This window comes from Anguilla rostrata, chromosome 1, assembly GCF_018555375.3.
Source record: "Anguilla rostrata isolate EN2019 chromosome 1, ASM1855537v3, whole genome shotgun sequence".
In the NCBI taxonomy this organism is placed as follows: Eukaryota; Metazoa; Chordata; class Actinopteri; order Anguilliformes; family Anguillidae; genus Anguilla; species Anguilla rostrata.
Genome location: NC_057933.1, coordinates 32886030 through 33167991, shown reverse-complemented (window position 1 = coordinate 33167991; position 281962 = coordinate 32886030). Strand labels below are relative to the sequence as shown.

General features: G+C 39.7%; 4 protein-coding genes, 1 long non-coding RNA gene and 2 pseudogenes across 15 annotated transcripts; 6 read left to right on the top strand and 1 right to left on the bottom strand.

Annotated features, from left to right (window-relative positions):
• The first annotated feature begins 6404 nt into the window (after positions 1–6404).
• On the top strand, positions 6405–9558 carry LOC135239611 (uncharacterized; annotated as a pseudogene).
• A 5258-nt stretch (positions 9559–14816) lies between these two features.
• Positions 14817–17531, top strand: LOC135233071 (uncharacterized; annotated as a pseudogene).
• A 56455-nt stretch (positions 17532–73986) lies between these two features.
• LOC135254919 (uncharacterized) lies at positions 73987–76302 on the top strand. Its single transcript, XM_064335526.1, has 5 exons — positions 73987–74186; positions 74367–74592; positions 74768–75041; positions 75259–75513; positions 75910–76302. The coding sequence occupies exons 3-5, from the start codon at positions 74826–74828 to the stop codon at positions 76138–76140; spliced, it is 702 nt and encodes a 233-aa protein (XP_064191596.1). The 5' UTR covers positions 73987–74186; positions 74367–74592; positions 74768–74825; the 3' UTR covers positions 76141–76302.
• Positions 76303–76561: 259 nt separating this feature from the next.
• Positions 76562–80249, top strand: LOC135254927 (uncharacterized). The gene is made up of 3 exons (XR_010329993.1): positions 76562–76822; positions 78325–78473; positions 78636–80249. It is a non-coding gene; the product is annotated as an uncharacterized LOC135254927 (long non-coding RNA).
• Positions 80250–100633: 20384 nt separating this feature from the next.
• On the top strand, positions 100634–106241 carry LOC135254910 (CCN family member 2-like). Its single transcript, XM_064335513.1, has 5 exons — positions 100634–100874; positions 101276–101492; positions 102270–102524; positions 103391–103602; positions 103899–106241. The coding sequence occupies exons 1-5, from the start codon at positions 100818–100820 to the stop codon at positions 104190–104192; spliced, it is 1035 nt and encodes a 344-aa protein (XP_064191583.1). The 5' UTR covers positions 100634–100817; the 3' UTR covers positions 104193–106241.
• A 15997-nt stretch (positions 106242–122238) lies between these two features.
• LOC135254801 (TGF-beta-activated kinase 1 and MAP3K7-binding protein 2-like) lies at positions 122239–158051 on the bottom strand. Of its 5 annotated transcripts, XR_010329968.1 has the most exons (8): positions 157370–158050; positions 143655–143839; positions 137881–139525; positions 135897–136057; positions 134366–134459; positions 129857–129918; positions 127524–127571; positions 126691–126771 (listed from the first exon to the last, which is right to left on the bottom strand). XR_010329968.1 is itself a non-coding variant. In XM_064335319.1 (7 exons), the coding sequence occupies exons 2-7, from the start codon at positions 143751–143753 to the stop codon at positions 126632–126634; spliced, it is 2187 nt and encodes a 728-aa protein (XP_064191389.1). In that variant the 5' UTR covers positions 143754–143839; positions 157370–158051; the 3' UTR covers positions 122239–126631. The 5 variants fall into 5 exon arrangements, 4 of the variants coding, with proteins under 4 accessions (XP_064191389.1, XP_064191396.1, XP_064191405.1 ...); XM_064335319.1 differs by lacking the exon at positions 129857–129918 and having other exon boundaries at positions 122239–126771; positions 157370–158051; XM_064335326.1 differs by lacking the exons at positions 129857–129918; positions 157370–158050 and adding an exon at positions 142895–142994 and having other exon boundaries at positions 122239–126771; positions 143655–143825.
• Positions 158052–163619: 5568 nt separating this feature from the next.
• LOC135254837 (syntaxin-binding protein 5-like) lies at positions 163620–281169 on the top strand. Of its 7 annotated transcripts, none has more exons than XM_064335432.1 (30): positions 164012–164143; positions 171702–171801; positions 174132–174201; positions 175363–175460; positions 187200–187281; positions 191767–191867; positions 200837–200971; positions 207919–207982; positions 218840–218923; positions 222635–222758; positions 228059–228137; positions 230038–230192; positions 250702–250774; positions 251367–251514; positions 251867–251934; positions 252325–252365; positions 252695–252915; positions 254776–254960; positions 255408–255533; positions 255851–256002; positions 256748–256834; positions 258934–258996; positions 259975–260022; positions 266857–266907; positions 268942–269157; positions 273925–274297; positions 274976–275141; positions 275451–275562; positions 275934–276154; positions 277376–281169. In XM_064335432.1, the coding sequence occupies exons 3-30, from the start codon at positions 174193–174195 to the stop codon at positions 277415–277417; spliced, it is 3324 nt and encodes a 1107-aa protein (XP_064191502.1). In that variant the 5' UTR covers positions 164012–164143; positions 171702–171801; positions 174132–174192; the 3' UTR covers positions 277418–281169. The 7 variants fall into 7 exon arrangements, with proteins under 7 accessions (XP_064191461.1, XP_064191452.1, XP_064191469.1 ...); XM_064335424.1 differs by having other exon boundaries at positions 164022–164143; positions 171699–171801; XM_064335391.1 differs by lacking the exons at positions 171702–171801; positions 174132–174201 and having other exon boundaries at positions 163620–164143; positions 277376–277453; positions 277731–281169.
• Positions 281170–281962: the final 793 nt, after the last annotated feature.

Sequence of the window (281962 nt, the reverse complement as noted above, 5' to 3'; positions counted from 1 at the left end):
CAAAAAAAAATCATGTTGCTTTGCCACTCAGATACTTCCGCTGTTTGGTTTGCGGAGGGGTTTCTTACAGTTGGTGACCTCGATGTGATAAGTTTTGGTTTCTTCCTGTTGGTGACCTCAACGCACCGTTTAATGTATCTGAGGGGTTTCTTACAAATTGTCCTCCTGCAACCTAGATACAAATGTGCTTTTCAACAAAATTTTGACAAAATTCCTACATTCTGTAACTACTGAAGTATTACACATTTATATTTATGAAGACATCAAGAAATATTTAAAAATAAAACACAGAGATTTAAAATAATAACAAAGCAATTCAAAAGTAAAATCGAATATATAGGTAACATAATAGTTTTATAATAGATAATAGTATTGTCTTATGTTTTTTATTCCTCTTAATAATAATAATAATAATAATAATAATAATAATAATAATAATAATAATAATAATAATAAATGTATTTTATATAGTGCTTTTCATTATCTCAAAGACGCTTTACAATGCATGATACATACATACAGTGGGCTCCAGAATTATTGGCACCCTTGATAAATATGCACAAAAAATCTTTAAAAAAAAATGGCTAAACTAAAAAATAATAGTTATTGAAATAAGCTTTATTTTCCAACATCTGTAAGCTAGTGTGCTTGATTAATGATTCATTGGAATCAACCAAAATTCTTAAATTTTTTAATTAAAAAAAAAAAATTTCCCCAAAAGACAGGTTCCACAATTATTGGCACCCCTGGTTTAATGCTTTGTGAAAACACCCCTGGCAAAGATGACAGCCATGAGTCTTTTCCTATAATTTGTGTTAAGTTTAGAGATTTTTGACCATTGCTCCATGTAGAACTTTTCAGAATTATTGATATGTTTGGGTTTGCGCTTATGGACACCCCCTCTTCAGTTCAGACCACAGGATTTTGATGGAATTTAAGTCTGGAGACTGAGATAGCTATTGGAAAACATTGATGTTGATTTCACTTAAGCATTTCTGTTTAGATTTTGATGTATGCTTGGAGTCATTGTCCTGCTGGACAATCTACCTATGACCAAGTCCTAGCTTCTTAGCAGAGACAGCCACATTTTCTGCCAGAATTTCCTGGTACTTTGTTGAATTAATTGTGCCATTGATCTAAAATAGTGCCCCGGGACCACTGCCAGCAAAACATCTCCAAAATATCAATGACCCACCTCCATATTTGACAGTAGGTATGAGGTGCTTTTGCCGCCAAACATGTCGATGGTGTGTATGGCCAAAACGTTCAATTTTTGGTCTCATCTGACAATAGCACTCTCTTCCAGTCATAATTCCAATGAGGTTTGGCAAGCTCCAGATTCTTGGTTTTGTTTATTGTGCTCAGTAAGGGTTGTCTTTGTCCTGCCCTTCCAAAGAGTTAGTTGGTATGGAGGTGCCATTTTATGTTTTTCTTAGACTTGTTGACCGCAAGAAACAAACCAATCTCTGCAATACTTAAACAGTGATCCTTGGGTTATAAATGGACCCCCTCACCATCTTCCTCACTGTCCGTGGGGACACCATGCACTTGCTTCCTCTTCCTGGCAAATTTGCAACCATTCCACATGTTTTACACCTTTTTATTATTGACTTACAGTGCTAAGTGGTATGTTTAACCGTGTATGTCTTTTTTTGTACCCATTAACAGACTTGTGACGGTAAATTACCATTGGTCTCTTCTGAATTGACAGTTATTTGACTTTTCCCATGCTGATGGATGACAAAGGGATTTTGTATGCTTGTTACCTCATTTTTATTCTCTAGTGATACGGGAAGTGATGGAATGACACAATATAGTGTCATGGTTCTGTGTTTTCCTGTCTGTGTTTCCTTGTTGGGCCGCCAGATGGCGGCACTTCTGTTTTGTGTCCTGTTTAATTGTATTATTGTTTTCAATTATCCCATTATTGTTTGCTGGGTGTCTCGTTTTCCCTTCCCTCTCTGTGGCCTGATTGTTCATTGTGCCCTCCTGTGTCTCGTCTGTGTCTGCCTATTTAAGTTTCCCGTCTCCTGAACTCAGTGCTGGATCCTTGCTCGTTGTTAGTTAGTTTGTTCGGTTGTGTTTCTGATCCTGTTCCTGCCCTGTGTGTTCCTGCCCTGTTCTGTTTCCACGTGCTTTACGGACTTTTGGTTTTCCTATGTTCTCTGTGGTTCTGAAGTTTCCTTATTTTGAAGAGTTGCCCTGCGAGGCCTTTTGTTCCCTTTGTTCCCCTTTTGTTTAGTAAAGTCTTTTGTTCTTACCTTTTTTTGGAGTTTGAGTTTTTCCCCCTCCGCATTTGGATCCTAACCCTCCACCTCACCGTGACATATAGTTCCTTTAGACTGAGATGAACTAAATTAAGTAAAATTGTATTGCCAATTTCATTTTGTTTGATTTTACTTACAGTAATTGTTAGGGGTGCCAATAATTATGGCACCTATAGTTTTCAGAAAAAATATATTACTTAATAAAAAAACATTGAAGCATGAGGGTAAATGTATTGAAATAAAAGTATATAGTTTTCCCATATGTTTGAACATAACATATGGATTATTATCTGTGGCATTTATTATATGCAGCCTGTTTTCTTCATTTTTATTAAGGGTGCCAATAATTCTGGAGCCCACTGTACATACATACATACAATGAGTCATACAATTCAGAGAAAAAAATAAATAAATAAATAAAAATCTATAGGGGAAGCATATAGATGATGAAGAGAAGGGGACCAAGAACAGAACCTTGTGGGACACCCTGTGTGACAGTGACAAGATCTGAGGTGTGACCATGGATAGATATGAATTCTGACCTATTTGTGAGGTATGAGTGAAACCAGTTGAGAGATGGGCCAGGGATGCCTAGGTGAGGCAGACGGGTGAGGAGGATGTTGTGGTTTAGTGTGTCAAAAGCAGCAGAGAGGTCCAGGAGGATGAGTATGCTATATGCACCAGAGTCAGAATATAAGAGGAGGTCATTTACCACTTCGGTGAGGGCTGTTTCTGTGCTGTGATGAGGTTGGAAGCCAGACTGAAGAGGTTCAAAGAGGTTATTGTCAGACATGTATGAACGGAGTTGGGAAACAATAACTTTTTCCAGGAGTTTGGACATGAATGGGAGGTTGGAGATGGGGCGGTAGTTGGAGAGGGTGTTTGGGTCCAGGCCAGGTTTTTTAAGGATTGGAGTGACGGCAGCAGTTTTGAAGATGGAGGGGACAGCACAGTGGGTCAGGGACAGGTTAATGAGCTTGGTGCAGTAAGGGCAGAGAGTAGGGAGGCAGGCTTTAATCAGGGCAGTGGGAGCGGGATCTAATGAGCAGGTGTCGGATCTGGCAGAGAAAATGAGTTTGGTGAGCGAAGCACTGTCAATCTGGGTGAAGGTAAAACCGGGAGGGGAGAAGCTGCGGTGGCAGCAGTAGTGGGGAGTGGTTCATCTAAAGGGGGTGTGGATGAGGTGAGAGTTTGGTGTATGTTGGTGATTTTGGTGTGGAAGAACTCTAGGAAGGAGTTGCAGAGCGATGGGGAGCCAGATGTAGTGTTATTTTCAGGGGGGTTGAGAAGTTTTTTAACAGCGGAGAAGAGGGTGCGGGGGTTTCCGTTGGAGTATTGGATTATGTTGGAATAGTGAGAGGATCGGGCAGCAAGATCCACGTATAGTTAAAACCAAATTTTAAATTCTACATTACATTATAGGCATTTAGCAGACGCTCTTATCCAGAGCGACTTACACAACTTTTTACATAGCATTTTTTACATTGTATCCATTTATACAGCTGGATATATACTGAAGCAATTTCGGTTAAGTACCTTGCTCAAGGGTACAACGGCAGTGTCCTACCCGGGAATCGAACCTGCAACCTTTCGGTTACAAGCCCAGTTCCTTACCCACTGTGCCACACTCCGAAATTCTAATTTCATTTGGAGTCAGATTATTACGAGAGTAAAACCTAGTAACTGTTATGCTTACTTGCTGTAGTCAGGGATATATTTACAGATCAGATATATCTCTGATGGCAGCATAGCCCCGTTTGCGAACGGAGAGTAACAAGAATGTTACTGGTCCGTTTCAGGCCCAGCTTACCCGTGGCGACGGAACCAGTGCATTCTTAAGTATAATTGTGCCCTGTTCTTACGAACAGAGGAAAAATAACTAACATCTCCGGTTTTGAATCACACCAGCCAAGGGAAAACACGCGGTGCCTTCCCCTCCAGCTACAAACCCTCATTGGTCTAGCTGTGAGGTGTTTACACCAGCAAAAATGTATTACATCTCTATTTCACTTTATTTGAAAAACCTTTATTTGGTTGAGTGCAGGATTATTTCTTTTCCCATATGTAGCTTGGTGTCTTGCCTGTACCTCCCTCACTAGGCTATTGTATCCTACTTTGGGAAGCTCTCGTGGCGAACACAGTTGAACATACTTTCCTGCACCATTCCCCTTATTCACCTCACGCCCATGTTGAAAATCAAAACGAAGCTAGAGTCTACGATCCTAAACGAGTTCCCCAACAGTGACAGAGCGGGCGGAACAGGCATCAGTCATCATGGCAGTGCCCATGTGGACAACAAACCTTTCATCTCTTCTGGCATTAACAGTGGAAGCAGTTGAAAAATGGGCAAATAATGAGTGCAAGATTCCCCGGGCTGTTTTGCTGAAAGGCTACAGCAACTGGATCGAGGGATATGTGCACAACGTGGAAGGTAATGCACGGTGACCGCCTTTGTTTGCTGGATTCAAAATTTGCTAGTTAGCTTGTTGGCTAGCTAATATAGCGTAACTGGACGCTACAACGTTACGAGCTGATGCTAGGCAATTTTAGTATATCTAACCACACCTGTTTCTGTTGAGTGCTAACATTAGCTTCTTTTAGTGACAGTCAAGAGGAGCGAGGCACTCATTAGTGTGAGAGCTAGGTCTTTTCGCTCAATGCGAAAAAACGAGGCGCCTTACAACATTCAGGTATCATAATTGTGGATAAACTGCTCAGTTTGCAGAGTGGTGCCACTGCCAGACCATATCCGCTTGCTAAACGTTCAAACGTTCATTTTGATCGTTCATATCAACAGTTCACCTTTCCCTGCTTGACTAAAAATAACACGTTATCTGCAGTTAATGTGATGTCTAGCTGAAAGTGTATTGGAACCATCAATCAAAATAGCTTGTTTACAATGTGTCACTACAAAGCAAGACAGGGCTGGGTGCTACTGTTGGTTCTCTTTCATAATCTTGTTTCGAGATTGACCTATGGGAAATGACATCCGGTCATGACTCCTCAGAAGCATCCAATTGCACCAAGTCTGGCTCTGATAGACAGTAGCGCGTCCAATGCTACAGGAGGCACCGCCCTCCTGTAATAGCATATAGGACACTGCAGCGCTACTACTCATCAGTTGACATTCGCTTCTCGCAATCATCCGAACTGAGCTCACAGCCTCGACCTTGTATCTCACAAACACCCTTTGACTTAACTGTCCGCAGGAGGACATATCCTCGGATCGGCCTTCGCTGAATGTGAAAGGTTTCAGAGTTCAGTCAGTGCTATAAAGTTTACTAGCTTGCTGCCCTCACTCGCTAGCTCCCTTCTGTATCGGGCAGCCCACGCCTTAGATACACCTCCTTTCTTGCGCTAACCCCGAACAGGACTCCTAGCCAACCACGCTAGCCTGTTAGTGCTTAAAGCCAGCTGCCCACGCTGCCTTTATTCGCTTAGTCAGCCTGCTAGCTCCCCGCTACATGGCTCTTTCTAAGCCTGTCTCTCTCGAATTCTCCGAAGAGCTACGCTCGCAAGCCTGCCTGGCCGCTTGCGGTGCTCTCATCGCCGCCAAAGATACCCATCCTCTCTGTGTCATGTGCTTGGGTTTTCAACATGCCCAGGAGGCCCTTGACACTCCGGAGAGGTGCAGCCACTGCCTGGCTTTGCCCAGGAGGCTGCGGCGGCGGAGACTGAGAGTCGCTGCTACCCACGGCAACAACCTCGGTCAGGAGGACTCTGATAAAGAGGACGATAGCACTACGGCCCCTCGGCCCACGCAAGGCCTTCCGACCCTGAGCTGGGCTGACCAGTCTGACCCAGACATGTTGGGCCTTCCCCTCTCCCTCTCCGGTACCCCTGTACTGGAGGAAGACGCGCAGCACAACAACACGCCAGTTGCGTGTAGTGACTCAGGCGAGGAGGACGCCATTCCTTCCGCCCAGTTAGCATCAGCTGTGGGGACGGCTAACGCCCAACCCCACACTGTGCTTCTGGAGGTGTGCGAGCGGGCCGTCGTCCACCCGCACATCGAATGGCCAGCTCTCCAGAACCCCGCCGACGAGGAGTGGGATGTTTATGACAGGAAAATTCCTAGGCCCTCCCCCGAGCCCTCGGAAACAGCTTTTCCCAGTCCTTCCTGCCTGTGCTAAACACATGAGGCACCACTGGAAGGACCCCCTTGACTTCAAGCACGGCTTTTCCGGCCTAGAAGTCAAAGAAATGAATGCCCACGCCATGGGGGAACCCCCGGTTGTCGAACCCTCCATAACTCTACACCTGAACCCCACGCAGGGAGGTCTTTTGGCGCCACCAAAGCCCACCCTACCAAATAAGATGGACCGTTTCACAGCCTCCATTCACCAGGCTTCCTACAGGTCCTCAGCCCTCGCTATTCGAGCTCTCAATGTCTCCTCCCGGCCAAATTTCCCTGCGGTCCTCACCAGCAGGGGCACTCACGAGCCACATCGTAGCTTGGCAGGCTGCGTCAGCCCCAGAATGGGTCCTGAGCACAATAGCCAAAGGCTACAGACTCCAGTTCAGAGTGAAACCACCACGTTTCAACGGAGTCATTTACTCTCGAACCAAAGAGAGTACAGCTCATGTTTCAGAGGAGGAAATCTCTTCTCTCTTACAGAAATCTGTGTGGTTCTGCGAGATCAAGCCCAACACGGCTTTTATTCTCGCTACTTCCTGGTTCCAAAGAAGGATGGCTCCCTATGTCCGATCTTGGATCTCAGGGTGCCAAACAAACATTTGAGGCAATACAACTTCAAAATGTTAACGTACAGCACTCTTCTATGCTCAAGATGTCAGAACGATTAGTTCACATCAATCGATCTGAAAGATGCCTTTTTCCACGTAGGCATCTATCCTCCTCACACAAAATTTCTCCGCTTTGCCCACCGCGGTGTTTGCTACGAATCACAGTTCTACCCTTCGGCCTCTCCCTAAGCCCACGGGTGTTCTGTCTTTGTGTAGAGGCGGGTCTGGCTCCGTTGAGATAAACAGGAGTCAGAATTCTGACTTATATTGACGATTAGCTCATCATCGCCAATTCGAAAGTCAGAGTTGTGCAGGACACACAGCTAGTCCTGACACATCTGTCGTCTCTTGGTTCCAGAGTGAACCTCCCCAAGAGCAATTTCTCTCCATCCCAGAATGTAACGTTCTTTGGATTGGACCTAAATTCTGTGACAATGCGAACTTGGCTATCAGCAGACCGCATTTTATCACTCAGAATCTGTCTCTCTCAGTTCAAACCGGGCTTGAGAGTACAGTATCGCACATGCCTCGGGCTGCAAGGGCTGATGGCTTCAGCCTCTCAGGTCCTCCCGATAGGGCTATTAAGAATGAGGGGCTTTATGAAGTGGATTTCATCCCTCCACCTTAGCCCCGTGGGCGATCTCCATCGCCGCCTCTCGGTGACACGCGAGTGCTACCAAACTCTGCATCACTGGGAAAACACAGATTATTACACTCAGGGAACCCCTCTCGGGATCGTTCTCATGAGGAAAGTCGTGACAACAGACGCGTCCCTCTCTGGGTGGGGTGCCACTCATGAGGGACGTATTGTGAATGGGACATAGCCAATCCAGCTACGCTCAGCTCACATCAATTATCTGGAGCTACTAAGCATTTGGATAGCTCTCAGATATTTTCTCTCCCATCTAAGGGGATATCATGTGCTAATCTGCTGCGACAACCCGACTGCGGTTGCATATGTAAATCGGCAAGGTGGCACGCACTCCCTCCAGCTCCACTGTCTAGCCCACAGACTGCTGGTCTGGAGCAGCCGTCACTTTCTGTCGATACGTGCAACCCATGTTCCAGGCATTCTGAACACGTTGTCAAGGGGAAACCCACTTTATGGGGAATAGTGGCTGCATCCCCAGATTGTGGAAATGCTGTGGCAGAGATTCGCCCGTGCGGCTGTAGATCTCTTTGCCTTGCACGAAAACACCCACTGTCTTATGTATCTCTCGCTACGGGAATAGAACACGCCTCTCGGCGTGGATGCACTGGCCCATCCGTGGCCCGATGTGCTCCTTTATGCGTTTCCTCCCCTCGCTCTCATCTCTCCCACTCTAGCCAGAGTGAGAGAACAGCGCTTGACATTGATCCTGATAACACCCAGGTGGCCGAAATCACCGTGGCTGGCAGAGATTATCCCTCTCCTTTATGCACAGCCATGCGCACTCCCATTACACATGGACCTACTGTCTCAGGCGAACGGTGAAATACACCACCCCCGCCCGGAGCGAATAGCTCTTTGGGCTTGGCCCATGAGAGGTATAACCTTATTGTGTTAGGGGTCCCCTCTCGAGTTGCTGCTACCATTCAAGGTGCGAGAGCGCCCTCTACCAGGACACTTTATGAAAATAAATGGCAGGTATTTGAGGGATGGTGTGCCTCTCGTCAGTCAGTGCCTTACTAGTGCTCTGTTACTGACATGCTGTGATTTTTACAGGACCTTATGGATAAAGAGAAATCCTTTTCAACCATTAAGGTCTACCTGGCAGCTATTACTGCTTGTCATGTTGGTTTCAAAGACTATGCAGTGGGGCAACACCCCCTCATTTGCAAGTTTATGAAGGGGGCCCGCCGTTCTCTGCCTGTTGCTAAAAAGCACATCCCTTCTTGGGACTTATCACTGGTGCAGGAAGCTCTGTCTCTACGGCCATTCGAGCCTATAAATGAGATAGAGTTAAAATTGCTGTCTCTCAAGACAGCATTGCTGCTCTCTCTAGCTTCGGCTAAGCGAGTCAGTGACCTCCATACGCTCTCACTGCATCCCTCGTGCGCAATGTTCTCTCCTAATATGGATAGGGTTTCTCTTAAGCCCAATCCAGCCTTCATGCCTAAAAGCTTCCCAGCTTTCACGTGTGTGGTGTTGGAGCTTGCTGCTTTCTAACCACCGCCTTACCCCTCTCAAGAGGATCAAAGGCTGCATATGCTATGTCCTGTGCGTGCTCTCCACACATATATGACAAGGACCAAGGCTTTCAGAAAGAGCGACCAGCTCTTTGTCGCCTGGGGCCCGCCCTGCAAAGGAAAAGCCATTTCTAAGCAGCGGCTGTCTCATTGGCTTGTGGAAGCTATTGTTATGGCATATGACTCAAAGGAGATTGCACCCTCCTCGGGCCTGAGGGCTCATTCTACGAGGGGCATGGCTGCATCCTGGGCCCTATTCCATGGGGTCTACTTGCAGGAGATTTGTTCAGCTGCAGGCTGGGCTTCTCCACATACCTTTGCTAGGACGTCACCTGGTAGCCCACCCCACGCAGTTCTGGTGGTGAGCTCTGTGTGAAGCTCACGCATCTGCCCTCACCTGCTTTGTGTTTAGTACTTCCTTACATGGGATGTGCCAGACACGCCCTCCCCTCAAGGGGAGAGGCTGCCCTTGCTGACCTGACAATTTCTCAGCTGTAAGCATAGGGCAATCTGGGAGTTGTCCATATCTCCCCATAGGTGGATCTCGAAACGAGATGATGAAAGAGAACTTTAGGTTACAAACGTAACCCTGGTTCTCTGAAACATCGAGTGGAGAGATCCACCAAGACTGCCCTGCTTGCCGCGCATGAGAAGCGAATATGTTCGCTGATGAGTAGTAGCGCTGTAGTGTCCTATATGCTCTTACAGGAGGACGGTGCCTCCTGTAGCATTGGACGCGCTACTGTCTGTCAGAGCCAGACTTGGTGCAATTGGATGCTTCTGAGGAGTCATGACTTGATGTCATTCCCCATAGGTGGATCTCTCCACTCGATGTTTCAGAGAACCGGGGTTACGTTAGTAACCTAAAGTTTAGATACAAGGAATTCACATACACCAAGTGCAAATATAGGGAAAAAACATTTTAAAAACATAAAAAGTACATAAGACAGGGAATAATGATCTGATTGTCCTAATTTATCACTAAAGGCACGTACATTCGGCCTCTTTTAGTATCATATCCATCACTAGTTTCTTGAAGGACTTGATCGAGATAAGGCAATATAGCTTTAGTGTATCCTGACATTTATTCCACATATAAGGCGCAAATGCGCTAAAAGTGGTATTACCCAGATTTGTTCTAGTTCTGGGTGCCTCTAACGTAATCCAATCTTGAGATCTGGTACGATGCGATTTTGATGGACAGAAGCCTGGTCAGGTAGAGAGGAAGTTTGCCTAGCAAGGCTTTATAAATAAATAAAATGCTAAGTTGCTTCCTTCTATAATGAAGAGAATACCACCCTACTGAACTATATAAAGCACAATGATGTGTTCGGAAATGATGAAGCGTAATGAAGTGAAGCGTAATGTGGTATGATAAATTGCATCCAAGGGTCTTAAAGTACTGTTAGAGGCATGCCTGTACAGGACATCCCCATAATCAAATATGGGTAAGATTGTCGCCTGCACAATCCTCTTCTTGTTTTCCAATGAAAAACAGGATCTATTTCTGTAATGAAACCCGATTTTAGTTTTAATTTTTTTGGACAAGTTGGCCACATGAGTTTTAAAAGAGAAATCATGATCCAGCCAGATACCTAAATATTTGTAGTATTGAACTTGCTCAATTTGAGCACCAGTCAATGAAGATATGGAAGCATTTGGCATAGTTGTATTCCGTGTAGAAAAGATCATGTACTTAGTTTTTTCAGTATTCAAAATGAGTTTAAGACCAGAGCTTGCTGTATAACATTAAAAGCAGATTGTCAGTATGTAAGAGCCTGGGTGCCCGTTGGTGCTGAGGAGTAAAGCACTGAGTCATCTGCATAAAAATGAGCCTTACAATTTGCTATATTACTAGCAATATAATTTATATAGACAGTAAATAAAATTGGTACAAGTATGGATCCTTGGAGTACTCCTTTCTTCTAAAAATTGAGACTTCACATCCCCAACCATAATAGCTTGAGTTCTATTAGAAAGGTAATCCTGGAACCACGAACAGGCTAATGGAGTCCAATGTCCAATGAAGGACAACTTTTTTATTAAGATTGTATGGTCTACCGTATCAAAAGCTTCTGCTAGATCGATAAATAGGGCTGCACATTTTTGTTTATTATCCAATGCTGTTACTATATCATTTATAATCAATGAAGTTGCTGTAATGGTGCTATGACTAGGCCTGAAGCCAGATTGCTGTGAATTTAAAATATTGTTGAAAGTTAAAAAGCTGCATAGTTCTTGCTTAACAAGTGATTCTAAAATCTTAGCCAGGCAAGACAATTTTGAGATGGGCCGATAGCTGTTTACTGAACTGGCATCACCACCCTTGAATAATGGAAGAACATGAGCAGCTTTCCGTACACTGGGAATAGACCCAGTCGATAATGACAAATTAAAAATATTAGTTACCGAATGTGCAGTCACTGGGGCTGCGAGACGCAAAAGATTTGGCTCTAAGTGATACTCTCCAGTGGATTTATTCACATCTATGCGTTTCAATTCTGATAGGTCCTCTTTCACTGTAAATTCCCTAAATGTAAACAATGCTCTGGGTTTTGGAGAATTTGTGAATGACCTAGAGCTGAGGTCAGACATGTCTCCTGTAGAAGAAAAAAATCCAAAGGAAAGACACCACTTAGAGCGTACTTGTGTGGTCTATTTGTTAACATTAAATCAATCAAAGTCGATCGAGTTAAATCTTTAAAATTTGGTCGCGTAGGCTCTGATATAAGTTGCATCAAAATCAGGCCGTCGCAGACCTCCTTAAAATTGCTTGAGGACGGTGATAGCCAATCTGTGTTGAAATTATGGTACCAGACGGGTACAAGCGATTTTCCTGATTGGGTGTGCAGTTGCACCACAAAAAGTTGCACTATTACTAACCCTGACAAGGATGTTGAAAATGTCATTAGATGGTCCGAGTCCAATAGAAAATGTAACAGTGAACGAGGTGGAACCATTGTGATAGGGACTAAGACCAGGGGTACACCAATCCCTGACAGACCGGTCAACACGACTGGACTGAGGGATGGGCACACTGTGATGACGTGATGGGCATGTGGACATGAGAGCATGAGAATGGTAGATACTGTATACCAGGTTAGCAGAGAGGGCCAAAAAATAAATAAATAAATAAAGCGTGCCAGCTTTATTTAAATGGAGACCATCTCCCCCGAAAAGATGATCACGTTGCCAGAAAAGATTAAAATTGTCAATAAATTGCACACTGTGGGTGTCGTATGCAGACAAGAGCTAGGTGTTGAGGCTGAGCAGTCGACTGAAGCATCCCATTCTGCAACCGAGAGTGGGGGTTGGGCCAGAGATGTAAACAATGCCATGGGACTGTTTTAGGACATTAAAATGATGGACAAAGTCACGTTTTAACAGTTCAGGCTGCTGTTTTGGAGTGTCATTTGAACCAATGTGCAATATGATCCTATCAACCTCAGGGTAGGATTTTATAATATCTGGGACTTTTTCAGCGATGTCCTGCACAATAGCACCTGGGAAAAAGAGAGTATGGCTGCGTCCAAGTAGTCTTTTTTGCTTATGAAGGTTCCTAACTGAGTGAAATGACCTGGAAGTATCTAAGTGGCAGCCATGATAAGAGCCAGTCGAATTCTCTAAATGTAAGGAAAGGTGCTTCAATGCTTCCTTTCTTAACTCCTTTAGCATAGGGCACACTGGATTGTCCTTTCCGAAAGGAAAGGAGATAATGCCGTCCCACATTTCCTTGCGGCAGCAACATTTAAAGCGATGCACCATTCGGCCGTTCATGAAAACAAACAATCAGCATGGCTGAGTTGTGTGGTGGTTCTTAAGCTATTATATGCATAGGCTTATAATCAGATCATAATCAGCATATTAACCATAACACAGAAGTCTGTCTTTCAAGAAAAAGGGATATGAGACGTTTTCAGCCAGATGATGTTTTTAATTCAACATGTTTGAAACTTAAGAATGTTGACTCCATTTCACCAATCAAACGTAGCCAGTCACAGCACACAGAAGGATGATTGGGCGACAACAATGGCTGAAACAACGGCGGGTGATTCGTAGGAGGGAGAACACCCCTGGCCTCACGTTCAAACTGTTATACCACACGCCTTGTTTACGGCGTTGTCGCCCTTTTTAGTACAGTCTGGCTTGATTGACAATTCATTTATTCAGTAGGTGAGAGTATAAGCTTTCTAACGATGTATAACATGTCTAATTTTGCTTTTGGAATAGCGTTTTTTAGGTCAGCGTAACCGAAATTTTTCTTATCATCGCACTTATGCATTCACTCACGAAACGTGGTCAACTATTATTCGTAATTTCTTGGGAAATACTATTATTATTGAGGACTTCTGGGCATAGCTAAGCCGCATGTTTGCTGATAGACCTAGCTAACATCGTTTTCTGGAGCAAAACAGAAGCGGATTGAACTGTATTGTTGATTTACTGTCTCTGTCTCCATCTACTGAACACAGATAAGATTTCATCATTGCTATGTAAGTAGGCTATTATTGTTCAAAATACTTCGGTTATATACGTTATTTTTGAAATTGAGTGTGTTTAAATAGGTTACTGGTATGAATGTGGATATTTCACACTAATGTAAGCGTTAGTTAGTAGTGTAATAGTTTTTGTGAAGCATGCAACAGTCATGACGTGAGCGCTGGAACATTGCATAGCATACATAAAGTTTGTTTACGCTAAACCGGAAGTTCTGCACATATCCCGTGCAAGGCATCATGGGACTTTGGAATATTGTGGATAAGTGCATCATAAGGTACAATAATGGTGCGACAAAGCATTATGTTTTCCACATATAAAGTTTCTGTTTGAATTTGAGCAGGTTCCTCTTTGTTGTGATGATGAGTCTATTTTAATGGATAAATCCCCTGTAGCCTCATTGATATTTTTTGTCAACAAAGGGTTTACCCCAACAAACTGATGAGGTATACAGACTTAATAGAGTACAACAGAAAGCGAAAATCCTCCTCTTCTGACAAACCTCCTGTGTATTGTTTTATTTAAAGGGATATGATTTAGGCCATATTTGAATTTGCACATGGCTATTTTATATTTTGTTTATTTATATTGGACAAGCATTTACAATTTTATATTTTGGACATTTGGATTTTTACGTTCATCTTGCTCTGCTTATTTCAACATTAAATCAGATTATATGAAGTAACTCAGTACTTGAGTAGTCTTTTCACAAGATACTTTCTTACTCTTACTCAAGTAATTATTTGGATGACTACTTTTACTTCTACTTGAGTCATTATTATTTTAAAGTAACAATACTTTTACTTGAGTACAGTTTTTGGCTAATCTACCCACCTCTGGTAGTTTCACCACGTCAATAACATCCGCCGTCACATAATTACGTAGTCTAGCGTAAGTGCAGTCGGATTCTCTTAGCACAGCGTTGTCTTTTCCTAACTCCTTATGAATTCTCCTTCACATCTTTTCTTGACCTCATGACGTTTTCCATCGAGGTCAAGGAAAAGTGGTTAGGAAAAGATATAGGGCATAATTTTTTAGACTATTCGGAGGCAGCCCAAGAGCTCCATTGACTCTCACATTTCTGACTATCAAGTCACCAATAATGAGTATCGAAGGAGGAGGGGTCGGCTCCGGCTGATGGAGGCGGCGGGAGAGGACAGTAGCTCCACGGGCCACTGGCGGCCTAGTAGGGTGGCGTTGGGATGGAGCCTGACGCTGAGTCTCCCGTCTCTGGACATCAGCCGCTCCTGGAATGGTGGATAAGTGAGAGGGACCAGGCTGCAGATCTTGGTGAAAAGGGGAGGAAGGTTTAACCAATCCAGGGGTTTGGAGCACAGGGTGTTGAGCAGGCGATGGATTTGGGTTTAGCTCTCATCCTCGGCCAGGGATCCTCCACCGGGGTTGATAGGATGTTGTTGGCGTTAGCGCCGGACCACAGGATGGTGGTGTTTTCAGCTACCCGGGACGCCGCAACCAGCAGGAGGGAATCAAAGTGTTCCTCGCCTTTTTTTATTTGATGGAGCGTTGATATCCTTCCTTCAACCTTCAAGTTCAGCGATCTTTTGGCAGAGGCTGGCAACAGCCGAAACAGTCAGGAGGGGAGGTGAGTGGAGCTATGATGTTGTCGGTGGCAAGGTTGAACTGAGATCAGGGACCTGATCAGCTGTAACCAGGAAAGGGGAGGAGGGGAGGCAAATCCCATAAAGAGCAAAGACGGACACTTACAGGCCCGGGCTTGGAAAGAGCCCGCTGAGATTTAGTAGCAGCGGTCTTTTAGCCCCAGCAACCATGGAAGACAAGCAGGTCATGGGACAGCACTTCCCGACGCGGGGGGCTGGTTAGCCTGGCTCTCAGCTAGCTGGCAGCTAGCAGTAGCTGGGTGTTGTCTTTAGCCCAGTTAGACGGTTTCAATTGCCTAATAGCAATGATATCAGAACTTCAGCAAATCGATCCACTTCTAGCTGACAGTGTGATAATGAGGTTTCAATAATAATTGCCTGTTGTATGCTCTGGCCCGCTTCCAGTTCGTAGGCGCGACGAGGTCTACAATAGACTATCGTCGCTAAATCACTGGCTGTCGGAGTGGTGCTCATCTAGTGACATAGGGTTTATTAATAATTGGCCTAATGTCTGGGGAAGGCCTGGCCTACTGAAGAGAGACGGACTCCACCAGAGCTGGAGAGGTTCTCATGTCCTATCAAATAATATAGCTGCTAGCCTTAGTAAGGCCAGATCCTGACACTCCATCAGGGCGCCAGCCAGGCTGCAGGCATCTAACCCTAGGTGTTTGCCTGCTCGTTTCTCTATACCTGTGTCCCAGACATATGGCCCTACGCCTTTGTCTACAAGGTGTGTTTCAGAGCTAGCCAACAGAAATATTATTTATCCAAAAGCCTTGAACTAGAAACTAGTATCTGCGATATTGAGACTGTGTCTGCTCCACGCATCTATGCCAAACGAAAAGCTAACTGTGGTATTGATGTGGACAACATCAATGTCATAAAAACACGTCACGTTGCTACTAACTATTGTGAATCATTCTTAAAAATTGGACTATTAAATGTTAGATCACTCGCTCCAAAAGCAGATCTTGTAACCTAATTGATAACAGACCATAAGTACTCAGGTGTCACGTCCATCAGGCAGAGGGGGAGGTGTTGCAGCTATTTATCAGTCCATATTGAGTTTAGCGCCTAAGCGTGGATATACATTCTCCTCTTTTGAAGTCCTTATTATGAACTGTGTACAGCCTGATCTAGCTAAAATAAGTGATAGCAGCCAGTCCTTTTTTCTTGTGTCTGTTTACAGGCCACCTGGGCCTTATTCTGATTTTTTGTCACACCTTGCAATTTCGGCAGATATGGTCATAATCGTTGGTGATTTCAACATAAATGTGGATAAAAAAGTTTACCCCCTAGGAACAGTTTTTGCCCCTATTATTGACTCTGTTGATTTTGTACAGAATATTTGCGAGCCTACGTACCATGGCCATTCCTTAGATTTAATTCTGTCCCATGGTATTAGTGTGGTAAATCTTACCGTCGCACCTCATAACTCTATACTATCCGATCATTTCCTCATTACATTTAATATTAAGGCATCGGTCCACCTGTATTAGAACCTAGACATTACTACAGCCGATCAGTAAACCCTGAGGTCATTCCAAAGTTTATAAATATGCTTCCGGAGTTATTCCTCTCCAGTGAAGAAAAGGCTGACGAAAAGGCTGATGAAGCTGCACTGGACCAACCAGTTAACCCTTACTCTCAGAAACACTCTTGGTGTTGGTGCCCCTCTTAAAAGAAGAAACCTTAGTTGGAAAAACCACACTCTATGGTACAACGACACCACCCGGGCCCTGAAGCAGTCTACTAGAAAATTGGAGCGAAAATGGCAGTCAACAAAGCTAGAAGTATTTCATCTTGCATGGAAAAACAGCCTTCTTCAGTATAAGCAAGTTCTTGCTTCTGCAAGATCTGCCTTTTTTTCAAAACTAATTTAACAAAACAGACATAACCCAAAATTTCTATTTAGTACTGTGGAAAAATTAACTAAAAAACAATCATCAGAGTTTTCAACTTATCCTTCCAATCTTAGCAGCAATGACTTTATGAACTTTTTCAATCAGAAAATTGAGGCTATTAGAGACCAGGGGCCGTATGTATCAAACATCTTAATAATTACACTTAAGAATCTCATAAGAGCTTACTTTGGAGTGAAATCATTCTTTGCTTAAAGTGGTCGGTAAAACATAGTTATCAAGCAGCTTACACTTGTCCATATGTCCATGGAGACATTCTCAAGAGTAACGCTTAAGTGTGTTTTTGCGACAATCACAGGTGCTGCAAATAAAAGGATTAAGATGATGTCATCAATTGCCGAAATTGCTAAGAGAGAAGAACCAATCAGCTTTTGGGAAATGTGTTCAACAGAAGTTTTCAATAAAGTTAAACACACCCTCATTATGAAAGCTCCCTTGTTGTCTAATGTTAGTCAAATGGATGTGAAAAGAAAGCCGAATTGGACTGTGGAAGAAACGGTGATGTTGGTAGAGGAGGTGGAGGCAAAGAAGGAAATAATTAAGGGAAAATTTAGCCCCACACTTACAAGTCAGTTATCTGAGCTAGTTATCTAAAACAGTTATCTGAGCTAGTTATGTCCTCAAAACCGACTACCTGTCTGCTCGATCCCATGCCTTCAAATTGGGTTAAAGAACTCTTTCCTGTAGTACGCCAGCACATACTAAAAATAATTAACACATCCCTAGCAACAGGATATGTACTTGAGTCACTAAAAGTGGCAGTTATTAAGCCATTATTGAAGAAACCAAACCTCAAACCTGATAAAATTGAAAATTAGACCTATTTCAAACATTCAATTTTTATCAAAATTATTTGAGAAAACTGTTGCTAAGCAACTTAGCGCATACCTTAGCTCAAACGGTGTCCTTGAAATATTCCAATCCAGGTTTAGACCCCACCACAGCACAGAAACCGCACTTATCAAGGTTACTAATGATCTCGACCTGAGTGCAGCTTTTGACACAATTGATCATGGAATTCTATTGGACAGACTACAGGCCTGTGTTGGACTTCATGGACAGGCATGCGCATGGTTTGGATCGTACCTATGTGACAGGAAACTGTTTGTTATATTAAAAGAAGAAGAGTTCAGCTTCTCAAAACTGAAATACAATATTCCAGAAGGATCCGTAATAGGACCAGTACGTTTCTCACTATTTATGCTACCACTTGGAAATATTATATGGCCACATGGCATAGAGTTCCACTGTTATGTGGGCGATACACAGATTTATATTTCAATGAAACCTGGCGAAGCACTGCCGTTTTCATGGTAAGAGGTCTGTATTGTAGATATCAAGGTTTGGATGCTTTCTAATTTTCTGCTCCTGAATTCGGATGAGACCTAAATGTTGGTTTTAGGTCTCAAAATATTAAGGGAGAAAATGTCTACTCTCACCTTAAATTGTGATGTTGTTTGGCTGAACCTAATATGGTTGTTAAAGACCATGGTGTCACCACTGATCCTGATCTATGCTTGACACGCATATAAAAAACATATCCAGAATTGCCTTCTTTCAGTTAGGCAACATCGCTAAAATCAGGCATTTCCTATCAGTTGGGGACACAGAAAAATTGATCCATGCTTTTGTTACATCTAGGCTAAATTACTGTAATGCCCTGCTATCTGGCTGACCTAATAACTTGTTAAAGAGTCTCCAGCTTGTGCAGAAAGCAGCTGCTGGTATCTTGACCAGAACTAAGAAGTGTGAGCACATTACTCCAGCGCTAGCATCGCTTCACTGGCTACATTACATTACATTACAGGCATTTGGCAGACGCTCTTATCCAGAGCGACGTAGAAAAAAGTGTATAACCATAACCAGGAACAAGTGTGTCAAAAACCCTAGAGAGAAGTACCATTCCAAGTGCAGGGAACAACCGCATAGTTCAACTTGGACCCTGTAGGTTAAACTGATTAACACTAACACAAACAAGAACAGCAACAACGCAGTCTATACAAAAATGCAAGAAGTAGTTAAGATGAGTGCATTAACTAAGTCACCTACAAAACAGCTACCTAGTTACAACCTTAAGCTTACAGTCAATTTAGAGATTACAGGGAGGTAGGGAGGGATGGGGAGAGGTGCAGCCTGAAGAGGTGAGTCTTCAGTTGTCGCTTGAAGTGGGTCAGGGTCTCAGCTGTTCTGACCTCCACGGGGAGGTCATTCCACCATTGTGGGGCCAGAACAGACAGGAGACGTGATCGGGAAGCGCAGGTGTGAAGAGGGGGAGGTGCTAGGCGTCCTGAGGTAGCAGAACGGAGGGGTTTGGCTGGCATGTAGGATTTGAAGATCTTGTGGAGGTATGCTGGGGAGGTTGAAGACCAGACGAGCTGCAGCATTCTGAATGAGTTGCAGGGGTCTGATGGCAGATGCCGGTAGTCCACCCAGAAGAGAGTTTCAGTAGTCCAGACGGGATAGTACCATTGCTTGGACCAGGAGCTGGGTTGAGTGGGTGGTGAGAAACGGGCGGATTCTCCGGATGTTATACAGGAAAAATCTGCACACCCGGCTTACCACTGCGATGTTCTTGGAGAAGGACAACCTGTTGCCCATCACCACGCCGAGATTCTTGGCACAGGGTGATGATGTCACTAAGGTGTCCCCTAGGGAAATGGAAAAATCAAGGAGGGGAGAGGTTAGAGCAGGAATAAAGATTAGCTCCGTCTTTCCCGGGTTGAGCTTCAGGTGGTGATTGTCCATCCAGCTCTGGATGTCCCTCAGGCAAGCGGAGATGCGGGCTACCCATTAAGTATAGGATAGATTTCAAGGTTTTGCTCCTGACTTTTAAAGCTCTGCATGGGCGTGCACCAGTGTACATAACCAACCTACTCCTACTTTATAAGCCCACAAGGTCGCTCCGTTCTCAAGACGCAGGATACTTGGTAATCCCGAGAATTTCCAAAAACCTAAAAGGTGGTAGAACTTTCTCCTACAGAGCCCCACTACTGTGGAACCAGCTTCCAAAATTTATAAAGTTCCCTTAACGATGCCTTTAACTCTTTGCGCTGGTGGATTGAGCCCTACTACCTCCATCATCAGTGTTTAATCTTAATCATGTACAAACAACATTTGAACCTGACTGTCAGAGTTCTGTAGGAAAAAGTATGGTCTTGTCTCTGACTGGGATGATTATTAATACACCGTCTGTCTGTTATGGCTCCAGGATCAGTCCTGGTCATTCCATTTCTTTATGAATCTGTGCCACCCAACAACCTGGGATACACCAGGGCACATCAATGCCAAACTGGTCTGTGGCATTGTCATACAGAGTCTCTGGGGCTGCGTAAGCATTTTCAGACTGGTCCATGATTTCTGTCTGCCTATCTGTGTGATCTGCTGTTGCTGAAAGCGTCTTCCTTTGTAAAACTGTTATGAAGGTAGGGTGTCTGGATGTGTGTGTGTGTGTGTGTGTGTGTGGAGGGGGGGGGGGGGGGGGATGATGTGGCCTGTTCTATTCTGTCTTGTGGAATTTTGTCAACAGGACCAGATCCGTATTTTCATTAAGAAAGGTTGACAGTTCAGGTTCAGGTTTTTCAATGTCAGCCTTGTGTCTGCACCATAAAACAACCTATCTATCTGCTTAAAAGCAAGTTCCAGCTTAGCCCGGTCTTTCCAAAGAAAAAATCAACTGTTGCTTGTTTCTTTGTCACCTATTTTCCCTGATTCAATTCAAGGACCACAAAATACTCCGCCACATGTTTCCAAGTAGACTGGTGCATTTTTAAAATGATGTGTTGTTCCCTACCCGTAGCATCAAGCATTGCGCAATACTCCCAGTTTTTTCATGTAGATTCCACCAAATCACAGAAAATCCACTGAGGGGTCAGTCTTCTGCATCGCTGGAGATGTTTTTGTGAAGTTGTGCACAAACGTTGTCTCTGAATTTCATCCATATTGGGTATATCGTACCCCCAGTGAATAAAGAGTTTCGCCCTTGAGGGTTTTGAACAATTTCACCAAACAGGTTACTGGGTCAAAATTGTATTTGCCCCACCAACAGTCTGAAAGTTTCCATTGTTCTTCCAGTGTTTCGACAGGCACATTTAGAATTATTTATTGAAACTGTATCAGCTTTTTTGGAGCAGGCAGGCAATGATAATGGGACGCCATTTGTGAGTATAGTCACAAACTTGAGTCCAAGCAGCAAAAACCACCATCCAAATGTATAAGAAGGAAAATGATAGGCATCCAGGGGATTTTCTCCCTTTTATTTATTTATTAGTATGCAACTTCTTGGTTTTCTGGACCTAGTTAAAGAAAGCTGGGATGAATGTCCAAACAACAGAACAAAGTGGTCCAGTATGTCCTCAGCTTGCAGGGAAAACTCTTCACATTGTGGAAGTTATGGGAGAATCTGCTAGAGGCGCAGGAACAGCAACAGCGCATGTACAATAGGGACTGAACTGAGGCAATTCGCATTTTGAGATACTCATATTACTTGCTTCTTCCAGGTCAAAATTGCTGGCCAAGTGGTGAGGGCTCTTTGTGGTTACATGGCAGGCTGTTCACCATGTAGTCATGTGACCTGACAGGGGCAGCACAAAGCAGATATACCACCTCAACCTCCTAAAAGCATGAAAAGAGGTGGTCCCCATCTCACTGATTATCCCGGTGATCAAGAGAGATGATTTAGTCCTTTGGTCCTTTGTGATGACAATCTCTTGCCAGGCCAGAGAGCAGATGTTGCCCAGTTGCAAAAGCACTTTACAAATGTGTTCTTCCCCTGCCGGGGCAGACAAATCTTGTTCACCACCGTAATGGAATCGGGAGTCTCCAAGAGTGCCACTGTATTATCGGCCCTATTGATTGCCAGGGTACAGTGTAGGTTGAATTACATGCTGTGTTGGAGATGAGAGTAATAGAAGAATCTAACGTGCACGGAGAAGCCCCATTGTGCTGGTGTGTAAGAAGGATGGGTCTGGACACTTCTGTGTTGATTATTGCAAGGTGAGTGATGTCTCATGATTTCACACTTATCCTATGCCTCGGGTCGACAACCTCCTTTTTTCACAACACTGGATTTGACCAAAGGCTACTGGCAGTATGTACGGTTTCCACATTTCGGGTTGTTTGGAGCCCCCACTAAGTTTCTGTGGCTCATGGACAGGATGCATATTTGAATGAAGTCGTCACTCATAGTGAAACCTGGGACCAGCATGTGGAGCAGGTAGGGACCGTACTCGAGTCCCTGAGATGTGTGGGGCTCACAGCCAACCCAAAGAAGTTCACAGTTGGTCCGAGGGAGGTTTGGTATCTGGGGTACCACTTGGGTGGTGGGCAGGTGCGTCCACAGTTGGATAATATGGCAGCAATTGCGGCCTGCCCACGGCCCAAGACAAAAAAAGAGGTGAGACAGTTATTGGACTGTCACCTTTAATTTGTTCTGTCATAAGAACTGTCAGTTCTTATATCCATATTGGACAGTTGGCTGCTCAGTTGTTTCTGGGCTGGCCGTATGTCTTTTGCATCATTAGTTCATGCACAAGAAAGATATCAAAAGTCCTACAGTTCATTCTAGAAGTGGAATTTTCATTTGGAGTCTGGAGCTGCAGTCTCTTAACATGAAGACCAATTTAGTTTCACTGCCATTAAAGCAGGTCACCATGAGACCAAAAAATCTTAATCAGCTCAGAGACATAGCCAAAACACTGGGTGCTTCAAAATCAACAAAATACATTAGTAGGAAGCATGAACAGACTGGAAACAGCAAACAACCAGGTAGACCACAAAAGACCACTGTAGTGGATGACAGAAGAATGCTTTCAGTTGTGAAGAAAAACCCATTTTCAACTGTTGAACAGATCAAGAACACTCTCCAGAATGTAGACATAGATGTGTCAAAGACTACCATAACGAGACAACTACACCAGCATAGCCTCTGTGGGTTCACCACTGGTGCAAACCACTGGTAAGCCACAAGAACAGAACAGCCATGTTAGAGTTTGCTAAAAAGTACATTGAAAAACTATAAAGTTTAGGAACAAAATCTTGTGGACAGATGAGATAAGTATTGACCTGTATCAAAGTGATGGAAAGAGATGTAGAGAAATAAATTACCTGCTCATGATGCAAAGCATACCATCTCATCTGTGAAACATGGTGGAGGTAGTGTTATGACCTGGGCGTGTAAGACTGCCACTGGAACTGGCAGCCTGCCACTGGAACTCACTTGTCTTTATTAATGATGTGACTGTTATAGCAGCAGTGGAGTGAATTCTGAAGTGTACAGAAACATTTGCAATGTTTCAATGAAATGCCTCAAACCACATTGGATGGTGCTTCAGTGGAATGTTCTTGTCTGGCCAAGTCAATCACCTAATATGAATCCAACAAAATATGTATAACTCACTGAAGACAAGACTGAAGGCAAAACACCCAAAATAAACAGGAACTGAAAATTGCTGCAGTCCAGGCCATCACCAGATACCCAGCTCCTGGTGATGTCTATGGATCACAGATTTCAGGAAGCTATCGAATTTACAGGATTTGCAACCAATTACTAAAGGACAATTTTATTTCAGATTATGTTAATCTGTCCCATTACTTTAGCTCCCCTAAAATGGGGGGACTATGAGGGCCGTAATGACTATTATTCCAACACAGATTACCTAATATTCATGTGAATACCCTGAAGCCGATGGTCTGTACTTTAACCTCATATTCATTATTTCATGTCAAGTCCAATGGGCTGGAGTACAGAGCCAAAACAACAAAAACTGTGTCATTGTCCAAATACATACGGACTGCACTATATATCCCTGCTTAAAAAACATTTAGTTTTTGTAAGAGGATTTATCATTGGTATATAAGATCATGTTTCCAACACTAACCCAAACACCGAGAATGTTTCTTACTTTGAGCTAAACTGACTTCCAGCAGATGAAATCTTCAATACATTATTTTTCTTTTAGGTGTACTTTGTCATTCCACCACTAGGTGGTAGTGTTTTCAAAGCAAAGCTGGAAAACAATGACAAAACACTGAGAGTAAATTTATGCTCAAAAATTCAACAATACTTACATACTGGTGTCTAAGCATGTAATGTATCATTAGTTGTTTAATTGTTATTTGATGCTGTTTGATATATTAGTATATGGCAGGCAAATATTTTTTTAATAGTCTTTCATTAATTTGCATGTATGAGGGGTCCCATAACAAATCTTTATCATTAAAATGGTACAGTGCTATTGTCATTACAGTGCTTTTCAACACACACTACTTTTCTTAATGGTACTGTACATTGATTTATTTCATACACATACATCAAAGCAGGCCAGAATTACTACTACATGCTACTACAAATAATAGACCTTTTAAAGGGAGGGCTAAGCAGCTAAATCACATTAATTTATTTCTCAGTGAAACATGCATAACATCAGCCCAAAAATGAAGTTATACCATCATCAAACAACATAGCTCTATTACACTGCAGTGACAATTAAATATGAACAAGAATTTAAGGAATTAAGGCTTTGTAATCTTGAAAGAAAAGGCGCTATCCATGCAGTGAAATGCATCATAAAATCATTATGTCAAGTTGTTACCTCCTTTTTAAAAACATACAATTCAAATTAGATGTGCTGGAATTTGAATTTCTCAGATTTTTCAGCACTGTCAGATTTTACTGTCAATTAAAACATAGTTTTATAATATGTATATGTATAATATATATTATAATATAATTAGGGTGAGTTGCCCATTCAGCCCATTTCCATGTTTGTACTTGACTAACAGACAAATACCTCTTAATTTCACTAAAAAATCAGCTCTCACAAAGGTAAATATTGGACTGCGATCTTCTAAAGGTACCCTCCACAACAAGGTTTTCGCACAACTTTTAAAATGCTCACAGTGAGATCTTGAAAATGAAGATCTTTACAGCAGCTGGTTCTGTAAAATGGTAAATTACCAAAAAGCTTATTGTGTGTATTTTTGTCTCATATTCATCTTTTGATCTCAAAATAAATAACACATTTCACTCTACTAGTGCAGTGGGTAGCACTGTTGCCTCACAGCAAGAAGGTCGTGGGTTCAAATCTCAGCGTGGGGCCTTTCTGTGTGGAGTTTGCATGTTCTCCCCGTGTCCGTGTGGGTTTCCTCCTGGTACTCCGGTTTCCTCTCACAATCCAAAGACATGCAGGTAAGGCTAATTGGACACTCAAAATTGCCCATAGGTATGAGTGTCTGAATGAATGGTGTGTGTGCCCTGTGATAGATTGGCATGAATGTAGAAACGTGGCGTTTGCTGATAAGAAGGTTTTGTACGGTAGCCAAGTGAAGAAATATAGTTAGTAGAAATGCACAGTGGTGAACAGGTGTAACTTTTTAATAAAAGGAATACATTTGCCGTCATGAAATGCATATGGGTGGCCGTGAGTGAGTTTTGGTAAAGCAAATATAAGCGCAAGAAAACGTTAGTGTAAAAGAGGAAATTATCTGCCTGAGGGCGAGGCAGGATTCAATTCTTCAACCGGAGGTTTACCAGTCTGTGACTTTGTTAGTGCAGCACCATGACATAGCTATGCAATGCGTGAAATATCATTAGCAAACCTGTCCGTGGTTTTAAAGAAGAATACAGGCCAGTAAGCACAGAAGAGCTCACGTTGAATCCATATGGCTTTGCAATATTGTAGCCAGTTAATAACTGAACGTGCAGACGGTACGTCATAATGCAGTGTATACGTTCGGTGAACGGTGGGTAGATATGGTGCAAAAGCAATAATTGAGAAGTAATAGACAATTATTAGTGAGGGTAAAAGCAGGTTAACGAAACGTGTTCCTAGCTGGGCTTGAACCTAGAACCCCATGTTCCCAAGACTGTAACCTTGCCCACTAGGCCACAGGCAGACTAACTGTTTAAACTGGAAATGTTTCAGATTAAAAAGGTATGGGTATTTTGTGTGTGAATGCGAGTTTTTCATTGGGTCGTGTAGGTGAAGATTTAGCTGGTGTCGGTAAAATGTCCAATGGGGAGACATGTTGTTAGTGGGATAGGTGGCAGATAGAATGAGAAGAAGAAGAAGAAGAAGAAGGAGAAAAAGCAAAATCCCCTTAGTTTGGGGCTTTATTGTGTGGACATGTGAAGTTGTTTATGAAATCTGTCTGTTGAAATAGGGTCAGAATGTACAGAATTTAATGTTTTTAAGGGCTGAGTGTCTGTGGCTGTTGTGGTTATTTCTGTGGGGAACCCTGAAAAGTGCCAAACTCTCTGTGCTGTATAGGTATGGGGCATGCCCCCGCCAAGGCGTAACTTGGCGGGATGGCATACCTGCCATCCCAATAAAGAAGCATCAGTATGTTATAGATGGAAGAGATTGTTCATTTTAATAGATAAATGTGTATTATAGCGAGGTTGCATCCTACTAGTTGTTGGAGGGGTGGTGAAGGAGTGCATTATGGGTGAAGGACTGGGGAGGGTGGTAAGGAATGTTTAGGAAATGGGCCACAATGGTTGAGATCCACAAATGCCAGGGACTGGCAGGGAAGGACTCCAAATGATACGGCATCAGCCCACACTCATCCAAACTCACACATCATGTCCCCGGTTGTGCTGGAGATTTTTTTTCCCCCTGCCTCTTTTTTTCTTCCCTTTACTGGGGGTGGGGGCCAGCATCTCTGCCTGCTCACAGTGCCTTGGGATGGGTCTTAGGTTGTCCCCAGGTGGGATCTTACCCGTCTCGGGCTAAAGAGCCTTCCATAATCACCCCCTTTTTAAATGTCATTTTATTTTTTTGAAGCATTATTAATGACTTTTCCACTACTATATGCGGGGAGTGATTTAAAACCCACAACCCATGAGCACCTATCCTCCTACACATACACACGTACTTGCAGGCGGAAACATATGCGCAGCACACATATACACATACAGATGCATGCACACACAGTTCTGCCTCTGAAGAGTCCTCACAGCCAAGACCGACCCGAATAAATAAATGAAAGGGTTCAATGGACATCATGCTTTTTTAATGTAAAAGGCAGGAGTAGAAGCAGTTAGGAGAAAAAGAGTTTTTGCATACTTCCGTGTATATTTGTTTGTGTTAGTGTTTGGTTTGATGAGATGACAGAGGATTCGGTTTTTGGAGGGTAGGGAATTAATAAATGGATTCAATGTTTCCTCAAAATGGTGTAATCGATTGTAGATAGAGGCAGTCATTTGTTCCATTCATATACTGTATGTTCTAGGGGAGGAGGTTGGTCCATTATGTAGTGTTTAGTTTTTTCTTCTTTTCCAGTTGAGGAGGATGTTTTTTTTTCGGAGATAGTCATGACGATGTGTGTGAAGTAGCTGGGAATTGTAGTGGTAATCCTTCAATGTTCTGATCTTGGTAAACAGCAGTTGTGTAACATGGGTTACCTTGGCTACCCCTGTGCAACATTGTTGGGTGCCACTGTAGCAGGGGGTAAACCAACAACAATCTCAGAATTAGAAAGAAATGGAGGCGCTCAGAGGCTACTGGGTAGCTCACTTTGTAAAAGCACTGCTGAGTGAGCACCACAGTTCTAGATTTTAGATCAAATCTGACCTGTACTAGTGCCAATTTTGGCCAGTTTGGATTCATTGAATAATCTGAATAATTGCATAAATAGCTTTATGTCACCAAGTGATATGGGAGCATTGGTAGGGATAGCATTGTTCATTGCCAAAGTGACTCCTCCCAGTGGCTTGCTGTCCGCACACACGTATGAATGAGTCTCCTCTGACTCTGTTTTACACATGTTTATGAAAGCCAATGGTGCCAAAATATCTTGTTTTCTAATCTTTAAAAAATGCAATTCATCATGGTTATTTTTGATCTGCATTAAAAATTTGAAATGTTGAAGCGTTCATTTAGATGTGTTAAAATTTGACAGGTTGAAATGACTGTGTCCGTGTTGGAACACAACGATAGCTTACGTTAAGGGGCGCGTCACAATCTCACGAATATAAAAGAATGCATCAACACACTCAGGAAATGTTGTAATGGTGACACATGCCTTGATTCAATATGCTAATCCACACACAATTCCAGCATTGCTAATGGTTGAGGTTCTTTTAAGCATGTTGAGGCATGTACTTTTTGCTTTTTCAACAAGGCGAAGTGTATAAGATGTTTTGGCACCGATGGCTTTCCATACTGTACGTGCGCACCTTGTAAATGCGGTGTGAAAAGAAGCAACTGGCTGGCAGGCAGTCTTTCAGAGTAGAAATGCAGGTTGTTTTCACTCTCCCAAGCTGACAGCAAGTAGTGCGCATGAGCATGCTGGTACATAGTTAGTGAATTAGACATTCCAAATTTGGGTGGGGTTGGAGATGCCAAACTTTTTTTAAAGAATTGGAAAGGAAAATGTCTGGTTCAATCAAGAACATAGCTACTAGGGGCATGCACAGACAATCTATATTGGAAGCTGTAGCATGCCATCATTAATCATGAAGTATACTAACACAGATCATTGAAACAGAATTCACAAACAACTTCACACGTCTACATAATGTAAGGTCTTGGGGACTGTGTTCTGGTTTTGTATTTTGTATCTCCCTAGTTTTGACAGTTTTTTGCCAGTAGGTGTCCTCATTTGTGACAGGAACCAGAAAACCAGGTTTAAGTGCAGGAAAGTTGATTTTGAGTTTTTTATAGCATATGCAAGCTGAGAAACAGAGCTTCAAATAAATGAATACATGGAGATTGGACAATTACTGAGGGAGTTGTGCTGTTTTGAAGTTAGACATTTATGCTGAATTGGCTGCCAGAAAACCAGAGATTTTCACTGCCAAAGATTCCCACACTTTTGTGACATATTTCCTTAGCAACCATGTGTTTAAATAGATACCAGTTACACCAAATTACACATAATGCATTGTGGTGGTATATTCTACCTATTTGATGTTAAATGCATGGAATACAAATGTTTAAACTGCTTAGAAATCAACTTTAATGTAAGTTGAAAGCAGAAGTTGGGATCCTCACTGCCTCTTGTTCACACCCACTCAGACTTTGAATTAATTTATGCAGCTTTAGTCACACCCCTGCCTTGAATAACAATGATGCCTTTGACAAGCTGTCAATAGCTGCTGTCCTACTACTCACCAGTGAAAAGAATAGTACTTCACATCATTCTGAAAGTAATTAAGCTACCACAAACTACTGGGAAATGTAGCTACTAGAGCTTAAATAGATACCAAATTACACATAATGCATTGTGGTAGTATATCCTACCTATTTGATGTTGAATGCATGGAATACGTAAGGAATAAACCACAACTTTTATTGTCGAAATGGTCTCACGGTATGCTTTTTATCCCGGTTAGCTAGCTAACTAACCACTGAATTATATTAAAAACAGCGGTTACTATAAACGCAGTCGTTAACAAAGATACAGAAGAAAGTGTGTCCCATAGCCATGAGTTAAATACGTTGTCTCACATGATAGAATCTCTCGCGACACTCATAATCACTTGTAAAAAAGTAGACTAGATTGTAAACAACACAAGGTATTTCCTAACTACTTATGCAGAAATGTCATGCGGAATGGTCATTAATATGGATGTCCCGCCCATTGTCCTGCCCAAACACCAACAGGAGAGTGACAGGTTTGACCCGCCTAGAATTTAGCCGGGCAGTGCTTCAGCGAGCCATGGGCTTCGTGCCTGGCGACCTGAACTGCCTGGTGAAGGTTCCTGGAAATGAAGACATTTTTGAGATTAGTTTCAGAAGTGCAAACATCCTGGAGAGGTTCTGGAACCTCTATAGAGAGGGGAAGGGTAAGGCTCCCCTCAGTAATTTCGACGTAGAGCCCCTGTCCGACACGGAAAACAAGGTGGTCACTGTACAGTTTTATAATGAAGCTGTACAGGACCACGACGTGAGTATGTGGTTGGGCAGGTATTGACTTGTTAGATCTGAAGCCCGGAGAGTCCTTGATGAGGACGGAGTCTGGACTGGAGCCAGGAAACGGCTGGTCCAGCTAAAACCCGACCCCTCTGCACCTGGGGGGGTATGCCACATCCCCAGCTCTATCACGCTGGGGAGACACAGGGGGGTGGTGTTCTATTACGGCATGCCCAAGCTGTGCAGGAACTGTGGCGAGTTAGACCACTTAGCCGCAGCTAACCAGGGCGTGCCGTGATCCAAAGCCCTGTAACCTTTGCGGAGCGAGGGGGCATCTCTTTAGAGATTTCCCCCTCTCGTACGCGAACAGGGCTAGGAGCATCGCCCCTCCTCCACCATCTGCTGCCCCCCCTTCGGCTCCACCGCCTCCCCCGCCTACCTCCATGCCACGCACCAGACCACCCACTCCCACGTCTTCCCAGCCTGGAAGACCACCCCCACAAGCACAGACCATAGCACAAGACCCTACCCTCTGTATCACCACCCCTGGAACCCCCAACCCCACAGCGCCCCCTGTTGAATCAGGACCCACCAACCCCGTCACTGTTAAAGAGGAGCCTGACTCCAACACCCCTATTGTGGTGTTGGAGTCAGACTCCTCAACAACTGAATCGGATTCAAATTAAATTACACCCTGGCAAAAAATTTTAAAAAGGAAGGGCAAACGCATCAGATCCCCAACCGCAATACTTCAAGAACCCCCTAGTCAACCTCCCAACCCAGCAATAGTCCGCCAAAAATTGCAATCTACAAAACAACTAACACAGCTACCTTCAAAACCGGAACACAGTACACAACCTACAGCCAGGCCTGAGCCCCCTCGCCGCCGTACGAAACCATCTTCACCACCACCCACGCATCATAAGGAAACACTTCAGAACGCCATCACTGTTCACCCCAGAGTCACTAGGGACCAGCCAGCCCCCGGTCCAGACTCTGTTAAAGGGTCTGTAACATCAACCTCCTCTCAGGGCCCTCCAGGGACTGGTGGGAAGCCTGGGGCAAGAACACCTGCCCGCACCTCTCCAGGATGGAACCTCCCAGGCAGTCAGGAGGGGAGGCCTGTGAGCGCACATGGTCCGGGGGTGAGTAGGCGCCTCAATAACCAGGACATAGTAAATCAAAAACTCAACAAAATCTGTAAAGACATAGCAAAGAGCAACATTGGTTCATAAATCATACATAAACATAAAACTCATCATGACATATTCACTCAACACAAGCAGCATCAAAGACCCAGCCAAAAGACATACAGTTTTCTCCATTCTGTCTCAGGTCCCCTCAGACGTCATCCTGCTCCAGGAATGTGGCATTCCTTTCCACAAGTTAGATGGCGTTCTGGGGGGAGAATGGAGAATGGGAGACTCTCTCTGGTCTGGCTCCAACATCACCAGAGCTGATGGGGTCGGCACGTTGGTGAAAAACCCCTTTGTGCGTTTAACAACAAGCAACATTGTAGAGAGTGGGCGAATCCTCATCACCGATTTCGAGGTCAGGGGTTCCCCACTCAGGGTCATCAATGTGTACGGCCCCACCAGCGTGGCCGAGAGGTTCTCCCTCTTCACAAAACTCCCACCACTACTACATTGCTCAATGCCGGTCGTCGTGGGGGGGGATTTCAACTGTGCCTTAACAGATGAGGACCGCAGCAGACCCAGACGGGATCGTTCCAGCGACCTGCTGCGGTTCCTCATAGAGGATTTCTCCCTCCGCGACGCCGGGGGCGCCTCTCCCCGCCAACACACGTGGGTGAGTTCCTCTGGTAGCTCCTCTTCCAGAATTGATTTGTTTCTGCTCTCCCCAGGCCTGGGGGTGCCCGCTTATTCCATCCAGGTGGTGCACTTCTCAGACCACCACATGGTGACCGTGTCCCTGGGCTGGAAGAAACCCATAACCGTGGGTAAGGGGCTCTGGCGAATGAACATCAGCCATCTCCGAGACCCCCAGGTGCGACTCTCCTTCTCGAGACGTTACCTGGAGTGGACTCTTTGACTCCCCGGTGGAGTGGTGGGAGATGGTGAAGGAGCGAGTGCGAGGCTACTTCCGGGCAGTCGGGCGGAGGAAGGCGAAGGAAAGGAGGGCAGTTTTGTACATCACAATGCTGCCCTCCAGAGACTGAGCCGCCTCCAGTCGCGAGGCCTGGATGTTAGCAGTGAAATCGCACAGACTCTGCAGAGCCTCACCACCCTCTACCGGGAAGAGCGGGAAAAATTCACTTTCCGCTCCAAGCTCCAGGACCTTGAGGAGGATGAGAAGTGCACAGGGTTTTTCTTCCGCAGGGAGCGGTCTAAGACTAATAACATCTTGTCTCACTATAACAACAGAGGTGTGGTGGTGTCTGAAAAGGCAGAGGTCCGGGAGGTGACCAGGGAGTTCTACGGGGGCCTTTATAGTGAGAGGCCCTCTGACGGGGCTCTCATGGACACTTTCCTGGGCCGCCTTGACAGATGTCTGGGTGATGAGCAGATGGAGTCGGAGTTGAGCACTGAGGAGCTCACCCGGGCCGTGCTCTCCCTCAATCAGCACAAAGCTCCGGGTCCTGACGGAATCCCAGCCGAGTTCTACCAAACTTGCTGGGATCTCCTGAAGGAGGACGTGGCGGAAGTCTTTAGAGCGGCGTACAGGGAGGGGCGGTTGGGGGTCTCACTGAGACAGAGCTCAGTAGCTCTTGTCCCAAAGAAGGGGGACCTGAAGGACCTCCGTAACTGGCAGCCGATCAACCTCCTCTCAGTCGACTATAAGATCGTGGCGAAGGCACTGATGAGGAGGTTCCAAGGCCTGATAACATCGGTGTTCGGAACGGACCAGACCTGCAGCGTGCAGGGGAGGTCCATTAATGACAACCTGCTCCTCGTGAGGGATTTAATCATCCACTCCGGGGAGCGGTGGTCCCCCTTGTGCCTTCTCAGTCTCGACCAGGAGAAGGCATTTGACCGGGTGAGTCATGTGTGCTTGGAGAGTGTTGGAGAGAATGAACATTCCTGGCCCCCTCCGGCGCTGGACGAAGATCTGCCTGACTGACATAACAGGCAGAGTGGTTGTCAACCGGCAGCCCTCTGACCCGTTTGCCATCAGGTCTGGCGTCAGGCAGGGGTGCCCTCTAGCATCTCTCCTGTACGTCATCTACCTGGAACCGTTTCTCCAGGCCATCAGGGCCTGCCCCGGAGTGGCGGGTTACCCGCTGCGGGGGGCTAGGGGAGAGTGGCTAAAGGTGATGGCGTACATGGACGATATTACCATCGTCGCCACAGATAGTCGCTCCATCGCTTGTGTCACCAAGGTGTTGGACGACTTCTGTGCGGCCACTGGCGCCCTGGTCAACAGGGACAAGAGTGAACTGTTTCTGTCTCCTTATTATAGTGAGCCGCTAACCGTTTCCTTCCCTGTGCGCAGAGATAACATCAAGCTCTTGGGGGTGACCTTCCAGGCTGACGGAGGAGGGCGAACGAGCTGGGAGGGAGCCGTACGCCACCTCAAAAACAAAACCCGGAGCTGGAGTGCGCAGCCCCTGACCATGGCGGGTAAGATCCTCGTCCTGAAGGCAATTGTCCTGCCCATTCTTCTCTATGTGGGGAGGGTGTTTCCCCCAGACAAGGCCACTAGCAAGCAAATGGCTAGGTTGGCCTTTCACTTTGTCTGGGGGAGCAATATGGAAAAACTGAGCAGAGCTACCCTTCTCAAAGAGGAGAGGAATAGGGGGGCGGGGGGTCCCGGACATCGTTAAAATTATTATGGTGCAAGGTCTGGCCGCCCTGGTCCAGAACGCTAGGAAGGAGGGAAAGGCCTCTGGTGCCTTTGCCAGGTACTATGCCACCCCCTTCCTAAGGGCAATGGGCCTGGGTGTGCTGGACCTTACCGTTACAGCTGGGACCCCCCCTATGTCTATCAGGCCCTGAAGGACTTTGCTTTCTGGGCGGGATTGCCCAGGGCTGGCTTGACCTCGTGGAGCTATAAAATCATCATGGCTTATTTAAGATCAAACGAAAAAGCCACGGTCCCGAGGTCAGGGCCGGCCCGGGACCCGCAAGTCATCTGGGCAAATGTGACACACAAGTGTCTTACAAATAAACAAAAAGACATTGCCTGGATGACAGCTCACAGGTGTCTCCCCACAAGAACATTCATGTACCGCAGGCACTTAGCCCTGACTGAACGCTGCCCCCACGGTTGCACTGACTCAGAACACATTCACCATCTGTTCTGGGAGTGCACCATGGCCAGGTGGGTCTGGGGCCTTGTTGTTTCTTCTGTCTCCCAAAACAGGTTGCTGCCAATGTCCTCTCTGACAGCTGAGAGAGTCCTCTACGGTCCCCGAGAGGGGCTTAAGACCAAGGAGCTCCAGCGTCAGTGGGGGATCATCAATATCATCAAGCAGGCCCTGTGGGAGATGAGGAACATCAAGGTCTACCAGAAAACAACTGCGGACCTGGTCACTCTCCGGAGGAGAATTCAAAACCTCCTCCAGGACGGCGTTTTGGTGGACTTTCCTAAGAACAAGGACCTGGCGAGAGAGAAATGGGGGGTGGAGCACTGGAAAGAACTCATCATATAGCCCTAGGAGGGGCACCCGCTCTTCACCCCATGCCCGAGCACACGTATTTTTGTTTTTTATCTTTAAAATGTAAATTTCATGTAAGAAATGTCTTAAAACAATTATTGTCTTGGTGAGTGTTATTATGGATATATATATTATTGATTTGTAAATTATGTTTTCCTTTTGAGTGTTTTCTTGTTTTGTAATTTTTGTAAATGTCTGTTTAAATGTGCTTTTGTTGCTGTTTGATTTTTAAAAGGAATACGTTTTAAAAGTGTAAAATGTTTAAAATCAACCATTAAAGATACATTGTCCTGCCCCCTCGCAACAAGCAGACAGAGAGAGATAGAGAGAAAGAGAGTTTAATTATTTAACTTTTTCTCATGTTTACTGATCAAATACGAGTTTGATATTAAGGTATTAGAAATTATACATGTTTAAGAAGTCATTTCTGCAAAAAACAGAATTTTGGTGAAAAAATGTTTTCAATTAAAACGCGATTTTCTGGAGAATCACCTCATGCGACTTAAGCCTGGGTTCAGTGGCTCCTGTCACATTTGTACCCTTCTTGCGTTTTGTATTTTGTCTCTCCCTGGTTTTGACAGTTTTTGGCCACTAGGTGTCCTTGTCATGATGCGTGAGACACTTATTAATGTTAATAGTGTTTATTAACACAATCAAACATACAAATGAACTTCAGTCCCGGAGCTACCTACTGCTGCTGTACTCTATACATTAGCATAACGACATGTGCAATTCTCTTTGGCAAGCCCATCCTGATGAAATTAATGACCATTTGGAGAGCTGCGTCATCACCTGCAGCCTCTCTGATGTCATCCAGTCTGTGTGCTGACATAGGTCTGCTTGTCAACACAGCCTCCAAATATGCCTTAACATCCTCCTCTGTGTCAGACATTATCTCTTCTCTCACTGGGTTTCTAATGAGTGTGTCGGCCACTATCAGTTGCCTACATGGCACATGCACGGCCTTCACATTGAAGCGCATGAGGTGCATCAGCAAACGCTGACACCGGAGTGGTGCTTTGTCCAGGTCATACGTGTTGATTAATGGAACCAACGGTTTATGATCTGTTTGTAAACAGAAACTCTCCATGCCTTGCAAGCAGCTATGATCGGGTGCAGCGTGGTTGACAGGCCAGGCAAAAATTTGCCCAGGTAGTTAACGAGTCCAAGCACTTGTCGTAGATCGTTGATGTTTGCAGGACTTGGCATCTCGGGGATGGCTTTCACTTTGCTGGTGTCGGGCTTTATCCCGTCCTGACCGATGATGTGTCCAAAGTACTGTATCTCTGATTTTCCAAAGTGACACTTGTCCTTGTTCAGCTTTAAGCCTGAGTCTTTGATAGTCGTAGCACTGCACTCAGACGGCGGTTGTGTTCCTCCTCATTTTGGCCATAGACTAGCACATCGTCCATCACAGCAACTGTGCCCTCGTGGTTCTTCAGGAGTGTGCTCATCTCCCGCTGGAAGATCTCAGGAGCTGACGTAATCCCAAACGGGAGATAGTGGAAACAGTACCTTCCCACTGGTGTGATGAATGTGGTCAGCTTCCTACAGCTCGCTTCCAGTGGAATTTGCCAGAATTCTCGCCCCAGCCAGCTTGGGGGCTATGTCCTCCAAGGTCGGCAAGATAAACCTCTCCCGCTTCACTGCCTCATTGAGTCTCTTTAAGTCCACGCATATTCTCACTTTACCTGTCTTTTTAATCACAGGCACCATAGGTGCACACCAGTCAGTGGGCTCTGTGATCTCTTCAATGATCCCCAGTGACTGCATGCGTTTCAGCTCCTCCACCACTTTTGGTAGGATGGGAAAGGGCAATCTGCGTGGAGTGGCTAAGCTGTAGGGTTTTGCATCCAACTTCAGCTCTATTTTAACAGGTTCACAGTTCAGTAGCCCCATGCCACCAAACACGTCTATGTCAATCTCGTCGACTCTCAGGACTAAACCCATCTTGCATGCTATAGTTCCGTGAGGTTGTTTACATAAGGTCCTTCAATCATGAAGATCCAGAATGTGTACTGTTGTCCCTTGCACTCACTTCTGGCTAGAAATTTTCCCATGCAATCAATTCTGCCACCTGGACTACTAACAACAGTTCCTGTAGTCACCAGCTGGGGCGCTGTGGCAAGCTCTGGTAAGTATTCTGAGACATCACCGTAATATCTGCACCAGTGTCAATTTTAAACTTTATATTACGGCCATTCACTGGGAGCTCAACATGCCACATGTCATCTGAGTCTTGACTGTTCAGTTACTGACCCCAGAAAAAATGCTCCTTGATTTTCCATTTACATGTTAGGCTCTGTTGTAACTTCTTTCACCATCGTTGTTTTGCACACAACGCCGGTCTCCTTATCTAGTTTCGACGCTACTCGAAAACGGGAGAAATCGAACAGCTCAGGTGGGTTGAATTTCTGTACTCTGTGGCTGTACTCTATACATTAGCATAACAACAAACTCCTTGAGTGAGTGACGTCACATGTATGGATGCTGTGCAAGACCAATCCATCCCAGGACAATACTAGACATCACTACAGTCCTCATTTGTACCCTTCTTGTGTTTTATCTCTCCCTGCTGTTGATTGTTTTCATCTGTGTCCTGTATTTGAGTGTTTTTACCTGTCCTTCATTTGTTCTTTGGAGGTATTTATAGAGGTTCTTTTCTTTGTCTCATTGCGTTTGTTTTTGTGAAAGCTAGTTTTGCTCATAATTCTCAAGTTCTTTGTTTTGGTGTATTTTGACCTGTTGCCTGTACCTCAACCTCATATTGAAGAACGCTGATTTTTTGGATTTGTTTGCCTGAATTTTGTCATAGTAAAGTCTACTGATAAGTCTCTGAGTCCTCTGCATTTGGGTCCTACAACACCACTAGAGGGTGGTTCAGTGGTTAAGTTTCCAGTCTCCCACTCCAGAAACCCGGGTTCAATCCCCATAGTAGGCCTAACCCGTGACAGAAGAACTCAGCCCAGCAGACAGAAATGCAACAGAAATGGACAGGCACAGGGTGATGCTGAGGGAAAATCGCCAGACCCTCCAGACCATAACCTCACCTTAGCAACCTGACTCTGGTGCTTTGTCCTCTAGCCCAGCTGTCCTTTCACCTTCCAGTCCTTCCCCAGACTCCAGCCGTGAGCCACGTCTACCTGCCCAGAGGTATATATCCAGGAGAGTGCCATGGTTTCCTGACGCAATGCCGATTGACCTTTGATATGCAGCCTGCCACCTTCTCCACTGATCAGTCTCGAGTGGCCTATGTCATCGCCCTGCTGACTGGCAGAGGTTGTACGCAAGCCAGAACCTTGTCTGCCACTCCTTCAGGTCTTTCTCAAAGAAGATGATGAGAGTCTTCACTCCAACAGCCACTGGCCGTTTGACAGCCAACCAATTGTTCCATCTTCGCCAGGGCAACCAGAGAGCAGCAGACTATGCCACCCAGTTCCGAACCCTCGTAGCAGAGAGTGATTGGGGAGAGGAGGTACTCTTAGCTACCTTCTACCATGGATTGGCAGATCCTATTAAGGATGAGCTGGCCTTGTGGGAGGAGGTTGATGACTTGGAGGTACTGATTTCACGTCATTTGACTGGAAAACCGTCTCCAGGAGTGGACTTGCGCCCCAAGAAGACCTTTCCTCTCCGAAACCCCAGCCAGCACCAGCCGAGTTACCCAGATCTCTGAGGGAGGTCCTGAGCCTATGCAACTTGGAGGAACACAGCTATCTCAGGCAGAGCGTAACCGGAGGATGAGGGATCACTGCTGCCTTTACTGTGGGAAGCCTGGTCACTTCCAGAACACCTGCCCAGAGCTAATGGGAAAAGCCAAGCCCCGTCCAGCGGCAGGAGAGCTGTGACAGGGGTGACTTTGTCTCCTGAGTTGCCAACCACCGGATTCTTCCTCCCCATTACCATCTCCTGAGGCGAGCAGGAACACACCCTTCAGGCTTTTGTAGACTTCGGGGTGGCAGGTAGCTTCATGGACCTTTCCTTGGCGCAGCGTCTCGCTATTCCCACTACTCCGCTTAATCCTCCCCTGACAGTGACTGCCTTGGATGGGTGACCTTTGGGCACTGGTCTAGTTCACCAGATGACGGCTGCAGTGAGAGTGCAAATAAACAACTATAAGGAGGATCTAGCATTCCAACGTATCCAGTCACCAGAGTTTGCTGTGGTTCTATGGTTCCCATAGTTGATCCGTCACAACCACCATCTCGACTCGGCCACTCACACTATTCTCGTGTGGGGTACTACATGCGACCTGCCTCTTCTCAAGTCCACTTCTTCAGTCTTTCGAGTTCTCCAAACTTCCCGAGTTGTCCCGAGTTCCTCTCGAGTACCTGGACTTGAAAGAAGTTTTCAGCAAGAAGAGAGCCACAGCCCTTCCACCCCACAGACCGTACGATTGTGCCATCGACCTGCTACCAGGGGCTAGTCCTCCTGGGGGTTGCATTTTTTCCCTGTCTGCCCCTGAACATGAGGCCATGGACTAATACATCAAAGAGGCCCTGGCTTCTGGCTTCATTCGACCCTCCTGTTCCCTGGCTGGAGCTAGCTTCTTCTATGTTGGGACAAAGGATGGAGGACTTCGGCCGTGCATTGACTATCATGATCTCAACAAAGTTATAGTCAGAAACCGTTATCCACTGCCCCTCATGGCTTCAGCCTTCAAGCTGCTTCAGGGTGCCACAATCTTTACTAAGTTGGACCTCCGTAATGCTTACCACCTGGTCCGAATTCGATTGGATGATGAGTGGAAGACGGCTTTCAATACCCCCACAGGACATTATGAGTACCACGTCATGCCCTTTGGCCTCACTAACGCCCCTGCTGTGTTCCAGGCTTTGATCAATGACGTTCTCTGGGACATGTTAAACAAGTTCGTCTTTGTCTATCTCAACGACATTCTGATTTTTTCTCAAAGTCTCCAGGGACATGTCCAAGAAGTTTGTCTGGTCCTCGGTCGCCCCCCTTAAGAACCACCTTTTTGTGAAGCCCGAGAAGTGTGAGTTTCATGTCCGAGAGATGTCCTTCCTTGGCTTTATCATTTCAGAGGCCAAGATTCAGATGGATCCAAAGAAGGTGCACGCTGTCCGTGACTGGCTGTCCCACAGGTCCATCAAAGAGATACAAAGATTCTTAGGGTTTGCCCATCTCTACCGCAGATTCATCCGAAACTTCTACTCCATCGCCGCACCCATTTCTGCATTAACTCGGGAGAGCAATGTCCTTTTTTTTTACAGTTTTTTTTTACAATTGCTAACAATCGTTTACCTATAATTAAGATACTTTTTCTAAAAAATGTGACCACAGATTGGACAAAAGGATGTTAGCGATTGTAAAAACTGTAATGTGACGAGAAGCGTTTTGTCGTTTGAATGCATAACACGCAATTCCTTGTGCCCACTCCCACCAGCATCTTTTTTTTGCCTCATAAGATTTGATATCAAACATTTTTTTAAAAAAACCTCATCAGTTGTCGCCCTCTCGGGATACAGCTCACTGACAGTAATAGCTCCCATGCATCTTGTGTATTTATACCACTACTGCTCTAAATATGACAGATCGTTGTGTTCACTTCTGAGCAGTACTCCACTGAACCTAATTTTCTTCGTTTGAGTCGGTGCTCCACCGTCTTTAGATTTTCATTCGGACATTCTCTCAACTTTTCTTTTCAATTCTGTGTGTGATTTCTGTGTGTACACACGGCCCTGCAGTCTCATGCCCTTTTATGGGGATTGGCTGGGCGTTTACCTATGCTAATTAGGAACAACTGGCACGCGCTTTCCATTTACGAGGACAATGGGATTCATCGTTATAAGAACACGGTTGCGAACAATTCTGCGGTTTAAGAACACGTCATGAATTTGATGTAGACTTTTCTTAGGACCTTTCTCAAGAACAAATTTAAGAAAAAACTTAGGAAGGTATTGGTGAATGAGGCCCATTTTCTTCAAATAGATCCATGCCAAAGAAAAGTAATCATTCATCCTCTCAAAAAGCTTTTGCTAACAAACTTTTAGTAGCAAAAGAACGAAATATCAACTTGCCATCCCTGCTATGTGAGGGTGGGGGAAGTGTTAACGAACACACGCAACTACAGTGAATTCAAAAGGGGGTTTCCTTAAGTTAACCACCGAAGTGGAAACCACTAGGTCTCAGTAAGAGACTTACGGAGGGGCTAACGAAAAGAAATGACTCAACTCCTAAGGGAGAATATCCCAACACAAAGTAAATGTCTCAGCAGGAGAACGAAACTAAGGCGTAAGGAGTGAGTAGAATTTTAGTAAGGACTGCAGTGCAGTCTGGAGAAAAGCAAAAGAAAAGGTGCCTCGTAACGAGGAAGGAAAAAAGGCGTATTAAGGAAAATAAGGAATAAAGGTGAGTGACTAGTAGGACCGAAGTCTTACTGCTAGTCAAAACAAAACGCTATATTCAAAATCCTATACCTTTTTCCTTATCACACTTTTCTCTAAGAGAGCTTTTCACTGTTACCGGCTTTCGTGTAACATGAGTAGACACCAAAGCGAAGAACAGATCTCATGTGAGCGTATATAAGCTCTCTCAATCAGGTGCAAACAGTCGGTCGTAATTAAAAGCAATCCCTCTACAGGGATACTGAGTAGCCGATTAGCAGGAAAAGGCGCCGATTAGCACAAACCACGACACCGAATAGCAAATGGAATATGGAACCATGACATGCTACCTGCGTGCTGCGCACAGAGTACCATATTATTTATTTAGACATTGGCAGACTACAGCATAAATTGTGTCTTTTGTTTATATTCAATACTAGTTACTGCAGTGGGAAACTGCAGCTACACAAGACAGTTTGTTACATTATGGTAGCAATGGAATGAAGCGGACTATATATATATATATATATATATATATATATATATACACACATATATTTACCGTCATTGTTTTATTATACCAGCGTGTTTACGCGCGTTTGCAGAGAAACTGAAATACTATCAATAAAAATGGTTTAGCTATTACAGCATAATGACGGATTCAAAGACTAAACAAACTCACCCGATATTGTCTTCAAATGGATCCATGCCAAAGAAAGGTAATTATTCATCCTCTCAAAAAGCTCAAAAATCAAAAAACTTTTAGTAGCATGCACTCTGGCACTGTCTCCCATTGCTTCCCCGACCCTCCCCTAAAACCTAGTATATGGCTGGCTGGACTACCGGCCGATGTCATAGACATGCGCGGTGTAACTTTATCACACAGTCAGTCAGTCACAGACATTTGCGTTTGTAGGGCTGGCCCCGCTGTTGCGATCCAGCCAAAAATACTAATTCACTTCAAAATTTCAAATAAAAGTTATATTCATTTGATTAGTCCACAAAACAAAAACGTTATTCAACATTAATTTATGAAGCATTTCACTCCTTTTCCATAATTTTTTAATAAAATGACCCTGTGACGGGGTGGTAACTGATGTGAGGGGGTGGTTCACTGTGACGGGGTGGTACGGACAAACTGTCTCTCTGTATGATCTGTTGGTTTTAGCCTTCATCTAACATTAGAAACTTTTGTTAATTCTGGATATAAATGTAGGCATGACTTAATGATAGAAGATCCAAAATAAATATCCAAATTAGGCTTCATTAATACAACAGCATGCTAGATGTGCAAATGTAGTGTATATGCTTGTATTAAACAAATACTGAATCAGTAATTCAAATATGCAACATTCAAAAATTTTATTAAAAGAGCATTTCATTCTCATTAAGGTACTCGACTAATAACAATTATGAAACATGAACAACGGTTCAAATAGGCAAAAAAATAATTTAAAAAAACTCCTTAAAAAGTTTAAAAACCAGGTGAGGGGGAGGGGGGCATTTAAAATTGGAAATGTCATGGAAAACTTTGGTAATGGCCCTGAAAAACTGAAAAGTTAGAGGTATTTGTCACTAGAAATTAGAATTTTTAAAATATTTTCCTGCTGCTCTGGCTGTTGGACAGAATCTGGACTCTGAGGAGGGGTGGCCAGTCTCTGCCTTCTCTTTTCTCTTCTTATTTTGCTTCCTCCACTTTTTACGCAGCTGACGTTTCCCTCGCTCACTTAGATCAGCAATCTTCTTCTTTTTCCCTTGCTCTACATCCCGTCTCCATTTTTGCCTCCTCTCAGGGTCAGCATCACGAGGTGCACGGCATTGCCATTGTCTCTCAGCAGCACTTAATGGAGCCATGATGGAGATCCGTCTGCAAATGTTATGAAATGTATCATTATTCTTTAAACACAAATACTTTGTAACACATTTGGTCAAGAAAATGAAAATAAAAACTCTTTAATGTTAGGGGAAAGAGAGGTTGTATGTAATTGGGATATAATGAAACTACAGCATTACATCATTTGGGCCCAGTTAATTTTGAGTGAGTGAGTGAGTGAATGAGTGAGTGAAAGAGATAGTGAGTGAGTGAGTGAGTGAGTGAGTGAATGGTTGAAAGAGATAGTGAGTGAGTAAGTGAGTGAGTGAGTGAAAGAGATAGTGAGTGAGTGAGTGAGTGAAAGAGATAGTGAGTAAGTGAGTGAGTGAGTGCAAGAGTGAGTGAGTGAGTGGTAATGAGCAAGTAATTGAAATAAGACAGGGGTCTCTTTTTGAGATAAGGGATCTCTGTACCTATGGGTTTCCATAGGGGGCAGGAACCAAACAGGGTTATGTTAACAGAAAATAAAGTGATTAGCCTACATCAGAAACACTAATCTTGTAACACACATCCTTGAGCTTTCCTACTCAAAGCAGACATTTTAACCTATACATTGGTATAGGCTCCAGTTCAATCAATTTTCACATTCAAACGGGAAGCAGAACCACCCCATCACATCCCTTACCACCTCGTCAAGTTCCTGACCTTACATGGTATGCATTCAATTTTGAAATATCATTTTCTTTGCATTAATAGTGTAAATATTTTAATAAAACACTGTTTTCCCTATCTATTTTGCGTGACGGGGTGATTGGGTTGAGCTTGACAGACCCCGTTTAACATGAAAAAGCAACAAATAAACAATGTAAAAGAATTTCATAACTTGCCTGCTTTTGTTCCTGGCTGCTCCAAAGGCTTAAATGATGTCACTTCCTCTTTCTGATGTCACTTAAAGCAACAGTACATTATTTATGGACAGAACAAGTTAGTGTGACGGGGTGGTAAGTCAAACTGAGGGACGCACACAAATCATAAAATTTTTACAAAAAATAAGATTTTTATTTTGAATAAATATACCTTATGTAAACAGGGACACACATACAGTATACTCCTGAAAATAATAAAGGTTTGATAAAAATATAACATTTATTTGGTGATATTTTAGATGTAAATCTCATGTTAGTCAATACGGATATGTGAAGATGGCCATGTACTAATGAAAAATGATTTTCTCATATATCATGTTAACAAGAACACTTGAATCAATAGCTTTAAGCTTTGGAAACACACTTTGGCACATTTTTTGTGCCTTATGCACATAAGGCACCTCATCAAACGTTGCAGACACAAATGGCACCCGTTTCATAGAATGACTCATGTAATATGTATATGGCTATATTGCAAAGCAGAATGAAGACAGCTAGATGTATTTACATAATTAATGTGACTGGGTATGTTAAAGTAGAGAAACAGACTAACAGAGTAAATAGTTATGTGATTCAATATAACTGGCTATACAAACACACTTAGGTACCAGAATATACTGTAACTAAATTAATAAACAAAATACTAGCCATAAATAGCTAGCTAACTACCTAGCTGCGTATCCTATGCAGCTGTGAGTGAAGATATGTAATGGCTTTTAAAAAAATCTTTCATACTAGCATGTAAACTGGCAAGGCACTGGGCAGGCAAGCTAAAAAGAATACATAGCTAACAACATTAGCTGGCCTAGCCAGCCAGTTACGTTAGCTAGCTAGCTAACGTTGTTAGCTAACTTTAGTGGTACTAACGTTACTGAGCTGGCATCACGAATAATTATTTTGCTGACGTTACACTTCTAAATCTGATTTTAGCTCACAAATAGCCTAATTTTAGTTAATCACAATTAGCTGCATGTATAGCCAGTATCATCAACCATGTACTGCCCTGTACAAACCTGAAGCTAGCTGCTCTGCACCTTCCGGCTGAGCTGCTGATTGGCTCTCAACATCCGCTGTAACGTTAGTTACATTCTCAATCTCATCATTACTCTCCTGAATCTCCTCCTCAACAACCTGCCTCGATATTTTCTTCAAAAATCCATGGATATCCATCGTTTCAGACAGTTCACTGACACTAACGTTACTGAACAAGAAATATTCAGACTCGTCTACAGAACTCTGCGTAGTGCGTAGTCTGCGTACTTTTGTCAGACAAGCGGACCTGTCAGTCTGTCACTCAGAACTGTGACTGAACTTTACTGTACCAGTGCTAGCCATCGAATCGTCTGATTGCAACCTACTGTGCCTACTAGTCAGTTAGGTTACTTACTGCTCGATTTGAAGGGGGTGATTTTTTTACGTTAGGGCTCCATTAAATGGAATGATATTTGGTGCTGTATCCCGGAAGCCCACCCCTAGCATCGCCACTGCTTTGAACTTCCCTGACTGCCCAAACAGAACACCTAATTGGTGGACCCAATGTAAAGACTCTCAAATCAGAGGAGAGTCTGAGCATGCTGCTTGTGTTATCAAGTCGATGCTGTGTGCACCACAATGAACACAGAGGGCTAGTGGTTGCTGCTTCCTTAGAAGTGCCTGTGCATCATTATATTTTCCTGGCATATTGGATGCTTCATCGTAACTCTGCTCTAGAAAGTGGTAGATAAAGTCTCAACATCAATGGCAATTTTGGCGATGCTCTAGCCTGTTGTTTCAGACACTCCATAAAGACCAATTAATTGTTCATGTGGTACGAGGTCATGGTCAATAAACCATAAACAAATGGACTCTTGTTCGTTACCAGAGATGTCCTGTGTACCATCTATTATGATTGAGAATTGAAGGAGTGGAAGGGACCTGATTGTGTTTGCTATGTCTTGAATTATGGCATTGCCCATTAAGTTAAGAATTTCGTTCTGTGCTTGGGGGCTAGAATAATCTTGCCTACGCTCTGTAAACCATTTTGCAAGGATGGGATCATCCTCCGACCTGATTCTCAAAAGTTAGTACAGATTCCCACTGTCCCCACATGACCTCTTGAGGCTTGGCTTTGTCTTGCCAAATACTGCACCGTTGCATCAACTTTTAGAAGACAATGCCTTGCCTCCTCCGGTTGTTTTCCCCAAACACTGGATAATTGTGTGTGTACAGAGTTAAGGCTAATTCATACTTTCTGCGTCCGCGAGGGTCCGCATGTCCGCGCAGACTCCTATGCGGACATCCGCGCGCAGCCCAAAATTTGTGACTGTGTGGACCGTACGCATAGCAAGCGCGTCGACTGCGCATGCTCCAGATAACAAAATTTAATGTATGCTTGTTTTGAAGAGAGTTGTGCCAGGAGATCCGCTACTACCCACATTTATATTGTTGAGCTGGGCATTCATAAAAATATTATTTCACCGTTCAAAAATTGTATTCAGTCATAGCAACAAGACAAACCCGACAATAGCCCTAAGATATGCCAATACGGCAGTGAAAACGCTGCTCACTGAATAACAAAATAAACGAGACAAAGTTTTTAAAAATGATACCATGTCATTATACAGTCAATATCTGGGACTAATATCGACTAAATATACAACCTTCCCATTGGGTTTATGGGTAGAGATGTCCGTTTTGAGACTGAGTGGTCATATATTGTCTTAGACAATCCGTTTGTGAAATTCACGCGCAGTTGTGATGACTGGGTACATTCCAAAATAGCTGTGCGTAATACCACACCTGTTGTTTACGCCGTTGTCACCCTTTTTAGTACAGTCTGTCTTGATTGACAATTCATTTATTCAGTAGGTGAGAGTATAAGCTTTCTAACGATGTATAGCATGTCTAATTTTGCTTTTGGAATAGCGTTTTATAGGTCAGCTTAACCGAAAATTTTCTTATCATCGCATTCACTTACGAACTGGAACTGGAATGGAGTGTAGATTGGGAAATGCGCATGCGTGGAACGCCAGACCGACGCGGACCCTCACTTGTAGTATGAATGGAACCGTGTGTGCATCCGCGCGACCGGTACAAGGTCACAGTGCATTGAAAGGTAGTCGTTACATTACCGTGACCAGTAGGGGACAATGCAGTGCAAGGCATGTGGGGACGGAAATGACATAACTGATATAAGAGAGAAGAAAATTGGGTGTTTAGAAAAACGAAAAGCTGAGTTCCAGAAGTCTTAAGCGGAAAATGTGGACAAAACGTGAGTTGAACGAGCTACATAAAGTCCATGCCTGCCTCGCACTGTGACCCCGCTGCAGAAGTGAGTTTTAGCTAAATAGCAACAGTTGTGCCTATTTTCCCCGAGTGCTACTTCAGTAAAAATAAAAGAACAAACTTTTCTACACCAGTGTCCTTTCTATGCCGACGCCGGGTGTAATAATCACCGCACAAGGTTAATGTGAAGTAGCTAGCACAATCGGACAGCACTAACCCATAAAATTGTACTTTGAATGATACTTGCTCAATCGATCGGTAAATCTGAAAAACATTCGATTATAGTCAGTGGCACCGAAATTTTCTTTCACAACCTCAATAAACGGCAAAAGTCCCAGTAGAAGATCGAATTAAACCTTTTAAAGTTGTATATTTTCTGAAACGTTATCGATTCCGCTTGGCCACAGTGAGTGAAACTAGGCGATCTGAGCGTACAGTTTCTATGTAAATTACGTCAGAAGGATTCAGCCTTGTTGTTTGCTACCTAAACTTCACAGCACACTTGTGGCAGGACTGTGTGTCCGGTCAGATTTATTTACGGGGCGTGGAAAGGGGAGTGGTTATCCTCGTGTGATGCACTACGAGAACATTCTCAACCGGCTGAAAATCGGACGATAAATTTAAAACACATATTTCTCCAAAAATAAAGAACGGACATATTTAATACTTTACTCATCGTGTTTATTCAATGCCTCTTGTGCAAATAGCACATAACACTGATGGATGGACTCTGCCAATCCATCAGACTCCAGCTTGAAGCGTGTTATGAGCTGTTTCCGCACCGTGTCATTGAAAGAGCGAATAGTCACCAGATCAGACTGTCTGGTTCACAACGTTCTGTCAGTCAGGTTCAGCAGGACGGGGTAGATAAAGGACAGGCTGACATGTAACTCTCCACACATGATTGTTGTCACCTTCGCTAAAGGCCTCAGCACCGGGAGCAGCTGCTCAATCAATTCCCACTGGGAAGCTCTCATGGTCAGGGATTTTCGGAGGTTTGCTTTTGTGACGGTCTCATCTGCAAGCACTGGGATTCACTACTCATACAGTCGTTCGAGCATGATGAACGTCAAATTCCAGCATACCGCACAATCGTTTTGGAGTTTATTCTCTTTGACGGCCAGCCATTCCTGCCTTTTCTTCAAAGCACAAGTTGCTACTGCAGAGTGGCGGAAATGACTGACTACACGTCTGGCAGCATTGGTGGTTTTCGCAATCTCCAGTAAGTTTAGCCCAACTTTTATTGCTAGCTGCAGTGTGTCCGGTGCAGCCAAGGTGGTGAGGAAACTTCTCACAGATCTCCATTGCCAGATTCATGCTACTTGCATTGTCATGAATGGTGCAAAAAACAACCAGGTCCCACTCCTCAATTGTTTCTGCCAGCTTCTGGGCAATGTTAACATGTGTCTCTCGGGCATGATGGTGGTCCGCAGCACTCTTGATTTTAACTGCCAGGAGTCTGTAATGTAATGAACGGTGCTTGTAATATATGGATCCATAGTGCAAGATGTCCATAGATCGGTGGTTAATGAGACACTGTTATCTTTCATCTCTATGGCAATCTTCATTCTCATTTTGTTATACTGTTGGGTGATGGTGTTCCAAAGCGTAGCGTGCGATGGGATTGTGTAGCCTGGCTCGAAAAACTTGATGATGTCCTTGAAACCATCTCCAGAAACAGCAGAGAGTAGTCGGATATCCTTGACAATGAAGCTGACAAGTAAAGCTGTTATCTGCTCTCTTCTCTTGTCTGTGACCGGGCGTTTGGAAAACTCACCAATGCTAGTCTGCACTCGATACAGCACGTTGCATCTCGTTGGTGCTAGCTGTTGGCAGCGGATGTTTCATTTTGAGGTGGTTATGCATAGCAGACGTATTTGTGTTGTACTTCAGGGTAGCCTGACACAACTTGCAGTTAACAGTGGAATTTGTGTCATCTTTTGTAAAGTATTTCCAGACTACTGATGAATGCTGAGCCTGGAGTTTAGCCACACAACTTTCTTGGACCTCTTGCTGCAAGTTAGCTGCTGCCGTGGTAGCTGCCATTTTGCAGTGTTGTCCACAACAGGACAACTAGTCGACTTCTGCCCACAGTGCTGACTAGTGGATCTAGTAGTCGACTAGTCTACTAGTTGACTAGTTTGTGAAACCCCTACTTGATGAACTTAGGACTGCCAGAACATCTAGCAATCTAACGTTATGGGCTGGTATAGCGTTAGCTTACTAGCTACAATTAGTCAGTGTGCTCTGCTATGTCAATTTGCAGACAATGAAGAGAAAGTCCACGGATATCTCTTCTTTCTTTAAGAACTAGTACAGGGGAGATGCAGCAGACAGGGGAGCAGCAGCAGAAGGTTAATGTTAGTGAGGATGCAGTCGAAGAACAGGCACAGGCAGCATCAGTGACAGAGCACAGTGAAGAACATCAGACAGCAGCATGGCACGAAAGTGCGGAACAGGCAACAACAACAGTCACAGAGGTTGACAACCAAGCGAGGTAGGACTCAGCTAGAGCTATTCAACCCATTCCTGGACCAACAGGTGAAGTTATGACGGTGTGCCCCTGATAATGAAATGGATGGCTAGAGAGTAACGTTATCTGGATAAATGTATGGTTATAGTGTGTCTACATCGAGTTATGAGTCATGACATAATCGCATAAAGCCTTCTGATTCATGTTTATTGGTAGTTGAGTTTGAATAGTCTGAAAAGAATTGTCTATAGGCCGAAATTACTTATTATTAGCATCATTATTATTATTATTATTATTATAATTTTAAAATCAGAATAAATGATTTTGCCTCTTGTTTCATCCTAGATGTATCCCAGTCAAGAGCAGAGGGGCCCAAACAGCCACATCTGAAGTTTGTCCCTTGTACCCTTCAGGGGGATATAAGACGGGGCCTCATGAAAGAGTGGTACAGTACACATAAATGGCTGGAATACTCTCAGAGTAAAGACTCTGCCTACTGCTATGCCTGCAGTCTCCCCTCCTCAGGTGATTCAGTTCAAGAAGGGCTAGGGCTATAAATCTTGTATTGAAAATAATTGGAGGCCTCTGTGTGGTGTTTTTAAACTTGAGTAGGCTTGTTCCCAGTAAATGTTTTGTTCCTTACAATCAATTTACTCATTCAAATTAAAGCTGTATATATGTATTTTTAAGGAAAAGGACAACTAGCCTATCTGAAGAACAATGAATTGCCTAACACATGTATATACAGATACATAACACATTAAAACAGGTGTAAGGAAAAAACACAGCTCCGATCTTGAAAAGGGCTTTATTCCAATACCGACAGCGACAAAGTACATGACAGGTAATACAAGAATACCAGCAAGCACTCTGCATTCAGCGGAGTTTGTTGAAATCCTGGTTTGTGAGAACGGTGACCCTAAATACTATTTCAACTCTATATGGTTCGCCATAGCCATTTGATCACCTATTCACCCACACAACTCTATAAATGGTTGGCCCGAGTAGCCATTTGATCACCTATTGACCTACTCAATTCTAAATGGTTGGCCTGAGTAGCCGTTTGATCATGTATCCATGTATGCTACTGGCTATTGTTGGTTTCAGGAGTTTCTCGGTCTCTTCCTCCCAATCACCTATTCACATGTCAATTACTGTCTCCATTTGGCTGCAGAAATCCCTTGTAATTGTGATATGATTATCTTACACAGGATTGTTGTGGAACTCAAAATGTTAACTGTACCGGTATTAGTCTATGCACATCAGATAATTAGTAACATTAACTGTAAAATAAGAAATATATAAATATATATATATAGTAAATCAATATATATATATAGTATATCAGTATGCAATTCCTTAACTCTCATATTGACATAGTTTTCAACTAGCCTATATACTACAACAGCATAATAGAATTCCTGAAATTCAGTTATGGCTTTTGGTTTTGGTGTGCAACCCCAAGATTTTCAGTGGCCCCATCTGGCCACCCCTATGAACAATTTCTGGGGGCGCTACTGCTGTAACAGCATGGCAATGAGCCTTACTACTTGCATGGAATGAAAATTTCTCGAGAGCCTAAACTGATAAAAGCAGTGTCTGCTTTTTTTTAGCAAAGGGTGACTTCCTTTTTGAAAATGCTTTGACAATGAAAGCACAAAACCCCATTTACAGAGGGATGCAGCCACGGAAAATCAACAAACCACCTCTCTTGAAAGGACAACACCTTGTTTGACAGTCTCTGAACCTCAGTGAATTTGGGGTGTGGTTGATATGGCTTTACATCTGACTAAAAATCTTCTGCCATGGGTCTGTCCCTGTCTCTGTCCCTTTCATTACTGCTGACCTGTGGCTGGGGCTCCTAGGACAAATGTATCACAAACTTACCCATCTTATATATACACACGTCCACACAGCATTAACATCAACAGCATATAGGTCGTTTCCACTACCTATACCTGGACATGGTCAGGTGTGGCTAATCCATTTCCACCAATCAGAGAAGGTCAAAGGTAACCCAACAAATTGGTGGAAATGTAGCTTGAAATGTAGATTTTTCGTGGGAGGGGGCCTTTAACCTTTTATCCCCGATGGCTTAAAAAAGGCTATTCTCGCCTGTATTGCACTACTATTGTATAAAGTCTTATAACTTTGCAGTAACACACTGCAGAGACATGGGTGATGGCTTGATTTGAAGGGCACATGTTTACCATCAAGGCTCTACTTCAAAACCTATGAAATATGTTAGTAAATATTCATGGTACACATATAATAAACAAAAAAATATAAATAAATAAAACACAAATCACTTTATACTTTCCTTGGTGTAATGTTTATCAACGTTTTTCAACGTACAAAAATGCCAAGTTACTCACACATACAAGACCAGTCCAGGCCTGCCGTTAAAAGTATTGATATCAAAATGACGCCAAGTTATGGTACTACAAACAATATAGGCTATCTTACCTCACCGAAATTAAGTAAGATGTATTCCAAAGCAATGCTACCCAATATTTGCTCAATTCTTTCAAGGATTCTGGGATGTCTGGATTGATAGTTGAGAATCGTTTGTGGTCACTAACTAGCAATCGATAGTTAAATTCCAAATTAGCTAGAGCGATGTAACTAGCTAGCTAGCAAACTTGTTAAAAAATAAAGACTCAGAAAATACAGCTAATTAGTTAACGTTAGCTACTCCTTCTAACCGAGAAAGGGCACCAGTCATGTCAATTTTTTCGTGCTCGAATAGCTAGTGGCAACACCATACAACTGGCAATGCAGCAAACATTAAAAAGAGATATCGATAGCTAAAACAAACTTGTAATTTTACAAGACGTGTCTGTAAGGAATAGGCTAAGTGGTGAAAGAAGGAGTCACAGAAGCAGTTGTCATCAGATGGTGTTTTGTTTTATTTATTTTTTCCACCAGTCAAAAGTTTCAGCATACGCGGACAAAAAGAAAAAAGCAAGAAAAAAAATGGAAAATGTCAAAAAAAATTAAATTTGAAGAAAAAGAAATACAAGGCTCCTCAAATCAACTTAAGGAAACTTAAAGTAATAATCTCAAAGACTTATGGGGGGGGAGGGGGGGAGTTATGGAACCCTGAAAAGTTTTTGTGTAACATGAGAGGTCATATTATTTGTTGATGTAGATTTGGTATTACATTTGATGACAATGTTACGTTACTAAATTACATAGCTATTTGCACAGCTAACGCTAGCTACCGGACCATGTCAAGAAAGGCAGCATTAGTTTAGACAATGTTGCGTACAGCATCCATCTCTCATATGAGGTCCAAAAACACACCTGCAATTATCGCTTCTCGCCATCGGTACCGCCAAAGAGAACGCAATGGAAATTTTTGAGATTGTAACTTTAACTTTTCAAAACAAAGAAAAAACAAACCAAAAGTTAGGTCCTTGACTATTGGGCCCTAGCACTTGCTGCTTCAAGCAAGTTCCAGGCAGCACTGACCAAGAGGAGCTTCTATCCCAGGCTTTGAACTGGAAGCGCCTCCTACAGAGACAAACCATAGTTAACATACAATCAATCAATACAGACAGACATTATTCCCATGGATAAATAATACTGCAGATAAGGAGAGATTTTTATATCCATACTGACATATAGATACTAACAATAAACATTGATTGGGGTACTTTAAAAGCCTATTCCCTCCTAACTTCTTAAACCCCCCTCTGTACTCCACTTGGTACAGTCTGGGTCTCCCCTCTAGAAAATGTTTTGGAATCTTCCAGTTCCTGTTTGGCAGTCAGTGCTCCTACGTGGGGTATTCACCAGTGCAGGAGAGCACAGAGACCAATACATGGTAATTTGTGACCCAATACATTTCAATAAACCTTTTTTAATTCCTAATGTGCATTTCTGTTAATTATGTATCTGTAAATGATGTTAGTATGCATACTATGAATGATAAACGATGAACTGCCCTAAGCTAATGTTTGGCTAGCTTAAGCCTCAACACATGTGATGACCAGGGCTGTATTATGCAGACCCTGTTAGGGGTAAGTGCAATAATGATGTTAGCTTAGCCACTACACAAGTATCAACAATTCTATATGCTGGCAATATGGTATTATACATAAAATTGAGTGTTACCGTGGTGTGTGTATGGCCAGTGTCACAACTTTTATTAGTGAGTGTGGGGCAGTCATAGTTAGTGGAGTAGTTCCTGAGTCTGGAGTAGCCATAGTGGGGTAGTTGGTGAGTGTGGGTTAGTTTTAGAGGTGAGTGGGTTAGCTGTAGTGGGGTAGTTTAAATTTATTGAAAGGATAGCCCCTTGAGATGTAGCATCTCATTTTCAAGGGGGTCCTATAGACACAAATACAAAATTATAAAACACATACAAACAAAACAGCATACATAAAAATTCTACATAGCAAATACAACAGTGATCTGACAGATCGTCCCCTTCACCAACACATCCCTCAGCATGTACAAAAAAATTGGCTACAATGACCTGATAATTCATTATCTTAGCTTAGCTAAGACAATTGAAGCGTTTACTTCAGTTGATTTGTAACACAAATAAACTGAAGAATGCACAAATTAAAAGCAAAAACAGGTTGTTTTGAGATGAGAAAATAAAGATGACCTAAAGGTGCGGAAAGAGGTAATAGATCTCAGAAAAAGAGGAAGATTATTCCAGTCAGATGGAGCTTTGTACTGGAATGACCTATGTCCGACTACTTAGAAAATTCTGGGGACAAAGAAAAAGGGGTATTGCATATGTCTGAGTGGATTTGAAGATCTACGTGATACCAAAAACTGTTCCAAATAGGGAGGACAATTAAAATAAACACATTTGAAGATGAACTGAGCCCAGTGAAATTGCCTTCTAGCTTTAGGCTGCAACCAATTAAGCGATTCATACATTGAACAGTGGTGAGTTTGATATGGACACCTCAAAACAAATCTACATAGAAAATTATATACAACATTAAGGGGCCTAAGATACGTGTCAGAGGTGTTCTGATAGACAGTGTCAGCATAATCAATAATAGGTAGTATCAACTGAGAAATTATTCTTCTTCTGACTTGAAATGTAAAACAATTAATTGAGCGATAAACTGAACTCAGACAACCATATCGAGGGCTTAGAACCAGAGGGGCGTAAGTGACATTTTTGGTGAAAATGAGTTATATATATCAAATGAAAGCTCTCGGTGAGATCTTTCTAGTGCCAGAAGGACACGTGAATTCTAAACAAATCCAGAATAATTCATCAAAAACTGAAAGACCTAACACTGAACACACTGAAATATTTGGAGCGCAAAAGGTGTATGTGCACTTACGCCCTTTTGGCCTTGAGAAATCGTATCGTGGGTGAAGCTTGTGGACAGCGCATGAGTCAAAATGGCTGATAAGACATGTAAGTCAGCCAGGTCAACCATAAGGAGAAGACAGCGTTTTACTGTTGAAGACGTTTTATTGAGCTTATTTCAAGATGGTGGAGAATGTATCAATCCAGGATTCAAAGTCAGCCCTGAGTAACAAAGGTAAGCTAAACTAAATTGGTCTTAGCAAGGTTAAAGCTAGCATTCTAGCTAGCAACTAGCTAGACAGTTGCATGTGTGAAAGGTAGCCAGATAGAATACGACAGTGTCCATGCTGCAATTAAGACAGCCAGGAGAAACATGCCTGTATACAGCCCAGAAGGTTATTATACTCTTGTGAGAGTGGCAAGGAGGAACAAGCCATACAAGGTGGTAGAACATGGGCACAGCGACTTCCTTGACTTCAAGTCCTTTTCTCAACACATTGTCATTACATTACATTACATTTATTTGGCAGACGCTTTTATCCAAAGTGACATACAAACGTGCATTTCATGGTCATGGACAACTACAAAACACAGGTTCAATAAGATACCAGACGTGCCAACCTTGGGAAAATATTTTGAGTACCACAATAGTCAGTGTAACGCTTAGTTCACATGTTTTCGCACCACTTCGCTGTGCATGCACACACACACACACACACACACACACACGCGCACACACATAAGCCTTTCTTTATAATTCTAGTTTTGACTGTTGAAATGATCAGGCAAAATTGTATAATTTGACCTGATTCTAAAATATCACTTGCACTGCACTGGGCTATATTATGATATACTTGCAAGTCAAAAGTTTCAGTACACCTGCTTAAAACCATTTTTTTCATGATTAATATTTCATTATATGATATGTGTGCTTATACAAACTGATAACCATAAGCGAATTGCATTCAATTATTTAATAAAAATTGAAATAATTTATTTTGTATATTGCAACGTGTTTTAATTTTCAAGTATTTACAGAAACTTATGTTGTCATGTAAAAAAAAAAACTTGTGAACACACTCAATTGTGAATAAAACCAAGTTTCTGTTCATGATTTCCATTTTTATTTAATAATTAAATAATTGAATCAGCTTATATAGGCACACATCATATAGGCCTAATGGAAAAAAAAAGTATTCAATTGAAAAATTATCTAGGAATGTAGGCCTTTGTAACTAACTTATTACCTGAAGCTCCTTGGTGGCTAATGTCAAAATCATAATTGCACAATGTGCAAAATGCATGGTGCGGAAGTTTTGAGGGGCGGAGGCACGGCCATTGCTCCTGATATTTTGCGAGGTACTTCTGGGGGGCATGGACTCGCTTCTTTTTAATAGGTCTGCTGCTCTCTCTCCCCTTGTTAGTATCCTCGTCATCTGACGTCATGAATATTTTCTAACTGCAAGGCTGGTCGGGTGACTGGCTGCAATAATAGGAATTATTTGCTACGTTAGCAGTATGTAGTCAAACACCTTTGCAATGGTCACTTTGCTCCAACAGAGAGTGAGCGATTCAAAGTTAGAACAGGGAGTCTCTGTGGCGTTTGAGTTACTGCAGCTAAATTACTCCATCAGTTATTCACACCGTAGCCGTCTCGTAACGAGGCTAAAATCGTATGCGAGCTACTACTACGGCTAAATATATACACAAACTTATCTCATTAGGATATACTCCTTGAAATGCATCATCTCCTAAAGTTACCGAACATGTTTTAACGTTTTATATGTTAACATTATGGACACATTTTTGTGCTTGATTATTACTGCCCACTTCCCATTTCACCTCAGCAAGTGTTACGTACCGCTGCGTATCAGTGGATGTTGAGTGGGTCAGGGAGGGGTTACAGAACCATAAGCACAAGGTCGTAGCATCTGGTCCAACCCAAGGGATGTAGTTTATATACTGAATAAATGTACGGTATTATTTTGTATTCATTGATTGTTTTCCTTAATTAAATTACAATATTTTTTTTTGCGTAGTTTCAGCTGGCATTTCGTACCTGCGTATTTTGATCAAGAATTGCGTGGTTGGTACACAAAATGCGTGCAGGTTGGCAGGTCTGAGATACAATACTTATTTTGTACAGCTATTTCTAGCCAAGAACACAGTTTAGTTCACACAGTGAACACTATTCTGACCTAACCTATGCCAAGCCAACTAGGCAGAAGAACAAGCTACAATATTAGGACAAATACAAATTACCAAAAAGTGCTGGGATGGGGGAACATGTAATGAATGAAAGGGGTGGGGGATTTAGAATGAAATACAGAGTGGTGGTAGTTAGTCCAGGTATAGTCTGAAGAGATGAGTCTTCACACCATGGTGGAAGATGGGTAGTGAGGGAGAGGTTCTAAGAGGGACAGGGAGTTTGTTCCACATTGGGGATTAGGGAGGAGAAGCTCTGTGATCACTTTACTCGGGTGGGAGGGGGTACAAGGCGTACAAGAAGTGGTCGAGCAGGCGTATAGGATCGAATCATGTCCTGCAAGTAGATAGGGGCTGTCCTGTTGGCTGCAGTGTAGGCGAGGGTCAGGACTTTGAACCGGATCCTGGCAGCGGCCGGTAGCCTGTGGAGTGATCGCAGCAGAGAAGTGACGTGGGAGAATTTGGGAAGGTTGTAGATGAGTCCAGCAGTGGCATTTTGAATCGGTCAGAAACAGGACCAGAGATACAGAGGGACAAGCTGTGCGTTGGCAGAAAATCAAATGGCTTCGCTATGTCAAAGAGGATCCCAAAGTGATTTGGTTAAAATATGAATTTTTCTGACCCAGCATTTAGAATGCTTGAAGTTGCAAAGCAGGAGACCAGAGGGTCCCATGCAATTGAGCCAAAGAAGATGCACACAAGTCCTCCTGGGATCAGTGTCGAGAAAAAGAAAGACTTACTCACGCTTTGCACAAATGGGAATATCCCTCACTCCTATGTGGACTTCTACAAGTCTTTGCAAGTCAGTCAGTCAGAGTAAGCTAGTATCTCATGAAAAAAATCCACGTGAGACTTACATGATCTGTATGAAATATATTGTTATTGTTTTATTGTTATATATTTCACATTCCCAATGTTCTGTATTTTCAGTTGTTAATCGGTTGTTTGGCCAGGATTAATGTTTCAGCTAAATTAATTACTGTTAATTCATTAATATAGTATAGTGAGCATGTGTGTACTGTACATGTGCAGATGTGTGTGTGTGTGTTTGTGTAGTTGCTGTGTTTCCCTCTCTTGCTGCAGCTCTAATGAGAAGTATGTAGGAGGAAGCCAGATCCAGAGGACTGCTTGGCAATTGATTAGAAAATGTCCCATAAATTTATCAAGGAAACTGTGTTGCTGTTTTCCAAAATGCATTAAAAACATTTATGGATACAGAGATAAACATACCTTTGTTACATACATATTATAGTGTAAACATAATTTTGTATTATCACAATAAATTACTGTTTTTTTAACTCATTAATGTATGGCCTTGTTTATTGTTTTATCACACACGCCCATTTTTTATGTTTTATATGAGATAAAATGTTGGTTCCAAAAAGGTGTAAGCGACTTTTTTCCACATTTAAAAAAAATATATTTAAAAAATCTTCAATACATTTCATACTATTGTTCATTAAGTCTATTTTCATACAAATATGTATGCAGTTTTAATGTGGAAGATGAATTTTAATAAACACAGTCAGGACAAAGTATTGTCATTTTTAGTTTTGGCTCTCCTGTAAAGTTTGTCAAATGTCACTTACACCCCTCTGGTTCTAAGCCCTCGATATGTTCTTTTTAAAATAAAATCAATGTGGGGCTTAAAGGACAGTTCAGTGTCAATCCAAAGTCCAAGATATTTTAATGAATCAACTTTCTCAAGGGGTGACCCATCATCAAAAATAATATGCAAATCAAAGGGATATGAACGACTGTGTCGCGTACCAAACACCATGCTGCAGGACTTCTTCCTATTCAATACAAGTTTGTTGTTATGAAACCAGTTTTGGAAGTTAAAATCAAACTAAAGAATTCTGAATTTGTAATATATCGGAGTTAAAGGTGTAGATAACAGTGTCATCAGCATAAAGATGAACAAGACAATTTGAGCATATTTGAGTTGATATTTGATATTAAGTCGTTAATAAAAATAGAGAAAAGAAGTGGTCCCAAGGTGGAACCTTGTGGAACACCCTTTTCAACAATTAAATAGTCAGACTGAGAACCCTGAAAGACAACCCACTGACATCTATTATGAAGATAGGCATTAAACCAAAGGGGGGGAATATGATATGTGTGCTTATACAAACTGATAACCATAAGCGAATTGCATTCAATTATTTAATAAAAATTGAAATAATTTATTTTGTATATTGCAACGTGTTTTAATTTTCAAGTATTTACAGAAACTTATGTTGTCATGTAAAAAAAAAAACTTGTGAACACACTCAATTGTGAATAAAACCAAGTTTCTGTTCATGATTTCCATTTTTATTTAATAATTAAATAATTGAATCAGCTTATATAGGCACACATCATATAGGCCTAATGGAAAAAAAAAGTATTCAATTGAAAAATTATCTAGGAATGTAGGCCTTTGTAACTAACTTATTACCTGAAGCTCCTTGGTGGCTAATGTCAAAATCATAATTGCACAATGTGCAAAATGCATGGTGCGGAAGTTTTGAGGGGCGGAGGCACGGCCATTGCTCCTGATATTTTGCGAGGTACTTCTGGGGGGCATGGACTCGCTTCTTTTTAATAGGTCTGCTGCTCTCTCTCCCCTTGTTAGTATCCTCGTCATCTGACGTCATGAATATTTTCTAACTGCAAGGCTGGTCGGGTGACTGGCTGCAATAATAGGAATTATTTGCTACGTTAGCAGTATGTAGTCAAACACCTTTGCAATGGTCACTTTGCTCCAACAGAGAGTGAGCGATTCAAAGTTAGAACAGGGAGTCTCTGTGGCGTTTGAGTTACTGCAGCTAAATTACTCCATCAGTTATTCACACCGTAGCCGTCTCGTAACGAGGCTAAAATCGTATGCGAGCTACTACTACGGCTAAATATATACACAAACTTATCTCATTAGGATATACTCCTTGAAATGCATCATCTCCTAAAGTTACCGAACATGTTTTAACGTTTTATATGTTAACATTATGGACACATTTTTGTGCTTGATTATTACTGCCCACTTCCCATTTCACCTCAGCAAGTGTTACGTACCGCTGCGTATCAGTGGATGTTGAGTGGGTCAGGGAGGGTTACAGAACCATAAGCACAAGGTCGTAGCATCTGGTCCAACCCAAGGGATGTAGTTTATATACTGAATAAATGTACGGTATTATTTTGTATTCATTGATTGTTTTCCTTAATTAAATTACAATATTTTTTTTTGCGTAGTTTCAGCTGGCATTTCGTACCTGCGTATTTTGATCAAGAATTGCGTGGTTGGTACACAAAATGCGTGCAGGTTGGCAGGTCTGAGATACAATACTTATTTTGTACAGCTATTTCTAGCCAAGAACACAGTTTAGTTCACACAGTGAACACTATTCTGACCTAACCTATGCCAAGCCAACTAGGCAGAAGAACAAGCTACAATATTAGGACAAATACAAATTACCAAAAAGTGCTGGGATGGGGGAACATGTAATGAATGAAAGGGGTGGGGGATTTAGAATGAAATACAGAGTGGTGGTAGTTAGTCCAGGTATAGTCTGAAGAGATGAGTCTTCACACCATGGTGGAAGATGGGTAGTGAGGGAGAGGTTCTAAGAGGGACAGGGAGTTTGTTCCACCATTGGGGATCTAGGGAGGAGAAGCTCTGTGATCACTTTACTCGGGTGGGAGGGGGTACAAGGCGTACAAGAAGTGGTCGAGCAGGCGTATAGGATCAAATCATGTCCTGCAGGTAGATAGGGGCTGTCCTGTTGGCTGCAGTGTAGGCGAGGGTCAGGACTTTGAACCGGATCCTGGCAGCGGCCGGTAGCCTGTGGAGTGATCGCAGCAGAGAAGTGACGTGGGAGAATTTGGGAAGGTTGTAGATGAGTCCAGCAGTGGCATTTTGAATCGGTCAGAAACAGGACCAGAGATACAGAGGGACAAGCTGTGCGTTGGCAGAAAATCAAATGGCTTCGCTATGTCAAAGAGGATCCCAAAGTGATTTGGTTAAAATATGAATTTTTCTGACCCAGCATTTAGAATGCTTGAAGTTGCAAAGCAGGAGACCAGAGGGTCCCATGCAATTGAGCCAAAGAAGATGCACACAAGTCCTCCTGGGATCAGTGTCGAGAAAAAGAAAGACTTACTCACGCTTTGCACAAATGGGAATATCCCTCACTCCTATGTGGACTTCTACAAGTCTTTGCAAGTCAGTCAGTCAGAGTAAGCTAGTATCTCATGAAAAAAAATCCACGTGAGACTTACATGATCTGTATGAAATATATTGTTATTGTTTTATTGTTATATATTTCACATTCCCAATGTTCTGTATTTTCAGTTGTTAATCGGTTGTTTGGCCAGGATTAATGTTTCAGCTAAATTAATTACTGTTAATTCATTAATATAGTATAGTGAGCATGTGTGTACTGTACATGTGCAGATGTGTGTGTGTGTTTGTGTAGTTGCTGTGTTTCCCTCTCTTGCTGCAGCTCTAATGAGAAGTATGTAGGAGGAAGCCAGATCCAGAGGACTGCTTGGCAATTGATTAGAAAATGTCCCATAAATTTATCAAGGAAACTGTGTTGCTGTTTTCCAAAATGCATTAAAAACATTTATGGATACAGAGATAAACATACCTTTGTTACATACATATTATAGTGTAAACATAATTTTGTATTATCACAATAAATTACTGTTTTTTTAACTCATTAATGTATGGCCTTGTTTATTGTTTTATCACACACGCCCATTTTTTATGTTTTATATGAGATAAAATGTTGGTTCCAAAAAGGTGTAAGCGACTTTTTTCCACATTTAAAAAAATATATTTAAAAAATCTTCAATACATTTCATACTATTGTTCATTAAGTCTATTTTCATACAAATATGTATGCAGTTTTAATGTGGAAGATGAATTTTAATAAACACAGTCAGGACAAAGTATTGTCATTTTAGTTTTGGCTCTCCTGTAAAGTTTGTCAAATGTCACTTACACCCTCTGGTTCTAAGCCCTCGATATGTTCTTTTTAAAATAAAATCAATGTGGGGCTTAAAGGACAGTTCAGTGTCAATCCAAAGTCCAAGATATTTTAATGAATCAACTTTCTCAAGGGGTGACCCATCATCAAAAATAATATGCAAATCAAAGGGATATGAACGACTGTGTCGCGTACCAAACACCATGCTGCAGGACTTCTTCCTATTCAATACAAGTTTGTTGTTATGAAACCAGTTTTGGAAGTTAAAATCAAACTAAAGAATTCTGAATTTGTAATATATCGGAGTTAAAGGTGTAGATAACAGTGTCATCAGCATAAAGATGAACAAGACAATTTGAGCATATTTGAGTTGATATTTGATATTAAGTCGTTAATAAAAATAGAGAAAAGAAGTGGTCCCAAGGTGGAACCTTGTGGAACACCCTTTTCAACAATTAAATAGTCAGACTGAGAACCCTGAAAGACAACCCACTGACATCTATTATGAAGATAGGCATTAAACCAAAGGGGGGGAATATGATATGTGTGCTTATACAAACTGATAACCATAAGCGAATTGCATTCAATTATTTAATAAAAATTGAAATAATTTATTTTGTATATTGCAACGTGTTTTAATTTTCAAGTATTTACAGAAACTTATGTTGTCATGTAAAAAAAAAAACTTGTGAACACACTCAATTGTGAATAAAACCAAGTTTCTGTTCATGATTTCCATTTTTATTTAATAATTAAATAATTGAATCAGCTTATATAGGCACACATCATATAGGCCTAATGGAAAAAAAAAGTATTCAATTGAAAAATTATCTAGGAATGTAGGCCTTTGTAACTAACTTATTACCTGAAGCTCCTTGGTGGCTAATGTCAAAATCATAATTGCACAATGTGCAAAATGCATGGTGCGGAAGTTTTGAGGGGCGGAGGCACGGCCATTGCTCCTGATATTTTGCGAGGTACTTCTGGGGGGCATGGACTCGCTTCTTTTTAATAGGTCTGCTGCTCTCTCTCCCCTTGTTAGTATCCTCGTCATCTGACGTCATGAATATTTTCTAACTGCAAGGCTGGTCGGGTGACTGGCTGCAATAATAGGAATTATTTGCTACGTTAGCAGTATGTAGTCAAACACCTTTGCAATGGTCACTTTGCTCCAACAGAGAGTGAGCGATTCAAAGTTAGAACAGGGAGTCTCTGTGGCGTTTGAGTTACTGCAGCTAAATTACTCCATCAGTTATTCACACCGTAGCCGTCTCGTAACGAGGCTAAAATCGTATGCGAGCTACTACTACGGCTAAATATATACACAAACTTATCTCATTAGGATATACTCCTTGAAATGCATCATCTCCTAAAGTTACCGAACATGTTTTAACGTTTTATATGTTAACATTATGGACACATTTTTGTGCTTGATTATTACTGCCCACTTCCCATTTCACCTCAGCAAGTGTTACGTACCGCTGCGTATCAGTGGATGTTGAGTGGGTCAGGGAGGGGTTACAGAACCATAAGCACAAGGTCGTAGCATCTGGTCCAACCCAAGGGATGTAGTTTATATACTGAATAAATGTACGGTATTATTTTGTATTCATTGATTGTTTTCCTTAATTAAATTACAATATTTTTTTTTGCGTAGTTTCAGCTGGCATTTCGTACCTGCGTATTTTGATCAAGAATTGCGTGGTTGGTACACAAAATGCGTGCAGGTTGGCAGGTCTGAGATACAATACTTATTTTGTACAGCTATTTCTAGCCAAGAACACAGTTTAGTTCACACAGTGAACACTATTCTGACCTAACCTATGCCAAGCCAACTAGGCAGAAGAACAAGCTACAATATTAGGACAAATACAAATTACCAAAAAGTGCTGGGATGGGGGAACATGTAATGAATGAAAGGGGTGGGGGATTTAGAATGAAATACAGAGTGGTGGTAGTTAGTCCAGGTATAGTCTGAAGAGATGAGTCTTCACACCATGGTGGAAGATGGGTAGTGAGGGAGAGGTTCTAAGAGGGACAGGGAGTTTGTTCCACCATTGGGGATTTAGGGAGGAGAAGCTCTGTGATCACTTTACTCGGGTGGGAGGGGGTACAAGGCGTACAAGAAGTGGTCGAGCAGGCGTATAGGATCGAATCATGTCCTGCAAGTAGATAGGGGCTGTCCTGTTGGCTGCAGTGTAGGCGAGGGTCAGGACTTTGAACCGGATCCTGGCAGCGGCCGGTAGCCTGTGGAGTGATCGCAGCAGAGAAGTGACGTGGGAGAATTTGGGAAGGTTGTAGATGAGTCCAGCAGTGGCATTTTGAATCGGTCAGAAACAGGACCAGAGATACAGAGGGACAAGCTGTGCGTTGGCAGAAAATCAAATGGCTTCGCTATGTCAAAGAGGATCCCAAAGTGATTTGGTTAAAATATGAATTTTTCTGACCCAGCATTTAGAATGCTTGAAGTTGCAAAGCAGGAGACCAGAGGGTCCCATGCAATTGAGCCAAAGAAGATGCACACAAGTCCTCCTGGGATCAGTGTCGAGAAAAGAAAGACTTACTCACGCTTTGCACAAATGGGAATATCCCTCACTCCTATGTGGACTTCTACAAGTCTTTGCAAGTCAGTCAGTCAGAGTAAGCTAGTATCTCATGAAAAAAATCCACGTGAGACTTACATGATCTGTATGAAATATATTGTTATTGTTTTATTGTTATATATTTCACATTCCCAATGTTCTGTATTTTCAGTTGTTAATCGGTTGTTTGGCCAGGATTAATGTTTCAGCTAAATTAATTACTGTTAATTCATTAATATAGTATAGTGAGCATGTGTGTACTGTACATGTGCAGATGTGTGTGTGTGTTTGTGTAGTTGCTGTGTTTCCCTCTCTTGCTGCAGCTCTAATGAGAAGTATGTAGGAGGAAGCCAGATCCAGAGGACTGCTTGGCAATTGATTAGAAAATGTCCCATAAATTTATCAAGGAAACTGTGTTGCTGTTTTCCAAAATGCATTAAAAACATTTATGGATACAGAGATAAACATACCTTTGTTACATACATATTATAGTGTAAACATAATTTTGTATTATCACAATAAATTACTGTTTTTTTAACTCATTAATGTATGGCCTTGTTTATTGTTTTATCACACACGCCCATTTTTTATGTTTTATATGAGATAAAATGTTGGTTCCAAAAAGGTGTAAGCGACTTTTTTCCACATTTAAAAAAAATATATTTAAAAAATCTTCAATACATTTCATACTATTGTTCATTAAGTCTATTTTCATACAAATATGTATGCAGTTTTAATGTGGAAGATGAATTTTAATAAACACAGTCAGGACAAAGTATTGTCATTTTTAGTTTTGGCTCTCCTGTAAAGTTTGTCAAATGTCACTTACACCCCTCTGGTTCTAAGCCCTCGATATGTTCTTTTTAAAATAAAATCAATGTGGGGCTTAAAGGACAGTTCAGTGTCAATCCAAAGTCCAAGATATTTTAATGAATCAACTTTCTCAAGGGGTGACCCATCATCAAAAATAATATGCAAATCAAAGGGATATGAACGACTGTGTCGCGTACCAAACACCATGCTGCAGGACTTCTTCCTATTCAATACAAGTTTGTTGTTATGAAACCAGTTTTGGAAGTTAAAATCAAACTAAAGAATTCTGAATTTGTAATATATCGGAGTTAAAGGTGTAGATAACAGTGTCATCAGCATAAAGATGAACAAGACAATTTGAGCATATTTGAGTTGATATTTGATATTAAGTCGTTAATAAAAATAGAGAAAAGAAGTGGTCCCAAGGTGGAACCTTGTGGAACACCCTTTTCAACAATTAAATAGTCAGACTGAGAACCCTGAAAGACAACCCACTGACATCTATTATGAAGATAGGCATTAAACCAAAGGGGGGGAATATGATATGTGTGCTTATACAAACTGATAACCATAAGCGAATTGCATTCAATTATTTAATAAAAATTGAAATAATTTATTTTGTATATTGCAACGTGTTTTAATTTTCAAGTATTTACAGAAACTTATGTTGTCATGTAAAAAAAAAAACTTGTGAACACACTCAATTGTGAATAAAACCAAGTTTCTGTTCATGATTTCCATTTTTATTTAATAATTAAATAATTGAATCAGCTTATATAGGCACACATCATATAGGCCTAATGGAAAAAAAAAGTATTCAATTGAAAAATTATCTAGGAATGTAGGCCTTTGTAACTAACTTATTACCTGAAGCTCCTTGGTGGCTAATGTCAAAATCATAATTGCACAATGTGCAAAATGCATGGTGCGGAAGTTTTGAGGGGCGGAGGCACGGCCATTGCTCCTGATATTTTGCGAGGTACTTCTGGGGGGCATGGACTCGCTTCTTTTTAATAGGTCTGCTGCTCTCTCTCCCTTGTTAGTATCCTCGTCATCTGACGTCATGAATATTTTCTAACTGCAAGGCTGGTCGGGTGACTGGCTGCAATAATAGGAATTATTTGCTACGTTAGCAGTATGTAGTCAAACACCTTTGCAATGGTCACTTTGCTCCAACAGAGAGTGAGCGATTCAAAGTTAGAACAGGGAGTCTCTGTGGCGTTTGAGTTACTGCAGCTAAATTACTCCATCAGTTATTCACACCGTAGCCGTCTCGTAACGAGGCTAAAATCGTATGCGAGCTACTACTACGGCTAAATATATACACAAACTTATCTCATTAGGATATACTCCTTGAAATGCATCATCTCCTAAAGTTACCGAACATGTTTTAACGTTTTATATGTTAACATTATGGACACATTTTTGTGCTTGATTATTACTGCCCACTTCCCATTTCACCTCAGCAAGTGTTACGTACCGCTGCGTATCAGTGGATGTTGAGTGGGTCAGGGAGGGGTTACAGAACCATAAGCACAAGGTCGTAGCATCTGGTCCAACCCAAGGGATGTAGTTTATATACTGAATAAATGTACGGTATTATTTTGTATTCATTGATTGTTTTCCTTAATTAAATTACAATATTTTTTTTTGCGTAGTTTCAGCTGGCATTTCGTACCTGCGTATTTTGATCAAGAATTGCGTGGTTGGTACACAAAATGCGTGCAGGTTGGCAGGGCTGAGATACAATACTTATTTTGTACAGCTATTTCTAGCCAAGAACACAGTTTAGTTCACACAGTGAACACTATTCTGACCTAACCTATGCCAAGCCAACTAGGCAGAAGAACAAGCTACAATATTAGGACAAATACAAATTACCAAAAAGTGCTGGGATGGGGGAACATGTAATGAATGAAAGGGGTGGGGGATTTAGAATGAAATACAGAGTGGTGGTAGTTAGTCCAGGTATAGTCTGAAGAGATGAGTCTTCACACCATGGTGGAAGATGGGTAGTGAGGGAGAGGTTCTAAGAGGGACAGGGAGTTTGTTCCACTATTGGGGATCTAAGGAGGAGAAGCTCTGTGATCACTTTACTCGGGTGGGAGGGGGTACAAGGCGTACAAGAAGTGGTCGAGCAGGCGTATAGGATCGAATCATGTCCTGCAAGTAGATAGGGGCTGTCCTGTTGGCTGCAGTGTAGGCGAGGGTCAGGACTTTGAACCGGATCCTGGCAGCGGCCGGTAGCCTGTGGAGTGATCGCAGCAGAGAAGTGACGTGGGAGAATTTGGGAAGGTTGTAGATGAGTCCAGCAGTGGCATTTTGAATCGGTCAGAAACAGGACCAGAGATACAGAGGGACAAGCTGTGCGTTGGCAGAAAATCAAATGGCTTCGCTATGTCAAAGAGGATCCCAAAGTGATTTGGTTAAAATATGAATTTTTCTGACCCAGCATTTAGAATGCTTGAAGTTGCAAAGCAGGAGACCAGAGGGTCCCATGCAATTGAGCCAAAGAAGATGCACACAAGTCCTCCTGGGATCAGTGTCGAGAAAAAGAAAGACTTACTCACGCTTTGCACAAATGGGAATATCCCTCACTCCTATGTGGACTTCTACAAGTCTTTGCAAGTCAGTCAGTCAGAGTAAGCTAGTATCTCATGAAAAAAAATCCACGTGAGACTTACATGATCTGTATGAAATATATTGTTATTGTTTTATTGTTATATATTTCACATTCCCAATGTTCTGTATTTTCAGTTGTTAATCGGTTGTTTGGCCAGGATTAATGTTTCAGCTAAATTAATTACTGTTAATTCATTAATATAGTATAGTGAGCATGTGTGTACTGTACATGTGCAGATGTGTGTGTGTGTGTGTGTTTGTGTAGTTGCTGTGTTTCCCTCTCTTGCTGCAGCTCTAATGAGAAGTATGTAGGAGGAAGCCAGATCCAGAGGACTGCTTGGCAATTGATTAGAAAATGTCCCATAAATTTATCAAGGAAACTGTGTTGCTGTTTTCCAAAATGCATTAAAAACATTTATGGATACAGAGATAAACATACCTTTGTTACATACATATTATAGTGCAAACATAATTTTGTATTATCACAATAAATTACTGTTTTTTTAACTCATTAATGTATGGCCTTGTTTATTGTTTTATCACACACGCCCATTTTTTATGTTTTATATGAGATAAAATGTTGGTTCCAAAAAGGTGTAAGCGACTTTTTTCCACATTTAAAAAAAATATATTTAAAAAATCTTCAATACATTTCATACTATTGTTCATTAAGTCTATTTTCATACAAATATGTATGCAGTTTTAATGTGGAAGATGAATTTTAATAAACACAGTCAGGACAAAGTATTGTCATTTTTAGTTTTGGCTCTCCTGTAAAGTTTGTCAAATGTCACTTACACCCCTCTGGTTCTAAGCCCTCGATATGTTCTTTTTAAAATAAAATCAATGTGGGGCTTAAAGGACAGTTCAGTGTCAATCCAAAGTCCAAGATATTTTAATGAATCAACTTTCTCAAGGGGTGACCCATCATCAAAAATAATATGCAAATCAAAGGGATATGAACGACTGTGTCGCGTACCAAACACCATGCTGCAGGACTTCTTCCTATTCAATACAAGTTTGTTGTTATGAAACCAGTTTTGGAAGTTAAAATCAAACTAAAGAATTCTGAATTTGTAATATATCGGAGTTAAAGGTGTAGATAACAGTGTCATCAGCATAAAGATGAACAAGACAATTTGAGCATATTTGAGTTGATATTTGATATTAAGTCGTTAATAAAAATAGAGAAAAGAAGTGGTCCCAAGGTGGAACCTTGTGGAACACCCTTTTCAACAATTAAATAGTCAGACTGAGAACCCTGAAAGACAACCCACTGACATCTATTATGAAGATAGGCATTAAACCAAAGGGGGGGAATTTTGAGTTAAACCAATAGAATAGAGCTTATCACGGAGGAGGTAGTGATCAACCATATCAAAAGCCTTGGAAAGATCGATAAAAATTGCACCTGTGAGTTGGCCTCTATCAAAGGATGAGAACACATCATTAGTGAATTTTAAAAGAGCCGTAGTGGTGGAAAAGTTAGGTTTAAAACCTGATTGGGATGAAGATAAAATATTGAACAAATTAACTTGATAATTGATTAAAAATCAGTTTCTCAAAGATTTTAGCAATAGTACAAATAATAGAAATTGGTTGATAATTATTCACATCAGATAGGACTCCACCTTTAAAAAGAGGGGTAACTCTGGCGCATTTCCATATGGAGGGAATTGAACAAGTTAGACAGGGACAAGTTAAATAAATCTGCAAGGGGATACATTATTACATGAGCAGCAAGTTTGGGTTTTGGCTTCCAAACCGTCTGGACCAGCACTACTACTTACTTTTAACTCGCATATGGCATGAAAAACATCAGTAGGCAAAATTTTTCTAAAGGAAAAAGAACCATTAGAAGTAATGTCATTATTAATTTGAATCTGGTTTATGAAGGTTTTACTGAGAATACAGTTCAACTGATTCCAAAACTGTCTAGGGTTATGAAAATTCTGAGAAAAGCTATCTTTATAGTAGTTGGATTTTGCATTCCTTGTTTTGGTCTTACATAAATTCCTCAAGCATGGGAAATAAGTAAAGGATCATAAATAATGTCATTATTAATTTGAATCTGGTTTATGAAGGTTTTATTAGTTTTATTCAGAATACGGTTCAATTGATTCCAAAACTGTCTAGGGTTATGAAAATTCTGAGAAAAGCTATCTTTATAGTAGTTGGATTTTGCATTCCTTGTTTTGGTCTTACATAAATTCCTCAAGTATCTGTAGGTTTCCCAATCAGCAGAATCTTTGGATGAGCGATATTTGGCCCAGGCTTTATCCCTTTGTTTGAAAAGGCTGATAGGATGTGAGCTGATCCAGGGTAAATGTCTACCTTTAACTCTAATTGTTTTCATGGGAGCATGTTTATTGATTATGTTAGTAACTCCAGAACAGAAGAAGTTCCATGCATCATCAACAAAAGGAATTAATTGAAGTCTATCCCAGTTAACAGCAAGTAGGTCTTGAATAAAACAATCTACATTAATATTTTTGCATTGTCTCAGTCGAATGGAATTTTAATTTTCCAAACACAGAATATAACAGAGTGATCACTTAAACAATCTGACATAACACCAGATTTAATTATCCTTTCAGGATTAGGGACAAGTATCCAATCCAACAAAGATGAAGTCCGATAATCCACTCTAGTAGGTTCATTAATTAACTGAGTGAGGTTTACACTACCAAATAAATTTTTATCATTGGAGGAGGAACGATCAAGCCAGTTACTACTGAAGTCACCCAAGATAATCATTTCATTATGCCTCTCAAGAGATAGTTGACAAAATACACTTTGTAGAGTCAGTAGGAGCAGAGGGAGTCCTATAAATGTTGCCAATAGTTAAATGTTTGTTATCATGAAGAATAATGTTAATGAAAATACATTCAAAATTAACTGGCTCTACGTTAGGAATGACACACTCAGAAACAAGATTTGCAGAAACATATGTGGCCACCCCACCTCCTCTAGAAGCCCTATCAGCTCTATACAGAACAAAATGATCTATTTTAATTTCATCATCAGTGATTTTACTATGTAGCCATATTTCAGAAATAGTAATAATATTGGGTTTGTAAAGAGTAACCCAGGCTCTGAGGAGATCGATCTTTGAAACAAGTCTCCTGATATTAAGATGAATAACCTTTAAACCTTTAGCTGATTCAATTGTACCTATATAAAAGATAAAAACAGAAGGTCAGAAAACTGAGTTGGGAGAGATGGTGATGGGTGTGGGGAGCGAGAGCAATAAGCAGGACAGACGGACAGACAAACACCACACGTATGCACGCACACACATGCGCATACGCATACACATGCACACACAAAAATTAAAACATAAAAAGAACTGAGTGGCAGGTTAACTAAAATAGAGCTAATAGCCACAGGCTCAGACTGCTACATAGCCTACATATGGGCACAAAGGGAGGGCCATACTTATTCAGAGTCAAATAAAATAGATAATCTAGATTATATTCAGATGAACATAAAAATATACGTGGCCTCAGATATTCACAATAAGAAAAAAAATGTAAATAACAAAAGGAAGTTTCATTACATCTAGAGTCAGAAGTTAGCTAACATTCAATATTCCATGATTTTACCATAGACATGCATATATGACTGGGTTTTACAACAATGGTTAGTTACGACATTGTATCGTTAAGACAGACTGGAACTGATGCCACCCGTGTTACGGTTTACGGAAAACATTGACTCACACATCATGGCAGCTGCCATATATTTGATATTAGCAGCATAGAGTTTCTTTTTGACAGCATCAAACTGCCAACGTTTCTTGATCAAGCCAGCACTGTCGGGATAAATATGGACTCAAGTGCCCATAGAAGTGAGCTCCTTTCTCTCCCTGGCCAGACGTAAAATCATCACTTTGTCCTGGAAATGTAAGAACTTGACCAGGATGGGTCTAGGAGCAGATCTAGTGCTGGAGCTGAAGGTGGGAGAGCAGTGAGCCCTTTCGATGACCGGCACAGTGTGAAAGTTCTCCTTGCCAAGAAGTAGTGGGATCAGCTGGTTCAAGAAAGCGATCATGTCTCTTCCTTCACTTTGCTCAGGAACATTGATAAAGTGAAGGTTGGATGACCGGCTTCTGTTCTCGGCCTCATCAACTTTATCCTTCAGGTAGGCATTTTCTTTTTCGAGTGTTTGCACACGTTTTGTCATGTCATCAATATTATCTTCATTAGAGCTCACCCTATGTTCGAGCTCCGAGACTTGCTCACCCAGTGAAGATAAAGATTCCTGAATGTTATTAAAGGAGTACCATGGTGATTTTCACACTTTCTCGGTTTTATGTGCTATTTGCACAAGAGGCATTGAAGAAACACAATGAGCAAAGTATTAAATATGTCCGTTCTGTATTTTTGGAGAAATATGCGTTTTAAATTCATCGTCCTATTTTCAGCCGGTTGAGAAAGTTCTCATTTTTCTACGTCACGAATACAGTAACCACGCCCATTTCCACGCCCCGTAAAGAAATCTGACAGGGCACACCGCCCTGCTGTTTTTGCGCCATTCCATCTATCTAGCACGGTAAGCAACCCCACTACTTTCTAATCTTGAGCATGATTGATTACTGTCTCACCAATGATAACGTATAACAACCCATTTACATTATAATTGCAATATATAGTTACATACGTTTTCTAAGTATACTTGTAGTTGTCATACATATTGGAAGGTTTTTATCATGATCTCCATGCCTTATAAGTTAGCTAACCTTAGCTAGTAAGCAAACTAACTTACTGTCATAGTTGACGTTACCGGATTTATTGTTCGTTTATCAAACGCTAGCTATCTAGATAAACTAACGACATGGCTAAAATTACCGACGATTTTTAAAAAGCTGGCTGTTTGGATAACGTTAGCTAACTGTCTTTATCCACATTATATACCTAGCTAGCTAACGCAGCTAGCTAGATATATAATGTAGTTAGGTTAGCTAGCTAGCTCTCAATAGCTCGCTTTATTTTTAACAACTCGATTTATTTTTAGTTTATATAGCACTAACATTAACTAGTTAGCTAGCTAAAATGACCAATAATTAAAAAAAGCTAACACTAGCTGTTTGGATAATTAACTTAATCCAGCAAGCTAGACTAGCTTGACAGAATTCAGTGTCCTGTCCTCCCGCATTTTCTTTCCCGCCCAAAACCCATTTTACCTGTGCGGTAAAATGTTAATGACAACGTTAGCTAGGTTAGTACTAGATAGATAAAGTTACCGGTAATGTTGTGTCATTTATGTGTTAGAGTGGTGTATTTTCTAGATTGATGAAAAAAGAGCTATGCTTTTACTAATATATTTATATCTTCTTTTTTGCAGGTCAATACATATTTCCAATACTCATACTTAGCTGTTACACTCTTTATCAATCCGTCCATCACTCATTCATTCATTCATTCATTCATTCATTCACTCACTCACTCACTCACTCACTCACTCACTCACACAAAACCCAAAGGCACTTTATAGAGCCCAACACAAAGGCACTTTTTAGAGCCATTCTCTCTGCGTCTTTGTCTTTCACTCTACCTTAGTCTCTCTCCATCGCTGTCTCTCTCTATTCCTCACTCTCTCCCTTAGTCTCTTTCTCTTTCTGTCTCCCTCTCATTATGAGCAAAGCTTATGTCACCTGTGCAGTGGCTGGCTGCACTGCAGCTAATGTGTCCCTGCATACACTTCCACGGGACACAGCTTTGCGCCAGGAGTGGGTCAACTTTATTTTTGCTAATGAAGTACCAGAGAATGTCAACCAACACCTGCGTCTCTGCACTGCCCATTTCTCACCCGACTGCATCAAGAATCAAGCCATGTACAACGCTGGGTTTGCTTCAATGTTGCTTCTGACACCAGGAGCTGTTCCTGCCTTGTTGAACCCAGCTTCAGATGTTCAACAGGTAAGCTGATAACGTTACAAATACTGTTGAGGAGGCAAGGCCTCCAGGTAATGAAGGTTCAGTAATAAGTGTGTTCACAAGTGTTCTTTGGATGGATGAAGCTAGCTAGTTAATCCATTATTACGTGTAATAACCTTAGCTTTTTGTTCGGTTTCCCAGAAGCTGCCCACATTCACTCGCGAGGTGGGTTGCCAGACTGATCCCCCGAAAAGGAGAACTGTTTCCACACAGCTTGGAACTCACACTCTGCTGCACAACTGTGTCAAAAGTCAAGGTGTGTGATTAGCACTTTGTAAGCTAGATTTTTAGGACTGAATGTACTGTATGTTTTTAAAAACAAAATTTGAAGGTGATTTTCTGTTTTTGGAATAGACACAAGACAACTACATTTGGCTAGTTGTCTTTTTAAATATACTTGTATGTCTACGTACTAAATAAACTGTTTGATTTACAGCTACACAGGTCAGTGTTGCCACTGCAAGCATTGGTGTTGGGAGCAATGCGATTTCTCCCCTGGTCCTACCCATCCTGACCTCAACACCAGAAAAGCATGGCACAGCAGACTCTCCTCCCTCCAAACGGCCCCGTGTATATTGTGATGACTCCATCGAAGTCCCAGAAGATGACGACTCTACCTACAATCCTGGAGACTCTGTCGTGACCGAGTCCACAATTCTATCGTGAGTATTAAAAAAAAATGCAAGATAGGGCTACTTGACATTGGGTGGTGACATATTTGCACTTAGGCTTAGTTCAGAGAAAATAATAAAGCTTTTTTTTTTTATAATCATTTTACCTGACTGGAGAGGATGGTATTTTCATTTCTTTCAGTCATTTTGTGTGTTGTTTCCACAGTCAATCCCCAGCATCAATTCATGAGACACCCAAATATATAGTCTTCGAGGACTGTCTCATGACGTTATTTGAGACATGCCCGACATGCCGCATGAGGTGCCAGGTCCAGAAGATTGTGCGGGGGACCTTCTTGTCTGTTGACCAGAGTTGCCTACACTGCCTCTACAACAGAAAGTGGATGAGCCAGCCGCTTCTTGGAAGCACACCTGCTGGCAATCTGCAGCTGTCTGCAGCCATCCTCTTCTCAGGATCATCATTCATTCAAACAAATAAGGTAATCTAATAACCCACAGAGTATGTTTAGTATCAAAAGTGCAACCGCAAATGTAATTTTATCCTTGTTTGGTGACAGAACGGTATCAACTCCGGGACACATCCATTAAAAAAAAAAAAACTTATTTCTAAGTTGTCTTTTGTGATATCTTAGAATATATGTTCAATTTAATCACATATCTGATACCCTGCGTTCACCCATAATTTCTATATACTAGGTACTGAACACAATGCGAGTGAAGACGATCAGCAGTGCCACCTTCCATGTCCATGCCCGCTCATACCTGCAGCCAACCATTTTCTACAAATGGAAGACAGACCAGGAGGAGCTGCTGCAGTCACTGAGGCAGAAGGAGACGGTTTCTTTTGCTGGGGACATGAGGGCAGACTCTCCTGGGCATTCAGCCAAGTATGGATGCTACTCCATGATGGAGCTGGACAGCAATGTCATTGTAGACATTCAGATGGTCCAGGTATGTCTGAATAAAATCAGAGGGGGACAATGGGCAATGGACAAACAATTGTTTGTTTTTAGTCACATGCAATATCTCAGACACCACTGGTCTGATTTTGACAAAACTTTGGTTTATGCTCCAACTTGGCACGGAGATCTGTCATTTAAAATATTACACAATGGTAATCATATTAATAAATAACATATTCCTAGACTTGAATTGGTGAAATCGTGTAAGTGTGACATTAGATCAAAAAATCTCAGCTGTATCATGGCTGCTGTAAACAAGTAAAACATTAAGTCTTTACAACACCTGATAAGGTTTGTCCTATGGTTATAGGACTAATGTTCTAGCAGCATCGTGGGGGACATCTTGTTTACATTTATTTTTGTCTAATTGTTTCTTCCTCAATAGAGCAACGAGGTGGGCGGCAGTGGCAGGATGGAGAAGGAGGGTCTGAAAAGGAGCCTGCAGTTCCTTGAGGAGTCTGGTCTGACTGTGGGATGCCTTGTCACGGACAGACACCCTCAAATCCAGAAATACATCAGAGAAGAGAAGCCTGCAGTGATTCACTACTATGACGTTTGGCATGTGGCAAAAAGTATGACCAATTATCTCTTTAAAAAATATATATATTTTCTTTGAGTATCCCACTTGTAATTACAGCTTGGTCAAGCTTTTGCATTCTATTTCCAAGTCAGAAATGTAGATGTTTCTAGTTTACCACCCTAATGTAGCATTAAACCTAATGTATGCCATGCAGATGTCATAATGTACCCTATGATTTGCTATTTTTATGTTCATATTAACAGGTGTGTCACGAAAGTTGGAGGTAATTGCCAAAAAGTGTAAAAAGGTGAAGAAGTGGCAACGCAGTATAACAAACCACATGTACTGGTCCGCAACAACAGCTGCATCTGGAAAGGAAACCGTGGCCAAGTGGAGTTCCCTAATAAACCACATGCACAACATCCACACCCACGAAGATCCCTTGTTCCCGAAGTGTGTTCACCCTGATCTTTCAGAAACACATGGAAACAAGTGGTTCCAGCCTGGTAAGTACTGCACTTGCATGAATTGTACATTGTAATAGGGATATGTGACTCATAGGCATATTATACTGTAAGGATCTTACATTTTCCAATTCTATTTAAGGTAATGCAACTGTCTACAAAGTAGAGAAGGCCCTGTTGAACAAGAGGATCCTGAAAGATGTGGAGAAACTAAGTCCACAGCACCAGACGTCAGCACTGGAGGCGTTCCATTCTGTAATTCTGAGGTTCGCACCAAAGAATGTGCATTTCCCTTTTGTTGGGATGCTGTGCAGGTATGTTAAAGTGCCAGGAAAGTTAATTTTGTGATTGCCTTATAACAAATTTTTTTTTAAAAAGCATGTCATTTGTGATGAGCTGCAACCAGCTACAGGTTTTGCGTAGGGGTTGCATGTGTGAGTTAGGATGTCAAAGTCCACTTCCCTCGAGTCAGTTAAGATCCCAGCAACTAGAGTTGAAAATATTTATTTACATATCTCCATAAGAGGTCAGGTCTAGAGGGGGTGAAGTTCTGGTTCAGTCGTCTAAGGGGGGTCTGAAGCCAGTGTAGTGATCCTCTTCGTCTGGATACTCGCGGTGGATTCGCAGGACCACGCACGACGGTATCACTACTCTGATTCTCCTGCCCAAGTAGCCCCAGCACCAGCTGACAAACTGCCTATACGCTAGGTAGCGAGCACGCCTGTAATAAAAATACCTAATTAAGTGTAGGCGATATGCGATTTCAGTGTATCTAAAAACTGCATTTTAGATGTAGAAGAGATTATTGTTTTCCATTTACATTTTTTTTAATGTTTTAAGGTTTAGATACAGGTAGAATAGATTTTTTAGAACTTTTGTAAACACTCAAATATTTAATAGCATCTTTTGAAACAATCAACATGGCTTAGCCCTTTAGTTTGGAAAATACTCACGCTGCTCTCTGCCTAACATCTAGGGGCCCATGTTCTGCCCTAAACACATTCAGGGCATTCTGAAGGGAGTAGGGGTTGAGGCAGACCGGTTCCAGGCCAGGATGCAATGTCATGCATCCTGGGTCCTGCGGTTGCTCTCCACACCTGGTCATTACCTATTGAAACAGTTTTACATTGAGGACCATGTACCAGTACAGCAGACATGCACTTATTGTAAGGAAGAAGGGGGCATATGCCACGCTTTGCGGTGGCCTTGTTAATATGAATAATACACACCGGTGTAAGTTCTCTGCAGCAGATGTTTTCTGCCTCAGAGGGCATGGTTTGGCACTCTCCACATGAGCACCTGTTTTTATATAAATATAGCTATGAGAATTTAAAATGATCCCATGTAAAGGAATGACAGCAACTCACATCATTTTTAACTCACCATTCCGTGAACACTTGGTTCGACCGCCTATTTTCTGTGGGTGGTGGCAGTGTGACTTCATCTTCAAAATCTGAGTCTGTTGGCTCATATTGGTATGGTTGTACCAGCCCTACATTTCCTGCTTGCGCCATAACTTCACAGAGCTATAGGAGAGAGTGGGGAACAAGCTAACACATTTACTTTTTTCCCCGCACTCCCCTACACACTCCCCTGTCGCTAGAGTCTGAAACGCATTAACGGATATCAAGAAATCTAACTAGGTAGTAGGGTATTTTGTAATAGCTATTTATTTATTTATTTATTTTTGTGGACGTTTAGGATGATGCTGAACTGATATATTCATTTTTATTTTTGAACCCAACTTAACAGAGGTTTAAGAAAGGTTTTTCTTATTATTATTTTGCGACCTTATTATATGTCATAATGGTTTCAGGCATTACTTGGCCGGGATGCATTTCAATGAGAACGCCGACCGGAGCCAGGCAATAAGCTCCACAGGACAACTGGCCTACATGATAAAGTACCCAAAGTCAAAGAAGGGACAATACTCCATTCAAGCCCTCAAGACCAAGCCAACATACAGTGAGTAATAAATTCTCATTCATTTATTGAACTGTATGTATTGTCTACATTAAACTTAACTTGTAGAACGAACATACACACATCACACTCTGAACATGTCTGAAGCAATAGTTAAACCAACAAAAATTTTTGTTTTTCCTTTCATGTCATTGTGCCTTTCAGACTATCGGGACGCACTGATGACACTGCTATTCCTTGAGGTATTCCAAAATCCTGGGCTGCACACAGCCAAGATGAGCCAGATGCCAGTTCCAGAGAACCTGAATGCATTGTATGAAAGACCAGTAAAGGCTGATGCTATAGCTACCTATGTGTCACGATTCAGTCAGTGAGGTCCACTGTAACGTTGTCTGCCAGTGCTGAGCCCACTGTGCAGTACAGCCTCAATGTGACACAGCTACAGTTGTCTGCCAGTGCTGAGCCCACTGTGCAGTACAATCTCAATGTGACACAGCTACAGTTGTCTGCCAGTGCTGAGCCCACTGTGTAGTACAATCTCAATGTGACACAGCTACAGTTGTCTGCCAGTGCTGAGCCCACTGTGCAGTACAGCCTCAATGTGACACAGCTACAGTTGTCTGCCAGTGCTGAGCCCACTGTGCAGTACAATCTCAATGTGACACAGCTACAGTTGTCTGCCAATGCTGAGCCCACTGTGTAGTACAGCCTCAATGTGACACAGCTACAGTTGTCTGCCAGTGCTGAGCCCACTGTGTAGTACAATCTCAATGTGACACAGCTACAGTTGTCTGCCAGTGCTGAGCCCACTGTGCAGTACAGCCTCAATGTGACACAGCTACAGTTGTCTGCCAGTGCTGAGCCCACTGTGCAGTACAATCTCAATGTGACACAGCTACAGTTGTCTGCCAGTGCTGAGCCCACTGTGTAGTACAGCCTCAATGTGACACAGCTACAGTTGTCTGCCAGTGCTGAGCCCACTGTGCAGTACATTTACCTATGCTCTCTATACCCACTTGACTGTAGCACTCTGTATATAATGTCTAAGATTGTTGACTAGACTTGATATTATCTTGGTTGCACCTACTTGGAAGTCGCTTAAAATCGTTAGCTAAATGACTGAAATGTAAATGTCCATTTAAGGTCTATTCTCTTTCTACTGTGCTTTGACTTGACATGTAATGTGAATTAAATTTGAACCTCGTTATTACACATAGAATGTTATTTATTAAAGTTATCAAACAAACCAGAGTGTATTGTAACATTTTTTGGAGGGTTTTCCAACACCAAATAATGCAAAATATTCAGACATGGGAAAGTGGTTTAATTAATTTACTATGATGTAATAAAAATATTTAAATCAATTACTGAAGTGGTATTCAGCTGCAGTCCTAGAATACCCCCTCATAGAATGTTTTTGTTCCAATCCAGAACTAACACTTGATTCAATGACTACACCATTCAGCTATCTTGATTAGTTGAAGCAGGTCACTTATCTCCATGTCTGTTACCTTCCAGGTTCTACTCTATATAATGTTACATTCAATCTAATTAACTTTTAAAATCAACCAGCAATTTATAGCTACCTCCGAGCTGATGTTCATTTATCCAGTGGGAGCATATTTGGTCCCTATATTGCGGAGTTTGGTTGAATTTGCATGAATTATTGCAATAACAAGATCGCGATTTCCTGAAGGGACTACATATTGGAGCATATACAGTGTCATTCACTGTATTGCCTACTAAAAACAACGCTAATCTAATGATGTTTACTGTCGATTTACACGTTGAAGACACTTATGAAAACAATGGCGTGTTCGCAAATTTGAGGTGAGTTTTTATGTCAGTCAGATTGCTGTGATAGCTAATTCCAAATCGTTTGGGGACCCATGGATAACTCAAGACCCATAGTTTGCGCTGCTGGCTTACAGGCAAGACAATGCAAATATTTGACTAACGTTAGGTTCACTTAAATTAGAGTGCCTTTAGATTATTTCTGGTTATATTCATTTAGCTAGCTAGCTAACGTTAGCTAGATAGGAGGTTTGCTTTCATAAGGCAATGTTATCGATAACGTTAGCTTGCTAGTTTGCTTTTATGAGGACGTTATAGTTGCGCTTTTATCTTAACTTGGCTAGCTAGATAGCAAAAATTATAACTGGATATAAGTCTACATCCTTACCTCAGCTATCTATCGATACTTGATATACTACTAAGCTAGCTAGCTTGTGAAAATTCAGTCTCCCAAAGAGCGCGTATCATGTGGGTAGCTATGGTAACGGGGTACGGTCTGTCAATCATAGCTAACTGACAGTTCTCATTACCACGCCCAGACGGTTCGGGTGAATTTTTATAGTGGGAAATTTAGGCTTAGAAAAATACGTTTTAAAGTACATTGAAATGACAGAAGAATAAAAAAATTATGCACATTTGTTTTGTTGTTGCCTAAAGACAACTGGGAAGTGTCACGTTCAACCACCATGGTACTCCTTTAAGACCAGCTTGAATGGTTTTGATTTTTGAGTCAAAATGAGCCATCATTTCAACTTAGATCCGCTGAATGGCGTCCCAAATTGTTTGTAGGGAAAGCTTGGCTTGATCCATAGTGTTCAACACGGGTAAAATTCTCGGCAAAAAAGATCAAACAGCAGGGGAAAAAAAAAAAACTTTTATACTTAAAATAGATGTAGATCAGTCGATGAAAGCAGATATAACAGGCCCAAATTAGGGAAGCAGACTGAGACCTGCCACAGACGCTCAAGCTATCGCGGCCATTTTTTTGAGTTAATAATCTGGGGTAGTTATGATGAGTAAGGAATCTGTAGTAGGGCAATAAGTGAGTGTGTAGTAGTTACAGTGAGTGGGGAAGTTGTAGAGTTTGTAGCCAGTTTGATAAGACAAATCAGCATTCAGTCTCCCTTCTTCATTCATTTTAGAAACTGTACCAGGAACTCAGGTCATCACCTAGCCCACTACACTGAGCCGACAGTTGAAGTTCGGATATTGTCAACGTTGTGGCTTCTGGCAAACAAGGAGTGCTTTCGGGGGGTGGCTGATCGCTTTTTGTTCAGCAAAGGCAGTTTGCACCACTACTTTATTCAAGTAGTGGATGCCATGATTGCACTGATGCAAGGATACATCTGTTGGCCATCACCTGAATAGTACCCTGCTCTAGCAGAGAGGTTCGAAAGAAAGGCTGGCTTCCCAGGAGTGGTTGGATGTATAGATGGCACCCACGTTCCAATCAAAGGGCCATCACAATACCGGGAATGCATACATTAATAGAAAGGGCCAGGCCAGTTTCCAGCTGCAGGCCGTGTGTGACAACCAGTTGCAGTTCACACACATTTTCACAGGCAACGCCAGGTCTGTACATGATGCACATGATGTACCGGAACAGCGAGATCAAACAACTGCTGGAATCCAAGCCTCTCCCGGAAAGATTCCACCTTTTGGGTGCTTCGGCGTACCCATTACATAACAACATGCTTGTCCCTTATAGGGACAATGGGCACCTCACAGAGCTTCAGAAGGGGTTTAACCATGTACACAGCTCAACTAGGGTCCATATCGAGCACACCTTTGGGCTCCTTAAGTGCAAGTGGAGGATTGGATTGGATAGTCTTTATTGTCCCCGAGGGGCAATTTAGTTTGCAAACAGTAGTGAACACAACCAATACACATCATAAAATAGATAAATAAGACATAAATAAATATAACATACAGTAGATGTCATCTTAATAAAGTTGCAATGAGCTATAAAAGCACTAAGAGTCCATCAGTCCTTTTTTAAAGTGTGTGTGTAATAGCATCTAAGCCTACAGCTTGTTTAAAAACCCAACAGCCGAAGGAACAAATGATCCCAGATATTTGTTTGATTTGGCCCTTATAGGGAAAGTGTACCTCCTCCCTGATGACAGGTGTCGAAACTCTGCATGAAGAGGGTGTTGAGGGTCCGCCAGAATGGCCTTTGTCCTCTGAGTGGCTCTAATTATCTAACTTGATAAACATGGCCAAGATCATTCAAGTTAATGCCAATGGTCTTTTGACAAAGTTTAACAATCTTTCCCAGACTAATTTTGTTAACCATGCTGAGGTTGCCAAACCAACAAATGATTGCAAAAGTTAAAATTGACTCAATAAAAGATGAATAAAACATTTTCAAGAGCGATCTGTCAACGTTAAAACCCCTGAACTTTGGCCTTTTTGCAGATGGAGTCAGTGTTGGCATCAAAAGTCATTTTGTCATCCAGGATGGTGCCCAAGTACCTATATTGGCTTGCTGTCTCCACAGCTATGCCATTGATAAAAGTCGGTGTTGTGACAGGAGGGATACGGCAAAAGTCGATAAGCATCTCTTTTGTCTTAGAGACATCAAGAGTCATCACACCATTTGATGAAATTGTCCAAGGCTGGAGACACGGGCCACCTCATGGTCCTGCAGGAAGCTGACAATCACCGAATCATCAGCAAACTTGATTATGAACCTTGAATCAAACATACTCTGGCAGTCATTGGTGTACAGCACAAATAACAAAGGTGACAAAATACACCCCTGGGGTGATCATGTAGAACACATCAGGGCCTCAGACAAAGTGTTATTAACATGGGTTCTCTGTGACCTCAGGAAGTGTCAGGAAGTCGACCAGCCAACATATAGTGCCAAAGTCAATGCCAGATATTTCAGAAAGCCTGCAAGCTAGAACATGGGGCTGCATGCAGTTGAAAGCTGACGAGAAATCAACAAAGCATAAGCGTACATGCGTCTTCTTGCCCTCCAGGTGCCCAACAACAAAATTCAGCAATGTTGCTATGGCATCCTCTACCCCCTTCCGTGCTTGATATGCGAATTGGAGTGGGTCAATTACGCTCTGTGTCATGGCCAAGCTCTCATGAAGAGGAGCTGTGTAAGCTCCCCTTCATGATTTGTTCAAAATCTTTCATAACTAATCAGGTAAGCGCCACAGGGCGATAATCATTCAAGACCTTTGGTGATGGAACCTTAGCCACTGGAACAATCATGGATTCTTCCGATAACATGGGAACTTTATTCTGTGATAAAGAAAACTGGAAAATAAATGTGAAAAGGACGGAGTGTAGCTCAGTGGGTAAGGAACTGGGCTTGTAACCGAAAGGTCGTAGGACACTGCCGTTGTACCCTTGAGCAAGGTACTTAACCGAAATTGCTTCAGTATATATCCAGCTGTATAAATGGATAGTGTAAAAATGCTATGTAAAAGTTGCGTAAGTCGCTCTGGATAAGAGCGTCTGCTAAATGCCTGTAATGTAATGTAATGAAAATGCCACACAAGAACAAAGGACAGTTTTTAAGCAGTCGGCCGCTGATGCAGTCAGGCCCATGACTTTTCCTCACCTTTGTCTGTTCAAGAGTTCTCCAGACGTCCATTTCATCAATCTGAATCTGACTGCCTCTGAAGCAACTCTAAATTTGGCCAGTTTATCACTAAAATCATGGGAATCAAATCTCAAGTAAAACTGGTTTAACTCCTCTGCCAGGACAGAGTCAGACTTATCATGGTTAAACACCCCTTTTTTCTTGTCCTGAATTCCCACCATAGATTTGATTCCCCTCCAGGCGGAGCAAGAATTCTTAAGTTCATCCTCTACCTTGTCTTTAAATCGCATTTTGGCCAGCTTTATTTCCTTTTTCACCAACTTTTGAGCATCTCTTTGTTGGTGAAGGTCACCCTGGTGGAAAGCTAACTTTTTCTGATTCAGAGTATTCTGAGGGAATTACTGACCCGGGACATATTATTTTGGTACAATGTAATTGTCTTCCTCGGAATGATCATTTGTTCACAGAAGGTAATATAGCTCGATACAGTGAAAGTCAGTTCACCTAAGTCAGTACAAGAATCTTTAAAAACATCCCAGTTGGTACTATGAAAACAGCCATTCAGTTCATGAATAGAGCCCTCTGTCCACACAGCAACCTCTTTGCGCTCAACTTTCCCTCTCTTGAGGGCCGATTGATAGACCGGGGCTAGAAGGACGCAGTTGTGGTCAGAAGAGCCTAGTGGTGCCATTGCATAAGATTTATTGGCTGCCTTTATGGTGCCATAGCACAAGTCCAGCACTTTACCATATCTTGTTGGACAGCTTACATACTGGTAGCAATGACTAAGGGGCTTCTTCAGACTACAAGTGTTAAAATCACGAATCGAGTATCAAATGCGGGGCATCAGGGGGAAATGCTTTGCAAATGGTGCACTTGTTTAACAATGGTAGATGTTGCATCTACCATATTGGCTCTAGGATGAATATAAACCACCATCATAAATACTTGTGGAATTTCTCGTGGCAAGTAGAACGGGCGCAATGGAATAGATAAAAGTTTGATATGAGGGCTACAAATAGATTCCCTTACTATGAGTCTAACACCAGCGTGAATTAACATAGAAGCACACGCCCCCTCCCTGTGCTTTGCCGGTCAGCTGTGCATCACAGTCAAGCCGGATGGGCTGACCAAAGCCATCAATTTCTAAATCCTGGCTCAAGTCATGATCTGTTAACCAGGTTTCAGTCAATGCGATCACACAAGCGTTCTTGTACTCCGGTATGCACTTCACAATTGCTTGCAGCTCATCGACTTTATTCCTCAGTGACTGCATTTTTCCGAGGATAATAGAGGGAAGTGGCAAGCGGCGCTGCCCGAGTCTGCATAGCCTCTGTCCCACTCCTCCTTTCTGGCCATGCTTCCTCACTCGTACCGCTGTCTGTCGTCTTGAATGAACAACTCCGCGTTTACAAATCTCTGGCGGAATGCCATCGGGTAAAGTCCCAGCAACTGAATTGCCGCATCGGAAGAGAAAGTCGCGACTATATTGGAGTCTGTGAGGCTGGTTGCTTTGTTGAAAGTTCATAACAGTACCAAGAGCAACCATGTTCATAAACAAAGCACTTATTATGATGATTATGATTATCCATGATGACTCCATGTAGTTAAAAGACGGTTAGAAAAAACACCATTCACACGACAGACGGGTTAAAACACGACGGACAGGTTAAAAAAATCGATGTTAAAAGACAATACAAGCAAACACAACTACTGCCGCTTGTCGCCGCAACAGGTGCAGCGCCAGGTTGCACCTGTTGCGGCGCTACCTCGATATGGCCCTACTCAAGAAGATTCCAAGTGTCGTAGCGAGTACCTGTGTACTGCACAATTTTGTGCAACAAGGGATTCGACAAAGATGCTGATCCTACAGCAGAGGAGAATGCTGTCCCTACAGCAGATAACGTTGCTGCAGCAGACAACACAAGGGGGCACAGAGGAGAGCAGCAGAGCAGAAGGAGGAAGATATTGCTAGAAATTTATAATTAGACCAAATCTTAAAATTCAAATAATAAAAATCCTTTGGGTTAAGTAATTTTTTCCTTCAATTTTTAGTAAAAGAAAAATGATTAAAAAAATTTTTCAACCTGAATCTCCATGGCCTTGCCCCACCCTGTAGGTGAAAACAGACAGAAATGCAAGATATATGCCATTGTGTTTATTCAGAATAAATAATTAATATACAAATGATATGTAACAGGACACATTTAATAAATAATTTATATATATATATAAAGATAATTACAAGAATTATTGTAAGTTACATAAGTCTCAGCTCAATTTCAAAGTGCTTTCATTGTTCGGCAATGCGTGCCATGGCACTGGTGAACTAATTCAATAATAAATTTCTTTCTTTTTGAATTTCAATAGTCTCCTTTTGTAGTCTTTAATCCAATTTTTCAAGGGTTTTATCAGCATCCTGGGGTCTGCTTCTCTTCTGGGCTCTGCCCCTCAGAGCCTCCACCACACTGGTTGCTGGGTCAATGGTGGGTTCTGACTGTAACTGGCTGAGGGGAGAGGCTTGTGGCTGTGGCTGTTGCGCGGGGGCTGACTGTAACGAGCTGTGTGGAGATGCTTGTGGCTGTGGGCATCGTGGAAGGGCTGACTGTAACAAGCTTAGGGGAGATGCCTGTGGCTGTAGCGATGACACAATCACTATGGGTGTCACAGTTGGATCCCCTGATGAATCCAGTAATACAAAGTATTCCCACTTTCACCATCCTTGGCTCGTCTTACTGTGTCTGTAACAGACTTGTACACTTACCAGTGCGCGATAGCGGACAAGTTCACTGATAAATATGGGTTTCTAGATTCACTGCTGGAGCAAAGTGGGGTGTCCGAACAAATCTCTGAGACACATAAGGGGCAATGCAATCACTTCGGAATGATAAAGGGTTCTAGAATGTAATAGGATCACTTTAAACCATGGGTGTCAAACTCTGGCCCGCAGTGTAATTATATTTGGCCCGCGATGCAATCCCAAATGACTACTAGAGCTGGCCCGCCAGTATTATAGACAAATCCGGCGAAACCCGGAAGTAAAGCAGCGCCGCCATTACTGCGTGCCTTGCTCAGAGACTGTAAAAATATGGACAAAGATACTGTGACGTCACCCATTGCCTCTCCGTGGGTCTGTAAAACACGTTTTGAAGCTCAATGGCGGCGCGGCCATGTTCTCGATTTGGAACCAAAACCATAGAGTTAAGCGGTCTTGTGATTTTTACTGTGTGATTGACAGTCCGGTGCGGAAAAGCCCATCAACCTGAACGAACGATTGCAGAACGAACTTGAGGCTAGCTGACTGTCTGCCGTTATGTTTTAAAATATACGATCAAATGTTTACGGAGTTTAATTTCCATCCGTGACTGTACTGTGTCATGTAATCACGTTATATGTATGACATTAATAATACAATTATGTTCAGTTATCTTCAATTTATGTTTCTCGGCAAAACGAATATGCTTAGCTAGCATATCAGCTTGCCAGTGAGCTAGGTAAGCTATCCGTGGTTAGCTCACGCATTAGCAATATGAACTACAGGGGAAGAACATCGACTGCACTGATGGTCAATCAATCAGAGATGTGTAGGCTACTGGTGATTTGACTAGGCTAATTTTCATATAACTGTCTGGTAGACCTGCTGTTAACCAAGCAAGTTATCGTCGTAGGTTTTCGCCACAATCAGTTAATGAGCCATTAACTGCAACTACTCCATCGCCGTTTGTGGTGTTTACTTGCTGGGTGACGCTAGCTGACCGATCGTTCGCAAGTCACTTTTTACCGAATAAAAATTAACACTGTCAGCGGTGATTAACAAATCTACCAAGTATTTTAATAACTGATTTACAGGCGTGTAAATATGACAATGCACTTTGAAGAGCAAGTTTTCCACCTGTTGCATAAAGACAAAAATAATGTACATTGAATTTCTAATTATTATTTTCTTGCTAGCTTCTAGCTTTGTCACATTCGTGCAGCATAGCCCAGGTAGACATTTACGGAATGTACACGACTGACAAGCCGTCAAACACGTTTGACAGATGGAATATTTGCCGGTTAGGGTTAGCTAGCTAGTCAAATGGCTTGGTAGCCGAAGTTGCAAACTGTTTTAGCATAGGCTACTGGACTACCACATATAGCAAATAAGCGTTAGCTGATTACGCTTTCTGCCAACTATTATTTGGTTAAGTGGGCTAAAGGAAATAGTAAAAATGACTCGGCTACCGCAAAACTTCAGAGGAGGATTATTTTATGGTCGTCTAGTGCAGCTGTAAATAACACACGCTATAATGAAACCACTACAAAATGGGATGCCTGCATTTTCTGACTTCGCACAGGTGGACCGTGGTCGGAGCCGCAATGTCAAGGCCAAGAGATGCCACCTCCCACCCCAGTGACCACAGATTGTAGCCCCTACTGTAGCTCAGTCCTCCGCAGTAATGTCAGTTTCTGGAAAGCAAAGGGAAGGACACAGCAGAGCTCCGGGAGCAAAAGTTTCTGTGTGAGCTGGCCTTTCTGTGTGACATCTCAGCTGCTCAGATGCTCTCCATGTTCGGCAGCACTTATCTATGTGAGCAACTTTTCTCCTCGATGAAGATGACTAAAACATCTCACAGGAGACGTCTGACTGATGAACACCTTCGCTCGATACTGAGGATTTCCTCAGCTCAGAGCCTGAGCCCAGGCATTGGTGAACTAGCATCCAAGAAGAGATGCCAGGTATCTGGCTTGGGCAAATCAGATTAGATCAGTGTGTAGCAAACTGAGCAATAATTAACCTTTTCTTTATGCATTTTTTCTTGCTACTCCAAGGCATGGGCTTGAATGGTTGATTGATTTATTATTGTTGTTTTATTTTTAAAATTATTAGCCTGTGGAAAAGTTTATTTTGATATTTAAATCAGAAGGCTGCAAATAGAAAAGAGGCATACGATTTTTATTTAAATTTCATTTAATAAATTAATGCCATTGATGTGTTTTTTTATTTGAAATTCGATTTTGCATGTCTGCACTATTGTTATATATTGTATAATAATAAGCGTTGCTTGTTCCATATTCAATGTTAAAGCAAAACTTGTTTGGGTCCATATTAAAAGGTTCATTTGTTCAATGTTGGCCCGCGACTTTGTTCAAGTTTTAAATTTTGGCCCACTGTGTATTTGAGTTTGACACCCCTGCTTTAAACCATTTAAGGTATTAGTTTCAATAGACTATATGTATCTCTATGATAACCTCAATGAATAAGGTAAAGCATTATATAATTATAAAGGTACCTTTAAACCTTACCCTTTAAGGAGGTATCTAGGACTTAGATAAACAATTTGGCAGAACGTAAGAAAATATAGAATTTATGAACAAAATTAAAGGTGGAGCGATTTGTAGTTACTTGAGTATAGTGTTAACTAATTGTAATGAGAATAAAATGCAAAGAATGCAACTACTGCGTTAACTGGGAATGAATACCAGATTCTACCTCTTGGGTCTCAATAGTAGCCTAATACAGTGCATACAAAATTATTCAAAATCTATCTCAATAGTAATACAGTGCATACAAAATTATTCTAAATGTATCTCAATAGTAATACAGTGCATACAAAATTATTCAAAAAGAATCTGAATAGTAATACAATGCATACAAAATTATTCAAGTATAATTATGCTGAACAATAGTCAAGTGCAACTCAACAGTGGTGGGCCCCCACGCTAAAGTTATCCAGCTAACAATGAACAATATTACAAACAGCCGGCAATGGACAAAATGAAAAGAAAATAAAACCCCCGTTTCAGGCCTGTTAGATGCAAGATCCAGTTTACTCACGCACATGATGACCTACTTAACACCAGTGCAACAGAACGTGGCGAAGAGCGCAATGCAAACGCTTGGTTGTGTGTCCAATGCTCCCTCTGTGCCAGTGGAACCACCAAGCGTCTCCAGGTGTGCTTGGGGCGCTAACTGGGATGACTAACTCCCTCATTGCTCAGAGGAACCACCAAGCGTTTCCAGGCTTGCTTGCGGCGCTATCTGAGGTTGTCCGCTTATGTTCCAGATGCTGGCACAATAGCCGACTAGACAATCCACGCAACAGCTAGCGGCTATCTAGCATGCTATTACTTTTGCTAGCTGCTGCATTTAATTAAAACGGCACACGTAGATAGCTAGCTACTAACCAGCATTTAAAATTGGGTGAGAACGATAGCCAGCAGCGAACAAGCTAACTGGCTCTGAAAAATTGTGTAAAACGATAGCCAGCAGCTAACAAGCTAACTGGAGCCAAAAAAATTGTGTAAAATAGCCAGCAGCTATCAAGCTAACTGGCGCCAAAAAATTGTATTACACCGCTAGCCAGCGGCAATACTAATCCAACGCTTTGTTGGAAAAGTATAGATAAAACAATATTCAGCACCTGGTTACCAAATATTAATGTCACCGATATCACAACGATTCCCAAGCCTTTTGTTGATTGTTAATTATTAATAGTATTAACGATAGCCGACGGCTAGCAAGTTAACCAGCATCAAACCTGTATAAAGAATTAATAACCAGTGGCTAGCAAGCTAACTGGCACCAAAACTTTGTATTGCACCGATAGGGAATGGGAATTGCGGAACATTCTGGGACGGCTCCGCCATCCTCGGAGAATAAGAGTTTAAAGGTCTGTATCTGTCACTGTCACCAGTCATTTTAAATAATTAAATAAATCATTATTTAAAATAAATGTATAAAGAGCGTGAAAACTGAAATGTACGTACAGGGAAAAGCTCACAAAAAAGGCAAGGGAGCAGTATCAACAAAAACTTATTAGTAAATAACATCGACCCATACGAGCTGCCAAGTTCCGAGTGGTCTACAAATCTTGACAGCTTGCCGCCGATTAGTGTGAACGATGTCAGCACCAGAGACTGTAAAAAATATGGACAAAGCTACTGTGACGTCACCCATTGCCTCTCCGTGGGTCTGTAAAACACGTTTTGAAGCTCAATGGCGGGCGCGGCCATGTTGTCATCCGGACAAATGTAACATTATGTGTTTACTTATGCTAGCTAACTAGCTAAATCCCCCATTTAACTTCCATGTTTGAAATGCATGAAATGTTATTCCGTTGTCCAGTTTAAAGGAGTACCATGGTGGTTGAACGTGACACTTCCCAGTTGTCTTCAGGCAACAACAAAACAAATGTGCATAATTTTTTTATTCTTCAGTCATTTCAATGTACTTTAAAACGTATTCTTCTAAGCCTAAATTTCCCACTATAAAAATTCACCCGAACCATCTGGGCGTGGTAATGAGAACCGTCAGTTAGCTATGATTGACAGACCGCGCCCCGTTACCATAGCTACCCCCATGATACGCTCTCTCTTTGGGAGACTGAATTTTCACAAGCTAGCTAGCTTAATAGTATATCAAGTATCGGTAGATAGCTAAGGTAAGGACGTTGACTTATATCCAATTATAATTTTTGCTATCTAGCTAGCCAAGTTAAGATAAAAGCACAACTATAACGTCCTCATAAAAGCAAACTAGCAAGCTAACGTTATCGATAACATTGCCTTATGAAAGCAAACCTCCTAGCTAACTAACGTTAGCTAGCTAGCTAAATGAATATAACCAGAAATAATCTAAAGGCACTCTAATATAAGTGAACCTAACGTTAGTTAAATATTTGCATTGTCTGAACAGCAGGACGGTGTGCCCTGTCAGATTTCTTTACGGGGCGTGGAAATGGGAGTGGTTACTGTATTCGTGACGTAGCAAAATGACAACTTTCTCAACCGGTTGAAAATAGGACAATAAATTTAAAACGCATATTTCTCAAAAAATACAGAACGGACATATTTAATACTTTGCTCATTGTGTCTCTTCAATGCCTCTTGTGCAAATAGCACATAAACCCGAGAAAGTGTGAAAATCACCATGGTACTCCTTGGTTAGTTGGTCATGTGAATGACTGTTGCAGCCAATTACACAGCAAGTTTTGCCAACCATGGTGTGAAGTTGAGTAACAGGTTTTTTTGTCAACAAAAGACTAACGTTAGATAGCTAGCTACGCACCGTATTCTCCAAAGATGGCAGACTTGCTGTTGATAACGTCAATTCCATCCTATAGCAGCGGTAGAAACAACAGCGAAATACTAATTCACGCTTTGTTGGAATTTTGATAAACAATCGCAGTGATTACCAAATATTAATGTTGCTGATATCACGATGAATCCAAATCTTTTTTGTTAATTATAAATTATGAGTATTATAAACAATAGCCAACGGCTAACAAGTTAACCAGTATCAAACCTGTATGTATATGAAGCCGGTAGCCAGCGGCTAACAAGCTAATCAGCGAAAATACTCATCCAACGCTTTGTTGGAAAATTATCAATTCTGGAACTCTTCCCGTTGCGCACCGACAAGAGATCCACTCGCGGTATTCATTTCTGTTCTAAAACCACACGTACTTATGTGGGCAAAGTCACAGTTTCTCTACTTCAAGTCACAAAAAAAAAAAAAACATAAATTACGAAAGTTAAGTAAAAAAATTTCGAAAGTTCTAGGACCGCCAAAACTTTAGGAATCAACCGCAATTCCAGCACGTCTGCTCGCTTCCATGTACAATAGGTGAGCATTGCATTTTGGCCCAGTGATCCCGCCCTCTAACCAATAATATTAGGTAGAACATGAGTGTCGGTCGCAATGACCAATCAGAAATACAAAAGAAAACGTAAGCAGGCCAGCGTGTGCTACCTCGTGCTGCAGACAGACAACCTGGGTTACATGTCCATCGACGATGGTGTTAGATCTATGTAATTATCAAAACATAGAAAACGAAGAACATATAAAGAAATGTACCAATAGTTTTTTGTTTTTTTTTTCTGAAAGAACATCAGTACCATGTGTCATAGTAATATATTGCAAATACAATCATTTGGTAAATGGTTACAATACATTACATTACATTACATTACATTACAGGCATTTGGCAGACGCTCTTATCCAGAGCGACGTACAACAAAGTGTATAACCATAACCAGGAACAAGTATGACGAAACCCCTAGAGAGAAGTACCGGTCCAAGTACAGGGAACAACCGCATAGTTCAACTTGGACCCTGGTGGTTAAACTGATTAACACTAACAACGAGAACGGCAACAACGCAGTCTATGGAAAAATAAAAATAAATAAAAATACAAGTAGTCGTTAAGACTGGCGCATCAACTAAGTCACCTATTAAACAGCTGCCTAGTTACACCCCTAAGTTTAGTCATTTACAGGGGGGGAAGGGAGGGATGGGGAGAGGTGCAGCCTGAGAAGTCTGTTGACAAAATTAGTAAATGCTATCTAGATAGCTAACATTAGCTAGCTCGCTCTGACAGTCAACAACAATACATAACTTGTCTGACAAAAGGGGAGGTTCACTGAAATAACATCATTTTAAAATCATTATCTTACGTTATAAGCAGTTCATAGAAGGGTTGTTGCAGTCTTCCACTCATCAAATAGTTGTCTATGGCGTGTTAGGCTAGCCGACCCACTAATGTGTAAACAATCCATTGACAGCCATTTATTCACCAAATTGATGTTCAACTCACACATTTTAAGTCTTGAGTTTTTTCTTCTGATAGCACTTTCTGACACAAAACCTGGGTTTGACATGGGACATTGAACACAGGTTCAACTCACATTTGATCCATTCACACACCACAATGTTGACATGTCACTGGTTTGCATGCCAGGGTGTGAAGACTGTTTTGTTTTTCTACGTTACAGTGATGAGGATCCGGACCTGCAGTGAGTAGCAATAGCTATGCCCAAAGACATCTGTCAACGTCAAAAAAGAAGTCTGTTGACAAAATTAGTAAATGCTATCTAGATAGCTAACATTAGCTAGCTCGCTCTGACAGTCAAATATTAACAGTCTAACGTTAGTTAACATTAGCTGGCGATATCAATAGTTATTGTAACATTATATTAATTATATTAATAGCTCGATTTGGCCAATGATGAGATTTAATTGGATTATTGTCATTGTCCCAATATACATGACTCGGAAAGAATCAAATTATTGACCGAGGTGTGTCTGACTAAGGCTTCTTATAAAGCCTGCTTCCTCCAATTTTGTCACAACTTTTTTGAATAGTTCGTCATTCCGCGTTTTTCTTCCATCCATGTATTTTAGGATATTTAACTCCTTTAGTTGCGATAGCATGAAGTTGGTCTCTCTGTCCATCCAGAAATGTTTTTTTTTCGCCATGATACTAGAGAGGGGAAACGGAGCTTTAGAATGTCGCCATGCGCGTGAACTCGACAATGCATTTCTCACAGAAAAGGTCATTTGTCGCCTTTTTTTAGTTACTGTGGTGGTAGAAGTGACAATAATTAAGTGGTACTGTAGCCTTTGATCGCCATAGAAGGTTAATGTGAAGTAGCTAGCACAATCGGACAGCACTAACCCATAAAAATGTAGGCTACTTTGAATGGTAGGCTACTTGCTCAATCGAACGGTAAATGTGAAAAACATTCGATTATAGTCAGCGGCACCAAAATTTTCAGTCACACCCTCAATAAACGGCAAAAGTCCCAGTAGAAGATTGAATTAAATCTTTTAAAGTTAAATATTTTCTGAAATGTTATCGATTTCGCTTAGCCACCGTGAGCGTAAAGTTGCTATGTAAATTACGGAACATGCGCAGAGCTCCTAGGCCAATTGTAGTCTGATTGAAGAGTATACAAGCTGTAGTAAATCGACCCCGAATCTAGGTATGTTAGTCCGACTTTGAAAAATTCGACTTTGTACGATTTCAGTCGGACTACGATGTTTACATGATTTTTAAAAGTCCAGTTTTAGCCTGACTAATACAATAAATCGACTTTTTCAAACATTATGTAAACCCAACTGATTGATTATGGAAAGCAGAGCCCCAGATGTTCATGTAGAGAATCTCTGCTTGAAACTTATTGATTAAACATTTTAACTATTTAAAGTTTTAAAAAATAGGGTCTTTTATTGCAGAAATGTTTTCCTTGATATGTTAACTTTTGTTCAACATCAAAATTTTAGTGGAATGTCATCTGGCAGCATATGGTACCATATTTTGACTTCAACATTGGAGTGTGATTCCAAACACTTTAAATAAACCAGTACAACACGTGACAACTTTTACTTAATATCTTTGATGGCTCAAGTATAGGCTGACGTGTTTTAAAAGGTGATACAACTGCCTGGTTTTATGATGTGATTGTTTACAAATCCTTCATGGATCTTAAATTTCCTCTCAAAGTGCACCAGATTAATGCATTTAACTGTTAAAATGTACAAAATTTGTGCACCCAGACCTCCCTCCACAGTTTCAGAAAATTCTGTGGAATGCGCAGAAATCAAGAAAAACCCCAGAGGGCCACAGGTTGAAAACTGTGGCTCCAGTGTGATAGATTTGAACAATTAAGTTGCTTTCTGTGTCTTAACTTCATTCTGAATACACATTCCAACACTCACACTCTGTAACTACTTGCCATTGTTAGAGACAAATGGCCACAAATAGAGTTCAATCTCTGTTTGTAAGGATTTACAATAGCCACAGATCAAAGGGGTGTCACCGGCAGCAGACCATTTGGGTGCCCCCGGGAAGTCTGGTGCAATGTATATTCCTTCCTGGGCACGTTCACACTAGGCAATCACCACACCTCTCAACAGAATACTTAAACCTTCACTTGTGGCTGTCTTGTTGAGATTCATACGGAACACTTGTCATGGCACCGTGGCAAATCTCCCTTTGCACATAAAAATAAAACCTTTTCAATTGGAAAGTGGTCCTCAGTGTGTTACTTCACCTTTCCCGACTTGGTTCCACACGGGAGAAGATTCCCAACAAGAGCAAGTTCGGTTTTATCAGACTTTATCAAAATTAGAACACATATAACTGAAGTATTTTTCAGGATACTTAATAAAAGTAAACTTTACTAGGTTCATTTATGTCCAAATTAGCTGTAAGTTTGTGGTCTGGGGTGCTAAAAATGAAATGTAAAATCATTGCTACAAGGTTGTTATTTCTAATGACTACAAATGGTAAAATTACAACCATAACCAATTCAGTATTATAAAAGGTGCTTGCAGAATGTGCATAGCTGACTCAAGCCTTTAGGCCACCCAGGGGCTGAATGAAAATTGGTTTAAACATGGTGGGTGAAACATGGTGCAATGTTGATTCAAATATAAAATATGGCCTAATAAGGGGATTCACATGGCCAAATCAGTTTCGTTGTATATTGCAAATATATATATATGGCTGACTTAGCCTGCACTTTTTATTATTTATCTATGGACATATTGTCAAACCATGATTGCCAATTTTATGAGCAAAGTCATGCTTTTTTACTGTACTGGCAGAAGAAATTTATATCTGCTGTACCATCAGGACCTCACATGTTTCTTGCCTATTCTTGTCCTATTTGCAAAGCAGTCAATAACATGAGGTATCCACCAGGTGTGGTAATAATAACACAGGGAAAAAATTATGTTGAGTTTGCTTTCTTTTCCATTTTTATTGAGGTTATTTCTGGTTTCCCCCCCCTCTGATTAAACAGAAGGTAGTGTCTGCTTTGCTTTGTTTTGGGGAATGCTGGTCGGTCATTTTCAACAAATGATATGAATGAGCATACCGCAACCTAATGGATAACCACAGAGGCTCTCTCTCATGTGCAGCTCTGTGTGTGTGGAGCCAGAGCAGCCGCTATCCTGTCTTATGCCACACACAGCTTCCCTGGCAACCCCAATTGAGAAACCCACGCATGGCATTCTAGAACGCATGGCATTCTAGAAAAGCCAGTGTCTTCCACCTTAACAAAATTTGGAAATTCTTGTGGAATAGTGCATAATGTTCAATGTGTTTGTGGGTTTAACCAGTTGGCTCATTATATTTTAGTCTTTTAGGGAAGAATATCTTGTTTAAATAAGATTGCTGAATTGCTTGTTATAGTGTGCAATGTGTTGTAATCTCTATAGTGATAAGTGGAATCATATTGTAAGGGGTCGGTTTGCTATTCAAGACAGGAACTACTGAAGTCTTAAAAAGTATATAAACTATGCCATAAATTTGTAACACCCATTAGTATAATGAAGGGGACATGAAACTATTGAATCAAGCATTGAGAGATTCTACTGTTTGTAGTTTTTAAATTCAGCATATGAGCTTCAAATGGAACTAGGTGTTATGACCAGATGAGACCAAAAATTGAGCTTCTGGCCCTGCATGCTAGCAGTGGATTTGGCATCGGAAGGAGGATGCTTATGTTTAAAAGCATTCAAGGATGTGAATAATTGTGATAAATATCTATATGGGAAAGAAAATGATACTTGCTAAAAATTAGTATTAAACAATATAACTTTACGGTATAGCTCATTATCTATGTGCTGGAGTTTTTTCCAATACAGTGTTAAATGTACACCAGCCTAAGCCCTTACAATGCAATGTGTTGGACATGAGAGATTTTAATTTATTCATCTTTAATATAAGAAAGGCTAATCAATGTAATGTCAAAGGAAACATACCGTTGAAAGTGATTGAAACGAAAATGGAAAACTCTGAGTGAACCAGAGTAAACTGTTTGAAATTGTTGTATTAACATTATTTACATCTTTGTTGATTGAAGCTACTTTTTGTTGATTATTGAAAACACATGTCCAAAAGAATTTACATGTCAGAAAGAGATATGGAATTTGGTACAGTATATGTCAAATTTTATTTTGACAAGTGATTGATGACCAATAGGTCAATAAGCTCAGTTAATTTAACTTTTAAATTTTTAAAAATAATTTTTAAAAAATTGTTTATTAATCGTTCATTTTAGTTGCATTTATCTGGGGTTCATGGTGTGCATGTGTGTTGAAATTTTATCTTTAATGGAAACAGTTATCTTTAAAAGGATCTGTGAGGGGAAAGTGTTCTTTAAATTGTTCCTTTGATGCTTTTAAAATGTGTTTAAAAAGGGGAGTTTTGTGTAAAAGTGCTAAAGCAACTTTAATAATTTATTAGAAGTTAGAATCTTATTATCCATCCATCCGACTCCAAGTACATTAACAAGTAATAAAGTATAAATGTTTTGGTTGTTTTAAGCAAAGCATGCATGTGGTAAAAATGTGTAAAACAAGTGGAAATGGGTTAGATCAGTATATTGAAATACGTGTGAAAGTTGGGTAGTTAGTTCACTACATAGACTATGAGTAGACAGCATTGCATGTATTGGCATTAGAGTTTTGCATAAAATTGATTTAAGCCAAGCAAATGTGTTACATTTGTAAAAAGGGAACATAGCCAAAAATAATGTTTCAAAATACAAGTTAACATTGTCTATAAAGCAAAGCAGGAGCATCTGCTTCTTCACTATGAGGTTTGATGGCACTCAAAGAACAACTGCCTTGCACGCTTTTGCAAGCGGTATGACTCCTGTTAATATGACATATTTGACTTAGCCAATATTTTAAAAAATGAACTAGATGAGCCTCAAACTGCAGGGAAAGGCAGTGACTCTGGTCCATGCCAAGGCCGTACAAGGCCGAAATGTCCTGAATGACTCAAATGAACTAAATGTACTGAATGACTCAAATGACTCAAATGAGCGAAATGTACCAAATGACTCAAATGAACGAAATGTACTGAATGTACTGAAAGACTCAAATGACTGAAATGAACTGATTGTGCTGAATGTACTGAATGACTCAAATTAACCCTCGTGTTCTGTTCATTTTTTAGGTACAGCAAAAATGTTCCCAGTGATATAAACATACAGGGGGGGTTTGCAAATACATGAAATGAACCATTTTCATTTAGAATGTTGATTACACTAATTAAGGCCAGTAGAAGAAGTTTCATACTGAAAAAATAATTTTAAGTATTTTTCCTAGATTTTCAAACTTTAAAAAGGGTCAATTTGACCCGCAACATAACAGGAGGGTTAACTGAAAGACTAAATTGGTACGAAAGCTTGAAAAGTAGCCTACTCAACGACGTGTGTATAGCATAGGTTGACTAATGCCTCGTGTGAGCAGAAGTGAGACAAACAGAAACAGGAAATGCAATATGATTGGAGTATGAAGTGTTTAGATTTGTGAAAAATAATGTCACATGAATGTTTATAATGACTTTAATGACAACCTTGATGAAAACCTGAACTTTTTAAACAGTGCTATGAGAACATGTTATCCTCATTTGGTAAAAAATAAATTAGCACACGGTATTTCTTTAAACAAAACCAAATGGATGCAGCCTAACAGGCTATATTATTTTGCTTGGCACTGCACACAGTTAGGAAATTAGGGCTCAGGCACGTCAAAATCATGACAAAAATATCATTTCACCAGTGCAACAGCTCGCAACATGCCATGTGCTGAAACAGAGCCTAGAGCTGGTGAATGGAGCAACTGGCATTTTGCTGTTGCATTGCAAACCCTGGTGTTTAAGTCAAGTTGACATTTCAGACATGGTCTCCTGTAACTTGCAGTATCTTTTTTTAGTTTTAGTGTTTGAGGGCCAAACTGACCACAGTGTGGGTCATTACTTAGACTGTACAATTAATATGAAAATATAATTATAAATGATCATTGGTAATTAATTCATTACTTATTATGACAGCAGTTTATTAGATTGTATGACCGTAAATTAAGCTTTCCAGACTACCATGTTGGCAATGGAACATGTTTTCATTTTAACTATACATAACATTTTTTTTGCTAAGGCAATAACTTGGTTTAAATAGAATAAAGGACTTTGATAGTACTGTGTTTTATTGTGTAACAACACTGCTGATTGTTGCTTCATTTCATATTAAAATAACTGTATTGGTAAATGCTGAGTTGTGGTTTCTCTCTCACTGGCGGAATGATGGAATGATCCACTAACAAAGTCAAACATATGTATTTGAATTCACATATATACTTTAAATTTATACATATATACATATATATTGAGGGAAATTCCTCTAGAATTTAACTTAAGTGTCAAGGTTGATGCGGGTGAACTGCGGCTGCTCTGGGTTCAGTATTCAGAGTGCTGAGCCGCCCACAGGGCAACCTGAAGTGATCCCTAAGTGGTTATTTTCATGATAATTAAACCCAGATTGAGTATAAAATAATTCTTAAACAAATTGCAATTGATGATCAACCCCACCTAATATATCAATCTGACAGTGTCATTTGGCTTTAGTGTTGGTGTGTAAAAATGCACTACTGCCTTAAATCAACCCAGATTTAATTCACGTTATAATAAAAACATAAATGGTAAATATGTCAGCATGTGTATGTGTATGAAGTAGAACTGTGAAGACTGCAAGTTGCTCAGCAAATATGTAATGTACCATTATGTAAAGTTAAGTGAGTTTCAGCTCAGGAGCACTAACACAGACACAGCTGTGTAAACTGACTAAATTCCAAGGTCTGAGTTTGGGAAGCTGTTTAATGTTTAGTCGCAGAAGTTCCAGGCCTCCGCAGTGCACAAATATAAAACAAAACTGTCCTTTTCACGAAGTTGCTTCTCACATAAGTGAAAAGGTATCTGACCTGTTTCACCGAGACTGAAACATTTGTGGAATGCTATAGCCTCAAATATTAGCAGTGAGCATATCAAAGAAGTGCACCTATTGCAAAAGCAAGGTAGAAAGAGAAAATTTCCATTCATGGTCACATTTCCTTTGCATCTGGGATGTAGGAATATGGTGTTACCTGGCCTGAGCAACGTCATGGGAGTCAAGAGCAGCCCACAGCAAGTCTGCAAAAGGAGCACAGAATCAGGAAAGTATGCCAAGAATGTCCACATTTGCTCTGCTCTATTCAGCTGTTCAGACGTCACATAAACTCAACGAGCATAAATACAGAGGTCTCCCTGTCCTGGACAGACAACACCAACTCTCCTCTGCAGAGAAGGCTAATCAGTTACTCTGAAGAAAATTATAACACGGGTGGATTGATCAGAAAACAGATCCCGACTTGCTTTGAAGAGGCCAGGGAAGATTGCTGAAGATTTATTTTTTATATATAAAGTGCAAAAGAAAAAATGTCCTTTGGGATGAATAAATTGAGCTGTTTCCTCTGCTTTTCATTCTTCTACTGGGTATGTTGTGAGCTTAGAGTGAAAGTTATAAATTCACTTTAATTTGAATATTGTTTGTACTTCTCAGATATTGGTGCTCAGTAATTGTTTCATTTATCAGTGGACCTCTAACTGTATTCTAGTCATCTTGAACAACATTGAACCAATCCCACACAATTTGCTTATAGGCTGAATGACAGATATTTACTGTAAATGAGTATATTGATACACTGTGGTGACTTACATGCATAATGCATTTACATTTTTTATCCATATAACAACTCAATGTTTAATCACACTTCAGGTTACACCCATGGCTTTAGACACAATACACAAGAAATTATCCAGGTACTTTCTGCTTATGAGTAAAAACTGCAAATACAAGCAGTTGACTAAGGGGTTTTCTTCTCTGCTTTTCACAGACTTCAGCTCTGCAGTGTAGTGGGCAGTGCAGCTGCCCCAGCACCCCGCCCCAGTGCTCCCCAGGTGTGAGCCTGGTGCCCGATGTCTGCGGCTGCTGCAGGGTGTGTGCCAAGCAGGAGGGCGAGGTCTGCTCCGAGAGGGATGTCTGTGACCCCCACAAGGGGCTTCATTGTGACTTTACCTCCTCAGTCAAGCCGACAACTGGAGTCTGCATAGGTGAGATGTGCTTGCATAGGAAGGTGAAACTGTGTGCTGTTAATCACCGACTCGTCAATCGCTGACGACAACTCCACCAGTTTTGCAGTTCTTAACTCTAGAAAGGCCAGAGGCAACATCATCGGGCATTTGGATATTTAAATTAAAATTACTCCAACACAGTATAAGCATTACTATCCTCCTTCCATGACATTTCCTATATAATTTGGTCTTAATAACAACAGATTTTTTAGAATTCTAAAAATCAACTCATTAAAGAAATACAGGACGTTTGTTCCATTTTCTTTCCATTTTCTTTCCAGCAACTGAATGACTGACACTGGCTTGATCAACCACTATCAAAACTAATTTCGAACATGTAATCACACAAAATTAAACACAACTGCATAAAAAGCAAAAGCATGCTTGAAATAGCGGGAGCAGGGGAAGAGAGAAGTGAGTTGAATTTGTATATAACAAAACCACTATAATTTAGAAAGAAAAATGCTGAAATTAATACAGCTGTGTCCTTTATTTCAAGAGAATAGTTTTGTAACATATGATTTCATAATCTTAATGAAATTAGGTAGCTGTGGGTGCAGAAATCGATGATAGGATGCTGGATCAGCTGGACGCCACAGGGTGTAGATAGTAAAAAAAAGTGGCCTTTCTAGTGTTAAAGCCCATCACTACCATCCCTTCACTAGTCTCCTCTCCATTACGTTTAATGAATTATACCTACCTCTTTTGGTACATTAATGCCATCAAAGTTTTACCTCCTTTATCTCTCATGTTCAGGTAAAGAAGGTGCCAAGTGTGTGTTCAAGGGTGTGGTGTACAGGAGTGGAGAGTCCTTCCAGAGCAGCTGCAAATACCAGTGTACTTGCCTGAATGGGGCAGTAGGCTGTGTGCACCTCTGCGGCATGAACATCCGCCTGTCCAGCCCAGACTGCCCCTCACCACGCCGCGTCAAGGTGCCCGGGAAGTGCTGCGAGGAGTGGGTGTGTGACCCCATCCGCAGCCACCACAGTTTCCTTGGCCCGGCCCTTGCAGGTTTGTCTCTATTTGTCCCACCCAGAAACATTCTCACACATGTCAACAAGACAGGATTAGAATTATTATGAGTTAGCTTAGTGGCCTTATTCTGCGTTCACACAGTGGACAGTAGATGGCAGGATGAAACCGGATGTCATTGTTTTCAATGAGACAATGATGGCTATACAGCAGAAGACTGCAATATTTCTGATGGCAAGATGAACGTTCTGTTGGAAGAAAAAAGTATTTTTACTGTCCACCGCACTAGGGTGACATGATGGTGGAATGAAAGTGGTACATAGACAAGACGTTTTGTGGTAAAGATTTAGAGATGGGAGAAAGTTTGGTAACAAAAAATAAAAATGCACCAAGATCTTGTTGCAGCATGGAGTGTTGTAATCTCTGAAATGCAGGTTCCAAGTACAAAACATTACTATGTTTTCAGAAGCTTTTCTGTGTATGGTTTGTGGTGTAGCTAGTTGACATTTCTGCAATTTTGATCTTAATACTGTTGTAAAGAAAATAATTTATAAATTAATGGTGAGTCTAGCTCACTAACATGTCACCATAGTGACTGAATTGCTAGCTAGCTATAGCTAGCTTGCTTGTTAACTAACATTAGCTAGATACGTCAATGCCGTTGTACCGTCTACCATTCGTCCTACCATCTGCTGTTTCTTATGTGAATGGTCCTTTAGATAGCTGATGTGTAATCCTCCCATACAGCTGGATCTGTACTGAAGCAATTTGGGCATACTTCAGTTCAGAGCACAGTAGCAGAGCACTGCCAGGGAATTAAGCCTGCAATGTTTCCGTCATAAAAACTGTTTCTCTGCCAATACTGTATGTTAGAGACTGATTCTCTTCTTCCTTTCTTCCCACAGCATACAGAGAGGAGGAGACCTATGGACAGGATGACAAGCTATCGAGGGGCAACTGCCTGCTCCAAGCCACTGAGTGGAGTGCCTGCTCCAAGACCTGTGGCATGGGCGTCTCCACACGTGTCACCAATGACAACAGCGAGTGCCGGCTAGAGAAACAGTCCCGGCTCTGCATGTCCAGGCCATGTGGCTTACACATGGAGCAGAGCCTTAAGGTATAGGAAAGTGTGTTTAGGTGAACAACACATGGCTATGCTGAGCTAAATATCATTGTCACCTCAGGTCATGTATCAGCTTCAGCTCTGCTTTAGTGGTGTACTGAATCAAGAAATTAGATTTAAATATATGAGCTTATGTTTAGAAAATGGTGGCCAGATATGTGTGCATATATGCTTAGGCCTGTTATGAAAAGATAAGTACCCTAAAGCAATGTTTTGCCCTCAAATTATGTGTAATTTTATGTCATTTAAAGCTTTGAATTTAATAGAGCCATTGTCCTCCTCCATTGCAGAATGGAAAAAAATGCCTTCGTAGCTTCCAAGTCTCCAGGCCAATGATGTTTGAGTTCTCTGGATGCACATCTGTTAAGTCCTACCGGCCCAACTTCTGCGGCGGTTGCACAGATGGTCGCTGTTGTGCGCCCCACAAAACTGCCACTCTCCCTGTGGAGTTCAAGTGCCCCGGCGGCCAGGTCACTACCCAACAGGTGATGTTCATCAAGACCTGCTCCTGTCACCACAACTGTCCGGGGGATAATGATGTCTTCACCACGGGGCACGGAGGGACGCTGATAGACAGGGCTTAGAACTCACAGTCCTATAATGATGTGCTCCACACCCATCCAATAGACATCAATCTTATTTGTAGCACAATAATTGAATGCATTTTTTTTCCTGAATGGATGCAAAGTTATATATGAGTATATATTTGAGCATATTAATGAAATGGACAGGAGAAAATATTTTGCTATTTTCTCAAGATTATTTTTAAAGTGGAGGGTACTGTTCAGCTGCTTCCAAAACACTTCACTATAGTCTTACTCTTTTGAAATTCCTCTGCTGTCACTGCTTCGCAAATGCATGTTCTCTACCATCACCAGTCTAACCAATCTCATTCAGTTTCAATATTATGGTGGGTCAAGATGTACTGTAGAAATATTGTTGAGGCCAAAAGTTTACATACACCTAGGCTAAAGATATTCAAACTCAGTTTTTCACAACTCCACACATTTCATGTTCCATACATTTCTTTTGGCAAGTCATCTGCTTTGTTCACATCAGAGGTAATTTTAAAACAATCGATTAAAGACAGATTTATTTCAGCTTTAATTCACTATATCAGAATTCCAGTGGGTCAAAGGTTTACATACACCAAGTAGACTGTCTCTTTAAACAGTCTGGAAGATTCCAGAAATTGATGTAATGACTTTTTAGAAGCTTCTGAGTGGCTTTTTTGTCAATTGTCATAATTAGGAGTTAATTAGCACCTGTGGTTGTATTTAAGGTCCTAACTTTAGACCCATTGTCTTTTTGCCCTTGGTACCATGGGAATATCCAAGCAACTCAGCCAAGAAAAAACATTGTGGACCTCCACAAATCCAGTTTCTCCGTCGGAGCAATTTCCAAAACAACTGAAGGTACCACAAGCATCTGTACAAACAATTGTATGCAAATATGAAAATCTTGGGACCACACAGACACTGCATCGTTCAGGAAGGAGGCATAAATTAACTCCCAGGGATGAACGAACTTTGGTCTGAAAGGTTCAACAGAACCCCAAGACAACAACAGAGGAACTGGTGAAAGAGTTGGAGGCAGTTTTCTCTGGTCAGATGAAACAAAAATTGAACTGTTTGGCCATAATGATCATCGCTATGTAAGGAGGAAAAAGTATGAGGCTTTTAATCCAAAGAACACCATCCCAACTGTGAATCACGGGGGTGGCAGTATCATGTTGTGTGGGTGTTTGGCTGGAAAAGGGACTGCTGCACTTCAGAAAATAGATGGCATCATGAGGAAGGAGGATTATCTAGAAATACTGAAGCAACACCTCAAGACATCAGCTAGAAAGTTAAAACTTGGTTGCAACTGGGTCTTTCAGCAGGACAATGATCCTAAGCATACCTCCAAAGTTGTAACAAAATGGCTTAAATACAACAAAGTTTGTGGACTGAAAAAGCGTGTCTGAGCAAGGAGGCCCACAAACCTGACTGAGTTACACCAGTTCTGTCAGGAGGAATGGACAAAAATTCCAGAAAAGTATTGTGAGAAGCTTGTGGAAGGCTACCCCTAGCACTTGATTCAAGTTAAGCAATTAAAAGACAATGCCACCAAATACTAACAAAGTGTATGTAAACTTTGGACCCACTGAAAATCTGATCTAGTACATAAAAGCTGAAATAAATCTGTCTCTTAACTATTATTTTGAAGTTGCGAAAAATTGAGTTTGAATGCCTTTAGCCTAGGTGTATGTAAACTTTTGGTCACAACATACTGAATATTAAGGTTGAGATCAATTGCATTTCAAATACAGTCAATTAAATTAATTAATTGAAATTCAATTAATGAATTATAAAATGATTATGTATTACAGTGAGGATTTTTCAATTCATAAATTGAATTTTAATTCAATGGAATTAACTCCGCCCTACTGTGTTACTCTGAAGCTGTTGTAGATATTGTATATAATTGTGTACAGTTACTAAGTTAATTTAGACTCTAATGGAATGTTTACTTCTTTGATGTGTTTGCTAAATTTATTGGAGTGACAGCTGAGTTTGCCTTACTGCTGTGCTGTTGAAAGTTGTCACCAAGCTTCTATGTGTTTAAATAAAAGGAATATATTTTGTTGTATATTTTCTTGTGTACTGTGCACTCTCCTTGCTTTCATTAGCTTAGCTGTACTGTAGATTGTTGTGAAAATTACATTTTTGCTGTGTACAACAAACATAAGTTTTAGTCTGAGAACACACAGATTATGTAAATCACCTTTGCAGTATCACCTCAGTGATATGTTGCAGCCCCCCAAATAGTAGAGATTATTTTACTGCATTCTGTCTTTTAGATTTATTAACAGATCTATAGTGGTTTAAGCATGGCCTGAAAGTACAATTGTCAGCCAAACGTAAATGGACTGCGTATTTTACCCCCTTCTATAGAACCCCCTTTTTTAAAACTAAAAATGACATACACAAAAATAAAAAATTACTCCAAATATTATGGAAACAAAGTAACAGAAGCTGAAACACAATGGAAGTGGAAGTTGCTTTCTTTCTCACCCACATAACATATATATACTGTATATATTGAGTGTATATGTGTCTGGTGGTCTTAAAAAGACAATACGGGCACAGCTACAATGCTGGATAAATCCCGGATAAAATCTGATGACAATACCACTAAAAATGTGTATTCTGCACTGTTTTTTCTGAGCCATGTCTAAGTGGCTTTCCTTATGATATTATGGTTCTTTAGATGTGTAAATACTATACATTGTATACTATGTCCTTGTGGAAGAAGTGTGCTGAAACTCCCTTACCACCTCCCCTCTCCTTACTCTCCCCTTGCCAACTCAGGCAGCAGCAGGTCTGGAAGACTGTAGAAGATAACTACATTAGCTATCATTGATTGTGTTTTTTTTTGGTCCAGTGTCGATGGTGCTTGGCACTGTAGTCACACATAGCAAGGGCTTTTTCATAGATATACATCCTTTTAGACCAGCAGATTGTAGTTGCCATTTCACTGTAATCAGGGGAACTGGTCTGTCTCTCATTTCATTGAGTTCTTCCTGTAGTTGTAGCAGAGTTTTACAATGGTTTCTCTTGCTAGACAACACAATATATTTGTTGTCTTCCTCTTAATCTTCCTGGTCTTCTCCTGTTAACATTACTGCCTACCAGCAGTAACCTTCTGAGTGTGTACTAACCCTGCACTTGAGATTAACCTTCTTGGCATGTTTAATTGCACCTGCACATCTAAGCCTAACTTCTTATTATCTGGCATATTTTTTTTGCAACTTTAGTACCTACAGGCTAAAGGTATTAGGCTTGATTGAACATCTAACCATAAATAATGGAATTAATTCTAATAAACTTATGTTATACTTATGACAGTGTTCTTTTTCACAGATCTAATCGTGAGATATTCAGTATAAAAAATAAAAAAAAACTAGTCATTGTTAACAGTCACAGTTGTTGATAATATTAAGCTATGTCTGTCCCATTAATCATATACAGCAATTCAGTTAATTCTCAGGAGCCAGCCTGTCACTCTCCATTTGTAAGCAATAAATAATACTGCCTAGTAGAGCATACTTAGTCTTGTAAAGTACGGCAATATTGTTTGAGACAATCAGTTGAAATATAGACGCAAGCAGTGATGTCGGGGGCAAGCACCAAGGGTGCCATAGTACATTGGGGGGTACTTTGTCATGGACTGCAAACCTAATCCAAATACCATCCATACCAACTTTGGTGTGTATTGAATGTAAGGGTAAGTCTGTAATAATTGGAAATTGCAAATTTCAAGTGGTGTTGTAGCACCACCTAGGGTGATAGTGGCATGGAATTTGATACACATGACCTACATGGGTCTTTCTTCATTTTGTGTATTTAAAAAATTTGAATAGATGGTGGAATTAAAGCAAGTGTGGGCTTGTGGAGCCAATACAAATTAGTATTTTGCAAACTGCCTCCAATAGGCCATATTTCTCTATAACACTGCTTTGCCTCTGCATGCTCATCCACAATATGGTTTTTATCATCCACTTTGTTGCAATCAACCTAAATTTGGGGCCATATGCATAATGTGGGCGTGGTCATCCATTTTGGTTAAATTTGTTTGTCCTGTGGCCTTCTATGGACATCTTAAAACGTCCATGGCAATTTAACATAGGGGCGTGTTGTAGATCATACCAAGTTTGGTGAGAATCAGACAAACACTGTCAGAGTAGTACAAAAGATTCTTCAAACATTACAAAATGGCTGAAAATCCAATGTGGCGGACATCATGAGTTCCATGAGAAAAATTGTCCAGAACGAGGAGGTACACATATAGAAAAAAATGAGTGCATGTAAGTGAAATGAGTTAGCCATATTCATTTTTTCAATGCAGTTTTGGAGGTGGCAGTAATAAGTTTTTTACAAACTTTACAAAAAGTATTAAAGTAGTTTTTTATTTCATTAGGAGTTCATAGTTCATAGCACACCGTAGTTCATAATGAAGATAAGGAGCTATCTTTTTAATTATGAAAGCCTTTGGCCACAGAGCCTGTGGTTTGGGATCAGATTCCAGAAGTGTCCGTTGCTTGTTAGCTGCAGCAATGACGGATACTGAGAAGCCTAGATACAGCGAAGCAAAAAGACAAGCCCACGGGGCTCGTTCAATAACTAGAGTCAACCATGGAATTGCTTTTCCTCTGTGTTATCAGCTGAAGTATGTCAAGGGGAGGAAAAGCGACGTGGAGTTAGCCTGTTTTCTGTTGGACCTGTAAGTAACATTACTTTTAGCTAGGTAGTTATGTTAGGGAGCTAGATGCCTGAGGTTGGGGAGCTTTTGTATTGAATTCTGTTCTCCCATCAATATGTCTTCCTCCCTATGGGAACAGTTGTTACTATTTATAGTTGAAACTTAGCTAGCTTGGTAATTCACCAGCATTTATTTCAATTGGGAACTCTATTGAAAGCTATCCAGCTATGTGTAGCCAACTTCACTAACAAAGCTAACAAAGTTGCAAACAAAGACTCCCTGTCCTAATCAGGATTCACAGATGATGAAATGCAGCATAACTGCCCAGGCATTGATATTTCACCTGCATTTATTTCAATCAGGGTAACTGAATTTGATACAGCATGCATGCTATCTAGCTACGTGTGGCCAACTTTACTAACAAAGCTAACAAAGCTGCAAACAAAGACTCTCATCCTCATCAGTGTTCACTGATTATAAAACACAGCACAACTTGAAATTTTGAAATATTTGAATAGGATACAGATAACTTCATGAAAAAGTCATTCACTTTACCTGTATTAGAGAAATAATGTACCTATGGCCTGCTAATGTTACACATTCCACACACAATTCAGTGTTTACATCCCAGTTCTAACTAAATGTCCAGAATAGCTGAATACCGAACGAGGAAACACACAAAATAGCTGTACTACGGAGTACTATATGATGTTCTCCAAGGCTCCAGAGTGTGACCATTTTGGTCGCACATGCAAACAAAAATCTGTCAAGTGTGACTAAACATTTTCATTGGTCGCACCGGTGCACGTGACATTTAGCAGGTCTGTCTCTGTGTGTTGCAACGGAGTATTATGGCCACAGAGGAAAATTCTGAGATTTTGAGAATAAGGTTGTAATATTACAAGAATAAAGTTGTAATTTTACGAAAAAAAGTCATAATATTATGAGAATAAATTCGTAATTTTACGAGAAAAAAGTCATAATATTACGAGAATAAAGTCGTAATTTTAGGCTACGTGTTATTTTAGAGGGGAAATATCAGAAGAGCAGCCTGCCGCCTGCGTTAAAATGAGGAAGGTGGAGCATCTTGTGAAGTTATTCTTTAGTATAGATTTCACAAATAACGAAATACTTAATATTTTGGCTTATCATAAGTATCAGGACATTGAAAAGATTGTGCAAGAAACTGTGTCTATTCCAAAGAAAGAACCACACAGACTTGGAGGAAATTGCAGGCTCAGGCTGCCATTAGACTGTCCTCTCGCCCGTTTTGTGCTGGTAATATATTTTCCTAAAAATTATGTTTTTTTTTCGATTTTACGATTTTATTCTCGTACTATTATGATTTTTTCTCGTAAAATTACGACTTTATTCTCGTAATATTACGACTTTTTTCTTGAAACATTATGACTTTATATTATTCTCATTAAATTGCGACTTTATTCTCGTAATATTATTACTTTTTTTTCTCAATTACGACTTTATTCTCGTAATATTACGACCTTATTCTCAAAATCTCCGAACTTTTTTCCCCTCAATGTGGCCCTAATACTCCGTCCATGTAGTGCATGCTTATACACACAGGGCCAAGTGACTTGAAAGAATTGAGGAAATATGGGGTAGCATTGCTTTGGAATACATCTTATTTAATTTCGGTGAGGCAAGATAGCCTATATTGTTTGTAGTACTGTAACTTGGCGTCGTTTTGATATCAATACTTTTAATGGCAGGCCTGGATTTTGACAGTCTGAATGAATGAGTTATAGACGGTGTATGTCTTGTACGTGTGAGTAACTTGGCATTTTTGTACGTTGAAAACGTGTTTTTGATGAGATATCATTTCTTTTTGCAAAGCGTTTTATTATGAGAGTGAGAAATGTGAAGTGACGTGTACCGTGTAGCAGTTTTGGTTTGCTATATATGTAAAACAGTGGCTGTGACAAAGGGTGCGGTGGCGTATAAGTGTAAACGCATCATAAGCGCAGGTGAAATATGGCCAGGGTATGTACTCACGGATTTGACGGCCATCCAACGAGCCTTGATTGATAAAAGAATCAGCAAGTCTGTAGAATTAGAGCTCCCTAGGTCGCAACTTGTGTACCCTTCTGTCCTGCTCCGTTGTCTGTTATTTCGTGGAGATGCACTTTTAGTGTTTGTAAGGTTTATAAGGCATTTTGATAGGCTTATCTGCAGGTGGGAATCCTCTTCGCTGTTTTGCTAAGCTAGAACCGGAAAAGTCGATAGTGGAGAATAGGAGCAGACGCATATGTCCCAGCAGGCTTTGCTTATGAGAAAATAACAACAGTGTGAGAGAAATTAGGATGAAATGATGAAATTGCGTAGTTGAAACAATATGTTTTTAGCAGAATAGACCATGAGCGAGCTTATTTTCCTTATCGAACGGTATATATAACAGTCGCTATAAAATACTTGTTATTGAAGTGGCTGGTTAAGTAACGTGTGAAATCTATTGCACTGATGTGTTTTTCTCATGTTCAGTACTAGTATTTATAATTATGAGTGAATCATGATTTTAAATGTAATGTTTTATTGGGGAGTTGCAGGACGTACATGCGTAGTATTTGTTTGTATGTGGCTAGATGGAGAACAGGGCGAGGTAACCTGAATGTAGAAACGTGGCGTTTGCTGATAAGAAGGTTTTGTACGGTAGCCAAGTGAACAAATATAGTTAGTAGAAATGGCACAGCGGTGTAACTTTTTAATAAAATGAATACATTTGCTGTCATGAAATGCATATGGGTGGCCGTGAGTGAGTTTTGGTAAAGCAAATATAAGCGTAAGAAAACGTTAGTGTAAAAGAGGAAATTATCTGCCTGAGGGCGAGGCGGGATTCAAGCCTTCAACCGGAGGTTTACCAGTCTGTGACTTTGTTAGGGCAGCACCATGACATAGCTATGCAATGCGTGAAATATCATTAGCAAACCTGTCCGTGGTTTTAAAGAAGAACACAGGCCAGTAAGCACAGAAGAGCTCCCGTTGAATCCATATGGCTTTGCAATATTGTAGCCGGTTAATAATTGAATGTGCAGACGGTACGTCATAATGCAGTGTATACGTTTGGTGTACGGCGGGTAGCAAAAGCAATAATTGAGAAGTAGTAGACAATTATTAGTGAGGGTAAAAACAAGTTAGAGAAACGCGCTCCTAGCTGGGCTTGAACCTACGACCCTGTGTTCCCAAGACTGTAACCTTGCCCACTAGGCCACAGGCAGACTAGCTGTTTGTACTGAAAATGTTTCAGAGTAAAAAGGTATGGGTATTTTGCATGTGTATGCAAGTTTTTGATTGGCTCGTGTAGGTGAAGATTTGGCTGGTGTCGGTAAAATGTCCAATGGGAAGACATGTTATTAGTGGGATAGGCGGCAGGAAAAATAAGAATGAGAAGAAGAAGAAGAAGAAGAAAGAGAAGAAGAAGAAGAAGAAGAAGAAGAAGGAGAAAACACAAAATCCCCTTAGTTTGGGGCTTTATTGTGTGGACATGTGAAGTTGTTTATGAAATCTGTCTGTTGAAATGGGGTCAGAATGTACAGAATTTAATGTTTTTAAGGGCTGAGTGTCTGTGGCTGTTGCGGTTATTTCTGTGGGGAACCCTGAAAAGTGCCAAACTCTCGGTGCTGTATAGGTATGGGGCATGCCCCCGCCAAGGCGTAACTTGGCATACCTGCCATCCCAATGTATGTACAGTCCCCTCCAAAAGTATTGGAACAGCAAGGTCAATTCCTTTGTTTTTGCTATACACTGAAGACAATTGAGTTTGAGGTCAAAAGATGTACATGAGATGACAGATCCGAATTTCAGCTTTTATTTCCTGGTATTTTTATCTAGATTTGTTAAACAACTTAGAACATATCACCTTTTGTATCAGACAACCCAATTTTTAGGTGAGCAAAAGTATTGGAACATGTGACTGACAGGTGTTTCTTGTTGCCCAGATGTGTCCAGTTAGATTGATTGGTTAAACAATAAATAGTTCTGAATGTCTACTCTTGGTTTTAGCCTTGCGTTTTGCCTGTGAAAACTGCATTTGTGTTATAAAAGATAAACTAACATGAAGACCAGAGAGCTGTCTTTAGGAGAAAAGCAAGCTTAGAAAAGAGGGGAAATTGATCAGAGGCATTGCGGGATAGCTTGTACGACAACTTGGAATGTCCTGAAAAAGAAAGAAACCGCTGGCGTACTGAGCAACAGATATCGAACAGGTCGACCAAGGAAAACAACAGCAGTTGATGACAGAAACATTGTGAAAGCTGTGAAGAAAAACCTCAAAACATCAGTCAGTGACATCACAAACAATCTCCACAGGACAGGGGTGAAGGTATCTCAATCAACTATTTGAAGAAGACTTAGAGAGCAGCAATATGGAGGCTATACCACAAGATGCAAACCACTCATCAGTAGTAAGAATCGGAAGACGAGATTACAATTTGCAAAGAAGTACAGAGATGAGCCACAAAAGTTCTGGAACAAAGTTTTATGGACTGATGAGACCAAGATTAACCTCTACCAAAGTGATGGAAAGGCCAAAGTGTGGAGAAAGAAGGGATCTGCTCATGATCCAAAACATATAAGCTCATCTGTGAAGCACGGTGGAGGAAGTGTCATGGCTTGGGCTTGCATGGCTGCTTCTGGAGTGGGCTCACTAATCTTTATTGATGATGTAACTCATGATGGTAGCAGCAGGATGAATTCAGAAGTCTACAAAAATATTCTGTCTGCCAACTTATGGAGAAATGTGTCCAAACTAATTGGGAGGAACTTCATCATGCAGCAAGACAATGACCCAAAACACACTGCTAACACAACAAACGACTTCATTAGAGAGAAAAAGTGGAAGGTTTTAGACTGGCCAAGTCAATCACCAGACCTTAACCCAATTGAGCATGCATTTCACCTTCTGAAGAGGAGATTGAAGGGAAAATCCCCCCGAAACAAACAACAACTGAAAGAGGCTGCAGTAAAAGCCTGGAAAAGCATCACAAAAGAAGAATGCAACAGTTTGGTGATGTCAATGGGTCGCAGGCTTGATGCAGTTATTGCAAGCAAGAGATATGCTACCAAATATTAAGTGTTATTTGCTTTCATTTACTTAAATACACTCTGTTCCAATACTTTTGCTCACCTAAAAATTGGGTTGTCTGATACCAAAGGTGCTATGTTCTAAGTAGTTTAACACATCTAGTGTAAATACCAGGAAATAAAAGCTGAAATTCTGAACTCTTGTCTCATGTTCATCTTTTTATCTCAACCCCAAATGTATTCAGTGTATTGCAAAAACAAAGGAATTGGCCTTGCTGTTCCAATACTTTTGGAGGGGACTGTATGTGCAGTACAATCACAAATGTTGCAAATGTACAAGAGCTTTTACATTTTGCAAAATTAACTTGACAAGCAAGTATAAACATATCCTTTCTGGAGTGTAAGTGCTCATAAACTGTTTAAAACATTTATTTAAATGATGTGTTCTTTCATGAGGCAATTTTTGTTATGTGATACTTTGATGTGATGTGCTCAGATGGTACAATAAAAAAACACAGGGCCAATTTACTTGAAATAATTTAGGAAACATTGGATAGCAAAATTGCTTTGGGATACAGCTTGTTTAATTTGCATGAGCTAAGATAGCCAATATTGTTTCTTGTTACTTGACCTAATTTTGACATTAGTATTTTTAATGGCATGTACTTTTTATAGACAGTGCTTTGTATGTGTAGCTTAGTATTTTTGTATGTTGAAAACATGTTTTTCTTCAGATATCATTTCTTTTTATGCTGTGTTTGTTATGAGTAACTGATAACAGTAATGTATATAAATGTAGGCTACAAGAGACATGCATACACATACATACATGCAAACACACATACATTGTAGCTTAAGGAAACACATAGCATGGATTCAGTCATTTTTCCTTGATCGTGAAAGATTAAGAAATGAAAGTGTTTGTTATGTCATGTCATGTCATTTAAATGAAAATGTTTTTAATGGGGTGTTGTAGGCACAATGGACCTACTAATTATATATCAGTAGAGAATAGGGCTAGCTAACATTAATTTAGAAATGTGGTGTTTGCAGGTAGCTACAGCTTAGTAAAAATTGTAGTTAAATAGTAGAAATGCCACAGCAGTGAGAAATCAATAAATCCACCGTCATGAAATGCATATGGCTCCCTGTTTGTGACTTTTGTTAAAGATATGCATTGAACATTTTGATATTATTTAGATGTCAATATTGCATGAGGGAATAAAGTTACAAACACCTACTTACTTGAATGGCCATGAACGGTTTGCAATAAAAGACGTTCTTTACTTTAATGTTGTCATTTGCTTGTTCTTATTATTGCTTATTAGCTCAGTAAGCACAAGCCTAAATGTGGACAGAATCTAGATGTCTAAAGGGGTAGAAATCAGGGTTGGCAGATGTTTTATCATAATAAGAAAACTAGGTTAGCTCAATTTAATCATAATTTAGCTCAGGTTTTACTTCCATATAGCCTGGCTAGCCGGATAGAACATTTTCACATTTCAACCAAATCTAGCTGGTTTTTCAACTTCTAGATGGTAACTCGTATAGCTACAATCTGAAAGTTTGGTGAATGATCGGCTAAATTTGGTTGAAATGGGATCCAAACCTAATTCGTTTATGTAAAAAAATCTGTCATCCAAGATTTCCATCCCTTTAGACCTGTAGATACTGTCTATATTCGGTCTTGTGCTCACTGGGAGACAAACGATACCCATCCGTAGTCATGAAACAATATTATGTGGACTTTGCATATGAAATTATAGAGAATGGATTTCAGAAATATAAATTAGTTTCCTACAAATTATACAGTTGCAGAAGCAATACTTTCAAGCAATTATTAGTTAGCAAATAAGCGTGTGTTACAATGTCCATTTGGCATGTGTATCCAAAGTTTTAATCAGCTGATGTAGGTAAATGGTCGATGGGGAGACGTATTGTTTATGGGCCTGGAGCATTTGTGATGATGAAATCGGTAGGAAAAAGAAAAAGAGGAAGAAGAAGGAAAAAACAGTGAATACCCTAAGTTTAGGGCTTTACTGTATGGATGTGTGAAGTTGTTTGTGAATTCTGTCTGTCAGGAGGTACAGAAGTCAATGTTTTTAAGGGCTGGGAGTATGTGGTCATTGTGGTTATTTCTATAGGGAACCCTGAATAGTGCCAAACTCTCAGTGCTGTATTGGTGTGGGGCATGCCACGCCACTAAGCTGTAATCATACTGGACATGCCTGTCAAATTTTGTGAGTTTTTGAGTATGGAAAAGGGGTGACATGTATTAAGAAGCAGCAGCAGAAGAAGAATCCTAGCAAAAAACAACAACAAGGGTCTTATGTACCCTTGGCGCTTGGGCCCTAAAGAAGAAGAAAAAGAAAAACAAGAAGAAAAACAAAAACAAGTTGAAGAAGAATCCTACCAAACACAATAGGATTGGCCCCCTAATGACAGACTGATCGCCAAATTGCCACCCCATGGGACCAAGAAATGAAACACATTATAACAAAAATGATATTATGACCCCCTCTACTGTGGACATTGTAGTATAGCACAGTGTTTTTGAACCCTGGTCCTGAAGATCCACTGTGTTTGCTGGTGTTCCAACCATAACAACAAGCTCTGTATTGTAATGAGCCGTTTGATACTTTTACAGTCTATTGAAGGACAATTTACCCTTTTAAAGCACATCATGCCAGAAATAGCTATGTATGCCATTAAAAATTATTGTTCCATACTGACCCGGGTCAAGTACAGATATTAATCAAATAATTTTCATTTAAATGCTTGTTTTGTGTATTTCTGTCATTTGCAAATAAAAAATCTATTCCTTTTTTTTCAAGGTATTTTAAATATTTAGCAAATAGAACAAATACTTCCATTTGAAATAATCAAAAGAATTCAAATGATTGATTCAAATGCTATGTAAAAAAAAAATACTAAGTGGAAATATCAATTTGTTCTGTATAGTTACTTTAAATACTTTAGAAATAATAAATGAAATTATTACAAGAAATAAGAGATTTGTTTGTCTAGATGCTGTCCATTAACTTTCTGTGTGTTGACCAGCTCACTCGAACCTCACTCATGAGAATCTTGGGCCCCACCCTCTGTAAGTGGAGGGAATTGCATGCCTGTTAATTGAGTGTACCATAGAAAAATCAGGCAATTAGCAGAGCTATATAAATGGCCTGCTTGAGCGCACCAGGGTGGAGTGTTTACACTTGTGTTATTGGAGAAGTGTAGTTTGTGGTGTTCATTTGCCTTAATTTTGTGTTGTGCAAAATGTGCAAAGAATTTGCAAAATCATGATACAACAATGAGATACTAAAAGCCTGAAGAGATGAATGACTGCTCAGTGACCCCATGGCTATACCTAAGCTGGATAACATAGTTTGATATCATAGCTTTATCTTTGTAGTCAAACATGGGTATTTCTAAATACCAGTCCCCATCAAGGTTGGGAATAAAAACATTATAACTGATATAATAATATTATAAATTATATAACTAATAGACCCAGAAAGCTCTTCTCCACTATCAAAGCCTTCTCCATCAATTCTCTCCGTGCCCACCAAGCGATTTTTTCTCAATATAAAAATGCACAGAATTTGTTTATTTGAGTTCAGTATTCGTTCTGGAATAAAAATCCCTACCCATGTATTTGATGTAATTGAGCCCCCTATTCCTCCATGCAGAGTCTTTCAAAAATGTTTTTAGTGCTTTATCTGATGAAGTCTGTCTCTAATTGCTCTCTTCAAACTGGGGAGTTCCCATTGGCTTTTAAGACTGCTCTAATGAAACCACTTTTAAAGAACAGACCCATTTGTTGTGACCCATTTGTTCTTCACAATTTTAGACTAATTTCTAACCTTTCTTAGTTAGATCCTTGAGAAATTAGTGCTAAAATAATTGAATACGTTTTTAACCTCCAGTGGAACTCTTGAAAAGTTCCAGTTAAGTTTTAGATGCAGGCACAGTACAGAGACTGCTCTTGTTAAAAAAAAACAACCTTTTTGTGACCTGGTACTTTCTGGACACTGTTCACTGTACACTGAGTCACTTCATTTTGCACACTTTTCAAAAAATACATACAGGCACAACAAACAGGAACAGACCAGCATTTACAGACTAAAACACAAACCACTGTCTAAAATAAGCTAAAGGGATTCCTTTGTATCTTCGTGTGCAAACACTTAATAAACTTACGTGTATTTTAAAGATAGTGAAGTTGGTCGATTTAGTATGCATGTTTCAGATGAAAATTATGTTTTGCACATTTTATTTGTTCTGCAAGGAAAGTCAATTACATCCGACAGGGTTCTTGCGGGTGCTTGAAATTCTTGAAAATGCTTGAATTTTAATGTTTTCAAGGTTGGGAAAGTGCTTGAATTTTGAAGAAAGCGCTTGAAAGTGCTTGAAATTTGTTAATGTAATTATTGTCATAATAAGAAATCACAATCTGATTGAATGAATTCACTTTGGATAAAGAAATAAAATAAGTCAGAGAGACCCAATTGATTGCTTTTTCCCACTGCTCCGCTCTGATCTGTCGGCCTGTTTTTTATGTGTGTGGCTTGCGAACCAGCTGGTCCCTCTCAATATTAAAAATTTTGTGTTTTCCTTTACATAACTAAAGACATTTCCACCATAAATTGATGCAGAAAAGGCACAAATTGGTGCATAAAATTCACCAGAATGCAGGAAATGGAGTGTTTGATGCTCAAAATTTCCTGGGGGAGAACCCCCAGACCCCACGCTTAATGTGTCCCCCCCAATGTTCAAACAAAACCTACACCGCTGACAAAATAACATCTAATCTAGTGTGAGGAGCAAGTGAAATAATCATTGTTTTGTTCTGTGCAGAAAAGTGCATGTTAAATGAGAAGGTTTAGCTTACCAAAGTTGCGATGTGCTGGAAAAGCTTTGACAATGCACCTTGAAAGTGCTTGAAAAGTGCTTGAATTTGAACCTGATCCGATTTTAAAGTTTCTCTAGCTGACTGGACCTTGATGCCGTAAATAACAGTTCTCTCGAAGATAGTATCAAACAATGCCTATTGAACAGTGAGATTTATTTCAACGATGTAACTGCATTTGTCTTGGATAATGCAAGTTACATATTGAAAGCATATAATTAAACCCTCCAAGGCTTAATGTCAAATATATCTCATTTAACTTGCAATTCTCACGTTGTGGCACTCGCAGGTAGGATTTTGGCTGGAAATTTCCAAACACTGACAAATTCATGGGAGTAGTCAAAAAGATTCTCAATTGAGTCTTCAATTTCTACTCCAGATTTGCAGACATGGAAATGGATACCACACTGAATAGGCGCCTATTACTGTGCTGGCACAGCTACTGGAGTTGAAGTGCGGCAAGTATTCTTGTGTTGTACCACCCACTGAACAACAACAACAACAATAACAATAATAATAATAATAATAATAATAATAATAATAATAATAATAAAACTAACCAGTTTTAACTATAGTAATTCATGTATAAATAGAGGTGTCCTTTGACCAAAAATAATCTAATTATCAGTTTCATATGCTAATCACAACATTTACATTAGTTATAGGACTCAAATCATTAAGTTATGAATACAATATTAAGGACTTAAGACCAGGAAACAAGCATTGCATTTATCATTTTATTGACAAGAAAGTTTACCAAGCATATTTATCTTTTTTTCAAGTTGTTTTACGGTATTGTCTTATTTATATATGTGATGTCATCATTACAATCTTTACTTATTTATTCATAAAATTACAGCTAACTCTAAAACAATAGAAATACAGCAACCATTAAAACATTAAAATATAGAAATACCAAGTTAAGTGCACATAATAAATGCTTAAAAATACCATCATTCTTAAAAGTACAGCAGCACAATAAGAAACCAGAGATGCATCTCTTAAATAGTAATGAAACAGTGGGGGCATGGATCCATAAGGCATGGATTCTAGTCAGATTACACAATATACACAGTACTTCAAGCTAATGATAATTACAGCACAACAGTTACAAAGTAACATTACAAGCTTAATTATGCTTCATTTTAAATGTGAGCAGTGCAAACATCATATGAAAAACTTTTACCACAAAATGACGCTATAGTCTAGCGATTCCTTCCACCATGCCGTGTCAAGTTCCAGCCCTTCGGAAAAGCATGCCTCTAGGTTTTAAAAGCCACACGCACCTGAAACAAATTATACAAACCAACTACTCCAATAATGGGAAATAAATTGCTTTGTATGGAAAGACAGTCAAATTATCTCATAACAAATATGATGCTAAAATGTGAAATTGGAACTTACCAAGATTTTTAGTTGTATTAGTCTACCCTAGTCCAGAGTGGACTCAGGCTGTCCAGCTTTTAAACTAATCAGCTCTTGTCACTTCCTTCCGCATCTGCTGTAGTTCAGGTACAGAGGAGTTAGTCTGTTGGGAGGCCAGTGCTTGCAGGGAGGCATGGGCCCGTGACAATATAAGTGACTGGGAAGAGGGTTGAACTAACGAAGAAGGTTCAACAGACAGGGCATGGTTGTGCCATAAAGGCCTGCATAGGAAAATATTTAAAATATTTTCCTTAAAGCACACAGATTATTTTACTGGTAGGGGTGAGAGCATTTCCCATTAACCACCACACAAGAATAACAACTACAAGGATTTATTTAGACAGTTAGAGGGACAAGTTCTAACAGGTCTGAGGCACATTGTAACAGAGTCCAAAAATGGTGGAAGATGAGCTGGAAATAACTTTGTTTTAATATGATGGAAAATCCAGCATTTTATATTCTGTTCTAAGTGCATATGACACCTACCATTAGTATGGGATGAATGTATCCTAAAATACAGTGGCCTATACAGGACAAAACAAGTACATGGTATACATACACTATTCTTCCAAAAGTAAGTGGACACCTGAACATCACACCCATATGTACTTGTGAACATCTCATTCCAAAACCATGGGCATTAATAATCCCTTGCTGCTGTAGCAGCCTCCTCCACTTCCAGTAGATTTTGAAACATGGCTGCCAGGATTCACTTCCATTCAGCCACAAGAGCATTAGTGAGGTTGAACACATATGTTGGGCGTATGAATTGGAATGGCCTGACTCGCAGCTGGCATTTCAATTCATCCCAAATGTACTTGATGGGGTAGAGGTCTGAGCTGCGTGCAGAGAAAAGGGCCTTCCCCAATCTGCTGCCACAAAGTTGAAAGCAAACAATTCTCTAGAATGTTACTGTATGCTGTAGCATTTCCCTTCACTGGAAGTAAGGGACCTAGCCCAAACCAGGAAAAACAGCCCCAGACCATTATTCCTCCTCCACCAAACTTTGTAGTTGGCACTATTGAGGCCAGTACAGTTGACATTATGCATTCAGAAAAACCCAGACTGCCAGATAATGAAGTGCAATTCATCTCTCTAGAGAACGCGTTTCCGCTGCTCCAATGGCGGTATGCTTTACACCACTCCTGCTGACGACTAGCATTGTACATGGTGATCTTAGGCTTGTGTACGGCTGCTTGGCCATGGAAACCCATTTCAGGAAGCTCTTCACAAACAGTTCTTGTGCTGACGTTGCTTCCAGAGGTAGTTCGGAACTCTGTAGTAAGTGCTGCAACCGAGGACAGATTATTTTTTACGCGTTACATGCTCCAGCACTCGGTGATCCCGTTCTGTGAGGTTGTGGCCCATCGCTTCACAACTGAGCTCTTGTTGCTCCTGTACATTTCCACTTCAAAATAACAGCATTTACAGTTGACTGGGGCAGCTCTAGCAGGGCAGAAATTTGACAAACTGACTTGTTGGAAAGGTCGCATCCTATGACAGTGCCATGTTGAAAGTCACTGAGCTCTTCAGTACGACTCATTCTACTGCAAATGTTTGTCTATGGAGAGTGATCATGGCTGTACGCTTGATTTTATGCACCTCTTAGCAATGGGTGTGGCTGAAATAGCTGAAACCACGAATTAGAATGGGTGTCCCACACTGTGCAAGTTGTACTCTGGCATGGTTCATGGTTTGTGTTTGCTAGTGTCATGCGTCAAAACTATACTATACTGTATCTTATAACCCACAAGGCCGTGATTTAATGTTTTGAGTCTGTGGTGTACACACGATTAATCAAAAAACACAAGCGGAACATTTTTTTAGTTCATACAAACTAGCCAAAGTTTGTTCCTACAGCAAGTATGCAAGAAAGTATCATGATTATCCCACCCACACACAAACGAGAATATATGGCTGCTGATTGCAATGAAACTACAAAAAACTGCAGACCTGCAGGACTTTGATGCCCCGATCTATGATCTCATTAATTAGATGAAAGCAACAACAAAAACCATTGTTCACAATAGATTTTATTTGTACAAATAACTTAGTTGGGAAACTAACATAAGATCTAAATAACTTCAGAAACTGAAATGTATTACTAAAATGTATCAACCTCATTTTGACATAGAGCTGCTTACTGAAACAAAAAGTGTCTTGGTAGTTTCACGATTCAAAACCACTTCAGATGTAGAGCCTGGGGAATTCAGATGTGTGGCAGCATTTCATGATAGATGACAAACTTCAGAATCATAAAAAAATAGTCTGATATTTAACATCAATGGGCCTCATTCACCAATCGTTCTAAAGAAGAATTTTCTTCTTAAAACCCACTTATGCAGCTTTCACAAAGATTCTGACATTCACCAATGTTTTCTTATTTGGGATTTGTTCTTAGGTAAGAACAGAATCTATGCACACTCAAGAGCACACTTACGCACATTTGAGTGCTGACATGTTTGTGCAAAATAATTGGTTATTGCGTTTTCTTCAATTCTACAGTTGTATAATATTATAGGATTTAAATTAAAAATATTATAAATGATAAAAATATTATTGTAAGTAATTATTTTCATTATTTTACAAAGCATTAAGGTGCCAGGTTCTGCCTCAGTGGGTGGTTGCCTCAGCGGGAGTAAATGATAAAAATCAAACCATTGTAGTGACCTTTTATTTTGGGGGTTTCAATTATGCAATGTTTGGCCTGCAAAAGCAATGCAAAAGCAAATATTTAAATTTTGAATACAAACTAAGCACGTAAGTAACACTTTTTAAACAAATGGACATTTTGAAGAAGAGAACGTCACTAGGGTGGTGACACCAAAATGACTGGCAGTAAATTTTTTGTGCAATGTTTTTGTGCAGCGACGGGTTTAATCCGATGCAGTTTACTGCCAGTTGATTTAATTAGCGGTATTAATGTGAGGAGAAGCGCTTTGTCATTTGAATGCATAACATTTTTGCCTCAGATTTGACATCAAACCATTTTTTTACTTCATCAGTTGTGCGCCCTTCTCCGGATACAGTGTTCACTGAATGAGTAATATCATCCCATGCATCTTTTTTGTGTTATTTTATATCCACTACTGACGCTACTAAATATGACAGGTCGTTTGCTGTTCACTTCCCGCAGCAAAACCTCCACTTCAGAACTACTGAAGTTTTTCTTACGTTTGGAGTCTGGTGCTCCACCGTCTTTAGATTTTCGTTTGGGCATTATTGACTTCATTCGCTCTCAACTTTTCTTTTCGATTTCTGTGTGTCACACAGCCCTGCAGTCTCATGCCTTTTATGGGGATTGGCGGGACATTTACCTATGCTAATTAGGAACAACTGGCACGCGCTTTACACTTACGAGGACAATGGGATTCATCATTTTAAGAACACATGCAAACAATTCTGCGGTTTAAGAACACGCCGTGAATCTGACGTAGACTTTTCTTAGGAATTTTCTCAAGAACAAATTTAAGAAAAACCTTTGCAGGAAGATATTGGTGAATGAGGCCCAATGAGTATAGTAACCATTACACAAAGTCCTATAAAAATATAAAAATAATAAAACCTAAAATAAAAGTTTGAAATAACATCACAAAAAAACATTTGACCCAGTCATCCCCTCCTCTCCCTCAGAGAAATGCCATTTTCTGAAAATTAACACCAATAAGAAAACATACCATATAGCAATAGAAAACTTGATTAGAAAAAAATATGTATTTTTGGCAAATCACAACTCAATTCACACTGCATATTTTTGTAAATACTTGGTTCTGCCAAGTTGTGCATGCTAATGTATCTCTTGCAGCATAAAAGATAACTCCCAAATAAAGAACATCACTAGTTGTGTTCCAGTTGTCTAATAGGAGCCATTTGTCATCAGATTTTAGCCATCAGATATCTCTGTCCTCTTAGAGCATATCTGGGGTATACCGATTCAGAAATCTGCTGATTCAATGATGGTAAATTAGCATTCAATGGAAAAATTAAACTAGGGTGTACCAAGTTTTGTGATGACCTTTAGGCTCACCTTTGCAAACAGTTGATAAAATGGATTTTTCTGACTTAATTGGTCAAATTATTTAATTATGCATACACATTCACACCTTCACAATTCCCAAAATAAGGAATAGTACAATATTTCTGGAATATGTCACATGTGCAAACTCACAATATGATGCATAAAAAACTGAAAAATAAATAAAAATACAATCTGCAAATTTACTGAGATAATTGAAAGAATGCAGAGCTTTGAGCAAAAGTCAACATACAAACCTGCCTCCCCAGGAAATGATAATCCTGCATTAAGCAGGCTGCTTTCAACAGCTAATACTTCAGTTGTGCATAGTTTCATATCAGAATTCAACACTTAAGCCTTTTGCAGACATCAAAAGCTTAACATTTATGTTGTGCTTATTCAAAGGAAAACTTGTTTTACATTATGCCAAGATATTAAAAATGTTTACATTTACATACACACAGAAGTAAAAAATACATAACAAATGTACAAAACCTATATACTTAAAAAAATGCATGCAATATAAATGTAATTGTTTTTCCAGATTATAGAAATACATTTTTTTATTTATTAGGGGAGGCTCATATGCTTTGGTTCCTGTAACAGTATAAACTCTTCCCATAACACGGCATACACCAACCAACCAGAAGCTCTCAGAGCCATATTCCCAAGAGCTGATTGGCTTTCCCTTCAGAAATAGTGCAACAGGTTTGGGTGGCTAAGGCATAATTGCTATGTTAACTCTGTGGAGAATATCAGGGTATAGCTCTGCTAAGGGGACATGGATAAAACAAAATGGGCGAAGTGAGAACCCTGTAGAGTAGACAAATCAACCAAAGGAAGCAGGAGAACCATGACATGTTCCACTCTTCATCGTGAGGTAATTTCAACTCTTTTGGCAGAATAAAGATCATTTTATCATTTCTGTGGGGCTGGAGGCTAGCAAAGTGCTCATGCTAAATCACGGAATCACAAATAGATGATGCAAACTTCCAGGGCATGTTGCATAAAACACTCTGCTTGACAAGACAGCCCTCCTTCGATTCAAACAGATTACTCTTTCTGACATAGGTTGGAAGAATTCTACTCCCCTTTAATACAAAGATGTATATTTAGACCACCACTAGTGGTCTCAGCTATTTGTCATTATCTTTACAAATTAAAAATGCTTGTCTATACACACGCATGCACTTATCCACCGTCTTTCAAGAATTTTGGTGTGTCAACGTGATTTTCCCATCTTTTAAACTTTATCTTGAAAGGGAGTGCATGTAGCCATTTCCATGTTTCTGTGCCTCAAGCTCCCATAGTTCAGTGAAATAGTAGATGGGAATTGTATTTCAATGCCAAATAGGAAGACCAGTTTCTCCATGTGTGAATTTTAGAAAATCACCTTTTAACAAATGGGAATACTAACGAAGATATACAGGTTGAATTACTACTACAATAAACATATAATAACAAAGATTAAATTGTGAATTTTTCCTTTAATACCATGCATCCTAGTTATCCCTCATTCAGTTCTTAAACAAGACAGGCCAGCTCAAGCACCAGTATTTACAGCACTCATTAAAGGCCTTCAACAAATCCATTACAATTGTGGAATGTTCTACTTAGTGATTGGATTATGTTCAGTGCAACATGGCTCAGTTTGTCTGTTCCCTTTGCTCACTATTGATTTCCACACAGTGTGATTCTCCAATGGCAAATGCAGTAGCTCTCAGGATGGGTCTGCCAATTGGTCTGTGATAACTGATGAGCATTTACTGCAACAAATTAGAGGGTTTCCAAGTTTGAGAGAGTGAAATCAAACCAAGATGGGCAAATGTACAGTAAGAATGAAGAAGGATTCAGTCACTTGGGACAGTGACTATAGTGGAATGTATTTCTTGTTCCCAAAATAACTGAAGCCCTGCAATTGTGTGCGAGTTTTACCTATTAGACCGAGTACTGCTGTCTTGAATATTTATGCGGAGTTTGACGATAAGGCAATAATTGCAATTATGTACAATATGTATTAGTGTTAATGATAAATGCTAATGCTAAAAGATACCCATCACATTGAGAAACACTTCTTTCCGATGAACGTCAGACAGCTGTGAGCAAAACCAATGAGCTAAGATGTTATGCATGCGTTAGTGCAAGATCTTACATGAGCACACCTCCCCCAGGCTAGGGCATGTACAAGTCCACCATTATTCAGTAACACAGATCAAAAATGCACTGAACCTAAAGACGGCGACCATAAAACCTTTGAGACGAAGGGGATTTCAGTCAAAGCCCCACTCATGTCTTCTTCTTGGTGGAGAAAATGAGAAAAACGCCTCCTCCAAGCATGGTTCATGTTTGTAAATCCAAGGAACGTCTTTTTCTGCACCCCACTACCATGGGGCTCAGAAATGCTGAGGAAACTCGCACTGTTCACAGTGGAGGAGGGCAGGGTGATTAAGGAAAGTGCAGGCTGTACAGCTCCATTCTGTCCCCTCATCTTCCTCAATGCCTTTTATAGTCTTTGGGCTTTTAAATGTCAACTCTGAGAGGGGAGGGGTAGGGGGACAGTGGTTTGTAGGGTGTTGTATGGGGAGGACAAACAAAAACACAGGGTTATAAACAGGAATACACTTCCATTTTTACCATTTATCAGACACTCATATCCAGAGCAACTTAAAAAGCTTGCATTCCTGTGTTTCCCCAGCGTTTTATAGGAGAAGCAAACAAACTCTGTGTTTTGGTATTATTACTAAAAGATACACAATAACTATGCAAAATACAAAGTTTCTAAATGCCACCACTGTCGCAATGTTTGCCCATTTAACAAGCACCCCCTTCCCTGCAGTCTCACCTGCAACTATACGACGCTATGCCAATACAGTGGTGAGAAACATTGCTCTTACCATTCTTAACATTGGCTTTACACATAAATATGTTACTTTCAAGATTCAGTAGTCATTTATTGCCTTAAACAATCCGTTGAGAAATAAACACACAAATAGAAAGCAGGGTAGGCATTTGCATCGGCCACGCACAAAATCCCACTTACATTTTATGCCTCTCTAACTCTTTTCAGTTTGTTATGGTTTAATTGATAACCTCCCAGTAGAGGACAGTATGAGCTTTCCAACAGTGTATGACATGTTTCATTTCAATTTTATTCCAAAGAGCGAAAGCCCCGCGTATTTGTGAGTGGTTCCATCAGCACAGTATTATGCATTCAACTGTACACAGTAATATATAAGCAGTTGAGGTGCTATTGCTTTTTTTTCCTTTGTCTTTTGGAAGACTTACCTAATTTTGCTAAACTCATCAGCCTGGCTAAAGCAAAATCTTGCCATGCTGACATGGAGTGGGACAGAAGAGAGGAAAGCATTAAGTCTAGCACAGATACATGCAAACATATTGAAGATGTTACTAACATTTCAATTATTTAAGTTGTCACATTTTTGATATTTTTATATTTGCATTGGTCGTAAGAGACAACTATGCCTTTGCTAATAATGCTCAGTATATTTGTATTGGGGGTTAAATAGCTGTTAGAATAGGGGAACTGTTTGTGTACACTGGGCAGTGTTAGTGTAGTGGCTCTTAGTAGCCTGCCTAGTTAGAATTCACTACAGTCACAAACAGTGCCTTTAAAGAGGCTGGCACTATTCTCTAATGTGTGCCTACTCTATATTCTCTAATTTAGTATAAGTGTTCATAGGTGGCTCAGTCATGTTTTGTTACAGGTTTGGTTTATTGTGAAGCTAGAATATCGTCAACATTTTTCTGATGGTGGAATATTATTTTCTTGTAATCGTATTGTACATAATGTGGGGTATTAGTATCCGCATGGGCTATATTTGTCACTCAGGGCATGGAAAATACGCATTTAAAGTTACTGTGTACTGATATTTGCTAGATGAATGTAAAATTTCTCTTAGAGTGATCATAAATAGTAACATTTGTAAAATGTTGTCCTATCCCCATGCAACAAAAGATTACATATAATCTTGTAAATTTTGTAAAACCACCTAAGAGTGAATGATTACATATTCAGCTATGAGTACCATGGTGTGTCACAATGCTTTTGCAATATGATATCAAAGTTCCATCTTAAACCATCAGAAAGGTGCAAATTTATTTGCTTTATAATGAACAAAAATCATTTTATTCAAATCTAGTGAGGTTTTGAACAGGTTTTCGGATCCCTAGATATCTTAAACCTGTATATTAATCAACGTACAGTCATTCCCAGTCAAAAATCTTTGTTTTGGTGTTCTGACGGCTTCACACCATGATCTGTGCCAGCGCTGTATCTTAAGAGATGTTTCAGTGCAACGATTGACAAAATGACATCTGTCGCAGTCACTCAGTGCGTTTACATGCACAGTTGAAATTGAGCTATATTAATAGCTCGATTTGGCCAAAGATGAGATTTAATTGGATTATTATCATCGTCCCAATATACATGACTCGGAAAGAATCAAATTATTGACCGAGGTGCGTCTGACGAAGGCTTCTTATAAATCCTGCTTCCTCCAATTTTGTCGCAACTATTTTGAATAGTTCGCCATTCCGCATTTTTATTCCATCCATGTATTTTAGGATATTTAACTCCTTTAGTTGCGATAGCATGAAGTTGGTCTCCTCGTCCATCCAGAAATGTGTTTTTTTTCCGCCATGATACTAGGGAGGGCAAAACGGAGCTTTAGAATGTCGCCAGCAGTGTATGCGTGTGAGCTCGACAATGCATTTCTCACAGAAAAGGTGGTTTGTCGCCTTTTTTTTTAGTTCATTACAGTGGTGATAGAAGTGACAATAATTAAGTGGTACTGTGCTGTTAGCCTTTATTGATCGCCGTAAAAGGTTAATGTGAAGTAGCTAGCACAATCAGACAGCACTAACCCATAAAAATGTACTTTGAATGGTACTTGCTCAATCGAACGGTAAATGTGAAAAAACATTCGATTATAGTCAGCGGCACCAAAATTTACTGTTACACCCTCAATAAACGGCAAAAGTCCCAGTAGAAGATTGAATTCAATCTTTTAAAGTTATATATTTTCTGAAATGTTATCGATTCCGCTTGGCCACCGTGAGCATATAGTTGCTATGTAAATTACGGATCGTCCGCAGCGTACACATGCCGTAGTAAATCGACCGCGAACCGCATTATCTAGGTATGTTAGTCCGACTTTGAAAAATTTGACTTTGTACGATTTCAGTCGGACTACAGTGTTTACGTGATTTTTAAAAATCCAGTTTTAGCCGGACATATACGATAAATTGACTTTTTCAAACATCATGTAAACCCACTGAGTCGATTTCTTTAATAAGCTCTTGAAAAGCTGCAAGTCAACGTGGATTACGTTTTTAAGATAACGTTTAAAATCCAAATCCTGAACATGTTGCACAAGCTAATTATTCATTAGACTATTACGAGGATGTTGTCAATCCTCTTCACTTGGATGGCCAACTATATGTATTTGAACTGGAATACACAGATGAAGTGTGTGTGGACAGAACAGTGTAGCTTATGGTCAATTCAGACAGAATTATTTTTAATTTCGACAAATACATTTCAATATTCACATTCATTTTCACTTTCTGTTAAATAGGTTTAGATAAACTGGACTTACTTGAAGGTACATTTAACCTGTAGCGTATCTTGATATGCCTCATAGACGACATGGTGAAGCTACTGGCATAGAAAAGAAGCCAAAAAGCCTAAACTTTACAATGAAGCAGTTGTGTAAATCAGAACCAATAGGTTTGATGAAAAAATTACGAAAAGAAGCCCCAAGTCTGAAAAAACAGACCTTTAATGTCCGCTTAACACACTTTGTATTGATTCCAGACGGCCATTTTGGGACAGACATAGCGGCAGCATTCCAAAGCAGCTTGCGCATGGACTCACATTAGGGCTGCCAATAACTACTATTTTTCTATCGATTAATCAGTCGACTATTTTACCAATTAGTCGATTAATCTAAACGATTAATTTTCCTCCAAAAAAATCTAATTGACCATTTCATTTAAGTTCCAGGGTTTTCCCTACCATAGAAAGGCTTAGGCGCAGCGCCTAAGTGATTTTGCGGAGCACCTTAAGCCGAATGAACGTAGAAAGGCATTTAGGCGACATATCAGAATGAATGTAAAAATAACAGTGATGCGCTGACAAAAAACAAAAACAAACAAAAAAAAGAGAGGTGGCTTTATGGTTTTAAACAGTCCGTGCTACGATGGCATTATAAATAGAAGTGGGTGATTGACGAGCATTTTTATGCATGGTAGGTTAAATGCATTTACAGAATATAGCGTTTTTTTCCCCAAAGATGGTATTTCTCGAATATAATTGTTCCGCCGTGTTAACACATTACTACGGTTGCGGGTCAGGCACTCTTCACGGTAAAAAGAAATTTTAGGATAGCGCATCCGAATTTCTTGCGTCGAAAGAGCTGTGATGGAAACAGCGATAGATTTACCCACTAGCCACATCTGCCAAAAATGTAAACAAGTAATCCAGTTTTCACAGTCGGGAAAAATTTTATGACAACGTTAACCAGCGAAGCTAGTTAGCTGACGTTACATAAAGATACCTCGATTGAACTAACGTTAATATCTAACGTGGCTTGGTAGGTAAACAAAGTTAGGCTGTGTTCACACGAACGTCTTTTTCTGATGAAAACCACTGGTCAAAGCGTTTTTTCATATATAAAAAAAAAAAACGCTGTTCCAAAATATAGCTGAGAGCACCTAAGCCCTCTGAAAACCTAGGGAAAACCCTGAGTTCATTTTATTTTGACAACAACAAACTGTATGTGTCATTGTATAATGCAGCACAAAACAAAATGTAAACAAAGGTTTACATATTAAAGTGCAAAACTGTAGGTTTAAACTGGCAACTCCAACATGATAAAAATAAATAAAAAAGAGGGCTTATTATTTAAGTCAGTAGTGCAACTCCAAAATAAATCCAAGTTTCTATTAAACCCATTATCAAAGTAAAAAAGTTAGGTCTGCATATTAAATAAAGTGCAACATGTTTAGCGTGTAAGAGACAATGGTGTCTAGCTCAAAGTCCAACTCAAATATTGGAATCAAATGTCTGTTAGACGTGTGTTCTAATGTAAGAATGTCAACACATGTTCTGGACTTACAGTAGGCTAGCTCTTTTCTTGGAAACTTTTCACTACTAACGCTTACATTACAGTGTGAAACATCCACATTATATAATACCACTGACCTATTCATAGACACTCAATTTCAAAAATAACGTATATAACCGAAATATTTTGAGCAGTAATACTTACATAGCAATGATGAAATTTTATCTGTGTTCAGTAGATAGAGACAGAGACAGTAAATCAATGACTGTTTTATCCGCTTCTGTTTTGCTCCAGAAAACGATGTCAGATAGGTCTATCAGCAAATATATGGCTTAGCTATGCCCAGAAGTCCTCAATAATAATAGTATTTTCCAAGAAATTACGAGAAATCGTTGACAACGTTTCGTCTTTTACCGCTACCACAGAGTGAATACGTAGGTGAATGCGATGATAAGAAAATGTTTGGTTACGCTGACCTAAAAAATGCTATTCCAAAAGCAAAATAGACATGTTATACATCGTTAGAAAGCTTATACTCTCACCTACTGAATAAATGAATTGACAATCAAGCCAGACCGTACTAAAAAGGGCGACAACACTGTAAACAACACGTGTGGTATTACGCACAGCTATTTTTGGAACCTCTGAACCTCTTTGGCAACCGAGTCGGACTCTGCTGCAGCCGCCATGATTTTTTAAAAACTGTAGCGTTGACTGGAGCCGACCAATGACTGGAGCCAAAAACGACTGACGTTACATAGCAATTACGTAGTGATATTGAAGAAAAACATTTGTTATAATGAATTAAAGCGTTTTAGATATCAAAAGGGTAAATTCATTTTTTTTGTAAAATAATTAAAACAAAAACGATGCGTTGGTTTAAAATAATGATGTCAACGCATTTTCAACGTTGACGTCATCAACTAATCGCGGCAGCCCTACATTTCATACATCATTAAAATCGGAATACAGATTGGCCAAAATCTGTAGGTCATTGATTGTGTGAAATGGAGTGAAAACTGGCCCGTTCCGATCCATGGCTGATAAATCGGAGCACCCCTAGTAACAGGCTATATTACGCTTGTAAATAATAAAAAATGCATCTCTTTTTAGCATGCCTCTCTTTTCCCTTCATACAAAAAGCACTTCCTTTTTTCAGATAGTGTTCCTTGCTTTAGCGAAGCAAGCTAGTGTTATAGTCCATAGTTAATATTAGTTTGCTTGCCTTAGCAAAGTCAAGTATTATAATAGCCCATATTTATTATTACTTTGCCTGTTTTAGTGAAGCAAACTATTGCTATTGTCCATACGTATTAATATTAGTTTGCTTGCTTTGGTGAAGCAAACTACTGTTATTGTTCATACTTACCAGTTAGCTTGCTTCAGCGAAGCAAACTACTGTTATTGTCCATAGTTATTAGCTTGCTTGCTTTAGCAAAGCAAACTACTGTTAGTCCATATTTATTATAATTAGTTTGCTTGCTTTGGTGAAGCAAACACAATTGTTATTGTCTATACTTATTAGTTTTCTTGCTTTAGTGAAGCAAACTATTGTTATTGTCCATACCTATTATAATTATTATTAACAGTATTATTCTTGCTTTAACAAAGCAAAACATTGTTATTGTCCATACTTATTATTATTAGTTTGCTTGCTTTACTGAAACAAACTTATTTTTTTTAAAAAACTGTTATTCTCCATACTTACTGTCATTAGTTGACTTGCTTCAGCAACCCTAGCAACCGCCTACTAACCAACTAGTAACACCCTAGCAACTGCCTAGTAACACCCAAGCAATGAGGTAGTAAGACCTTAGCAACCACCTAGAAACTCTTTAGCAATCACCTAGTAAGAGTCTAGCAAAGACCTAGTAAGTCCCTAGCAACCATGTAGTAACCACCAAAATGATAGCCAAACCACAGTGTGTTTGGCCCATCCAAGACATACAAGGATGTGCCAAGACCAAAATTTAAAAACCAACAAAGCCAGCAGAATATTTAAAAAAGACCAGAAATGAAATGTTTTTATAAGCTTACTTTGGTAAGGTGATTGCACCTAGGCGTTATGCAAACAAAACACATTTTTAAAAGATAAGGATAGACAGTATTCATGTTTTTGGACAGCTGATATAGGCCCACAATTCCCTCCACAAGTAATGGCATCCCAAATTAAGACTCTGTCACTGATTTTATATTTTGTGTAGATTTAAACGGGATTTTCAGTGATGCGAGTGCTGGGGGCCTGTGACCTAGTAAAGCTTTAAGTCTAGCAACACCTCTGGTAGAGGATATCACAAAATGGTTCCCTGATTAGTGGCCAGATATACATGTACTTGGTTGAGAAACCTAGCATATACACACATACAGCCATAAACGCAACTGGCCAACATTTAGTGTATTTAAGTAGTTGAGGAAAAAAATGTTATATGAACCAACTCACTCCCCATTACACTGGTTTCCAAAATAACAAAGACAAATGTGTGCATGTTTTTAATGAAGTACTAACAGTACATCCATTACACAATGAATGCAACTACTAACAGTAATAATAATACTACTACTACTAGTAATAATAATAATAATAATAATAATAACAGTAATAATAATAATAATAATAAACCTTTATCTGATTTATCCTACCTACCCACGCTATTGCTTGACAACTAAATGAATCCTTACAATCATATGGCCATGAGGTTAGACTGGTAAAGTTTTAAGTGCTATAGTGCTCTAACTTTTTCATCAGGTGACAGCTAAACAACTTCTGAAGCAACCACACTAAATTTATCCATAAACTTTATGATCCAGTTTTTTTTTTCTTTCATACAAATTGGGCCGTTTTTCATGCCCATCTCTTGCGGCAGGTCCTGATTTAGACTGCTTTCACTGAGGGAGCCGTAAGAGATTTTGGTTGATTCAACAACTAGTAGGTCGTTATTGGAATGAAAATGTGAAATACGAGCTGAAGTGATTGACCTTGATAAATAAGAAAATTGTGTAGTATGACAGCTGCCAATCAAAAGTATAAAACTAACATACCTTTAGTCTGAAGGAGGTCAGTTGCTTTGGTTAGGCAGTCAATGTCGATCTGGAGCATTCTGTTTCTGCAACGCAACTGCTGCATCTCCTCCATCTGATAAAAGCAAAAAACACATTTACCATAAACCTAATAATTTGTTTTTGAAAATAAGCCAAATATGAATACACATTTAGAATGAAATACCCTTTATTTGAATGTAGTAACCCAAACAATATTTTATTCATGGTTTGCATATACCTTATGCTTGATATATTTTTATTTATTAACCTGAATTTATACGGGGTAGGTTGACTGAGCATGCATGCTCTTTGACAGAAATGACCTGTCAACACCCCTTCCATCCCCCCCCTCCCCAGTTACCCTAACCAGCATGGGAAAACATGCAAACTCCACACAGAAAGGCCCTGGATTCATGCTCTGAAGCGACAGTGCTACCCACTGCCCCATCGTGCCTCCCAAATTAATAATCATTAAAAAGCATTTAAATACTTTGTTCAGAGTAATGGTTAAATTGGAATATCTACCTTTTCTCTGTACATGTCTGACTCAGTCATTCAGAACCATTGCCTCAGGGCAGGAAACAAATTTGTGATTATAATTGTAAGATTTCACATAGAATAAGGGTTTAAATCAAACGTTTCCTTTCACTAGTACTCTTATCCATCAATCTTTCATTACTCAAAACTTTCTTCCACTGATTTCTAGCAATGTGAGGAAGTAGAGTAATTTAATTGAGGGAGCTGTGTCAGAATGTAACACTGCAGTTAGCATTTGCTTCAAAACCTTGTTTCTGTTGTTCACGATTTTAAGATGGATTACTTCACATCGAGCCCATCTACTTCCCAAAAGATAAAAAAACACCATTGATCCACCACTATGGTGGCACCCCCAAAGTGACTTCTCAACACAAGTAGAGGACTGCTAAATGCCAGTACTGTAATGTAAACTATAAAATGGTTTTATTCAGATTATGTTCATATGTCTGTAGGTACCTTAAATGACTGGCCTCATTTAGTGTTCATATAAACAGTTTACTCAGAATATTAATGTGTACAGAATTAAATATTCAACATGTAAATGCAGTCACTGCAAAACACAGGCCACATTTCTTATTTTGCAACAGAAACTGAACAAATGTGAAACACAAAACAAAAATCTGCATCTACCAACAAAAATACTTGCACAAAACTGGCACTACTCTTAAATGACAACTCAACTAAATATTATAGGGCTTTGAAATTAATTCTGCAATATTTATAAGTAACAGGTATCTGAAAGCCAAGGAAAGTCACAATATAACTGTTACTTTTTTTAAAGACAAAAACATTGCATCCAATGAGCACTTCTGAAATGCTTTACGTACAAAGCTGAGTAAATCCTACTAAAAATAGTTACATTCCAACAGACAATGGGTCATGTTATATAAAGGGGTAAGCACTGAACACAAAATGGCATCGTCACCATAATCACTCCAGTAGATTTAGTGGGAGAGTGCCTTTGTTCACTAATGAGAAAGTGGAATGGACTCACGAAGGGGGTGTTGGAGGTGGAACTGGATCTCTGGAGCCGTCTCTGCACAAGGTTGCTCTCCAAATCATGGACCTCCTCCTTCAGCTTCTCCACCTCGTGCCTCTGTACCTCCAGCTTCCGCACCAGTCTTTCCATACGGGCCTTCTGGTGCAGACACAGAGCTGTGAGGCAGGATGGGGCAGAGGGAGAAAAAGGCACTCATCAGGGAAGGTTCCCTATTCGATCAAACATTCACAGTTTGTCAGTTAAATGTTTTTGGTAAGTTTATTAACCTTGGGCCATGGCCCTTGTTTGAACTATTACTCATTTTACTCCACAAGACACAGCCACAGGCTCATGTTTTCCTTCCATCTCCAAGCAGTTTACAGCAGTAAAAGGCCAACAACAACACAGGACCTGACAGTCCAACAACAAGCAGGCACCCTACAAAGGCTCCCTTTTAACCACTCCAGATTCCACTCTCCCCACCTAGATTCCAGATACTAGGTGGGGAGAGTGGAATTCCAGATAATTCCTTTCTGGTGATGCTTGCCATAGTTCTGTTTTACGCATGATGGCAATTTAAAAATATATAATTGAATCCTGAAATAAAGTTAATCCTTTTAAAGAAAACCTCTCTGTGCTGTTCAGTGGCTCATCCTGTTCAGGCACTGTTTTAGTCCATGGATGAGCCCTGTGGGCCAGGATGGAATCTCAATAGTGTCAGCACCAACTGTGACCAGCAGGCCCAGGGGGAGATTCACGATTGGCGGTAGCGTGTGCCAGGGCCAGGTAGGGTTCAACCGGCCAGGATCCACATCTCATCACTCTCTAGGGACAACCGCTGGTTGATAGGGTGTCTGTGCCCTGCTTGCTACAGCTGCACGTCATGAAGCATTTGGCGATTAAATGCTTTTCGGAGACTTGTCTGCGTGCCAGTCTACACTCTGCCACACTGGTGTGTGTGTGTGTGTCTGTATATACTATTATGCTTTCCAACAGGGGGAAAAAGGTGAAAGCATTTTCAAAAATTAAGTGTCTCTTCATTCCAAATCAAAATTATGACTGCTCCCTCCCCAATGATACATTTCAGTCTCTGCTTTTAACACTGTGTATTATCTATTTAAGTGCTTTTTCTTCACTGAAAATATATACCTTTTTTGTTAAGACTTCTTTGACCAAAAGACTAAGGAACCATATTTTAACCAAGACTGCTTAGAAAGGTTTGGCGTTATGCTGAAATGTTTCCTTGGGAAAACAGAATTAGTATTTGGCCACCAAACTTCAATAACTACTGCAGCACCTGCTTGGAATAAGCAGGAGACTCCAAGAGGAGAAATTATAAATACATTCAGTAGTGTAAAGCCAGCAAATAAGGGGTTCTGATAAAGTCATTGCATATGTGGTATTCTCTTTACACTCATAAATCCATCTGTGTCTGTCAGTAATTTAAGAGTGGAACAACTGGAAGACTGCAGAATGAGTCACTGTGACACAAAAAGAAAGATATCTTGGGGTTTCCAAGATGAGGCATTGCATATTAATCCCTTCAGCAAGAGGTACCAGGAGTGACTAACACAATCCAGTCAAAACTCCAAGAAAGGAAGTTCAACAGTTGATTAATGTGCTTTTCAATAAATCAATCAATCCATCTTTATTTATATAGCACATTTCATACAGTGGCTGTAGCCCAATGTGCTGCACTTTTGTCAGACTGCAAGTTTCTCTACTGCATTATTTCAGAGTCTTAGCAAAACAAATCTCTGACACTTTTATAAAGCTACTGCCAAGTTAAGCTCTCACATGTTTAACTGATATCAATTAGCACAATTCCTACACTTCTCAAAAGCATCAAATATAGTGTGCCACAAGGCTCAGCCCATAGACCAGTTCTTTTTCTGCCCTAAGAAATTAAGTGGAACCCTGACCTTATATAAAAAAAAGTGCAACAGGCCTAAAAATGACACAAAAAAAAAAACACTGACAAACTCCGGGCTGCACCCACCTTGACTGTAGGCCAGGTCATCAGAGCCCACACTAAGTCGTCGTACCTCATTGGGTTTCTCCCTGCATGTGGACAGTGGGTCTGAGAGATGATGTGGCTCTGGCTCAACACAGAGGTTTGAGGGCAAGCTGTAAAGATTGACATGTTCAAGGGCGAGGGGGGCCACCCCAGGAAGCGCAGCCGGAGGCTTGTTTGGGGACACAGTGATTTTGAAAGTGTACTTGGTGTTGGGATGGCTGACCACAAAATGGGGAGAGGGAACAGTGCCCCCTCCTATGCCCGCAGAGGCCCGGGAGCTGGGTCGGTGGTGGTGGATGTAGGCTGGGCCCATGCTGACCGGCGCCGGAATATTTCGGAAGCCTAATGGGCTCCCATGCAGAGGAGGATTGGCTGAGATGTAGACAGTTGGTGAGTTCCGGCATCTACTGGCCTCGCCCCCCGAGGTATTGGTGGAAATGTAGAAGGGGGGCTGGGAGCCGGAGGCGGTTGTGACGACTGCCTCATTGGGGGTGGCAGCGGTTGTGCTGGCAGAAATGTAGACCATTGGCTGACTGTGGCTTAGGCCTGGGCCACCAGCAGATAGGGGAGTAGAGGTAATGCAATGAAAAGAGGTTGTGGTCCCAATAATGGAAGCAGTAGAGGGGCAGGAGGAGACAGTGCAAGACGGGCTACTACCTGACCACAGTATGGCAGCAGCAGAGTTATTCCGCTGGGGCTGCTCGAGTTTTATTTCGATTTGGTTTTTCCGTGGCCCGGTGAAAATGTTCTGGACATTGCACTGTTGGGAAGAAGAGGAGGAGGAGGAAGAAGAGGTGGAGGAGGCACTTGAGGCTGGCTGGGCTACGGGAGGACCCTGGAGGAGGGATGGCGTCTGAAGGTTGATGGGTGAGCTTACTGGCATGTAGACGTGCAGCATCTGGTGACCCTGTGACTGAGGCAGCAAGGTATGTGAGGTGCTGTGGGCTGAGGACAGCATCCAGGAGCAGGAGGAGGTGAAAGGGTAAGACACCCGCTGCTGCTCTTCCTGTTGGGAAACCCAGCTGCACTTGGACCTGCTGGCCTGCTGCAATAAGGGCTGACCCATTCCAGACTGACTGACATAAGGCCTGATGTAAATGGAGTTACTTGGACTATTCTTACTAGGCTGGGGCCCACCATGTATCCGTAAAGAGGTGGGCATTTTGCGACTGGTCTGAACATTGGGGGCCAGGGTGACTGTAATGGGACTGAATCGGGGTGCTTGATGGGGGCCCACCAGGTGTCCTTTCCCACCAAGCTGGTCCAGCCCAGATGGCTGCGTGCTTGGCGTAGCATCCATCAACTCGAAAACGCTGAGGTCTGTGGGCATCTGCAGGGGGGGTGGCTGGGAGGACTGCTGCTGGAGGAGCTTACTGTTTAGCTGTTTAGTCTGGATGGCACCATCACTCAAGCTGTGGGACAGGGTCTTACTGCCATTTATCCTTGGGCCGTCCCGCAATGGGGGCACATACACATTCTGAGTCCGGAGGCCCAGGTGCAGCCGAGACATGTGGTTTTGCAATTTTGAGAGGCCGGACTTGTCTGAGAGGTTGAGGCTTGCTTCGCCACGGAGGAAGTCAGAACTAGTCTGGGACAGGCACTTTGAACAGGCATCAGAACTGTTGTTCTAGAGGGAAAAAAAGAATTTCATTAGCCTATTTAACCTCTTAGCGCACAGCCCCTAGTGGTGGGCACGCCCACGTGCCTAGATTACTAAAGTCAAACATTCGGTGCTACTGCAACCAACGTGTGAGATGAAAACAGAAACGCGTTGTTTCAGTTTCATTAGTAGACGATACATGACAACTATGCCGAAAACGGAGTTTCGCAGCCCCACCATTGTCGCTCCGGTTGTTCATTTAACACGCACCCCATCCCTGCAGTCTCATCTAAAAAACACCCCCCACCCTTGACATAATGGACAATATTGTCTATCCTGGCATTAATAAAAATATTCTTTCACCACTAAAAAATCGTATTCCGTCATAGCAACAAGATAAACCTGACAATAGCCCTAAGATATGCCTATACAGCAGTGAAAACGCTGCTCACTGAATAACGAAATAAACGAGAAAAAGTTTTTAAAAAGGATACCATGTCATTCTACAGTCAATATCTGGGACTAAATATTGAATAAATATAAAAGCTTACGGTTTTACGTGTAGAGATGTCCCTTTTGAGACTGCGTGGTCATATATTGTCTTGGACAATCCGTTTGGGAAATATAGGCGCATCTGTGACGCCTGGGTATCTTCCAAAATAGCTGTGCGTAACACCACACCTGTTGTTTACGGCGTCGTCGCCCTTTTTAGTACAGTCTGACTTTATTTACAATTCATTTATTCAGTAGGCGAGAGTATAAGCTTTCTAACGATGTATAACATGTCTAATTCTGCTTTTGGAATAGCGTTTTATAGGTCAGCGTAACAGAAAATATTCTTAGCATCATATTCACTTACGCATTCACCCTGTTAGCAGACAAATACGATGCACCTAACGAAACGTGTTCAAGGATATTTCGTAATTTCTTGGAAAATACTATTATTATTGAGGACTTCTGAACATAGCTAAGCCATATGTTTGCTGATAGACCTAGCTGACATCGTTTTCTGGAGCAAAACAGAAGCGAATAGAACAATATCATTTGATACTGTCTCTGTCTCTATCTACTGAACATAGAGGAGATTTCATCATTGCTATGTAAGTATTACCGTTCAAAATATTTCGGTTATATACGTTATTTTTTAAATTGAGTATCTTTAAATAGGTTAGTGGTGTTATATAATGTAAATATTTCACACTGTAATGTAAGCGTTAGACGGAAGTGTAATAGTTTTTGTGAAGCATGCAACAGTGATGACGTCAGAGCTGGAACATTGCCAAAACGTGGTGGACGGGTGAAAATTGTTTTCATGTTGTCTCATCCCCATACAAGAAAACATACGAGAGTACAGAGTATAGAAATACACACAAGTTCATTATTACACATTTAGGTACTGTACCGCATTGGGTGACAATGTTTTTGCATTATTTTTTAATCTGATAGCAATGTTTCATCTTAAACCCTCATAAGGGGCTCATTTATATGCTTTATAATGGACAAAAAACATTTTATTCAATTTTGGAGAGATTTTGGATATGTTTCTGGACACCTAGCTATTTTAGACCACTGTACTGACTGAAAGCTTGTAATTCCCATTTGAAAATTATGCAACAGTGATTTTCTTGAGTCAAAACTGTTGATTTGTAGTGAAATACATGGATATGTTATGATTTACAGCAATGCATAATTTAGACATTTTGGATAGATTTGGAGATGCTGGGTACACTGCTTAGTTTTTGCTTCATACATCTATAGTAGTTCTACATATCCACCCTTAGATTTTATGAACTTGTGGTCAAGAAGTTTTTGACCTAGCACATGTATAGTTTAACCTGCATATATTCAATCTCGCAGTATTTCATTGCAAACTTAAAGTGCAAATTTATTTTGGATTTTTTGTCAAAACAATTGCATTTGTGGCACTTTATTTCTTCCAAAATTATGAATATAAACTAATCTGTTAGTATTGTAAATTGTACAAATGTCTTGCTTCATTTAAGCCATTTTTCAAGTCTCTGTGGTGTTCACGTCTGGAGTTATAAAGCTTTAAATAGGGTACCCCCTAAATGGGCAAGGATTGGCAAAATTTGGCTTGTGCCTTAAGAGGTTAAGAACTGTGCCATGGGTGAGTGGTTAGGAAGTAGTTTGTAGTGGCAGCAGTGCTGGTAACCTGGAATAAGCTTTGAATTGTAAGGTGGTCATCAAATGTAGTTACTGGTGAACTGAGTAGAGCGCTGGTTAGAAATGAGTTAGGCACTGGGTGCAAGTATCTCTATGTGGAAGTGACACTAGTCGTCTGGGCAGATTTTGGACAGCAAGTGTGGCGCAAGGATGTTATGCTCACCAGTGATAACTCATATTTTCTCCGTTACAGTAACCAGCCATTTATAAATTGCCATCTTTTTTGGAACATCCCAAAGAAACGTAACACTGTGCTTCTAGCTTCACCAGGAGAATAGATCATGGTTTCACATGCTAGAACTTTTTAAATCAGAACTGGAGGGTTACCATGTTTTGATCCATATCATTATCATTATTACATTTTATTTCACATGTTGCATTAAATAATGTATTTCTGTCCCATTGAACAGTTAGGGTTAGGGTTAGGGTTATCTTATCTTATTATCTTGTCTTATTTCTCATCTGAGCAGGGCTGGCTGAGTAACTGCGTGAGTTGGGTGCCAATAGGACTCGTTCCAGTGACGTCACCACAACAAAGCCCGGCACTACGGTGCAAAAAACTATAAATTAAACAGCTGAGTTGTTGATGGTGAAGTCATAGCCCATACGGCCATCTGAAGTACAACTGTATTTTGATGATTATCATTAAAGTAATTACAAGTCAGATGGCTAGTTTAAGTGATTTATTCAGGTTGGTACACAAGTCGGTAAGATAATGATACCGCAGCAACCCTTGGTTCGATATGGTTTAGTACATTCTGATTCCCCCCTGCAATAAGTCATCCCAAGGTTAAATAGTTTCTTGTTTTGGTAGGAGCTGTTTGAAATAGCTGGCATTTGTTATACAGATGGTTGTCTGTTTGCTTGCTCTCTTTTTTTATTGTCCCTATCTGAGTTCTCTTGTCATGATGTTATGCATTTTAAACAAAGAACAGAATTTAACTTGCAAACTAAACCAGTTAGCTACAATAGCAGCATCCACCCAGCACATTGGTTAGCTGTTTTATGTTGTTCAGTATTGTTTTACGGTTCTTTTAATTGAGTCAACTTATTCACCCCCATGTCTTCCATCTAGCCATTATCTTCACCCGCTTATTCCTGGTCAGGGTTTGTAAGGGGTGTTGGAGCCTACTCTAGCGTGTATTGGTTGAGAGGCAGAAATGCACCCTGGACAAGTCGCCAATCTTTTGCAGGGCCACACCATTCACTCACATGCTCACGTCTGTGGGGGGGAGCCAGGGTACCCAGGGGAGGCCCACGCGGAGAGCATGCAGGCTCCACACTGAGGGGCCCAGGCTGGGATTTGAACATGCTGTGAGGCGACAGTGAAACCCACCCCCATGTCTTCTTGTGGCTAATTACAGTTACCTATTTTGTCACAGTGAGAATCCTAATGAGAGCTACAATCAATCATTAAAAGCAACCCGGCTGAAAACATCCAGCTAAAACCAGCTGGGATTCTAAGCTGGTTGTCAGATGGTTTAATCTGTGTTTTCAACACTTCTAGCTGGTCATAGTTAGTCTGCGGCTGGTCAAAGCTGCTCAAAGCTGGTTAAGCAGGTAGAGTAAGCTGGCAGTCAATTGGAGGACTAGATGCAGCGAGTAACAGTGTTGAACCTGGAATGTGGCTGAAGACTTGAAGAGGTTAAAGCTACAAGCCAACATTAGCCAAATATTCTTTTTCAAAGTATGATTGTCTGGTTTATTTTCTGTTAATGTGGATTGAACGACCACTGCCAGGTATCAACGGCCTGTATTATGGTAGCCTGTGCTATATACTCATGGCTGCTAGGGCAGAGATAGTCACTTCTTTCAATCTTTTTATGCAAAACAGGTGTTGGGTAGTCTTGCTTTTGGCTGGGGGGAATCTGTAAAAAAGTGTTTTAATTGAACTATTAAAGGAAGATTGCCTCTCTATACCAAGAAAAGGGAGGATTTTTCCTTCACAACCTAAGAGCATGTTGGCACTTACCTGCAGTAAGCACTGCACAACACCCTTTGGCACTTCCAGTGATTTCCGTTGCAGGTCCTGCAAAACCTGAATATCGCCCTGTTGGCCACCGTGGGCCATGTGTCTGCCCTGGGCTCAGATGCAATTGCTCCACCCTGACTGTACCCTCAGTGAGGGCATGGCTATCCTCACAGCCTGAAACTCTCCTGCAAGAAACAACCAGGGGAACATTCAACAGGCACATAGAATGGGACAATAACAAACAACTACATTTATTGCAAGGGAAATATACACATGCTTATTAAGTCCAACTAAAGTCTTTCCCTGGGTTTTATGTTCTCGAAGAACAAATGCAAGCGCACTTGGACATCCACGTCTGTCTGCAAAAATGCACTTAAACATTTCTCAAAATCCATGTTTTGCTGAAAGAATTTAAAATAAAACATTGACTTTTGCCCAGCAGGTTACCTCCACAGTACAAATACCTTTGTATGCCACCTAGGCCTATGTGTAGAAATTTGAAGGGTTCCACCCAAAACAATCCTATTTCACTCACAATGCCCAAGATGATCGCAGAACCTGCCTGTTTCCTTTTGCAACCAAAAAATTAATGTTCCGCAGAGGATAGCTAAATCATTGCACTCGTTTTGTGCAGGCACATACTCTTACAATTGGCACGGAGAGATCACTTTCTGTTCTAATTAAAACAAACTGCTCTTTAAGAAAGAGGCCCATGTTAAACTTTGATACTAATAGAGCATACTGGATCAAACACCAAAACTTGACTCCATGCATGCCAGAAGCACTGTGATCTGAAAATTCAGGTGTCAATTTAGTTGAGAGAGGAATTGCAATGTGTCTGTTTTGATTTACACACCAGCACAGATGTAATATTCTGAGTGAATAATCAGCTGAAAAACAGATTGATGGGGTTTGCAATAACATAGTATAAATTGTATAAACAGTATAAATAAACATCCACATGAATTTGGAGAAAAATTCAACTTAAGTCAGATTTTCCTGAAACTTTACACACAGAAACGTCCTATGAAAGAATGAAAATTTAACATATTTGATATTTTGGTCACTTAATTTGTGAGAAACTTTAAAGACCCTGTGCAGTCAAAATCATTATTTTGAAATACTTATATTATGACCAAAGACTACTTACACATTAATTTTAGAAGTATTTCATACATTTTAAATTAAATTTTGTTCCCTAAAAACTATACAATGCTCGACATTTCCACCTGGTGGAGTATTTGGTATTGGTGGTTTTGAGACCAAATTTGTGACATCATGTTTCTAATTTGCATTGACCAATGTGTGGTGGCCAAAACACTCACACAGTATGAATATTTATGTAGTGTGTGCTCCAAAGTTTTCAGGATTCATCGCAGGTCAGCCAACGTGGTTGAATGGAATGGCCTGCCAACAGCCCAGACCTCAACCCAATTGAACACCTGTGGGATCAGCTCGGGCGTGCTGTACCTGCTAGCGTGACCAACGCAACCACGTTGGCTGGCAACGAATCCTGTTTGAGGAATGGAATGCCATCCCAGAGCAGAAAGGGAAAAGAAAAGGGAGGCTGCACAGGGTCTTTAAGTAGACATTTTAGAGTATTTTGGCCCTACAAATGCATCATTTAAGACCCTGTAAACCATACACAGTACTCATGACATTGTGGTATTGCTAGTTATATTAAGAAGTTCTAAATTATGAGGGCAACTGTGACTGCATACTATTTTGTGAATTACTCATTTTGATGACTGCAATCCATATTTTAAAATAACCATTTTTGATTTAGCTCATCTTTTGATATGTTGTTACAGAAAATACTGTATGAACTGGATTTCAGGTTTCCTCTTCACCGTCTGACAAAAGTAACCTGAGTGGGTGCAAACTGCAATACTGTCTGAAGACGTCACAATAAATAAAAGGGAACTAATTAGATATGTGGAAACTGCTGCTAGGCACAACAATTACTATTTATGGCTTCTCTCTCTTACCTTGCGAGTCCTCTAAATGCCAGTTTTGGAACACCTATTATCAACTGAGTTTGGGTAGGGGGGTGTATAAACCACCTCAAACACTAACATATTTATTTCATATTTATTCGAGGTACCTTCTGTTCTTCAACAGAAGACAAAGCATACTACCATTGCACCACAGGCATGGTGCACCACCATGTCAGCTATCATCCATACGATACCAATAAGGTTCTAAAACGGAATACCAAAAATGGCGACACACATGGCATGCAGGTGTAAAGCTTGTGTTAATATTATTTGTTACATATTACAATGTCAAAAATTATTTGTGCTAGGGAGACTATGTACGGCGCTATTTCAGGACCATAGTCAATATTTGCTTTAGTGGCCTGAAACGTTAACTGAAGCAACACTGGCCATACACTCACCCCTGATATAGCTCCCACCTTTACATCAACCTTTAATAGGTCAAATGTATAAGGGCTGCAGGGGATTCATACAGTTAAGGCACCGTTCTGTTGAGCCCCACAATCTCAGCCTGAATCCGGACCGTGGCAGTGTCAACTATGCCCAACAGTCCCATTAGTCTGTATGCCAAGCAAATAGTGAAGGAGGGCTGCCAGAATGAATTTGACAATTTGAAAATAATTTAAATGACAATTCAAATGTCAACAAGATCAGGTTAAAACCTAGTATATGGCTGGACCTAACACACGTGATCCAGCGACCAATGGTGTAACTTCACTACTCACTCAGTCACTCAGTCAGTCACAGACATTCGCGTTTGTAGGACTGGCTCTGCTGTTGTGGTCCAGCCAAAAATATGTTACATTTAAATTTCAAAATTTGCATTAGAAAGCACAAGCAAAAGTTTTCATTTATTCATTCTGAAAACCTTTTCTTCTGATGTTCACATCCCTCACCATTCTAGCATAATCTCATTGGTGCGATACATTTTTTTTCCCTTTAATAGCTACTTGTTTACTCCCACACTAAAGTGCTCTTTCCAATATGCATAGATATTTAAAAGCAATGTGATTCTTCATCATGTTTCTATGTAAAGCATCTTTGTAAAAGTTCTCTGAAAAAAATGGTACATAAAATAAATTGAATTGAATTGTGGCAACTTAATGATTGTGGACCTGGGCGGAAATATTTTTAAAAGCTTACTTTGACTGTACCAAGATGTTTTTCAAACAAAACAAATGTTTAAAAGATAAGGATACACAGTATTCATGTTTTTGTACTGCTGATATCCTACAGTTCCCTCCACAAGTAATGGAATCCCAATGAAGGTGCTGTCACAGTTTATACGTTGTATTGATTTAAACTTGATTTTCAGGAATGTGAGTGATGGGCCTGTGCCCAATAGAGTATTAAGAGGATATCACAAAATGGTTCCCTGATTAGTGGCCAGACATATACATGCAGGGCTCGACATTAACACTTGTCCAAGACAAGCAAACTTTATGATGTGAGAAGTGGAATGGCTTTTGCAGTTGTCCGATCTGACAAATAAAAGCAACAAAAAATCTGTAATGTATGAGCAAATCTAAGTCTGTTTCTCAGTTGTGTCTGCTTGCTCCCAAGGCACAAGTTAGAGAATACTGAACTATGTGTGTGTTGTGGCTGTCATCAGCAAGCGAGGCGAGACTTGTCTCATTTACCTCAGATGCACTCCTCTAAACAACACTAACTCTGGAACAGCAATTATCGACCGGGTTTGAGGGGGGGACACGTGGGTCAATGACAAATAAAGCTTCTAAAAAGTTATTTTTAAAAAGTCTTTTCAAAATGGATGTAATGCATATTTTTGAGTCTGGAACAATGTGTTTAAACAAGTCTCATTTGTTAAATAACATTTCAAAGTGTTTAAATTCATTTTTTGACTGTATTTTTAATTTCACCACTCAAAAAAAAAAAAAAAAATATTCCTACTATTTATTCTAAGTGAAATATTTGGCAAGTATCCCTTAGAGTGTCTACAGTGCCTAACACATTACTATTTTGTGGTTGTATTTTGTATTTACAATAATTTAAGATTACTGTATTCTAGTGGCCAGGTATTTGGTATATTTAGCATCCGATTTTACATTTAAAAACAGAAAAATAATTATACAAATATACAAATGAATGCATTCAATACAATAGCTATTCACGTCATAGTTATCAACCATTTGTTCACTTTAACCTATTATTTATTGGTTTAAATTATATTTTACCTGGTCGCACCACCTGACGATTATCAGTTGTGCCACCTGACAACATTAGTAATGACAGGAAATATGCTGAATAATTGCATTTTTATTTCAAATACAAAAAAGTGTTTTAGTCAACAGTTTCTATTGAAGTAAAAGCAGTAAATTGATCAAAAACAGGATACATCACATGAGATCACATATCGTATAGCAACTGGAATAGGCTACAGTGCAATAGATTGATTAGATACACTGTAATGGATTGTGACTGAACAACAACAAAGTCATGTTTTAGTTTGATACACTTAAAGAAACATCAGCTTAAGTCCACTGAAAAATTTAATTTCAAATATCCAAATGCAATTCAACAAAAGTATTCCAATATTTTAAAACATTAAATGCATAGTGGTGCTGCCAGCGAGTTTAAGGGACAAGGCATTAGAGGGAGTTCATGATTTGGCAGGACACCAAGGTCAAATCAGAACTCTCCACCTAACAAGACAACGGTTCTTCTGGACTAACATGGAGAGAGATGTGAAGGAGTACGTTTGGTGCTGTGTACTTGCCAAGACTCCAGAGCCTTCAGCACGAGCCCCATTGGAAAGCATAAAGACCTCAGCTCCTATGGAGCGCGTCTGCATCGACTTCTGGTCAGCAGAGGACAAGAACAAGAGCTCTGTTGATGTGCCCATGCCTTCCCGTGGAGGAACTAGACTGCTAAGCAGATTTCCAGAAAGCTGTGGGACTGTTTTCTGCATATACGGTTTCCCTGAGTGTATTCACTCTACTACTTGGAAGGCAGCTATGCTCACCACTATACCACCAATATAGGTGGCATCTAAAATTATTTAAAATCATAATCATGAAAAAGGTCTGAAAGTGTATAACATCTTTAACTTAAAACTAATAAACATTTTAGAAATTTAATAGATAATCTTAGAGCTTTAAATAACATTATTCATTTCATATAGTAACATTCCTGGTTGCACCACCTGACTTTTGCAACTAATTTCAAATTAAACAGGCCTCTACTTGGATGCCTGTCTTAGCTTTTGCCTTTGCTATCAAGTTCATACATATAATTTTTAAATAGAATAAAGAGTTTTATGATAAAACAACATTTTCCTAGTTTTACATTGGTTGTACCACCTGACATGGAAGGTGTACCAGCCTACCTACGAGTTGAAAGTAGTTATTTTTATCAATATTTGAGAGAGATCTACAAACCTTTTCACTCAGCCATAAAGGTCACTTGGGGTCCTCTTGATGATGCAATATACTGTTTACTGTTATTACCTCTTCACTTCACAGTAAAAGTCCCATGTTTACGGTTGTGCCACCCTGACATTTGAAAACATACAAATTGCTGGACAAAAGTTTTTCAATGATCTCAACAGCTTTAAAACTACTGGTATTTGTAAAATGTGGTTTATTTGAAAGGTTTCAAACATAAAATCATGCCGGAGTATTTTAGTTTGAATTTATTATCATTAAAATACCATTTTTAATAGTTTTCTTAGTCTGTTCATTTGCACGGACGGTTGCGCCGCCTGACATTTTGGGGGTTTGAGATGCCAAAACATTAAAGAATATATATTATTTGAATGTACTGAAAATGTATTCAAACTAAATAGATTTTATAGAATAAAGTGATACATGTCATGAATTGATTAAATTATTTTAAAAGGAAATAATGCACTCGGACACAAAAATATGCATGTCATGTCATTGACCATGTATCAACCACCTCAAGCACTAACAAATTTATTTCATATCTATTCCGAGAGGACTGAACGCGTTACCTATTAAAATATCCAAATGAAAAAAAATTAACTTGATACATTTTGTTATATTTATACTGCCTCATTTACTATATTAACTTTCAGACTTGAAACACACTTGGAATTCCTTAATCGTGACGGTGATATTGCTTCACGGTTCCCAACCTAACTTTCCAAAGGGCTGTTTTGCCTTCTGCAACATGGGTTAAAACTATGACTATGTATGGATTGCTAAAAATGCCCATAGGGATCACATTACTCATATTAATCTTAAATACACAAAGGGCACTTCTACAATATGATCTCAAGAAAAGTTCCAGTAATGATCGATCCATTATAATGCTGAAATGCAATTAATGCAACAATGCAATTATTGTCTTTTTTAATGTCTATTAATTGTTCGACCCATTCTATTAAGGTGGATGAGAAGAAACAACAAGCTAAGTGTCATCACACAGAATTGTCATGTAGGTATATATGTGTAGTCACCTTAAGGTGTTTCCACAAGGCACAGATGAAGATGTGTAACAAAATATATTGATGTGTAGACCAGATCACTGACCTATTTCTTTAGCTAAAATACCATTGAGCTAAAATACCATGGAGTGGAATGCAAGCTTCCTTTATGACTTAAGATTGGCTTCACTTGCAGCAAATTAGAGAAAAAGAAAAACCATATTAGTCAGTCTGCTGTTATTTTGTATTTTGTATATATTATTGTATTCATTAAATTGCAATAATTGTAAAAGTGGATGTGTAAAGTGTTTTTTTTAAATAAAACAACATTTTCAATTTTGGACAAGAAAGTTCAGCTATTGGACAAGTCAAAAATCAGTGCCACTTGCCGAAAGGACAAGTGGCCCAAAATGTTACTGTCAAGCCCTGTACATGTATTTGGATGGAAAATCTAGCATATACACATAGCCATAAATGCAACAGTCTAACATTTTCTGTATTATGTAGCTGAGAAAAAGATGTTGTATCCCTCCCTGTCACACTGCTTTCCATAATAACAAAGCATACTTCTGTTGCCAAAATACGTGCAAATGTTTTGATGACGTAGGCCGTGAAAGGGTCTATATGTCTTGAAATGTATTTAAGTTTTTCACTGAAAACTGAGGGTATAATATTAACTCTTGAACTTAATGAATCCACACAAATGCTACCTTAATGTATTTAAATTATTTTTATACATTCACTGAATATAAATAAAATAATGCTTGCACCACCCTTTTTGTCCCTGGTGCTACCTGTACCTTGTAACAATAATTTGGGTACTTTCCAATTTCCAATGTATGCATGTTTACATAAACCATTACTGCATATTTAGGATATTTTCATGGAATTATGTCCAATTACATTGTATAATGACCTAGAAAAATATGTTAAAAGTCAGAAGATGCCTCATCAATCTTCTGATATCTGATTCAGGGTTTCCCCCAGAAAAGTTGTTAGGCCCGGTGGCAAGTATCTTTTGACAGGGCCCAGCGGCCCGGCGGCCCGGCGGCCAAGTGTCTTTTTTGATGGGGTCCCGGCGCGGGCCAGCGACAGACTGATGGCAGCATTAAGGTAGGGCCCTATAGTTGCTGTGATAACAGAATCACGGACAGAATCACGGAATTGAGAATTTAAAAAGCTATAAAACAGATTCCATAGGGCCCTACATTAAGTCAGTGCTAAAAGCTGACCGGAGATTTGAAAATATGACTACGTAATGTGAATGTTGTTATAAATAAGTCATTTATTCAACACACATTTTTTAAAAATCAACAACTATTTACAGCATAGCAGAGTCTTACAAAGAATCTGACAACAATGTACAGTCTTGGAATGCTGGGCACATTTCAACAACAACAAAAGAAATTAAATTAAATTAAAATAAATAATATCAAGGTTTTTGCACTCTACAAAAAACTTCTATTCAAGTCCTGATTGGCTACTGAATCTTACAACAAGCCTTGGAATGCTGGGCACATTTAAACATTTAAAAAACTGTCTAAGGTTTTTTTGGCTTTTACAGTACCTTTCCTCCTTGACATTATCGCTAAATGGCACAAAGTAGGCAGGCTATCTGTGTTACTGGCTGTTTGGCTAGCTAACCAAGTTAGCTACATGACCATGAAACAAGTCAGGCCAACCGTGAAAACTGCCTGACTTGTTTAGCTACATTTTGGACAGATGTGGCTCCTCAGTAAATCTATTGTTGTTTCCATAGCAGCACTTGAGACACAAGCAATATCGAAAAAATCGTGAAATTGCTTCTTATCGTGAAGAGTGCCTGACCCTTAACCGTAACGTTTTTTCTCCAAAGATGGTATTTCTAGATATAGCCTAATTTTGCCGCTGTGTTAATACATTTCTATGGTTGCCGGTCAGGCACTCTTCACCATAAGAAGAAATTTTAGGATTTTTCCGATATTACTTGTGTCGAAAGTACTGCGATGGAAACAACGATGGATTTACTCTGTAGCCACATCTGTCCAAAACGTAAACAAGTCAGGCAGTTTTCACGGTCGGGAAAAATTTTATGACAACGTTGTCGTGCACATCAATGTCATCAAGCTAACGTTATTAATAAACAAGTGAAGTTGTTATTTCTATGGCGATTAATAAGTCATGTAATGTTACAATATATCGAACGTTAAATTCATGCTACTATTTTAACGTTACTTACACACTGCTTAATTTAATATAAAAAGAATGTACTTACCGACAAGATGGAGTGATAATTTCTAAATAAGAAATGGTGGCATGCTAGGTAACGTTAGCTTGTGATAGTTGGAAGCATCAAGTATTGAACGTCACTCTACGCACAATGAGGGTAAAGAACACTGATCTCAGACCTACTTTCCTACAGTGCGTTCACATTTTAACCAACAGATGTCGCTGGTGAGCTTCTTAACCGAGCCGCCCCACTGTAACTGTAGTTTTAAAAACATCTTAAAAATACATAAAATTTATTTATTTATTTTTTTTAAATTCCCCGATGCTTAGGCCTGGCGGGGGGTCAACTTAGGCCCGGCGGGCCGCCGGGCTTGCAATACACTGGCGGAAATTAGCACACATGATCGATGGCATTCTCCAACTGCTCCTCTAGGTGGCTTGAAAAAACACTCAGGACGATTTCAATGAACGACAAAACCATTTTTTGTTTTGTTTTACATTAGATACTAAATACAGCGCCGTGAAAGAGTACTTGCACCCTTCCTGATTTCCGCTATTACTGTGTATTTGTCACACACTAAATAGTTTCACATCTTAAGGCAAAATGTATTATTAGATAAAGGGAACCTGAGTCAACACAAAACACATTAAAAATTATATTTAATTAATTTAATGAAAAAAAGTTTTCAAACACCCACTGTATCTAATTTAAAAATCCAATGCAGCTCACTTTTTTTTTTAAATACCGTGCATGCCCCCACCTGTTTGGATCTGTACTCTGAGCGTAGCCTAAGTGCACTGATGTTATGTTGAGTCTTTCTCAAGTGGATTTTCAGGACCACTACATTCAACAGGACAGTAGTTTCTGCTAACATAGTAAGGTATCACACAATAACTAACAAGCTGAGGGCCCATTCTATATCCAGTAGTTAGGAGAGATAAGTTAAAGGGACCTAAACTGCCATGCATTTCCACTTCATTCACATTCATCATCTTACAATAAGCTGAAATGTGTTTAGCGGCCAAAATCTAGGCCTACTTTGTATTTGAAGCATTCTGTTTGGACATGCAAACAAAAAAATAATTGAAATATTTTTTCAGATTAGTTTATTAGATTTGTTTATTTTCATAATTTAGATGTAAATGCAGTGCCACAGATGCAAAAAAAAAAAAAATCAAGGCGAACATGCAAAAACGTTGTTCCCCTTTAGTTTGTAATTACTCTGCTTACTCTACAGGGTTGGAGTCCTGATCGATGTGGTCACTTCTGGCACTACGATCCTTACTTCACTCTAGTGTTTCTTTTGCACCTCTACATCATGAACCAATGCACTTGTTGTACGTCGCTCTGGATAAGAGCGTCTGCTAAATGCCTGTAATGTAATGTAATGTAATGTAATGAAATACTGAGTCACAAATGTAAAACAGGTAAAACTATAAGTTTACTGAATCACAAACTCCTGGACCACAACTGTGCAAAATCTGAGAACTAATATGCAGAACTACTAAAGACCTATGGAGCAAAATATAAGCAGTGTTTCCAGGTGTCCCTTAGTGTCTCCAAATTTATCCAAAATGGCTAAATTGTGCATAGCTGTAAATCATAAAACAATCACATATTTCGCTACTGAAACTTTGCATCCTCTTCAAGTGGGACTTACTCTCTTGTCATGAGTATAGAGGGATGATACCTAGGGGTCCAAAAACCTATCCAAAAGCCCTCCAAAAATGAATGCTTTTTTTGTCCATTATAAAGTTATGATAGATTCTAATATTAGAATATGACAAAATAACATAATGCAAAATAACACACTTTGGTACACACACCTAAATATATAATCATAAACTCCTGCACTTCAATAAAACACCACTTTTTTCTGCACTCTACAGTATGTAATTTGTTCTTGCATGCGTGGAAATGGCATTTTTCTGTAGTGTGTTTCACAAATGTTGCTATTTATAACCAGTCAAAGGGAAATGTTACATTCATCCACACACTGCAAAAGGCCCCTTGTACTAAATTTATGTCCTATATTACTATATTTACCAAATGTTACATGTAGTGGTTTAGGGTTCCATTTGATGCAATTGCCTCTACGACAGCGGTTCTGCTAGCTAGATACTGCTGGCTAAGTACGTCAGCAAGATGTTATTTGTTACATTACATTACAGGCATTTGGCAGACGCTCTTATCCAGAGCGACGTACAACAAAGTGTATAACCATAACCAGGAACAAGTATGTTGAAAACCCTAGAGAGAAGTACTGGTCCAAGTGCAGGGAACAACCGCATAGTTCAACTTGGACCCTGAAGGTTAAACTGATTAACACTAACACAAACAAGAACAGCAACAACGCAGTCAATGCAATAATACAAGCAGTAGTTAAGGCAGGTGCATTAACTAAGTCACCTACGAAACAGCTACCTAGTTACAACCCTAAGCTTACAGTCATTTAAGAGATTACAGGGAGGTAGGGAAGGATTGGGAGAGGTGCAGCCTGAAGAGGTGATACTTCATTGTGGGATGTAGCCTAACTTCACCAAGGACTTAATCATTCAAAAAGTGTGATAATTAGCAAGCTAACTAGTTAAATATAAGTTGTAACTAGCAAACTGCAGACTGATATCAGTACTGGTTATCCTTTTACAGCATCATACTCAAGTGTTGCAAGGAACACTTCTCCTCAAGAGAAGGTATAGCCTATGCCTTAGTCACACTGAGAAGTTCTCAAGATTAATAATACTTTCCAAAAAATTGAAGGAAGACAACAATTACTCCTCATGCATGCGTGCCTTTTCCAGACAACGCTGTGGCTGAAAGCGTAAAGCTGTGAAGATGCAACCAAACTTTTGTTAAGCTTGGTCCTAAATCGTCGTTCCAAAAGTCCCATGTAACATGTCATACATCGTTGCAAAGCTTATATTATCCTGTTGGATAAAAGAATTGTCGATCAAACCAGAATGAACACGGAAGGGCCACAACTGCGTAACCAGCATGTGTGGTTTTACCCACAGCTATCTCAGAATGTACACAGGGGTTGCAAATAAGTATGCAATTTAACTGATATCACTATTTAGTGAGCAGCATTTTTCAGGTTATTTCAGGCTTTATCTTGTTGCTATATTAGAATATTAAATTTTAGTGATCAAAGAATATTTTCAATTGTCCAATTTGTCATGCTGGGTCAGGATAGTTGCAGATTAAACTGGGTGGGGGCGTGATTGTTAAATGGCCGAACTATGCGACAGTAGTGCCACTGAAACATATTTGGCACAGATGTAGTGTATTGTGTAATAATAAAGTTACAGCATTTAGTTTGTTGTGCCCACTCATAGAATGATTGCAGGAGCAATGAATGTCTGAGTTGAGCAATCTCTATGGATGTCAGCGTCCTGGCCACTGGTGGGCTTTCACAAAAGCGTTAAGCATGATTCTCGAAATTTACTGGAACCAATAACTACATTTTGTGCAAAACTTATGGTCCAATCAGGTTTCTCCTTTGTAATTCCTAACCAGTAAGTACACCAGGGAATATACATCTGAAATTCTCATCAGATCTCAAAATATAAATATAACCAAATATAACCCATATTCTCACAAGATTCAAGATCACACATTTTGTCTACTCCCTTGGAGGTGATGTCGCTAAACTCGCTACTATGCAAAACTACAAAAGCATCAATGCAGTGGTAATAGGTGCAGTGCCACTACCTCTATACACCTAGGAAAGTCACTATTAAAATGTTGTTAATGTAGTTGGTATGTATGCCCATATAGAAATTGTACTTTGTTTTTTGTTAGCACATCTTTACTGGCCAGTCTGTAAATATTGTTCAGCAGGCCGTGCACTACTACTTAATACTAATCAGGTGGATGCCCTCTTGCCCATATTGCTAGGAGCGCTGGATAAGAGCATCTACTAAATAAATGTAATGTAGCGAGCCAGTGTTAGCTGTCTAGTAACTTAGTACTAGACAGCCATAATATTTTCTTTTCTTTTTTGTCTTATTGCAACCACTTAATTGAACAAGACTGGCTCAAAACAACAAACCAAGGAACAGGATCCATGCTGTTAACACAGCTAGCAAGCTTTTTCAATTAAAAAGCTCTGTTATTCTTAGTTGATAATGCAGAACATCACAAGTCAACTCATGACAGGAACAAGATGCACATAGCCAACAAGCGTTGCAGTTTTAACATGCGTTACCTCTTCTAATGCAGTTGTTTGCAATATAGTACAATAAGCAGAATGTGAACATTGTTTTTTTATTCTTCATGGTATGTATCACTATTTCTGACATAATGTGGTTTAAGACCGTAAATAATCCCTCTAAACACGAAACGCACCTAATTTAGAGCAATACCAGCTTGTTAAAATTTCGGAATTGCAACTGTGGTAGGAACACAAACCAGCGTACTAAGGAGTCCCTCAGTACTGAGGTTGTGAATTACAGGTCTAAGTTACTGTAATGACTGCTTGACAAAAATAATACTCTTGCGGTACGATCCTTACATTATGCAATAGCGAAAAGTTGTGTTTTCGGTCTTCAATAATTTACATCCATGCCAAATTAGTGTAAGACATGTCACAACACTATTGCAGGTAGCTTCAAATGCAGACCACTATTTAACATCAGTGGTGTTAACCGATCTCCAAGTCAGACTTTTAATATTACGGAACAGACTAACCTTAGATAGTTTAAGTAACTTCTGTCAAGTTAACAGCTGGTTAACTAGCTATAGAATGTTCAAGTTCTAGACTTATTCATCTTGCCAGCTAGGGAATTTAACTATGTAATCTAGCTAGCTACCAAATATTAAATAGATACAGGATGAGAATATAAACCTAGCAGGTACCTATAGTACACCAAGCTAATTTCGATCTGTTGATGTGGGTCATTATAGCAGCACCAAGTGAACTGATGTTAACTGGCTAACTTGCTAGCTAGATAACAAACTTATTCCAGTTGACAACCAACGTCGCTATCTAAAATTTGGGGTCAAGCATCTCAAGCACACTTCTCTTTCCAAGCAAATGTTAGCTAGTTGACTGAGCATTTACCACAACTCCCGCACCTGGGCCTATCCAAAACATTCTTACCGTTTGACCTGCCTCTCCACGGGCCACCTTCAACACTCAATACACCGTAACTTCATCTCCACAGGGTCGGGGATGGGCCGGGGATGTGACGGGAAAACGAGAAGAAACTTCGCATAAGGGGAATGAACAGCACCGTCCACGGTGTGCTTCTGTGGTTTGTTAGAGGAGTGGGTTACGCGTGCTACATCATAGCCCCCATCTCTCCCCGCTATTTCAGAAACTGACAGATCTTCCAATTTTACCAGTCACAACTATTTTAATTTCAAGTTTAAGATAAGATAAGCAATGAAACAGTTAGCAAGCTAGTAACCGTGAAATAATATGGCGGCGACCCTAGCAAGCGTCTGTCGCGAGACTGGACCACAGGGAAAAGTTGGCAGAACGTTTGAAATTTCACCCAACAAAATGTTTTTAAAATCCACCATCTTTCAGGATAATATGCACTAGCCCACCTCGAAATTCCACCGAAAACTCCATTACACCACAGTATCGTGGGTGATCACACAATTACGTTCGTGATTTACTTGTTGACAGAACTGGCTAAATTTTAAGATAAATTACCTCCACTAGGGGAGACCGAGTACATGTGCAGAAGGAGTTAAAATGTAAAACGCGAAATATCAAATTTAAGTCACAAGCTTTAACTCTCATATTAGCTTTGCATATGTGGAGTAGGCTATCATCCGTAGTATCATTTTTGTCTTTCTTACCCAGTTTTGTTTTTGGACAGATTCTTATGCTCACATGACCATAAAATTGAACTTCGATACTTATGATTCGTAATCTGTCCACATCTTGCCTGACGTGTTAGCTTTTGTGAAATCGGGACAAATTGATATCTGTTCACAACAACAACAGCAATAATAATAATAATAATAATAATAATAATTCATACAGTGCAATATAACAAGCTTTGTAGAGCTACATTTTAAATGACAACATTTTTTACAGCCTGAAAATTAAAATATGGTGTGTATTTATAGGATACTTGCAACTTTTTACTTTTACTCTAGGAAATGTATTGTGGAGCATAGAGCAATGCTATTTTAATTAGACTACTACGTATAGCTTAGAGTTTTAAATGGGTGTTACAACTGTCCCATGGCACTGTAACAACCGTCTCTGACACAAGGACAATTGCATACAAATGCTGTCTTTACACATTAATTGTGGAATATATGAACTATTAACATAAGTTTTTCACTCAAAGTTGGTTGGCAAACAGATGTAAGAACATGTTGAAAAATAAGATGTTTACCATCAATAGTTTTTGTGTGGTAATACAAAAAGCATGTTACAATCTTCCTTGGTCTCCCCTATGTTACAGCATCAAGTTGGAAAGGGTGTTTCGCTATAGCTGTGTAACCTACTAATATTAATGTGTACATTCTCTAATTGTGTTATTTTGAGGGTGCTCTCTAATTTGTGATTGTGTCACTGTTGTGCCTCTGTCCCTCTTGCTCTGTCTCTGTTTTCTGTGTCTTCTCCCTTTCTTTCCATATCTCTGTTCTTCCTCTCTCTGGTTTCTATCTCTCCGTGTTCTTCTCCCTTGCACCTGCAGATGTCGCCTTGTCCAGCCCTAAGCCTGTCATCACCTGCATTGACTCCACCTGTGTTAATCAGTCATTGTGCTCACCTGTGTCTTTAATTGTGCTAGCCCTCTGTGTATTTAAGCCCTGCTTCCCAGTCACTCTTTACTGGATTGTACTGTTATGTTCTCTGCTGCTTGTGGTTTGTGGTCCTCTGCATGTGATCCTAAGCAAGTATTTTTTGAGTTTTGGATTTGTTGTTCCCTGTTTGCTCCTTGTTTTAAGTAAAGTGTCTTAGTGTTTGAAACCTACTTCTGGCCTCCTGTTTTACTCTGCATTTGGGTCCTACCACACAACATCCCTCACAGATTGTGAGCCAGCAGTACTTGGCTGGCTGAAACAAACTCAGTTCACTAAGCAATTTAGCTAGCTATGTTCAATGACATTTTATACAAGATAGATAGCTCCAGGTGACTTGATAAAATTTTTGGGTGAACTGCCCCTTTAAATCAACAGTGTCACCCAATGGTATAGGCAGTATATTGATTGGATCGCATCTAGACCAATGACTCAATTTAAACCAAACACAAGATTTTTGTAATAAGCTAGGTATGAATGGGGTTTTGAATGAGAAATGTTCAAACGAGAAGCAAGTACCTTCAAACTGCAGCTGTCAGCATGGATAGTTGCTTCTCCCACACAACATTAAACGGGTGACATAGCTCAGGAGGTAAGAGCGGTTGTCTGGCAGTCGGAGGGTTGCCGGTTCGATCCCCCACCCTGGGCATGTCGAAGAGTCCCTGAGCAAGACACCTAACCCCTAATTGCTCCCAATGAGCTGATTGGTACCTTGCATGGCAGCCTTTCACCGTTGGTGTGTGTGCGTGAATGAAAGGCATCAATTGTAAAGCGCTTTGGATAAAAGCGCTATATAAATGCAGTCCATTTACCATTACACCAAATTATTTTGGCTGCACCGCAACAGCAGGGCCAGTCCTACAAACGAGAAAGTCAGTCAGTCACAGACAGACTGACTGAGTGAGTGATAAAGTTACAGCGCGCATGTCTGTGACATTGGCCAGTTCGGTACAGCCATATACTAGGTTTTGACCTGATCTTGTTTAGTGATGCAAGTTACAAAAGTGAATTAATTTACGTAAAATAGAAGTGAGATGAAAATAATTAATATGCCTTGTGCTGTAGTTTACTTTGCTTATTTAGTCTCATCCATAAAAGTGATGTGATGCTATGCCTAATAATGGAAGGCACCATTGTATTAGGAAATGTTCCTCCAGCTGAACATCACAGGGTCTTCTGTTTTAAGGAGGCAGCTGGTTATTAACACAGGTTTCCAAAGTTCCATACCAAACATAAAAAAGTTGTTTGATGTCACCTTTTTGTTTGTTATTGGTGAAGAAATGCTTCCCATTTCAATTAAGAAAACAGATTTAGCTGAATTGAGTATTGTCTTTGATCACTTTTTTGAAACATTGGATGAGATTCCCAAGCCCTCAGAGCAGATATTAAATTAGAATAAATCGGTAATACATGATGGCTCTCTAGTGGTCTGTCATGGCACCCCTATTCAATCTACAATCAAATATTTGGGTATTAAAATAACTAGACCAGAAAGAAATTTGGGTAAATAAAAAGAAGGACCAGAAAGAAATTGAAAGCCTGATTTCTTGATACAGAAACATTTCTATTTTTGGTCATGTTTTCTTAACAAAAATGGAAAATTTGGCAAGATGCAACTATCCAGCCTAATCATTGGCTATTTCCAATGAAACCATCGAAATAATCACTTTTCTTCAACTTTAATCAGCTTTACACTAAATTCAATTTCTCACCACATAACATTCCAATCAGGAACATCAAAAGCCAGCATACACAGGGTGGCCCTAGGACCAAGTTTGGGAACCACTGCACTAGAGGAAAGGTCGCAGGGTGACAAAATGTGCACAGAAAATTTCAAGGCAATCTGGCTATTACTTTTCCAGATACTGTACTTTTGGAAATGTAGTGTATGTGGACACCCCTTATAATTAGAGGTTTTGGCTATTTCAGCCACACCCATTGCTAATGGGTGCATAAAATCAAGCACACAGCCATACATATAATCTCCATTGACAACATTGACATTGGGTCATGCTGAAGAGCTCAGTAACTTTCAATGTAGCACTCTCATAGGATTTCACCTTTCCAACAAGTCAGTTTGTCAAATGTACGCCCTGTTAGGGCTGCCCCAGTCAACTGTAAGTGCTGTTATTGTGAAGTGGAAATGTAGCAAGGTAGGAACATATGAAAAGGAATAGGAAGGAGATCATCGCATTCTGAAGTATGTAGCATGTAAAAATCATCTGTCCTCAGTTGCCAAACTCACAAGAGTTCCAAACTACATCTGAAAACAACTTCAGCACTAAAACTGTTCCTGACGAGTTCCATGAAAAGGGTTTCCATAGCCAAGCAGCCATACACAAGCCTAAAATCACTATGTGCAATGCCAAGCATTGGTTGGAGAGGTGGAAAGCATACTGCCGTTGGACTCTGAAGCAGTGAAAATGCGTTCTCTGGAGGGATGAATCACGCTTCACTATCTGGAAGTCTGCAGGACAAATCTGGGTTCTGCAGTATGCGTAGTGTCAACTGTACTGGAGTGCATAATGCCAACTGTAAAGTTTGGTAGAGGAGAAATAATGGTCTTGCGGCTGTTTTTCATGGTTTGAGCTAGGCCCGTCAGTTCCAGTGCAGGGAAATCTTAATGCTCCAGCATACAATGACATTCTAGAGAATTGTGCGCTTCCAACTTTGTGGCAACAGTTTGGGAAGGCCCTTTTCTGTTTCGTGCACAAAGCAAGGTTCATAAAGAAATGGTCTGCTGGGTTTGGTGGGGAAAAAATTGACTGGCCTAAACAAAGCCCTCATTGCTACCCCATCAAACACCTTGGGATGGAAATGGAATGTTGACTGTGAGCCAGGCCTTATGCCCAACATCAGTGCCCAACCTCAATAATGCTCTTTTGGCTGAATGGAAACAAATTCCCACAGCCATGTTCTAAAATTTGCTGGAAAGCCTTCCCAGAAGAGTGGAGGCTGTTACAGCAGCAATGGGGGTTCAGCTCCACATTAATGCCTATGGATTTGGAATGAGACGTTCAAGGAGTACACTTGGTGTGATGTTCAGGTGTCCACAGACATACTTTTGGAAATTTAGTGCGTCACAGATGGACAGACACACGTACGGACGGATGTTGATACATGACCTCTTTGGTGGAGGAAAGAAAACAATGATACAGAGTTTTGTCTTTGTGTCAGGGTGTAGTGGGGGGTTAGGACCCAAAAGCAGAGAAATATTCAAAAAACCAAAAGGGGAAAATCCAAACTGAGAATTACTTTTAATAAGAACACAAGACAAAGAACAAAAACAGCCACGCAGGGCAAGTCTCAAAACTGGACTAAGTAAGAGTTCTTGAAATGCAAAACAAGGAAGATCCAGAAAAACATACACAAGCAAAAACAGAACACGGGCAGGGAGGAAAACACTCAAACACAAAAACACTTGAGTCACGAACCGAAACAATCCAATATGCACACAAGAAACCGACAACCGACAACCGACAACCGACAACCGACAACCGACAACCGACAACCGACAACCGACAACCGACAACCGACAACCGACAACCGACAACCGACAACCGACAACCGACAACCGACAACCGACAACCGACAACCCAACAGGATCCAGCACCTGAGTCCAGGAGACGGAAACTTAAATAGACAGACACTAACGAGACACAGGAGGGCACCATGAACAATCAGGCCACAGAGAGGGAAGGGAAAACGAGACAACCAGCAAACAATAATTAGACAATTGAAAAAAATCAAACAATTAAACAGGGGGGAGCAGGACACAAAACAGAAGTGCCGCCATCTGGCGGCCCAACAAGGAAACACAGACACTTTGTTTCAAAACTCACATTAAACTCAGCCACATTTTGTCAAAGGCTTTAAAGTAGGCTACTTTCAACAATGTGCTGTCGAAGTTTGTCACAAGCTGACAAAATGAAACAATGGCTAATAGAAAAATACAAATGTTTAATGCTTCACAATTGTGTTAACAAAGTGATAAGTTGGGTTTAAAATGTGTTTATTTCATCAGTTCACATGAATGAAAAAAGGCCAACTTGAAATACTACTGAATGAATTGATGAATAAATGAGTGAATGAATCTTTAGTGAACTGAATCAAATGAATTGAGTCCCTGAAATGAATTGAAATGCCCACAACTGATTATAAGCTTGATTGTATGATTGAAAAATTGAAAGATCTCGGATGATCTCATTGAATTGGATATTATTCATGCAACTCTGCTTGTTGCCAAACAATCTGTGAATGCAGATTTTTTCATCTTTATTTCACAATTACAATTGTACAAAATATAGTCTTATTGTTTTCCTGCTTGGTTGACTGTGACAGGTTAAACCAGTCAGGTATCATTCGCTAAAATATTCAAGCAAGTACAAACCTTTCCCCCATGTTTTAGTGCCAGCTGGCGTAGGATAAATATCTCTGGTTAGTGGGAATTGGGAACGGATAATCATATTGCGCCTGTACTGAAGCAAACGACGGTTTCTGTCGCGCAGGCCAAGCCACGACGCAAGACTAATTTTACAGGTGCGATACAGCCGCGAAGCACAGATATCCCCGGACAATCAAACAGCAAAATCGCCTCTCTCACACACATCCATTGCATACATCCGGGTGCTGCTCCCAATGCGCAGACTCTTTTGTACTGCGTTTCCGTGTTAGGTAGGGGAGAAGAGAAGTGCTCACTCCGACAGAGTAGTGACAGTCGTGGATCTCGAATCACTCCAACACCGGGAGGTAGCCTAACAAAAATATAAAATATCTAAAGAAGTCCTCCTCGTGCGGAACCAGAGAGGGGTCGACCACCTTTTGGTCTGGATACTACAACACATTGTCGACATGTGAGATTTACGGAATAAAAAAGAGCGGTGTGCGTATGTGACTGCTTCCCCTGGTCTGTCTGGAAATTTGGTGGTGCGGATTTATTGTAATTAAACCCCAAAGGAAAATGAAGAAGTTTAACTTCAGGAAAGTATTGGACGGACTGACAATGGTCTCCTCCTCCTCTTCTTCCCCCGCATCTCCGCAACCTGGAAACAGGGAGAATGATGTGATTCGGGAGACCCTCCAGTCCGAGCATTTCCAGCTCTGCAAGGTGGGGGGATCAGACTACTGCGTTGTTTTATCTTTATTTAAATAATACATTTGTTTGTGCGCCTCTGTCTTCCTGTTAGTACAAGATAAAAGTTAACTAACGTTAGCCCGTGGCTAGCAATGAGGCAGGGTTTGGCCATCTCATCTCTACTTGTCGCTTGCTCGCAGTGTCAGTGTAATGTTGTTAAATGTAACGTCATAAGTAGCTAATGTTAGCTAGCTTTAATCTTAGCCAGATATATAGCTACAGTTGAGGCCAAAAGTTTACATACACCTAGGCTAAAAGACATTCAAACTCAATTTTTCACAACTCCACTCATTTCATGTTACCATACATTTCTTGTGTTAAGTCAATTAGGGTATCTACTATATTTCCTTAAGATGTCATTTCAAAATAATATCTAAGAGACAGATTTATTTCAGCTTTTATGTGTACTATATCAGATTTTCAGTGGATCAAAAGTTTACATACACTTTGTTAGTATTTAGTTTCATTGCCTTTTAATAATCAAACGCTTGGGTAGCCTTCCACAAGCTTCTCACAATACTTTGCCTGAATTTCTGCCTATTCCTCCTGACAGAACATAACGCTCTTTCAGTTCAGTCCACAGATTTTCTATGGGATTCGGGTCAGGGCTTTGTGATGGGCACTCCAATACTTTCCCTTTGTTGTCTTTAAGCCATTTTGTTACAACTTAGGAGGTATGATTAGGATCAATGTCCTGCTGGAAGACCCAGTTGTGACCAAGTTTTAACTTTCTGGCTGATGTCTTGAGGTGTTGCTTCAGTATTTATAGGTAATCCTCCTTCCTCATGATGCCATCTATTTTCTGAAGTGCACCAGTTCCTTTTCCAGTAAAACACAACATGATGCTGCCACCCCCATGTTTCGCATTTGGGAGTCGGATTAAAGGCCTCATCCTTTGTATGCCACCCTGTGTATGCTGGCTTTTGTTGTTTCTGATTGGAATGTTACGTGGTGAGAATTTGCATTTATTGTGAAGCTGATTAAAGTTGAAGTAAAGTGATTATTTTGATGGTTTTATTGGAAATAGCCAATGATTAGGCTGGATAGTTGCATCTTGCCAAATTTTCTTCAGATTAAAAGCCTCACCCTTCACACTTGCCAGAATTAATGTATGGTAACATGAAATGTGCAAAGTTGAGTATGAATATCTTTAGCCTAGGTGTATGTAAACTCTAGGCCTCAACTGTATCAGGCTTGTCGATTTTAGGCATGTGTCGAGCTAGCAAGCTTGTTGTACAGTGGCCAATTATATTTTTTTAAGAATGGTTATAGAAACAGAAATAACTTTTTTAAAAATTAAATGACAAGCTGCCCTAATAAATGCAATACAGGCTACATTGTCCTAAAATGTCTTTCTTACCATGAAGAATGTCTGACTTGTTTACAATCGGGACAGATGTGACTGCAAGTTAAATCAATGTCTGTTTCCGTCACAGCGCTATTTGGACACAAGCAATATTGGAGGCGCTGTCCTAAAATTTCTCCTCACCGTGAAGAATGCCTGACTCGCAAGCGTAGAAATGTGTTATACAGTTATATAGAGAAATACCATCTTTGGCTAAATGCTGTCACGGCATTTAAATCAAAAATGCAAACCCCCCCCAAAATATAAGGCTGACTGACAATATTATGACTAAACTGGCTCACTTTTTAGTTAATACAACTCACAAGTAACTTAAACATCCAGTAAGCTCAAGTGACTTACTACTAGTTCAGTATTTAGGTATCATTTCTGCAGCCTACTTCAGTATTCTTGATGTACTAAAAGTTGCAAAGAAGTTCAAGGATAAGCCTAAGTATATTATCCTGATGTGTGTAATAGTTTAAAAGTGAACTAAGTACACATCCTTTTTTTAGACAGTATGCTATATTAGTGTGCTTATAACACTTTGTAGGGTCCAGCTTGTTAAAGTTCTTTTCAGCCTAAAACTGTTTATGCAAGTAGTAGGCCTATCATATGATGTAATGAAAGACATCCGAGTGCCACTCCATCATAAAATTCAGGGGAGAATCCATAGTTAGTTAGTACATTAGAAAGTGACCCTGTGTCATTTTGGTTAATGAAACTGACTGCACACAGTCAAATACATTATTATTAAATAAATAATATAATAAAATAATATAGAGTACATGGTTCAAAGTTTAAAGAGGTCATTTGTACCAAAATGCGCAAATTAATTGAGTCTCACTCTGTAAACATAAAGGATATATTTATTCTGAGAAACAAATAAGAAATTGTATTGTATTTTCTTTATTCTGTAGTGATTATATGTACTTCTGATACTAAATGAAACCAGATTTCTTTGTACAATGGCACCCCAGGATATTTACAACACCAGGAAGAAAGTTTGGAGTCGATTGAACAATGCAGTAAAATGTCACATGCGTTTTCCCAAAGGTGGGCCCAAATCGCACCAAACCTCTCCAAATTGGAATATTTTGTTTATTTTTTTTCCCAGGCATATTCCACTTCCAGATGCTAATTCTATTGAAAGTGGTACCCCCTGGAACCCCACAAAACAAATATTCTTTGTTTACCCATTCTGTCTTTTTGACTAAGCCCCGTATTTCAGTCAAATGCTGTCCTTTTGGAGAGCTTCTATATACAAAATGTGTTCAAAATGGTTAGTTAACACACTAAATTCACTTAGAAACAATGAATCCACTTGGTTTTTGCTGTGTGCTCAGATGTGCAATCAGCTGCCAGTCTGCTTGTTAGCAGTAAACCTGATCACAACAGAGTGAGAGCTCACAAGGAGGAATATGACAAAAATATAATCCCTTTAATCACTACAGCAGTGTCTTTTATGCAAGGCATTTGCTGATAAACAAACAAAGCTCCAATAAAGTGTGCACAGAGCTTCCACTTATGCGCTATGCGAAAGGGTAAGGTGAAAGTAAGTCTGTGCACCGTGGAATAGCTAAGCCATAGTTTCAGTTATAAATACCAAAGTAACCATATGCAGTCATTGTTGGTAGCCTGTTGTATATAAGTGTAATAAACCCCTCCGGACTGTCCCAGTTATTAGAAAATAATGTAGGCTACTTCGGTGGTAGTATGGGGTTACAGAAGAAATCATAGGACAGATGGACTGACGACAACGTCGCTTTTTCATACGTCAGTGGGCTAATTTGCCTAATCTTCGCGGGACTTTAGACCGCGGTGGAAACGCAGACAACCATGGGCTGAAGGAACCTTTTAGTTCCTTGAAAAGTAGTTCCTGGGACTAAAAGTTCCGGGTTCTTTTGGTGGAAACGCGGCTTTAGAAGAAAGCTACAAGCTATGTGTGAAAGCTATGTAAATGAGCTCGAAGAACACAGCACTGTATGGTTACTGTAATGTATGCAGGGTTTCCAAGCAGGGGCAAAAGTCACGATGGGTATATCTTAGAGAGGGTTGTAGTAGCTTGCTTTTAGGTCATTTACTCAGCACTGGAATGTCTAATTGAGATAACTGTTTTGCTGTTTCTAAGGTAAGAAGTTGCTTTTTTAGACAAACCGTACTTTTCGAATTTGACATTCTATTTACGTATACTCATTTTCAGATGCACACAAATGCTTTCAGCTCAATGGAAATAACGCATAATGACTTTTGCTAGCCTGTATGCAAAGTACACATTGATTGCTTAGGGATCAGGGGTTGATTTTATTGATGCCAATACCATTATTGTAGTATTCCTAGTTTTTTTTTTAAACTTGTTTTGGATAGTTATTGGATTATAATACCATAATCATGAGCCTGGGGTGTCAATTTCATCCCGCCTTTGGGGAAAGGGACTGCCTTGTTATTTCTTTTGTTATTTCTAGTGGTTTTACCAATTGAGACTTTGAAGCAATTTTTTGCTTCAAAGCGTGAAGAGTGTACGCTTTACAACAGTGTAGGTTTTACAGCAGTGCACATTGAATTAGTGACTGATGCAAGGAATAATTTAAGAGAATGCTATTTTTACACAGTGACATCTAATTGGGGCTAAAATAAACGAATAGGGGGCATGGTCCAGGAGTCTACACTGGTGTTTCCACACCGTCAATACCTGTATTTTGTAATTATGATTTAAAAATAAATTTAAAGTAAATAAATAAAAGTGAATTTGCAGTGCATCTAGCTAGGATATATAAACATGTAGGCTACATAATTACTGCTTGTAAAATTTCAATTAGGCCTATTTAGGTTGTGTCAAATTTTTGATATTGTTAGTTTTGCATTGGCTGTAAGTGGCGACTGATAATAATGCTCAGCAAATTTGTATTGGGGGCTAACTAACAGCCCCAGCTGTTACTGTGGAAAGGAAATGGCATGGGAAATATAGATTTACAGTTCATCTGTGCTAGATGAATGTAAAATAGTAACATTTGTAAAAATATTGTCCCATTCCTATGCAGCAAAATATTAGGCTACATACTGTACAGAAAAACATAAAACTGTGAATGGTTACGTATTTAGGTTACGTATTTTAGTCAAAATGTTTTTGTATTATTTTTCAATGTGATATCAATGTTTCATATTAAACCATCATAACAGGCAAATTTATATGCTTAATAATGGACAAAAAGTATTTTATTCATTTTCGCAGAGGATAGGTTTTTGGACCCTTAGATCCCCATACTACTGAAAAGATTCTCACTTGAAAATGATGCAGATGTGAGTTTCATGAATCAGGGCTGTTTATTTGTAGTGAAATATATGATTATGTTATGATTTACTGCAATGCACAACAAACATTTTGGACAGATTTGGAGACACTAAGGGACACCAGGCTATACTGCTTACTTTTAGCTTCATAGATCTTTAATAGTTCCGCATATCACCCTCAGATTTTGAATACTTGTGGTCATGGAGTTTATGATCTAGTATAGTTTTACCTGCTAAATATATGGGATCTATCAGTATTTCATTTCAAACTGAAGGAGAACAGCTTCATTTTTCAGTTTCCACTAAGATAATTGCATTTGTGGCACTTCAATTCAGTCTAAATTATGAATATAATCTAATCTAAGTACTGTAAATAACACACATGTCTTCATTTACCTTGCCATTTCCAAAGTCTCTGTGATGCTCACATCTGGAGTTATAAAGCCTTATATGGAACACCCCCTTAATTGGCGAGGATAGGCCAGATTTTATTATAAATACCTATGACTAGGTGGCTGTTTCTTTTCCATTAATCACTTGGAGCATCCAGAAGATTATGCTATGTCAATGCAGCAAGCAAATTAGCTGAAAACTTAACTTAAAACACTGAACTAACACAAAAAGTAAAACATGATGAGTACAATTAATTCCTTTAGCAAATATTAAATCCCATGAATAATAAAGCTGAAACAAGGAACTCTTGGTGGCTGGGAGGTGCTCTTTGGTGGGGATAAAAACCATGAATCAAAGAAACAAAACAAGAACGCACTCTGCCTATATAAAATTAAAATGCCTTTCTTATTGTTATGACCAGGTCTGAGGTCAGACTGTAACAGGATGCGTGATAAGGGAAATGAGTGTGGAATGGATAAGGGAAGTGTACTGCAAATCGACCAGTAACTCTGGTCCCAATCTGCCTATCCGAATCTAACTGGCTAGTCTTTGAAGGGTACTGGGCAGCTTTGAACTATTAGGTTTGGACAATTAGTTGGTATTCTGAAACCAAAAGTCTGTATAGTGTACCCCCAACGGAGAGTTAAAACTGGGAAGACAATAACTAACCAGAGCACTATATGGCGAGCATAGGGCAACACGTGAGCTGAGGTTAAGAACGAGTGAATAGTCAAACACTAAATACAGTCATTACATTACATTACAGGCATTTGGCAGACGCTCTTATCCAGAGCGACATACAACAAAGTGTATAACCATAACCAGGAACAAGTATGACGAAACCCGTAGAGAGAAGTACCGGTCCAAGTGCAGGGAACAACCGCATAGTTCAACTTAGACCCTGAAGGTTAAACTGATTAACACTAACAACGAGAACGGCAACAACGCAGTCTATGGAAAAAATACAAGTAGTTAAGACAGTTAATGCACCTAAGTCACCTACGAAACAGCTGCCTAGTTACAACCCTAAGCTTACAGTCATTTACAGGGGGGTAGAGAGGGATGGGGAGAGGTGCAGCCTGAAGAGGTGAGTCTTCAGTCGTCGTTTGAAATGGGTCAGTGTCTCAGCTGTTCTGACCTCCACAGGGAGGTCATTCCACCATCGTGGGGCCAGAACAGTCAGGAGACGTGTTCTGGAAGTGCAGGTGCGAAGAGGTGGAGGTGCTAGGCTTCCTGAGGCATCAGAACGGAGGGATCTGGCTGGCATGTAGGGTTTGAATATCTTGTGGAGGTATGCTGGGGCTGATCCCTTGACTGCCTGGTATGCTAGGACCAATGTTTTAAATTTGATGCGAGTCGGCAAACAAAGCAAAGGGGCTTTGCTAGAATTGGAATTGATTAAGAGAGTGAATGGTCAGACACACAGAATAATGGGGCTAACAAAGGGCTAAGGCAAGAATTGAAGGGAACGAATCAGTGGTTATACACAAGATCTAATCAGCAGACAAACCAGAAGGGCTAGATGGGAATTGTAATCAAACAAAATTAGGGTTGAATACACAAATTCAAACCAAGAAATTTCTATACACAACACACCAAGCTGGAGTTTCTAAAAGCCGAGTAACTAAAAGAGACGGAAACAGCCAATCAGATGACAAACTGGAAAAATTAAACACACGCAACAGAGACAAATGTAAACAAAACTTATGATGGATTGTAACAATTATATTGGCAGGTTGGAAATACAAACAATAAAATACCCAATGCATTTCAGCCACTTTGCCTTCATCAGGGAGTAAACTAGGGATGCAGAACAATGGTGATAAGTAGGCAAATGATAAGCCTTAATTAGCTACACTTTTCACTTTTGTCTAAATCAATGGCTAGCTAGCGTGTGTGTTAGCTAACATGTTCACCAGTAGAATGAATTAGTCTTGCAAAGAGCTCCAGATAGGTGAATAACGCACAGGTATAACAAGCCAAGCATCAATGCAACAGATATTGGGGAAAAAATAGAAATAGAAACAGGGATGTGATCAGTTCCTATTGCTCGTAACGAGGAAGGGTTGCTATGATTCAAGGCCTTAAAGTGCCATGCCATGGGATAGTCCTCATTCCCTCTATGAATAGCATGAAAATATCCAATAAATATGCAATTTCTTTGCAATGGAATGAATGGGAAATAGTTCAGGGTTTGGCAATTCTATGCAGATATACAAAATATGAAATAATGCGCTCTGTATTCAAGCTTTATTAGAAGACAATACAGGACAACTATGTTAAATATGGAGTTTCTCAGTGCCAGCATTGTCACGTACAGTAGGTTGTCCATTTAACAAGCACCCCGTCCTTGCAGTTCATATGCAACTATACCCCTCAAGTGTGACAAATCTGTGAGTTATCCACTGTGATCTCTGGGATGTCAAAGGGTGTGTCACATTGCTTTTCACTCACCTCACCTCCTTTATTCCACTCCCCCTCTACCACTTGTCTCTTACCCAGAAGTATGTGGAGGAAAGGTGGGGAGGAGATTGGTGCAGAAAAGGACGGAATGAGGAAGTGTGAAGAAAATTGGGTTAGCTTATCTGCTTCTCCATTATCAAAGGTGATGGCAACTATTAATGAAATAGCCCTATCATAATCATTATATTTTGCAGATCTCACAAATAGTCCTATAGTCACATGGTCAGCCCATTTAAAGCTGCAAAATATCTTGTAAGTCCAGTACAAACATGAACCTGACATGATGAGACACTAATTAATATGTAATCAGAAATATTATATGAAAGAAAATCACAAACATAGCAATTTAATGTAGGCTAATTCCTGAATCCTGATGTCTGAACATACGGAGCGCTAATTCAGCTCATATAGGCTACTGTAGTTACACTGACTGAGTACCATGATCCAATCAAATGTTTGTGTGCCCAAAATAATCCACCAAACAGGTTCCAGGAAACACACATGGGATCCCATCGTATGAGTTACTTTGTGAGCATAAAAACTCACCAAAATCTTCACTTTGCTCTTTGGGTAAAGACACTTGTCTACCCAATCAGACGCACAAAGGGCGTCTAATTTATTTAATTATTCATTAAATAAATGAAAAAAAGTTTTGTCTTTGTCTTTGTCTGGTTCCCTTTGTCGAATATTATATTTTGTCTGAAGATCTGAAACCATTCAAATTTGCAATAGTAGAAGAAATCAGGATGGGGAAATACTTTTTCACGGCACTATAAGAACTTATTACAATATTACATTTTGTTTATCTATTGAATATGCATAGGTGATGAGAGAATCTGAAGTACACGACTACTTGTGATTGTATTTGATTTTGTGTTAGGAAGGCCGCTTAATTTAAATGGCACTGACATAGTGATGAGTTGTCAAGCAATTTAGACCTATTTTCAATGGGCCACCAGCTCTTTTTGCCTACAGCTGGCCATGTGATTTGTAACTACTTAACAGATAAAGCATGGCAATAACAGGGATTCTATTTTCAAAAATCCCAGGGATTTGTTGTACCAGCTAACATCTAGCTAGTGTTTGCTGCAATAGACAATTCTGCTTTCAACTTCACTATGCATCATTACAAGGGAGGCTAGTGCAAGCAGCTTAAAATGATTATGAGCAAATGAGCAACTGATGATAATACGTGCTGATACACTAAGATGTTTAGTGAATCCATCTCATGCATCACATCACACACAAATTCTGTGGCATTGTATTGATATTTTTCGCTGTTAATACCACGACTCCTGGACAAAACAACAGAGTTAACCTCCAGTGCAACCATTTTACGTCATCTACCCAATGTGCATTGCACGTCTGAAATAGTGGTGACCTCTATAGGTCAAAATTTCTATTAAAGGCTGTGTTTTTTTAAATACCTGAAATCCTTTGTGTGGATATTACTACATATTTCCATAGTTGAGGGCATTTACAACATATTAAGCCCAACAAGTCTTAACAGGCAGGATTCCCTTTAGGTTCTGAAGTGTTAGATGGATTTAGCATTGTTATTAGGTAGGATTTCCTTTTAAGAATGAACATATTCGTGTTTATGGCACCACTTTTGAAACTGAAGTTATGTGATACTGGAAGAGCCATATACTGTTTTCTTCCATAGCATGGGATGTTGTGCCACCCCATCGCTCTAGGCGGCTCCCAGCTCATGTGCAGGAGCTTGTCTTCACAAAATACAACTTGGGGAAATTTGAATAAGAGCATAATAGCATAATTTACCTAAACTTATGAGAATCAAACATCCAAGTAAAGTGGGGCTTTAACAGAGTATTGACAAAACATTTTAGCCTTACATTCTGCAGTTTTTAAAATCTCATTAAGAGCTTATTGCATACAGTTTTTCATAATGAAGATAAGGAACTATTTTTAAATTATAAATGCATTTTTTCAGTTTATAATTGACTTCAGTGTCCCTCAGGTAGGGATGGTGGTGGGGTTCATGCAATTCGTAGTATGCAGTTCAGAGTAAGGTTGAGTTGCTAAGTTTAGATTTATAAAAACAGGAAAACTTGATTTGACTGTTTTTATAAAATGTTTGAATTTGACTGTTTGTTTACCTGATATGGCTTTATAACATATAGGCCTAGGCCTAGGTCATTGTTTGTTAAATCACCTTTAAAAAGCAAATTACCTGTTGTTAAACTGGATTATTATTGATATCATTGTACAACCATGACTTTAATGCTTTAATATCTCAACAATAGCAGTGCCATTGATTATAATGGCAAAACATCTGGGATTTATTACAGTGTTAAACTCCACTCATGTCCTATTTATGCCACACCCACTTCCGGTTATCCAAATACAAATACAAATAATTTTGTTGGTTGAACAAATACAGATACAAGTACAAATAGTGGTATAATACATGGGTAATGTTGCAAATAATGAAATCTTTTATTTTGTAAGCTTTGGCCAAACGGGGATTGCGGAAACCCTTGACATCGATGGAGTTGGAGCAGTGAACATAATGACCACAGTAGGTTTTAAACAAACGGGAATTGAAGATGAGTGCAGTACAGGCTTGGCAGAGTATCAGAGGAACTCTGTAATTCCTGCACGGAACAGTGAATATGGAATATGTACATAGCCTCAAATTAGAGCTGACAGCGTGCACTTTAACTCTATATTCATTGGTACATTTTAAGTCCAGTGTGTTGGGGTACTGAGCCAAAACAACAAACATTGTCACTGTCCAAATACAGACTGGACTGTATATACTTTGATGCCAATACTGATTTTATTTCACAAGTGATATTTCTTTCCCCAAATCATAGGTGTCACAATTATTCACACCCCTGATTACAGTACTTTGTGTACCCAACATTTGCAACAGTAACACTACCAAGTCTTCTATAGTTTTATAAGATTGGTGAACATATTGGGGATCTTTAACCATTGTGTCAATCAAAATCATTTGGTATGTGCTTAAGTTCAGAGTGTGATACAATTCATCCCTTATAAATTCTGGAAATTCAAAATTATTTTTTTAAACCAAAAAAGGTGCATAGTTTACCCTGTTGTGTCTTTGTCTAGCCAGTTGGGAGAATTTTACTGTGTGTGGCCATATTATTAATTTCATTATTTTTTCACTGAAAAAAATGATTGGAAGTGTGGATGTCCTGCCTTTCTCTGCTGTCTAGTGTCTAAAGCAATACAGACATCGCTGTAAAATACTGGTTTGCACAGATTGTGAAGAGTGGACTGGGGGTTGGCTGTATTTTCAATGTTTAAAGGAATTTGAACAAAATATGTGACACAAAAATGCAACACAAAGTATTCATTTGATATCTGAACCTGTAATTGTTTTAAGTTGGAAATTTAGATTGAGATATACATATTACCCATTAGATTGGACCCGCTTATTAAGTTTCCATTTTCATTTAATGTATTTGGCAGATGCTCTTACTGTGTTGTTTACATACAATCCATTTATACAGCGGCATATTTACTGAAGTAATTCAGCTTTTCTCTGAAATAATACATGCTGTGCTGTTTTCAGGTTTCCTTAAATACTTGTCTCTGTCAAGAATACAGTTGCTATCTTAATCATATTAACTCATGACTTGGTTAATTGAGAATGAGTAGCTTTCATTTGATTCTGTTTTTCCTGCCATGTCCCTGCCTTCTGAAAATACAGACGGTCCGTCATGGTTTCCCATACCAGCCTTCCTCAATGGCTTTTGACCCTGTACAGAAGATTTTGGCAGTCGGGACTCAGACTGGAGCACTAAGAATGTATCCTTTTCTCATAAAAGTGTTTGAAAAAATTAGGTCAGGTGCTGCTCATTAATGCATGGAGTGACCTCACAGGCGTTTAGCCAAGAAGTTTCAGGTAGACTGTTTTTATGGCTTGTTTGTTTGTTTGTTTGTTTATTTGTGTGTGTGTGTGTGTGTATGTGTGTGTGTAAGTGAGTGGGTTTGGTTTATAGGGATGTTAATGATTATCCAGTTAACTGGTTAACAACCGGTCATGCTTAACAATTTACATTTTGCTAGGCCTAATGTTAATTGATATTTAAAATATGTTCAGAACATGCCTAGGAAAGAAAAACCCCACATTACTACCCCTGAACACAAAAGGTTGTAACATAGGCTGCAAGCTGTTATATGGACAGTTCCTCATTGTAACATAAATAAAAATTATATATCAGGTGTGATATATTGCAAACAACAATACACCACATCAGTCCTATGAGTTAGCTATACATTTCACAACAGGTGGGTATTTACCACAATGGATATATATAATAATTATTTGATATCTAAGCCCACTTTTACCATTTAGAAGCAATTCATTAGTATATGCCTATAACAGTTTTTGAATGAGTGTTCACCTCTTGAGAGCTTATTCAGCTAACAGTTTCTGAAGTGTAAAGCACTTTTAAGGCAAACTTAGCTGTTGGGCACAAAAATGCATTACATACACTGACATTCACAAAGTATGAGATGAGTTAGTAACTAGTAACTGAATGAGTAACTAGCTTTGTCAAGTCTGAATCCTTCCTGAAAGTAAAGTAGCTGTTCAACTGACACAGTAATGTACTTGAGCTCTCAAGGACCATCCTTATGATGGATTTACACCAAAAGCATTTTGTTGCATAGTGTCACAGATGTGTGTCACTGGTACTGAAAGTGACAACTTTGCAATTTGTAAGGTGGGCGTTCCCGTCTGGGCCCAGGAGTTCGAAACTTTTTATCTCAATCAGATCCGATCAGATTTTGAAATCCCATATTTTGCGATACAGGATCAGACAACTCAGCCAGATTTTGTCCCGGTATTTCAAAGCAATTCAGAATAGGATCATCCTAATCCAGATTCAGACTTTTCAAGATTACCAGATCCTGATTATCAGTGCTTTAAAGCACTGGGACATTACTGAGAAAGATTACGATTTTCTAACCTTCAAATTATATATAATATTCGGGGGGCTTTAAAGGTGCAATATGTAACTTTTTGAGTGTCAATTTTATGGCCCTACAAATGTAAGTAACCTTTTCTTTTTTTTTTACATCTAAAACTATCTTTTAGCTCTGACAGCTCTTGATACAAGGAACAGCAGTTTAAAAGTGCTAACATTTTTGTATTTGATTTAAAAGTCATAAAAGGTTTGATTGTAAACATTAGCCTAAAGCAAAACAGGCTTGTATTTTGATAAACTTATTATTTGGGTGAATGCACTGTTCTGAGAGGTAGGCTAGGGCCACTGTAAATGTGACAGAAAAAAGTAAATAAAACTTTTGCAACCATTGAGCCTACAAACACTGTATTATTTTAATTTACAAACTCTACCATCTTTTTATATTGAAATGTATTTTGAAATGAATTGTATACTATATTTTGTTCTGGTAATCCACTCTAAATCCACCCTTCTACTGGGATCAAGATAATCCTGATTTTTTGGATCAAAATGATCCCAATCCTATGTTACAGTTTTGAACTATGCATTTTGAATATTTGATCCAAATTAAAGCTAGGATTCGATTATCTGATCTGATTCCAAAGTGATCACAGTCCTGTTTTTTGTTTTGGTTTTGAACTACCCATTTGCAGGATTTAATCCAATCCAATAGTCAAGATCTGATCACTTTTGATTACTTTTGAACTCCTGGGCCCTGGTGTCTGTCGTTTTAGAATCAGAGGGTATCCGCTTCGGATTTCTTTAGCTTTCTGTACAGCATGCAAGTGACAATTAAAAAAAAAAAAAAAAATTTATGCATCCGCCGACGGCACAGCCGTGGCCGGAGGCATTATGTTTTTGGGTTTTCCGTCCATCCGTTCGTCCGTCTGTCCGTCCATCCCATTCTCGTGAACGCGATATCTCAGGAAGGCCTAGAGGGAATTTCTTCAAATTTGCCACAAACGTCGACTTGGAATCAAGGATGAACGAATTAGATTTTGGTGGTCAACGGTCAAGGTCGCTGTGACTTCACGTCCGTCCCATTCTCTCGTGGCGGAGACATACAACCACAAGGCAGTATTTCTAGTTTAAACATAAAATGAGGCCAGTTGGTCATCATCCTACATATTTGAAATGCATATGGGAAATATGCTCACTTGGATTCAGATTGTGTGAATTTCAGATCATGAATTTTCCAGTTTTTGGTTTTGTAAAACTGCTTTGTTGCTTTGGCAGTATGATAGAGATCATTGTCTTGCTGTAGGATGAAGCACAATCCAATGAGTTTGGAGGCATTTGCTTGAACTTGAGCAGGTAAGATACTGCTGCTGTCTGCAGTTACATCATCAATGAAGACAAGGGCACCTGTACTTGTGGCTGCCATACATGCAAATGGCCATTTAGTGGTGCTATAATAGTTGAAATTACAATTGTTAAACAATCATAACTCCTTTTTGACCTAGAGACTTGAAAACAATGTTAGTAGATGTCTCTTCTCACAAAGAACGTGTACCACAATATTATTTTTTCCACAATATTTTTAATGCTTCTCCTATAAGAATTAACCAATTTGCACGACTTTGGTATTTTGGCTCAGCTCATATGCCTTACATAGGTATTACTTTTCTAGTACATCTATAAAAATATGGAAGAATTACAAGCCAATGAAATTGCAGTTTGGCTTTTCACAAAAATGCTAACAATTTCAAAGCTGTTTGACATGAAGTTATGAAACTGGTCATGTATATTGAGTTTGATTGAGACTCCAGCTGTGGGGTTTTAACGTAATCCAACCACATGGTGCTGCAATAGAGATACTGATTAAACGGGTTCACTCAATAGATAACCCCTCTTGCAACCCATCATTTTTTTCATGTCTTGTCCCTATCTAGAAATATCTAGTTTCAGCCTGGATGTGATATGGATTCGTTGTTGGCCCTATTTTAGGAAGGAAAAAATCTTTTTCCTTACAAAAAAATGTGTTCACTTGAGTATCTCCAAAACCAAAAGTGTCAGCTCGAGTATATAATAACCACATCATAGAGCCATGTCAATAGGACATACAATTGCTTTATAATTTTAAAAATATCGGCAGAGTACCTGGCAGAAATATGCTCTGAGAACTGAAAACTTCCTTTTATTTTTTAATTTTGATGACACTGGAACCAATTAAAACAATATAACAATTTTAACAATAATAAATTATTAAATAAAAATACATTTACATTCTATATAACTATGAGATAAAACAAAAAATAAATATATTTATAAATAACTATGCATATAACTACTAATTAGTTTACATAGTAACATTTGTATTTCATTACACAAATTACTTTGTTATTAGAATGAAGTATGGCAGGAAGTGGTAGTTCTATTAATCACTTCGCGCAGTGCCTCTAGTGGTCGGCACACCGGCATGCATAGATTGCTCAATTCAGACATTCCGTATTCCTGCAACCAAATTATGAGTTGAAAACACAAACTCGGTTTTCTAGCTTTATTAGCAGATGATTCAGGACAGCTATGCCCGAATATGGAGTTTTGCAGCACCACCATTGTCATGCTGGTTGTGTATTTACCAAGCACCTCCTCCCTGTAGTCTCATCTGTAAATACATACCCCACGCATGACACAGTGGACAATAGTGTCTATCTGGACATACATGGAACCATTCTTTTACCACTAAAAATTAGTATTTCATCATAGCAACAAGTTAAAGCCAACAATAGCCAAAGGTATTTCAGTACAGCTGAAAAACGCTGCTCACTGAACACTGAAATAAACAAGGAATTAAAAAAAAATGATACCATGTCATTCTACTGTCAATATCTGCAACTAAATATGGAATACATATCCAACCTTACCATTGGTTTTACACGTAGAGATGTCCCTTTCGAGACGGAATGGTCATATATTGTCTTGGACAGTCTGTTTGTGAAATATACATGCATTTGTGTTGCCTGGGTACCTACCAATATAGCTGTGCATAATACCACACGTTGTTTACGGTCTTGTCATCCTTTGTAGTACAATCTGGCTTGATATACAATTAATCGATCCAATAGGTGACAGAATAATCTTTCTAACGATGTATAATGTTGGAAAATATTATTATTCTGGAGAAATTCTGAGCATGGCTAAGGCATATGTTTTCTGATAGACCTAGCTGATATATTGTTTTCTAAGTTAGAAGTGGGGAACGATAGCATTCATTCTGCCTCTGTCTCTATCTACTGAATATAGATAAGATTTCATCGTCCAAATGTAAGTGTTACTGCTGAAAATATTTCAGTTATGTATGTTATTTTTGAAATTGAGTGTCTTTAAATAGGCTCGTTTTTAATGAGGATATTTCACACAGTAATGTAAGCGTTCGTCGGTTCGCTAAGTAGTATTTGTGTTTAATGCACCGGATGTGAGCTCAACTGGAACATTTCCAAAATGTGGTGGACGGTTGAATACTGTTTTAATGTCGTCCCATCCCCATACAAGAAAGCATCACAAACTGTAGAGTACACACCAACCAGGCCTGGAATACCTCTTTCTTTAGCTTGACAGCCTCCCTCACCACTGGAGTCCACCAACGGATCCTTGGGTTGCTGCCAGGACATGCACCGACCAGCTTTTGAACCTCCGCTTCCGCAATAGAGGTTTTGAACAGGGTCCATTCAGACCCCATGTCCCCAACCTCCTCCAGGATACGGGAAAAGCTCTCTCGGAGGTGAGAGTTGAAATCATTCCGGACGAGCTCTTCTACCAGGAGTTCCCAGCAGACCCTCACTGCACGTTTAGGCCTACCTGGTCTGTCTGACAGCTTCCCCTGCCATCTGATCCAACTCACCACCAGATGGTGACCAGTTGACAACTCTTCACCCGAGTGTCCAAAACAAATGGCCGCAGGTCTGATTAAACAACTACAAAGTTGATCATCGACCTTTGGCCCAAGGTGTCCTGGTACCGTGTACACTTATGAACATCCTTGTGTTCGAACATGGTGTTCCTTATGGACAAACCATGACTAGCACAGAAGTCCAATAACATGACACCGCTAGGATTCAGATCCCAATCACGCCCCTCCAAGTTTCCCAGTCATTGCCAATGTGAGCATTGAAGTCTCCCAGAAGTGTCCCATTGAAGTTTCCCAGTGAGCATTGAGGTGTCCCAATGGAGTCAGTAGGTGGGGCCTTTTCCAGCACCCCTCCCACCTTCTCCAAGAAGGCTGAATACTCTGAACTGCTATTAGGCGCATAAGCGCAAATAACAGTCAAAGTTTTCCTCTCTGCCACACACAGTCTTATCTACGCGGCCTTCTCGTCCACTGTCGTAAACTCCCAACGTTCAGAAATAAGAGTTATTCAACGGAGATTAAAGGGAGTCATCCGGGTTCAAGGCATTTAACTTGCGACATTGACATTGACAAAAGACCTCATTAGGAACATGTGTTATGTGCTAATTGGGTCAGTGCCAATTTGGATTGGGCACAATTTTTTTTACTATTAAAAAATCTTGGGACCACACAGGCACTGCACAAATTAACTCCCAGGACTGAACGAACTTTGGTCCGAAAGGTTCAACTGAACCCCAAGACAACAACAGAGGAACTGGGGAAGGAGTTGCAGGCATCATGTACCAAAGTATCTTCATCCATCATTAAGAGAATCGTACATCACCATGTCCTGAAAGGCTGTCACGCAAGGAAGAAGCCCCTACTCCAAGACCGGCATAAGAAAGCCAGAATGAACACCATCCCAACTGTGAAGCATGGGGGTGGCAGCATCATGTTGTGGAGTGTTTTGCTGGGAAAGGGACTGGTGCACTTCAGAAAATAGATGGCATCATGAGAAAGGAGGATTATCTAGAAATACTAAAGAAACACCTCAAGACGTCAGCTATAAAGTTAAAACTTGGTCACAACTGGGTCTTCTTAGCAGGACAATGATCCTAAGCATACCTCCAAAGTCGTAACAAAATGGCTTAAAGACAACAAAGTGAAAGTATTGGAGTGGCCATCACAAAGCCCTGACCTGAATCCCATAGAAAAATTTGTGGACTGAACTGGAAAAGTGTGTCCGAGCAAGGAGGCTCACAAAGCTGACTGAGTTAAACACGTGTTTTGTCAGGAGGAATGGGCAAAAATTCCGGCAAAGTATTGTGAGAACCTTGTGGAAGGCTACCCCAAGCATTTCATTCAAGTTAAGCAATTAAAAGACAATGCCACCGCATACTAACAAAGTGTATGTAAACTTTTGACCCGCTAAAAATCTGATACAGTACATAGAAGCTGAAATAAATATGTCTCTTAGCTATTACTTTGAAATTCCCTCTTATGGGAATAAAGTAGATACCCTAATTGACTTAACACAGGAAATGTATGGTAACATGAAATGTGTGGCGTTGTGAAAAAATGAGTTTGAATGTCTTTAGCCTAGGTATATGTAAACTTTTGGCCTCAACTGTACATGTCTCTGCCTGGAGAACAAACTTGCCTCAGTAAACATCATGTCTGTCATATTGTATTTCCACTGACACAGTGGTACAGGGCACCCCCTTAATGGCTACTGAGTGATTTTGTCACTGATATGCCACTTGGTAAATTGTGTAATATTGGCTTTGTATGCTTGGACCCCATGTATTGCTGCTTGCATCTATATTTAAGGGTCCAAGCAGAAATTCTGCTGGAACCCTATTGTTTTTGTGCTGGTTTTTATTATTATTAGGGGTCTAAGCAGCAAAGCTTCTGGAACCCTATTGTTTTTGTGCTTGTTAGGGGTCCAAGCAGCGAAGCTGGTGGAACCCTATTGTATCTGTTCGGATTATTAGGGGTCCAAGCAGCGAAGCTGGTGGAACCCTATTGTATTTGTTAGGATTATTAGGGGTCCAAGCAGCGAAGCTGGTGGAACCCGATTGTATCTGTTAGGATTATTCTTATTATTATTATTCTTATTTTTCTCCTCTAAAAGTGTCTGCGGCTCAGCAACCATAAGTCCTAGAGCAACCAAATTTGGCAGGTAGGTTCCTATGGGAGTAAAGTAGATATGTGCATTCTCTCCTAAGCTGAGCAATGGATTGGAATAGGTATGTGTCTGATGTAATGTTGCACAGTATACCGAAACTTCAGCACTTTTTCGGTACTTAAAAAAATAAAAAGAAACGGTTCCGTATTAGAATTTTTTGACGTTCAGTAGTTTTGCGTCAAATGTAAAAGCCAGGGAAATGTGTCTCCCACATTACCGATTGAGAGGATGAAAAGTGTAATTTGTCAGAATCTTCACTAGATGGCAGTAGCAACTAAGGTTGGCAAGTGAGGTGACCTGCGCTTGTGCATTCTTCGTGGTTGATACAGCGCAGGCTTAGACTCAATTCACTTCAGTAGCAATAGCTGTTCTAATTTGTAAATATTTTATTATAGATAGATGCTGTATTGTTATTAAAATATGCTGATTTTAAATCTATTTAAAAGTGAAAGACCTGTTTTAAAGATTATTTAGTTTACAACTGTTCAATTTTTGAAATATATTTAACATATTTTTCTATTGTTCAGTGTTGTAACACTAAAGGCCTATGCATATTCATATGTTGAAGAGGCTTCAACTTAAAGGTTGTTAATGAACCAGGTTGTTAATAAACCATGAATTCGAAAATGAGGTCAACCCTTGTGGACATTACGTTTCTGATCTATTAAGGTCATTTCAGTATCGTTAGGTACCGAGTATCGAATTAGCATCGTTTAAGTTTCAAGTATCATTTCAGTATTGAGTATTGTGATACTAAACCTGGTATCAGTATCAAAGTCAAAATTTTTGGTATCGTGACAACACTAGTGTGACGCCTTTTTTAGTTGCGGCGCAGAAACACTGCAGCTGTGCATACACGCCGGGCCATCTAAGTGTTACAACATGCCATCTAAGTGTTACGACATAGCAAAGGCCTTTACGGGAAGCGGCCAGGACACATCCATGGCGACGCAACCAAGTCATCCGACAGCGTCTCTTTGCACAAAATTGGCCATAAGTCATCAATATTTTATACAATCATCATGATATTCAGTAGATATGTTGGGTGAAGGCATATGATCATGAGGACAAAGCCATTTTAAAATCGCTCCATAGGTGGTGCCAATGCTTGGACCCCTCCCAACGCCGCTTGCGGCTTTAATTTTTATTATTATTATTATTATTATTATTATTATTATTATTATTATTGAATGGTGAGCCAACCAAATTGACCCATATTGGGTGTGACCATTAAAATCACTGTAATTCGTTAATGGCCATCGACCTTGAAACACAGTCTGAATCGAAGGGCAGGTGGTTTTGAACGGTGTCGCTAGCTTGAAAAACATGGCCGTTATAAACAGATAAGCTATTTAGCATTATTGCCCATTGTTCCATTTGAAAAAAATAATACTTAAAATTCTTCTTCTCATGAACCATAAGTCTTATCAAGATGCCATTTGGAAGATGACCACTTTGTTCAACTGTAACTATATTGCGAAGGAAGAGTTTCAAGGAAAATGTTCAAAGAAGTTGGAACAACAGCCAATCATATTTCAGTAAATGAAAATTAGCACAGGATGCTACGTTACAGCACTCATTCTTGATCTCATTAATTCCAGGCTTGTTCTTTGGCCTTGAAAAATGTTCTGAAGTAACACACACATTCTTCTGAAGAAGGGCAGACTGGAATGGTGCCAATAGCATGAACTGTATGGCCACCAGTAGGGTTTTAATACACTACATGGCCAGAAGTCTGTGCACACCTGATGTCCAACATCTCATCCAAAATTATAGGCATTAATATGGTGTTGGTCCACCCTTTGCAACTATAACAACCTTCACTCTCATAGGAAGGATTTATACTAGATATTTGAGTATTGCTGCAGGCTTTCATTCAGCCTGTAGACTATTAGTGAGGCCGGACACTGATCGGGCGATTAGGCCTGGCTCGTAGTTATCTGATTCCAGCGTCATGTTGCGCCAGCTGCTTGGAACCTGGAATCGCTGCTTTGCAGCTATATTTTGTATTTGTATTTGTATTAGGATAAAATGGAAGTGGGCATGGTTTAAATTAAAAGCGGGGGTTTTTTTTTTACTCGCCAATCCTGATTTTTAATTAATTAATTAATTCATTCATTCATTCATTTGTTCATTTGTTCAATTATTTGTTATTGACATTTCTATTGTTGGAATATTAAAACAAAGTCATTTTTATACAATCACCTATTATAATAATGAAGTATAACAATACAACACATACAATACAATAATTACAGTAAACAATTATTTAAAGGAAAATTTAAGAATCTAAATATATAGTCTCTAATCCTCTCTCTATACTACTAGATACTTGTATGAGCTTCATAAACCCCACCACTACCCCCTTTGAACAGTCAAGTTTGTGACCGGTCATCACTACGGAAGGCAGATGTCGACTATTCAGTATAGCCAAAATACACTGTAATAATCCATGAATGACATCAAGACGCAATTTGAGATATGCTTAAAGAGTAATTGCACTCACTGTTTCAGCCTGGCTCCACCTACTACACCTGCTACACAGTTCTTAAAAAAGTACAGAACTCAGTGTTTCTTTTTACAACAACTAACCCATCTCTCCCTCTGTCTCACAAGTCTTGAGGCAAACACCTTGCATGTGATCAACTGTACCCATATCTAGCTCTTGTTGCCATGTGAAATTGTATGTTGAGCCTTTTCAAAAAATAACTTTTTATTTCCTGTTTTTCTTTTCTCCTAATCTGGAATGCCTACTCATTATTGTAAACCCAACCCATCACTGCAGTTCTCCAGACATGCCCTCAAGAGAACCGTTAAACAATATGATTGGCTGTCTCAATTCTGGGTTTCACTTGTTTCTGCCTTTGTATCAAGCAGGAAGTATCAATTCACAATGTAAACGAGGCCATCATGAAAAAAATGTATTCAAAAAATTCTTAAAATTCTGTGTAAGATTAGCATCAGAAGTTGTGCTAATCTTTACCCATATGTTTTTAGGGGGAGCGTTGAAAAACCAAATTTCCAAAAACCCTCAGCACTTCACCTTACCATTCTCAGTTTCACCCCTATATGAACTTGAAAGAAAGGCAAGGTTATATACCTGTCGGACAAGCAAGGATTAATTAAGAATATATTTATTTTCTGAATCCAGCGGTTCCAACAGTCAATGCCCTTGTTAAACTGTTCAGCACTCTGAATACTGAACCAAGTGATATTGCGTGCTAGAACCCCTCACTTAACCTACATGTAAAATATATTTTATGTGATTTAATTTAATAATTATTATTTAAAATGAGAATTATCAATTAAATCGCCGAATTCATTGATAGGTCAGTCTACAGTGCACTGGTGGAATCAACCAACAAAACAAGCTCTGTACCAGGTTTTAAGATTAAATAATTGATTTCAATAAGTAGCAGTCAATTATAATGAATTGAAAACATACATTCTTTATTGAATGCAGGTACACTACTTCTAAATTACACAACAGAAGACATACAGCAAAACATTAAACAACTAATCTAGAAATACCAGAAAATAGAGAGAGAGACAGATAAGAGAGAGAGAGAGAGAGAGAGAGAGAGAGAGAGAGAAAGAAACGGATCGGCCAGACCTTGCCAAAGTATCACCCACTTCCAGTATAAGCGCCACAAGGAAACCAGCTACAAGGAAAGCACACAACCAACCACCACCAAAATAAAAAGAGGAAAACTTCTTCTTCAAGGCTCTTACACCAACGCAACAACTTTTTCCTGTGGCCATGTTAAATACCTTACCCAGCATGGCTTTAGGATGTTTGCCCTGATTGGGTGATGCTGGGTTAAGGTTTAGGAGAGAAGGGAAGGGGGTCAGACTAATTTATGGCAAGGACTGGCCTACCTAAAGATTGCACTCAAACTTAAAGTAATGGGAAATGTTAGGCATGCAGGGTCTCCAACCCCCGATATGGTGTCCTGTGTCATATGGTTTGTCTCTTCTGAGGAGGTGAGACCCATAGTTTGTCAGCCTAGATTGCCCCAATCACATTTGCTTTGATTCTTGTGATGAGGGGTCCAGGCCACATTCTTATTTACAGTTTCCCTCTCTAAGGCCAAAATCTAAACACTACATATCCTACATACCTTGTGGCTAATTATCCAAAATTCAGCAGGATCTGCTCATTAACCAACTAATAATGAGGTGGCTTCACACACAAAAACCAAATACCGAATTTGGCTTCACTTTTGATAACCTCAGCCACCTATAACAGAAATGAACAGTAGAGTTTTTGTGAGGAACACCTGCTGGGTACTTGTATAGGAGGTGAATGGTGGGCTACTACTGATTGCTCAGCTCAGCGTACATGATCTTTGTGAATACATTATATTTTGTGTTTACATTATTAGAGTTAAGAGCGCAATCATTACCAGACTTTAAGTCTGACTCACGGACAGTTAGAAAGTCTGTTCACAGGCCAGCAGCAGAGAGGCCACCGTGATGTGGTAGAGACCCTGCAAGCCTCAGTGTTTGTTTTAGTATGTTGCTTTCTGCTGATTGTTCCTTGACGGTGTGGACACCAGATTTGGCCGTCCAGGGGTGGAATGTTACTGCCAACACGAGAGCGGTGCAGCAGTTATCCAGCTCCAGTTCCTCATCAACGAGGTAAGTGTCCACTCCTCAGACTATTCTTTCTCTTAGGAGAGTTCCGGTTACTTTGTTTCCTCCAATTCATGGCTCATGGATCATATATATACTGAACAAAAATATAAATGCAACAATTTCGAAGATTTCATTGAGTTCAAAGGTAATAAACGTAAATCAGTCAACTGAAATAAATTCATTAAGCACTTATCTATTGATTTTATGTGATTGGGGTTACAGATATGCATTTGTTCGTCACAGATTCCCCAAAAAAGAAGATACCATGAAATTAACAGAATACCGATCAGTATCCTGTGTGACCACCATTTGCCTCAAATAACGCTACGCATCTCCTTCGCATTGCATTGATCAAATTGTTGATTGTAGCGTGTGGAATATTGTCGCACGCCTCTTCAATAGATGTACAAAGTTGTTGGATATTGGTGGGAACTGGAACATGCTGTCGTATGTGCCGGTCCAGAGCATCCCAAACATGCTCAATGGGTGACATGTCTGGTGAGTATGCAGGCCATGGAAGAACTGGGACATTTTCAGCTTTGAGGAATTGTGTACAGATCCTTGCAACATGGGGCCGTGCATTGTCACGCTGAAACATGAGGTGATGGCGGTGGATGAATGGCACAGCAATGGGCCTCAGGATCTCATCACAATATCTCTGTGCATTCAAATTACCATGGATAAAATGCACTTGAATTCTCTGCCCATAAGATATGCCTGCCCATACCAACACCCCGCAACGTTGACATCAGCAAACCGCTTACCCACCCGACGCCATACAAGCTGCCTGCCATCTGCTCTGTACAGCTGAAACCGTGATTCATCAGTGAAGACGACAGTTCTCCAGCGTGCCGGTGGCCATCGAAGGTGAGCTCTTGCCCACTCACGTCAGTTGTGAAGCCGAACTGCAGACAAATCAAGACCCCAGTGAGGACGTCGAGCATGCAGATAAGCTTCCCTGACGCGATTTCTGACAGTTTATCAATCTATGGTTGATAAACCAATTGTTTCATCAGCTGTCCGTGTGGCTGGCCTCAAACAATCCCGCAGGTGAAGAAGTCTCAGATGGCGGTCCTGGGCTAGCGTGGTTACACGTAGTCTACGGTTGTGAGACCTGTTGGACGAATTTCCAAAATCTCTGAAATGATGCTGGAGGCGGCTTATGGTGGAGAAATGAACACCCATTACTCTGGCAACAGCTCTACAGGACATTCCTGCAGTCAGCATGCCAGTTGCATGATCTCTTAACTCTTGAGGCATCTGTGACATGGTATTGAACAACAAAAAACTCAACATTTTAGGGTGGCCTTTTATTGACCCCATCATAAGGAACACCTGTGTAGTGATAATGGCTTTTAATCAGCATCTGGATATGCCACACCTGTGCAGGAGATGGATTGTCTTGACAAAGGAGAAATGCTAGCTAACAGTGATATAAACAAATTTGTGGGCCAAATTTGAGAGAAATAAGATATTTGTGCGCATAGAACAAATCTTTGAGGTATTATTTAAACGCATTAAAAATGGCTGCATATTTTTGTTCAGTGTATTATATTCATTATATACAATCCAGTCTGAAAGTATTTTGGCAGTGACATAATTTTAGTTGTTTTGGCTCTATATTCCAGCATATTGGATTGAAATGAAACAATGAATATGAGGACAGTGTGGCCTGCCAGCTTTAATTTGTGGGTATTTACTGTCATATTGTGGAATTATGTGTTTCTTGGTCAGCTGTGTGTGTTGTCAATGTTGCATAATTAGTTCATGACACAAGAAAGCTAACCGAGTTAATTCTTGATGAGGAATTTGTATTTGGAGTCTGCTGTTGTCTGTCAACATGAGGACCAAAAAAGTGTCAAAATAAGCCATCGTGCAGTGGGAAAATCAGAAGAGATCAATCAGAGACATACCCTAAAGATTGGGTGTGTCAGAATCAATTGATTTTATACATTGTTAAGGAGCAAGAATGATCTGGTATGCCACAGAAGACCACTGGAGTGGATGACCGAAGAATGCTTTCAATCCTGCAGAAAAACCCTTTTACAACTGTCGAACAGGTCAAGAACACTCTCCAGGATGTAGGCATAGATGTGTCAACAACTACAACAGAGAGAATTCTACACCAGCATAACATCAGAGGGTTCACCGCAAGATTCAAAACACTAGTAAGCCTCAAGAACAGAATAGCCAAGTCAGTTTGCTAAAACCGTTGATTTCTGGAAAGAAAAAAACTCTTATTACATTACATTACAGGCATTTAGCAGACGCTCTTATCCAGAGCGACGTACAACAAGTGCATTAGTTCAAAGTGCAGAGGTGCAAAAGAAACATACAAGAGTGAAGTAAAGATCGTAGTGCCAGAAGTGACCACATAGATCAGGACTCCAACCCTGTAGAGTAACCTGTTCAGCAAACAAACAAACAATCCTGCCAAATAACTAACGTATTAGGCTAATTAGGTACATTGAGCTAAACTATAGGCTAGGGAGGGGTTGGGAGAGGTGCAGCCTGAAGAGATGAGTCTTTAGTCTGCGTTTGAAGGTAGTCAGATTCTCTGCTGTTCTGACCGTCACGAGGAGGTCATTCCAACAGCGAGGGGCCAGGACAGACAGCAGACGGGAGCGGGAAGTACAGACACGAAGGGGGGGAGGAGCCAAGCATCCAGAGGTGGCAGAACGGAGAGGTCTGGCTGGTGTGTAGGGTCTGATGATCCTCTGGATGTATCCTGGTGCTGACCCCTTAGCTGCCTGGTATGCAAGCACCAAGGTCTTAAATTTGATGCGAGCCATAACAGGTAGCCAGTGGAGGTCAGTGAGCAGGGGGGTGACAAGGGAATGTCTGGGGAGGTTGTAGACCAGACGCGCTGCAGCATTCTGGATGAGCTGCAGGGGTCTGATGGCGGATGCTGGCAGACCAGCCAGCAGCGAGTTGCAGTAGTCCAGGTGGGACAGGACCATCGCTTGAACCAGGAGCTGGGTTGCGTAGGTGGTGAGGAAGGGGCGGATTCTTCGGATGTTGTACAGGAAGAACCTGCACGTTCGACTCACCGCCGTGATGTTCTGGGAGAGAGACAGTCTGTTGTCCATCACCACTCCAAGGTTTTTTGCGGTGGGTGATGATGACATCACGGTGTCCCCTAGGGAAATGGAAAAGTCAAGGAGGTTAGAGGATGGAGCAGGGATGAAGATCATCTCTGTCTTACCTGGGTTCAGCTTAAGATGGTGGTTATCCATCCAGCTCTGGATGTCCCTCAGGCAAGCGGAGATGCGAGCGGAGACCTGTGTGTCAGAGGGGGGGAAGGAGAGAAAGAGTTGGGTGTCATCGGCATAACAATGATAGGACAACCCATGGGCAGAGATAACAGGACCAAGATATTGGGTGTACAGGGAGAATAGGAGGGGACCAAGGACTGAGCCTTGGGGAACTCCTGTGGCAAGGGGGCGAGGTGCCGATACTGCACCAGCCCAGGCGACTTGGAAGGAGCGACCGGAGAGGTAGGACTCAATCCAGTCTAGTGCTGTGCCACAGATCCCCATAGCTGCCAGGGAGGACAGGAGGATGGGGTGGTTGACTGTGTCGAAGGCAGCAGAAAGGTCTAGGAGGATCAGGACAGATGAATGGGAGGCTGCTTGTGCGGCGTGAAGCGACTCACTGACCGAGAGGAGTGCGGTCTCTGTCAAGTGGCCAGGTCTGAAGCCGGACTGGTGGGGGTCTAGGAGGTTGTTCAGTAAGAGAAAAGAGGAGAGTTGGTTAGAAGCAGCTCGTTCAATTGTTTTGGATAAGAAAGGGAGAAGGGAAACAGGATGGTAGTTCTGGATGACGGAGGGATCCAGAGTGGGCTTTTTCAGCAGTGGGGTGATGTGGGCCAGCTTGAAGGAAGAGGGGAAACATCCAGAGGACAAGGAGGAGTTCACAAGGGAGGTGACAAACGGGAGGATGTCAGGTGTGATAGTCTAGAGGTCAGCTTATGGAAAGATGAGATGAGTATTAACCTGTACCAAAATGTTGGAAAGAAAAAAGTGTGGAGAAAAAAACTGCTCATGATCCACATCACCCCCCTCATCTTTGAATCATGGTGGAAGTAGTGGTATGGCTTGGGCATGTATGGCTGACTCCAGAACTGGCTGACTTGTCTTTATTGATGATGGGACTGCTGATGGCTGCAGCACGATAAATTCTGAAGTGTACAGAAACATCTCCTCAGATCCAACCAAATGCTTCAAAAATCATTGGACGGTGCTTCACTTTGCAGAAGGACAATGACCCCGACCAAGGAGTTTTAGGGCCAGAAACTGAAGATCCAATGTGCTGCAGTACAGAGCCAAAATAACAATTGTGTCACTCTCCAAATATTTATGGACTTTTCTGAATATTACATATTTAATTTATATTTAATCCCAATTTTTCTGTCAATTGTGTTTGTCTGCTGTGTGTTTGTATTCCACTGATTGCTACAAATTAATTATGCTGTCTTGCTGTTCGTAGGGGGCACTGGTGAGCGCTTTGGCAGATGACAGCATTCACCTCTGGAACCTAAGGCAAAAGCAACCGGCTATTCTGCATTCCCTCAAATTCAACAGAGAGAGGTAAGGCTGCAATTCTCAATGGAACACCAACCGTGCCAAAAAAAAAACTTCTTAAAAATAATTAACTTATTGCAGTTATTTTTGACAACACAGGGCTTTTTGCTCATGTTAACACGCGGCATGTAGTGGTTGGCATGTTGGCGTGCATAGATTGCTCCTGCAACCAGATTATGAGTTGAAAACACAAACGCGGTGTTCTGGCTTTATTAGTAGATGATTCAGGACAATTATGCCGAATACGGAGTTTTGCAGCGCCACCATTGTCACGCTGGTCGTGCATTTACCAAGCACCCCCTCCCTGCAGTCTTATCTGTAACTACACCCCCCACGCATGACACACTGGACAATAGAATCGATCTGGTCATACATGAAAACGTTCTTTTACCACTAAAAATTCTTATTCCGTTGTAGCAACAAGATAAAGCCAACAACAGCCGAAGGTATGCCAGTACAGCTGTGAAAAACACTGCTCACTGAACACTGAAATAAACATGAATTTGAAAATGAATTTTTCAAAAATGATACCATATAATTCTACTTTCAATTTCTGCGACTAAATATGGAATAAGTGGTAGGTTAGTGGTATTTTAGAATGAGGATATTTCACACTGTAATGTAAGCGTTTGTTGGTTTGCTTGTAGTTGGTGGACGGTTGAATATTGTTTTAATGTAGTCCCATACAAGAAGACATCACATACTGCAGAGTACAGAAAAACATACAAGAGTTAATGATTACACATTTAGGTACTGTACCACAGTGTGATAATGTTTTTGCATTATTTTTTAAATCTGATATCAGTGTTTCATCTTAAATCTTCATGAGGGGCACATGTATATGCTCTATAATGGACAAAAAGCATTTTTTTCATTTTTGGAGAGATTTTGGATATCTTTCAGGACCCCTAGATATTTTAAGCCACTGTACTGACGGAAAGCTTGTAATTCCCACTTGAAAATGATGCAACAATGAGTTTCTTCAGTCAAACAGTTGATTTGTTGTGGCGCACTTGTGGTCAAGGAGTATTTGGTCCAGGAAATGTATAGTTTAACCTGATGTATATTTGCAATCTCAGTATTTCATTGCAAACTAAAAAACATCAAAATTAGTTTTGATTTTTTGCCTAAACAATTGCATTTGTGGCACTTTAGTTTATATTTATAATTTAGGAACAAATGTTTTGCTTCATTTAAGACATTTTTCAAGTCTCTGTGATGCTCACATCATAAAGTTATAAAGCTTTAAATAGGGTACCCCCTAAATGGGCAAGGATTGGCCAGATTTGGCATGTGCGCTAAGGGGTTAAAAGAACCCCAGCCAATAGCAATGCAGAAATTGTGTGTAGATTATTCCATATTGCATCATGGCACATGTCACCGCTACGACATTTACGGAGAGTGTTAAAGTGCTCTGTCATATTCTTGAGATTGTGATGTACCCCTCAACATAAGCTTCTAGAGCATGTTAAGGCATTCTGTTATATCCATAAGATCGTGATGTACCCCTTTACGTAAGCCTTCATCAGCGTGACATCCATGTGATGGCTACCCCCATGTCTTTCCCATGTGACCTAAGCATGTAAACTTTCTGTGATTATGTAGCAGCTCCTGGAGGTGGGGCAGGGCAGAAAACTGCTCACTTTAAATCTCTGGCAAAAAACCTTTTCCTTTCAAGAACGCTTGACTGTGGCATTGTGCAAATTTTTTTTAAGCTGGGGTCGAACATTTTCGGAATACACACGATTAGCATTGTCGGACAGCTCAGGATCCTTGAGCGGTTGGTATCCTTATAATCATATCTTTGTTTTTATGTAGGCTAAATGTCTTGAAACGCACACAGGATGTGGGGAATAAAAATAATTCAAACCTTGTGTAGTCTGTGATCAATTGCCTTATTTCATTCATTAACTTGAGGATAAATAAGCTGAAATGCTTTGTCAGTTTGTCAGCCTACTCTAAGAACAAAAACTATAGGAGCCCTAATGGACTGACACCCTATATTTTATATTGGAGTTTAGCAGCCACTTTTAGCCTTAAGATGTTTTGTGAATATGGCCTCAGGGCCTTTTCCACTTGGCTATTTGTATATATTTGTGTTATTTATATACATATAGTATTGCAATGTTTTTTGTTGTGGCAAAAACATAATTATTGATTGAGTAATAACCATGGACCAAATGTACATAGCTTGTTTATGCATACTTGCAAACTATATTGAACAGTTTTAGAAAAGAGTACAGGCACTCTACTGGCCTAAACAATTACAAATACCAAAATAACTCTCTCTAATGACCAATACAGAAATATAGGGTATAGCAAAATACTCCTATTGATCAAAAGGTTTTAGGCAAATTTTCTTCCAGAAATGTTCTTACATGAAATGTGTTGAAGCACTCTGATGGCCCCCTAAAGGCAGGTCTGCAGCATGATATCGCATCTAATCTGTGGAGTTGTAATTCATGAGTGATAGAGAGGAACAAAAATGAGGAGGTTATTATTTTCAGTTTATTGATAGGGCACAGTTGATAAAAAACCTGCATATCATAGGTAAACGCACAAGTGGTATGCATGAGGAAGGTCAACTGGAGAAGTATGTTGAACATGTGTTAGGCTATTGAGTAAATATGAAAGAGTCATGTGATTAGGAATTTATGAGCAGCTGGATTAAAGGATCTGACACTGAATGTCATGGGACAAGGGGGTTAGGACCCAGGTGCAGAGTGAAAAACTCAGGAGACTCCAAAGGTAAGTTTTAAGCAAAGGCTTTACTCTAAAAAACAAACAGTGAACAAACAAAAGGCCACAAGGAGCAATTCCAAAAACTCAAAAAAAAAATAACTGAAAAGGAAAAACAAGCACACACAAACTTGCAAGTTTTTCATGTTTTCCTGGGTTTTCTGTATTCAGAATCCTGTGTGTTACAGGATTCTGAATACAGAAAACCCAGGAAAACACGAAAAACTTGCAAGCACGGGAATCACACGGAGAACCGACAACAAGGGCAGAAAACAGTCAGGGCAGAACACAGGAGGATCCAGCGCCTGAGTCAGGGAAACAAAGAACTTAAATAGGCTTGGGATAACCAAACACAGGTGAACACAAGGCACAATCAAACACAGCAAGGAAAGGAATAACAAGACACAGGAGAGAACACTGATATAATTAACACAAGAGGAGAAAGCAATGAGGGAAACAAACCAAAATGCAAACATGAGAAATGCGCCATCTGGAAGCCCAAAAAAGGAATAACTGAAACAGAAAGGGGCAGAATCCTGACAGTACCCCCCCTCCCAAGGGACGGCTCCTGACATCCCAGAAGACTGACCTGGGGAGGGGGTGAAACAGAGGGTGGGAACCACAGACAAGAACAAGACCGGAACACTGGACTGGACTAGACAGAACGGGACTCAGACGGGACGGAACAGGACTCAGGAACAGGATTAGACAGGACTGGACTCAGAAAGAGGGACTGGACTCAGGAACCGGACAGGACTCGAGACGGGACTGGAGTGGAACAAGACTCAGGACTGGACTAGACAGGAACAGGACCGGACTCGGGACTGGGGCTGGACGGAAACAGGACTGGAGCAGGACAGAAACAGGACTGGACCCGGGACTGGGGCTGGACAGAAACAGGACTGGAGAAGGACCGGGCTTGGGACTGGAGCTGGACGGAAACAGGACTGGAGAAGGACAGAAAAGGACTCTGGGCTGGACAGGACTCAAAGACGCACACGGAACTGGACTCAAAGATGCACACGGAACTGGACTCAGACAGACACGAAACAGGGCAGGGAGACCTAACATATAGGTAGACAAACTGACAGGCAGGCAGGGACACTGCTGGACACTAGACTGGACAGGTGGCCCCTGCTGGATACTGGACTGGACAGGTGGCCCCTGCTGGACACTGGACTGGACAGGCAGCTTCTCCTGGACATGGGACAGGAGGGCCCCTGGACACTGGGCAGTGGGGGGCCCTGGACACTGGCCAGCTACAACGCTGCCAGTTGCAGAGCTAATTGGCTGAAATGGGAGAAACAGTCCAGAGATCAACAATCTTCTTCAGAATTTGACTTTTTTGGAGAGTGGCTAGACAGAATCCACATATGAGGGAAGCCACCGTTAAGTCACACCAAAGGTTTGCTAGAAGCCATTAGGGGTGTAAACCTTAGGCCTCACCACGATATGATACCATATTGATACTTAAGGCAAAGATTCGATATTTGGCGATATGTGAAATTTTGCCACGATACGATTCGATACGGTGCAATACTGTAATATAAGATATGATACGATCAATTGGGCTCCAGCTATTATAAACATATACAATTTCAATCAAGTTACATACATACAGTGTGCCTTTCAGTGTCTCTTTGAGAGGATTTTCTTCAAGAACACTAGTTGGTCCACGTGTTCTGGAGACAGAACACTTAGTTGAGAATTTACAATGTCGGTGTGAGGAGAACCAGTGGAGAACTGGGCAGGTGTCTTGGTGAGTGACCAGCATTAGATATATCCACATTATATAATACCACTAACCTATTTAAAGACACTCAATTTCAAAAATAACGTATATAACCGAAATATTTTGAGCAGTAATAATTACATAGCAATGATGAAATTGTGTCTGTGTTCAGTAGATGGAGACAGAGACAGTAAATCAACAATGCAGTTCAATCCGCTTCTGTCTTACACCAGAAAACAATGTCGGATAGGTCTATCAGCAAACATATGGCTTAGCTATTCCCAGAAGTCCTCAATAATAATAGTATTTTCCAAGAAATTACAAAAAATCGGTGACAACGTTTAGTTAGGTGCAGCGTCTTTTACTGCTACCACATAGTGAATCCATAAGTGAATGCGATGATAAGAAAATTTTCGGTTACGCTGACCTATAAAACGCTATTCCAAAAGCAAAATTAGATATGTTATACATCGTTAGAAAGCTTATACTCTCACCTACTGAATAAATGAATTGTAAATCAAGCCAGACTGTACTAAAAAGGGCGACAACGCCGTAAACGACACGTGTGCACTGAAGGTACTCCGATATCACAAATGCGAGTATTTTTCACAAACGGATTGTCCAAGACAATATATGACTAGAGCCCGACCGATATATCGGTGTGGCCGATATATCGGCCATTATTTGACTTTTTTGACGACATCGGGATCGGCAGTTATGCCGCCGATGTGTCCCGATTTTTTAATAAGTATAATAAACAAAAAAAACAATGATTATTTATCTGTACTTGTCTGTTCGAACGTTGTAATTGCTATTTACTAGAATTATCCAGTAGAGGGAGGTCTAATACAAGTGTGAACTACAGCAGCTGACGCGCTACTTCTCTAATAAGACATTTGTCACTCGTGCCTCATCCAATATTCTCCACTGCAAGACTTGTCTGCACAGATTCGATTGCTGCAATAAAGGTATGTATATTTAGTGAAAGTTTTTCATTAAATGTGTTTATACGACCACTATGTTTATCAATCCTCATTATCAAGTGAGCGAGCTAGCTAACATATTTGGTTCACTTTAGCAAGCTAGCTGGCTAGCAAGCCTTTATGAAGTGGCAGTGAGCACATAAGCAGCGTAGGATCTACATTTCCAGAGGACACCGCTCTATTCTCAAATAAATAACCAGCCAAAATAAAATGGTGATTGAGATTTTTATCTGAGATAATGATATTAGCTACTATATGATGCTGTGTCAATAGCCAACGTGTTATTGCAAGCGAGTGTGTCATCTAGTCACGCGTCATCGTAGCAAGCTAACCAGACAGTAAAAACGCAGATAAAACACTTCTAACATGGACCATTTTAAGCCATGTTATCTAGCTTTGTCGTGATAACATGAGAGAAGGATTGCTGTTGGAGAAGTGAATCAACCAACAGTTAGCGTGGGTAACCTGCCCGAAAGCGCATTGTAGTTTTTTCACGTATTTCACCCAGTCAATTTGATTTCATCTAACCTTACACTTGAATCACTCTATAGCTCCGCTAGATAATGTCTTACTTTTTGAGATCATGTAGTAGAAATAAAATAAGAAAATATAATTAATTTAACTTACTGAGAATATATAATAAGAAATAATGAAGCTGTGTCAATAGCTAATGCGTTATTGCGAGCGAGTGTGTCATCTAGTCACGCGTCAGAGCGCATTGTAGTTATTTTCACTACCGAATTCTTATGGACAGGGAAGCTCGCTAGATAGTCTTACTCTTTGAGATCATGTAGTAGGAATAAAATAAGAAAATATAATTAATGTAGTGAGAATAGATACTAAGAAATAACAATAACAAATTAATAACAACAACAACAATAATAATAATATTCATAAAAATACATGTTTGAAACTGGAAAACTGATTTTTTTTTTTAATTAATTTTTTATAGATGACTGGAAAAGAAAGGAGTAAAAGCAAGGTGTGGAGTTATTTTGATTTCACACACTTAAAGATGGTGTTTATATATATTTAATTTAATATCATCTTTTACTTTTTTATCTAAAAAGTTCTTTGTGTGTTTATTTTTATTTTTATTTGTTTGCTTATAAGTTAAATGTTCTTAAATATAAAAAATTTAATAAAATATACGTTTTTCAAATTGACTGGAAAATGTTGCACTTTTTGACAAAATATCAGTCAAAACATCGGTAATCGGTGGGCTAGGACTCGGCATCGGACCCAAAAATCTGGCATCGGTCGGGCTCTATATATGACCACTCAGTCTCAAAAGGGACATCTCTGCACATAAAACCAATGGTAAGTTTGCATATTTATTCAATATTTAGTCCCAGATATTGACTGTACAATGACATGGTATCATTTTTTTAAAAACTTTGCCTCATTTATTTGGTTATTCAGCGAGCAGCATTTTCACGGCTGTAGCCTATTGGAATATCTTAGGGCTATTGTCGGGTTTATCTTGTTGCTATGACGGAATACGATTTTTGAGTGGTGAAAGAATATTTTTATGAATGCCCAGGTAGACAATATTGTCCATTATGTCATGGTTGGGGGTCTAAAATGAGCGCCACACACGACCGCGTTTTCTGTAACATGCAGCAGTGAAGTCCCGTCTCTTCTCACCTGCACAAAATGCACCCAGGCACGAAAGCTAGCACCGTTCCTTTTCCTGTTAGGAAAATTGTGTACTCGATGTCCTGACAGGCTGGAGTTTGTGCAACCTGCACAAACACAATAATTTACCATGATGATACACGGTGAAATGCAATATGTTGACAGAACTGCCTGAGCTTTTCGGCTCTCAACGATACGAATCAATTAATGCATGTTGAATCGATTGAATTGAATCATTGCTTTCTGTATCGTTGCATCGATCCGAATCGATTAATTGTTACACCCCTAGAAGCCATGTGACAGAACCTGAAAACCCCTGGGCTGATAAGACTAAAGTTGAGCTCTTTGGCCTGAAAGCAAAGTGCTGTTTAAAGGAAACCAAATGCCATCACTATCTTCAAGCATGGTGATGGCATCATGCTATGTGGTCGCCTTTCAGCAGGAGAGACTGGAAAGCTTGTTGTCAGCAAAAGCAAGATGAATGGGGCCAAGTACAGGCAAATCCTTAAAGAAGACCTGTTTCAGTTTGCAAGAAATCTGCATTTAGTGCAAAGATTTAAGTTCCAACAGGACAATGACCCAAAGCACAATGCAAAATTTATGAAGTAATGGCTTAAACACAAGGTTGGTATTCTGGAATTATACTGGCAAAGCCCGGACTTTCAATTCCATTTAAAATCTGTGGTGTAATCCAAAATTACCTGTCCACTGACGGTGTTTGTTTAACCTGGAAAAATTTGGAATCGGACCGAATTTGCATGGAGGAATGGGCAAAAATTCATGCAGATATTCCCAATAAGACTGTGACTTGCCATCTTTTGTGCTCGATCAAACACAAAAGCCTGTCAAAGGCTCAAGGCCGCTACTAAGAATTGTTTAAATTTTCACTGCTTGAATCAAAAAATGTTTTTTTTTTAAAGTAATGTTTACTAAGTGTATGTTTGGGAGTGTCTGTGTGTCCCAGTTGGCTAGAGCCTTGTCCTTCCTGGATCTGCACCACAGTACTCCCACTTGCAGGCAAAATGGAAAGCATCTTCCTTAGTTTTAAAAAGAAACCAAATGGAAATCTTGACACAAATTCTGCTGGGTTTGGTGTGTGATCATTTTGTCCAGACCTGAACAATCTGCACAACTGGACTGGAGCATATCTGAAATGGACACGTGTACATCATGGAGCAGTAATCGGTGATCCATGTGTCAGGAGGCAAATAATAATATTAATATTTCTGTAGTAATTTACAAATATTGATGTGTATTCTGGCAAATGCGGCAATAACAACATGTTTCTTTAACCACAAATACTCCAAATCACTGCTAATGCACCTGATATTGTTGCTGTTGATGAAAACGATGGCTTAGGCTAGTATTTGTAATGGAGGTAAGCTGTGCTTTTGATTTATTTCTGGAAGAAGTATACCTTTTAACTGTTTTAAAATATCAGGCTTTGAATACCAAAAAAAATTAGGCAATTTACCATTCTTTTTTCGGTAGTCTCTGACATGTACTTAGGCAAACCATTATCTATATACTGCTTATTCCAAACCATTTTGGGCAGCCTCTCTGTCTGAGGAAGGCTCTGTTATGTCCCTGAATAACTGCTTTGGTACTTGTGCAAATGTGTTAATTAATGGTGTTCATAATTGAAATTTTAATCCGTCAGTATGTTCACATTATTCAGGTTTAACTTTTTTTTTACATTTACAGTTAATGGTTTAGTTTACAGCAATATCAAAATCAGACTGCCAAAATAGCATTGTTTAACCCAGTAAAAGGGTGTGTGCCATGTGTCCAGTCTGTGTTTTAATTTCTTTGATTGTTAAGCATTTCCCAGCACCTGGTTTGTGAGAACATTACCCAGTACCTGGTTTCTCTGTGTTTTTCAGGATAACGTTTTGTCACCTGCCTTTCCAGAGTAAATGGCTGTATGTCGGATCAGAGAGGGGTAACATTCACATTGTGAATGTGGAGTCCTTTTCCCTCTCAGGCTACGTCATCATGTGGAACAAAGCCATTGAACTGTGAGTATATTGAATATATATATCAATACAATGTTGTGAAAAAGTATCTAAGTATATCATAAACCTTCTTATAATCGAACACTTGGTCGCTTCTTCTGAGAATACCAGAAGGTTTGTCAGGCATGACCTTCCCTTGTGAAAACCATGCAGGCCATCCCTTAGGATGTTGCTGTTTTCAAGAAACACCCCTAACTTGGCTCTAATGATAGATTCTAGTAGTTTACATGTGATGCAAGTTAAACTGATGGGCCTCTAGTTTTCTAGATCAGTGCTGTCCCCTTTCTTATATATTGGTATTATATTACTTTGCTTCAAGTCCTCAGGTATTTCTCCAGTTTCTAAAATACTGTCTAAAAATACCTGCCAGTGGTTTAAAGATGATCACACCTAGCTCTTTGAGTACCCTTGGGTATATGCCATTAGGGACTGCTGCTTTATTTGTCTTTAGTTTAAGTAATTCATCCAGTCATTCTTTATCCTCTATCTCAATAAATGTATTGGCCTTATTCATACATACCTGTTCCAAGCAATAGGGCAGCGCAGTCTTGCTGTTTTCGGCACTTTCATGTACCATGAGTTGTAATTACAGGAAAGGAATAGCCTATTTTTGGCCATCTGTGTGCCATAACCCACATAGTACAATCAGAAGATTTGTGAACAAATGAACCAATGATCCAGTGTGCGTTCAGCTTGGTGCACTACACATGACTACCAATATCAGTAGCATCAGTCCACCATTAAACTCTCTCTTGTCACTCATGGTCAGAAAGGTCTGTGAATATTCAGGGGTTCACCGGTAGTTGCATCCCGTTCTTTGTTTCCAGTTTTCCGCCCTTCTCTAGATTGGTGGAGAAACACCTTGTGAACACAACAAAACATTATGAAAGGAACAGGCCAACACTTGGGAAATAATCTTATTTGCCGTTTTGCCCTTACCTTGCCGCCGTCTTTGCCATCAAACAAGAAGATCAAAATAAATTTCATCTCTCTGTGTTCAACACAGATATACATCCAGATACATGCTGACAGCTAGACTAGCAATTTCCCCTCATTTCCAGTCCTTGTCCTAAGCTAGGCCAAGCAAAAAGGCTAACCTATCTCTGTCAGCCTGCATGCATATCAGAGATATGGAATAATGAATAATGACTTTTGCTAGCCTACATATAAACAGTAGATTGATTGCTTAGGGATTTTAACGATATCAACACCATCACTGTAGTATTAGCAGTTTTTTGACTTGTTGCAGACAGTTATTGAATTATAAAATAGCATAATCATCAACCTGGGGTGTCAGTTTCAGCCCTCCTTTGGGGAAGAGGACTGCCTTGTTATTTCTTTTGTTATCTCTGGTGGTTTTGCTGATCAAGACAGGGTTTTTTGCATCAAAGTGCGACCAGTTTACACTTTACTGTACAATGGTGTCGGTGTTACAGCAGTGCACCTTGAATCAGTGACCAATGAAAGCAATAATTTAAGATAATGCTATTTTTAGATGCCTGCGTCTATTTGGGGGTTTAAGAAATTAATCTTTCTTTTGATTTTATGTTTAAAAAGAACTTCCTGAAGTAGGGAATTGTTCATTCTCCGAAGACCTTTACCTTTCTCCATATTCTAGTCAACTGTAAGGGAAATTGTGGTGTGAGCAGTCTGTTTATATACATATATATATAACGGGACAGGCTGGAGTGCTTTAATCCACTTATACAACGGGTTACCAACAATGACTATATTTAGTTACTTTTATATTTATTGATTTTTATCTACTTAATCAGCTGAAATTGAAATATTCTTCTGCGGCTCTTTGTGCATATTGTTTTACCGTTGCCAAGCAAAACTCTCGTTGATGGTTCTATTTCGACCGTTGTTATGCAAAACTTTGGTTGGTAGTTATATTTGCACCATTGTTAAGCAAAAACGTCTGGTCGTTAATTATATGAAAACAATTATTCTATCAGGAAAAAATAGTTCCTTCTTGTTTTATAACATACAATTAGCACCAGTTTTGGTCATTTTTGTCATTACCTTATTTAAGAAAATTACATGAAACCAGAACTCAATCAAATTCATCTCCCTAGCTCTGTGTCAGCTTGGCTTCACCTTGGCCGCATCACCACCCCTGTTGTTCATTATTTTACAATAATTACTTGATGCACACCCTTGGACCAATCAGGTTGGAGTATTCAGCCAAGAGGTGGTATGAATTTATATATATATATATATATATATATATAGTCTGGTATTCATAATAAATCTCCTCCCATAATGGTAATTCCTTTAGTTTCTGTTATTAATTCAACTTCGTACAGCTATTGAAGAGGAGGGGGACAATATTCTACATGCTACAATCAACAATTTGAGCAATTCAATGTGAAGAAGATGTGTTGCATTGCATGAGGCAAATCGTGGTCACACAAGATACTGATTCTTTTCATTTCATGGTATTTTCTTTTTTGGGGAATACATATCTGTATCCCCAATCACATGAAATCAATAGTGCTTAATGAATCTATTTCAGTTGACTGATTTACGTTCATTACCTTTGAACTTGATTTTGAATAAAATCTTCGAAATTGAAAAGTGTTGCTTTTATATTTTTGTTCAGTGTATAAGATGAAGAGAAAACTTGTGCATTAGCAATCTTGACGTGTGTTTCCTAGAGAATACAGTAGTTCCTTTTTCTTTTGTTAGTTTTTGAAGATTTTTTTTCCTTTTAATGGGGTTGTTCAAACATTAACATTTAATGTCATTGTGTTTATCCCAGTCATGAAGCTGAAAGATAGATCAAAATTCTGGAGTCTTGATGATTCTTTGGACATTCAATGTACATATTGATTTCTGGACTTTGTGAATATGAAAGTACCATATACCTTAAACAAAAAGAGACCACAATAAGTGAAACATGCAAAAAAAAAAAGTAATAAACTGCATTTAGAGTCAACTTCTCACTTTGCTACCTTTATGTCTTGGTAGCTTACTCGTTTATTTTATGCATTTTCAATCACATGGATCATCAGGCATATTAATGTACCTGTATGTTATTCACTGAAATTATTTACTAGTTAAACCTTGATTAGAAGCAGCTACCTTAATGTCTTGGTAGCTTACTCGTTTATTTTATGCATTTTCAATCACATGGATCATCAGGCATATTAATGTACCTGTATGTTATTCACTGAAATTATTTACTAGTTAAACCTTGATTAGAAGCAGCTGTATTTCTGTTAAGTCCCCTTTCACCTAATACAATTCTTATAATCCAGAAACATGAAACACAGTATTAGTTGGTTGCATAACCCTACCCTGCCCCCCCTTCCCCTCAACTTCTCCCTCCCTTTTCTCCATTCCCATTCCCCATCTTATAATTCATCAGAGAGTCAGGAAGAGCAGTAAATTCCAAAGGTAAAGAAAAGAACAGATTATAATATATAGTGAAAATATAACCTTAATGGATGTACCTATATTTTCCCTCTATTTTAATTCTGCTCTTTTAATTCTGTTTTACACACAAAAAAGTTCTTCAATGAGGTAACCTGTTCCAATGCATCAGTTAAAAGAGTGTCTTTCCCTTCCTGCTTTCTCCCCATTCCTGCTCCCTCCCTCCTCTAAGACCCTTTATAAAATTATACCAGAAAAAGACACTAAGCTCAGAGCAAAGGCAAATATGTAAAAAATTGGAAAAGGTTGAACTGACCATAAAAGATTACCAAAACCCTTTACACTCCCCAATAACTGAAAAAGAGCCATTTGAAAAACTGTCCTATGACCCAGAGAAGTCTGCGGTGCAGATATCATACTTAAAGAGATGATAAAACATACCGATTATTAATTTAAATTAGCTATCTTCTCTTCATCTTGGTTCTGAGCATCTGTTGGTTCCCTGATATCTGGAATAAATGACTCATAAGTCCCATATATAAAAGTGGATACAAATGTGATCCAAATAATTAGAGGCATTTGTTTGAACTGCAATCTGGGGAAGGTATTCTGTAATGTAATAAACTAAAGCATTATGGAGGACAATGTCTTGAGCAAAAGCCAAATTGGATTCTTACCAAATTATAGAACATTGGATCATATTTTTAGCCTACACACCCTAATTGACAAATATGTTCACTAAAACAAAACCACAAATTTAGCCTGCTTTATAGATTTTCAGATTGTATTTGGCATGACTGTTTTTCTAAAACTTATTGAAAGTGGTGTAGGGGAAAAAACATATGATGTAAGTAAATCAATGTATGCAAATAATAATTGTGCAGTTAAAATTGGAGACAATAGGATTTCTCCCTGTGGCATCTATCTCACCAACTTTTTAATATTTATATAAATTAATTAGCAAGACTCCTCAAAAAATCTACAGCACCTGGCCTCATCCTGTATGTCTCCAAAGCAAAATTTCTACTCTATGCAGATGACCTGGTTCGGTTCTCACCAACAGAAAAGGGTCTGCACAGGGGCGTTTCTAGGATTCAAAGACATCAGGGGCTTAGCCCCAAGGGGAGTTTTAGTTTGGCGTGCGTAGTGCGCGCAAAGGTTTTTGGGGCCCGCAAATTTCTTTTGGGGCCCATTTATTATATTGTTACACATACAAACATTACTGTAGATTACAAAAAATAATGGTGACAGTGCTATACTAATGAGGCTAGTATAGGGATATAATGTTGAATGTTGAATGAATGTAATATGTATGTATGTGGCTGCAAAGCAGAATGAAGACAGCTAGATGTAGTTACATAATTAATGTAACGGGTTATGTTACAGTAGAGAAACAGACTAACAGAGTAAATAGCTACGTGATTCGATATAACTGGCTATGCAAACACACTTAGTTACCAGAAAACGTATAAGACATACTGTATCTAAATTAATAAACAAAATACTATCCATAAATAGCTAGCTAACTACCTAGCTGCTTATCCTATGCAGCTGTGATTGATGATGTAATGGCTTTTAAATATATATATATATATATATATATATATATATATATATATATATTTCATACTAGCATGTAAACTGGCAAGGCACTGGGCAGGCAAGCTAAAAAGTACACAGCTAACAACGTTAGCTGGCTTAGCCAGCCAGTTACGTTAGCTAGCTAGCTAACGTTGTTAGCTAACTTTAGCCGTACAAATGTTACTGAGCTGGCATCACGAATAATTATTTTGCTGACGTTACACTTCTGAATCTGATTTTAGTTTGCTAATAGCCTAATTTTAGTTAATCACAATTAGCTGCATGTATACCCAGTATCATCAACCCTGTGCTGCTCTGCACAAACCTGAAGCTAGCTGCTCTGCACTTTCTGGCTGAGCTGCTGACTGGCTCTCAACATCCGCTATAACGTTAGTTACATTCTCAAGCTCATCATTATTCTTCTGAATCTCTTGAATTTTCTTTAAAAATCCGCGGATATCCATCATTTCAGTTCACTGACACTAACGTTACTGAAGGAGAAATATTTGGACTCGTCTACAGAACCCTGCGTAGTGCGTAGTCTATGTACGTTTGTCAGACAAGCGGAACTGTCAGTCTGTCATTCAGAACTCTGTGACTGAACTTTACTGTACCACTTCTAGCCATCAAATCCTCTGTTTGCAACCTACTGCGCCTACTAGTTGGTTTTAAGGAGGTGATTTGTTTACGTTAGGTTCCATTAAATGGAATGATATTTGGTGCTGTATCTCTTTTTTTTAAGGTGTCAAAAAAAAAATTTTTTTGGTGTAAAAAGGTCCGGGCTGGACGAGAAACATCCGGGGCTTCAGCCCCGAAAGCCCACCCCTAGTGACGCCACTGGGTCTACAACAGAACCTGGGTCTGCTAGAGTCATTCTGTCAGACCCGGGCCCTGACAATAAACCCTATAAAAACTAAAGACCAGACATCAGGGACTCTAAATAAACATCACAGTACGAACAAATAAAACAAACTACAAATTACACATATTTATGATTTAAAATTAGTTCTACAGGAAGTTTTAATTTGGTTGGTAATGAATTGAAAGAGAAAGCAAAGAGGGCTTTCTATATCATTCAAAAGTCAATTCAAATAGAAATTCCAATTGGCATTTAGCTCAGAATATTAAAATCAGTACAGTACACTTCACAGCATGAAAAAATTACCACAATAGCTGGGATTATTTCTACCAGAAGTTAAAAATATGCCCAGAATTTAAAACTTCAAATGACCACCTATTTATTAGGGGAATACAGAAAATGTATTGGACAAATTACGCAACAGCTTGCCATAAACAGAGGGACCACTGAGCATATTAGGATAGGCATATATCTGTCGGTACACAGTTTATTTAGATTTATGTTTGTGTTCCATTGTATATGTTCTTTTCTGTGCTTTGGCAATATAAGAAATGTCTTGTCAGTAAAGAATTTTCAATTTGAATTTGAGAGAGAGAGCCCTTGGGGGGAAAAGAGTGCTGCATAACTTGAGTTCTCTTGCCATACTCTGCATGTGCTCACACACACAACGTACAGACAGACAAACAGATCTACTGATGTTACAGCACACACCTACTGTAACATCACTTACTGCTGTTTTCATTGTGGGCTTGTTTTTTTTCTTTTTTTAACTAGTCAAGCAGTTTAATCTGTTAAATACGGAAGAGGATTAGGGCCACGTGCTATTTTTTTTTTAGTTCTGACTTTAAAGTCAGAATTCTGAGATTAAAGTCAGAATTCTGAGTTCTGACTTTAAAGTTTATTTATAAAGTCAGAACTCAAAAAAGATTTTCACATGTGACCCTAATCCTCTTCCGTAGTTAAACCTATCATTTTTATCTAGCATAATCTATATTGTACATAGTTTTATTTTGTTTTACATTTGTGACTCTCAGTATTTAATTGCAAACAAATATAATGAATCACAACTCTGGAAAGAAGATTTTCTCCCTTCTTCTAATAGTTTTCACCTCATTGCCTCCTTACCTTTCAGGTCCTCGAAGACCCACCCAGGGCCTGTGGTACACATCAGTGATAATCCCATGGATGAAGGAAAGGTAGGAAGGCTTCAGTCATAATGACACAGTATTAAATATTTCACTTATGTATCAGAGTTAGTGTTAGCCAGCAATTGCCAGATTTGGCCAGTAAAAATGTCCAGCAAATTTGAAGCTTTCCAGACAATCTGGCAATAATGAATAAACATTTATAGGCCAGAGCCTAAATAATGGCTCTTAGAATTAATATGCATTTAACCTATTTTGTCTCAAAAGCACAGCAACTTATTATCCCCGTAAATCACCATTCAGCATGAAGCAGCGGTTTCTGTTAGATCAAAACCGCCCCCAGAAGCTGCCTACAGTAGGTGAAGATTATATCGCTAATGTGAAACTCAAGATGCACTAAAACTTATCAGACATTCTAGTCAGCTCACGTTCACGTCCGTGCCATGGTGTATTGCTAAGAGTACATTTTACGAAATAAGCTGGTGGTTGGGCATCATAGCCTAAGTGTTATTTGCCTGCTTACTTTTTTTTTTACTTTGTCTGAACTTGCTGAACTTCAGTAGACCAAAAGATGAGCTTCATATGATCAACAAATTGTTTTCTCGTTGTTCATTTCTTATAGCCCAAATTTGACGCCGGTATCTAAAAATAGCATTCTCCTAAATTATTGTTTTCATCAGTCACTGATTCAAGGTGCACTGCTGTAACCCCTACAATATTGTAAAGTGTAGACTCTTTGCACTTTGATGAAAAAATGCTAGATAAGAAAATAACAAGGTAGTCCCCTTCCCCAAAGGGGGGCTGAAACTGACACCCCAGGTTGATGATTATGTCATTTTATAATCCAATAACTGTCCGCAACATGTCAAACAACTGCTAATACTACAGTGATGGATGGTATTGATATCATCCCCCTCTGATCCCTAAGCAATCAATATGCTCTTTGTATACAGGCTAGCAAAAGTCATTATTCATTATGTGTTATTTCCATTGAGCTGAAACCGTTTTCATGATCATTTGAAAACAAGCATTTCTGTATATAAATAGAATGTCAAATGCGAAAAGTGCAGTTTTTCTAAAAAAAAGTAACTTCTTAGCTTACAGACAGTGAAACAATGATGTCAATTATACATTCCAGCGCTGAGTAAATGACCTAAAGGCAAGCTACTACTACCCTCTCTAAGATCTACCCATTGTGACTTTTGCCCCTGCTTGGAAACCTGCAGATGTTACAGTAGTCATTCTGGCTGAAAGTACTGCTTAGCTATTCTACTGCGTACCAACTTACTTTAACTGCATTCTCGCAGAGTGCATGAGTGGAAGCTTAGTGCACGGTTTATTGGAGCTTTGTTTGTTTATCAACAAATGTTTGCATAAAACACTCTGCAGTAGTGATAAAGGGCACTATATTATTGTAAATCATTTAGGATTCAATTTTATATTTTTGTGAGCTGTTGTGATCAGGAGGCTTACTGCTGACAAGCCTTATTTACAGCAGTTTGGCAGCTGATTGCAGGTACGAGCACTCAGCAAGGTAAAACCAAGTGGTTTGATTGTTTTTAAGTGAATTTAACCTAAGAGAGAGAATGGGTAAATAAAGAATATTTGTTTTGTGGGGTTTCAGAGGGTACCACCCTCAATAGAATTAGCTTCTGGAAGTGGAATATGGCTGGGAAAAAAGATATACACAGTATTCCAGTTGGAGAGGTTTGGTGCCATTTGGGGAGGTTTTTGGGAGATTTGGGCCCACCTTTGGGAAAATGCATGTCAAATTTTACCGCTTTGTTCATTCCACTCCAAACTTTTTTCCTGGTGTTGTATACATCCTGGGGCATGATTGGAAAAAGAAATATGGTTTCATACCAGTATCAAAAGTACATATAATCACTGAAGAATAAAGAAAATACAAAATGATTTTGGAATTCTTTCCTGTGTGTGTATGGAGTAAGACTCTCATAGGATCAGGGGATTTTGTCATTTTGTTACAAATGTCTTCTTTATTTCAAGCTTTAAATCATGTCTGTTCTGTATATAATCTGGAGATAATGGGGTTTCAGACAGGGGATATTCTTACAAAAAGCCCTGGATTTCATGGGGGTTTAGGGGGTTATATGCATTATTCAGCGTTAAAGGCTAAAGCCAATTAATGCATACAGGACTAATTATATATAGACCACAGTGAGTTGCAGAAATTGTGTTTTTTTAACTAAAGAGATTGCTACACCTCTTTAACTCTTTGAGCCCTATGGTGATTTTGATGTTTGATGTTTTTTTACTACCCTCAGTTTTTTTTTCATATTAAACAGGCTTACTCAATAGATAACCCCTTTTGCAACCCATCATTTTTTTCACAAGACTCATCCCTATCTGGAAATATCAGGTTTATGCCTGGATATGATATGGATTAGTTGGTAGGCCCTATTTTAAGAGGACAAAAATCTTTTCCGCTTACTGAAAAATCTTTTCCTCTTACTGTGTTGGCTTGAGTATATCTACAAAACCAAGAGTGTCATCTCAACATATCATCTTACATTGCAAGAATAGATTGCATGGAGTAACCACTTCATGGAGCAATGTCAGTAGTAATGGATAAAAATATCAGTAACTAAAAAAGAGTAACTGGCAGAAATATGCTCTGAGAATTGAAATGGTTAAATAAAACTGTTTTATTTTGATGACACTGGAACCAATTCAAACAATAAATAATTATTTTTTAAAATAATTAATTATAAAATAAAAATAAAAATTGGGATGGCAGGTATGCCATCCCGCCAAGTTACGCCTTGGCGGGGGCATGCCCCCATACCTATACAGCACCGAGAGTTTGGCACTTTTCAGGGTTCCCCACAGAAATAACCACAACAGCCACAGACACTCAGCCCTTAAAAACATTAAATTCTGTACATTCTGACCCCATTTCAACAGACAGAATTCATAAACAACTTCACATGTCCACACAATAAAGCCCCAAACTAAGGGGATTTTGCGTTTTCTCCTTCTTCTCTTTCTTTTTTCCTGCCGCCTATCCCACTAACAACATGTCTCCCCATTGGACATTTCACTGACACCAGCCAAATCTGCCCTACACGACCCAATCAAAAACGCGCATACACACGCAAAATACCCATCCATTTTTATTCTGAAACATTTCCCGTTCAAACAGCTAATCCGCCTGTGGCCTAGTGGGTAAGGTTACGGTCTTGGGAACATGGGGTCGTAGGTTCAAGCCCAGCTTGGAACACGTTTCTTCAACCTGCTTCAACCCTCACTAATAATTGTCTACTAGCCTACTTATCAATTATTGCTTTTGCACCATATTTACCCGCCGTTCACCGTTCAGTTATTAACCGGCTACAATATTGCTAAGCCATATGGATTCAACGGGAGCTCTTCTGTGCTTAGTGGCCTGTGTTCTTTAAAACCACCGGCAGGTTTGCTAATGATATTTCACGCATTGCATAGCTATGGCATTAGCTAACGAAGTCACGGCAAATGTATTCCTTTCATTAAAAAGTTACACCAGTTCACCACTGTGCCATTTCTATTAACTATATTTCTTCACTTGGCTACCGTACAAAACTTTCATATCAGCAAACGCCACGTTTCTATTTCTACATTCATGTTACCTCGCTCTGTTCTCTATCTAGCCACATACGCTACAAACAATTACTACTTGTGTACATTCTGCAACTCCGCAGTTTGAACAGCTAATCCATCCGTGGCCTAGTGGGTAAGGTTACAGGCTTGGGAACACTGGGTCGTATGTTCAAGCCCAGCTTGGAACACGTTTCTTTAACTTGCTTCGACCCTCACTAATAATTGTCTACTACTTCTTAATAATTGCTTTTGCACCATTTCTACCCGCCGTTCACCGTTCAGTTATTAACCGGCTACAATATTGCTAAGATATATGCATTATGACTTACCGTCTGTACGTTCAGTTATTGACCGGCTACAATATTGCTAAGCCATATGGATTCAACGGAAGCTCTTCTGTGCTTACTGGCTTGTGTTCTTCTTTAAAACCACCGGCAGGTTCGCTAATGATATTTCACGCATTGCATAGCATTAGCTAACGAAGTCACACACTGGTAAACCTCACTCACTCACGGCCACCCATATGCATTTCATGACGCAAATGTATTCCTTTTATTTAAAAGTTACACCAGTTCACCACTGTGCCATTTCTACTAACTATATTTCTTCACTTGGCTACCGTACAAAACCTTAATATCAGCAAACGCCACGTTTCTACATTCCTGTTACCTCACCCTGTTCTCTATCTAGCCACATAGGCTACACACAATTACTACGTATGTACGTTCTGCAACTCCGCATTAAAACATTACATTTAAAATCATGATTCACTCATAAGTATAACTACTAGCACTGAACATGAGAGAAACACATTCGTGCAACAGATTATATTATAGGCAAATAATGTGTGCAATGTTATTTGACCCTCCACTTCAACCACCAACATTCAATACCGACTGTTATATATACCATTTGATAAGGAATATAAGCTCGCTCATGGTCACTCCATTTACTTCGCACTATACTCCGTGATCATGTCAACCTTCACCTACATGCCCATTCTGCTAAAAACATATTGTTTCAATTACGGAATTTCGTAATTTCATTTTAATTTCTCTCACACTGTTGTTATTCTCTCATATGCAAAGCCTGCTGGGACATATGCGTCTGCTCCTACTCTCCACTATCATGTTTTTCCGGTTCTAGTTTAGCAAACAGCGAAGATGATTCCTACCTGCAGATAAGCCTATCAAAATGCCTTATAAACCTTACAAACACTAAAAGTGCATCTCCACGAAATAACAGACAATGGAGCAGGACAGAAGGATAAACCTTACAAACACTAAAACTGCATCTCCACGAAATAACAGACAACGGAGCAGGACAGAAGGCTACACAAGTTGCGACCTAGGGAGTTATAATTCTACGGGCGTGTTGATTACTTTGTCAGTCAAGGCTCGTTGGATGGACGTCAAATCCGTGAGTACATACCATCTGCGTTCCTGATGCGTTTACGCTTACGCCACTGCATCCTTTCTCACAGCCACTGTTTTACATATATAGCAAACCGAAACTGCTGAACGGTACACGCTCATCAGGCTGTACAGATTCACACAACGATAGCCATAATCCACAACCGTTTCTTGCAGGGTCGCATTTCTCACTCTCATAATAAAACGCTTTGCAAAAAGAACTGATATCTCATAAAAAAACACGTTTTCAACGTACAAAAATGCCAAGTTACTAAAAAGTATTGATATCAAAATGACGCCAAGTTACGATACTACAAACAATATAGGCTATCTTGCCTCACCGAAATGACATAAGATGTATCTCAAAGCAATGCTACCCAATATTTCCTCAGTTCTTGGTTCACTTCACTTGCTTTTGAACTGAATTTGAGTACATGTGCAAGTTATTGTATATTTGCTACGTACAATAAATACTGCATGTAAAACACATATTGTACATACATACATAGAGAACTTCTTTATCCGCATGGGGACATTTCCCTGGCAGCATCTTACATTCACATTCATGAACACACTTGTACCAATAAACATACTATCATTCACGCAACAGAAAGCCTGGGCAGCGAAATACATAGGCCTACATACCAATACAAATTGGACATACACACACCTATTCAATCAATCTTGACTGTGAGAGAGCCATCCACACATATATTTGGCCTGTTCATGTAGTGCATGCTTATACACAGGGCCAAGTGACTTGAAAGAACTGAGGAAATATTGGGTAGCATTGCTTTGAGATACATCTTATGTCATTTCGGTGAGGCAAGATAGCCTATATTGTTTGTAGTATCGTAACTTGGCGTCATTTTGATATCAATACTTTTTAGTAACTTGGCATTTTTGTACGTTGAAAACGTGTTTTTTTATGAGATACATTATATACAGTACTGTGGAAAAGTCTTAGGCACCTGTAAAAAAATGCTGTACAGTTAAGATGCTTTCAAAAATAATGAAATGAAAGGTTATAAATATCAAAAAAATAATATAAAGTGCAGTAAATAGTTAAAAACTAAATAAAATCAATGTTTGGTGTGACCACCCTTCGCCTTTAAAACCGCATCAATTCTCTCAGGTACACTGTCCTGCAGTTTTATAAGAAAATCGGCTGGTAGGTTGTTCCAAGCATTTTGGAGAACTTGCCACAGTTCTTCTGCAGATGTTGGCTGTTTTGCTTGCTTCTGGCTCTCCAGGTAATCCCAGAGACCCTTGAACAAGTTTTTTTATCTGAAAAGTAGTCTATTACTTAAAATATTACTTTATTTCAAAAAATACAAAAATGTATCTGTAAAATTTCATTTTTTGGAAAATGCTCTTTGCTACTGACACACTAATGCAGAAAACAAAAAATAAACATCTAAGACCAAATATATACTATATATTATATTTAAAAATCTAGGGTGCCTAAGACTTTTGCACAGTACTGTATAACTATGAGATTAAACAAAAATAAAGAGCTTTATAAATAACTGTGGATACAACTACTACTATGTTCCGTCTTTCGGATGAGATGTTAAACCGAGGTGCTGACTCACTGTGGTCATTAAAGACCTCATGACATTTGTCGCAAAGAGTAGGAGGTTCCCCGGGGTCCTGGCTAAATTCCCAACCTGGCTCTCTCGAACATGCCACCTAATCATCCCTTGATTTAATTGGCAAAAAAAAAAAGTTAGCTAATGTGTGGTGAGCATTCTGGTGTTAAATGGCTGCTGTGCATCACCCAAGTGGGTGCTACACATTGGTGGTGGGTGAGGTAAGTTCCCACTCATCTCTGTAAAGCACATTGAGCGTTCGGAAGTGCTATATAAAAGCAATGATTCATTCATTCAGACTAATTATATTTTTTTTGCCATGAACTGAATTATTAGTCTACAAGCTACTGAAGGTGATGACAAACAGCCTAACAATGGTTGTGTTCCTATAGTTATACAGTAACAGTCAATATATTAGTGGAATTTATACATAGAAGCGTTTGTATGTCATTACACAAACTGTAAAAACAACACATTTCCTATTAGAATAGGGTGAATTTGTCGGTTTCAGTTTCACTTGACTGTCAATTGCAGTCATCCTTCATGGAAATAAACATTCCTATCCCCAGAAAGTGCACTTTCACTTTCACCTCCCAAGCCATTATCTTTGTCATTAGTATGGCATGAAGTGGTATTTAGTCATAAGTATGGCATGAAGTGGTATTTATTCTAATAACGTTTATTTATGAAACATGTTTCTCAAGTATTAGACCTGTGTCCCATAGACATTACTTGGTGTTGAGTATCTTCCCTGGTCATCCTCTACCAGGCCTTACTTTATAAATAAAGTCTATAAAAATACCCTTGAATGAAAGCTGAGAATGTATGTTTTAACCAAATATAAATAGTTTTATTAAAAATCAAAACATTTTGGAGTATAGAGCCAAATGAAGAAAAAATAGGGAGGGACAGGAAACTGGACAACAAGAAGATGCAACATAACCAGAAGATGCTTGTTTTCAGGGGGATAAATTAAGTAAATAAATGCAACCACTTATCCTCATGGAATTCTGGTTACAAAAACAAAAAAAAACTAAAACAAAGTAAAAGATGCACCAAAACCAAAAGAAAGCTGTTCAGCTTTACTTTTATTTGTCTGTCACAGTCTCCAATCTCAGACACCTACTGAGTAAAGAACACACTTGTAAACTCTTGAACTGATCATGAAACCCAGCTGTGTGTGCCTACTTGCACAGGCGTGGTACCAGATTGCCCTGATTCCTCTCCCAGACCAAGCCCTGCTACAGGATATTTGTATATTAAATCTTTAAGATTGTTTTTTTTATCTAAATAAGTCTAAAAATGAAAGATTATGTTGCATATGATTAAACACCCCTGCCTACAGTTCACAGATTATTAATTAGCCAGAATAGTAATTTGTCTGCTAATTTAGAGTGCTAATTCTGATAAGTATACACGTATATATGAATAAAATGCATAATTGTATTGCTTAATCCTATATTTGCCATATCTTGGGTGGCATAGGGGTGCAGTGGTTTGCACTTGTGCCTTGCAAGGAGGTTCCACAGTACGAAAACATGTACTGTAGGCTCCTGGGATCACTTGCAAAATAGATGTCAATCTCAATGTGACTACCCTAGATAGATAGATAGATAGATGGATGGATGGATGGATGTGCCAGTATGTAGGTATGAGCAATGCACATTGCACAAAGCTCAGTCTTGTGATGTCACTGTGCCTGACAGAATTCACACTGGCATGTTTTAATCCCTTTGTGCAAGCCCCTTAGTGGCCAGGATGCCGACATCCTGAGATTGCTGAACATTCAATGCTCCTGCAGCCAAACTAGTATAGGAAACCACCATTGTTGTGTAGTTCGTCCCTTTAAAAAGCACCCCCTCCCTTCAGTTTCATCTGCAACTGTACCCCCCATGTATGACACACTGAACAATAGTTTACCTGGGAGTTCAAAACAGTCTTTACCACCAAAAATTTGTGTCACAGCAACAAGGTAAAGCCAACAATAGCCCAAAGATATGCCAATGCAGTGGTGGAAAATGCTGGTCAGTGAATATTGAAAAAGCTAGAGGAATGTTTTTTAAATTATTCCATGTCATTCTATTCAATATCTGTGACTAAAGGTGTCCCTTTCAAGATTTAATAGTCATTTATTGTCTTGATCCTTTTGAGAAATAAACGCACAAATAGAAAGCGGGGGTAGGCAAGTGGGGTTTTGTGTGTTTTGGCACACGCAAACACCAAATGCATCTTACAATTTAGTACTCAATTTAGTAACTCTTTTCAGTTCATTCTGGTTTGATTTACTACTCCTTTATCCTGTACAGGACAGTTCCAACTATGTATAGCTTGTTTCATGTGAAGTTTATAATGACTGAGAGCAGAGGTGTTACTAGGATGTCATCTTTGGATGGGCATTTGGATTATTTGGGTGGGCAACAACAAAAATGTCGCTTTTCCTAAATAGGGTATGTAAACAAGGGTGTAGTTTAATTTTGAGATGGGGGGGGGGGGGGGGTAAAAGGAATACAATTGCAGCATCCAATTTTTGTAGGGGGGTCCGGGGCCATCACCCCGTGAAAAAGAAAAACATAATTAAACTCTGTAACACTAAACAAATGTCTCATTTGGTACTGTCACGCCGATTTTGATCAGGGCTGCAAAAGCGATGCAATGGCATTCTAAAACAGCTGTTGTACCCGTTGTGACGTGCAATGGTATTAGTAAACGGCTACACGTGTCATCTAACTTGCGAGTAGTTGGTAGTATCTCCCTGAATATGAATTAAGTGTTTTTAACAGAAAATAACAATTATAAATGCGATCTTATCCACGGAAACGACTATACAAAAATGCTGGCTAGCTAGCTAGCTAATCACTAAACCAATGGCCACCAAGTGAGCTGGCAACTTAAAAGAAACATGCAGCTTGCAAAACGTGCAAACTCAGCTGTGAATCTATACAAGACTACTAATATAACTAGAACCAGAGAAAAGAATGAACAACAATCAAAGGTATTAACAGTTTTAATTTGATTGCTGAGAGCAGCTAGCTACAAACAGGTTTTGCAGTTCACTTAACCATGTCTGTACCGCATGTGTGAAGAAGTGTCGTGGTTTGGCGATAATGTAAAGGAGCAGCACTGACTAAGCGCACCCACACCTTCAAAATGGCCAATAGGGAAGCAGTGCATTTTTTGATGACCAATGACACAATTACAGAAAACTGAATGCTAAAAAAAAGCAATAGCTATAACAGTGATTTTTCAGAGTTTTCATTGGATGGCAGTTGATTCCTGCAGATGATAGTGGCTAACATGGCCCAAATTTTTATCTTGGTGCAATATTAGTTATTGTAATCTTATTGTACATATTGTGGGGTATTATTATATCCATGGGCTATAATTAGGGCATGAAAAATACTCAGTGTGCTGATATGTGCTAAACTCCCTTGGAGTGATTATAAATACTAACAATAGTAAAATGTATTTATTGTTTTAAATGTTATTCCCACCCCCATGCAACAAAGGTTTGCATACTGTAGTGTACAAAAAAGCATACATTTGTGTGTTATCAATATGTACCATCATAAGGGGCAGATTTATATGCTTTATAATGGACAAAAAGGAGAGGTTTGGATAGGTTTTTGGACCCCTAGATGTCATAGACCAATATACTGATGAAAAGATTGTAGTTCCCAGTTGAAGAGAATGCATAGGTGAGTTCCATGAGTCCAAACAATGGAGTTGTTGTGAAATAGCCTATATGATTAAGTTATTAAGAATTACTGCAATACATGACATTTTGGATAGATTCAGAGGGATGTCGAGTACACTGCTTACTTTTTGCTTCATAGATCTTCAGTAGTTCCTCATTTCACCCTTGGATTTTGCACACTTGAGGTAAAAGAGTTTCTGATCTAGGACATGTGTAGTTTAACCTGTTTCATATTTTCTTGAACTAAAGGAGAGCAACTTCATTTTTGTCATTTTCACCGAGATAATTGCATTTGTGCCATTTTATTTTTTTAATCAAAATTATAAATATAGTCTAATCTAAGTTAGTATTGTGCAAATGGTACTGGTGTCTTGTTATTAAGTCTTAAAGGAGTTATAAAGCCTTAAATAGAACCACCCCCTTAATGGGTGAGGTTTGGCCAGATTTGGCATGTGCAGGAAGGGGTTAACTAGTCTATTTCATGTAGCATATATGTTTAAGTATGTATAAATTGCTGTCATCCAACTTTAAATGTGAAATAAATGTACAACTTGCCATCAAAGAGAGAGTTTTTTCCTATGTTGCATTGGTTATATTTTTGTTCTTTTTCCAGCTTATGATTGGATTTGAGTGTGGGATGGTGGTCTTGTGGGACCTGAAATCAAAGAAAGCTGATTACCGCTACAGCTACGAAGAGGTAAAAAAAAATGTCTATCATTCCTGAAAACATCCATCATTTAGCCTATGTATTTCATTGAAGATTTATTGAAAAGTATTTAAAGGTCCAGGTAACAGAAATCTGTGAATTTTTTGAAGATGTGTTGTTTTAATATTTTTTTTGCATTCACAAATGACCCAGAAATATTTTTAAATGATCATTGCAAAAAAACGAAACAAATATATAATAGCTTGCTTATAAAATGTATAAAAGCTTTGGCTTTTGGTGATTGGCTTGCTTCTCCCCTTTGCTAAATGGCAGGTTTTCAGTGGGCAGGGTTAATTGGGTACAATGTATGTCACTAAAATTCTATGACCGATGAAATCCTTTCTACTTGTAATATGTTACATTACATTACATTACATTACAGGCATTTAGCAGACGCTCTTATCCAGAGCGACTTACACAACTTTTTACATAGCACTTTACATTGTATCCATTTATACAGCTGGATATATATACTGAAGCAATGCAGGTTAAGTACCTTGCTCAAGGGTACAACGGCAGTGTCCTTACTCGGGAATCGAACCTGCGACCTTTCGGTTACAAGCGCAGTTCCTTACCCACTGTGCCACACTCCGTCCCACATATGTAAACAATGCTCTTGCGAAGTTGGAAATGCCTAAGCATTAGGGCTTCTCTGGATGCCTACGGGCACTGCAATAAGTCCGGCAGTTAATATTTGTGGTGCCCATTTTCGCAAGGAGGACTTCACCGACTATCTACAAAAACAATGTGGCTTTACTAAAAAGCTAACACTGGTGCTCGGTGCAGTGCTTTCCCTCCCGTCAGCTCCCTCCTAATTGTAGTGACAATCCCAGTGGTTGTAGAACAGACGTATGATGGATTGGTAAATAGGCCTACCATTAGTTAGCGAAAATTAAATAGCTTTCAAGTTTAAATGATGTGGAATTAAAGCCTTTCTATCAAATAATAGAAATAATTCTTAGGAACTATCAAGTACAATATAGCAAGACCAGTCGTGCCATGCTGACCTTGCTCTGGAGCTGAAAACCCTGAAGAGAAGCAATCACTACTGTAGGAATTTCTTAACAAAAATGACGGTGTTGAAGATAAAGATAACAAATGACAGAGTCAGGAGCACCTTTTTATAATTTAATAATACGACCGGTCGGGAAGAGGTGCAAGTAAAGTCTTCAAAAAATATAAGTCCTATACATGATATTATATACTATTTACAGACAAGAACTGTTGTTCCAGCCTATGAGATTCATTTAATCACCATAATTTTTATGTAAAGATTCCATTTACTAGCCAATCATAAGTTAGGATCAAGGAGTCCATAACAAGACTGACTATGTGAGCCTAGAAATACTTTAATCCCCTAAAGCACTTTATTTATACCACAGCTGGAGTCTCCTCTAGCTTGAATTCCAACAGAGACCTGGCATGGGGTGAAATGGCGTACAATGAGATGTATAGGCTATTAAAAGTAAACATTCAGCATTTAGTGAAATAGATTCATCAAGTGGCAGTAAATTCACTATAACATTATATATGATTGCTTATATAACGCTTTCTGTGAGTCTACTTTTTAATTATTACCCATCACTACTATTCACACATTTAGGAAAAATATTACATGTCTGTAATGAAGCTCTTAAAACCACTTAACTTGCCTCTTAGAGCTGAGTCTGGTACCCTGATATTGTTGGAGCATTTATTACATGCATTAATAGGTAAACTGTATTACATGGGAATATCCCTGGCATGCAGCTACTTTAGTCATTGTAGAACAAGAGTAAGGGCAACCATTGCCACCAGTGGTGCTGCGGTTCTGCTGCAATCACACAGATGAATTGGTGCCTATGGAACATACCAAAAGCAACAGTGTGATTCTTGCAGTCTTAGACTACTGATGTGATACAACATTCCCTCAATTGCTAATGTTGGAGAAAGAGGACATGGATTGAATGAATGGTTTACATTATTCCCTGCATAGGTTGTGTGAGGGATAGTATGACACTTTATTGGTGGTTTGCAGAATGTGACCGTTGTTGTAGTTTCAAGTTAGCAACTTGTTAGAAACTTACTTTTTAAAAGTACATGACAACTTCAAAATTCATGTTTGAGATATTAATCAGTATAATTTAACTCGTTGAATAAAACGTGAAGCTCTCTTAAGCTTATGTTAATCACAGACCTTATTTTCAGCTGAAATCCCTATGTGCTAGGGGCCTGTCACACATTTATACCAGCTATAGACAATACCCCTGCTGTTGGTGAAGACTTGCTTTGGGGACAGCCAGTTTACAACACTTTTGGCAGTTTAATGGTTAAAATATGTATCGTTGTTTATGGTAGACGTATGGCAGATTATTTGGGGGTTCAGGGAAAGGTTAAGGGGATGCCTTTCATTTCAGTGGTTACCCACAGGACAGGTTAAGTTCTGGTTTAGGTTCTTTTTACAAATGAGTGCTCTCATCTGCCAGACAAGCCCCCCCAAGGTTGATTAAATCAAAGAATTAATAGCCGGTTTGAACCCTACATTGTCACTTGAGAGACTCGGATAGGCAAATCTGAGAAAAAAAAAAAACGATTTTTAATAGGGATGTCCCGATCCGATCTCAAAGATCGGTATCAGGGCCGATCAAGGCATTTTTTTAACTGATCGGTATCGGCTATATTGAGCACGAACCTAAGCCTGATCCTTTGTTTTACGTCAGCTGTCATGCAGGTGTCTTAAACGGAGAGCACAATTTGTGGCAGGACGCAGTAGCGTACTCTGGCATACCTGCGGCTAAAATGTCTGAAATATTTAAAATTGGAACACGAAAGTAGTCCAACATCTACTTGTAATGTCTGCAATGCGAGCATTTCGCGAGGCAGCAGAGCTGCGTTCAATACTACCAATATGATACAGCACCTAAAAAATAAACACTCAACGGAATACAGTGAGTTCACTCAGGTAACTCATGCAAAGGCTGCACCGAAGCAACAAACACTGGGGGATACTTTTAAGGAGAGAGAAATTTCCTCGAGACAGTGACAAGGCCCAAAAGATTATAGAATAATTGAACTCATCACTTTGTTTATGTGAATATTCAAGTTAAGCTGTTACACCACTTTTAAGTGGAATTGAAATTTCTGTTGTTCATTTTAATGCTGCACTAAGTGGAATTGTGATTTTTATTTGTTGTGACTGTGAATGTAAAGTTAAGCTATTACACCACTTCGAAGTGGAATTGTGATTATATTATTGATTTTGAGTGTTCTAGTTTTACTACAATGCTGCACCAAGTGGAATTGATAAGAGCTATTTATAAAGACATCTTTTAGTTTGTTTACTTGGTTATTTTGTTAAAAAACAAATGAAATACAATTCTGCACGAAGTAGAATTGTGATAACAGACAATTTTTTTCATTGCATTGCAGAGCTATTCAATTGTCAAGCATATACATTGGAGATTGATTTTAATAACTTTAATGTGCTTGAAGTTTGCACTGTGAAGCTGTATTATCTAGGAAAATACAAGTATCGGATTGGTACTCGGAATCGGCAGATACTCAATATTAAATGACTTGGATCAGGATCAGGGGCAAAAAAACTTGATCGGGACATCCCTAATTTTTAATTTATAAATTTTTAAGAGCAAACTCTGGGTTTGACAGTCCTCTCAGGGAGCAGAATCTCTCTTGAGTTGTAGAGCTCTCCTACTCTTCTGATAGGCAATCCACTCATTAGCCTGGCACCACGAGGGGAAGCAGTTCTTCTGCAGCCACTCGGACGGAACCCTGACCATGTGGAATGTGAGATCCCCCACCAGGCCTGCGCAGATTATCACCCCACATGGTGAGTTGCCCTCCACATCATCAAAGGCTATTGTTATATTTTGGTGCTATGAAATATGTAGCAGATTTTTTGTGACGATCCTACTTCCACTAAAGTTGTCACAATAACCGATAATATCGTATATCAAGATATGTGAACATATTGGCAGTATGATTGACTGTAGCTACGATATAATAAATAATAATAATAATTAAAGGTGTTCATTTACCTTATCAGTGACTGCATCTGCTTCCGGCTCAGTGAAAAGACTTAGTGGTTCTAAACTTGAAGAGCCTAAATAAGAACAAATAATGGCTTGTTAAAATTTGGGGATTACAATTGCAGTTGCAATGAAAACCTGCATGTACACTTATGCACTCCTAGAGTGCATTCAAATAGCTTATTTTACCTGTCCTTGTTTCCTTGGTCCTCACGTGACCCAGAAATCAATGTGAGTGAATGCAGCCCACTCACTTACAATTGAGGCCAATAGTTCTCATACACCTAGGCTAAAGATATTCAAACTCAGTTTTTCACAACTCTGCACATTTCATGTTACCATACATTTATTTGGCAAGTCAGTTAGGGACATGGGATGAGCAATTTCCAAACAACTGAAGTTACCACAAGCATCTGTACAAACAATTGTATGCAAATATAACAATCTCCACACAGACACTGCATCGTTCAAGAAGGAGGGACAAATTAACTCCCAGGGCTGTATGAACTTTGGTCTGAAAGGTTCAACTGAACCCCAAGACAACAACAAAGGAACAGGTGAAGAAGTTGGAGGCATCAGGTACCAAAGTATCTACATCCACCATTAAGAGAATCTTACATCGCCATGACCTGAAAGGCTGTCGTGCAAGGAAGAAGCCCCTACTCCAAGACCGGCATAAAAAAGCCAGAATGAAGTTTGCAGGTTATCACCAGGACGAAGACCTAGCCTTTTGGAGGAGTGTTCCCTGGTCAGATGAAACAAATATTGAACTGTTTGGCCATAATGATTGGCGCTATGTATGGAGGGTGAGGCTTTTAATCCGAAGAACACCATCCCAACTGTGAAGCATGGGGGTGGCAGCATCATGTTGTGGGGGAGACTGGTGCACTTCAGAAAATAGATGGCATCTTGAGGAAGAAGGATTATCTAGAAATACTGAAGCAGCACCTCAAGACATCAGCTAGGAAGTTAAAACTTGGTCGCAACTGAGTCTTCTAGCAGGACAAGGCATACCTCCAAAGTTGTAACAACATGGCTTAAAGACAACAAAGTGAAAGTGTGGAGGGATGGTGTGGTTAGGACGCCATCTGCAGGCGGAGAGGGAGTGGTTAGCTGGCACTGCAACCACAGGTGTGTGCGATGACAACTGATTGCTAATTGTTTATGTGCTGTGCCTGCCGTGAGACCAGGGCGCTGGAATGAGAGATGCACGCGGGAGCGACGTGCCATCTAATCCCCGCCCCTATCGTGTGTGTTGTGTTTTGTTTTGTTTGGGTTTTCGGGTTTTGTTATCCAGCGCACAATGAAGCTTTCGTGCGTTTAAGAACGACGGATTGTGTGGTTTGTGGGGAGTGGAGAACTTGTTACAGAAAGTATTGGAGTGGCCATCACAAAGCCCTGACCTGAACCCCATAGAAGATTTGTGGACTGATCTGAAAAAGCGTGTCCGAGCAAGGAGGCCCACAAACCTGACTGAGTTACAGCAGTTCTGTCAGGAGGAATGGGCAAAAAATCTGACAAAGTATTATGAGAAGGTTGTGGAAGGCTACCCCAAGCGGTTAATTCAAGTTAAGCAATTAAAAGGCAATGCCACCAAATACTAACAAAAGTGTATGTAAACTTTTGACCCACTGAAAATCTGATAGAGTACATATAAGCTGAAATAAATCTGTCTCTTAGCTATTATTTTGAAATGAGCTCTTATGGAAATAAAGTAGATTCCCTAATTAACTTAACACAGGAAATGTATGGTAACATGAAATGTGTGGAGTTATGAAAAATTGAGTTTGAATATCTTTAGTCTAGGTGTATGTAAACTTTTGGCCTCAACTGTATATGTATTTTATAACTCAAACTACATACTTGCTTGTTATGAGGTCTGGTATCTTTGATAAGCATGCAGTACTGAGCATTTTTGCAGTTAAATTGAGTTTCTGCTGTATTTAGAGGTTGCAATATAAATAAAATGGATGTCTATGGTGATTAAATTATTATGTAATAAGCTACACCCACATTTGTGAGTCATGATTAAACTTTTGTTTTGAACTTGTACCTGGATCAAGACTTCAATTTCATGATAATCTGTCCGTCCATTACTGAGAAACTGTTTTTTGGCATATGTAGTGTCCCCTATTGACAAATGTATATCATATTTTGCAGTCTGCTTTAATGTACGATTGGAAACATGTCTGCCAAGATCTGATGAAAATTGACTGAGACAAGGCCATTTTTGTTTGTGGCCCAATCTCAAATTCAACCTAAACATATTCTACAAGTACCTTTAAAATTGGTTAAGAAACAAAAAAGCTTTAGGGAAACACTGTTTCACATAATATGCTAATTAGCAAAAAGTTAACTATGTAAAAAGTTTTACATGACTTGGACAAAGGGTGTGGGAGCTATGGCATTTGAAGGGGGTGACAAATTTGAGTGCTACAATGTGGTTATTACATATGTGGCTACCTTCTGTAAAGATGAACTTTGCTGCCAAGTTTAAAGTCTCTGGCATGTACCATCTTGCAGGAAATTGTGTACATTTTAGGAGAATAATAATATATGTATATATACACTCACCGGCCACTTCATTAGGTGACAGGAGTGGCACCCAGTGTGATCTTCTGCTGCTGTAGCCCACCTGCTTCAAGGTTTGATGTGGTGTGCGTTCAGAGATGCTCTTCTGTATACCTCAGTTGTAATGAGTTGTGGTTATTTGAGTTTCTGTTGCCTTTCTATCAGCTCGAACCAGTCTGTCCATTCTCCTCTGACCTCTGCCATCAACAAGGCATTTTCTCCCAGAGAACTGCCACTCACTGGATATTTTCTCTTTTTCGGACCATTCTCTGTAAACCCTGGAGATGGTTGTGCGTGAAAATCCCAGTAGATCAGCAGTTTCTGAAATACTCAAACCAGCCCGTCTGGCACCAGCAACCATGCCACGTTCAAAGTCACTTAAATTACCTTTCTTCCCCATTCTGATGCTTGGTTTGAAATTCAGCAGATCGTCTTGACCATGTCTGCATGCCGAAATGCATTGAGTTGCTGCCACGTGATTGGCTGATGAAATATTTGCGTTCACGGGTGCAGTTTGCAGTTGAATAGGTGACCTAATGAAATGGCTGGTGAGTGTATATATATATAATAAACTCAACAGGCTCCAGCACTCATTGTGACCTTGATTAGAATAAGAGGGCATAGATAATGGATGGATGGATGGATAATAAATTCACAGGAAAACAAGCCTGGAGGGCTAAAAACCATTAAAAATAAGTGGGACAGCAGAAGTACAGCTGTTTTAATTTGCAAGTTGAGCATAACGTTACACTACAGAAACTAGAAGCTTTGCGCCATTGTTGTCAATTGTCAACAGCTGGTAGAACTGTTGCTCCCCCATTCTGCATTTGCAGGCACCTTTACTGGCAAATTTCCATGTTATTCCAGCAATCAGGCTCTTTCAGGTTTGGGATTAAAATTTGGCAAAAGCTTGCTGGGCTGGTTCAGGTCTGGCCATAAATATGTCTGGCTTAGGCGGGCTTGGGCCTCATTTCTAGCCTGATATAGACCTCTACTCTACAGTGTTAAAAATATTGTTAGATGAAGAATAAAACTAGCTGAGGCACAAAAATAAAAACTGGAGCAACTGTGAATGTCATACATTTAACTAAAAAGAAGAAGGCCGGGGGCCGGTTGCACCAGCTGGACGTACACCTGGGATTATGGTTATGTCCGACGTAGAATGTGCACAAGGTTCAACGTAAAAAATACATCAGGTGCAACAACTGGGTGTAGCGCTACGCTAGGGCATAAATTCTATGCTAATACGGGGTAGGCATACGTGAAAATTTCGGATTATTTTCCAAGGTAACGCTCTTTACAAAACTAAAAACAAGAACCTCTGAATATGGTGCGTCTCGTCTGTAGATTGCCCAACCAGCGTGCTTTCAGACGCGAGAGAATATTATGAGACCGAACAAATGTTCTGCATATATAAGGGGCTAGTAAGTTGATTGAACACATTTGGTTCGGCAGGGATGAGCTGTTTGAATTAATTCACAAGCTCTCACCTCAATTGGAGTACGTCTCTGACCAGTACGGTGCGCTGTCTTCGGCATTGCATTTGCCAGTAGCTCTAGCTTTTATGCCAATGGTGCTTTTCAGAATACTTTTATAGGATATGATTAATGTTAACAAATCAAGCAGTAGTAGTATTTTAGCCCAGCAACACACACTGCCTAGCAAAGTTTGCATGATAGAATGTATCAGCATGAACGCACATTGCCATCTTATTTTTAGATGGTGCAACAGGTGTAAATATTGAGCACAACACTGGACGTAGCTACGACCAACTTAAAAGTTAAGACCACCTTTTTTACATCCAGCTGGTGCAACCGGTCCATTCTAAATTTTGTAGTTTTTGAATGATCATTATTAGTTTGTCTGTTATCTCTTCTTTCATTCATGTGTGAAAACCTATCCATTAGAAGATGCACTTCACTCAGCATCAACAGAATTGGTAATAACTGACCAAAACAAATAGTACCAAGACATTTGGGATTTTTCTTTCTGTTTGTAATTTTGAAGTTAACAATCCTGAGTCAAAAATCCAGACGGCCTTCAGAAATATTTGAGCTTGTTGATAAAACTATTTTCTTTTTCAGTTGATCTGAGTTGTAATATTCTGCAGGCTTTTCTAATTTTCTGATTGTTGTAATATATTGATGGTTTATTGTTCTGTCTGTACTGTGAACTGGTTGTGTCAATGTTTATCATGTATTCATCAACCACGCAAGTTTGTTATTGGTTTTGTGAATTCTGCCTTTTTGACACAAACCAGAGGAATTTAGTCATAGGTCTTAATTATGTTGGTCACATTGTCAGAGACCCACACAGTCAGTTTTTCTTTTCCTCTAATACTTAAAATCATTTCACATTGTAACAATATCCTCTGCCACTGAGGGGTAATTCATGATGTGTAAATATATCTGCTAGAATGACTCAACTTGACTGTTCTTAAATATGTGTAACATGTAATTATCTTTCTACAGTGATGGAGAAGGTGTGGACTAGCCTGTCTGAACATTTTTGCAAATTATTTCTGTTTCAGGTAAACAACCAAAGGATGGGAAGAAGCCAGAGCCCTGCAAACCCATCCTGAAAGTAGAATACAAAACTACCAGAACCGGGTGCGGTTACCACCTTCAGTGATCTCATATTAAAATATAAAACTCCAAAATATATTTGGCTAAATATACAGCAAATATTAGAAAATGTTTCAGTGGGATAGCTTCTCATTTCTGATTAATGGTTTTCAGTTAGATTGACTACAGTGTTAAACATAAATATTGGGTTCTGTTTATTCTGCTTAAACCAATTAGAGAAATAGTTGGATCTGTTGGATCATGGGCCTGCTTGTGTTTATATACAGAGGCTAAACGTTTACATACACCTAGAGATACTCAAAGATAAAGATATTCAAACTCATTTTTTCACAACTCTGCTCATTTCATGTTACCACACATTTATTTTGGGAAGCCAATTAGGGCATCTACTTTGTTCACATTAGAGGTAATTTTAAAACAATCGATTAGAGACCGATCTATTTCACCTTTAATTCACTGTCAGAATTCCAGTGGGTCAAAAGTTTACATACACCAAATTGACTGTCTCTTTACAGAGTGGAAGATTCCAGAAATTGATATAATGACTTTTTAGAAGCTTCTGATTAGCCAATTATCATAATTAGGAGTTCATTGGGAGTTCATTGGCTCCTGTGGCTGTATTGAAGGGCCTACCTTTAGAGCCACTGCCTTTTTGGCCTTGATACCATTAGAAAATCCTCCACAAGTCCGGTTCCTCCTTATGTGAAATTTCCAAACAACTGAAGGTACCATGAGCATCTGTACAAACAATTGTATGCAAATATAAAAATCTTGGGACCACACAGACACTGCATCGTTCAGGAACAAACTTTGGTCCGAAAGGACTGAACTGAACCCCAAGACAACAACAAAGGAACTGGTGAAGAAGTTGGAGACATCAGGTACCAAAGTATCTACATACACCATTAAGAGAATCTTATATCGCCATAGCCTGAAAGGCTGTCATGCAAGGAAGAAGCCGCTACTCCAAGACCAGCATAAAAAAGCCAGAATTGAGTTTGCAGGTGATCACCAGGACAAAGACCTTGCCTTTTAGAGGAGTGTTCTCTGGTCAGCTGAAACAAAAATTGAATTGTTTGGCCATAATGATCGGCGCTATGTATGGAGAAAAAAGGGTGAGGCTTTTAATCCGAAGAACACCGTCCTAACTGTGAAGCATGGCGGTGGCAGTATCATGTTGTGGGGGTGTGTGGCTGGAAAGGGGACTGGTACATTTCAGAAAATAGATGGCATCTTAAGGAAGGAGGGTTATCTAGAAATACTGAAGCAACACCTCAAGACATCAGCTAGAAAGTTAGAACTTGGTTGCAACTGGGTCTTCCAAAGTTGTAACAAAATGGCTTAAAGACAAAAAATGAAAGTGGCCATCACAAAGCCCTGACCTGAATCCCATAGCCCAAGCGTTTTATTCAAGTTAAGCAATGTAAAGGCAATGCCACTAACAAAGTGTATGTAAAACTTTTGACCCACTGAAAATCTGATATAGTACATAAAAGCTTAAATAAATCTGTCTCTTAGGTATTATTTTGAGATGACCTCTTATGGGAATAAAGTATATACCCTAATTGACTTTAACACAGAGAAGGTATGGTAACATGAAATGTGTGGAGTTGTGAAAAAGTGAGTTTGAATATCATTAGCCTAGGTGTATGTAAACCTTTGGCCTCAATTGTAGGCCATCCTTTCATGAAAAGCAGATAATTGAATTTATTACACCTTTGCTTAACTTTTCTTCTGAACACCTTCTCTGAAGGAGATGATCTCCTGCCCTGCTGTAGAGAGACAAATGTACTACTCTTCTTTAGGCTGTATAATGCTAGAAAGTCACTGATTCTACCAACTGATCTTTTGTCCCGCATCAGCCCAAGGAGAATAAGGTTTTGCTGCAGGTCTCACAGGCCCCTGTTTTTTGTATACCACACAGGGACCCATTCATAATTCTGTCTGGAGGACTCTCCTACGACACAGTAGGGGGGAGGGCATGTCTGACAGTAATGCATGGGAAAAGCACTGCTGTTCTAGAGATGGACTACCCTATTGTTGAATTCCTGACTCTCTGTGAGACTCCGTATCCAAGCGGTGAGTGCTTTTGACCACCACTGCTTCTCCGTGTGTAGATTTTTCTGCAGTCTAAGTCGCTCTAGGTAATGGCGCCTGCTCACTGAAGGTAATTAATAGATTTAATGAGCAGTGTGGAATTATGCAGCAGAAGGTTTCATGTTCTACTCCCACGCAGGGTACTGTTGTATTGCCCTTGAGCAGTGCATTGAATTTAAACCTCAGTTATTTCCAATTGTTTACAGTATGAAAAATGTGTAATATACATTACAGTTCTTGTAATGTGTATTACAAATTCTGCTTTCATGTATTTCTGCTCCAACTGAGACCACATCTGTGTCAGGTACTTAAAGTACAATTGACTTAGTCAGAGCTGGCAAGAAATTACTTCTGAAGATCATTTCCAGGGTTTTTCATGGCTTAGAATAGGACTTAGAAGGTGACTTTGTGTGACTGTGGTCAGTCCGGCTTTACTGCCATTGTCAACTTGATGCGTTGTCAGGTACATTTATTTAGGTACATTTGGAATGTAGAGTTCTGGTCTTTAAGTGGCCACAAAAATGTGGTGAGACACAAGGAAAAAAGCTTGGAGACAACTGAACAAAGCAGTAAACTTTGATGTGTTTTACCAAAGGTGGGCCCAAGTGTCCCCAAAACTTCTCCAAATGGCACCAGTCCTGTCCAATTTGGAACTTCCATTGTGAATGTCTTTTTTTCCAGCCTTCTTCCACTTCCAGAAGCTAATTCTATCAAGGGTGGTACCCTCTGAAACCAAACAAACTACCTTTATTTTAGTCAAAAGGTGTCCTTTTCTGTGCATGAAACCTCAAAACCTTGAAGGAAAAACCAACATCAAGTGTCTTAATAAGGTGTTGGGCCACCACAAGCCGCCAGAACAGCTTCAGTGCACCTTGGCATCGATTATACAACTCTCTGGAACTCTACTGGAGGGATGGAACGCCATTCTTCCAAAAAGATATTCCCTCATTTAATGTTTTGATGATGGTGGTGGAGAGCACTGTCAAACACATCGGTCCAAAATCTTCCATAGGTGTTCAATTGGGTTGAGATCTGGTGAGTGTGAAGGCCATAGCATGTGATTCACATCATTTTCATACTCATCAAACCATTCAGTGACCCCTCATGCCCTGTGGATGAGGGCAGTGTCATCCTAGAAGATAGAAATGTTTTATCATAGGATAAAGGTGATCACTCAGAATAACTTTGTATTGATTTGAAGTCACCCTTCCCTCTTAAGGGACAAGTGGACTCAGTACATGCCAGGAAAATGCCCCCCACAGCATATTAGAGCCACAGGACCTCCTCACTGTAGGGGTCAAGCATTCAAGCCTGAACCCTCTTTCGAAGTCACTTAGATCTTTTCCTCTTGCCATCTTGATCCAAAATTGAGGTCACCGGGGCCTGCTTAGCATTTTTATACATGCCATAGGGCATGATAGGATGTTAGTTGCTTAATTGCATCTTGTGTATTTATTTAAGCAATAGCTCACGACAGGCCATGGTATATGGTTATTATATCACAGCTAAGGGGCGTTGTTCGGCCCGACGCAAAGCGGAGCCCTGTCTTGCTTTTTAAAACGTTGCAGTCTCGCAGTGTAGACATAGTGTTTCTCCAAGACCCTCTGAAACCGGGTTTGAATGCCAGCTAGCTTTAGGTTCACCGTCACTTGTCAGTTTTGTCAGCTAGCCTATATTAAAATTCTAGGTGTTTGGTCTCATGGCATGCTTGTTATCCCGGGCTGGCTAGCTAGCTAGCTAACTATTGAATTTTAGTCAAAACAGCGGTTAATATTTAATGCAATCATTTACAAAGATACGGATGAAAATGCATCCTGTAGCCATGACTTAAATACAGAACGCCTATTCTACTGTCAAAATAAGGGACGATTGCGTATTTTGGGGTATGGTTGGCATTCCTAAATGAAGTCAGTAACTACAACCGTGATTCAACGTTGCCATCAAAATTGGACACTGAAAAGGGGAGGGTAACAAAAGGTGTCCCTTTATAATGAATTAATCACGGCTTGAAGTGAGCTATTGCTTTTATAAAACGGTCACCAAATATGGCAATATGAAAGTAATAGACACACTCCAATTTAAATAGTTTTAAAACTTTTTTTTTTTCCTCAGACATGGAGTGATACTGAATTGTGCAAAGGAATTAGACGTCTATGCTTTAAAATGGTATAAGGGTTATCAAGCTGCACCTTGTATGTATTACCGATAAAGGCAAAAATTTTAGACAATTTTTTGACACCCTCTTCTTTTTAACACCAGCCTGAAAATGACATACTCCAATAAAATGGTTACTATTTTTGTACTCTTTTGACTGCAGGAAAAATGCTGATCTCTTCTGAAAGGGAGTTCAATAATAATAATTAGCCTACTCTGAATATTTCCGAGTTAAAGCCACAGAAGCTCAAACACACTAGAAGTGGAGTTTTTTTTCACACCTAAAAGATTTTTTTTTTTTTTTTATGGATACAGATGCTTGTGGGTGTTCCTTGTGGGTTTAGAAATGCAATGGACCCACAGCTACAACACTGGACAAATTCTGGTTCAAATGTGCATTCTGCATTGTTTTTCTGAGCTATGTCTAAGTGGGTTTCCAAAACGGCTACTTGGAGACTTACTGAGTAAGCAAATGATATTATGGGTGTTTAGAGGTGTATATTGTGTACTACATGCTAGTTTAAGATGTTTGTGGAAATTAGCTTTCTTTCCCCCAGCCTGTCATTGTCCCGCTCCCTCTCCCCCCTCTCTACCACCCTCTCCTTGCTCTCCCCTTGCCACCTCTGGCAGCAGTAGGACTGTAAGATTTTAGAAAATAACTACATTAGCCATCTTGTTTGCTAATACATTGGTTGAGATCCATTGATTGAAGTTTTCATTAAATACTCCACCACCATCAACCTGTCAAACACATCCCACCCCATGCTACATTTATTATTCAAAATTAGGCCTTCTCCTTACTTATAAGATACTGAATAAGATTAAATGTATAATGAGAATGTTTTAGATACTCACCGATATAAAATGGAATTAACTCCTTCATTGAAAATGCCCTCTGCTGTGGTATCACTGTTTTCACTTGTCGGGGAAGTGAGGACTAAGTGAAATATGTTTAATTTTCTGAATTAATGGTTTTAACCAGTTAACACCCTCATTTGACATCCGCCAGTCTGAATACCGAACACAAGTTCATCAACACAACAAGTTCATCACCCTCACTTATCCAACGTAAAACAAATTTAGTAAATTAAATTTGTTAATTGTTATCAAAGATATCAATAATTAATTAATTCGCTGTATTCTTTGATAGGCTGAACAATCTGTCAGATCAACCTTTATCAAAGTACGCCTCAAAATCAGATTTAAATGAAGGAATTTATTAAATTGCAACAAATATTCACGTCTAATCTAAAGATGAGGTTCAACTGCCTTAAGAAGAATAGCATATGTGATATACATGGGCAAGTTACAATCACAAAATACCAAATCAAAATAGTCCCAGAAAAACTAAGATCAAAGTCCAAAAACCAAAAGACAGCTGAATATTCCAAAAAGCCAGTTGGGCTGTAAGACAAAAACGTCAGATCCTGCTCACCCCAAACACCACACAACACCGGGCCCAGATGCAAAATTCTAATTCCCTAGATGGCAAACTCAGATTTTCCACACCAGAATGGCCACTCCAATAGATGTTAAGCACCCAGGAGCTTCTTTCTTCCTCCTGACTCTTCCTTTATCTCTAACTTTAGCTAACTAGATAAAAGAAAAGACTCATTTTTAAGCAGTTCTATGAGGGAGGCGGCCTTGGTTGAGAGAGAATGTGTCAACCTGATTTGGTGAGGTGTGGGAATGTGGTTGCAGACAGGGACTTTAATATTAATTTACATATTAAATAGGCCTTATGTTTATGGAAGCAGAGCTAAGCACTATGATATTTAGAGCCCGACCAATATATTGGTTTGGCCGATATATCGGCCATTATTTGACTTTTTTGACGACATTGGGATCGGCAGTTATGCAGCCGATGTGTCCCGTATTTTAAATAAGTATAATAAACAAAAAAAACATTGATTATTTATCTGTACTTGTCTGTTCGAACATTGTAATTGCTATTTACTAGAATTATCCAGTAGAGGGAGCTCTAATAATCTAAAAGTGTGAACTGCAGCAGCTGACGCGCTACTTCTGTAATAAGACGTTTGTCACTCGTGCCTCATCCGATATTCTCTACTGCAAGACTTGTCTGCACAGATTCGATTGCCGCAATAAAGGTATGTATATTTAGTGAAAGTTATTAATTAAATGCGTTTATACGACCACTATGTTTATCGATCCTCATTATCAAGCGAGCGAGCTAGCTAACATATTTGGTTCACTTTAGCAAGCTAGCTGGCTAGCAAGCATTTATGAAGTGGTAGTGAGCACATAAGTAGCGTAGGATCTACATTTCCAGAGGACATTGCTGTATTCTCAAATAAATAACCAGCCAAAATAAAATGGTGATTGAATGCATCACACATTTGTTTTTTTATCTGAGATAATGATATTAGCTACTATATGATGCTGTGTAGCCAACGCGTTATTGCAAGCGAGTGTGTCATCTAGTCACGCGTCATTGTAGCAAGCTAACCAGACAGTAAAAACGCCGATAAAACACTTCTAACGTGGATCATTTTAAGCCATGTTATCTAGCTTTGTCATGATGACATGAGAGAAGGATTGCTGTTGGAGAAGTGAATCAACCAACTGTTAGCGTGGGTAACCTGCACGAAAGCGCATTGTAGTTTTTTTCACGTATTTCATCCAGTCAATTTAATTTCATCTAACGTTACACTTGATTCACTCATTAGCTCCGCTAGATAAAGTCTTACTCTTTGAGATCATGTAGTAGGAAGAAAGTAAGAAAAGATTAATTAAATGTATTAATTTACTGAGAATAGATACTAAGAAATAATAATAACAAATTAATAACAACAACAATAATAATATTCATAAAAATACATGTTTGATACTGGAAAACGGATTTTTTTAAATTAATTTTTTATAGATGGCTGGAAAAGAAAGGAGTAAAAGCAAGGTGTGGAGCTATTTTGATTTCACGCACTTAAAGATGGTGTGAATATATATATTTAATTTAATATCATCTTTTACATTTTTTTATCTAAAAAGTTCTTTGTGTGTTTATTTTTATTTTTATTTGCTTATAAGTTAAATGTTCTTAAATATAGAAATTTTAATAAAATATAAGTTTTTCAAATTGATTTGAAAATGTTGCACTTTTTGACAAAATATCGGTCAAAACATCGGTAATCGGTGGGCTAGGACTCTCCAAAATCGGGATCGGCATCGGACCCAAAAATTTGGCATTGGTTGGGCTCTAATATTATTATCAATATTCCTGGTTTTATAAAAAGATCAAATATGACTATATTTGGAGGTAATTCAGGTCATCTCTCAAAGAAAGAAATGTAAATATTTCAACTGCTCCTGATAACAAGAGATTAATTTTCATAGAATAAATAATTTACATGATTTACACCTACATTTTTCATGTAACAAAACCATATCGTACCACAGGGCTCTATGCTAACTTTTTTCCCAAGGAGTACATGTGCTCCTAAATGTTTTCATTTAGGAGCACACAAAGAAATTTAGGAGCACAGTGAAAAATCTTCAAGTAACACAAAGTTTATTAACAAACAGTTTATTACATTTATACTGCACGTGCATGTGCTCCTTCTCCTTGTGTGCAATTATGATGTGAAAACCAGTGGAGGACTGTGGGAAGACCCTAGTATCTAGACACTAGACATGGGCCTTAAAATATTGACAAAGCTTTTTAAAACATTGAAACAGATTTTTTGAAAATTTGACATATTGAAAACAGCTTATAAAACATTGACACAGCTTTTTAAAACACTGAAATGTTGAAACACAGCTTTTTAAATAAAATATTAAAATAAGAGCTTGTAAAACATATGAAAGTTTGTTTTCTTTTTAATTGAAACACTGAAACAGTTTTTTAAAATATTGATACTGCATTTTAACAGTCATATTGGTTCTGCAGTACAGGTTTTTTTCTCACTCTGTGTGCGTGCGTGCGTGCATGCGTGCATGTACTAAGGGACACACATCTGTGCAATAGCACATACCACCATCAACATCGTTGTTTTCGAACTCTAGCCATGGGAATATTTTGAGCCAATTCGCATTAAATCTGTATGTTCTCCCTCCGCCGGCTCCAGTGGACGTTGAAGTTGACAGCGGGGGTCACGGTAGTTTCGCTAACGTTGTTCTCAGCCGCCTCAGTTAAACCTTGCGAAGCCTCGTTAGTTGAACCTTGCGAATCCCCCTCACTGGATTCCTCTTTCTCCTTGTCTCTTTTTCGCTCAAAATAAAAAAGAATAGGCTTCATTTTTAGCGGCCTGCACGTTTAACCTTAACTTATAGCCTATCGTACCAATACTTTTTTCAGTGTTGTTTACCTTTCTCTCACTTGACACAGGCTGCGTCATCACAGAAAACTCTACTGTGATTGGCGCATTGCGACTTGTGGAATGTGGGACTTGTAGTTTTTGAACGACTAGCAGCGGGGGTAGGTTGTAATCTTTACTCGCACACTGTGCTCGTAAATTATTTTTCCGGTTAGGGGTAAATGCGAGTGAAATACTCCCACTCTAGAGCCCTGTACCACTTTGGCTTGTAACTGAAACTAACTCTAAAAATGGAGATTTAATCGATCAGAACTCAACAACCATTATTAATTTAAACATTGAGATTTTCAATCAGTGGTTTCAATTAAATTTCAAATATTGCATTCAAACTTAAAAGGAAAACGGATCATTGTGCAGCATATAGCCAGGTGGAGCAGGGGTGGGGAACCTCCGGCCTGCAGGTCGTATACGGCCCTCCGGTCAATATCACGCGGCCCTCTGTATGTTTCCTAGATTTTATATAGCCAGTATATTTTTCCTGTTTTGAAAACAATTGTCAGTTATAATATAACAGCAATTTGCAAAACCTTTGAAGATTCAGAAATATGAAAGAGTAAAACAGCAAAAGTTTCATCATCCAATTAAAATCTAGCAACGTCACTTGTGTAAGTTATCAAATAGTCATATCTCAAGTGTACGATTTAATTGGGAAAACGGCGAAGCTAAGAAAAGTTGATGCTGAAGGTCATGTTTTTAGAGAAATGGAGAGAGGATTACTTTTTTGTGGAAGTGAAAGACCATTTGCTTAATTTGTGGAGAAGCTCTTGCCATTCTCAGAAAGCTTGAGAGACATTATACCTGCAGACCTACAAGTTATGCTACTCTTGGAGGAATGGTGCGAACAGCAAAACTCAAGGCATTGAGTAATAATCTCGCTACACAACAAGCGTCTTTCCTGCGGCCTAAAAAGGAGCTAGAAAGTGTCACAGAAGTAAGTTATGAGTGAGTTAACTGATCCCTGTGTCTGATCGTATCAGTGACATGACACAAGATAAGTTTTTGCAAGATTCTGCTGCCAATTTCTAGTTATATTCACTTTGTATGGGTGAGACAACAGACATAACGAACACTAGCCAGCTAGCAATTTTTCTGTGTGGGATTCCAACAGATTTTGAGATTTGCTTTCATTGTAAGGCGTCGACGAATTTCCAAGTTTGAGGAAATGCGCTTAAGATGGCATCACTGTTCGGAACCACATACCGCGATAAACAGTTCTTCTCCAGACTCTTACTTGCAAATCACAGACTTCATTCCAGACTGACAGACATAAACTTGGAGAGCTAGCTCCATCTGGCAACAACATCAGTATCACCAGACATTACACAATTGGTTGAGACGAAGTGTAGTCAGCCATCACGTTGAATTTAAGGTATATTCAGCTTTCAATCTAGTTTACATAGGAACATTCAGTCAGCATAACATGAAAAAAATGTCTGTAATTAACATGTGAGTTCATAGCAGTCTAAGGCCCACTGTCGTATATGCAAATATTAATTTGGCCCCAGACAGGAAAAAGGTTCCCCACTCCTGACATAAAGTCTCTGACCAGTGGCATAACGCAAAATCCTGGGGCCCCCCCCGCAAGGAGGGGGCGGGGGCCCTTTCGCAACGGAAGTGGATCTCAAACGGTTATAGCGGTACATTTATTTTATGGCTGCATACAGCATTGACCGTATGGTATATACAGCTATATCAGTTACACCGTGCTGCCTGTTTGCTCAGAATGCTGACACATAGGAATGTGTGTGTGTGACTGTGCGAGTGTTTGTGTCCACACAGCTACACACATCCATACACAAATGAGCACAGAGAACAGACCTACAAATAGGCCTAAGGCTAGGCCAACATCTTACCCAGAGTTAATTTGATTCCATGATTAATAAATATCCCTAATAATCCCTAACAGAATTAAATATATTCTTACCTTTAACAAAGATCAAAACGCCCTTTCCTCCTTGCATTCTTCTGTGCGAATTCCTTCACAATGTTTCTTAAATCCATCTGGCAGAGCAGTAGTCACGTCTGTGACACTAGGTGCATGTCTCAGGAGTAGGAGCTCGGTCAGATCTTTAATTGAACCCATTTCAATACTTTTTATTTCTGACCTTTCGGAACGAAAGTAGCTGTGATAGAAAATCCGATGAAAGGTCATTCTTGTAGGTCAAGGCTAGTGTCTCAGCAGATGCGTGCAACGCATCATCGTTTGCCTGTATGAGTTCACAGGGACGTAAACAACGAAATCGCTTTGTAATTTCATCCATTCCTCTGAATCGATGTCTGAGTTGGGAAACAATGGTATCACACATGCACACATAAAAGACACCTACTTTGAAACTTTCCTCTGGACTTGTGAGGCGCTGATCCTCACAGAGCTCATCAAACTGTCGCTTTGTGCGCCGTGTGCGTTTCTGAGTGAAATGACAGTTAGTGCTCCAAGAAGCTGCAAGTCCCTGTGCTGTGCTTTTGGTGTGTTCAAACTCATCCCTTAGCTGTGATAAGGTGTTGCATGCAGTGCCCAGTCGGCCTGTTGCATGGAAAAGGTCCATATCCTTCTTCTGCAATAACTTGGATACTATATCGACCGACTCCAAAATCTTTTCCTGCATCACAGTAATCATTGCAAATTTGAACGATTCAATTGATGTAATAAGTCCAGTGGCCTCTGCACGTTCATCTGATTTTTTTGATTGAAGACTTTGGTCAGAGCCTGTAAAATGTCAGAATAGCGAAATCGGAGCGCGTGAATAGCATCGTGCCTAGACGACCATCGCATTGGACAAAGTCTTTTCAGTGTTGGTTTAGAATTAAGATGTTTTTCCAACATTTCCCATCTTTTGATGCTCTGGCTAAAAAAAACGTAAAGTCTCTGTACAATGGCATAGTACTCTTTGATTTCTGCAATCGGTTGGCGAGCATCATTCAACACTAAATTCAAATTATGTGCTGCACAATGTATATATACAGCATTCGGTTCTTTATCGAGGATGCGTTTCTGCACACCAGAATAAATGCCACTCATAACGCTGGCTCCGTCATATCCTTCCCCTCTGCACTTTTTAAGTGATAGTCCCTTACTCTCTATCAGTTCAATTATTTTTTCTTCGAGTCCTTCTGCAGATTGATTTGAGATATTCTCAAATCCTAGAAAACTCTCATTAATGTCAACTCCGGTGGCGTTATCATTGTCGTCTTTGCGAATTGTGATATATCTGAGAACTTGACTGAGTTGATTGACCTTACTTAAAGTTACAATCTCGAAGATTTCAGTTTCGTTCTCTTTGGCGGTACCAATGGCGAGAAGCGGTAATTGCAGGTGTGTTTTTGGACCTCACTTCCCATAGATCCAACCAGATCCCACCAGTGTCGCCTGTGTGACGTCAGTCAGTTGGCACCTGGGCCACGCCAACTATTACACTTATTATTTACTGAATAAAAAATGTTTGTTATACAAGTAACGTTATGTACATACTCATTCATTGTCTAACATTAGGCTAACTTAAGCTGTCTTTACACTGCCGAGCCGGGTTAAAATGCTGTAGCAGACCTGGGGTAGAATTAGTGATGATCAATTTCCACAAATGTTCTTTATCCACCTTTTGCTCGGTATGAACATCTTTACACTGCAGAGAAGAATTCGCGGGATTCGCTGTGGCTCATGCAATTATGTATCTCGTGCATCATCATCGTGAATGATTGTTGTGTGATATTTTTGAAACAACTGCCTTGTTTCTGGTTTTGCTAGCTAAACTGTTCGAGAATAAAGCTGAGCTGGGTGTTAAATTGGCAATCAGAATAAGAAAAATAAAACAAAAACAAAGATTTCATCAAAAAAGGGCATCAAGGCTGAAGGAACATAGGAGGAAGCGTAATAAAATAATAACAACGCTAATCCATACTGCCATATTCTTTTATTTAGTTTTCTCCGGCTTGATATCTTAACACAGAAATCAGACCCGGCTCTGCTCCACCTATACCCTCGCTTATATATCGATGAACTTGATGGCAATGTAAATAACGGTAACGTTAAGGCCAGTTAAGATCAATGATTCGCAACGAGACTAATCGGTTTTAGAATGTTGCAGAGAAAATTGCAGCGGTGTGAACTGGTTAGTTGCAGAGCCTCTGAAGCCGTTGCCTAGGGTCTCAAAAGACCCACCTTGTCAAATCCCCAAGTGCAGTTTTAGAACGTTTACAATCAGACGTCTTGGAATTTTGCCAGTTGCATTCAGTCTCGTTGTGAATCATTGATCTGAACTGGCCTTTAGTTAGCTACATTGCAACGCTGCAACAAGGTAGCATTGCATTCGAGAGACGGTTTGCGAGGTCGGTACCGGTCGGTAGTGTTAGCTAGCGTTTTTTCTCATTGTTAGCTGACATTAGATTGTGTTAATTACATTAGCTAGCTAGCTAACGCAACGTTACCTGATATGAGAGATGGATACTGTGCGCAACGTTGTCTAAACTAACGTTGCCTTTATTGACATGGTCCGGTAGCTAGCGTTAGCTGTGCAAATAGCTATGTAATTTAGTAACGTTACATTGTCATCAAATATAATACGAAATCTACATCAACAAATAATATGACCTCTCATGTTACACAAAAACTTTTTAGGGTTCCATAACCCCCCCACCTTTAACGCTAGCAGACACCGGAAAAAACAGTGCGCCGCTCACACACAAGTGAGTTGAAGAGCAAGCCTGCTGCGTTAGCTCCGCCTACCCTCTCTGGCGGACCAACCACTGATGGGTGATAGAAAACGCGTCACTATCTATGCGCCGCTTGTGATTTTTTCCCGGGAATGTCACCACAGACACCCAGTTCTTTAATCATAAATTATTATAATGATAATAATATAAATTAATATAATAATATGCTCAATAACCATTGTGTTACCTAATTCAGGGATAGATAGTGACTTAACAGATATTTATTTTAATGAAAATCTTCGAGATTTTGAGTAGTGTCCATTATGATCGAATAAAAATCGGCTTCCTTTATTTCATAAACATTCTGGTCGCGTACTTTCTGTGATAACAACGCAATTAATTTGTTTTGAATTGAAGGGCTTAAATAATTAACGTTGCTTCTTTTATCAAGTAACTCTTGCAAAATGGGATCATATCGAGCCAACAACTCTATTACTGACAAAAAGTTCCCATTGTTGAGCTCACCCACTTGCTCACGATGCCCCCTAAAAGCAAGATTACAAGATGCTAATGTCTTGTTAACACTTGGGTCCAAAAATTTACCTGACGTTTGTACTCGCTGTCAAGTTGTGCATCCACTGTAAGGTCGTTTTTCCACGTATCAAATGCCGCTAGATGAGCACGCAACGATTCGTGTTGGTAATCTGGTCGATTTGGGAGAAATATTGATTAAATTTTCGGTAGTTTTGCTATATTTTGTTTTTTTCGTTGCTGTTCTTGCAGTTTTTGCGCACCACTGGGGTATTTTCGCTTGCTCATTTTGAATTGCTGCAGGGCCGACACCAATATTTACGTGCTGCTAGCGTCAGGTCAAAGTTCAAAATCATGTGACGATTGGATAACACAGGCTACCGTCTTTTTACATTAAATTTATTTACATTTTTTTAAGTTTGATAGCATAATGAAAGGTCGCTTCCTGATGTTTTTTTTTTTGTTATTAAAAAAAAAATCGAAATACCAAAATCTCGCCAACATGTACTTGTTCGTATGCAACGTTGGCACTGGGCCATCCCCTACGCTATTGTCTCTGACCCCTAATACGGTATCCTGTGTCTCTTCTGGGAGGTGATAATGTCATAAAACTTCCAAAGGAGAGATGGCTGTCCAGGGCACCCCAGACTTATATGGAGATAAGACCTGTAACGTGGCTTAATTGCCCGAAGAATGATTCCATTCATATTAGTGGTGTGGAGAGCAGGCAGAGTGAGAAAACAGATACATTCCTAGGGTCATACAAATGATATTGTCTGTTTCTCAAAGATTATAATCAAAGGACTAGATGTCTGACACACTGTTCTCTGAAATATTCAGTCAGACAAGTGATTTCTTCCAAGGTCCCCAAATTTTCAGTCTCCTGTTTAGACTTTGATCTGACACAACATTTGCATGACATTGTAAAATGGTAAGATTACAAAACACAGGGCCAAGTGACTTGAAAGAATTGAGGCAATATTGGGTAGCATTGCTTTGGAATACATCTTATTTAATTTCGGTGAGGCAAGATAGCCTATATTGTTTCTAGTACCGTAACTTGGCGTCATTTTGATATCAATACTTTTAATGGCAGGCCTGGATTTTGGCAGTGTGAATGAATGAGTTATAGATGGTGTATGTCTTGTATGTGTGAGTAACTTGGCATTTTTGTACGTTTAAAACGTGTTTTTTATGAGATGTTGTATACCATACCAAGATGTTTCAGTCGACTAACCGACTAAAAACAGATTTTGAGAGCCCAATGAGTGCACAAATTCCTAATCCAGGAAATGCCATAAATTATTATTCCTGAATATGCAGTATAAGCAAAGAGGTTTCTTCAGGCTAGCTTTTAAATTTGATTCAAATATGTTTGTTATTATGCTAGCCTTATCCAGTGTCAACGAATAACATTCTAAAATCAATGTTGGATCTATTTGCATATTTTCCATATTGATCATTTTCTGTAGTTATATTTGGGAAACTAGTAATTTTATTTGGATATATATTAGGGCTGTCAAAAAATATTCAAAGTTCTAAAACTATTCGAAAATCTTTTTTTTTTTTTTTTTTAAGTTCGAACCTAAATTTGAGCATTGGAATATTAGTTTTGGATCCCGCGTTTTGTAATTAACATGAATATACAGGCTTTAATTTCATGCGGCGAATCATGTTCATGCACGCAAAGTTCATTTCCTGTGCTAACCTTACTTCCTCTGTCAACAAAAAACGTTCTGCCCTGGATCCAGAGCAAGTGGATCGTCTGGTTTTCCTTGCCAATAACCTCCGGTGATACTTTCAGCTCCATGGACACCTAACGTTACTGGTCAGCTAGCCTCGCGAGCCAGTCTCTTTTTTCACTTTGTTCAACAGATCTGGTCAGCTGACAGTTTAGGCTAAATAATGTTCCCATGGCAGGCTTTCCTTTCTGTTCTGAAGATTTGGATAAAATTGGATGATGAAAGAAGTTAAACAAACCAACAGAATAAGTAATTTATGTTGTTTTAGGCTACATGTATTAGCCGTTATAGTAGTTTTTGTGTTAAGAAATAAACAGGGATTTCCTATAAATAATCATTTCCCTATTATTGTGATTAATAAATGCCGAGTTGTGGCAAATTACATCCACGAGAAAGTGCTTTATTTATTTGCGCATTAGGCTATAGAAACTGCAGGGGGCTCATTTATAAAATGAACTTGCGTGTATACGCTAAGTGAAGACCTGAGGTGGAGCCACAACCGTTTCCACGGTCAAATCGAGTCATGTTGAAATTTTATAAATCACTACTTTGACGTGATTTTCTATGTACGCGCCACAAAGTTGATCGAAATTACGTTTTATAAATGAGGCCCCAGATGTAGTAACCTAGTATGAAAGTTCACCGATGTCCTCTATTCTACTGCCCGCTTGTGGAAAATAACGCGCAGGCCAGTTATTGGAGGGAGCGTCACGTGCATATTGCGCCCGACAATAAGCAGCTTATTTTTGTGAATTATAGGCAAATGATATTTGAATATATTCAAACTCTAACTAATTACGAAAGCTAATATTCGAACTCAATTCATGGCACTTTTGACAGCCTTAATATATATGTATGTGCTTGGGAAAATGTAGCTAACTTTCTACTCACAATGGCCCTCATTTATCAATCTAACGTAGAAACCAGCGCAGATCCGAGCGCAGAAATCATCTTACGACAGGGTTCATGTGTGATTCATGAAACGTTCGTATCTCGCCAATCACAGCGTAAGAATGATCAGGCGTTGATAAATGTGGCGGCTTAAAACAATCGTAATTTAAATATCGCCCCTATACATTCTCGGTTTAGAGCAGAGACTGTAAAAAATATGGACAGAGCTATTGTGACGTCACCCATTGACGTCTCCGTGGGTCTCTAAAACACGTTTTGAAGCTCAATGGCGGGCGCGGCCATGTTGTTGATTTGGAGCCAAAACCATAGAGTTACGCTGTCTTGTGATTTTTACAATGTGAGTGACAGTCCGGTGCAGAAAAGCCCATCAACCTGTACGAACGATTGCAGAACGAACTTGAGGCTAGCTGACTGTCTGCCGTTATGTTTTAAAATATATTATCAAAGGTTAACAGAGTTTAATTTCCATCCATGACTGTACTGTGTCATGTAATCACGTTATATGTATGACATTAATATTTCAATTATGTTCAGTTATCTTCAATTTATGTTTCTCAGCAAAACGAAAATGCTTAGCTAGCATATCAGCTTGCCAGTGAGCTAGGTAGGCTATCCGTGGTTAGCTCACGCATTAGCAATATGAACCACAGGGGAAGAACATCGACTACACTGATGGTCAAGCAATCAGAGATGTGTAGGCTACTGGTGATTTGACTAGGCTAATTTTCGTATAACTGTCTGGTAGACCTGCTTAACCGAGCAAGTTATCGTTGTAGGTTTTCGCCACAGTCAGTTAATGAGCCAGCAACTGCTACTAGCTACTCCATCGCCGTTTGTGGTGTTCACTTGCTGGGTGACGCTAGCTGACCGATCGTTCGCAAGTCACTTTCTACCGAATAAAAATTAACACTGTCAGCGGTGATTAACAAATCTACCAAGTATTTTAATAACTGATCTGCAGGCGTGTAAATATGACAACGCACTTTGAACAGCAAGTTTTCCACCTGGTGCATGAAGACAAAAATAATGTACATTGATTTTCTAATTATTATTTTTTTCTTGTAAATCATCAAAACCAATGGAGAAAAGCCAATATACGCAAGGAGCCCCCAGGACCGATTCTGTGAACCACTGTCTTAAATGCTCTTGTCGGTCTCTTAAATGCTAAAAACATGTTCCTTTCTAAATGCCAGTCTTACAGAGATGGTTAATTTCATTTAATTCTGTGTGTGTGATTTCATCATGTGTTGCATGTTATTCAGCGAATAAACCTTAAGACTCTTAATTCGCTTCGTGAAACTGAAAGTTTTGCAGTGTTTATCCCAAAATCAGGATTATAGTAGCTTTGTCATATGCATGATGCATGGCCCAGGTAGACTTTTACGGAATGTACAGGACTGACAAGCCGTCAAACACGTTTGACAGATTGAATATTTGCAGTTTAGGGTTAGCTTGGTAGCCGAAGTTGCGAACTGTTTTAGCACAGGCTATTGGACTACCAAATACAGCAAGCTAATTACGCTTTCTGCCAACTAATTATTTGGTTAAGTAGGCTAAAGGAAATAGTAAAAATGACTCGGCTACCGAAAAACTACAGAGGAGGATTATTTAATGGTCGTCTAGGGCAGCTGTAAATAGCACACGCCATAATGAAATCACTACGAAAAGGGATGCCTGCGTTTTCTGACTTCGCACAGGTGGACCGTGGTCGGAGCCGCAATGTCAAGGCCAAGAGGCGCCACCTCCCACCCCAGTGACCATAGACTGTAGCCCCTACTGTAGCTTAGTCCTCTGCAGTAATCAGGAAGTGACGCAAACTGTACCTCATTGGTCCACAACAAATATTATAACAGTGCCCAAATGACACAATAAATCATGAAATTGACCCATGGACAGTCATAAGACGAATAAAATACACATATTGTGACTATTTGTTCTCATGAGAAAAAATGATTGACTTTGTATTTTGACCTCATTTGTACCGTAGACTTACATGGAAACCGGATATGAAAAAACCTATACTGGAGCCAACCGTAGTGGCGCTAGTGAGCAACCAGGAACAACGAGACCAGGAAATGAGCTTCAAAAACGAAGTCTGGTTTTGGCCGCTTGGTTTAGAGTTTACGACATGGAGAAGCGTAATACGGCCAAGAAGAGAAATTTCTCCGACCTAGAAATAGAATCTGATCCAATTAGTTCTATTTGGCATCCTGAAAAGTGGCATAGAAGGAAGTCAGAAAAATGCAGTGTGGAAGGAAATCACTGCTGAGGTTGGAATATTTAATCTCATAAAAAAACACGTTTTCAACGTACAAAAATGCCAAGTTACTAAAAAGTATTGATATCAAAATGACGCCAAGTTACGATACTACAAACAATATAGGCTATCTTGCCTCACCGAAATGACATAAGATGTATCTCAAAGCAATGCTACCCAATATTTCCTCAGTTCTTTCAAGTCACTTGGCCCTGTGTATAAGCATGCACTACATGAACAGGCCAAATATATGTGTGGATGGCTCTCTCACAGTCAAGATTGATTGAATAGGTGTGTGTATGTCCAATTTGTATTGGTATGTAGGCCTATGTATTTCGCTGCCCAGGCTTTCTGTTGCGTGAATGATAGTATGTTTATTGGTACAAGTGTGTTCATGAATGTGAATGTAAGATGCTGCCAGGGAAATGTCCCCATGCGGATAAAGAAGTTCTCTATGTATGTATGTACAATATGTGTTTTACATGCAGTATTTATTGTACGTAGCAAATATACAATAACTTGCACATGTACTCAAATTCAGTTCAAAAGCAAGTATAAACATGTTTTCTGGAGAAATGTGCTTCCTGTCGTTGCTCAGCAGCAGTTCTGTACATTAATGAATTTATATTTATACATTATACATTTATACATTAATTTCAATGTACAATGTTCAATGTGTTCCATGAGGCAATTCGAAATATTTGTTCTTTTTGATCTGACAGAAAGTTTGCATGACATTGTGAAATGGTAAGATTAGAAAACACAGGGCCAAGTGACTTGAAAGAACTGAGGAAATATTGGGTAGCATTGCTTTGAGATACATCTTATGTCATTTCGGTGAGGCAAGATAGCCTATATTGTTTGTAGTATCGTAACTTGGCGTCATTTTGATATCAATACTTTTTAGTAACTTGGCATTTTTGTACGTTGAAAACGTGTTTTTTTATGAGATATCAGTTCTTTTTGCAAAGCGTTTTATTATGAGAGTGAGAAATGCGACCCTGCAAGAAACGGTTGTGGATTATGGCTATCGTTGTGTGAATCTGTACAGCCTGATGAGCGTGTACCGTTCAGCAGTTTCGGTTTGCTATATATGTAAAACAGTGGCTGTGAGAAAGGATGCAGTGGCGTAAGCGTAAACGCATCAGGAACGCAGATGGTATGTACTCACGGATTTGACGTCCATCCAACGAGCCTTGACTGACAAAGTAATCAACACGCCCGTAGAATTATAACTCCCTAGGTCGCAACTTGTGTAGCCTTCTGTCCTGCTCCGTTGTCTGTTATTTCGTGGAGATGCAGTTTTAGTGTTTGTAAGGTTTATCCTTCTGTCCTGCTCCATTGTCTGTTATTTCGTGGAGATGCACTTTTAGTGTTTGTAAGGTTTATAAGGCATTTTGATAGGCTTATCTGCAGGTAGGAATCATCTTCGCTGTTTTGCTAAACTAGAACCGGAAAACATGATAGTGGAGAGTAGGAGCAGACGCATATGTCCCAGCAGGCTTTGCATATGAGAGAATAACAACAGTGTGAGAGAAATTAAAATGAAATTACGAAATTCCGTAATTGAAACAATATGTTTTTAGCAGAATGGGCATGTAGGTGAAGGTTGACATGATCACGGAGTATAGTGCGAAGTAAATGGAGTGACCATGAGCGAGCTTATATTCCTTATCAAATGGTATATATAACAGTCGGTATTGAATGTTGGTGGTTGAAGTGGAGGGTCAAATAACATTGCACACATTATTTGCCTATAATATAATCTGTTGCACGAATGTGTTTCTCTCATGTTCAGTGCTAGTAGTTATACTTATGAGTGAATCATGATTTTAAATGTAATGTTTTAATGCGGAGTTGCAGAACGTACATACGTAGTAATTGTGTGTAGCCTATGTGGCTAGATAGAGAACAGGGTGAGGTAACAGGAATGTAGAAACGTGGCGTTTGCTGATATTAAGGTTTTGTACGGTAGCCAAGTGAAGAAATATAGTTAGTAGAAATGGCACAGTGGTGAACTGGTGTAACTTTTAAATAAAAGGAATACATTTGCGTCATGAAATGCATATGGGTGGCCGTGAGTGAGTGAGGTTTACCAGTGTGTGACTTCGTTAGCTAATGCTATGCAATGCGTGAAATATCATTAGCGAACCTGCCGGTGGTTTTAAAGAAGAACACAAGCCAGTAAGCACAGAAGAGCTTCCGTTGAATCCATATGGCTTAGCAATATTGTAGCCGGTCAATAACTGAACGTACAGACGGTAAGTCATAATGCATATATCTTAGCAATATTGTAGCCGGTTAATAACTGAACGGCGGGTAGAAATGGTGCAAAAGCAATTATTAAGAAGTAATAGACAATTATTAGTGAGGGTCGAACCCTGAAAAGTGCCAAACTCTCGGTGCTGTATAGGTATGGGGGCATGCCCCCGCCAAGGCGTAACTTGGCGGGATGGCATACCTGCCATCCCAATTTATACATCCGTGATATATATATATATATATATATATATATATATATATATATATATATATATATAGTAATTAGCGTATATCGTAATTCTTTACGAAAAAATGGTCAGACCTCAAACTCGCCACCAAAAAGCGTAGCGCAGCACCCAGCTGACTGGAGGTTCCATCCTTGCATTGACGCAGACTGAGGAGCGAGTGTCCGCGCTTATCGGGTCTGCTTCCATTTCGGGCATAACAGGTGGAGACACAGACCTGTGTCCGAGCCGGATAATGGTAAAAATTTAATAGACTAGGCTACTAGTATTTAAATAATTACACGGTTGCAGGGTTAATTTTTCTTCTTTTTAATGTTGTTTTAATGATGTTATAAACATGCTTTTGTTTCGTTCGTTTCTTTTTGCGTCTTACGGGCGCGTAGAGGTCTTCTAACAGCCAGATCTGCCATTGCCGAGATTTGATGACTGTCAAAGCTCTTGTTCAAATAGGTGACTGAATAAGCATCTAACCTAATTGCTTGTAATTATGTCAGCAGTAGCTTAGCCTAACAAGTAGGCTATCTCAAAATGAAAGAAATTAATGTCATAGCCTACACCAAAAAACTGTTAACCCCGTTAATTGCAAACAATTAGAAAATAACTATTTATGTTAGGGATATGACACAGTCGATATAGGCCTTTACAAAATAAAAATATGTAGCCTATGGCAAAATATTCTTAGTGATGAATATGTGGCTGCATATGCTTAGATGCCAGTCAGAATATGGTCTATTAACAATTTCTCTTACTCAGCCAGATTTACTATGCTGCACCGCAAGTCCACGCTGACATGAAAACTTGCTCACACGAGTTGAGACTTGACGTGAGATTTGATCGTAGCCTCCGCTTACGTCCAAATTGATAAATGCCGAGCTTTGCCTGGAAATGACCGTACGCCCCGTTTTCTGTCGTACGTTCGTTTCGTAAATGAGGGCCAATGTCCTGGAGCTTCTAGGGTGCATGGGGTGTTTTACCATCACATGGTTACATGATATTCTTGAAATGTTTGTTCAAGTAAATACTTATATCTTTAAACTTTTATCAATTTGTTCTCTTTTTTTTCTTAATGTGTATCCAGACTACTTTAATTAAAGTATGAAAAGTTCTCTTCAGTGCTGGTGAACTGAGGGTACACGCATTTGCTAACTATTTACTCAGGTATTTTAACTGTAGCTTTCCAGTTACTGTCCTTAGGGTTTTTGGTGTATTTATATGATTGATGCATACTATCAACAGTTATACTGGTTTATCGTAGTTTATACCGGTTCGGAAGCTTTAAAACAAGGACAAATATCTAAATGGGTTGACAGGAAGCTTTCACTAGAAAATTGTTTTTAATAACATTGAACATTTTTTAAAACAATTATCCATATAGAAGGTTTACAAAAATATTCTCTGTTTTTACAGATTTTCAGGAACCGTATGCTGTTGTGGTTCTACTTGAAAAGGATTTGGTAGTTATTGACCTTGGACAAATCGGGTGAGGATGAGTACCAAGATTTTTTGTGCTTGCAAAGCAACCAACCAGACTGTTTAAAAACATCCAAATAGTTCCAATAGTGGTGCTTTAATAATAATATAGCAACAGACAGGCATCATACATTTATTAAACAAGGTTTGAACTTAAAATTCACGCTATTGCATGAAAACGGCATTTAGCTACTGGTATCGTAAAGCCAGGCTGTGTCATTGTAATCTAACCTATGTAACTAGGCTACTTTAATATTTCCAAACTTAATACCGCACCTCTAATCATAAAAATGCTTTGCTGTATGGAACGTGTTGCAACTAAGAAATTCACTTGACAAAAACACCTTTTATGCACATATTTACCTTTTTTATGCCATTTCATCTAATAGGCCTCTATTGCATGTTCTGCCTATTTGTAGGCAGAGACTTTACAATTTAATTTTTCATTTGACCATTATTTAACCAGGTAGTTCAGGTGAGAACTTGCTCCTATAACAATCTTGGGAAACACATTGGATAGGGAAAGCAAGGGATCATGTGATGGGTTTCTGTTTTTCTGATCTGTTTCTAAATGTCCTGATCTTGACCACCTGTCTTCACAGCTACCCAGTATTTGAGAGCCCATACCCTTTGACTATCCATAAATCTCCCGTAACTTGCTGTGAATACTTCGCTGGCTGTCCCTTGGATCTTGTCCCTGCACTCTACTCTGTTGGCTCCAGACAGAAGCGTCAAGGCTATAGTAAGAAGGTAACATGATCATCAGCACAGGTTTACAGTACTTGTCCAAAGTGTTTACACAGCTTACTTGTTTACATGCAGTCCAATCAGGAGTACAAGAGCAGTATGAAACCTGGCAATTGATCCTGAAACCTCAGTTTGATACTGACTAACAAGTTACCTCACCAGTTCACCAATTTCTTAACCATTTTATTGCACTACCACCCACACACTTCCTTGTTTAACACAAATGTGCATGCATTTTGCAAAATGGAAAGCATTATTTCATTTAGATATTCATCCTGAAAAATTGGGAGGATGAGAGATTAAGAAGTACTTCCTCGAGTGTCACCACTGCTTTAACAGGCTGTCTCTTCTTCAGGAGTGGCCTATAAGTGGAGGCAACTGGGGCCAAGATGCACAAAACTATCCTGAGATTATCATTACTGGGTAAGAGTGTCCTTAGTATACAAATGCGCCTTTGTAGGGAGTGATCTATAGGGAGTTGGAAGGGGCTGCTTGGGACTTGTACGAATGTCCTGACTGCGATTGTGGTGGCAAATTGGTGAAAGGGGATATAGATGGACATTAGCTAAAGGTAAATTTCACACTGATATCAGGAAGCATTTTTTGCACAGAAAGTTGTTTTTGTGTGGAACAGCTCCAGCTTTATTATATTCTTATGCTCTAATTCTCTGGAGATCAAATGCATTTTTATTAGATTTTTTTTTTTTTTGAATATTGAGTTTCGTTTGTTTTATTAAATATACACCAATGGTAATGGCAGTGATAGAATATTGTTTGCACAGTCATGTTTTTCTTTCTTTCTGGAAATAACAGCCATGCAGATGGGTCAGTTAAGTTCTGGGATGCCTCTGCCAGTAAGTATTTTTTTGGTGCTTTTGTGTATTGTAAAATCAGGGGTCATGAAGTTGACATTTTTGATTGATTTGACAATGTACAGCATAATGCAGAATCTGCATAGTGCATACATTGTTCTGTCTTAAACTCAGTAATTCCCATCCCCCAGAGATCAATCGTTCAGTCCTGACAATGTAGGACTACAGGCAAGGTAGCCTATGCTGTATATAGGAAGAGTAAAACATGAACAGTCGAACAGATGTTTTTGAAGTGTTCCTGTGTTAAACAAAAGTGATTCAGATATAACTTTTAAAAAAGATGGTGTTCATTTGTTTCTGCGGTGTTGTAGTGATGCTGCAGGTGCTGTATAAGCTGAAGACAGCCAAGGTATTTGAGAAGTGGCGTAGCAAAGAAGACAGGCCCAGTATAGAAAGCCTGGACGAGGATCCCTTTGCCATCCAGATCGTGTCCTGGTGCCCTGAGAGCCCGGTTCTGTGCGTGGCAGGAGTCTCTGCTCATGTCATTGTTTATAGGTTCAGCAAACAAGAAGTGACCACTGAGGTGGTGCAGGTAGCCTTCTATTGAGTGTTTGTGTTATGTGTGTGTGTGTATGTTGTGAGAGTGTAAGAGAATGTGTGTCTGTATGAACTGTTTCTAAATGTGTGCTTATGCACGTGTGTACACTACTAGCCAAACGTTTTATTGCACCCACAATTTTCAAGCAATACAAGATAAAGAAATAAACACCTTTCATTTTACTAAAAAAAATATCTAAATCTTGAATTTTGAACAAATTGAACAAACTAGCTACCTGTCTGCGAAGTTAGGATTACGTAAAGTATGTTTAATTTTAAGAATGCAGCAGTTTAACCACAAACACTGTCATCTGAATACTGAACACAAGTGCACAAACAGTTAAACCACCTCACTTATCCAACATTTGTTTTGCTTATCATTATCAAAGATATCAATTATCATTTAAATCGCCAAATTTGTTGATAGGCAGAGCAAACTGTTGCATCAGCCTTTACCAAAATGTAGAACACGCAGCCAGATTAAAAGTAAGAAATATATTAAGCCACAACAAGTATTCACATGTAATCTAAAGACAAGGTTCAACTACCTTAAATATATAAGAATAACAAATGTCACAGATTATAGTCACACAAGAAATGAATGAAAGCAGGTAACAAACCACAGCTTGTTTGTCCCAAAGTAATTTGAAGATGTGCCAAGCCTGAAATTTAAAAACCAAAAGACAGCAGAATGTACTAAACTAAAAAGAAGTTATACATTTTATCTACTGAAAGAGAGGGTGGGGACACACCCCCTCTTCTCCTCACCTGTGCATAATTAATGTGACATTAAATATTAATATGTTTAGATGTTTTTGGGAGGGACAGCTTTGACAATTGTGGATGTGTTTGTAAGTTAGTGGAGACACTAGATCAGGCAACAATTAAACAAAGTTACAAAGTCGGCAGTGACCTCTGTATTACTCTGGTATGACCTAACTAGAATGCCCAACATAGTGCCTGCCAGTGTATTAACCAATTCTTAAGGTTCAGAATTGTATGGGGACTGGCATTATGGGCTTTCCCAGGCCACTCCAGCTGGCACTCACACACACACACACACACATGCAGACCCACACTCCCACATAGGCGCACACATTTACACCTCAAATGGCTACCCCCCAGTTCATGTATCTTGTCTCCTGTATTTGAAGTTTCCAAGGGCCCACAATGGCCAATTGGTAAATTAGTGTTCCTGATACACCTTTTGCAGTGATGACTGCTGAGCATATTCATGCCATTTTTTTCTACAAGGGCAGTCATATGGAAAGTTTCCACAGTGCTGTAGATGTTTCCACAGATGTACTGCATTTGTGGATTGACCTTTCTGTCCAATTCATCTGAAACTAGTTTGATTTTACTTCACTTGTTGGAAAATTGAAATAATTTGTTTTGGCAGATATGGCTTTTTATGAACTCCAAAATTTAGGTCACTGTCCAGTGAAGTAAATGATTCTTTTTTGACTTCTGGCTATTCAGTTCTTATCTTGTACCATTTCCAGAAGTTGAGCTGCTAAAAACCTATTACCAAAATATGACTAAAGCATAAACTTTTGACCTGTAGTGTATGTGTGTGTGTATGATATCTGCCAAGCACCTTTGTGTATTTAGTGTATTTTTTATATGTAATGTCAGTGTATCTGCACCTGTATTTGTGTCTGTTTGCTCTCTCTGTACTGTATAGCTGGATATCTTATTGTTAAATTTCATATGAGTGTGTGTGTGTGTGTGTATGTTTTGTTTATCTATCCAGCTCCCCTATATGTCATTGTCAAATGTAATGTGTGTGTGTGTGCGTGCGTGCGTGCGTGTGTGCGTGCATGCTTGTGTGTGTTTGTTTCATCTCTCTCTCCAGCTCCTGGAAGTAAGTCTACAGTATGAACTGAATGACATGGAGTCTCCAGAGATGTGTGGAGACCAAGGGACAATGTCTTCCATGCCACGGGATGCTCCCAGCCCCCCACATCCTAGTGACCCCCAGCTCCACCACTCCACCAGATGCTCCCCTGACGGAGCCCAAGACGACACCTCTTGCCTCAAGTAGGTCCCAGAATACATACAGGCTTCCAGACTGTACAGGGCTGGCTATTGATCTCCATGCAAAGGTTGCAACTGATATGAATGGGTAGAAACTTAAGGGGATAATGATTTGTTGGGCCTACTGTTGACTGATTCCATCAGACTGAGTTTTTGTGTTGGCCAAAAATAGATATATTCTGGTGAAATTATTTTTTATATCCTCTTTTATGCTCTGCAGCCATCTACGTTTCACAGTCATTGTGTAGAGATATTAGCCTATAACTTCATAATTAATTGAAGTGCAATGGCTCCTGAAATCAGCCAGGAAAAGTTAATTTTCCTTTAACCCCAGTTGCATGCTTATTATGGATATTGCTTTAATTACAGACCTCTAAATAGTTATTGAGTAAAGATTTTTCTGTGGGTCAAGCCTAGTATAGTAGATTGCTTGCCATTTCTGTGTTCCAGGGTACGAAGTTCACCACTGAAGCAGTCGCCAGGATTCCAGGTGGAGCTGGTCATTCAGTTGATGCGGGTCAGTGGGGAACCGCCCCAACCAATCACCAGCCTGGCTGTCAACTCCTCATATGGACTGTAAGTCCACAGGGCCTGTCAACATCAGACATCCTCATTATAACCTCTCGAACAAAGCTGTGCTTAACTTTCCTAATGTAGCCAATGGAACAGAGGTGCAGATGCATATGTGAAGGCTCATTATTCCCCAGTTCACCTGATGGCAACATTTTATAGCAGTCATGGCCAGATTTGTGCTGAATTTGATTTGATTTGAAATTTGAATTTGGTTTGAAAGGAGTAGAATTCGCAAGGGTTATGTTCAGAGGCAGCTCACTGTTGATGCTGTTCCTACATATTCTCATGAGTCTTCTTTCTTGTTTTTCTCTTTGGAACAGTGTGGTTTTTGGCAATACTTGTGGCCTTGCAGTTATTGACTACATTCAGAAGACTGTCCTGTTAAACATGGGAACACTTGAGCTTCTTAGGTCAAGTGAACCCAATCACAGACAACCACGGTCCCCTCGAAAATTGCGACAGCCATCCACAGGTACAGAAAAACTGCATAAAGATGCAGTTTGATCTTCTTGAACTGGTTTGTTTTTCTTCATGTGCATATCTCTTTCAATGGCGAGGGCTATGTGAGGGCTACTTCAACAAACTAAAGCGGTGGCCTCCATTCAGGCACCTTTTCTAGGGGACCAAGATAACCATTCTACTGTCATCCTGCAGTTAGCATTCTACCTGGAATACACCCCTCCCTTAACAAGAAGCACCATTGTTAGGCTATCTCTGTCCAACCTATCAATAATTTACAATTTTCGGTTAAACTACCTACTTAACTAACCTACCTTGTCAACAAATCATAGTTTCTATTTTTTATCATCACATCTGTAACTGCATGTAAACCAAAGCTGATAATAACATCCATACTATTTATCTAGTTAAATTAAGGCCGGCTTTATAACAGAAGACAGGTTTTAGACCATAGTCTTAAATTTAGACTATAGCATAGGGCATGGCAAGATTTTTCAGAGTAATGAAGTCCCTCCTCTGGACGTACACCAGATGTGTCCCCTGGCATTTCCTAAGTTTTGAGTTGTTTTTGTTTTCCTCCTTTCTGTTTTATGTTGCTCTGTGGTCTTTTAGTCCATGCTGGATGTTGCCAGAGAGTGAAGGGGTAGTGGTCTCTCAGACCTCTATGAGGTTTTGCTTTATTTTAATGTCATTTTGCGATCTCTTGCTATCTCCTGCTTTGACTGTTGTTGGTCTCTCTTCCATGGCTGTCCGTAAAGACATTCCACCTGCGACGTCTTGCATGTGCGCCCTTGTGTCTAACTTTTATACTGAGTCTGTGAAAAAACTAAGAGCCTCGTACCTGAGTAAGTTGCCTGACATCATTTGTCTCTCTCCTCTTCTTTCCCAGTGTCCATTCTCTCTGTGGACATATAGGAAATCTCCCATTTTATGTACTGTAATGTTTCCTGTAATTTCTGCTAATCTCATCATTCTAATCTTTCACCTTGGTAGTTTTCTTGGGTCAGTCATAGAGAGATTTAGGGTAGTGTATATAGTTTATTGTACTTCACTGCCAGTTAGCAGATGTCTTATGTAGAGAGACTTTTTTGACAGTTGTAGTAATTTACCATTGATGTCACTCATGTGCCTACAGAACATTTGGAAATTTTGTTGAAATACCATTTTACATTGTCTGAATTTGCATACTTACCTCTTAATGAAATGTGTTTTGGTTTTCAAATTGATCAATACAGTGCAACATGCATGTTTAACACAGATTTAACATAATTCCTACTTATTTCAACTGTAGTCCTGCATTTTTTGTTTTAAAGAAATTAGCATTTATTTCTGGCATACAAACCACAATGCAATGTTAGGAAGCTAAATGTGTCAGCAATATAGTGATGTAGACCACTTAAACAAAACATAAAACTTATTCCTCGTTTTCAACCTCAATTTTTTTTAAAGAATGACTTTACATTGTCAAGTTGTTGCCGAATGATCTATTGAAACATAAATTAGCTGTTTCATTCAATTTGGCAGCAGTCACATAGCAAAGTTACTCCAGGTTTAAGGTTGATAATTTATAATGCTAAAAAGAATAAATAAATTATATTAATCAATGTATATAATAGGTTTTGCATTTATGAGCCATTTTTTGAAACTATGTTTATTATCACATGCAGAGTATTTAGGCTGTATTTGAATAGAAACATTAAATGAATTCTGTCCTGCAGTTTTTTTTTTTGTTTTTTTGTAATACATGGATCCTTTCTCCCCAATGATAGTTATTACATGCTGAGGGACGCAGCTGATTTTTTAACATTGTATTAAAGTAAACAACTGTTAATTTTCTGGAAAGTCAGCGATTTATACATTGTTAATTGATTATACTGTAGCATTTATGCGATTATGGATTAAAAATAAACTGTCAAACTCTGTTTTCTGAAAACGGTTTGACCTCCCTAGGGATACGCATCATCGCACTCTGGCAGCAGGTTGGGAACTGGGAATCAAAAAGACGTGTTTCCTTTTCACCGTGATTAAAATATTAGAGTAAATAAATTTTAAAAATTTAATAAAATGCTTTATACCACACTGCAGACATGATCTTGGTGAAGCCTAGATAATGAGCACTACATTACATACCTATCTATATCTCTTCAAGCAATAGATGGCCTCATGTAACACTCTTCATCAATTTCTTTAATGAGAGTCTGTCCAATTTACCCCTGTAATTACTCATTTGCGAAACAAAAGGACCCTTCAGGGTGAACGGAGGTCTCCAAATGAAATTTTTAAAAATTATATATATATATATATATACATATGTATATACGTATGTGTATATATATATATATATATATATATTTCACTTGCTTTCTTGCAAATCTTTGAGCAAATAGAACATAAAAAAATGTTTCTATGGGTTTTTACAAGAATATGTGGTTGTTTTGACATTTAAAAGGCTGTGTTTTTTTTATTTCTGTTACTTCTCACAACAACTAAAGTCCATACATATTATGAAACAATAGGGCTAGGCTATGTTGCAAAATGATTTTCTTGAAATAAAGTACTCAGCTGGATCAATTCCAACAGTTGTATTTCTAAATTATATCGTTTTTGTTACGGTATAAAGGCGATAAGAGATGTATTACCTTCTTAAAATCATGTGGAAAACACGTTTTCTTTGATGCGTGCGTGCGTGGTCGCAGCTATTGCGGATTCGCGCTTGTTAAATGGCCAAATCCAAATGTTCCAGAAATCCGCATTGTGGACACCAATTATCTGAATAAATAAATAGCATATATAAATATTTTGCATGCTTTTTATATAAGTGTCCCTGGACAAGAGAGTGTCCGCTAAGTAAATTAATGGTTGTAGTGTAGTAGCTGTTATGATTTACACCCCAGCATCAGTAAGAGTGTCCGTTTTTATTGTCTCCCTTGTTTGTTTTTTACAGGTCTCTCTGATATTAATGAAGGATCCGCCTCCTCAGATGACCGATGCAAATCGCCAATATCAGGTATTGTAGATTATTATTAATAGTAGTAGCAGCATTAGCAGTTTATTTATTAGTAGTTGTAGTACTGACACTGTTATGTATTTCTTGATCATTGACCACGTCCCATTATGATTATGCCCATATGTATACTAGAATATCTCAATATCTGATAACAGAGGTTCAAATACATTTTACAAGAATCTTTTTGGGGAATACAATTCCTTAAGAAAAGCTATACCCCTGAGCAGTTGTATGAAATAATAATCATTTTCATATTTTTTGAGCACACAATATAGTTCATTTTGGTGTTGATTTATACAGCCATTTTTATCATCTTCAAGGCTGCCAATATTTTTTGAGGACATTGAATATATAATGTAATATACTGTAGGCTGTATTAAGGATAAAATATACCAAATTTTTGTTCATCTTTATCAAGGGTAAATGGTAAATAGCAGACTATTTCACATAAACATTAGTTATCCTTTTAACTGTACAAAACACTTAGGCCAAAATCATTTATGTTTGGATTAAACTTATTTTCACTAGGAATTATTTTTCATTTCAGAACAGAATTTCAATCCATCATGATTTTCACCTGTGTTTTGTATCTTCTCAGTAAAGTTAGTATTGACAATTTCTGGTAGACAGTCAGTGAAAGCTTACTGCATATTCAGTGACCAGTTACTTTCATTTACTGTAGTGTTCAGGATAGGAAAATAATGAATTTTGTGAAAATAATGAAGTCATTATAACGTATTTTCTTATTAATGATTTGTGAATTTCTGAAATGATTTTCATTTCAGAAAATGATTTTCCACGTTTACATTTCTGAAAATATTGAGAAATTGCTGGGAATTTGATAAAAAAATATACAGTTTACATATACATTTCTATGTAGCTCACTAGCTGTCACATAGTATGTTTTACAGTCTCATATTTGTTTCTGACTTTTATTCATTTTTTGATAGTTTGTCATGTTTTTTTCTTTTGGTCCAGTGAAGAAAAAAAACTTCAGGTTTTCCAAGATGATAGTCAGTGACCTAGGTATTGTATGAACGCAGTGTAACAGTTATATCACCATTTCCTACTGTTTTGTCGGGCTTCTCCTATAGCAAACTAACAAGCAGCACCCTAATTAAACACTGATTAATACTCACAGCTTAATGCGTCTGAGATCTTGTTTTGATCATGGTTGACAAACAGGCAAGCCTTCTATTCTTAACCTTATGGTGTGGGTTAAACACTAATCCCTGTCTTAAACAATCAGGAACTGCTTGAAGCTTCTACTGTTTTTTAACCCATGTAAGACATCTGTGCAAATGTCTACATAATCTTTTGTATCCAATGATAACTAATTTGCATCTGTTGGACATTTTCCTGGTGGTTGGTGTGGATTTCGAATTTAAGCTTTTGAGAATATATTAGCATTGTCTTGCTGTAATTACACATGAATAAACTTATGTTCCACAATAATTGCTTTATGATAATGTGTAGACTTGTAATAGTTACATTGTAATTACACTGGCATATTCCTAGCTGTGACTGATTGTTTTCTCGTTGAATTGAGTCTTTTTTATTTTTATTTTTAATGCAATCTTTTTTGTTTTTTTCTGATTGGAAAAATATATATATTGACGATGATTGTCACTATCACGATGGGAGCGGAATATCATGATTTACAAATTATGTCTACTTGCACCATGAAATAGCATAGTCCCGCATATCAGGATGCATAGGGTAGGGACAAAAATTCATTTCTTTGCAATAATCTGTTCATGCAAAATAAACTTGTGCAATAGTAGACACTTGAGGCATGGTAAAAAGGGACGCCTCTTACAACTTGGGAGCCTATTGTCAAAAAGAGACAGGAAGGTCTCCATTTGTCTCTTTCTTGTTCACCCATCCCTTGCTATTTTGGTGTTTTAGTACTTTTGGAACATCTAGTCTAGTCTCTTCACTAATGAGGTTATTGACCATTGCATGCATAACATTTGGCATTGCTTCCTCCAACACTGTGAAAGAACTGACAACAGGTCTTATAGCCTTCAGAAAAAAACATTAAAATTATAAACCGTTTATTGCAGTAGCTATACCCTGCTGATAATAAACATACTTTGTTGACTTTATTGCGTGACTATGCTATGGCAGAGACTAGAAAAATATTAGGAGGTTCAAGCATAATAAGCTATAAGCTATTATTTCATAACATGGGTCCACTAATAATAAAATAATAATATAAAAACAAAATTTAGAAAACTATTTCTAGGCTATTTCTGAAAATGAATGAAGTGGATAGGGCTGTGGTGTTCACACGTGCATTTTCATTTAGACCATTGTTGGCTTATTTTAAAACTCAATGCAATCTATTAAACAAAAGGGTATTACATATTAACCCCTATGCACACATGCCATATCTGGCCAATCCTTGCCCATTTATGGGGTACCCTATTTAAAGCTTTATAACTCCAGATGTGAGTATCACAGACTTGAAAAATGGTTTAAATGAAGCAGGACATTTGTACCATTTAGAATACTAACTTTAATAATTTCTTCCTAAATTATGAATATAAACTAAAGTGCCACAAATGCAATTGTCTAGGCAAAAAATAACAAATGAATTTGCCTTTTTTAGTTTGCAATAAAATACTGAGAGATTGCAAATATACAGCAAGTTAAACTATATATGTCCTGGATCAAAAACTTCTTGACCACAAGTGCGTCAAATCTACGGGGTGGATATGTAGAACTGCTAGTAAGCAGTGTATCTCTTGTCTCCAAATCTTTTGAAAATGTCTAAATTATGCAATTCTGTAAATCACAACATAATCATGTATTTCACTACAAATCAACTGTTTGACTGAAGAAACTCATTGTTGCATCGTTTTCAAGTGGGAATTACAAGCTTTCCATCAATACAGTGACTTTAAATATCTAGGGGTCCTGAAACATATCCAAAATCTCTCTAAAAATCAATAAAATTATTTTTGTCCATTATAGAATATATACATTATGAAGGTTTAAGGTGAAACATTGATCAGATTAAAAAAAAAAAATGTAAAATCATTATCACACTGTGGTACAGTACGGAAATGTGTAATCATTAACTCTTGTATGTTTTTCTGAACTCTACAGTATGTGATGTTTTCTTGTATGGGGAAGGGACGACATTAAAACAATATTCAGCCGTCCACCACGTTTTTGCAGTGTTGAAGTTCATTTCACATCCGGTGCATTGAACACAAACACTACTTAGCAAACCAATAAACGCTTACGTTACAGTGTAAAATATCCTCATTATAACGTACCATTAACTTATTTAAAGACACTCAATTTCAGAAATGACGTATATAACCGAAACATTTTCAGCAGTAACACTTATATTTGGATGATGAAATCTTATCTGTGTTCAGTAGATAGAGACAGAATCAATGGCGTCGTTCCCCAGTTCTAACTTAGCCCAGAAACAGTATATCAGCTAGGTCTATCAACAAACATATGCCTTGGCCATGCTCAGAATTTCTCAAGAATAATAATAATTTCCAAGAAATGACGAAGTCATTGATAATATTTCACCAGGTGCTGTCTTTTACTGCTACCACAGACTGAATGCATAATGCAGCTATAATGATACAAAACTTTCGGTTACGCTGAGCTATAAAACATTATTCCAGAAGTAAAATTAAACATATGTTAGAAAGCTTATTCTGTCACCTATTGGATTGATTAATTGTCGATCAAGCCAGATTGTACCACAAAGGACAACAACATCGTAAGCAACATGTGTAGTATTACACACAGCTATTTTGGAAGCTACCCAGGCATCACAAATGAGTGTATATTTCACAAACTGATTTTCCAAGACAATATATGACCAGTCCGTCTTGAAAGGGACATCTCTACACGTAAAACCAATGGTAAGGTTGTATATTTATTCCATATTTAGTTGCAGATATTGACAGTAGAATGACATGGTATAATTTTTTTAAAATCCTTTTGTTTATTTCACTGTTCAGCGAGCAGCGTTTTTCACAGCTGTACTGGCATAGCCTTGGCTATTGTTGGCTTTATCTTGTTGCTACGACAGAATACAAATTTTTAGTGGTAAAAGAATGTTTTCACGTATGCCCAGATTCCAGATATACACTATTGTCCAGTATGTCATGCATGAGGGGTCTAGTTACAGATGAGACAACGTGACAACGGTGGTGCTGCAAAACTCCATATCCAGCATAGTTGTCCTGAATCATCTAATAATAAAGCTAGGACAACCGGTTTGTGTTTTCAACTCATAATTTGGATGCAGGAGCACAGAATGTCTGAGTTAAGCAGTCTAAGCACGCCGGCGTGGCGAACCACTAGGGGCAATGCTCGAAGTGGTTAAATTAAAAAAACAAAAATGAATAAAATAAACAACCTTACGCAAAATGCCGATAATTAAACTAAAATGGAGTGCAGAAGCAATTTTAACAGCCAAAACCAGGATAGAGATGAATAGCTACTGAAAATATTTCAGTATTTTTGTACTTGAAAAACATTTTAATACTTAAATTAAAATTGAATTGGCCCTCTCTCACGGACTCACAGGTTGGGGTGCAGGAATAATAAATAAAACGTAATTTTTTTAAATTATTGACAATATGCCCAGGTTGCGCAAGTCCAGACAGCCCATACTGATTGGGAGCTTAGCAAACAAATACACTAGCCCAACACTAAATGTACATTGTCATTCACTACATTTCCAAAAGTATGTGGACGCCCTTTCAAATGAGTGGTTTTGGCTTTTTCCACCACACCCGTTGCTAACAGTTGCATAAAATCAAGCATGCAGTCGTGCAATCTCCATTGACCAACAGTGGCTGTAGAATGGGTCATACTCAAGAGCTCAGTGACTTTGGCACTGTCATAGGATGCTGCCTTTCTAAAAAGTCAGTTTGTCAAATTTCTGCCCTGCTAGAACTGCCCCAGTCAACTGTGTGCTGTTATTGTGAAGTGGAAATGTATAGCAGCGACAACAGCTCTGCCGCAAGGCGGTGGGCCACACAAGCTCTGAGTGCTGAAGCGTGTGGTGTGTAAAAATAATTTGTCCTCAGTTGCAAAGTTCCAAATTACCTCTGTAAACAACATCAGTACAAGAATTGTTCATCAAGAGCTTCATGAAATGGGTTTCCATGGCCGAGCAGCCGTACACCAGCTTAAGATCACCATGCGCAATGCCAAGCATTTGCTGGAGTGGTGTAAAGCACACCACCATTGGAATCATTGGAGCAGCGGAAATGCGTTCTCTGGAGTGATGAATTTCACTATCTGGCAGTCTGAAGGACGAATCTGGGTTGCACAGTGCTAACCATAATGACCTAAATAGTGCCAACTGTAAAGTTTGGTGGAGGAGGAATAATGGTCTGGGGCTGTTTTGCATGGTTTGTACTAGGCCCCTTAGTGCCAGTGAGGGGAAATCTTAATGCTACAGCATACTGTGACATTGTAGAGAATTGTGCACTTCCGACATTGTGGCAACAGTTTGAGGAAGGCACTTTCCTGTTTCAGCATGATAATGTCCCCGTGCACAAAGCAAGATCCATAAATAAATGGTTTGCTGAGTTTGGTGGGGTGTGCACAGAACCCTGACCTCTACTCTGTCAGATGCCTTTGGGATGAATTGGAATGCTGACTGCAAAACAGGCCTTACACCAAACATCAGTGCCCAGCTTCACTAATGATCTTGTGGCTGAATGGAAGTGAATCCCTGCAGCTATATTCCAAAATATACTGGAAAACCTTCCCAGAAGAGTAGGAATCAACAAAGGGGGGGTCCAACTTCATATGAATGCCCTTGGTTTTGGAATGAGATGTTCAACAAGTATTTGTTTATTTGTTTTTTTTTCTTTGAAAATAGCAGGTGCTCTGAAGTCGATCAGCCATTACGTGGGGTCCTAGAGCAATAAAAACAATAAATTAATATTTTTATATTAATTAAATGTTTTATTGGGGGGGGCATTATAATGTATATATCACAGTGTTTTCATGATACAGTTTTATAGACATCACCCAGCCCTAGTGATTAACTATGGTAGATGCTCAATTAGCACACGTCACTTTATCTCCGGGGTCTAAACTTGGTTGCTGATTTCATTGAAAATACTACCTTTTTTTTGTTTACTAATGGACCCTCTGGCTTTCTAGAAACAGGGTTAGCCACCCCTGCTCTGGAGAATATTGACCCCAGCTCTATGTATTGTCACCCACCTCCTGCTGTGCAGAATATCCCCAATCCCCTATCCTCTCTTATAGGATAGTACCTCCTGGTCTGTAGAATGCTGCCCCTATACTATACCAGCCCCAGGCCTGTAGAGTACTGCCCCTCCCTTATAGAATACTGCCTCTGCTCTGTAGAATACTTTCAATTCCCTATCAACAGTACCCCCTGATCTGTCGTATTCGGCCCTTCCCCTATAGTATGCTGTCCTCTGCTCTCTAAAATACTGCCCCTCCCCTATAGAATACTATCCCCTGCTCTATGGAATACTGCCCCTCCCCTTTGGAATACTATATCCTGCTCTGTAGAATTTGGCCTCCTTTTCTGCAGAATGTTGAATGTATGAATGCCGGATTGAATATTCATGATTTCTGCTCAGTTGCTTGGCTGTGCAGTGGCAGTCAGGGTAGTGGAAACTGATTAGGGGTCTCACAGTTTTGGGGGCAGAGGAAAAGGAGGAAAAGCCTTCCCCTAATTCCTTGACCAAACCCTCCATTTTTCATTAGTCTGTATAACTACATGGTTCTTCTGCTTAAAATGTTACACATGACATGTATTTCTTCTGGGTGTAGGTAAGTGAAATCATTTCCACTTTTATTATATACAACCTGATGGTCTGCTGGATAGTTTAGTCTGTTAGAACATGTTTACAGTGTGTGGAAGCCCCCCCATGAACTGGTATTAAATCCTAACTGTGCTAGCAGTGCTTGTGGTAGCCCAGAGAGCAAGTCTTTCATTGAGGTTGTCCAAGTCTCATTGCCCACAAGCGCTCTCTCAGTTGAAGCGCAGTTCCTTTTCTGCACCCCAAATCAACGTAGGACTCTGCAGTCAATACAATGGGAAATTCCAATTAAGGGGGAAATAACAAATTTGGGGTTAAATAGATATTTGAAAACTATTTTTTGATGATTGAATACATTTTGAATATACCACTATAATGTACAGCAGACACAAAACATTCAGTATGTAAAATCCATGGGATACATGAAAATGGCAATAACTGAATGCTTTCTAATGCACAGCATGTGCCTTTGTCATACATATTTCACAATATATTCTTTATTTTTTTTATTTCTTCCAAATCTCTGGGGTCTTGTATGCATGGTCTCACAGCCAGTAAATCTTGTAAATTAATATTTCCTATGAAAAACAATGTATTATTATGAATATTTACTTTTCCATGACTTCAGAAAAATGTTGCACTTATTTAAATCATGGCATGTTGCTCGCAATTGATTTAAGTGATTGATTTGGGGCGACATAGCTCAGGAGGTAAGAGCGGTTGTCTGGCAGTCGGAGGTTTGCCGGTTCGAGCCTCACCCTGAGCGTGTCGAAGTGTCCCTGAGCAAGACACCTAACCCCTAAATGCTCTGGAGAATGAGAGGCATCAATTGTAAAGCGCTTTGGATAAAAGCGCTATATAAATGCAGTCCATTTCCAAGTAAAACTAAAATGTAATGCTAATATAATCTTTTCTCGAACATTCTGTAATTGGCTAAGTTATTGATGTGGATACTCTGCACACAAAAAACCACTCTAGCAGAGTTTGCATGGGTTGCTGCTTGTGGAAGCTGAGATATAGGATTTTGTATCGAGAGATGTTTTATTTTGTATTTTCTTTTCAGCTAAGGTGTCGCGGAAATTAAGCTTGCCTACTGACCTAAAGCCAGACTTGGGTAAGTTTTAAAACAGTTACAAGTTTTAGTTTTACACTGACCCGATGTATATCTGAATTTTTTCCAGACAGAGCTCCATCACAACACCATCTTTGAATGTACAGCTTCAGAGTCCTACTCAGAAACCACTGTCTACTTCTCTATGGAATTTTACATACTGTGTCTGATATTTTAGAGTCTGGAATTGGCTGTATTTATAACTGGAAGGGTCTATACGAAGGATGTACGAAGGATGTATGCTGGGCACTGTTCTAAAAAGATACCTTGGCTTAATTGCTCCAGTTACCTAATTGTTTAAATTTACCCATAGGAACGTCCCCTGGTGCATTTCAGTAAGAGATCAAATCAAGTAAATTATAACTTATGTTAAGGGAAGTAGCTGGAGTAAACTGTATGTGCACATGTGTATTTTCCATTTCTGGCTGCATTGTGTAGCATGTGTTTTGAACATTAGCAAACGCTGCAGGCAGGCGCCACAGCTCTCTCCTGTTCAAGGTGCAGCTGTGTTTTGCGAATGGGGCCACGAGGAGCAAAAGCCACAGGGGAAACTCAAAATGCTTATTTCCTGGACCTCTTAATGTTCTGCAGCATTCAGTTAATTAAATAATTAACTGAAATTCAGTTAATTAACGGCAAGATCATAGAACATTATAAAAATGTAATTATCTCCGCCAGGCGGAGCCTGGAGGGGATCATGCGTTTGGTCGCGTGTGTGTGTGTGTGTTTGTGTGGCTGTCCGCAGCTAATCTTGCATACTACTGGGCCGATCAGCCTAATATTTGTTGTGCATGCTGACGAAGCAGGCGAAGGACCTGAATACTTGAATATTTTGCAAATCAGTCAATGACAAGTATTTTATTTGAATTAATTTCCATCATTGTTGTCCGTTGAAATAGATTGAGTGCTGAGTCCTAACCGGCCGCTAGGGGGGCGCAACTTCATCAATAACTGCTTGGAATGCCTGGCGGAGATCTGCACTCTACTGAGTGCACTCAGCACTCTAGTTCAGTTTGTGACTTGAATTTTCAGCTAATTTCTTTAGTTAAATAAAATGCAATTGACCTCTATCTATGTATCCAGTGAGAGGACATATCAAGGTCTAAAATGGCTTAAACTGGGCTAACCAATGTTAACCAACATTTTGTGCGCGTTGTCTGTAATGGCTTACATGGCCATTATGTGTAGATACATGCATATGTGTTTGTGGTGAAATATGTTTTAATTTTTTTTGTACATGCAATGCATCAGAAACATTCAGGAGCAATTGCCAGAGGGCAAAATAGTCAGAAGATGTTTGTGGTTTATTCATGAATTAAGTAGAAACCCTGCGTTTCTAGTTTAAGAAAAAATGAAGACACCACTTATTAGTTTGTATTTAGTTTTAGTGTTGCCAATTGTTGGTTATATTTATTTTAACTTTTTTTTCTGAGGAACTTCAGAACTATCTTGTTACTATTCATGTTTTTGGTCAGAACTCGTAGCTACTGCATGGATGTGGTATTCTGGTTTAATTTACTATGTTTTCATCATTGTGTTTTCATTTTAAATTGTACTTACAAAAACCTGAATGTCTAATCTTTCTATAAAGCTCTATAAAATACTTTCATAGTGATCACAGAGCATGTTCTCCCTGGCTAGCCAGAGTTGTTTGTATTGGCCAGGCTGTGATCATTAAGGCAGCTTTTGGTTAGGATCCGTTTCAAATTTTGGCAATGATAGAGAATTTTGCTGATGTATATTTTTAGTTTTAGGCCCATTAGGAGCAATAAAATGTTTGATTTTGTAGCGTTTGTATCCCAGTGATGCAGAGTTTTTAATGCATTTGGATAATTTGGTTAACTTGAACTGGCAGTGTTCCTGTAGTGCTGTCCTGAAACTGACTAATGGTAGTGTTACTGTGTTCACTGCACTACCTTGGCTAAGTGTACTCTTTTCTGACACATTCATACATATGCGCACACACCTCTTTCTCTCTCTCACACACACATGCATAAACACATGCATTCTCTTGATTCTCTGCCCCCTTTTCTCTAGATGTGAAGGAAAACTCCGTCAGCCAATCAGGCAGTTCCAGTGTGGTCAGTATCGACCGGGAGTCCCGTGAAGCCATTACCTCCCTCCTCTTCAGTGAGGTGCCCATGCCTGGCCTGTGGGTGGGCACCTCGCAGGGCACCGTGCTGTCTATATCCTTTATCCTGCCAGCCCCAGGAGAGCAGAGACTTCTCCAGCCCATCGTTGCAGCACCCAATGGTGAGCTCCATGGTGGGCATAGCCACCTGCTATGAAGAAGACTTACAACTTCTCCAATGTATAATTAAAACATTGGCAATGTGATTTGTTTGATCATTCAGCAGGTTTTCACTTTTTCTTGCATGAAATAAACAATTCTTGTGTAATTATACCACATCATTCTACTATCAGTATCTGCAACGAAGTATGGAATAAATATACTACCGTGCCATTGGTTTTATATGTAAAGATGATTCTTTCAAGATTCAGTGGTCATTTATTGTCTTGAAACAATCCACTTGAGAAATGAACATTCAAATAAAAAGTTATGTATGCACTTACATCAGCCACACATGCGCCCCCAGTAGTAACTGTTCTGTTTGTTCTGGTCTTTTATCTAGTAGAGGACTATATAAGCTTCCTGTGGTGTGTGGCTTGTTTCATTTAAAGTTTTTAAGTTTTTTTGTTCAGTTAAACTCAAGTGTCTAAAAATAGCGTTCTGTTATTTTTTTTTTTTTCATCGATCACTGATTCAAGGTGCACTGCTGTAACACCTACACTATTGCAAAACATAGACTCTTTGCACTTTGATGAAAAAAACCATGTCTTGATTGGTAAAACCACTGGAGATTACAAAAGAACTAACTAGGCAGTCCCCTTCCCAAAAGCAGGGCTGAAATTGACACCCCAGGTTGATAATTATGGTATTTTTAATCCAATATCTGTCCGCAAGTCAAACAACTGCCAATACCACAGTGATGGTATCGATATTGCTAAAATCCCCCTCTGATCTCTAAGCAGTGAACCTGCTCTTTGTGTATGCTAGCAAATGTCATTGTTCATTATGTGTTACTTCCATTGAACAGAAAGTGTTTTCGGGCAACACGGTGGTGCTGTGGGTAGCACTGTCGCCTCACAGCAAGAAGGTAGGCTGATAGGAGACTCTAAATTGCCCATAGGTATGAGTGTGTGAGTGAATGTTGTGTCTTCCCTGCGATAGATTGGCAGCCTGTCTAGGGTGTATTCCTACCTCTCGCCCAATGCACACTGGGGTAGGTTCCAGCACCCCCCGCGAACCAGCACAGGATAAGCGGGTATAGATAATCAATCAATCAATCAATCAATCAAACTTTATTTATATAGCACCTTTCAGACAAATCAAATTGCAATTCAAAGTGCTTTACAAGCGATTAATAAAACATAAAATGTTAAAATGGATTTAGAGACTAATGCACACCCAGTTGAATAAGACAACAATAAAAGGTGGGTAGTTAAGATAATAAAAGATTCATAATAAAAATATAATACAAACAATAAAAATAACAAGAAATAAAATGACGAGATATTACCAAAATAAATTTTATGAAAAAAACAGTGAAATGTTAATAAAATAAAATAAAATTCATGATCAACAGGGTTGATAAAACAAAATAGAATAAAATAAATAATAATGATGATAATAAATAAAATAAGTGTAATACTAAGACAATAAAATGATAAAACACTACATAAAAGCCATGGATGGATGGATGGATGGATGAAAGCATTTTCATGAGCATTTGAAAATGAGCATGTCAATGTACATGAATAGATTGTCAACCGTGAAAAGTGTGGTTTAAAAAAAAAAAAAAAACTTCTTATCAGGGAAAACAGAAAAACAGCAAAAAAAAAACAAAAAAACAATGAGGTCTGAGCACAAAGAAAGGTAAAACCAAGTGGTTTGAGTGTTTCTAAGCGAATTTAGTTTGTGTGATAACCAACCATTATGAACACATTTTGTACATAAAAGCTCTCCAAAAGGACAGCATTTGACTGAAATACAGCGCTTAGTCTAAAAGAGAGAATGGGAAAGAATATTTGTTTTGTTGGGCTCCAGAGGGTACCATCCTAAATTGAATTAGCATCTGAAAGTGGAATATGGCTGGGAAAAAAATGTACACAATATTCCAATTTAGAGAGGTTTGGTGCCATTTGGAGAGGTTTTTGGGAGATTTGGGCCCACCTTTGGGAAAATGCATGTCACATTTTACTGCTTTGTTCAATCCTAACCCTAACTTCAAATTTTCTATCTCGTGTTGTATACATTCTTGGGTAGGATTGGATAAAGATTCTGGTTTTGTCCAGTATCAGAAGTACATACAATCACTACAGAATTAAGAAAATACAAAACATTTTTGGATTATTTGTAGTTTTTCAGAATAAATATGTCCTGTATGTTTACGGAGTGAGACTCCCATAGGATCAGGTCATTGGTCATTTTGGTACAAATGTTCTATTTATTTCAAGCTTTGAACCAGGTTTGTACTGTATATAATTTATTTATTTATATAGATAATGGGGTTTATTTAAGATAGGGGGGATTTTTACAAAACCCTTGGATTGGGATAGGGTTTAAGGGGTTAATTAAAACAACAAATGAGAGCCCCATGCACACAGAAATAATATTTGCTTCGCCATAGCGTTGTGCAGTCAGCCATAACATTACACATTAATATAAAAGCACTTGTTGAGGCTGAATTGTTTTTTCTTCAGTTTTGGAAGACTTAACTAATTTTGGCAACTCATCAGCATGGCTAAAGCAAATTCTCTGGGGAGTGGGTCAGAAGAGGAGGAAGCGTGGAGACTAGCTAGGATACATACGGACATGAGGAAGATGTATGTATTGCTGCTTGTAATGTTTTAATTAGAATAATTTTGCATTGGTCATAAGAGACAACTGCTTGCCTTTGCTAATAATGCTCAGCACTGTACTGGAGGATAAATAATAGGCTTACCTGTTAGTATAAGGGCATTGTTAGTGTACCCTGGGCTGTATTAGTGTAATGGCTCGTAGTGACCTGCTTTTTTAGAATTCATACCACTCACAATGAAATTGAATGTTTTTCAATATGGTGGCACTCATACTGTAGGTGGCTCAGTCATGGATTCTTTTTGATGTACCAGATTACCATGAAGCTAGAACATAGACTTTTTCTGATGGTGGAATATTATTTTATTGTTGTCTTATTGTATGTAATGTGGGGTATTAGTTTATTCATGGTCTATACTTAGGGCATGGAAAGTACTCATTCAAATGCAGCTAAAAGCACAGAAGGCACAATTACTTCAGAAATTAATCACGCTGTCTGTTTTGAGTATGAACATGCTAGCTAGGGTGATTAAACAAACAAAGAAACAAAAACAACTTCACACTTCTCTCACAAGAGTTGATTGAGCTATTGTCACCAGCCATGCGACTTTTGACTTTTGGTTCATGTTTTTCCTTCAGCAACATGAACCAATATTTAGTGTTATGAAATGCAACATTTAATGAAAAATGTAGGCTACTCTCAAAAGGCAAAAACTTCCTGGTTTTAAACCTAGCGGCCCTGAGGCTTAAAAATTCCATTGCAGTTGGGGACTCAAACCGACCAGGCTCCTTTTTCACACTAATTAAAAACATCCATTCATAAAACTAAAATGCTTTATTCCTTGTGGTAGCAAGGCCCTAGCTCAGGAGACTCTTTTTGCCGCATAACCTCGACCAATCAGAATTGAACAACCAGGATGGTGACAATAGAGGTTGGTTACAGTTTGAATTACATTTCATTTCACCAATAAAATATCCCTTCTGGGGTTATTTTGAATGAGATAGCGAGCGCCATTTTTTTTTTTTTGTGACATTTTGATTTGGAAATTGCTGTATAATTCAAAGTTCCTCAGGACACTGGCAGCTTAACAGCATTTTAGGACACCTATATATTGTATATGACAGCATAAATACATAGGTGTAATAACCAAATAGCATGTAAAACATTTCACAGTGAGTTTTTCTTGTAACAGAAATGTATAATAATACCTTCAATGAGGTTAGATTTTTTAATAATGACCCAATTGATTTCGGTGCAGCGTTAGGTGCAGGCACGAATGTAAAGTCAAATGACCTGTTAAAGTGAGCCCAGGTGCCAATTTTGTTTTAATGTTTGTGCATGGAACACCTGTGAATACATTGCCAGCAGAAAGTGTCACCTCCCTCTGCAATTAGAGTCATTATACAGGAAGAGGGAAGCGGATAATAAATCGTATTAAAGAAAACAGCGGTTATTTTCTGATAAGTTAGGTATTTATGTGGTGTTATTTGAGTAGCATTTATGACATTGTGAAAAATAAACTCAAAATATGTTTTCTGAAAAATCGCCAAAACGAGTTTGACATCCCAATTAGAGTCTTACACAAGTTTTATGTTGCAAACTGTTATAATGCGATGAGAATAATGAAGAGAGTTACCGGATCCATTAAAATATTTGAATGGCTTCTATGCTGATACCAGCCCAATATTAGCTGGTATTAGGGCTTTATTTTTCCCAATTAGCAATGTTATTTTCAAATCACAGAGTTAAGCATTCACCTTAAGATGAATCACCCCGAACTGCAACGTGGTATGACATCAATTACAATGCAGAATGACGGAAGCTGTCCTTATGAGGAAAAATGACACTCTACCGCTCCCTACTGTCAGAACCCCGCAAGCATTTCCCTCTGGAAGGCAGAAATTCTAGCAGAGGCAAATGCATCAACTGAAACCCTAAACCACTGTAAATCATTATTTCTTTCTAGCCTATATGTGCGGTCATAATAGCATCATAATACTAATACATTTCAAGTCTTGTTTATCATAATATATTGCCTTATATGTATAGCATTGTAATGTCATACTGTGCCAGTATCCTTATCCTTTCTGTATGTATGTACTGTGTGTATACGTGCATATGCACATATCAATGTGTGGTATGTGTGTGTATCCCCCAGGTACATTGTTTAGACTGAAAGGCAGCATCCAGAGGCTTGCCTTCCTGGACGGGACAGGGGCGCTCCTGCCGCCTGCCCATGAGACCTGGTGGGAGCCCAATAAACCCAAGGACCCTGAGGAGAGGGAGGAGCAACAGCAGCACGGCCCCCCCTCAGTTTCCCTCCCTCCCTCCTCCCGGGACACCAACAGCACCCACTTTGCCGTTTTCTGTTCGGAGAAGCAGGCCGAGGTTGTCGCCCTGCCCTCCCAGACCAGCCTTTCCAAACACGCTGTGACCGAGGCCTCTTTCGCCCTGCGCGCCGACGTGGTCCAGCTGGACGGTGCCGTCTGCCTCGCCTGCTTCTGCGCCAATGGGCAAATCACGGTGTTTAGGTAATGAACAGCCATGCGCACATTCTAGGACATGACACTCATTTATGTACACATTTATGTCATGTATGAGAAAACACTCATACAGTTAGACCTACAAAGTGCCATCCAAACATTAACAATACTGAGTGGTGACAATACAATAGTTAATGCCACATGCAGTAATGCAGTATAATGTAAAGTTCCCTAGCAGGCATAGATTTATGTTTTAATGGTGACTGAAAATTTTGGTTTGTGTCCACGGCACTGATCACTGCAGAATAAGTGCTATCTTTCAACCTGCACTTTTTTCACCATGTAAGAATTCTTGTACTTGAGCATTTGAGATCTTTACAATGTGCAGCAAGGTTTGTTTCTTCACTGTCTGTAGCTTGTGGAGATGGGACAGTCCATCAAATTGTTGGCCACCAATATGAATAGTGTTTATTTGATCCTTATTTTTAAAATTTGATCACTGGCATCATTGGAATCATTTATGGTATGGTGCTTCCTGTGACTTATATACTTACCTGTCCTACTCTGGTTTACTGAAGTCATTGAAGTTACCCACCTGGCTCTACCTACAGCAGCAGAAGCACTCATCTGGAAGTCAAACCGGGGCCATTATGGGATCATGTGTAGTTATTTAATGACTGTGCCACATTGCCATAAGCTCATGATGCTGTTCTCCATCTGTTTTAGTTTACCCAGTCTAAGGCCGCTGCTGGACGTCAGTTATCTGCCACTGACTGACATGCGCATTGCCCGGACCTTCTGCTTCTCCAACAGTGGCCAGGCCCTGTATATGGCCTCTCCCACAGAGATTCAGCGTATCACATACAGCCATGAAATGTGTGACAACCTGCAGGTGAGGGAAGGAGCAGAGCAGAGGAGGGGAGGGAGGGTAAGACCAGAATGGTGGTGCCTTTATTTCATGTGCACAGTTTAAAGAGGTTGGACAGCACATGGATCACAGCTGGTTTTGTGAACTGGTGGCCCTGCTGTGGCAGAATGGCTCGACAGCTGGGCATGGTGGTGAACACCAGATCAGAACTGCGTTCTTCCTGGAATATGTTAACAAGTGGTGTGTGTGTGTGTGTGTGTGTGTGTGTGTCTGTCTGTGTGTGTGTGTGTGTGTGTGTGTCTGTGTGCGTCCGTGTGCACGTGTGTGTTTCAGGAAATGCTTGGAGAGCTGTTCACGCCAGTGGAGACCCCAGAGGCTCCAAACAGGGGTTTCTTTAAGGGCCTCTTTGGCGGAGCAGCGCAGACCATGGACAGGGAAGACCTTTGTGAGTATCACCTTGCATAAACACTCATTGTTTCTTCTTGATGCAGTGCATTGTGTTTTTTATTGAATGCAGATGACATCACCCATGCATTGTTTGCATGCATTGATATGGTACAGAGAGTACACAGTCTTTCAATTCTATTGGTTTCCATATTAGAACATAACTAACCCTCAATTTTTCAAACTTAAGCCATGTTGTAATGTCCTTTTTGATGAGAAGCGGTTATTCCTGGCTACAAGATTGATGACAAGGTTGAAATGGTTAGACCTGAGGCCTGAAAAGGCAGTAATAATAATATTAAGGCTGCAGCATTTCCATAGTGTTAAGGCAAAACCTGTGACAGTTCTGACATGCCGGTCTTTCCCTCACAGTTGGTGAGGTGTCAGCTGGAAAGGCCTCACGTAGCCTCGCCCAGCACATCCCAGGGTCGGGTGGCATTGAGGGCGTGAAGGGTTCGGCTTCAAATGTGGTGGGCGAGTTGGCACATGCCCGGATAGCCCTGGATGAGAGAGGGCAGAAGCTGAGCGAACTGGAGGAAAGGACGGCTGCCATGATGCACAGTGCAGACTCCTTCTCCAAACATGCTCATGACGTAAGAGAAACATTGGTGCCATATGGAAATCTGACCCCATGGAAAACTAACCCGAGGGTCACTGTATATAAAAACAATCCCAGGGTTATTTTTCTAGTATAGAAAGTGCCCCCCTCTTCTTATAGAAAAACAACCCACATATTGTAATCCAGTTTCTTGGGAATGGGGTCAATTTTCCATAGCATAAAACCATTGTAGGTAATGAAAAATTGAAAAAATTATTTATCTGTGGGATCACTTTTCTATAAAGGGGGTCACTATTCTACAATAGAAAAATGACCCCTCGGGTCAACTTTCCATGGGGTCACTTACAAGCGATCTAATACCGGCTCTAATGTAATTTTAAAACCCCGGATTTTCACTTTGCTCACTGCACTAATCTCAGCACCTGCATTGTTTAGACAGATAGCAGATGAGTATGCATCCTCTGAAATGCAAGCGGCCAGCTTCTCCTTCACAGTTTTGCAGTCTAGCAGTTGATCTCTGCAGTTGTTGTGCCAGAGGACTCTGCTGCTGCCGCAGCCGGTGCCAGTAATCTGTGGGCACCCAATCAACTGCAGGCGGGGACCGTCCTGCCCACTGAAGCCCTCCATCTCTGGGAGGCGCTGTCTGGTGACATGCAATCTTGTACGGTTGCCAGCTGCAGTCTCCGTGGACAGTGGGGGGCATCACTGACCATCTGTACCCTTCCATGTAAATTTTTAACTACCGAAAACAAGACCTTAATCACAGCAGTGAAAGTCCCTAACCCTGTCAGACATTGAACCTATTCCAAGCTCAACCAGTGGAAGGATAGGTTAAAATATTTAGTGAAATGCAAATGCAAAGTGCGTACACTGGGCACTATCTATTTTCTAAATGTAGTCATCGACTTCTCCCCTGTTTTTTGTAGCCACCTCAGAACTAATCTCTTTATTAGAATTGGTTTTGTGTTCGCAGTGACTTACATTCACTGATGTTTTTGTTCATTATTTTTTATACATTAGATGAGTGGCACTGACTACATTCAATTAGGCCACAGAAGGAAATTCTGATTATGAGAATTACTTGCATGTGTCCAGTTGAACAAACTCATTGACTACTTGTTCAGTAAACCCTGAAAAAGGCTTTTGGAGCCACAACACATAACCTGTAAACAGTTTTTACAAATGTTCTGGGTCCATCCAATGGAAGCCTGCTTACAGTGCGGTCTGCTTATTCTTACCCATCTTCCTTTCTCAGGTGATGCTGAAGTATAAGGACAAGAAGTGGTACCAGCTTTGACTCAGGCCCAAGAAGCCAGAGGGAGTTTGGTTTCAGGTGGTTTGGTTTTAATTATGTACACAGTTGTATTTGGGAACTGCCATGCCTTTCCACCTCGCTGACCTCTTTACAGGACCACAGAGAGACATTTTGTTGTACCCACCTCTCACCTCTGGCACCATATCACACCCTATATGACATTGTAGCCTTCAGTCATGTGACTTCAACTGATGGGCAGGGTAAAACAGCACAAATAAATTGGTGGGAGGGAGAGTGGAGTTCCCTTATTCTCTTTCTTCCCCTACGATTTTACCTCCACTTTTCTATTTCCCAGTGTCCAAAGACTGCTCTTGGAAGGGAAACTAGTAAAAGTCTGCTGGAGTCAAGGCCTGGATGCCATGAATCTTCTGGCTGTTCACACAGCCTCATCTCATCTACTGTCACAGTCCCACCTGTCCTGGGGTCTAGAAATTAAAATGGAAAAAAAGGATAGAAAATAAAAATCCAGAAAGCTAATGAATTCTGTAAACACATTTAGTTTTGTTCGGTGTGAAATGAGTTTCAAAATATTTTTTTCAAAAAATGGAATTGCAAATACCATTCCTTGTCTTTGAGAGAGAAGTGTGTGTCTAATAGGAAGCATTGAGCCTAAAATCTTGTAAAGGCTACGTGTATGTTTTAGGATGAATGAAACACAAATGACTGGAACAAATGACCCTGATTGAGAGCATTATTTTTCTTCAAGCTTGAATTTTTGTTCAGAAAAGTAGTGACTTCTCTTTGAATGGGACACTGTTGTCTCTGAACGATCTACTTCCTACATTGTGGAGGAGCTAAGACTACTGAGAGTTGTAGTAAGGTTGTATTACCTGTGGAGGGCATAGCCCCCCAAACAAAATAAAATGACCAGTCAGGTACTGCAGAATGTACTACATTCTCTCTTATCTTCTTGGTTGGAATTTCAGGAATGTTCTTTATATACGTATCTGCGTAGATATATGTATGTATGCAGGAATGTTATGTGCATGCAAATGAGCTTACATGCATATATTTAAACTTGTTGAGATGTGTATTTCCTTAAAATTGTCTGTGTGGGGTTTAATGCTTTCCTTTTCTTTTTGAAAAACCTATCACGTGTAAGAAAATGCTGCTATTTGTGTTATTTGTGAAAGCTTCATCTTCAACATGTGGTATGTTTTTTATTTTAAAATGAAAGCCAAAGCTCAGTTTTTGCTCAGAATTGCTGCCAAACTTGTAAATTATGTAAATAGAGGAGAGTGGCTACTGGGGATTGTGTGAAAGTCTATCTGACTCTTCTCAACAAACTTGGAGATCTAGAGAAATATGAGCGTCATATTCCATAAGTGGCACAGGTCCGTTGTCAAGACCCGAAGAGTTAGCATATATCCAAAGGTGGTATTTTGGCCACAGATTCTAACTGAACAACCAGATACTACATATTCTTAACAATGAAGTCCATCTCACTACCACTGAAGCCAAAATATTCCATTTTCATGAATCGTCTGAAAGTTTATCAAGAGTGCGACCAAGCACACTGTGGCAATGGGCATCCTGTACTGTAATCTGTATGTGAGTTTTATGGAAACATTCTTTAATTTCTTACTTGTCGCAAGAAATTAACAAAAAACATAAAACCAAGCTGTGTTAGTGGCTTTTAGCAAATCGCACACTTGACAAACAAATCATACCTTATTGAATAGTTCAGTTTAGTGACACAAAGTCTACAAAAACATTTTTGGCATTGCTTTCTTCAAGTGCAAACCTGATTCTTGTGATTTACAATATATAATAAAACATTTTTCTTGCACATGCGTACACACACACACACACACACACACACACACACATACATTTAAAACTCCTATTGTCACCTGAAATCTCCTGTAGTTACAAAGCAGAGGACAGAACAGAAGAAGGAACACTTAAGTGTCTGGTGAGTTTAACAAATCTGTTTATAGTCACAGTGTGAGTTGGGCTGTGACATTGGGCTTGTGAACTGCAGTAGTGTCAGAAGTTGGATTTTTTTTTTTTCTGAATGTAACTTTTTTTTTTTTACCTCAATAAGTATACCAGTGTACAAATATTCAAGTGCAAAATTTTGTTATTTGTACATTTAAAGTGCTGTTGTTCAAAAATTGTTTTACAAAATAGAATACTTGCTGTAGCAACAATTCTTTTGATTGCTCTCCTCTCACAATTTAGAAATACTTGTACAGTTTTAATGGAAGGCAAGCACTGTACAATTTATTTTTATAAAGTTTAATTATGAGCATCTGATTTTGATCAGCACCAAAGTCTGAATTATTCTTGAGATAAATAATTGCGTATGCCATATCATTGTCAGACTGTTAAGTAATGCATTTCCTTTTGAAATTTGTCTTTTAAAAGGACCAAAATGTAAAAAGGACAAATTGTATCTGTCTTACTTTTATCGGTGTCTATGGCAAGCCATGGGTATGGCCACCAGTTTGTCTCCTCTTGATTTCTCACATTGTACTTCAGTCCTCTGATAGCTAGGGGTCAACATCACCTCATTGTCAAGTCCCTTCACAAACAATTACCTAATTTACACCACATCAATAATCTAAATTAATAAAGTAAATGCCACTAATTACGCACAGATGATGATTGACTGCAATGTTACACTCACATGTTACATTCAGTTCAATTACTTACACAGTAGAAATGCTGTAGTATTTATAAATGTAACAAAAAAGTTAAATAAAATAAGAAATAAATTCATGATTGAACTGATTAACTAATCATGGTCTGCAATCAAGACTTTAAGAAGAGTGAGGTGCATTCGTGCTGGGCTACAACAAAACCCTGCAGCCACAGTGACCCTTTTTGGATGAGTTTGGACACCCCTGCTTTATATGGATGCTTTTTTCTTTTTACTGCAGTGGTACTTAATCCTGGACCTGGAGAGCCACCGAGTCTGTGTCTGTGTTTTGTGGTTTTTCTTTAAGATCAGCGATCGATTCAGACCCAGGAAACCAGATGACCTGAGTTAACTTTGTAATCAACTGCTTTAATTGATCAATTTCTGTGCTCCTTAAGTTCAACAAAAGCCAGCAGACCCTGTGGCTGTCCATGTCCAGGAGTGAGGATACACCATGTTTTTTGTAGCATTTGAACTTCCATTCATGTTCACCATCCTTCCTGACTATTCCTATATTAGGTCAACTAATTGTTTTTACAGATATCCCAATTAGAAACTTACTTGTACAATTAGTCACTTGACCGTGCAGTTGGAGTGCCTATGGCGACCCCTGGAGGATAACCATTGAAAAAGAAGTTTAAATCCCTGCAGATCACATGGTGGAAACAAACTGGTGACCCTAGTCATGGGGCATGGTTACTCACTCAGTGTGAAAGTCAGTTTGTGAAATGATAATGCAATATATTTGTATATTTGCAAAGTATACAGTTTATATTTCAGACAAAAAAAATGTTTTATGGTGTAATCTGAGATAATGGATATTTGTTTCCTTAAAAAAGCTTATATATTCTCCATATTCAAAATTAACAGTGATGTGTCTTATTAGAGCTGTATTGCTATTGCAGAGGCACTGATGCAGTGTAAACGTGGAAGCTTTATTCTTTTTCCAGAGGAAATCATTGTTATTGATGCTGGAAATCTCCATAGCCATCCATCTCTTCACCAGATGAATTTTATATTAGTCTCTACACAGATGTGGACAAATGCTATTCTGTGCTTAAAAATAAAGGCTTTGGCTTCCTTAGTTCCATCCCTTCGATGTTTACCTCTTTGTTTGAGCTAAAAAAGCTACACAAGGCATTAACTATAGTTTCTTGGCATTTGCACAACTTTTCTTAGTATTATTAGCTTACTGGAAGCCCCCTTTTCCAAAAAGGAAAGCTGGAATGAGTGCCACTATTAGTTGGCCAGACTGTCTAACTTGGGTTAGTAAGCAACCTTTGAGTCTGTAATTTAAATCCAAAATCCAATGCAATTTAAATCCAATCATTTAAAACTAAATCAACCATGTACCTCTGTCTTGGGGTAAAGTGACCATGTTGAGATATTTTATGCTAATATCACACGGGTATAGTACTTCATCTTCTTTCACAATTAAGAACTACTGTAGACATATGACATCCCAATGGAGAATAAATATATATTTCAGAAGAAGGTGTTGGTTTTCATTTGTCAGTTATTCTGAAACCATCATTCGCCAGTCCAACGGTTATCCACCAGGTGTCCCCATACTGTAGGTCCTCAAAGTTCCATCAGTTGGCAGTAACCAGACACCTAACTAATTGTTCATGGGTAAGTGTGGAAGTGAAACATGCATGCCCAAACATCAAGATACATTTCCATTGATGAGAGTGTAAGACTGTCTTACTCAGTGCGTTTACATGCACAGTTGAAATCGATCTATATTAATAGCTCGATTTGGCCAAAGATGAGATTTAATTGGATTATTATCATTGTCCCAATATACATGACTCGGAAAGAATCGATTTATTGAACGAGGTATGTCTGACGAAGGCTTCTTATAAATCCTGCTTCCTCCAATT

What these genes read in the sequence shown, in the direction of transcription:
- LOC135254919 (XM_064335526.1), top strand. Translation starts at nt 74,826, where the DNA reads ATGACGTTATTTGAGACATGCCCGACATGCCGCATGAGGTGCCAGGTC. An exon ending in CATTCATTCAAACAAATAAG is followed by an intron (nt 75,042 to 75,258) that starts GTAATCTAATAA and finishes TCTATATACTAG; the next exon opens with GTACTGAACACAATGCGAGT. An exon ending in TAGACATTCAGATGGTCCAG is followed by an intron (nt 75,514 to 75,909) that starts GTATGTCTGAAT and finishes CTTCCTCAATAG; the next exon opens with AGCAACGAGGTGGGCGGCAG.
- LOC135254910 (XM_064335513.1), top strand. Translation starts at nt 100,818, where the DNA reads ATGTCCTTTGGGATGAATAAATTGAGCTGTTTCCTCTGCTTTTCATTC. An exon ending in CCTTGGCCCGGCCCTTGCAG is followed by an intron (nt 102,525 to 103,390) that starts GTTTGTCTCTAT and finishes TTCTTCCCACAG; the next exon opens with CATACAGAGAGGAGGAGACC. An exon ending in ACATGGAGCAGAGCCTTAAG is followed by an intron (nt 103,603 to 103,898) that starts GTATAGGAAAGT and finishes CCTCCATTGCAG; the next exon opens with AATGGAAAAAAATGCCTTCG.
- LOC135254801 (XM_064335319.1), bottom strand. Translation starts at nt 143,753, where the DNA reads ATGGCCCACGGTGGCCAACAGGGCGATATTCAGGTTTTGCAGGACCTG. An exon ending in TGACCTCCTTCAGACTAAAG is followed by an intron (nt 127,572 to 134,365) that starts GTATGTTAGTTT and finishes ACTCCATGTCAG; the next exon opens with CATGGCAAGATTTTGCTTTA. An exon ending in GATGAGTTTAGCAAAATTAG is followed by an intron (nt 126,772 to 127,523) that starts GTAAGTCTTCCA and finishes CTCCCCTCTCAG; the next exon opens with AGTTGACATTTAAAAGCCCA.
- LOC135254837 (XM_064335391.1), top strand. Translation starts at nt 163,997, where the DNA reads ATGAAGAAGTTTAACTTCAGGAAAGTATTGGACGGACTGACAATGGTC. An exon ending in TGGAACAAAGCCATTGAACT is followed by an intron (nt 200,972 to 207,918) that starts GTGAGTATATTG and finishes CTTACCTTTCAG; the next exon opens with GTCCTCGAAGACCCACCCAG. An exon ending in ATTGCGACAGCCATCCACAG is followed by an intron (nt 256,003 to 256,747) that starts GTACAGAAAAAC and finishes CTGTCCGTAAAG; the next exon opens with ACATTCCACCTGCGACGTCT.